Here is a 271,086-nt window from a genome sequence, read left to right as displayed (position 1 = left end):
TAATTAAATTTAAAAAGAGAGAGTACACGATGAGATTGACAGAGTGGAGGCGTCCGTGAGAGGGACCTGCTGAGCACTGTCTCTGGGAGTCTTCGGGTCTCTGGGCTGCTTCGGGGGACAGTTCGGGGGACACTCCTTCTGGGAGGTGGGTGCACAGACCTATCCCCAGTTCTGGAAACTGAGTGGCAGGGCTGAGTGCCAGTGGGGCGTCTAGAATCTTCTGAGTGCCACTCAGGGTGTGGGCAGGGCCGGACTGAGCCAGGCAGGCATCTTGGGTCTGGGAGTGAAGTGAAATACCTGCTGAGGGTGTCTTCTGTTTTGACCCCTTCAACTCTCCTGATTTCCTGTTCCCAGCCCCTCCAGAGCCTGTCTGAGTCCTTGGAACTGAGCTCCCCCCAGACTCCCGAGTCTGACTGGGGGCAGTCCCCGGGGGTAGACCGAGACCCAGGTAGCCCTCGGTCCTCAGGTGAGTGTCCAGAGTCGGGAGGGACGGGGCTGGAGCGATAATCGCACAGTGGGTAGGGCGTTTGCTTGCACGCTGCCAACCCGGGTTCGATTCCCAGCATCACCCGACATGGTCCCCCGAGCACCGCCAGGAGTAATTCCTGAGTGTATGAGCCAGGAGTAACCCCTGTGCATCGCCGGGTATGACCCAAAAAAGCAAATAAATAATAATAAAAAAAACAACCAGAGTGGGGAAGGACTTACATGGCGGTCCCCAGCCTCACCAAGTCCGACTTTGCTCTTCCAGGTAATGGGGCTCCAGGGGTCCCCCCAGCTGCCAGCCCAGAGGGCCACCACCCCCCGTCCCCACAGGCAGGAGGCAAGGTAGGCAGCCCACCTATCCTGACATGAGACCACACCTCTCCCTGACTCCAGGGGAAACAGCTGGAGGTGGGGAGTCTTGAAGCCCCCCCACATGTGAGATCCATGAGGTTGGTCCCTACTGGTCAAAGATGTGAGCTGTGGGCTAAACGCGCAAAGCTCTATGCTCCCCCTTTCTCCTGCGTGTACCCTGAGTGGTGGAAAACGGTATCTGAACCGGGTACCCACTGGAACCCCAGCACTGCCGGACATGACTCCCCGGGGCCTGCTGGGTGTGGCCCCAAACCTACAAAACAAAGCAGACGATAACACTTGGGGGCCCGCTTTTCTCTGAAGGCCCAGAGACAGCCTCATGACAGTCTCTGGGATAGAGGAAATCTCAGCCCCCGGCCCTCAGGCGTCAGTGGGGAGTGGGGCGCAGGAGGGGTTCAGCTGTGATGAGAGACTCTGGGGGTGGGGGGTATTTTGTGGACCACTGCTTCTTCTCAAAGCTTCTTCCCTCAGCCGTGTCCCCTCCCCTCTAAGTCACATTAGAACATCTTGGTCACTGATAAACAGGACAGGTCAGCCAAGAACTCGTGACCCAGGGTGGGGAGTGTCATCTTTGGTACTCAGGAGACCTGGGGTTCCTCTAAGTGACTGTTCTGGGCAGATAGCAGTGCCAGGGATTGCCCGAGCCAGGCCCGGGGTGCTCGGGTCAAAGAGGGGTCAACTAACATGCAAGGCCAGAGCCTTCCTTGCTGTATCATTTTGTCATTTTGTCCCTGGGGCACTTTCTCCCTGTGTCACCATGTCCTCGCCCTCACGGCTGGAATCTTCTCCAGTGCTGTCGTCTCTAAGTTTCTTTATCTGCCCACATTTGTGGGTGGGCGGTGGGAGGTTCGCCTGTAACGAATCCAGGGGACCCAATTGCCTTTGTGCTTTGTCCTGTTCTTGCTGGCACCATTTCCGGCTGCCTGAGGAGGACTCAGGGGATAGAAGGTCCTTCAGCTGTCACCCATAGGTCACCTGCCTCCCCTGTATATTTGCTCTTTTTAATTTTTTTTTTTTTGTTTGGGGACCACCCAGCAATGCTCAGGAGTCACTGCAGGCTCTACACACAGGGATCACTCCTGGTGGTGCTTGGGAACCATATGGGATACCAGGATCAAAGCCAGGTTGGCCGCATGCAAGGCAAGTGGCCTCCCCGCTTTGTTTAGGGTCATCCTCTTCTCAGTCTGGGAAGTCTTGGCTGTCTGTGACTTCCCTAAAATGTCTCTGTCCTAATGGTCCCCCAGCACAGCCAGGAGTGATCCCAGAGCTCAGAGCCAGGAGTAGCCCCTAAGCAACGCTGGGTGTGGTCCAAAAACAAAACAAAAAGGCCAGAGCGATAGTACAGCAGGTTGGCACTTGCCTTGCACGCAACCGACCAGGGTTCCATCTCTGGCATCCCATATAGTCCCCCAAGCACTGCCAGGAGTAATTTTCTGAGTGCAGAGCCAGGAGTAACCCCTGACCATCACTGGGTGTGATCCAAAAAAAAAAAAAAAACCCTAAAAAGAAAAATCCGAAAATCCTAAAAGTCTCCAAAAAGTCCCCAGCCTGGGCCTGAACCTTAGCACAGGGAGTAAAGCACTAGTCCTGCTTTACATGTGGCATCTGCCACAAACCTGTTTTTGATTTCTGTTTGTTTGTTTTGGGGCCACACCCGGCTGTACTCAGGGCTGTCCCTTTGCCCCTTGCCCAGGGATCACCCCTATCAGGGCTCTGGATGCCATATGGGGTGCTGGGGATCGAACCCACATCAGTCATGTGCAGGACAAACACCTTTCCCACCGTATTATTGCTCCAGCCTCATCTGCCACAACTCCAGTTCCAAAACCTGGCACGGCCAGGGGTCGATCCTGAGCACAAAGCCAGTAATAGGGGGCTAGAGCAATAGCACAGCGGGGAGGGCGTTTGCCTTGCACGCGGCTGACCCTGGTTCCATTCTCAGCATCTCACATGGTCCCCCAGCACCGCCGGGGGTAATTCCTGAGTGCAGAGCCAGGAGCAATTCCTGTGCATCGCCGGGTGTGATCCAAAAAGCAAAAAAAAAAAAAAAAAAAAGGCCAGGAATAGCACCTTGAGCACTGTTGGGTGTGGTCCAAAAACCAAAACAACAAAAAAGATTTTTACAAGTTTGCACAATAAGGCCACAGGGAAAGTGGACAAAACATGGCAGGTGCTGGCTCTGCCTCGCCAGGCAACTGCCAACTGCCTCTTACCTGTGGCCATAGTTTAGAGCTGGGTCTGGTGTCCTTCAGTCTTTTTTTTTTTTTCTTTTTTGGTCACACCTGGCAATGTACAGGGATCACTCCTGGCTCATGCACTCAGGAATTACTCCTGGTGGTGCTCAAGGGACCCTATGGGATGCTGGGATTCAAACCCGGGTTGGCGCGTGCAAGGCAAATACCCTACCAGCTGTGCTATTGCTCCAGCCCCTGTCCTTCAGTCTTGACACCTTTCTGTCTCTTTGCTGTTGGAATCATTTTCCTAGGAGCCCAGTGTGGCTACAGAGCTGTTTTCTCTCCCGGATCAGTAATAGTTTTCAGAACTTACTTATTATCAGGGGCCGGAGCCATAGTACAGCGGGGAGAGTGTTTGCCTTGCCCACAGCTCTCCTGGGTTCCATCCAGGCATCCCATCTGGTCCCCCAGGCACTGCCAGGAGTGACTCCTGAGCATAGAGCCAGGAGTCGGCCCTGAGAAACCCTGGGTGTGACCCAAACATCTAAAAAAAAAAAAGAAAAGAAAAGAACTTTCTTATCATCAGATCAGAATTGAGAGGCGTGGCCTCTGATGACAGATTTCAGATGATTTGCTTCCTCAGCCTGACCTAACTCACCTGACAGTGGTCTCAGCAGGTTCCTAACCTGTCTCACGACCAAAAACCACTCAGGACTTCCTGTCCTCCCTCCCCATGCAGCCTCCCCCTCCAGACCTTTGCTTTGTTTTTGTTTTTCAGTCACACCCAGCAGTGGTCACGGCTTACTCCTGACTGCTCAGGGATCACTCCTGGCAGTGATTAGGGCCCCTCACCGGTGCCACATTCAAGGCACAGCGCTTTACTCCTGTGTCTCTACAGCTCTAGAGTTTCTGGTCAGTTATAGTCTGTCACTGCCCCTTGTAAACTTCCCCAGTAGGGGCCAGAGAGATTGTACGGGAGGACTAGTGGGGAACTGCATGGTCCTTGATCACCACCAGGGGTCACTGCTGAGCACAGAACCAAAAGTAGCCCAATACTCCAAATCCAACACCCCCCTTCCCCCCCTGGCCCTCCTCCCCCCTCCCCCCACCCTCCCCCCCGCAAAGATAAAAATGGTAACAAACATTTTAACCCTTCTGCTTGACTTACACACAAAGTGTGTTCCGATGTGGCCTTTTTCATGGAGCTGCAGTTTGCTGGCCTCACCACCCTATCCCTGAAGTCATTTTACTTTTTCTTTTTCAATTTTGTTTTGTTTTGTTTAGGGGGGGTCACACCTGACAGTGCTCAGGGCTTACTCCAGGACCCCCTGGGCCTCCAATGCCATTTTTTTAGGGAGTCTTAGGGGGATGTGAGCCCTGGTCAGCTCTGGGTGTCCAAAAGCTCTGAGCTGGGTGGGGAACCCCCTTGTGACTGGTTCAGGGATCCGGTTCTGCTCCCCCAGCGCCCCCTGGGCCGGCCCCGCATGAGCGCTCAGGAGCAGCTGGAGAGAATGCGCAGGAATCAGGAGCGGGGCAGGTCGCTTCCAGCCTCACCGGGACTCCTCACCCTGGAGAGGACGCGGTCCCCAGCCCTGCGCCAGCCAAATGGGGAACAAAGGGTAAGAACAGCAGAGCTCCGGGCAGGGGGGGATACGCCACAGCCCCCAGGTTGAGCCTCACTTTCTCTCTCTGACCAATGAGTGTACCCAAAACTAGCCTTCCAGCTTCACCCCAAATTATTCCTGCACTGCTGTCAGCCTCCCCTGGGGGTTGAGTGGGTTCCCTACCCCCCAGCGTGGGCCCTGCTGCCTTATAAACACAGCATTCTGCCTTTTTGGTTGTTCAAGGTTTCAAAGGAAGTTTAAAAGCCACCCGGGGAATGAGGAAGGAATTGCTTTTAGTCACGCTATTGCAGTTGCAATTGCAGATGGGAAAACCCTGCTTACACTTTTCATTTTTTTCCCAGGAAGTTAAACAGGCGTGAGGCGGGGGGATGGACGTGATGTGAAGGTTGGGCTTCCTTTATCAACTTGTTTATTTTGGTTTGGGGGCCACATCTAGTGGTGCTACTTCCCAGCTACTCCCCACCCCCGTGCTCAGGGTTCACTCCCAAGTGCTAGCAGACCCTCAGTATGAGGGTTCAATCTGGGCCTTGGACCTTTCTCTAATCCATAGGTCAGGATTATTTTATATTTTTTAGGCTTTTTGTGTCACACTCAGATATGCTCAGGGGTAACTCCTGGCTCTGCGCTAGGGAATTATCCCTGATGATGCTCAGGGCACCATATGGGATATGGGATGCCAGGGATCGAACCCAGGTCAGCTGCATGCAAGGCAAATGCCCTACCTGCTGTACTATCGCTCTGGCCTATCCATCAGTCAGGATTCTTCTCTGCCAGAGGAATGGCTAATCATTAACCTTTATTTCTGTGTCTTCGTGGTTTGGGGGCCACACCTCCAAGGTGTGAACCAAACAGTCCAGTGAATCATTTCTGAGACAAAAAGTATGAATTTTGGGTCAAGAGATATTAAGGGGGTAAAAGCCCTTGCCTTGCATGTGCCAATCCCAGTTCGATCCGTGGCACCACAGATGGTCTCCCAGTACTATCAGAGGTCTCCCCTGAACACACACCGGGAGTAGGCCTGAGAAAACTCTGGTCTGCGTCTGGGGGGCCCAATCTCCTCCAAAATGTGAATTTGGAGGGTCTTTTTTGTGTTGCCAGGGTAAATTATGGGGATCCACTGATAATCTTGCTTAGGTCCTATGAGGAAGAGGGGTTCTTTGCAATAAGCATTTCTCAGAAAACCAAAATATTGTACTTGGACAAGAGGATTGGGTAGAGCTTTTTTGGTGCTGGGGATCAAAACCCAGGGCCTCACACAGGTGAGGGGTGTGTTCTGCTATTGAGCCACATCCCTGATATATACTGGTCCTTGAGTACAACTAGGCGTAATTCCAGAGTGCAGAGCCAGGAGTAATCCCTGAGCATTGCTGGGTGTGACCTCAAAAAGCAAAATCTTTTCTTCTCTTCTTCTTCTCCTCCTCCTCCTCCTCCTCACCTCCCCCCTCCTCCTTCTCCTCCCCCTCCTTCTCCTCCTCCCTCTTCCCCTCCTCCCCCTCCTCCTCCTCCTTCTCCTCCTCCCCCTCTCCCTCTTCCTCCTCCCCTTCCTCCTTCTCCTCCCTCTCCCTCTCCTCCTCCTTCCCCTCCTCCCCCTCCTTCTCCTCCTCCCCCTCTCCCTCCTCCTCTTCCCCCTCCTCCTTCTCCTCCCTCCTCCCCCTCCTTCTCCTCCTCCCTCTTCCCCCCCTCTCCCTCCTCCTCCTCCCCCTCCTCCTTCTCCTCCCTCCTCCCCCTCCTTCTCCTCCTCCCTCTTCCCCTCCTCCCCCTCCTTCTCCTCCTCCTTCTCCTCCCCCTCTCCCTCCTCCTCCTCCCCCTCCTCCTTCTCCTCCCTCCTCCCCCTCCCCCTCCCTCTCCTCCTCCTTCCCCTCCTCCCCCTCCTTCTCCTCCTCCTTCTCCTCCTCCCCCTCTCCCTCCTCCTCTTCCCCCTCCTCCTTCTCCTCCCTCTCCCCCTCCCCCTCCTTCTCCTCCTCCTTCTCCTCCTCCTCCCCCTCTCCCTCCTCCTCCTCCCCCTCCTCCTTCTCCTCCCTCCCCCCTCCTCCTCCTCCCCTCCTTCTCCTTCTCCTCCCTCTCCTCCTTGTCCTCCTCCCCTCTTCCTCTTCCCTCCTTCTCCTCCCTCTCCTCCTCCTCCTCCTCCTCCTCCTCCCCTCCTCCTCCTCCTCTCTCCTTCTCCCTCCTTCTTCCTTATTACTGTGAGATATACAGCTACAAAGGTGTTCATGGTTGGTCAGGTTTCAGTCTTACAATGTTCCAACACCTATTCCTCCACATTCCTCTGGCGTGCACATTTCCTACCACAAGTGTTTCCTCCTGCCACCCCCTTCCCCTCTGGCAAATTCTTGACTTCCCAATTCCTTTGCAGCCCATCCCAGGACATTCAGGAGTTCAGAAATGGCTCAGAAGTTCAGGGTCCTGGAGCAGGTAAGGAACTGCAAGACTGGCGCAGTGCAGTAGTATTTACTTATTTACTTTTTAAAAATTATTTTTGGGGCCACACCCTGGCGATGCTCAGCGGTTACTGCAACCGGGGGTCACTCCTAGTGGTGCTCAGGTAACCGTAGAGGATACTAGAACCGCATGCCAGGCAAATGCCGACCTCAGCCCCACTAGCATCATCATCATTATCAGTTATTATTAAGTGTTTCCTGAGTGGTGAAGACCTAATCGCAGAACCTTAGAGATGCTTAAGTTCTGGCGTACGACCACTTGCAAACAGTGCATCTGCCCAATCTTCCCTTGGTCCAGAAGCAGAGAAGCCCACTAGCGATTCGAATATAAAGCCCATAATGCACCAGACATTTTTCATTTAAACATTTTATTTTACTTATTTATTTTTTTTGCTTTTTGGGTCACACCTGGCAATGCACAGGGGTTACTCCTGGCTCTGCACTCAGGAATTACTCCTGGCAGTGCACAGGGGATCATATGGGATGCTGGGAATCGAATCCGGGTTGGCCACGTGCAAGGCAAACGACTTAGACACTGTGCTATCGCTCCATCCCCCCTAAACATTTTATTTAAATATTAAACTTTTCATTTAAACAAGGCCACGCCTTGTTTAAAATCTTACTGGGGCACGTGTTAGGACTACAACTCCCAGAAGGCCACGAGGGGCATCGCTGCAACCTCCTCTTTTTTCTAGTTCTAAGAACTGCACCCCCTATTTGCCGACATCCGAAGGTCACCGTGAGAGGGTGCTTAGCCTCTCTCATGCCCTGGCCACGGAGGCGTCGCAGTGGCACCGAATGATGACAGGTGAGCAGGGGCTAGGAACCTTCCTCGGGATTCTGGGTTTTAGGGACGAGGGAGTCCTAGACCCTTTAGGAAATCCTTGTGGGCCTCCTTCCCTCCTTCCCTCCCCGCTCAGGAATTACTTCTGGCGATTCTCAGGAGACAATAGGGGATGCCGGAGATCGAGCCGGGATCTGCCTTGTGCAAGGCAAACGCCCTACCTTTGTACTGTCCCTCCAGACCCAGGAATCCTTTGAGGAGGAAAAAAATCCCGACCGGGATTTGGGGATTCTCGATCTCAGGCAGGATATCGGAGTCGAGGACTCCTGGATCCAGAGGAGGAGCAGATGGGCTGTTCGACTCTAAGAATAACGACCCGAGGTGCCAATTCCCTGGTCCCTAAGGGTGCGTCCTCGTTCACCCCAGGTGGAAATACGGACTCCCGAGGTGACCCTCTCCCACCTGCGCCGCCGCCGCCATCGGACCAAACAACCCAGGTGACGTCGCCCCCAAGATCACCTGCTGTGGCCAGTTCCCGCACTGGCTTCGCCCGTCGGGGGAGTGGGCGTGGCTCGGGCCCTGCTTCCTGGGAGCCCACGTGGGACTCGGTGTCCGCCCCCGCCGCGCGGACCCAGGGCGAGGGGGCGTGGCCTTTACGTGTCACTCTGCTACAGTCCAGCTTCTGAGCAGCCAATAGGAACCCGAGGCGTCCAGGGGGCGTGGTCTGGCGGTGCCCCTAGCTGGTTCGCCTCCCGCGCGGTACCAGGGGGGTCCCAACTCACAGCCCCTACTCACCTCCTGGAAGGGCCGGGTTTCTGTGACCAAAGCTTGCCTTGCCCTACGCGACAGGTCCAAATTTGGATTAAAACTGAACTTTTTAGCCCATCACTGTCTTTGTCTCTGGGATGATGACGGGAGAGTGGGTACTAGGAGGGCCAGCGCTGATTTTAGGATGACGTGCTTGGGGGCCCTCGGGAGGAAGGACGGGATCCCCAGGAGGAGGTGGCTGAGGGCCTGGATTCCTGGGTCTGAGGGAGGTGGCTTCTGGGGTCCTGGATCTGGATCCGATGGTTCCGATGGAGGAAGACTTAAGGATTCGAGGGGAGTGGGGCTGGGCCAAACTGGTAACGCCTCCTAGGCGGGCTTTCGGGGTCCAGCCCCTATTTGTGGCGCTCCATAAGGGGGGGCCCCTGTTTATGGTTACACGTTCCCGCGGATTCTGGAGGTGGCGGCGTTGGGGCAGTGGGCAACAAGGGCAGGCGGCTCGATGGCCACGGGCGCTGGGACGGGGGCGGTGGTGGGGAGGGGCTTGCCATCGGGGCCGGCATCAGGAGCTGCTTCGGTAGACGGGGACCCCGGGCGGGTGGGAACTCGGCCTCCGGGGACACGAGGCTCAGCGGACATAAGGAGGTGCGCTGCGGTCGCGGGGGGCCTCCCAGCTTCGGCGGGTGCCCCCCAGGGTCTTATTAAAGCTTCCTCAGGAGTGGTGTGGGAATGGCACACGGTGGGGGTTACCCTGAGCCACGGGCTGCGTCCTGGGCAGCCTCGGAGAACAGGCGTCAGTGTCTCTTGCCCTTTGTCTTGGGGGACCAGCATGAGACTTTGGGTCGCGAGGGGCAGGAGAGGACCTTGAGACCGTGCTCCAGGTGGCCACAAGAGGGCAGCGGAGCCCTCGTGAGAACCCGTAACCTCTCCCTGGAAAACGGAGCCTCGTGGTGACCTGGAGCAAGAACGGTGAGCGATGGCCCTTCAGACGCCCTGACCCTCCCCCCGTAGACCAGAGTCCAGACCCCAAACCCCCCCTTCCTCAGGCCTCCTCCTCTCCTCCCTCAGACTAACAGACCCTCCCTCCTCCCTCAGACCTCCTCCCCCTCCTCCCTCAGATCTCCTACTCTTCCTCACAGACCTTCTAACCCATTGTCCTCAGACCCTCTGCCCCTCCCTCAGACCTAGCAGCCCAGACCCCAGCCCATCTCTCCTGCAGAGTCCCCTGTGGGGCACTGGAGAAAAACTTCCCAGAACCATCTTTCTGCGTTATGATGTCACTCAGGAGGAAGACGTGAAGGTGAGGGAGCTTCTGTCTTGCTCTGTGGTGCTCCCCTCTGGTGCTCCCCTCTGTCTGCTCCAGATTTCTCATCCTCTTGATTTTTGCACACACTGTCCCCACCCTTCCCTCTTCTCTAGTGACACTGGTTCCCAAGGTGTCACTGAATCACTCTGCCAGACTTCCCTGGTTCTGCTGGCCCCTCTGGTACCCAGAACATTCTCTCCCCTTCTGGGATAGCGTAGAGGCGGGGGTTAGGGCCTGGCTTTGTGTGAGGCCCAGTTGCTTTGATCCCCAGCGCCACATGGCCCCCAAGTGTTGCTGGGCACAGCTGCCGGCCCCCAGCACCCCAGGCTGGGCCAGAACCACATCCTCAGGCTTTGCATGCAACCGCTGCCTCAGTTGGCCCGGCACTGCTGGGAGAAGCCCTGGGCACCACTTGGAATGAAAGGGGGCCAGGGCATACTCTTTGCTTGCCAAAGGCTGGGTTCTGTCCCTGGCTCTGATGACCCCCTGAACACTAGAGGAACCACCCTCAGGCACAGAGCCAGGAGTAACCCTGAGTGAGAACCAAACCCCAAATATTCATCAATAACAATCGGTTCCTGGCTGGAGCGATAGTACAGAGAGGAGGGTGCTTGCCTTGCATGTGGCCAGCCCTGGTTCAATTCTTGGCATCCCATGTCCCAAGCCCTGCCAGGAGTGATCCCTGAGCACAGAGCCAGGGGTCAGGACTGAGCACCTCTGGATGTGGCAAAAACAAAACAACAAAACCCAAAACATCAGTTCCTCAAAGTGGGTCCCTTTCATGAGCTACACCTTCCCATGCTGGGACCCTCCCTCGATTTAGTTTGTCTGCCCTGACCCCCTTTCGTGTCTGCCCCCTCCCCAGGCCCTGTACCTGTCACTCGAACCACCCCCCAGGCGTCCTCATTGCTCTTCCCTGCGCCCCTGCTCACCCCACTGCTGCTACCTCTTGTCTTCTCCTTGGGAGATGAGCCTCATTTTCAGGAGCTTTGACCCCTCCCAGCCTCAGGGGTTGTCTTTGTCCCCAGACCCTCCTTCTGGAGACTGTCCGCCCATTCAGCTACCTGGCCTGTGTGATCAATAATGCTGGCTGCCGTGAGTGGGCACCCCCTGCCCCGCTCCCCCCTCCTGTGGGGTGCCCCAATCCCTCCCCCACTCTTTATTTTTTAATTAATTTTTTTTTTTTTTGCTTTTTGGGTCACACCCGGCGATGTACAGGGGTTACTCCTGGCTCTGCACTCAGGAATTACCCTTGGCGGTGCTCAGGGGACCATATGGGATGCTGGGAATCGAACCCGGGTCAGCCGCGTGCAAGGCAAACGCCCTACCCGCTGTGCTATTGCTCCAGCCCCATAATTAATTTTTTTTTTGCTTTTTTGGGTCACACCCAGCAATACTCAGGGGTTACTTCTGGCTTTACACTCAGGAATTACTCCTGGCAGTGCTTGGGGGACCATATGGGATGCCGGGGATCGAACCCGGGTTGGCTGCGTGCAAGGCAAATGCCCTACCCACTGTGCTATCGCTCCAGCCCCATAATTAATATTTTTATTGAATCACCATGTGGAAAATTACAAAGCTTTCAGGCTTAAGTCTCAGTTTTACAATGCTCAAACAACCATCCCTTCACCAGTGCACATATTCCACCACCAAAAAAAACCCAGTATACCTCCCACCCCCTCAGCACCCACCCCCGCCTGTGTAACTGATAAATTTCACTTTACTTTCTCTTTACTTTGGTCACATTCAATATTTCAACAAAAAACTCACTATTATTGTTTGGAGTTTCCCCCCCTAGAATCAGACCTGAAGAGATATGAGGTCTGATAGCGATAGCGGCCGCGTGGTTTTGGATTTTTGTATTTTAGTAACTGAGTCCAGGGAAATTTCTGGCAGAAATTGGATCATTGCAAGCTCATACCTCTCATTAATGGTCCTTATAAGCTGGCGGTCGCCATGCCCTTTCCCCCCTCTCCTCTCCCCTGCCCCCAGCAAGGAAAAGGTGAGAGAAAAACCTTTCCCCTCCTGGGCAGACATGGGGCTTCGGCTTAGTTCACAGTCTAGAGACATTTCTGCAAGAAACTGCCGGTACCAAAAGTAGTTTAGCTGGCCTCTGGAATCATGTTTGTGCAGCTGCGGAGAGCCCTCCCCCACTCTTCAGGGGTTTGGGATACCTGTGGACTCTCTCAGGCTGAGATTCTGCCATGGGATCCCCACTGGAACCCCTTTATTTCTAATTTGCGGATGACCATCACCTGCACGGTTGTGACTCGAAAGAATGGGATGGCCAGCCATCAGCTTCTGCCTGTGGGTCTCGATGTGTTGATGGGAGCAGTAAGTTAGGGGGAGTGGGGGCAGGCGGGGGTTTCCCTTTGCCCCAAGCTATTCTCTCAGTGAGAACTGTCAGATCTGGTGCAGTGACTTGGAAGGGTTTTGCCAACGGTCTGACTCATTTTATAAAGTAAGGCTCAGAGAGGGAAAACGACTGGACTGGGGTCACACAGTACACAGCGAGGCTTGGTAGGAAAATGCCTCCTATGTCAGCTGGGAAACTTTGGGCAAGAGGCTCCCCTCTCTGGGCTGCATTTCTCTGCATTTCTTTTTCTTTTTTTTTTTTTTTGCTTTTTGGGTCACACCCAGCAATGCTCAGGGGTTACTCCTGGCTTTGCACTCAGGAATTACTCCTGGCAGTGCTTAGGGGACCATATGGGATGCCGGGGATCGAACCCTGGTCGGCCGCATGCAAGGCAAACGCCCTACCCGCTGTGCTATCGCTCCGGCCCCTGCATTTCTCATAATATAATAAATAAAGATTTATTAAATCTTCCTCTTGGGGCTGGAGAGATGGCTCGTGGCTCAGCCAGCTGGGGGAGGCCCAGGTCCAGCTGGCCAGACAGAGTCGGCCCAGCCCAAACACAGAGTTGGGCGCTGCCCCTGAGTGCCACCAGGTGAGGCTCAAAAACAGAAAGAGAGGGGCTGGAGCGATAGCACAGTGGGTAGGACGTTTGCCTTGCACGCTGCTGCTGACCCGGGTTTGATTCCCAGCATCCCATATGGTCCCCCGAGCACCGCTAGGAGTGATTCCTGAGTGCAGAGCCAGGAGTAACCCCTGAGCATCGCTGGTTGTGCTGAGCATCGCTGGGTTTTCTTACCCAAAAGGAGAAAAAAAAAAAAAACAGAAAGAGAAAAGAAAGGAAGAAACAGACATAATCACTTCTCCTTCTCCTTCTCTTCCTTCTTTCTTCTTCTTCTTCCAGTAGTGCTCAAGGATACTCAAGGCATCACTCCTGGCAAGTTTGGGGGACCGTATGGGGTGCCAGGAATCAAACCCAAGTCACTAGGTCAGTCATATGCAAGGCAAGCGCTCTACCATCATTATTAAGGACTGGAGCAATAGCACAGTGGGTAGGGTGTTTGCCTTGCACACGGCCGACCTGGATTCGATTCCTCCATCCCTCTCAGAGAGCCTGGCAAGCTACCGAGTATCCCGTCTGCACGGCAGAGCCTGGCAAGCTACCCGTGGCGTATTTGATGTGCCAAAAACAGTAACAAAGAATCTCACGATGGAGACGTTACTGGTGCCCACTCGAGCAAATCAATGAACAACAGAACAACATCAACAACATGAACATGAACAACATGAACGACAGTGCTACAGTGCTATTAATAGCTCTGTGCCCCCAGTCTGTTCGCTGCTAACCATCCCCTAGGCCTCCCCCATTTCCCTCCCCATTTCTTTTCTTTCATTTCCTTCCCTCCCTTCCTCTCTCCCTTTCTCCTTCTTTTCCTTCCTCCCTTCCTCCCTCCCTCCGTTCCTTCCTTTTGTTTTCTTTTATTTCATTTGTGGGTCATACTCAGTGATGCTCAGGGCTTCCTCCTAGCTCAGCACTCAGGGATCACCCCGGTGGTGCTCAGGGGACCATATGGGGTGCCGGGGATGGAACCCAACTCAGTCGCATGTTAGGCAAAGCCCTACCTGCTCAGGCCCACATCTGTTTCCCTTCTTTCTCCCACCCCACTGCAGACCCCCCTCCAGTGAGCCCCGAGGAAGCTTCTGCCCAGGGCAGCTGCTGGAGCTGAACCTGCTTGTTACTCTCCCGGGGACCAAGGTGAGGCTCGGCACAGAGGCCACCCACAGCAACCCTGTTTCCTCTGAGCACAGAGCGTTTCCTGGACTCGGGTTCTAATTCCAAAAGGTAGAAAAGAAACCAGTGTAAATCTCTCCATGGAGCAGAAGCTGCTGGTACAGTCCAGTTCCTGCTTCCAGAACTTTCCAAACTAGTGCGGCAAGGTAGTGGGGTTTATCAAGAATCGGGGGAAGGACTGAGCCAGGGGTCAGTAAGGGGGACAGCATTGCTCCCTCAGTCCCTTGGTCACCTCCTTTGAGAGCTGGGTGGGGGTTTATCTGGGATTGGGGGGGAACCTTGAAGGGGGTCCCTGTAGTGACCTCTGAGGACAGAGACCCTGGAAACTGTACTGGGGCCCCCAGGTTCTATCTTACCTCATCCTTGGCACAGCTCTGGACCTGGAGGCAGGGTGCCAGAGAGGGAGCTGCTCCTCAGGATTGGGCCCTTCGGGGGCGGGTAGGGCGTTTGCCTTGCACACGGCCAATCTGGGTTCGAATCCCGGCATCCCATGTGGTCCCCCGAGCACCGCCAGGAGTAATTCCTGAGTGCAGAGCCAGGAGTAACCCCTGTGCATCGCCGGGTGTGACCCAAAAAGAAAAAAAAAAAAAAGGATTGGGCCCTTGGCAACCCTGTACCTGGAATCTCCTCATAATTCTCTTCAGATTTTTCTTTCCTTTGTGGTATTTTTTATTTATTTTATTTTATTTGGTTTGGGGCCACACATGGCAGTGTTCAGGGTTACTCCCAGCTGTGTCCAGTGGTGCCAGGGGGGTCAAACCTGGGCTCCCACATGCACTCTGCCCTTTGACATATGTCTACCCCCACTCTGAACTCTCTTTTAGATTGTGTGCTCCTTTATTTGATTTGATTTTAATTTATTTGGCATTTGGGCCACATTAGGTAGTGTTCAGGGGTCACTCCCTGAGGGACTTGGGATTAAACCCAGGTCGCCACATGCAAGGCAAATGCCCTACCAGTTGTTTTATTGCTCCGATTCCATCTTTTATTTTATTTTTCTTTTTGGGTCAAAACACGGTGGTGCTCAGGACAAACTCCTGGTATTGCACATTATATGGGTGCTGGGATTGAACTCCGGCAGCCTGCATTTAAGGCCAGCACCTTCTCAGGTGTTCTGTCTCTCCAGCACCATGGTAACTATTTTAGATACATTCTGGGGGGGAGGGGAGGAGAGTTGGCAGAGTCATAGTACAGCGGAGAGAGTGTTTACCTTGGACGTGGCAAAACCAGGTTAGATCCTGAGCATCCCATATATTCCCAAGCACCACCAGGAGTGATTCCTGAGTGCAGGGCCAGCAGTAAGCCCCGAGTTGGGTGTGATCCAAAAACAAAGGCTAAACTTAGATGCATGGGGGTGATCACCAGAGGTAGAGGGACTCTTGTGGGCAGCAGCTGTCTGCAAAAGGGCAAACAAAGGGCAGGCATGCCCAGGGCCCAGGTCGGGACAGCGAGACACCCCAGGAGGAAGGAGGAGCTAGTGCAGTGAAGTGGAGAGGGCGGGCGGGGAGGGCAGGAAAGGCCAGAGGCGCCTGCTGGCCAGGGCTGCGGACGGTAGGGCTTTGTCTGACCTTGAGTGGGAGAGTGGCTGCCACGCCTGGCGCGAGCCTTCGGCTGGGGAGCGGCGCCCTCTAGCGGCGGCGGCAGGAACAGACAGTTAGGAAGAGGGCGGAGCTGGGCCCTGGGGGCGGGGGCGGGGGTGCTACCCCAGGGTCGCTGCGGAGGTTTGATTCGGGTGCCCATTTTGCAGGGAGAATCAAAGACATGGGCCCGGGGGGCGGGGGTGGAGAAATAAAACAAAAGCGTGAATATTTGGGATCGGTTTCTCCCTCTGCTCCCCACCACCTGATAGGGGAGGCATTGGTGCCAGGGGGCAGGTGAGGGCATCTGTGTGTTCCCGCCACGGGCGAGGCCTTCCCCGCTTGGCCGCTGGGAAGCTCAGAAAAAAGTTCACACGGAGTGAACATCATGTCACCAGTGGAGCCTGGAAGGTTCTGCCCCAGAGCCAGGTGCCATGTCCCCAGGGAGTGGGGTAATCCAGGGCCCAACTGGTCAACCCGGGCGCCTGTCCCCAGTGAGCTGGCCTTCAGACGCCTCCATAGCAGAAAATACGAAAGTACCAGAGCTCAGAAAGCTCTAGTGAGGAGCTGGAGAGATAGCACAGTGGGTAGGGTGTTTGCCTTGCTCGCAGCCAACCAGGGTTCGATCCCATGTGGTGCCCTGAGCACCAGCAGGAGTAATTCCTGAACACAGAGGCAGGAGTCAGTCCTGAGTATCGCCAACAGTGGCCCCTAAATCCAAAAATAAATAAGGTCTAAGCCATCTGCTCAACTCTGAAATTCTCCTAAACCACAATTCCAATTGCCCGAGGCCAAGAGATTGTCAAAGGACCTTCAGCTTTTTGTTTATTCATTTGTGTGTGTGGAGGAGGGGAGGGACGGGGAGTTGTGTTGGGCCACGTCAGGTGGTGTTCAGTGCTCAGGAATAACACCTACAGGTACACGTCAGGGTTGGCCACCTGCAAGGCAAGCCCTACCTGCTCAGGCCCACATCTGTTTCCCTTCTTTCTCCCACCCCACTGCAGACCCCCCTCCAGTGAGCCCCGAGGAAGCTTCTGCCCAGGGCAGAAGCTTAAAAGTGCCTTAATCCCTGTACCATCCTCCAGTCCGGGATTGCAGGTTAGATTCTCAGGGTTTTTTTTTTTTTTTTTTTTTTGCTTTTTGGGTAACACCCGGTGATACACAGGGCTTACTCCTGGCTCATGCACTCAGGAATCACTCCTGGCGGTGCTCAGGGGACCGTATGGATGCTGGGAATCGAACTCGGGTTGGCCTCGTGCAAAGCAAACACCCTACCCATTGTGCTATCGCTCCAGTCCCGTGACCCCACTTCTTGGTGTCAGTTCTTCATCTGTGAAGTGGGCTCCCTTTTCCATCTCAGTGAGCTGCCAGAGCCCAGGCCCTTAAGCCTACAGGCCTGGCCCTGGACCGAGGTGACGCCCATCGATCTGACAAGACCCAGCTGTTCAGACTGGCTTCTCGTGAACCTTGCCCTGTTCTGATTGGGTAAATGGAGCGTGGGGCACCAGAATGCAGGGAGGCTGGAGTAGAGCCCTGAGGGCTGAGAAGAGTAGGGCACAGGGTTCTTCCCCCATGTGGAAGAAAGTGTGCAAAGGTCCTGGGGTAGAAACCAGCCCAGAGAAGCATGGTTCCAGCTCCAGCAGTTGAAACAGTTTGATAAATTTATCTCTGTCCCTGTGGTTTCAAAGTTTTATTTGGCTTTTCAGTTTCTGGGTTTTTGGTTTATTTGTTTCATTCTGGGGGCCATACCCGGTGGTATGTTCAGGGCTGACTCCTGGCTCTGCTCTCAGGGATTGCTCCTGGTGAGACTCAGGATGCTAGCAATCATATGCAGGTTGGCCAAGTACAAGGCAAGTGCCCTCCCGGCTGTACGGTGCAGTGACAGCAGGTCTCTTGTCAGTCCCCAGGTTCAATACTTTCAAGAATGAAAATGAGGGCCTGGAGCGATAGCACAGTGGGTAGGGCGTTCGCCTTGCACATGGCCAACCCCGGTTCTATTCCTGGCATCCCATATGGTTCCCCCAGCACCTCCCGGAATAATTCCTGAGTGCAGAGCCAGGAGTAACCCCTGAGCATCGCTGGGTACAACCCAGAAAGAAAAAGAATGAAAATGATTAAATAATAAACATGCTCAGAGTTAGAAAATAGAAGAAAGGGGCTGGAGCAATAGCACAGCTGGTAGGGCTTTTGCCTTGCGCACAGCCGACCTGGGTTCGATTCCCAGCATCCCATATGGTCCCCTGAGCACCCTCAGGAGTAATTCCTGAGTGCAGAGCCAGGAGTAACCCCTGTGTGGCCCCCTCCCCCAAAAAACAGAAGAAAAAGAAACTCCCTAGCTGGGGAGAAACAGTATAGAATTAAGAGAAAGGCTCTCGTGTGCATGTGTGTGTGTGTTTAAGAGGAAAACTGGGTCTTCATGTTCTTGTTCAGGGACAAGCATGTGACAAGGAATGTGGGGACTTTATAATGTGGTCTGCCTCACTCAGGGCCTTCTTGGTTATCTCTCTGACCATTTGCCTAGGTGTTGCCCATGATCTCTTATGTCTGGGCAGAATTGATGGTCTTAGGAAATTGCTAATTCTCATTCTCAGGAAATAGCCCAGAAATTGGCAGGAATGTTTAAAATGTGGAATGGAGACAGTTAACATAAGGCAAGGGGAAACTGAGGCTTGCATCCCTTTTTTCATTGCCCCCCAGGAGAATTTGGGCTCTCGAGCTGGGGCAGAGCCCTCTGACTCTTTTCCTGTGGTTTTCAGAGCAGCCCCTGTGAAGTTTCTATTTGTTTGGTTTTTATTTTCTTTTTTTTGCTTTTTGGGTCACACCCGGCGATGCACAGGAGTTACTCCTGGCTCTGCACTCAGGAATTACCCCTGGTGGTGCTCAGGGGACCATATGGGATGCTGGGAATTGAACCCGGGTCAGGTGCATGCAAGGCAAATGCCCTACCTGCTGTGCTAACGCTCCAGCCCCATTGGTTTCTTTTGGTTTTGTTTTCTCTCTTTTTGGATCACACTTGGAGATGCTTAGAGATTACTCCTGGCTCTGCACTCAGGAATAACTCCTGGCAGGGCTCAAGGAACAATACTGGATTCCAGAGATTGAACCTGAGTCAGCTGCATGCTGACCTCCCCGCCGTACTACTGCTCTGGCCCCAAGTTCCTGCTTGTGACTGGAATAAACGAGTGGGGAGAACTGTGTAGATTCAGGGTCCGTGCACAGAGCGTCGTCGCAGAAGAGAGAGAGGTCCTGGGTTCCACACGTTTTAGATTCAGGAGCCCTTCAGGGTACCATGAAGGGGAGCTGGGGAGGCTCAGGGCTTGGTGACAGCCATGAAGAATTGGGGGCAAGCCAGGGGACCCCCTGCCACCCATAAGAGGGAGGCAGGCTTTATGGGGGAAACGGGTGAGTTCTGGGCTAAAACTGCAGGCTGGTGGCAGGTAGGGGCTCCAAAAGGGGGCTCTCCCGGCAGAGCTCAGCCTATAGGCAGCAGCTTGGGTCACCCCAACATTTGAGGAAGGTTGGCCAGGCAGGCCAGAGCAGGCCATTGCTGATGTCCAGAGCCAGAGTCCGGATCAGGTGTCCGCCAGGGGGGTGGGACCGGAGCCAATTGGAGCCCAGCGGGTCCTTGATGTAGGCCAGCCTGCCTCGGGGAGGTGCCGGGTGACCTTGTGGGGGCAGGGGGGATAAGGAATGCGGGGGAGGTCAGGAGGGGGTGGTAGTACTGATCACAGGCCTGCTGCCACCATGCTGAGGGGGGCCAGTGAGCTGTTTTCAGGCCTGGCACGCAGGGTCCGGGGCCGGGGTGGGGGTGGCCCGCAGTGGGATAGGGACAAGGAAAACAGTTCCCAGTGATAGAATTAAGGAGGGGGAAAAGTGTGGTCCAAGCAGTCCCAGGGCTACGGAGGGGTGGGGGGGTAGGGGGGGCTTCTCAGGCTGAGGGAAGGTAAAAGTGGGTAGGGGTTCCCCATGAAGGGGGTACAGCAGGAGAGCTGCAAGGTTGGAACCCCTCATCCTTTCCTTTCTTTTTCTTTTGGTTTTTTGGCCACATCCTGTGGTATTCAGCACTCCTGACTCCGCACTCAGGGATCCCTCCTGGTGGGGCTGGGGGACTGTACGGGGTTCTGGAGATCAAGCCTCCCGCTGTGCTCTCCCTGGCTCTCTCTTCCCGTGCCTGAGACAGGGATATGACCAGAACCCCAGTGGTGTCCCCGAGTCTGGGACACCCCCGAGCTCTCTGAGTATATTTCCTGCTTATGGTTTTTGGGGTTCACACCTGAAGGTGCTCTAGGGACTTCTTCTGGCTCTGTGCTTGGGGGAAGCTCCTGGTGATCTTGCCAGGGAAGGAACTGGGGGTCAGTCTGCGCTCAGACTACTGTGCTCCTATAGACCCCCCCACTTTACATTCGATCACAGGCTCCCTGGTCACAGACATTGGTGTTGTATTTTTTGGGGGGGCACTCCTGGGGTGCTCCAGGGATTATATGGGGTGCTAGGGATTGAACCCAAGCTGGCTGCATGCAAGGCAAGTGCCTTACACTCTGTACTATCTCTCTGACTTCAGTCTCCTCACTTGTGAAATGGGGCTGCATCCAGGACCACCATTCGGTCCCAGGAAGATGGAAGGAGCCAGTCAGGGCTGGGAGCAGTTGGGTCCTCTGGAAATTCATTAATTCTAAAGATATTTACTGAGCAGCGTCAGGTCACTGGACACTGATACAGAGTCGGAGGATTCCCAACCAATCCTTGGGAATTGATTTCTCTCTTTCACCCTATGAGGCAGTGCTCAGGGCTTACCCTGGCTCTGGGCTCGCGGATCACTCCTGGCAGGACTCAGGGGACCATATGGGATGCTGGAGATTGAGCCTGAGTCAGCCACATGCAAGGCAAGTGCCCTCACCGCTGTTCTATCGCTTGGGGCCCTGGTACCCAAAGTGATTTAGAAGCTGGGACATCTTAATGCCAGGCCCCTGGGGTTGGGACATTGGTCATGGGCAGTGTTTGCCTTTTTTTTTTCTTTTTGGGATGCACAGGGGTTACTCCTGGCTCTGCACTCAGAAATTACTCTTGGTGGTGCTCAAGGGACCATATGGGATGCTGGGATTTGAACCCGGGTCGGCCGCATGCAAGGCAAACGCCCTGCCCGCTGTGCTATTGCTCCAGCCTCCTGTTTGCCCATTTTGAGGAAGCAGAAAGAGCAGGGTGGGGATGGGTGCGGAGCTCGGGCCCTGTGGGGAGCGGGTTACTGCTCATTAATCTTCAAGTTGGGAACAGGCTTTGCTTGGGCAGCTCAGCGGCCCAAGGCCAGCACGGAGAGGAGAGAATTTGAGTTTACTCAAGGTCATGTGAAGCAAAAGAACAGAGAGACCCGGAAGAAGGAGTGAGGAAGGGGAGAGGGAACTGGGGGGAAGGTGAGTCAGGTAGACGCATGGAGAGCAGACTCGGGGTGCATTTCCCATGGGCCTTTTTCACCACAGCCCGACCTCAGCTCTCCTCCGGGCCTCCTCCCCTCCGTGCATAAAGGGCTGTCTCTCCTTCTAGGCGAAACCTGCAGCCATCTTTGAGTTAAGGCACTTGACCTATAGCCCCACAGGCCTGGCTTAAATGCCTGGTGGCTCCTGCAGGGGTCCCCCTGTACCATCAGGGTCACTCGTGAGCACAGAACCTAGTTTAACTCCTGAGCACCGCAGGGTGGGGTCCAGCCCTCAGCCCCCCACACAGTTGTCTTGAGTTCATGCCTTGTCTTTTTCTTTTTTCTAGGTTTGGTTTTGTTTGGGGGCTTATTCCTGGCTTCTCTGCTTAGGGATTATAGGCCGACAGGGCTTGGGGGACCAAAGGAGTAGGGGGGCTGGAGCTGGAGCGATAGCACAGTGGGTAGGGCATTTGCCTTCATGCGGCTGACCCGGGTTCGATTCCCAGCATCCCACACGGTCCCCCAGCACCACCAGGAGTAATTCCTGAGTGCAGAGCCAGGAGTTAACTCCTGTGCATTACAGGGTGTGACCCAAAATGCAAAAACAAACAAACAAAAAATAAGGGTAGGGTGAGGGGCAAGTGCCCTACCCACTGTACTATGGCCCCAGCCCTCCTGCACTGCCTTATTTTTTTGCTTTTTGGGTCACACCCGGCGATGCTCAGGGGTTACTCCTGGCTCTGCACTCAGGAATTACCCCTGGCAGTGCTCAGGGGACCATATGGGATGCTGGGAATCAAACTCGGTCAGCCGTGTGCAAGGCAAACGCCCTACCCGCTGTGCTATCGCTCCAGGCCATGCACTGCCTTATCTTGAGAGAGATAGATGAGTAAGGGAGGGGTAGGGAAAGCAGAAGAGCAAGACACTGTCAATGGTCCTGGGGTCCTAGCTTGCTCGCCCCCACCTGTGCAGGAGCCGGGGCAATATCTCAATATCCCCAGCCTGGTGGGGGGCCATCGGCCAGTTAACCCGTCCCCTATGTGGCCACCAAGGTAAAGCATCCTCAGTCCCTTACCCCACAACCAGCCAAGACCATAGTGGGAAGCAGGCCTCTGCCGCAGGGCACGGTAACCGTCATGACTGAAGCCTTGGCCTTGGATGAGAGTCAGTATGGCATCTGGGTGAACTGGTGAGCTCCCCAAGAAGGTCAGAATGGGTGGAGGGGCAGGAAGAAAGGAGCATGGCCTTCCTTGACTTTTTCCATCCCCCCTTCTCCTCCCCCCCTTCTCTAAGCCGCCCTCCCCCCAATCTCTCCAGGAAACATCCAGACGCCCCTGTCAGAAGGGCTGGTCACTGGATCCCACAACCCCAGGGTCACAGTCTCGTAAGGTACCCTAGCCCGGTGGTAACGGGGTTGCTTGCTCTGGGGGGCGGTGGTCACGCATGGGTACCCCTTAACCTGGCATCTGTGTCTCTAGCCTCTAGGTGGCATGGGCCAGCCTGCCCACGTGGGGGCCACTGCTGTATTACTGGCCACTGATGCCAACTTGTGCACGGAACTGAGATCTTTGTGCCAGGGCTGCAGAGCCAGGGCAGCCCCGCCCCTCTACCCAGCGCTTCCTGATTTCTCTTTTTTTTTGGGGGGCCCACACCCGGCGATGCACAGGGGTTACTCCTGGCTCTGCACTCAGGAATTACTCCTGGCGGTGCTCGGGGGATCCTATGGGATGCTGGGAATGGAACCCCGGTCGGCCTCGTGCAAGGCAAATACCCTACCCGCTGTGCTATCGCTCCAGCCCCAACTGATTTCTTACTTTTGTACTGGGGTCTCCCCCTGGTTTCTACCTGCACCTGTCGGGTGGGCCCCAAAGAGCGGTGCGGTGTGGATACATGCAGTGTGCCAGCGGAAGGCCGGCGCCCAGGCCCTCCTCCGGTCTTTTTGGAGCCCCGCTAGCCCCGCGGGACTACAGCTCCCCGAAGGCCTTGCGGCGGCGCCTGCGATTCCCTGGCCTGTCGCCTGGGGGCGGCGGGGCCCGGGCCCGCATGGTGGGTCTAGCCCGCGCCAAAGGAAAGGCCCGCAGGGAGTAAATTAATCGCTAATTAGGAAATAATGGAGCGCGAGGAGCAGTCTGGCCTCCAGTCCCTTCCCGGCCCTAGGGGAGAGGCAGAGTGTTCCGGGTCCCCGAGGCTCGGGGAGGGGGGGTGGCAGCCACCCAGAGTCCCGCGGGAGGAGGGAAGCCCGGGTCGAGCCTCCTGGGTCGTGGATGGGGGAGACGCAGGCCGGACTTCTAGGGATCTGGTGGGGCGGGAAAGGCCACGGGGCGAGGCCGATCCCAGGGGCTCCCGGGTGGGGCTGGGGTCCAGTCGGGGCCGAGCCCCAGGTGAGGGAGGTGGAGCCCGCAGCCACCGCGGATTGGTCGGGCCGGGGGGTGTGCGGCGGCCGCCGATAGGCCGACGCGGGGGCGGGTCTGTGGGCGCCGCACCCCAAGCCGGGGCTGGGCGGGGGAAGGGGCAGGGCGGGGAAGGAGGGAAAAACACCCAAACCAAACGGGGCGACGCCCTCCGCGTGTGGGAGGAATTTGGAAGCCGGGCCCGTGACGCTCAGGGTTGAGGGACAGAATGTGGGGGCGAAGTGACCCTGGGTGGAATCCGGAAGGCCCAGGGGACCGCAGGACGCGGCCAGGACCTGGGATGAGTTCCCGGACCCAGGATGTGTCCGAGGATGGAAGGGCGCGGGGGCCCAGGGCCACGACGCGGGCTCTGAGCCAGGCCCGAACTGCTCGGGATTAGAGCGGTCCCCGGAGGCTGTGATGAGCGGAGTGGGGTCCTAAGGTTGGTTCAGGGAGGGATGTAATCAGAAAACCCTATTCTAGGGGTTGGTTGCCCACAGATGAAATCTGAGGAGGTAAGCGGAGCTCTAAAGCATCTCCTCACACTGGCTGGGAAGAACAGCATTCCAGCGGGTTTGGAGGGAAGCCCCGCATCCCCTGGCCGCCTGGATCCTTCCTCACTCAGGTTCCCGTCCATGACGATGCTCCCTCAACGCTTCTCACTGAGCATCCAGCTTTGCCCTCTCTTCCCTGGGCTGCGTCTCCTCCCGAGGCTCGGTGACCACCGTCCCTAGGAAAATAAAAAATGCAGAAATAAAATGCCCGGGGCAGGCTGCAAGCCCTCGCACGGTACGAGCCCTTCCCAGCCCTAAAGCGCATTCTGTGGGTTTGGGGGCCACACCCGGCGCGGTGCTCAGGGCTTAACTCCTGGCTCTGTGCTCCGGGATCACTCCTGGCGGGGCTCGGGGGACTCTATGGGGTGCTGGAGATCGAATCTGCCTCGGCTGCGTGCCAGGCAAGTGCCCTCGCCGTGGTGCTATCTCTGAAGCCTCCAAAGCGCCTTTTTGAATAGCGCCGCCTTGCGCGCCCCGGCAGAGGGTGTCGGGGAGGCCCGGGATGGGGGCTGGGGGGGGCACCCCCGCGGGGGCGCGCATGCGCGGCGCGCGCCCGGTAGCGGAGGGGGGGCTGGGCTCCCGCGGGAGGGGGCGTGAGCGGGCGGGGCCGGAACGTCTTTCTCTGGCAGCGGGCGGGAGGCGCCACTTCCCCGCCGCACCGGTCATGGCTGCAGCTGCTCGGGGCCAGGTGGGTTCGCCGCTCGGGGCCGCCGGCTCGGGAGTGCCCAGGGGAGGAGCATTTCCGGGAAGGCCACCCCCTCGGGGCGCCGCTGCTGCGGGGGCCTGCGGCGGGGCCCCACCAGCAGGACTGAGGTGGGGGGCCTGCGCGCCCGTGTGTGTTGGTGGGGAGGGGGGAGTCCCTCCTCGGAACCGAACCGGAGGTTTAACTGCCAGGGAGAAGAGAATAACGTATGGAGAGAGGATCGGTCGGGAGATGTGCCGGGAAACTGGTTGGCGGAGGAGACGGGGATGGGCGCAGCCCGGGGTGAGGCGTGGAGGATAAAGGGGGGGCACAGGCAGCTTTGTGGGGGATTCCCCGGGACGGAGGGGGCGGGGACGGGGCATCCGGAACCGTTGGAGATGAAGGTATAGAGTTCATATCTGGGGCCACTGGTCCTGTGTTTTGGGCGCTCAAGGTTAAGTGGATGTGAAACGTGTCTCCCCAGAGCCCCTGCTCGGAGGCTGTGAGCCCTCCCACCCCGTGCCGGGTGCTCACCGGCACCAGGCTAGATGCTCGGCCGAGAACCTCTTCCTGGTGCCGTGTGGAAGCCGAGTTCCTATAGAAGAGGGTTTTTCAGGGGTCCAGCTCCCCGGGGGCTTCATGCCACCCATCGCGGCTGCAGCCGCCCCTCCCCCCAATGGAGGGGGTTGGAAAGTCAGAGTTTGATGCTTTTGGGGTCTCAGGAACTGCTGGCCCCTGCCCCAGGCAATCTGGGCCTGGTGGTGACACTCAGGCCATGAGGGGACAGCCTGGGATTCTGGTGGGGAAGGCCTTGGGCACTGCCAGGGCAGTCCTTTTCTGGGTTGGAAAATCTTGGCACTTATGGGATGGGATGAGCCCTGAGCCCTCAGAGCTGGGTTTGGGGGGCTGAGCCTGGGCGGCATTTCTCTCCCTGGGGATTTTCTGAGCCAGGCCGTGTGGGTTTGTTTCTGATAGGAAGGACAGTACTCGACTGGGACAGAAACTCTGCTGGCTTTGGACAGTTGGCAGCCACAGGCCGTGTGGGAAGGCAGGTCTGGAAGGCGGTGGGGACAGTCCTGGGCTAGGATGAGCCCCAGGGGACACAGCCTCACGGGATGGGGGCGCAGCCCTGCCCTGATGACCTCCCTCCAATGCATAGTCTTCCTAACTGCTGCATCCCACCTCTTTGTGCCGTACCCCCCTCTACGCACCCCCACACCTCCCCACCCCAGCTCAACCGGTCACATTGTAGGAAGTTCCCTTTGGCAGGTGGGAGTCTGGGCATGGGGTGGGGTGGAGGGGAGACTTGGCCGAGGGCATTTTCCCTAGAGGGCAGACTGGGTTGCCCACATCTGCTGCCCAACACTTTCTCTGCCAGGGGGGCGTGGTCTTCTGCCTTCCCTGAGCCCTGGCGGGTGTCCCCCTGCGTCCTGGAGACGTTTCCTCTAGGTGCGAGCTGGCAGTGCCCCATGGCTCAGCCTCTCGAGTGCCACTGCGACTCCCTCTCAGCCCGTCTGCTTCCTTCCCCCCCCCCCGCCCGCCCGTCCCCTCTCTCCTCACACTTGGCCTCCTCTCTATCTTGTTTTTTCCTCTCTGTGTTTGTTTTGGGGCCACACCTGGCAATGCTCGGGGATCATTCCTGGTGGGACTTGGGAGACCCTCTGGGATGCTGGGGATCGAACTTGGGTCAGCTGCAGGCAAGGCAAGCACCTGGCCCGCTGTCCTGTTGTTCTGGTCTCATCTCTCTCTGGGGTTTTTCCAGGTTTCACTTTGACTAAGTTGGTCTCCCGCCCCCCCTCCCATTTTTCCTTTTAAATAGATCTTTATCTATTTTGGCCTTGACTTCACTTCTGTTTCCAAGTCTTTGTTCTTTAGTTTGTTTTTGGGGCCATGCCTGGTAGTGCCGGGGTGGGGTACTTCTGGGGGTGCTTCTCCCTACCCAGTGCTGATAGCTGTAGTGCTGGGGGCCAGGGCTTCCACAGCCAAGTACTCACAGCAGCACTTTGAACTCTTTCCCTGGGCCCTAGTTTTACTTTTGGTTTTATTTGAGGGTCACACCTGGCTGTGTCAGGGGGGACTCCCCACTTGGTGTTTCTGGTAGAACTCAAGGGACTGTGAGGGTGAGATGGTACAGATAGTCCAGTAAGGCGCTTGCCTCGCATGTGGCCAACCCAGGTTTGATTCCCGGCGCCCTGCCAGGGGTGATCCCAGAACTTAGAACAAGAGCGAGCCTCCCCTCCCCCACCCCATTTTTGGGTCCCACCAGCCCAGCACTCTGGAATTACTCCTGGTGGACCATATGGGATGCCGGGGATCCATCCTGGGTTTGCTGTGTGCAAGGCAAACGCCCTCCCGGCTGTACTGCCTGTCCGTCTCCCAAGAGTAAGCCCTGAGCATGGCCAGGTTACCCCCCAAAAAAAACAAAGGTGCTGGGCATTGAAGCTTGCGCTCAGCCCTTCGGCAGTCTCCCCAGTGAAGTATCTCATTCTTGCCCATTCTTGTGTTACTCATTGTTTTTTCATTCTGGCTTCCTCTCGGGGCCTTCTCCTGCCAGCTGCTGACTGTCGGCGTCCTGTGTTCTACCCCACTGTGGCTGTCCCATACTACCCTCCTGGCCAGAGGGTGGCGGCGGGCGCATGCTGGTCACACACCGCCACCTAGAGGCCATGTCCTAGAATCACACCGTGGATCTGCGCCACCCAGAGCCAGCCCAGACTCTGTCCCCTGCGGCCCCCTCCACCAGTGACTCACCTTCTAAGCCGTGCGGGAGGCCTTCTGCACTCTCGAGGCTGATAGCAGCACACAGGGGGCCCTGGATGCCTGGGGCCGCCACCCTCGGCGCCGAGAACCCGGCCAGCTGCTGCGGGTTCAGCAGTGGGGAGCCTGGGCCGTGAAGTTGCCCCTGGGAAGTGAAGGGAACTGTAATTTCTGCTGCCCGAGTGGGGCTGAAAGAACTCGAACTTGATTTCCTGGGTCTGAGGGAGGAGGGGCTGGGGGTCTGGATCCTGGGTCTGAGGGAGGAGGGGCTGGGGCCTGGAACCCCCGGGGTCTGAAGGAGGGACAGGGGGCCTAGACCCCAAGTCTGAGGGAGGAGGGGGAAGCAGGTCTTTCCTCTTGTTGGGATCTGGGTCGCGGGCCTCCCCTTACCTACCTGCACCACTGCACCGTCCACACCGTCCTCTGCTTTCTGAGCTCAGGCGTGGAGACCAAAGTTCCCTGGGGGCGGGCGCCTGCATCTGCCGGTGCCTGCCGGGAGGAGGGGCGGGAGCTACTCCACCTCCCTCCCCAAGGCCTCTGCTTCTGCTCCTGACTGGCTGGTGCCCACCCCCACCCCCATCCCTAGGGAGCGAGGCCAGAGGGTGGGGGCCGGGTTCTCCCCTCCTCACTGCTTTTCTCGCCTCTGTCCCTACCTTCAGATTTGGGCCCAGAAACTTCTCCCGGTCCCTTGGCTTCTGCGCAGCCCCAGAAGATATGCCTCCTCCAACTTCAAGGTGAAGGGAGGTCAGAGGGTTCCAGAGCAGGGAGGGTCTGAGGGAGGAGGCCTCTGGGCCTGGGACTCCGTCTGGGAGGGGAGGTGAAAGTAGGTGGCCTGGTAGGGGGCGGGAGGCCATGGAAAGAGATGGCTCTCGGCGCCGGGGTTCCCGGGAGTTGTAGTTTTCCCCTCGGGAGCTCCTGGCCTGATCCCGAGACACCAGCATCCCTTGTGTTTCCCAGGCTGCGGACCTGCAGCTGGAACTGACCAAGACCCCCCAGCAGAAGCCGACAACAAGCGAGGGCCTGGTCTTTGGGAAGACGTTCACCGACCACATGCTGATGGTGGAATGGAATGCAGAGAAGGGCTGGACCCGGCCCCGCATCCAGCCCTTCCAGAACCTCTCACTGCACCCAGCCTGCTCTGCGCTCCACTATTCCCTGCAGGTGCCCCCTCTGCCCCCCGGCCCTGGCTGGGCCCCCTACCTGCTTCCTTTCACCTGCCCTGTCTGTGTTTGCTCTTGCCCCAGCCTACACAATCAACCTCTGGCGGGTGCCGTATCCCGGATCCTGTGGGGACGCCCTTTCTCTTGAAGGCCTTCCTCCATGGGGCTGGGGCACAGCTGCATGTCCGGTCGCTGGGCTCGATCTCTGCCCATCTGCTCCCCCAAAAGTCACTGGAAAAGTGAGGGCCAGAGCAATAGTACAGCAGGAAGGGCATTTGCCTTGCACATGGCAGACCCAGTTCGATCCCTAGCACCCCATATGGTCCCCGAGCCTCACCAGGAGTGATCCCTGAATGCAGAGCCACCTGAGCACAGCCTGCTGTGACCTCAAAACAGAACTAAAAAGACAACTATTCTGGAGAAACTGGGAATTATATATATATATATATATATATATATATATATATATATATATATGTATGTGTGTGTGTATATATATATGTATATATATATATATATATATATTTTTTTTTTGCTTTTTGGCTCACACCCGGTGATGCTCAGGGGTTACTCCTGGTTCATGCAGTCAGGAATGAACTCCTGGAGGTGCTCAGGGGACCATATGGGATGCTGGGAATTGAACCCGGGTCAGCCGCATGCAAGGCAAATGCCCCACCTACTGTGCTATCGCTCCAGCCCCATATATATATATACAAATATTTTTTTTTCTGCTTTTTGGGTCACACCCTGTGATGCACAGGGGTTACTCCTGGCTCTGCGCTAAGGAATTACTCCTGGCGGTGCTCGGGGGACCCTATGGAATGCTGGGAATCGAACCCAGGTCAGCTGTGTGGAAGGCAAATGCCCTTCCTGCTGTGATAGAGCTCCAGCCTCTGATATTCTAAATATGACAAACCACAGGTGCCAGAAAAGGCAACATCATTTTCGAGCATGAAACTAAAATGTGCAAGGATGAGGATTTCCATCCCAGTCACCTCTGGCTTTTCTAGAACAATTGATTTCCACGAATGCTCAGCCCAAGCCAGCAGGACCTGTAGCATAAGAGTCAAGTTGGTGGGGCCGGAGCAATAGCACAGCGGGTAGGGCGTTTGCCTTGCACGCGGCCGACCCGGGTTCGATCCTCGGCATCCCATATGGTCCCCCAAACACCGCCAGGAGTAATTCCTGAGTGCAAAGCCAGGAGTAACCCCTGAGCATCGCTGGGTGTGACCCAAAAAGCAAAAAGAAAAAAAAAAGAGTCAACTTGGGTTTTTTTTTTTTTTTTTTGCCTTTTTGGGTTACACCTGGAGATGCAGAGCAGGGGTTACTCCTGTACTCCTGGTTCTGCACTCAGGAATTACTCCTGGCAGTGCTCAGGGGACCATATGGGATGCTGGGAATCGAACCCAGTTGGCTGTGTGCGAGGCAAACTCCCTACCCGCTGTGCTGTTGCTCCAACCCAAGAGTCAAGTTGTTTGCCTGCACTGGCTGACCAGAGTTTGATCCTCTGCACTGCCAACGGTCACCCAGCACCACCAGGTGTGGGACCCAAAAACAGAAATCAGCCTAGCAAAGGGACAGTTCACAGAGAAGGAAGCACAGCTGGCCGCATGCAGATCAGGGGACGGGCGCTTCCTTCAGAACCTGAGCAATGCAAACTAGAATTACTTGTCAGGGTCCTGAGCATTAACAGTGGGGAGGGTGTCTGCCTTGCAGGCCAACCCAGGTTCGATTCCCAGCACCCCAGATGGTCTCCTTGAGCACCGCCAGGAGGGATTCCTGAGTTCAGAGCCAGGAGTCAGCCCTGAGTATTGCTGGGCATGGCCGCCCCCCTCCCCCCAAAAAAAAATCACCTCTTAGAAAACTAGCAGATAAAAACCTTTGACAAGGGCAGCCGAGTCCAGAAATCAAGCCTGGTGCACCCATGAGCAGACTGACCGAGCCTGCGCAGGGACGCTGTGGCAATCCCCGACACCGGATGATGGCATCCCTGCGCCCACACTGCACCATCACACCCGCGTGGGGGGGGTCTGCCCCTACCCCCTGGGCTGCTCCTTGGGTGGGGCCCACTCGCCTACGCACTCTCCACCACTGACGCCACCTTGACGCATGGCGATAGGCACTCGGCTCTCTGACCTAGCTGTTGCAGAACCGGTGTAGGAGACTCCTGGCCCGGAGGGGGCATGTGTTAGGAGGCTGGCACTCACACCGGGGTGTGGCAGCCCAGCTGGGAGCAGCCTAAGTGTCCCGCTCCAGGGGTCACTGGCTGCCCGAGGCTGTGCAGGTGCACGCCCTGAGCACAGCTGAGAGCTCAGTGGGTCAGAGGCTGAGTCGGTCGGTCTGTCTGTCTCCCCCTTCCCCCTCCCTCCCGCCCCTGTCCAATCTGTCCAATCTCTTTCTCTGTCCAATATCTCTCTCTCTCTCTCTCTCTCTCTCTCTCTCTCTCTCTCTCTCTCTCTCTCTCTCTCTCTCTCACTCACCCGCTGTCCAATCTCTCTGGCTTGAACCACACCCGTTGGTGCCCAGGGCATACTCTTGGCTTGGTGCTCAGGGGTCACTCCTAGTGATGCTCAGGGGACCATATATATGGGTTGCTGGGGTTCAACTTCAGCGGCACTGAGAGGTTAGGCCCTGTTCCATTTCTCTGGCCTTTGTAGCTATATCATTTCAAGCTGTTTTCAGCGTTTTACAAAAACACTTTTAGCTTTTTGTTCATTTGCTAGGGGCCACACCTGATAGTACTGGGGTGGTTCCCTGCCCAGCGCTCTGCAGGTGTGAGGCCAGTTTTGATCCCAGACCTTGCACTGTCCCCCGAGCACCACTGGGAGCCCCGCTAGGTGTGCCCTATGACGCCCAAAAGAGCGAAAAACCAAAATAAAGCTTTCACCCCCACACTCCAGCCTGTTCCTGGGTTGCAGATCTAGTAGCCTGGAAAAGCCCAGCTGGGCGCCTCCCCAGCCTCTCCACCTGTTCCCACAACCCCGCTTCTGTGCACCCGTCTCACCCTCCCTGGCCCCCCCACTCCCCGCTGTCTGTGCGGGGGCTCAGGTGGTCTCTATCCCGGCAGCTCTTCGAGGGCATGAAGGCCTACAAGGGCCCAGACGGGAAGGTGCGCCTCTTCCGCCCCTGGCTCAACATGGACCGGATGCTGCGCTCCGCCCTGCGCCTGTGCCTGCCGGTGAGGGGTGAGGGAGTGAGGGCCGTGGGGGTGGGGCGGGGCCTCTGGACCCTGGGATCCCCTGACTCCGGGCGACCTTGCAGAGCTTCGACAAGGCCCAGCTGTTGGAGTGCATCCGGAGACTGGTGGAGGTGGACAAGGACTGGGTGCCAGACAGCGCGGGCACCAGCCTCTACGTGCGCCCTGTCCTGATCGGCAACGAGGTGGGCTAGGGGATGCGATGGGACCCCTACAAGGGGGAGTGGACCCTGATTCCCAGTCTCTGACACCCCCTGTGCCCTCGGCAGCCTTCGCTCGGTGTGAGCCACGCCTCCAGAGCCCTCCTGTACGTCATTCTCTGCCCGGTGGGCGCCTACTTCCCCGGAGACGCCTTGACTCCCGTGTCGCTCTTGGCGGACCCCACCTTCATCCGGGCCTGGGTGGGTGGGGTCGGCGACTGCAAACTGGGGGGGTAAGTGGCCCCGCCCATGGGCTTGAGCACGTGTCTGCATGCCAGCTGCCCATCCCAGTCATTTCACATGTTGGGGGACAGTGTGCTGCCAGAGACAGTTCAGGGAGGGTGGAGGTCAGTGGAAAAGCAGGTGGGCACACGGGAACCCCCAGAAATGAAGCTTCCACTGGGCTCTTTTGCACTTGCCTCATCCTAGAAGCTTCCCGAAGCCCAAGCTGGGCTGGTGCTCCCCGCCCCCCACCCATGTCTGCCATAGTCCCTGGCCAGGAAATATGACACTAGGGGCATGAGCACAGCAAGAGGGCAGGGGCTGGTACTGACTGGGAATAGGGGGGCTGTATGGGCCTTCTGGGGCTTCACTCCCATCGTTTGAGTGCACACAGTAAAGTCTGGAAGACAAGACCCTTCTCAGTAAAGGTAGGGACACAGAGCAGGGGGTTTGGGCCTTGTACCCCAGGGGTCCTGAACCATGGGAGTCCCAACATCAGGGTGCTCTTTTTTTTTTTTTTTTTTTTTGGTTTTTGGGTCACACCCGGCAATGCACAGGGGTTACTCCTGGCTCTTCACTCAGGAATTACCCCTGGTGGTGCTCAGGGGACCATATGGGATGCTGGGATTTGAACCAGGGTCGGCCGCGTGCAAGGCAAACGCCCTACGCGCTGTGCTATCGCTCCAGCCCCCAGGGTGGTCATTAACGAATGCAAACAGACTGTTTATGGGAGTGGGTCACACCCTGTCTGAGTCTGTAGGGAAGAAGACATTTCCCGGTGTAAGATTTCTCAGCCTCAGAAATATATACATTTAGGGGCCATAGTGATAGTGTTTGTCCTGCACACAGCCAACCCGAGTTCAACCCCTAGCATCCCATATGGTCCTGAGTCTAGCAGGAGTGATCCCCAAGTGCAGAGCAAGCATCCCTGCATGTGGCCCAGAAACAAAAACATTTATTTGAGGGTGGTGGAACCTCACACATGAGTTATTTCTTATCTTGTCGGGGGGCTGGGAGGGGGGCAGAGTCGGGGATTTTTCATAGAAGGACATTTGTCGGGGTTCACAAGTCACAGGCCAGTCTGATCCCAGCCTGAGGGTGAGGGGGTGCTGGAAGGCTGGAGTGCCCTTGAGTGGGGGGACGAAATCAGCTCTGGGTGGGAAAGTGTTGGGGACTGGAGTGACTAGGTGGGGCTCTTACCTTGCATATGGCTGACCAGGTCCAGTCCCCACAGTCCCCAGCACCCCACATGGTCCCCCCCAAGCCCCACCAGGATTGATGCCTGAGCACAGAGCCAGAAATAAGCCCCGAGCACTGCAGGGTGGTTCCCAGAAACCAACAACAACAAAAAGAACAGGGTTGGGGGCTGGAGCAATAGCACAGTGGGTAGGGCGTTTGCCTTGCACGCAGCTGACCCGGGTTCGATCCCCAGCATCCCACATGGTCCCCCGAGCACTGCCAGGAGTAATTCTGAGTGTAGAGCCAGGAGTAACCCCTGCGCATCGCCACGTGTGACCCAAAAAGCAGAAAGAAAAAAAAAAAGGGTTGGGGGCATCCAGAAATCAGGGAGGCATTCCACTTCCGGTGGGGATGGCTGGAACCCAGGCTGAGAGGGGAAAGGGTTCCTGCAAAGGTGACCTCAACTGTGGGGGTGTGGTCAGGGGTGCTGGGTGAGGAAAGGGGTGCCCTTCTGACCTGGGGAGAGGTTGGGAAGGGCCCATGGCCCACCCGAGAAAGGCCCAGCTTCTAGCTAGGGATTTGCTGGGGGTGGGGGGGCGCACAGGTGGGAGCCAGAGGAGGGACTGGCCCGGTGACCAGGTGGCCGCTGTCCCTCAGGAACTACGGGCCCACGGTATTCGTGCAGCATGAAGCCAAGAGGAAGGGCTGCGAGCAGGTCCTGTGGCTGTTTGGGCCTGACCACGAGCTCACCGAGGTGGGCACCATGAACATCTTTGTCTACTGGACCTACGAGGATGGGGGTAAGCCCCCCAGCCCAGCCTGGCGCAGGGGGTGGGAAGCATAAGAGGACGGGAGGTAACCACTATCCCCTATCCCTCTAGTTCTGGAATTGGTGACGCCCCCGCTGGACGGCGTCATACTTCCCGGAGTCGTCAGGCAGAGTCTGCTGGACCTGGCGCAGTCCTGGGTGAGGCCCCTGTCCCCGTGCACAGCCCTTCCCTCGGGGCGTCGCAGCGGGGGACCCCCCCTCACGGGTGCCTGAAATCCCCCGGGCTGCAGGGAGATTTCCGGGTGGCCGAGCGGAAGATCACCATGAAGGAGCTGACGCGGGCGCTGAAAGAGGGTCGGGTGCGGGAAGTCTTCGGTTCAGGCACCGCCTGCCAGGTCTGCCCGGTGCACCAAATCCTGTACCAAGGCCAGGTGAGGAGGCGGCGCGGAGGGAGATGGGGAGCAGGGAGGGGGCGGCCCTCATGGCGCGCCTTCTTCCTCAGAACCTGCACATTCCCACCATGGAAAACGGCCCCGAGCTCATCCACCGCTTCCTGAAGGAGCTGAAGGCCATCCAGGTGGGCGTCCTGGCCGGGGCACGGGGCTGAGGGGCGTTCACTCTAGTGAGGGGGCTAGTGGTGAGATCCCTAAGACTCAGCCCTGTGGCTCCTCCCATTCACGGCACCGCCCCTTCCGCCTTTTCCTCCCAATCATAGACTGCACTATTCCATAGGCTCCTCCCACTCGTAGGTCCCACCCATTCCCGTAGGCCCCGCCCTTAGACTCCGCCCCGGGCCCAGCGAACCCTCCTTGAATCTCTGCCCCTCGTGCGTCTCCTTCCTGGGGAAACTCAGTGAAGAACTTGTGTTTTTGTGAGGCCCCAGGTCCGCTCAGCCCCCTACACAAATCTAAGCGCCTGTTCTCTGCGCTGATTGCTTGGCTTGAGGAGTCCCCTTCTCCTGAGGACTTTTAAGAACCCCTCTGGCCATAGTAAGACGCCCCATGGATCTGCTGGAGTCCGGGCCGCATCTCTCAGGTCTGAGAAATTCTGCCAGTCTCATCCAGGCCACTCTTCTCCCGCACCCCATGGTCGTGCACAGGCTTCCGGGAAGAGGACTACATTTCCCATAGGAGCTTGAGGCACGATGCCTAAAGCACTCATCTGGGGGCACCGCGGGGCTTGCTGGGAGTTGCAGTCTAGATTCCCGCTCAGCCTCTGCCTCTCGTCCCCAGAACGGAACCAAAGCACAAGAGTGGATGTTGCAAGTGTGATGCTGCAGTCTGTGCCCCGACCAGCCGTCGGACCCATCAGCCCGTAGCCCTAGTCCCTGCTGGACCCTCGTCTTCATACCAAGGACTCACCCCAAGTGCAATAAGACTGAAGGCCTGGGGCCGGGGCGCCCGGGTCTCTGGGCCCCACGGGGTCACTTATACTCCCAAAGCCATAAGGGCCAGACCCAGGCGTCTTGGCCCCAAGCCCCATCTCTCAGGCCTGGGGATCTGGATCCCCGAAGCTCCGTTTGGGGGGTCAAGAATGCACTTTGACCCCGAACTCCACCTCCGTTTCCAGGCTGGATCTGCCAGCAGTGCCATTGATAGATTTTTTTTTTTCTCTCTTCTTGCTGCGGTTTTGAAATAAAATGCCAAAGAACAAGACATTCGCTGCCATCTCAGGGGCACCCCTCGGGACGCCCAGGCATCACCATCCTTGGCCTATTTCTTTTCCCAAACCAGCAGAGCCAGCCCCCAGCGTCCTGGTTTATCCTGGATATTCTGGCGATATCCTCGCCACTCACGTGCTGAGCGTAGCTTCTCCTGGCACCCCCAGACATCTCCCCCCTTCCCTGCCTAGGGGACACCTACCTTCCGTCAGTCACTGAACCTCACTTCTGTCCCCCAAATCCACGGAAGCCCCCGGAGCCCTGCCCTGGTCCTCACTCTGGCTGATCTCCCTGTCCTGTAACCCTCCAGGGAAGGCCCCCAAGGGGTCAGTGGTCATCCTCAGCTTTACCTGTCCAGAGTTTTCCAGCCCACACAGCTGGAGCAACAGAGAGGGCCCTGGCGGAGTCCCTGAGGGGTGAAGAGCAAGTGTAAGACTTGGCCCTGTTGGTCTCTGACCCCGGCTTGTACTTCAGTGCCAGTAGGAGGCGGTGCTGCTCAGGCCTGCTGTGCCAGGAGCCTCACCCAGGGTTCTCCAGAGCCGGTGCCAGGGGCTGAACTGGGGTCCGCAGCAGGAAAGCACCTTATCTGGTTATCTGGTGTCAGACCAACAGGTGCAGCTTTTTTTTTCTGACCCTGTGGGACTGTGGGGCTCGTAGGGGGCCCGTCCTGTGGTCAGGGCTCAGCATTCTGGTTTGTTGGGGCAACAGCTGACCCTTGCCACATCTTCTCCTTCTCAGTTTCCTTTTGTCAGTGATTGCTCAAGGGACAGTCTTGGGCCAAGGGGATGCAAGGGGAAAGTGCCTGGAGGCCTCTGGGGAATCTCTTGATGAAGGAACTCAGGTAAAGCGGCGTGTGGCTCAGTGGTATCTATGTATGAGGTCCTGGGTCCAGCTTAATCCCTGGCACTAGTACCATTTACATACAGAGGGGCTGCCATTTTTTTGTCATCTGTCTTTGGTAGTGATGAGCCAGATGAGTGATGGGCGGAGCAGCTGCAGTCATTTCGTGCCCATGAGGAGTGCCCACATGCAGCATAGCTCTCTGCATTCTCCATTCAGGAAACATATTTAATTATTTTTCCAGATTCTGTACTTAGAAGTTACTCCTGGCAGTGCTCGGGGAATCATATGGGGTGCCAGGGATCAAACCCAGGTGCAAGGCAAATGCCTTACCTACTGTACTATTGCTCCAACACTGAAGTCACTTAAAAAAAATTGTCACTTCGATTCTAAGATTACAGTATATTTTATGGTTTTGATATGCAATATTGTATCTTCATCACATGGAAATGCCCTTATGCCCTCTACCACTGTCCTTTGTCACTTCTAGTCCTCTTCCACCTCATCTCCCACAACTTGGTAATCTCAATTCCGCAACCAAAGTCCAACAAAGGGTTTGTCATTAAATTGTATCTATTTCCTTGGTTTGTCTCTGTTTCACTAGTAAGTGCAATCATAAGTCTGATTTTCTTTCTTTTTTTTTTTTTTGCGGTGGGGGGGTCCCACCTGGTGATGCACAGGGATTACTCCTTACTCTGCACTCAGGAATTACATCTGGTGGTGCTCAGGGCACCATATGGTATGCCGGGAATCAAACCCAGGTAGGCTGCGTGCAAGGCAAACGCCCTACCCGCTGTGCTATTGCTCCAGCCCCTGCAATCATAAGTCTGAATTTGTTCTCTCACTGACTCATCTGGGGCTTAACATGGTCTCCAATTCTATTCAAGTTGTAGCAAACTGTACGATTTTTATTTTCGCTTAGAGCTGAGTAATCCTGTGTGTATGTTTTTGTTTGGGTCACACTGGCGGTGCTCAGGGCTCAGTGATCACTCCTGGTGGTGCTTGGGGGACCATCTAGGGTGCTGGGGATTGGCCACATGCAAGGCAACTCCCTACCTGTTGCACTATCACTCTGGCCCTCCTTTGTGTCTGCTTAAAGCCAGCTTTGTGTTTGATTTCCATTATTTTTTAGTTGAATTTTGAATTTTTCTTGACTGACAGGCAGCCAAAGGCTTCTTTGCTACGTGGTTCATGCCCAGGGCAGTGCTGATTGAACTAGGGTGAGGCCTTGAATGTAGGATAGCATTGGGTTTGTCCTTTCAGCCTTGCCACAGGGAACTTAGTTTACCTTCGAGCAATGGCCTTTCTGTAAGGACACAGGAAGACAGTTATATTATGCTTTATAACTTGGGAGCCGATTGACTCCAATAATATTTACTCCCGGGCATCTGCTTTCTTGACTCAGTTGCCCTTAGTTCCTAGTACCCCAAAAGCAGGGTCCCGACGAGGGACAGAAGGGACCCAGGGCAAGCTGTGAGCTACCCTGGCATCGAAATGGGCCAGGCCAAAGTGCCACAATACTCAACTATAAGTTGAGAGCATGGTCATAGACAAATGCTGTCATGATCCAAAAGTAATGACGAGACTAGGACCCTGCTGGGGTTAGGAAGACTAAACTGGCCTGAGGACTGTGGTCTGGAATATATAGTGAATGTCTTCAGGAAGAACTAAACTTTAAGTTTAATATATCTCTTACTGTGCTCATACAGAATGACATTGCTAGAAATATTAGAAATAAATTTACTATATTTAAGTGGATTACTAGCTGAGGAAGAAGGAAAGCGACACACCCGTGTTTGGATCCCATCCTTGAGCTGATCTAGTAATCTGGAGTAATCTCCTTAGATGAGATTTTGTTAATCTCCTGGAGGAGTGGTCTTACCCCTCTTTGTTGATTTATTAATGTTCAACCCACCTTTGTGTTACTGCCCTATGTGATTGCTATATAAACCAAGACTGTAACAGAAGTAGGAAGAAGACACAGAAGTGAGGGAGAAGGCAAGACAGGAAGGCAAGCAGAGACAGAGAGAGGTCGGAAGAGACCAGAGGAGAGACTACAGAGACAGAGACAGAGATAGAGAGACAGAAGAGAGCACAGTGGCACACACACAGCAGAGCACAAGGAGGAGCCATCCCGATCCAGTCCATACACAGTGGCTTGAGAGCACCGAACTCGAGCAGTGAGAGGGAGAGAGAGAGAGAGAGAGAGAGAGAGAGAGTGCCGCCCCCAGACCCGTCAAACAACAACACACCAACAACACACATCACATCTCCCTCTCCCTTGCGCGCATCTTTGTAATTTTTTACAGGAACCAGTTGAGTTGCTGGACAAAACTGAGCTCTAAAGTACTCGAGGCTCGGGTTTGAATCCTGAGGGGAATGATCAGAGAAGAGGAAGTAACCTGATTATGAGATTAAAAACCAGCCTGAGGCCTTCCGAGAGGCTGAGATAAGCCCACCTCTCAAAGATCCGAGTGAACAGTATCTGAGATGAAACAGATAAATGTGGTTTTGCACAATGAAGTGACCCTTGGCGACTTGGTTTGCACTCAGCTGGGCTCTGAAGTCAAGGGTTGTTTCCGTCCAAGGCCTCCCCATTCAGAGATTTGCCAATTCAGAGATTCCCCATGAGAGGTAGGGCCAAAGAGATAGTACAGGGGCCCAGGTGCTTGCCATGCACATGACCAACCCTGATTAGATCGTGGCACCCCGAGCCCCACCAGGAGAGATCCTTGAGTGCAGAGCCAGGACTAAGCCCTGAGCACCACTGGGTATGGCCCGAAAGACAAATAGGTGAAAAACAAAATGAGTTATTTGAAAAGAAGCCTGGGGTGGGGCTCAACGGTGATACTTTTTTATTTTCTTTTTGGGTCACACCCAGTGATGCTTAGGGTTCAGGGGCTACTCCTGGCTCTGCACTCAGGAATTACTCCTGGCGGTGCTCGGGGGACCATGTGGGATGCTAGAAATCGAACCCGGGTCGGCCGAGTGCAAGGCAAACGCCCTACCCGCTGTGCTATTGCTCCAGCCCCTCAATGGTGGTACATCTGCAGCTCTAGTGGGAGGTCAGGAGTTTGATCCCCTGCACCATTCCACATGCCCCAGTTCAGCCCTGTGGCACTCCTCACAACCATTCCAGTGACGACAAAGGGAAGGGGGGGATGAAAAAGCAATGAAGAACAAGACAAAATTGAGCAAAAGGAGTCAGAGAGAGAGTACAGCAGGAGGGCACTTGCCTAGCATGCAGTCTACCCAGGTTCAATCCCTGGTTTCCTCTGAGCACTGCCAGGAGTGATTCCTGAGTGCTGAACCAGGAGTGACCCCCGAGCATCAGCTGGGTGTGGCCCCCCAAAAAACAAACAAGAGATATAGAGAGAAGGAAAACATAGTATTTGAGATGATAAAATTAAAACCAAAAAAAAAAACCTTAACTAAATAATCTGAGAGACAGGCAGAGAAACAGAGAAACAGAGACAGAGAAATGCTCACTGCGCCGGCGCAAGCTTTGCATGCAGGAGGCTGGGGTCCTCCAGTACCTGATCACCACCTGGAGCGACCCTGCCCTGACTGGTGTGGCCCGCAAAAAAAAATAAAGAAAAATTCAACGGAACAGCTCTAGTCCCCGTCTCTCCTGCCTAAAGCCGCAGCACCATCTAGTGGCTAGAGTTGGGATAAAGCCTTAAAAGCTGAAAAAGCAGGGAAATTGGTTTATGTTGAGTGAGAACTAGCACAACTTGGAGGGTCTCCAACGCGTGATTGGATAAGAATGATCACCATGAGAATTACAAACACCTTTGGAATAAGGCCAGAAAGTGCAGCGGGGAAAGAGCTTGTCTTGCACATGGCTGCCTCCAGTTTGAATCAGGTACCGCATATAATCCTCAGCACAGGTAGGCATGATCCCTGAGCACAGAGGCAGGAGTACTCCCTGAGTGCCGCTGTGTGTGGTCACAAAAAAAAAAAAAAGAAAGAAAGAGAAGAAAAACAAAACATCTGGAGGATACCTAACTGGTAAGTCGCACAGCTCTGTTTTCACTGATTGGATTTTCACTTCCCTCCTCCTCCTTCCCCTTCCTCCTCCTCCTTCTTCCTCCTCCCCCTCCTCCTCCTTCCCCTTCCTCCCCCTCCTTCCTTCCTCCCCCTCCTCCTCCTTCCCCTTCCTCCCCCTCCTTCCTTCCTCCCCCTCCCCCTCCCCATCCCCCTCCCCCTCCTCCTCCTCCTCCTCCTCCTCCTCCTCCTCCTCCTCCTCCTCCTTCTTCTTCTTCTTCTTCTTCTTCTTCTTCTTCTTCTTCTTCTTCTTCTTCTTCTTCTTCTTCTTCTTCTTCTTCTTCTTCTACTACTACTCCTTCTCCTTCTCCTCCCCTCCTTCTCCTTCTCCTTCTCCTTCTCCTTCTCCTTCTCCTTCTCCTCCTCCTCCTCTTCCTCCTCCTCCTCCTCCTCCTCCTCCTCCTCTTTCTTCTTCTTCTTCTTCTTCTCAGTAAGTGCAAGGAAAACCCTCTACCACTAAACTATATCCCAGATATTTTATTTTATTTTATTGCTATTTTTTTTCGCTTTTTGGGTCACACCTGGTGATGCACAGGGGTTACTCCTGGCTCTGCACTCAGGAATTACTCCTGGCGGTGCTCAGGGGACCATATGGGATGCTGAGAATCGAACCCGGGTTTCAAGCAAGGCAAACACCCTACCCGCTGTGCTATCGCTCCAGCCCTATCCCAGATATTTTATTTTTAGTTGTATTTATTACTTTTTCTTAGGGGAAGAGGCTTCAGGGAGCCACACACAGATGTGCTCAGGAGTGACCCGTGGTGGTCTTTAGGAATCAAACCAGTCAGTGAGGAAAGTTCCTTCTCATCCACATTTCCAACACTTGTTGGCCAACCCGGGTTTGATTCCCAGCATCCCATATGGTCCCCTGAGCACTGCCAAGAGTAATTCCTGAGTGCATGAGCAGGGTGTGACCCAAAAAGATAAAAAAAGAAAAAGAAAAAGAAAGTAGGGAGGTTGGGCTGGAGCAAGAATATAGTGGGTAGAGTGCTTGCCTTGCACGCAGTCAATCTGGGTTCGTTTTTCCAGTACTCCGTATGTTCTCCCCAGCATTGCCAGAAGTGACTCCTGAGCATAGATCCAGGAGTAAGCCATGAGCACCGCTGGATGTGACCCTCCCGCCAAAAGTGAGGGTACTTGGAAGTAGAGAAGGGCCAAAAAAGAAAGCGGGGTCCAGAGAAATAGCAAAGATCTTGGCATGTCTGCCCTGCCTTGCAAGTGTGGGGCCAGAGCCTACAGTGGGGAAGGCCGTTTCCTTGCACTCTGTTCAATCTCCGGCATCCCATAAGGTCCCTCGAGCACCGCCAGGAGTAATTCCTGCATGCAGACAGGACTAACTCCTGAGCATCGCCAGGTGTGATCCCTCCCCAACAACAACAACAAAATTCCAGGTGTGGGACAGAGGGATAGCACCACAAGGAGGGCATTTGCCTTGCACGTGACTGACCCGGCTTCGATCTCCGGCATGTCACAGAGTCCTCCAGAACCACCTCCAGTGGGAATTTGAACCATCTGGTTGCCTGGGGAAGAGTTTTCCAAGCAAAAGGACTGTCAGAGGGGCTGGAGCAATAGCACAGCGGGTAGGGCGTTTGCCTTGCACGCGGCCGACCCGGGTTCGATTCCCAGCATCCCATATGGTCCCCTGAGCACCGCCAGGGGTAATTCCTGAGTGCAGAGCCAGGAGTAACCCCTGTGTATTGTCGGGTGTGATCCAAAAAGAAAAAAAAAGAAGAAGAAACAAAAGGACTGTCAGAGGGCCTAAGGCTAGAAGTTGCCAAATGCATTAAAAATAACCCAGAAAGAAAAGAAAAGGAAAAAAATAACCCAGAAAGATTTTGCTGGAAGTGTGTGTCCGAGAGCACCTGGATGTTCTTTTTGTGTGGGGGGGGGGGAATTTTTTTTTTAATTGAATCACCATGAGATACAGTTACAAAGCTTTCATGTTTGAGTTTCAGTCATACAATGATACAACACCCATCCCTCCACCAGTGCACATTCTCCATCACCAATATCCCCAATATTACTGCCCCCCCCTTCCACGCTCCCCCTGTGTCTATGGTAGACAATTTCCCCCACACTCTCTCTCTACTTTTGGGCATTGTCACACTGTATCACTGTCACCTGGATGTTCTTGAAGCTCAGCTTTTGGTGGTTCACTGCCTGGAAGCCAGCAACAGTGCGCTTCTCTGATTCAGATCCTTTACTTACCGTAATAACCTTTTACTTACTTGTGTGGCATCTTCCTGAGCAACATGTTCACTAGTGCACAATATGCTTCATTTCATTCAGAGGTTTTCTCCGGCATCTTCAAAGATGCTGAAGTTTCCTTTCACAGTCAGAAGATGCTCCAGCACAAGAACAGATATTTGTCTCAAGATATGTCTCCAGAACTCGAGAATTATTTTCCCCCTTTGTTTTCAAGGCATTGGTTTCTCTCATCATGTGTATGAACAGGATTCAGTACTATCATACTTCCCCTGGCAGGTTTTTTTGTTTTTGTTTTTTTGTTTTTTGCTTTTGGATCACACCCGGCGATGCACAGGGGTTACTCCTGGTTCTGCACTCAGGAATAACTCCTGGCCGTGCTCAGGGGACCATGTGGGATGCTGGGAATTGAACCTGGGTTGGCCGAGTTCAAGGCAAACGCCCTACCCGCTGTGCTATTGCTCCAGCCCCACCCCACTCCCCACCCTTGCAGTTTTAAGAAGCAAAAGCAACCCATACTTCCAGCCAGGCAACCAAGCAGCATCACTTACCTCCCTGACACCCAAAGCCAGCATCATATTTAATTCTGACAGGACTAAACCCTTTTGTTGCTCCACCACTGGTCATGGTGGCAACAGTCTTACATCCCTAATTTAACATTCCTATTCTAGCTTTTGTTCAAACGGCTTATGGAGGGGCTGGAGCGATAGATAGCACAGTGGGTAGGGTGTTTGCCTTGTACGCGGCCAACCCGGGTTCGATTCCCAGCATCCCATATGGTCCCCTGAGCACCGCCAGGAGTAATTCCTGAGTGAAAGAGCCAGGAGTAACCCCTGTGCATCGCCGGGTGTGACCCAGAAAGAACAAAAATGGCTTATGGAGCTAGTTTCCTATTTTTCTTGGGAGGTTATGATAACATTGGGTTTTGCTCTAACAGAAGGTAGTCCTGCCAAACCAGATTACCTTGATTTAGCTAATAGCACAGCTTCTCTTTTGTTTTCATGGTTTGCTTTTCTTTTTTCAGAAAGACTCAGTGAAGCTATAGTAATATAGTAATAGTAGGCTTAGGGATAGCATTACACATTGAGCATTTTTTTTTCTTTTTGGGTCATACCCGGCGATGCACAGGGGTTACTCCTGGCTCATGCACTAAGGAATTACTCCTGGCGGTGCTCAGGGGAACATATGGGATGCTGGGAATCGAACCCAGGTTGGTCGCATGCAAGGCAAACGCCCTACCCGCTGTGCTATCACTCCAGCCCCATACATTGAGCATTTTCTTTTGCCACATTATCCCAGTTGGTTCAAACCCCTGAAGATAATAATCACTTTGGTAGCCTTTTTGTCATTTGTAATCACTTTACTGCTGAAAGATATTAATCCAGAGAAAGGACCTAAGAGACCCAGTCCTGGGGGCTGGAGTGATAGCACAGCGGGTAGGGCGTTTGCCTTGCACTCGGCCGACCCGGGTTCGAATCCCAGCATCCCATATGGTCCCCCGAGCACCGCCAGGAGTAATTCCTGAGTGCATGAGCCAGGAGTGACCCCTGTGCATCGCTGGGTGTGACCCAAAAAAAGAAAAAAAAAAAGAGACCCAGTCCTGTAGGATAAATATAAACTACACTGTAGATGGTACTAGCTTGTGACATCACCTTTTCCTGCTTCTCTTTGACATTTTTTACCCCCACCAATGATAATCTATTCATTGTAATTCTTGTGAAGAGAGGAAGAGTGTATACTGTGGTTTAAAAGTAAACCTTATCCTCATTTTACTTTAGGCAAATAAACATTTTACTTTAGACAAAAATAAACAGTTTATTTGAGAAAAACAACAACAGAAAGTGTTGAAGAGAAAACTGACCTGCGCTCCCTGGCGGCTCTGCGCGGAACTGCTTGCGTCAGACGCGGGCGGTGGGACCCCCGGTTCACGGTGGGCACCTTAAGAAGTGCGGGAATTCCCGAGTCTTCGATTCGCTGTAGACTGAACTGACAGAAAATTTTTGCAAGCGATTCTGACAACCACCCTATTGTGCTTTGTCCGAGACCATCAAGCACTTCTCCAGCACCTCCTGGGTGTCGTACAATTTCGATATTTTAGTCCCTTCTACCGGGAGAATGAGAAAATGGCAGCAAAACCCACAGGTTAACTGGCTCTGCAAGTAGCCGTCGGAGCCCCTCTCTCACTTGGGTTCAATTAATTTGCTCGCGTGGTGCTGGAGAACTGGGACAGGTAGGTCTAGGGCGCCGGCTTCGCACTGCAGCGCGTAGGTCCGCGGAGCACCACCAGAGGTCGCTCCTGAGCACAGAGCTAAAAATAGCCCCTGAGTTTTCTGCTGGGTGTCAACCTCCCCCTACGCATTATTATTATTATTATTATTATTACTACTACTACTACTATACTGGAGCGATAGCACAGCGGGTAGGGTGTTTCCCTTGCCAACCCGGGTTCGAGTTTTCCTTCCCTCTCGGAGAGCCCAGCAAGCTACCGAGAGTATACCACCCGCACGGCAGAGCCTGGCAAGCTTCCCGTGGTGTATTCGATATGCCAAAAACAGTAACAACAAGTCTCACAATGGAGACGTTACTGGTGCCTGCTCGAGCAAATAGATGAGCAACGAGATTATTATTATTATTTCCTAGAATGGCTCACAACACTCAGAGAACTATTTGCTTATGAGACCGCCCATTTATTATGCAAGAACAACTCAAGTAAAACCTCCACGGCTGGCGAGAGGTTCAAAGGTTGATTGTTCATGCTTTGCCTGCAGAAGGTCGGGGTTGATTCCCCAGCACCTCGAAATTCCTAATCCCCGATGGGAGTGACCTGAGAAAAGCGCCCGTGGGGAGCAGTGGGCATCATCCCTGAGCCCTGAGACTGATGGCAGGGAAGCTTGACAGCAGGGGTGTGGGGGGAGAGACAGGGACTCTGAGCAGGTGTTAGCATGCTCTCTGGTACTCTAGCAAGCTCTCTGGACCTCCCCTTTGGGGTTTGGATGGCATTCCAAGCACAAGCATGGCTAACTAACCTCTCGTGCTATGCTTCCTCCATATGGGGTAAGGAGAAAGTTTCGTGGTTGGTTGTCAGGGCACCCAACAATATTTATTTATTTTTGTTTTGGAGGGGCCACCCCTGGCAGTGCTTAACTGTCACTCCTTTGGGCAGTTAAGGTCACTCTAATGGGGCTCAGGAGGGTATATGTGGTTCTAGGAATCAAACCCAGGTGTGCAGTGTGCAAGGCCAGTGCCCTCACTTCTGTCCTACCCCTCAGTGTGGGGCTGTTTCTTAGCCCGGCCTTGGCTCCGGTCTAGTGTTTTTGCCGATTCTAGTTGGGGACAGACTTCTTCTGAGTCTGCTACAAAAGTGGCATTGTCCTCGTGGCTGATCAGAAGGCATGTGATGTCACCAGGGTCATCACAAATGATGTCGACTTTGACCACTTGGGGAAAGTGGGATGAGAGTTTCCTGTGTCACGCTGGTGATCAGGTCAAATATTAATCAGAACATAATTGAGATGACAATCAGGAAGCTTTGTTTACTTTTATTTTTATTGAGATCACTCCCTTTGGCGCTGGTGAAGCAGGAAATTTGGAGGCGGAAACAGAAACAGAACCTCTGAATGACCTGTTCTTGGGCTGGGCTAAGATAATAGGTGGTAGCCCACAAAGGCACAGCACAAGCCAAGCGTGCTCAGAAAGTGGGGAGCATGTGAGTTAGACTCGGGTAAAGAGTACTTCTGGGGGCTGGAGCAATAGGACAACAGGTAGGGCGTTTGCCTTGCACACGATCAACCTGGGTTCAATTCCCAGCATCCCATATGGTTCCCTGCACACTGCCAGGAGTAATTCCTGAGTGAAGAGCCAGGAGTAACCCCTGAGCATTGCCAGGTGTGACTCCCCTCCAAAAAAAATGAGTACTTCCACCTTTTTGTTTCACCACCTTGGCCACCAGCATGGGCCAGGACTGGTAACAGCTCTGAGCCCCTACAAGGGACAGATTCACATCCCACCAGCCCCTGGGGGCAGCCTCAAGCTGCACCTGAGTCCACTTGTCCTACATGGCATGAAGGGGTCATCGCCACCACCCAATTTCCCTGGGGAGCCATGGGCTCAGGCTGGGGTGGGGAACTGCTCTTTGCAGGAAAGTTAGCTCTCACCTTGACACTGGCATTCTGGATCTGTCGCCTGGTCGCCTGGCTTCACAGAAAAGAATTTCAAGAAGATGTGGAAAGGTGAAGCAAGATAGTTTTTTTTGTGGTTTTTTTTTTTTTAACCGAAACTGACTTAGATATGAGAGGCGAGAGAGAGGAGCAGTGCATGTTCAAGAGAGAACTCGAGCTTCTCTAGAGTGGAAAAGGCAAAGAAACATGGGTACAAGCCACTAGGGACAAGGGGCAACTTTCTGGGTGGGGGCTAGGATTTCTGCATGGGGTGTTTCTCCTTTCCAAGGAGTTTATAATTTGAATGTCAAAAGGGTGTGGTCTTCACACCTTTGGGCTAGGAAATCTCTTCTTTTTTCTTTGCTTTTAGGGTCACACCTGGCGATGCACAGGGGTTACTCCTGGCTCTACACTCAGGAATTACCCCTGGTGGTGCTCAGGGAACCATACGGGATGCTGGGAATTGAACCCGGGTTGGCCGCATTCAAGGCAAACGCCCTAGCCGCTGTGCTATTGTTCCAGCCCCAAGGAAATCTCTTCTTAAGTTTCATTATTATTTCCCCAAAGTACATAACTGTCCCCCCGCCCCTCTATATTTAATGTCTCGGTCAACTTAAACAGTGGCTAATGTGTTGAAGCCCAGGCATGGCAGACTGTATTGAATCAATGACAAACGACTGGCTTGTGAGCTCAGTGGGGGCTGCTCAGGTGACCCTAAAGTGTGGACAGGTGTGTGGGGGGGTGGTCTCATTCTCTGTGACCAACCTTGCAGTCAGGGGCTGTAGAACCATTTGGGTGACCGATCAGTGAACAGAAAGCAAACATCGGAAACAGAAAGTGAACAAGGCAGAGAAATGACTCATAAAACCTTCCAAAAGGGTGAAGCTTGGGGCAGGAAGGACAGTGCAGCCAGTAGGGCATTGGCCTGGTATGCACCTGACCTGGATTCTATCCCTGGTATCCCACACTGCCTGAGTGCAGAGCCAGGAGTAAGCCCTGCGCACCTTCGGGTGTGTCTCAACCCCCCTGCCCCCCAAAGAAAGCTCCTAGAAATCAAACAGGTGTACATGTACCTTCACCAAACAGTGCCCTCCGAGACTAGTGTGAAACCTGGCAAATCTGTGGACCCCATAACCAAGAGTCTGTACAGCACCCCCCACACACACACTAGTCATCATGAAAATGGCAGTAGCAGAAGGAAGAGACAATTATGGGGAAAAATAAAGGTGCTTCAAGGAAGCAGGACAATTGCATCCAAGTCTTGATAAGAGACACAGTTGTTTTTGCTTGTTTTTGGGTCACACCCAGCAGTGCTCCAAACTTATTCCTGGCATTGTGCTCAGAGATCACTTCAGGGAATCATATGTGGTATTGGGAGTTACACCCAAGTTAGCTGATTGCAAGGCAAATAGCACAGCGGCTAGGGCATTTGCCTTGAATGCGGCCATGAGTTTGCCCCACCCAAACTCCAGGAAACACACTACTTTTTTTTTTTTTTCTTTTTGGGTCACACCCAGCGATGCACAGGGGTTACTCCTGGCTTTTCACTCAGGAATTACTCCTGGCGGTGCTCAGGGGACCATATGGGATGCCGGGGATCGAACCCGGGTCAGCCGCGTGCAAGGCAAACGCCCTACCTGCTGTGCTATCGCTCTGGCCCAGGAAACACACTATTATACCTATGATGGCAGCTAGCACTTCCTTCCTTCCTTTTGCTGTGCTTTTTCTAGCAGTCCTTGGGTGATACTCCTGACTCTTTTTTTTTTTTTTTTGCTTTTTGGGTCACACCCGGCGATGCACAGGGGTTACTCCTGGCTCTGCACTCAGGAATTACCCCTGGCAGTGCTCAAGGGACCATATGGGATGCTGGAATCGAACCTGAGTTGGCCGCGTGCAAGGCAAACGCCCTGCCTGCTGTGTTATCACTCCAGCCCATACTCCTGACTCTTTTACTCAGGAGTGACCCCTGAGGGGCTTGGGGTACCACATATTTGGTAGGGATTGAAGTGGGGACAGCAACATGCAAGGCAAGCTCCTCCACCCCTATAAAAGCTATCCAGCACCCTTGAAGATTTTTTGACGGGGCATACATTCACCTGTGCTCAGGGAGTACTCCTGGCTCTGTGCTCAGGGATCTCTCCTGGGGGTGGTGGGTTTAGGGGGTCATTTGGTTGACAGGGAGTGAACCCAGGTCAGCTATGTGCAAGGTAGTGCATTATCCACTGGACTATCTCTTCAGCTCCCATATTTAAAACGTTTATCTGAATCAGGTCTACCAGATTTGCAAAGGTATTGGATCAAAATGGCATTGCCGCTTTTTTTTTTTTTCTTTTTGGGTCACACTTGGCGATGCACAGGGGTTACTCCTGGCTCTGCACTCAGGAACTACCCCTGGCCGTGCTCAGGGGACCATATGGGATGCTGGGATTTGAACCCGGGTCGGCCGCGTGCAAGGCAAACGCCCTACCCGCTGTGCTTTCTCTCCAGCCCCTGCTGCTTTTTCTTATATTAAAGGCTTTGAAGAGAGCCTCAGACCCCTGAACAATTTATTGATTAAATTTGTGATAAATGGGCGCATATGCTGCCTGAGCCCATGTGTTTCTTGTGCTCACGTGGCCAAGCACATGTGTCGCCTGCATCTCCCCTATTGAGATGTGTACTTTCATACTTTTGTGTCTAAAGCTCGGATATGTGTAGAGGCTCTCTCTACCCTTGGAGAAGCCCGTGTTCTCTCTTGAGTGCGTTACTCTTACTCTTCTCTCTCCCTCTTACCCCTTCCTCCTTCCCTCAAAAACCCCTAAATAAAATCTGTTTACTTAAAAAAAAAATTGTGATAAATGTTCCAATGTTTAGGGAATTTGAAAGTTGTGACATTCCCAGCATACTATTTTTAGCTGTGGAAATAGTCCATGAGTGGTTAGGGGAGAACTCAGTTAAAAATTAATTATTACCCAAACCAAATAGTGTGACTATTTCAGTCCAGTGCAAAAAAATCCCCCCAGAATCTGATCTGTTCAACAAATGGCCAAGCTGCTTTTGGACCTTATACCTAAATGACAGTGAACTCAAATCTTACCTCAGATCTAAAGGGAAGGACGAAAATGTTCAAAGAGGGGCTGGAATGATAATACAGCAGCAAGGCTATTTGCCTTGCATGCAGCTGACCCGGGTTCAATCCCTGGCATCCCATATGGTCCCCCGAGCACCACCAGGAGTAATTCCTGAGTGCAGAGCCAGGAGTAACCCCTGAGCATTACCATGTATGACCCAAAAATCTCTCTCCCCAAACAAATAAATAAATTGTCCATAGATACACCTGCCTTGCACACGGATTTCCCCAGAATCCTATATGATTCCCTAAGCCCCACCAGGAATGAGGGCTGAGCACAGAGCCAGGAGGAAGCCCTGAGCCTAGTCAAGTGTGGTCCAAAACACGACAACAACTACAACAACAACGGGGGCTGGAGTGATAGTACAGTGGGGAGGGTGTTTGCCTTGCACACGGCCAGCCTGGGTTCGATTTCTCAGCTTCCTGCATGTCACACTGGCAGGAGTAATTTTTTTGAGTGCAGAGCCACGAGTAGCCCTTAAGCATTGCTGGGTTTGGCCCCCAAACCAAATACACACACACACACACACACACACACTCACAAAACAAACTTCTGTACTTTTGTGCATCAGAGAGAACAAGCAACATTGTGCCTGTCCAGGATGCACTGCAATAGGTCAGCAGTTGGGATTGTGCCATGAATGGGCCAAAAGTTCCAGTAGGGTCAGAACTGACTTTCCTTTCCTCAAAGAGCAATTTTTTTCCCCTTCTGGGTCACACCCAGTGATATTCAGAGGTTACTCCTTGCTCTGTACTCAGGAATTACTTCCGGAAATGCTTGGGGGACCATTTGGGATGCCAGGAATTGAAACCATGTCAACCGTGCAAGGCAAACGCCCGACCCACTTACTGTCACTCCAGACTGAGTCCACGGCTGCCTGAGAAATCAGGTGACAGGGATCCTCCCCCACACTGGGCAGCCTCCGGGTGTCTGGGGCTCAGCTTGAAGGCTACCTCGTGGGGCTGGGGGACTTGAGGGTCTGTGCCCTGTAGGTGCTCAGAGCAGACTTTTTTTGTTTGTTTTGTTTGGGGACCACACCTGGTAGTGCTCAGGGCTCTGTGCTCAGGGAATCACTTCTAAGTAGGACTCAGGGAACTACATGGATTGCCAGGGATCGAACCCGCGTCAGACACACCCCAGGCAAGCACCCTCCACATTGCACTCTGGCCCCTCATAAGGAGACGTACTTTAGTCCTGAGTTTCCCAGGCACTTCCCTGAGTGATAGAGATGAGTAGAAAGAACAGAAATAGATTTCCAGGGCTGAAAGTGATAGTTAAGTGGGCAGGGCATTTGCCTGGATGTGGCTGACCCAGGTTCAATCCCCGGCATCCCGTATAGTCCCCCAAGCACTCCTAGGAGTGATCCCTGGGTGCAAAGTGCAAAGCCAGGAGTAACCCCTAAGCATCACTGGGTGTGACCCCCCTAAAACAAAAACAAACAGAAAAAAATATTTCTCTGTCCCAGAAATAGATTTTCTTCTTAAGCTTTCCCAAGCCAGCCAGAGAACTACACCGGCAACACAATTGTAGATCTGGTGAGGGCTTAATAGTCAGAAAATAGAAGGAAATTTTACAGTTCAGCAACAGAACAGTGGTGTGACTCCCCCGGAAGTACAAAGGATCTGAAAAGATTACAGGTGGCAGGCAGGGCGCTTTCCTTTCATGAGACAGATCCTGGTTCCATCCTTGGCATCCATTCAAATCCCCTAATAACTGCCGGGAGTGATAAGGCATTTGCCTCCACAGGGTTGACGGGTTCAATCCCCAGCACCCAAGGGCCCCACCAGGAAGGATCCCTGAATGCTGAGCTAGGAGTAAGCCTTGAGCACGGCCAGATGTGATCCCCCCAAAAGAAAAAGAAAAAGAAAAAAATGAGTAAGGACATTCAGAGGTTACTCGTTGTTTTCATTCTCTGTGATCGTGATTGTCAGCAGCAAAGAGCCTGGGTAAGTGATCTGGCCACTGGCAGCGCTTGATCCTTGGCCATCGACTATCACTTACCCACCTGCCCACAGCGCCCAAGGAAGAGCATTTGGTGGTGCCAGTGGCTCCGGGCTTTATGGGCTAATGAGGTGCAGATTCCTCTGCTTCCTCCTACTTCTCCTTCTTCTTCTTTTTCTTTTTTTTTTTTTTTTGTTTTGGGTGGGACCACACCTGGTGATAATCCTAGCACTGCACTCAGAAATTACTCCTGGCAGGGGCTGGAGGAATAGCACAGCGGGTAGGGTGTTTGCCTTGCACGTGGCCAACCCAGGTTCGAATCCCAGCATCCCATATGGTCCCCTGAGGGCCACCAGGGGGTGATTCCTGAGTGCAGAGCCAGGAGTAACCCCTGTGCATAGCTGGATGTGACCCAAAAAGCAAAAAAAAAAAAAAGAAAGAAAGAAAGAAAGAAATCACTCCTGGCAGTGTTCAGGGGACCATATGGGATGCAGAGATAGAACCTGGATCGATCAGCCACGGGCCAGGCAACTGCCCTATGAGCTTTTCTATTACTCCAGCCTCTCCGCCTTCTTGACGTGTCCAGAGTTGAGGCTAGCTGAGAGCAAAAGGCCCCTTCCTCAGAGCTCATTAGCATTTCCGGGTGGTTAGACATACATTTGGCAGTAGCTTCTTCCCATTTTTTTTTAAGAATTTTTTTATTGAATCACAGTGAGGGGCTGGAGCGATAGTACAGCAGGTAGGGCGTTTACCTTGCAAGCAACCAACCCGGATTCGATTCCCAGCATCCCATATGGTCCCCTGAGCACCGCCAGGGGTGATTCCTGAGTGCTGAGCCAGGAGTAACCCCTGTGCATCGCCAGGTGTGACCCAAAAAGAAAAAAAAAATTATTGAATCACTGTGAGGGACTGGAGCAATAGCACAGCGGGTAGGGCGTTTACCTTGCACGCAGCCAACCCGGATTCAATTCCCAGCATCCCATATGGTCCCCCAAGCACTGCCAGGGGTAATCCCTGAGTGCATGAGCCAGGAATGACCCTTGTGCATCGCCAGGTGTGACCCAAAAAGGAATTACTGTGAATAGACCTTTACAGTTCGGGGGCTGGAGTGATAGCACAGCGGGTAGGGCGTTTGCCTTGCACGCAGCCGACTCGGGTTCGATTCCCAGCATCCCATATGGTCCCCTGAGCACCGCCAGGGGTAATTCCTGAGTGCAAGAGCCAGGAGTAACCCCTGTGCATCGCCGGGTGTGACCCAAAAAGCAAAAAAAAAAACAAAACAAAATACAGTTGGCAGTAGTTTCTTTTCTCTATCTCTTTCTTTTTCGTGTGTGTGTGGGAGGGTCATACCTGTTAATGCTGGTGCTCAGGGCTAACTTCTGGTTCTGTGCTCAGTGAGGATCTCTTCCTGCAGTTCTCAGAGGACACTATGGGAGCTGAAGATTGCACCTGGGTTGGGTGCACGAAAGGCAAATACTCTACCACTGTATCATCTCTCTGACCTTAGCATCTTCTATTATTTATTTATTTATTTATTTATTTTTGCCTTTTGGGTCACACCTGGTGAGCACAGGGGTTATTCCTGGCTCTGCACTCAGGAATTACTCCTGGCGGTGCTCAGGGGACCACATGGGATGCTGGGAATCGAACCCGGGTTGGCCGCGTGCAAGGCAAACACCCTACCCACTGTGCTATTGCTCCAGCCCCGCTCCAGCCCCTTTAGCAGCTTCTTTTTCTCCTTTTTTCCTTTTTAGTGGTAGCAGGGATCAAACCAACTGCCTCATATCTATTTTACCACCAAGCCACCTCATAGGCACCCACAGAGTGCTCTCTCTCTCTTCCCCCCATCTTTCCCTCCCTCTCTCTGTCTCATTCTCTCACTCTCTGCACTAGTACCAGTGATCAAACCTGAGGTTTCACTCATGAAAGGCATAGCAAAGCAATCCTTTTTGTTTAGACTTGAAAATCTGGGGAGGGGGATCCCAAATAGTGCTCAGGAGGCCTGAGGGGCGCTGCCAGTGATTTCCTACTTACTAGGAAATAGGTTCAAGGCCAGATCCTGAGGTGCTGGGGGCCCCTGGGTCATCCTGGCAGTACTGGGCGTCTCCAGAGCTGCATCTAATTAATGCTCAGGGGACCATGTGATGTCAGGGAATAAATCCTGCTCAGGTGGTTTTTTTTTTTTGGGGGGGGGTCACACCTGGCGATGCACAGGGGTTACTCCTGGCTCTTCACTCAGGAATCACTCCTGGCGGTGCTCAGGGGACCTTATGGGATGGTGGGAATCGAACCTGGATTGGCCGAGTGCAAGGCAAACTCCCTACCCGCTGGGCTATCGCTCCAGCCCCCGCTCAGGTTTTGTACTATAAAAGAAAAATGTAATTATTTTTGTTTGTTTTCAGGCCACATCCGGAGATGCTCAGGGATCATGCCTGGCTGTGTTTGGGGAACCCAGTGGGATGCTGGGGATTGAACCTGGGTTGGCCATGTGCCCAGCACACACCCTCCCCCTGTACTGTCACTCCAGCCCCAGACTTTCAATTTATTAACTGTGTTTCTTTCTTTCCCTTCCTGAGGCTGTTGCAGTTGGGGTGTGTTTGGGGGGGTTCATGCCCACTTGATCACCAAGCACTGGAGATTGTAGAACTCAGTGCTGGGATTGAACTTGCACATTCACACCTGTTTCACTGAGCACTCTGCCCCCAAAGTAGTTAATTTTATTGAATTTTACTTTTTTGGGGGGCCATTCCTGGCAATGCCCAGGGGACCATGTGCTGCCAGAGATAGAAACCAGGGCCTCTTGCTCGAAAAGCCCGCTGTGCCTGAAAAGCTGGGGCCACCTGTTTCCTCCCCTGTAAGTGTCTGCACCTCCCAAAATCCTCTGACCCCTGAAATAACACCCAGGTAGAGCCACTCAGAAAGTAAAGAATGCTACCAATCCTGCTTGGAGCTGGAGTGGGAGGACGGGGCAGGGGGTGCACAAATCCAACTCTGTTTCAATCTCCCAGATCCTGAGTCTCACCAGGAGTAATTCCTGAGCACTGAGCCAGGAGTCAGCCCTGAGCACTGCTGGGTGTGATCCCCTCCCCCCCAAACAAGGCAAAAGCAAGGCTGCTAGCCCCCTTGCCCTCCACTTCTCCCCTGACATCATTCGGGGAACATTCAGGACATGATCATGAGTTTGCAAGTCACCCAGGAGACAGCTGTCAAAATGAACAGTTCATGGCCATGAGAAAATGCTAAGGGTGCTTGCCTTGCACACAGTCAACTGGGGTTTGATCCCCAGCACCCCATCTGGTTCCCCACACGCTGCCAGGAGCGATTTCTGAATACAGAGCCAGAAGAAAGCTCTGAGCACTGTTGGGTGCAGCACAAAAACCCGAAAGGGTTCAAAACGCAACCCAGGTGCTCAGAATCAGCAGGCACACCCTCGGCCCAGTGAGGGCTGACCTGTCATCGCCACAGAGGTGTAGGCTAAGCAGTCATTGGGCTGTTCTGGGGACAGGGAGATGATACAGGAGTTAAGGCTCTTGCCTTGCATGTAGCTGACCCTGGTTTCCTGATACCACATAGGTCGCCTGAGTACTGCCAGGCTGACTCCTGAGCACAGAGGCAGGAGTAATCCCTGAGGACCGTTTGACAGGCTCAAGGGACCAGATGGAACGGTGGGACTGACCCTGAGTGGCCACATGCGAGGCAGGTGCCCTCCCCACTGTCCTGTCGCTCACTCCAGCCCTGTGTGTCATCTTTTTAAATGTATGTCCCCATGCACTGGGGTACCTCTGGGAAAGGGGTTCCACACCACTAACATGAGGTGGCAGAGCGGGAAACAAGAAACCAAGTCCTGTCACAGGATAGCCAAAGTCCCTGGATCCAATCAGTGAGCAGGAAAGTGAGGCTGAGGGGACAGGTTCTCAGTGATGGGGGACAGGGGGACTTGGGCTATGGGGTTGATGGGAGAAGAGAAAGATGCTGCCTCCTCCCTTAGACACTCACACCAATCTGTTGCTCAACACTTTATTATCCCAAGTAAGAAAAATAATAAAATAAATAAGATAAATAACGCAATAAATAAAGAGCAGACCCACGCCTGACGGTCCATGGCTCAGGACGTGTAGCTGGGGCTGTGGCGCTCTGGGGGCCCCACCATGCTCAGGGGGTCTGAGGAACCCACGTCTGGAGGCACCGGGGCGGGGGGCCTAGGGGGCTCCAGGGAGGCAGGTGGCAGTCCTGGCAGTGGCAGGAAGCGGACGGCGCCCCGTGAGGCTGGTTCCCGGGACACTGGGGCACTGGGCGGGTGTAGGTAGAGCGGGAGACCCAGGGCCTCAGACTGGTAAACGTTATATCCATCCTGGAGAAGAAGTTCCCGGAAACTGCAGGCCTCTGGGTCAAAGCGAAGCTGAGGGGACAAGAGGGGAGATCAGAGATGTGGAATTCCACTGGTTGTGGACACAGACCCTGGGGGTCCAGGCCCCAGCCTCCCCCCCCTCAGACCTGGCATCCAGGCTCCAGTCTCCCCCTTTAGACCTGGGATCCAGGCCCCAGCCTCCTCCCTCAGACCTGGGATCCAGGCCCCAGCCTCCTCCCTCAGACCTGGGATCCAGGCCCCAGCCTCCTCCCTCAGACCTGGGGTCCAGGCCCCAGCCTCCTCCCTCAGACCTGGGGTCCAGGCCCCAGCCTCCTCCCTCAGACCTGGGGTCCAGGCCCCAGCCTCCTCCCTCAGACCTGGGGTCCAGGCCCCAGCCTCCTCCCTCAGACCTAGTCCAGGGTGCAGACCTCGAACAGACTTATCCTTTCCACCAGGGCACTTCTGCAAGGCTGACTATCCTGTATCCACTTCCCAGAAAGGAACATTCTAGCCCAGGAGAAGTCTCAGGTCTCTAAGGCCCGGCCAAGTTGTCTAGCTTCTACTCAAGGTCTTGCTCACTCCCCAGGCAGTGTTGGGGGGGAGGGACCTGCACCAAGCATGAAGCAGGCGAGGTCAGCAGGATGGGTCCGAGCAATAGCAAGGCAGGATGCACTGATCTTGCACATGACTAACCCAGGTTCCATCCCCAGCACCCCATAGAGCATAGGGTCCCCTGAATCCTTCCAGGAGTGACCCCTGAGCACAGAACTGGGGGTAAACCCTGAGCGCTGCCAGCTGTGGTCCCCAGACAGACAAATCAACACTCTACAGCCATGTCCAGGCCTCAGGATCTGTCCCTGAGCCCAGTTTCCTCTTCCTGCAAATGCTCCGAGCAGCAGCTCCCAGGCCCCGCCGTGAGCCTGAGGTCTGAGCGAGCAGGGAGCGTGTCCGGGTTGGGCCTTGGAGGCCAGGCATGGGCCCCAGGAGCCAAGCCCAAACTCACCGATCCATACAGGACCCCATCGGGCCGCTGGCACAGGAATCTGGATGTGCTGACCCCGAGGATTTGAATTACGCCTGGCTTCAAGGCTTTCAGCTCCAGGAGACCTGCGAGAGTGGCTGATCAGGGACCATGACACCTTTTCCAGAGTCCTGTCCCATGACCCCAAAATCTAGTCCACCCAGCCTTCAGGGGGTCAGAATGACAGCACAGAGAGAAAGGTGTTTGCCTTCCACACAGCAGTCTGGCTTTACTCCCCAGCATCCCATATTATCCCCCGAGCACCGCCAGGAGTAACTCCTGATTGCAGAGCCAGGAGTGACCCTTGAGCATTGCCAAGTATGACCCCAAAAGACAAAAAGAAAACAGAAAAAAAAAAAGAAAGCAAACAAGAACCAGCCTCCAATCTCAGCCTCTACCTTCAGACCCAGTATCCAGCTCCCCCCACCCCCCACCAGCCTCCTCTCTCAGACCTGGCTTCCATGCCTCCAGCCTCCTTTAGAAGAAGGATCAGCCAGTGAGCTCCTCCCTCAGACACAGAATCCAATGCTCCAGCTTCCTCCCTCAGATCTAGGGATTCAGACCCCCAGCCTCCTCCCTCAGATCCAGGACCCCAGTATCTTAGCCTCCTCCCTCAGACTCAGAATCCAATCTCCCTTAGTGTCTTCCCTCACATTCAGGATCCAGCTTCCCTGCCTCCTCCCTCATTCGGACCCAGCATCCTCAGCCTCCTCCCTCAGACCAGGCCCTGCCTGCACACTTACATTCTGGGGTCCTGTGGGCCGCACCCTGCACTGTGCCGTCGGCCCTGATCTCCAGGTGCGCCCCTGTCCTCTGGGCATCGTCGGTGTACAGGAACCTCAGCCGGACTTGGCCCCCAAATTGGAGGAGGGGGCTGGAGTCAGGGAGGGGGTGTGCCTGGCAGGCGCCCAGCAGCAAGCCCAGCAGCATGGGGGCCCACAGTCCCAACTGCTGCCCCCTGGCCTTGTCCCAGACCATGAAGAGCTCGGCACGCGGGGTGTGTGAGGGGGAGAAGCTTGGGGTCCTTCCGGGGAGCTCAGACGTCCGGTCAGGGCGTGCAGATCGGGTGCTCCCAAGCCTGGCACCTGACAAGTGACGTCCCGGCTGACAGATCCCAGCGGTCTCCTGGGATGGATGCGCAGCCTGGACTTATATCTACGTGGACCCGCCCAGTCACCTTCCTCGCCTGACCTGTGCTATCTGACCCACTTGGCAGGAGCCACGATTCCACCGTGGCCGGGTCAGCTGGACGGGTGATGCAACTGGGGGTCCTGTGCGCCCGGGACTGGACTCCAGACTGCTGCTGAGGGTGGGGGATGGGACCTGATTGTCGGGGGCAAGAGGCTGGGAGGCTGGGGGTCTGGATGCCTGGCTTGAGGGGCGGAGGAAGGATTGGGGACCTGGATCCTGGGTCTGAAGGTGGAGAGTGTGGACCCTTGGATCTGAGGGAGAGAGCAGGACCCTTGGTCAGAGGCAGAGGGTCTGGGGGGTTCAAGAATCCCCTTCCAGCTCTCTCCATCCTCGGAGAAGCCCGCGTTCTCTCTTGAGAGCGTTACTCCTACTGTTTTTCTTTTCCACTTATCCTTTCCTCCTTCCCTCAAAACCCTCTAAATAAAATTTGCTACTTAAAAAAAAAAAAAAGAATCCCCTTCCAGACTGACTGAATAGATTTTTTGGTCTTTTGAGCCACACACAATGGTGCTCAGGGCTTACTCCTGGCTCTGTGCTCAGGAATCGCTCCTGCTAAGTTCAGGGAGATCATATGCCAGGGATCAAAACCAGGTCAGATGTATACAAGGCAAGCGCCCGGCCCACTGTACTATCTCTCCAGCCATGGACAAATCATTTCTTTTTCTTTTTCTTTCTTTCTTTCTTTCTTTCTTTCTTTCTTTCTTTCTTTCTTTCTTTCTTTCTTTCTTTCTTTCTTTCTTTCTTTCTTTCTTTCTTTCTTTCTTTCTTTCTTTCTTTCGTATTTTGGGTCACACCCAGCGATGCTCAGGGTTTACTCCTGGCTTTTGCACTCAGGAATTACTCCTGGTGCTCAGGGGACCATATGGGATGCTGGGAATCGAACCCGTATCGGCCACGTGCAAGGCAAACGCCCTACCCGCTGTACTATCGCTCCAGCCCCAGACAAGTCATTTCTGAATCCTCTCTAAATTTTAGGTTTGGGGAGTCTTGTCACCAATTCCTATTGTAAGGATCAAAATCCTTGCTTAGCCCAGGAGGTTGGAGCATCCAAGGACTGCAGTCCAGACTAGATGCTACATGGGGCCAGAGCTGTTCAGGTATGACACCTGAGCACTGGGCTTGGAGTAGCACCTGAGCAGTTCAGGCTGGGATCTGAAAATCAGAAGGAGGGGCTGGAGTGATCGTACACTGGGAGGGTGCTTGCCTTGTATACTGCAGGCCCAGGTTTGGTCTCTGGCACCCCACATGTAACCCCACATCTGCTAAGAGTGATCCCTGAGGGGCTGGAGCGATAGCATAGCGGGTAGGGCGTTTGCCTTGCACACGGCCGACCCAGGTTCGATTCCCAGCATCCCATATGGTCCCCTGAGCACTGCTAGGGGTGATTCCTGAGTGCAGAGCCAGGAGTAACCCCTGTGCATCACTGAATGTGACCCAAAAAGCAAAAAAAAAAAAAAAAGAGTGATCCCTGAGCATAGAGCCAATAGTCAGCTCTGAGCACTGCCAGATGTGCTCCCCCAAAAACAAAAAAAAAAGTTTAGGGACAAACCCCAAGGTTGCCCAGGGTCCCTGGCGTGTCTCCTATGAACTATAGCAGCACCCCCAAGTTCAAGGCAGAGTCAGGTTCTAGAGGAATTAGCTGAGGGAACAAAGGGTTGGACCACGCCTTGGCTGGCCCTGGACACCAAGTCCCAAGCAGGGCGGGGTTACTCCAGCGTCTGACTGGGTGGCAGGGGAGGGACACTTTGGGGGCCTGCATCCTGGGTCTGAAGGAGGGTCTGGACCCCCAGGTCTGAGGGAGGAGAGCTGAAGGCTGAACTGAGTCTTAGACCAGGAGGAGGAATGGGGGTCTGAACCCCTGGGTCTGAGAGAGAGGGGCTGGTGGCTGGAAAAACTTTTTGGGGGGTGGGGATGGGAGTTGGGCCACACCTTGTGGTGCTCAGGAATGCTCCTGCTAGGGCAGGGGACCGCATGCCAAGCCAGGTGGAACCAGAATCATCCTGTGCAAGTCAAGCATTATTTTCACTATACAAACACTCTTGTCTCCTACGGGGGCGGTGGGGGGTGGGGAGAGTAGGGAAGCGGCAGGTGCGGGGCAGACGGGCAGGGGTTGGGGTACAAGAGGGGGCAGGTTCCCCGGGAAAGTGCAGAAAGCTGCCTGGGAAGCAAAGGAACCGGCGTCAGAACTCTAGAATTACTCTACGAGGAGGGGAGAGGGAGAGGTGGGCGACTTTCGGGGTGGGGGCTTGGAACTGGGGTGCACAACCAGATCCCCTGGCGGGCTGGGGACCCCTGCTTAGGATGGAGGTGGTTCTACCTGCCGCAACCAGCAGGGGGCACTTCTGGGTGGGGAGGGAGGCCGGGGCCGCGGTACCGGCAAACTGGTTTTCACCGGGGCTGAGCTCGGACCCGGCTGGCACTCGAGATGCAGGTGGGGTTCGAGGGTGTCGGTAAATCAAGCCACGAGGTGGGGGCGAACCGGGCGTGCCTTCTAACCTCCGGTGCAGACGCAGGCGCCCAAGAAGGATGCACCAGCCCCGAAGCCGGCAGGTGGCTGGGGCAGAGCCCCGAAGAGCGAGTTGGAGGCGCGGGGGCGGGGTTGGAGGGCGGAGAAGGAACGAGGTGCCGTCGGGTCGGGACTGGTGGAGGTGGGGCGGTGGGAGTCCCCGGGAGCCGCCCCCTTACCTTTTCTCCCCTCCCCTAACCCAGGCCGGACAGGTTGCAGGCTGGGCATCCTTCTGGCCGTTCTCCCTTGCGCAGGACACCGCCAGCCTCAGGGAGCGCCTGTGAGTGGACTCTCGACATTCCAGGGGGGACTAGGGGATCCAGACTTTATGCACCCTCCACCCCCAGGGGTCTCCCTCACCCCCACCGCCTACTCTGCCTCTGTTGAGAATCCTGATCAGCTCCCACACGACGAGTCCTGCACGCCTCTGGGCATTCCTCTTTTGGCATCTCCACTGCACCCAGACGCCCAGACGCACCGAGGGAGGTAAGGAAAGAGATTCCAGGGGTACAGACACCCGGGGTCTTGGAATCTTTCCAGTTTCCTGGCTCCCAGTTTACCTCTACAGACCCGGGAGTCACGCCCCCTTTCTCTCCGACCCTCAGCTCCAACTCTCACTTTTCTTGGGAGCTTGTGTTAATCTCTGGTCCCCTCTTCCTCCCCTCTAGCCATGTGGGTCGCCAGCTTCCGGAGCCTGAGTCTGGCCTTTGGCCTCCTCTGCCTTTTCACCTTCCTCTTCTTCCTCCAACTGCACCAAGAACTCTTAAGCTGGGGCCACCAGCAGCTGACCACGTGTCCCACGTGCCCAGAAGCTCCACCGGGCATCAACTGCTCGCACTCCAACTCTGTCATTGTCAGGGATGTGCCCCGTGCCGCCCCGACCGGCATCTGGACCATCGTTCCCAGCGGCCGCCTTGGGAACCAAATGGGTCAGTACGCCACGCTGCTGGCGCTGGCCCAGCTCAACGGGCGCCAGGCCTTCATCCTGCCCTCCATGCACAACGCGCTGGCGCCCGTGTTCCGCACCAGCCTGCCTGTGCTGGCGCCAGAGGTGGACAGCCAGACCCCGTGGCAGGGGCTGCAGCTGCATGACTGGATGTCGGGGGAGTACGAGCACCTGTCGCAGCCGTTTCTCAAGCTGTCGGGCTACCCTTGCTCCTGGACCTTCTTCCACCACCTCCGGGAGCAGATTCGCCGCGAGTTCACCCTACATATACATGTCCGGGACCAGGCGCAGGCCCTGCTGCGGGATATCCGCTTGGGCCCCCCTGGCCACCGCCCCAGCACTTTCGTGGGGGTCCATGTGCGCCGCGGGGATTACGTGAAGGTGATGCCGGACATTTGGAAAGGGGTGGTGGGTGACCGTGCCTACCTCCAGAAAGCCCTGGACTGGTTTCGCGCCCGCCACCCTGCGCCCGTCTTTGTGGTGGTCAGCAACGACATGGCCTGGTGTCGGGAGAACATCAACGCCTCCCGGGGCGATGTGATGTTCGCGGGCAACGGGAAAGAGGGCACGCCCAGCCGGGACTTCGCGCTGCTCACACAGTGTAACCACACTGTCATGACCATCGGCACCTTCGGCTTCTGGGCTGCTTACCTTGCGGGCGGGGACACCGTCTACCTAGCTAATTTCACACTCCCTGACTCGCCCTTCCTGAAAGTCTTTAAGCCAGAGGCAGCCTTCCTGCCACAGTGGGTGGGGATCCCCGCTGACCTGACCCCACTCCTTTAAGGATATTTTCACCTTTGAAAGGTGGTTTCTCCCCACCAGGGTCCCTAGGATGGATGGAACTGTGGGTGACTTCGAGGTAGTATGCCCTGAAGCCCTGTGTGTGTTTCTGGAGTGATTCTAGGGTGGGGGGAGGGGTGCCGGCTCAGAGAGGGCCAGTTCTGTACTGGCCACAGTTCCACCCTTCTGCCCCGGTCCTTCCTGGAATGTCAGATCGCTTCAGTGAAGAACTTAATGAACCCATGAGTTGTATGTGCATGTGTGCATGCATGTGTATGCATATGTGTGTGTGTGTGTGTGTGTGTGTGTGTGCGGGCAAGCACATGTGTCCTTTGCCGTTGCCTTAATGAGTTAGCTAATCCAGCTAGCTTACTCATTGTTTTGCCACCATTAGAAAGATTGAGGGAAATGGGGCCAGAGCGATAGCACAGCGGGTAGGGCGTTCGCCTTGCATGCGGCCGACCCGGGTTCGATCCCCAGCATCCCATATGGTCCCCCAAGCACCGCCAGGAGTAATTCCTGAGTGCAGAGCCAGGAGTAACCCCTGAGCATCGCTGGGTGTGACCCAAAAAGAAAAAAAAAAAGAAAGAAAGATTGAGGGGAAAAGTGATGAAACAAACAGTCACAGGGCAGAACAAAAAGTGATAAGACAAATACTACAGGGCAGAACAAGGAAGCATAGGGGTTAAGGCATTTGCTTTTTAGGTCACACCTCGAGATGCCCAGGAGTTACCCCTGGCTCTGCACTGAGGAATTACTCCTGGTGGTGCTCGGGGACTATATGGGATGCTGGGAATTGAACTCGGGTCGGCCGCGTGCAAGGCAAACGCCCTACCCACTGTGCTATCGCTCTAGCTCCAAGGCATTTGTTTTTGCATGTGGCTGCAGTTTAATCCCCCAGCACCCTCACAGGGTCCCTCAAGCATCTTTAGGAGTGACCTCTGAGCAAAGAGCCAGAAGTAAGCTTTGAGCACCACCAGGTATGGTCCCCAAACCCTAAAACAAAACAAAACCCTTGTATGTGGGTGCAGTTTGTAAGCAGAGCAGAATACTGCCAAGTCCTCAGTCCCTGGAAAGACAAAGGACACATGTGCTTGCACACACACACATAAGCATACACATACATGCACACATAAGCACATACATGCACAGGCTCGCACACACATGCACACACAGGCATATGCACACAATGCATACACAGAGCACAAGTTTAGGTTTCTTTGCAGGGAGTCTGAGGTCTGGACAATGAAATGCTGCCTATTTGGATTGAGGATGGGAAAAAGAGATGTATATATATATATAAATATAAAATCATATATATTGCAGTTTGTAAGCAGAACAGAAAAGTACCAAGTCCTCAGTCCATGGGAAGGAAATGGAGAGGTGTGTGCGCGCACATGTACATGCACATACACACATGCATGCACACAAACACACATGCATGTACACACTCATATACAAGCACACACATGCACATGCACGTACATATATATGTTTGGGGGCCACAGCCAGCAGTGCTCAGAGCTTACTCCTGGTTCTGTGCTCAGGGCATATGATCCCAGGGATTGAGCTGTGGTCAGCTATGTGAAAGGCAAGCACTTTACCTCCTATACTATCTCTCTAGTCCTCTGGAAGAAATCTTTCCAGAAATCCAGGGATTTTTTTGTTTGTTTTGTTTTGGGGCCACACCATGCTCTGTCTTAAGGACCACTCCCAGTGGTGCTGGGAGGTGGTGGCGCCAGGGATTGGGCCACATGCAAGGCAAAAGCCCTATCCTCTGTGCTATTGCTCTGGCCCCAGGAAATTCATTTTCTACTAGTCAGCACCAGGTCTCTGGGCTCCCCAAAGCCACAGGTTTTGTGCCCTTTGGGCAGAATTGTCTGACTTAGGGCAAGGAGCAGGAAAGGGAATGAAAGCATACAGCTATCCCACCCCCAGGATACCTTCATGCTTTCCAAACCAGGCCTAAGCAATCAAGCTGAGGGTCTTTCCAGTCCAGGAGAAAGGGATTCTTAGCCCTGATTTTCACTATTCCTGGGTTGAAGCATGGTAGTGACTGCTTTTATTCCAGTCAGCCCTGTTCACCTCAAAGAATCAAAATTCCTTTTCTAGTCTTCTCAGGGAGTCTGGGGTCTGTTCCTTTTGCAACTCCCAGAGGTGGAAGGAATTAAATGTCTACATCAGGGGCTGGAGCGATAGCACAGAGGGTATGGCGTTTGCCTTGCACTTGGCCAACCCAGGTTCGATTCCTAGCATCCCATATGGTCCCCCGAGCACCGCCAGGAGTAATACCTGAGTAACCCCTGAGCATCGCCGGGTGTGACTCAAAAAGAAAAAAAAAAGTCCACATCATCAACCAGCCTTTTCAGAGTAATGTGTTTGTGTGCGAGAGGAGGGAGAACGTGAAGAAATTCCATCATCCTATTATTCAAGTCTTGCAGTATAATCACTCTCAGCTCTGACAGCTTCATATTTTTTTGATGGGGGGGGCACACCTGGCATGTTCAGGGTTTACTCCTGGCTCTGGGTTCAATGATCACTCTTTGGAGGGCTCAAGGGCCCATACGTGGTGGTAGGAATTGAACGTGGGTTGTGCATTTGCAAAGCAAGAGCCTCACCTGTCTGGCCCTCTGGTAGCTTCTTGCTGGGCTGACTTATATAGTTCTTGATTTTTCAAAAAAATGACTTCTTTCAATCATGCAGAAAAGATCAGGAGAGAGATCTTATAGGAATTAAGACTCCAAATCCAAATTTCTTTTTCCAGGGCCCCTAGTATTGCTCCCCCTCTCTCTTTCCTCTCTCTCTCTCCCCTCCCCCCTCTCTCTCACATCTCCCTTTCCTGATAGAATCTTGGAACTCAGCCCCATAAACACAGAAGGTGGAAGAAAAGGTGCAAAGTAAACTTAAGTGTTGGGGGCCGGGATATCTCAGCAGCTACCAAAGGAAACCCTTGTAAATTGGAGAATCTGAGTTATTTTCCTAGCACCACCATGTGTGCTGAGTTGGGGTGTGGGGTAGAGCGGGGAGTCCCTCCATGCACTGAGCCCTGAGTATGAGCACAGCAACCAGATATGCCACCCTCAACATTGCAACATCAACGAAATGGGGGGGAGGTGGGGGGAGGTGTAGAATAATTTTGAACTACATTTCCCATAAAGCTATGGGGTTGGTCGCTGTAATCTGGTCTGATTGTTCTAGGACGAGACCCCAGAGCCTTCTGGAAAATGTAGTTCTAGGAAGACCCAATTGACTCCAGTCCCCCCAGATTTGTGGGTATCTAGCCATGAGCCGGGGTTCCCGGGGAAGGGAGGAAGTTGAGGGTCAAAAACCAGTTTCTTGCTCTGGAAATCAGAGAAAACAAAGGACATCCCATTGGATGATAGGAGAGTTCCAATCGGAAAAGGCACACGCCTCTGTGACGTCAAGGAGGAGGGCGGGACCCCTCTTTGTTTAAGTCCAATCAGACTCAGAGATGGGCTTTTGGGCGGGGTCAAGAAAACCGAGAGATTATTTTTTGGGAATAAGGGTGCCTCACGTAGGGAATTGGGATGGAGGTCGTGGGAGTGCCTTTGTAGACAAAGGCGATCTGTGACTCTGACCGCAGTCAGAAATTCTCGAAAGCTCGCCACTAACCTCGCTCTCGCTCCAACAAACCCCTAACTGTAGTCGCGGGCAGTGGAAGAAGGACGCGCCGCGGGTCAGATCTCGCAGGTTCTGAGACGCGGGATTCGGCTCTTCAGCGACCCCTAGTGTTGGAGTTGGGAATCAAGGTCCTGTAATCACAATTGAGCGCGTGCGCTGCGACTTCCTAACGAGAAGGGGTGCGCCCTGAAAATCGGAGTCATCTGGTTTGGGGGGAGGTTTGTCTTCTCTCCGTTGAGTCTTCACTTCCTCTCGGATTGCGGGGAGAGGACGGACCGTCCTCAAACCTTTTCGGACGGCGCGCGCTGGCCATAATGGCACCGTGGCTGCCCCTCCTGGTCGCAGTCCTGGCCATCTGCCTGCTTCCTGCCGGCGGCTGTGTCTTATGTGATCCAAAGGTGAAGAAAGAGCTGGACAATTTAAGGACAGCTTACCTGCCTGATCACCTGGACTCGCAGCATCACGAAAACTTTATGTTAAGGGTAAAGCAGGCTCTGAAGGAATTCAACGATCTGGAGATTGACGAGAATTCCTTTATGGGGGTCATTGGTGAGGGCAGCACCAACTCCTGGGTCCCGGGGCTTTCGGGAGGATATTGAGTGCAGGGAAGACACTACTGGAAGTCTCCTGGATCCTGCAATAGAGAAAGTTAGGATGCAGATTCAAGGGTTTCCCATGTTCCCCAATTCCTTAGTAATTTTATCTTTTATTTTTTTTGCGGGGGGGTGGAATACCCAGCGGTGATCGGGCTATTTCTGGCTCGGAATTTAGTAATTACTCAAACCCGGATCGGCCAGGATGCATAACGAACACCCTACCACTCTGGTCACAGCCCATAATTTTTTTTTTCTTTTTGGGTCACACCCGGCAATGCACAGGAGTTACTCCTAGCTCTGCACTCAGGAATTACCCCTGGCGGTGCTTGGGGGACCATATGGGATGCTGGGGATCGAACCCGGGTCGGCCACGTGCAAGGCAAACGCCCTCCCCGCTGTGCTATTACTCCAGCCCACAGCCCATAATTTTAATGCGATAAAACTACAACTCCCAGAAGGCAATAGGCAGAAAATCCCTTAACCAGACCTAGCCTTGCCCAGTGGCCCAATGGGTATTGTAGTTTCTAAGACTAGGCCAGTCGGTGAAGTCGGTACACTGGAATCTGGGTTTTCATCTCCCTCCACAGACCAACATACATTGGAAAAGGTGTCCTGGAGTTTGATCAAGGATATTAAACGCATGACGGAAAGTGCAGTAAAAGGTACAAATGCACGGAGGAGTCCAGTATCCCCCAGGGAAGTTATGATGACTGTCACTGGTGCTGTGCTGATGGCAGCTGCCTCACCCCTAGACTCTAATTCCATTTTTGCTATTCAGTCCCCATTAGTGTGATTCCGCAGCTTTCTTGTGAAAGCTCTAGAGAAGCATCTTATCAGTGGCTGCGATGTGCTGAGTGGTCACTCCATTTCCCTGCCCTTCCCTCAGAAGGCACAAAAGGCAATACCAGCAGACTTTCCCTATTCGCTTTCCTGGTCAGCTGGGGTGGGGGTTGGTCACCCCACTCCACCCCCGCAACATCCTGCTTCTCCCCAGGTGAACTATTTGTGAAAGAGTTCTTCTGGATGTTGAAGATACAGAAAGATATCTTTGCACGACACATGGCTCGGTTCCAAAATGAGGGTAAGGGGAGATGAGAGTCCCTTATGCCAGACCCCTCTTTCCAGCTGTCTGACCATCTGACTTGGTCAGATGGTCCCCAGTTCCTTGTTGCTGTGCCTGGTCTGGTTCCTCCATCTCTTCCACCCCTCCTCCCTCAGACCCACAGACATACAGATTCTTCCCCTCTCAGACCCCAGAACCTCTTTTTTTATCCGCCCACCGCCCCCTCCAACCCCCCACTTCTTTTGCCTCCTTTGTCTTAGAGATCTGATGCTCAGATTCTTATTTCTTTCTCCCGAGGCAGTTTTTTGTCCCAACAAATGTGGTGAGTCGGGATTTCGGAAGCTGGCCTTCGGTCCCTCATCCCTGTCCCACGGATGCCCCGTCTTTCTTCTCCCCCGTTGGGGTCTCGGTATCTTCATTCGCGGCGTCTGAGGGGCTCCTCGACTCCAAATGTCCTTCCGCACCGGGGACTTGCAGGGGAGCGGGTAACCTTTCCCGAGGTTGGGAGATTTAGCCACCTGCCAGGCTGCGCTCTAACCACGCCCCTATATATGGACACGCCCCACCCGGGCTCCGCCCTTTGCCGGCAGCCCCTTCTCTTGAGGAGCTAATACACAGGCTGGACTCTGCCCCTTCAGGTACCATGCTGCAGACTCTGATCTGGTGTCAAACATGCGAGAAGCAGGTTCACTCTTGTCATAAGTCCGTCTTCTGCGGGGGTGAGAGAGAGAGCCGGGCGCCAGAGGGCGGAACCAGACGGAGACAGTGCTTAGGAAAAGGCGGGCGGGGGGCGGGGCGGCGCTGGGGGAGGCGGCGCTAGGGGAATGGGAGCGGGGACTGGGGTGTGTGTGGGGGGGGGAGAGGGAGGATTAGGAGGCGGAGGGAAGACTCCTGCAAGGCCCCGGAAGAAGCGTCTCAGTTATTCCCCATCCCCAGAACGCCTCATCAAGGTCCATCGTTTGGAAGACCTGGTCCTCAATTGCGAGCTCAGTTGGCATCAAGCCGCTGAAGGCCTGACCACGTACCGCTTTTATAGGGTGGGGACCTTCAGCAATTCTAACCCCTGAACTCCAAGTGAAGTAGGCCTGCGTGAGCCCCCTGGCCCCTGTGTGCAGAGACTGCCCCTATAATCCCGCATCACCTACCAGGCAGGGCTGCTACCGACCCCCCTTTCTGGGACCTCCTTCCCTGACCACCCTGGACTCCTAGTCTCCCGCTCCTGAGGTCCCTTGATTTTCTCATCCCTGTACTCCCCCGCCCCCTGAATTCCCCAGGCCTCTGTCACCTCTTGAGCTTGGATCTAGGTTTGGAAGAACAATACTGAGAAGTTGGTGTCCGAGGGAAAAGAGCCCACCCTTTCCAAGCCCAGGGTGGGTCCAGAAGATGAAGGGAAATACCGCTGCGAGCTCGGCACCGTGCAAAAAACCCCAGCCACGATCCTCAGTTTCAATGTCAAAGGTCAGTGCAGGGCAGCGGGGATTCCAGATTCTGGGAACTCTGAGGACTGGGACTGGCGATTAGCCCTGGGGCGTGGCTTGTGGGCGTGGCTCTCGGCCGGGGTGTGGCCACGCGCTCGGGGTGGGGCCTCACGGTCCTGCATCCAAGCGGAGGGAGGGCGGGGAAGTCCCTTCTGGATGTATTTCAGCTTCTCCCCACTGGAAGCCTGATTCTCTCCTGGGGGGGTCTTAGATCCCCCCAGGGTAGACTGGGGTGCAGAGAGGGAGCTTGGCGCCCTCTCAGGACGGCTCTCTGCCCCCATCAGTGTTGCCCGAAAGGCTTGAAGAGGAAACATTGCCAACCAGCGCAGATAATCTCACTATCCCCCACTTCCACAATGCCACCGAGACAAAACACCCACCTAACACTATTGATCCCTCCGTGGCGGAAACCAAAGAGACCGACCCAAAACTCTCGGAGCCGGTGCGGGAGAAGCTGCGGAGGCAATTGATATTGACGCTGATCTGGGCCTCCGTGCTGCTGATCCTCGGCCTTGCCACCGCGTGAGCCGCCCGCTGAAGAAGGCAGGGCTGGGAGAGAAGGGGCTATCTGCCACAGAAGTGGAGGGGTGTGGGAGCTGCGCTTCCTTGGGGGGTGCGGCTTAGAAAAAAGGGGGACGGAGCAGCTCTCACTTAAGTCTAGTTTGAATGATTGCTAGATCAAATAGAAGGGAGGCCGGGAAGGGATGCCCTTCACTCCCCGTCACCTCATCTAGTCCCTTCTTTGCATCCACTCCTCCAGGGTACTTTGCTCTCGCTCTACGGAGTTGTTTGAGGGCATAAAGTCCAACTACAAAGATGGAACTACTCAGCAGGACAACGTTCCGATGAAAGAGACCCAGGGAGACCAGGAGCTGACAGATGGATCAGAGGACAGGGAAGAAGACCAGGCAGAGGCTGAGGACAAGGCCAGGAACACTGACACCGGAAGTGAGAAAACAGCCAAAGAGTAAAGGAGGATAAAAGATCCAGGAATAAAGAGATATCTGATCATGACTGCTACACTGATCCTCATTTGGTTCCCCAGAGAAGTCTGGAGGTGGGGTCTGGCCTGCCGCCCCCCCCCATCTGGAAAGAAGGACCCCACTGACCTCTGTGTAATTCCAGAACCCAGGCGGCGCAGGGCAGGGCCAGGACTCCCCAGGTCTCCACCCCTAGGCCTGCTCCCCGCACAGGACGCCCCCTCCCCGCTCTTCCTGCCCGATTTCCTCTCGCCTTTTCCTGTCCCCCACCCAGTGCTGGGAGCTGGGGCACAGGCACAAGCTGAACTGGAGCAGAGGGGCCAGGAATCAAGCCAGGCCCACGGAGCCAGGCCCCCCGGGAGCTGCCGGCACCCCAAGCAGGGTAAGAAGGGAGCCCAGCCCCCTTCACCCTCAAGCCTGGCCCATCACCTCCCAGCACTCCCCGGGGTCTAGGCTCCCATCCTCGCCTCCACCCTGAAGGCTGAAGGCCGGAGCCTGAATCCTAACCTCCCGTTCCCCAGGACTCAGGGTTCCGAGTCCCCTTGGCCCCCAGCCCCACCACTCAGGATTTCAAGACTGGGGGCCTTCCCCACCCATCCTTAGGGCCATGCTATCTGGTGAGCGGAAGGAGGGCGGGAGCCCCCGCTTCGGGAAGCTTCATCTCCCCGTGGGCCTGTGGATCAATTCTCCCAGGAAGCAGCTGGCCAAGTTGGGGCGGCGCTGGCCCAGCGCTGCCTCTGTCAAGTGAGTACTTACCCACCCACCCACCCGTACCCCCTCCCAAGGGGGCAGTGTTCCCCCATCCCTGTTCTGGGGAGCGCCAGAGATCCCAGAAACCTTGTCCTGTCTTAAAAGCTCAAAGAAGCTGGCAGGCAGGCAAGGGGGAACACTGGCTCCGGGAATCCAGCGCCCTGTGGGGGAAATGGCCAGCCGGATGGACACAGGGCTGGAGACATAGATGGAGCAGGCTTTGATTCACTTTCCTTCCTCCTCTCCCTGACCACCTCTCTGGATTTCCTTATGTGGGCTTTGCCTTGATAGTTACTTAAGCACGGATGCGTTTGATTCGTGGTACTTATCAGACCCCTCTTTTTCTCTTTCTTTGCCTGGGCCTCTGCCCACTCCTTTGTCTTCACTCACCCCACTTCTCGGGCCCTTGTTCCCTCTTTTTCCCTCTCTGGGTCTCTCTGGCCCTCGGGGTCTTTGCCCGACCTCCTCCATATCTCCCTCCCTCCCCCCCCACTTTGTCTTTCCTGTATCCCTCTCCGGGGTCTCTGCGCCCCGCGGCCTCCCAGGTCTTCATCTTCCGACACGGGGAGCCGCAGCAGCGAGCCGCTGCCCCCGCCGCCGCCGCACGTGGAGCTGCGGCGAGTGGGCGCGGTCAAGGCGGCCGGGGGAGCGTCGGGAAGCCGGGCCAAGCGCATCTCGCAGCTTTTTCGGGGCTCAGGCACCGGCACCGCGGGGTCTGGCGGCGCGGGGGGCCCAGGGACCCCGGGAGGCGCGCAGCGCTGGGCCAGCGAGAAGAAACTGCCGGAGCTGGCGGCAGGCGTGGCCCCCGAGCCCCCCATAGCCTCCCGAGCCACGGCACCCCCGGGGGTCCTCAAGATCTTCGGGGCCGGCCTGGCGTCGGGTGCCAACTATAAGAGCGTGTTGGCCACGGCGCGCTCCACAGCGCGTGAGCTGGTGGCCGAGGCGCTGGAACGCTACGGGCTAGCCGGCAGCCCCGGCGGCGGTCCGGGCGAGAGCAGCTGCGTGGACGCCTTCGCGCTGTGCGACGCGCTGGGCCGCCCCGCGGCGGGCGGCATGGGCAGCGGCGAGTGGCGGGCGGAGCACCTGCGCGTGCTGGGCGACTTGGAGCGCCCACTGCTGGTGCAGGAGCTGTGGCGGGCGCGGCCCGGCTGGGCGCGGCGTTTCGAGTTGCGCGGCCGCGAGGAGGCGCGGCGCCTGGAGCAGGAAGCCTTTGGGGCGGCGGACAGCGACGGTGAGTAAAGTTCGGGGCATCTGGCGGGTGGGAGGAGAACCCGGCGCGGAAGGGGCATGGCCAGCGGGCGGGCGTGGCCGTGACTTGAGGGTGGGCCAATAAAACGAACACTGTGGGCGGGGTAAATGGGCGGGGCTGCAGCGTGTGGATGGGGATAGTGAAACGAATACCCGTGGGGCGGGGCCAGTGGGTGGGCAAGTGTGGGCGTGGCTAGAGCTTGGGCGGAGTTAGCGAAGGACAGGCTGATACTTGGGCTGGACCAATGGGAGGGAAGGAATTGGGGTGAGGTGAGGGCAGAGGCAGGCCAGTGGGCTGAGCGGGTTAGACACGGGGCCCTAAGGAGGAGACTGGTCAGGACCACCCGGACACCTGGGAGAAGCCCGATGGGCGGGGTCTGTGATGCTAGGACGGGACCTGCGGAAGAGTATACCCTACTTGGAAGTGGTGGCTAGTCTGAGGCTTGATGGAGGAGCTGGCGGATGCTGTGGTTGGAGCCTCTGAAGGAATGATCCGTGGGAATAAGGTCATGGGTTGCTGGATCAGAGCTTAAGAATGAGCGGAGCCTCATTTAGGGGAACTGTGAAGGGGGAGAGGGGCTTGAGGGTGGTGCCTGGGATCAAGGTCCAGGCGACCAGGGTTCTTTATTTCTTTTTTTTTTTGAGGGGGTCACACCCGGCGATGCACAGGGGTTACTCCTGGCTCTTCACTCAGGAATTACCCCTGGCGGTGCTCAGGGGATCCAAATGGGATGCTGGGATTCGAACCCGGGTCGGCCACGTGCAAGGCAAATGCCCTACCCGCTGTGCTATCGCTCCAGCCCCCAGGGTTCTTTATTTCTTTTGCTTTTGGGGGTCATCCGGCGATGCTCAGGGGTTACACGTGGTTCTGCACTCAGGAATTACTCCTGGTGGTCTTCGGGGGGCCATATGGATGCCAGCGATTGAACCCCGGGTCATCCTCCTGCAAGGCAAACGCCCTCCCTGCTGTACTATCGCCCCAGCCCCCCTGTCAGGGCTCTTTGAGAAGCTCTCCATCCTCCCCAATGCTTCAGAACAGCAGCTGGCTGTAATGGTGAAATAGGAATGGGACAAGCTTAGGAGAGGGTGGGTTGAAGAGGGGAGCCCCTGAATCATTGAGGACAAAGGACGCCTCAGGGGGTCTCCAGCTAATTTTCTTTTCTTTCTTTTTTTTTTTTGCTTTTTGGGTCACACCCAGCGATGCTCAGGGGTTACTCCTGGCTCTGCACTCAGGAATTACTCCTGGCGGTGCTTGGGGGACCATATGGGATGCCGGGGATCGAACTCGGGTCGGCCGCGTGCAAGGCGAACGCCCTACCCGCTGTGCTATCGCTCCGGCCCTCCAGCTAATTTTCTATGACTGAGTCTTGTGGGCTCTGAACTCAGGCCTGGATTCTGATCCTCCTAGGTGAAGATTCCGTAAAATGTTGTACATATAGGAGGTTAGCACAAGACTCAGCACATCATAGTAACGATAAAAAACTGCAATTATAAGCATCGTTGGGTGCATTTTTTTTCCTCTTCAAGAAAAGCATTCATTTGGGTGCCAACTTTGGGCATCATATTATGTAGGACGGTGGGGCGGTGTACATCGAGGACATTGGCAGATAAAGTTCCCTTCCTCCTGGATTTCACAGTCGAGATCATTCATCATCCCACTCACTAGGCACAAACTACTACATCCCAGGGCTTTGCTGGGTCCAGGCAAGGTCAGGATGCCCCATAATGGTGCAGTCACGGAAGGTGGAGGTGGTTTCTGTCTGCCTAAGGGCAGGTTCTTCTCTGTAGACTGAAAAACCCCCTAGAACATCTTCTGATACATACGGTGCTCCAAAAATAGCTCAAAGAATAAATGAGGTTCTTGGGACCAGTGATTTAGTACAGTAGGGTATGCTTGCCTTGCACGTGGCCAGCCAGGATTCAGTCCCCAGCACTACATATAGTCTGACGAGCCGACCAGGAGTGATCCCTGAACAGCAGTGAACCCTGAACGTGGAGCCAGGAGTAACCCCTGAGCACACCGCTGGGTGTGGCTCAAAAACAGAAATAACTAAATCAATAAGTAAATCAGTCTCCAATCAGCCAGGCTTCTCGCCTCTCTCCCCATAGGCACGGGCGCCCCCTCGTGGCGGCCACAGAAGAATCGCTCCCGGGCGGCGTCTGGTGGGGCTGCCCTGGCCAGTCCTGGCCAGGGTTCAGGATCCGGGGCCCCGTCCGGGTCTGGAGGCAAGGAGCGCTCGGAAAATTTATCCCTGAGGCGTAGCGTCTCGGAGCTCAGCTTGCAGGGCCGGAGACGGCGACAGCAGGAGCGCAGACAGCAGGCTCTTAGCATGGCCCCCGGGGCAGCCGACACCCAAATAGTCCCGGTGGACCCCAACGACTTTGACCAGTTGACCCAGTGCCTCATCCAGGCGCCCAACAACCGCCCATACTTCCTGCTGCTCCAGGGTTACCAGGATGCCCAGGTAAGTGGAGGCGCTGTTCCCTTCCACGGGTGGGGAGTACCAAAATATTCTCCCAGAATCCTGAAGGCAAACGTGTGAGAAAGGGCTTGGAGAGCTAGCGCAGCGGGGAGGGCCCTTGCCTTGTCCACGGCTGGCCCGGGTTCGATCCCTGGCACCCTAGGTGGCCCCTTAGCACTGCCAGCAGTAACTCCTGAGTGCAGAACCAGGTGTTAAGCTTGGGTGTGGCCCCCCTAAAAAAAGGTATGAGAAAGGCTGAGAACACATGGTGGCAATGGCAGGCAGGAAAGGAGACATGATGGGAGAAGTTTGATTTGCACCTGGAATCTTGTTCCAGGTCAGCCTAAATTCTCTTGGAATATCTTTGAGTGGATCCTGTCGCTCATCAATTTGCTCGAGCGGGCACCAGTAACGTCTCCATTGTGAGACTTGTTATTACTGTTTTTAGCCACGTGTAGCTTGCCAGGTTCTGCCATGCGGGCAAGATACTCTTGGTAGCTTGTTGGGCTCTCCGAGAGGGGTGGAGAAATCGAACCTGGGTTGACCACATGCAAGGCAAACGCCCTACCGCTGTGGTATCGATCCAGCCTCTCTTGGAATATGCAGTACATATCTTATTTAATTTTTGATATTTTGAATTTGATTTTGGGACTTGGGGGCCACACCTGGCGGTGCTCAGGATCATACCTAGTGTGGCTCAGGGAACCATACAGGGTGCCAGGAACAAAGCTCAGGTCACTCCCCTGAAAGGCACGTGTCCTATCTGCTGTATTACCACTCCGATCCAGCATTGGAATGGGCTAATCCATTTTAAAAATACAAACCAGTGTTTATTTCATTTTAGGGCCCATTTCTGTGCAGTGCTTGGCAGACCACACACATCTGAGGTGCTGAGCCTGAAACCTGGGTCTCTGCTCTTCGATCTATAATTTTGGTTCTACTCAATCCATTTTGAAAGCTATTCCTTAATCCATTATTTAAGTTTGATTTGAGGGGCAGGGAAGGACTACATCTGGCTATGTTCAGGGTTTAGTCAGGGATCACTCTTTTTTTTTTTCTTTTCGGGTCACACCCAGTGATGCTCATGGGTTACTCCTGTCTCTGCAATCAGGAATTATTCTTGGCGGTGCTGGGGGACCATATGGGATGCCAGGGGTTGAACCCGGGTCAGCTGCATGCAAGGCAAATGCCCTACCCATTGTACTATCTATCGCTCTGGCCCAGGGATCACTCTTGGTGCGGCTCTGGGGACCAAACCCACTTTGGCTGCATACAAGGCAAGTGTCCCAATCTTTTTCCCTTTTTCCCTTTTTGGACCACACCCAGTCATGCTCTGAGGTTACTCCTGGCTCTGCGCTCAGGTACTGCTCCTGGCAGTGCTCAGGGAATCATATGGAATGCCAGGCATCAAACTCTGGTTGGCCACATGCAAGGCAAACATCCTCTGTAATCTCCGAGCGATGAGGGGAGGCCCTGATGACTCTCCCCCTTGCCACCGGGTTCAGGTGGTCCTCGGGCCGCTTGTCCACACTGTCCCTCATTCCTGTCTCCTCTAGTCTCTCCCTCTCATCTCTCTGCACTCCCTCTTGCTCCCTGCTCTGTCTCCCAGCTCCAACTCTCTCTCTCTCCACACCTCATCTCTCCACCCTAGCACTCCGGGCCAAGCTACACCCAGTTCCGTAGCAAATCAACATAAGAAAGCCCTTCCTGACTGCCCATCAGGCTCAAGGGCAGAAAAACCACCTAGGAGTATTCCTCTTCTCCTAACATCTTAATTAACATCTAACTATTAGTTATTTTTATATGGACACAGTAAGAGATAGTAGAGGCTTGTAGGGCAGCTCTTCTGGGAACATCTTGCCACAGACTCAGACTACAGTGCTCAGGCCAGATTAATCATTTCTAACCTAAGCAGGGTCTGAATCTAGTTATTGCTTTTTGGATCGTGACAGCATTTGTCCAGGACCAAGCTCATAACTTACAGTTAAGCATTATGGCACTTTGGCCAGGCCCATTTTGATGCCAGGGTAGCACATAACTCACCATTTGCCCTGGGTCTATCCAGTCCCTCGTCAGGACCCTGCTTTTGGGGTACTAGGAAGTAAAAGCAATGAGGCTTAAGTCGAGAGAACAAAGATGCCCTGGAGGTAAATATCAGTGAGAGTCAATTAACTCCCATGTTACAAAAGCATAGCATTAACTGTCTTCTTGTGCCTGTACAAAAAGGACATTGCTCTGAATGAACTATGCAAAGGACTTGAGGAGAAGAGAAAAACAATATTTACAAGTCAACAGAGCACAAAGAAAGAGGTTACAAATAAACACAGAGGGATGGGAGCACTGTGATGGGAGTAACCCAGTAAACCTAAGCTTCCTGTGGCAAAAAAGAATTTTTTGCTTTTTGGGTCACACCCAGAGATGCATAGAGGTTACTCCTTGCTCCTGCACTCAGGAATTACTCCTGGTGGTACTCGGGGGACCCTATGGGATGCTGGGAATCGAACCCAGGTTGGCTGAGTGCAGGGCAAACGCTCTACCTGCTGTGCTATTGCTCCAGCCCCTTCAGGGCTACGCTTGACTCTGTGTTTAGGAGTCTCTCCTGGGGATCAAATCCAGGTTGGGTTGCATGCAACACAAGCACTTTAACTCCTGTTACAATCTCTGTAGCCCGAAACTACTGTTTTGTTTGTGGTTGCCTTGACGGTGCCAGTCCAGCAGGCATAAGCCAGAATCCATGGGGAAGTAGGAGAGGGTGGATCCGGGGGCAGCATCATATGACTGTTAGAGCTGGAGCCGATCTGGGGTGGTTACTCCCTGGCTGCAGACAGGGGTAAGAGGTGAAGACTACTCAACGAAGGGGCGACAGAGAGGCGACAGAGAGTACACAGCTTCAACCGCTACCTCCTGGTTTGATCCTCAGTACAGCATAGGGCCGTGCTGCCAGGAGTGACTTCTGAGCACAGAGCCAGGACTAAGTCCCAAGCATTGCCAGGTATGGCTCAAAAACCCAACCCTCCCTAACCATTCCACCCCCCTTCCCTTTGGGGCAAGGGATGGGGTGAATTCATTGTAAGAAGTGGTTTGAGGGGCTGGAGTGATAGCACAGCGGGTAGGGCGTTTGTCTTGCACGTGGCCGACCCAGATTCGATTGCCAGCATTCGTATGGTCCCCCAGCACCGCCAGGGGTAATTCCTGAGTGCAGAGCCAAGGAAAAAAAAAGAAGTGGTTTGAATGTAACAGCTCATTCACTCAGCCAAGTAGCAAACAGGAATGTCTGTCTGGTCTTGTATGAAGGATCTATTCTGGAAGAGGAGAGTCCAACAGAAGTGGGCTCAAGCGAAAATCCTTAAGAAAGCGGCTGCATTAGGAACCAGAGCAATAGCACAGTGGGTAGGGTGCTTGCATTGCATACGCCATACCAGGTTTGATCTCTAGCAGACCACATGGTCCCCAAAGCACCACCGGGTATGATCCCTGAGCACATATCCAGGAGTAAAGCCCTGCACACTGCGGGGTGGTGTGGTTCAATCAGAACAAAACAAAACAAAACAAAAAATGGTTGTATTGGCAGTGCCCGTTCCTAAGGAACACGGAGGAAGGGAGTTAGTGGTGGAAAGGAACTTTCTTGCATTTATGTCTTCATGGGGGCCTGTAGCCTGAAAGTTAATTGTAGGTATTTAGAGTTCATCGTCAGTGCATCCCTTATTGGGTTAGGACAGAGGGACACTCACTGTCAAAAGATGCTTCTTGGGTCTGGGACCGTCCCATTATTTCAAAGAGGGACAGAGAACCGGAGGTGCCACTTCTAGGGGTTGCCAGACTGGAAAAGTCCATGGACCAAATCCATGGCAGGAAGGGATTAAAAAGGGCCATTCAGGGAGCTGCTGGAAAGATAGTACAGCAGGCAGGGCACTTGTCAGTCTCCAGCACCCACTGTGGTCCCCCAATCCTCCAGGAGTGATCCCTGAATGCAGAGCCAGGAGGAAGCCCCGAGCATCGCTGGATGTGACCCAAACCTCAGAAATAAAGAAAAAGAGAAAGGAGGGCAAGGAGGGACTGGAGCAGTAGTACAGGAAGTAGCCTGCTTCAGCCCTTCAGGGCTGCTCTCAACTTTTTGCAGAGTTAAGTACTTAGGAGAATTAAGTACTTAGGAGTCTCTCCCGGGAATCAAATTAAGGTTGGCTGTATGCAAGATAAGAAACTTTGCCTTGCAAGAGTCTGACCTGAGTTCAATCCCTGGCATTCCATAGGGTCCCTTGAGAGGAGTAACCCATGAGCATCACCAGGTGTGATCCCAAAAACACCAAAAGAGAGAGGGGGGGGGTGAGAGGGAGGGAGGGAGGGAGGGAGGGAGGGTCCTTTCATGAAATAATGGGAGGGGCTGGGGTATGGCTCAGACACAAAGAACTTGCCTTGCATGCATGAGACCTGGGTTCAAATTCTGGCTCCACCACCATCCCCACAAATTATGAGAGTTGAGTATAGTAAAAGATTTATAGATATTAGGAATACTGCTAGTAAGAGGGGCAAACTAAGTTCTTCCTTTTCTGTTTTTATTTATTTATTTGTTTGTTTATTTATTTGTTTATGGGACGCTGGGGATGGAACCCCAGTCGCCTCCCCGCTGTACTATCACTTTAGTCCCCTTTTCTCTTTTTTTGCTCTATGGTATGGAGGTGGAACTCAGGGCCTCATGCAAGGCAGGGGTGAGCTTTATCACTGAACCACATGTCCCTGCTGCTATTTCCATTTGTATGTGTATGGGGAAGGCCATTGGGTCACACCCAATGCTTTTCAGGGGCTATTCCTGGCTCTGTGCTCAGCAGGGACCCCTGGTGGTGCTCAAGGGAAACGCACACATGTGGCTCTGAGGACTCAAATTGGGTTTGGTGAGAAGCCTTTACAAGGCAGTTTTGTACTATCTCTCCGGCCCTTACTTTTTTTTTTTTTTTTTTTTGCTTTTTGGGTCACACCCGGCAATGCACAGGGGTCATTCCTGGCTCATGAACTCAGGAATTACCCCTGGCGGTGCTCAGGGGACCATATGGGATGCTGGGATTTGAACCCGGGTCGCCCACGTGCAAGGCAAACGCCCTACCCGCTGTGCTATCACTCCAGCCCCACTTTTTTTTTTTTTTTTGCTTTTTGGGTCACAACCGGCGATGCTCAGGGGTTACTCCTTGCTGTGCACTCAGGAATTACTCCTGGCAGTGCTTGAGGGACCCTATGAGATACCAGGGATCCGACCTGTATTGGCCTTACACAAATGCTTCCTCCTGTGCTATTGCTCTGGGCCCTGCTTTTCCATTTTTAAACAAACAGAACAGACCGGGTATGGGAGAATCCTTTCAGGAAGGGGGTGGTTGGTGTATGAGGCGGGATATCACTTTAGAAGTGGGTGTCCAGGGCTAGAGCAGTAGTACAGCGGGTAGGGCATTTACCTTGCACACAGCCGCCCAGGGTTCAATTCCCAGCACCCCATATGGTTCCCTGAGCACCGACAGGAGTAATCCCTAGTGCAGAGCCAGGTGTAACCCCTGTACATTGCCAAGTGTGACCCACAAAGTAAAAAAATAATCCAAGTGGGTGTCCTTGAGAACAGTGACAGGGGTTCCTGGAAGAGCTCTCCCCACTCCAAGGAATCTCCTTGGAGATACTTTTTTTTCGGGGGAGAGGGGCTATGGTGTTCTCCCTAGCAGTGTTGGAAGCCACCAGGGCAAAACCAAGTGGTGCACAAGAGACTGTGCAATGCCGGGGATTGAACCTCGGCCTTTGCAGACATTCCTGCCCTGCCCACTACTCTCCCCAGCCTGGGGGTGAGAGTATTGAGAGTGTCCATTAGTGTAAGGGAAGATTTCTTTGGAATCCTCCATCCTCGGGTTAGGCTTGTCAAATTGGGTCTCCTGGGAACTGTGTTCCTCACAGGATGGGGAAATGGAAGAACATTTGGTATAAGGGAGGGAGGAATCTCTTTCACATGGTTGCTTCCTTGCTTTGGGATTATAAAGAGTCTGGAGTAGAGAAGATGGGATCTTCTATTGGAAAAAGATTTCCTGGAAAGCGTTCTTACATTGAAGGAGGGAACTGGCCTCTCTAAAAAAAAACTGGCCTTGGGGCTGGAGCGATAGTATAGCGGGTAGGGCGTTTGCCTTGCACGTGGTCGACCTAGGTTCAATTCCCAGGATCCCATATGGTCCCCGGAGCACCACCAGGAGTGATTCCTGAGTGCAGAGCCAGAAGTCAGCCCTGAGCATTGCCCGGTGTGACCCCCCAAAAAAAAAACAAAAAAAACCCTGGTCTTCTATGCCCCCAAAAAAAGGGGGTTGTCCTTGGGTCAGGAGAGATAGTATAGCAGGTGCCCACGGAGACAGTACACTTACTTGCCTTGCAAGCTGTTGACCCTGGGTTCCATTCCCTTCACCTCATATGGTTTTCCAATACCCATCAGGAGTGATCCCTGAGCGCAGAGCCTTGAGCACCACCAGCCTCAATAAATTAAATTAAATAAATAAATAAATAAATAAATAACAAAAAAAGGAAAAGGAAAGAAAATAAAAACATAAAAGGGTGTCCTTATCAGAATACTGTCTTCAAGCGGGTGTTATGGGACGGTCCGGCCGCGGAAGTGAGTGGCGCTTCGGGTATTCGGAGAGTCCTGCGGGACACCACGAGATGTCCTCGGAAGAGCCCATTCTGGGAGTCCTGAACTGGTGGGAGCGTTCTGAGGGCGGGCCCCGGAGCTACAGCCGGACTCTCCTCCTCCCTCCCCCGCTCCCCCCCCTCCCGTCCCTTCACTGCAGGACTTCGTGGTGTACGTGATGACCAGGGAGCAGCACGTGTTCGGACGCGGAGGGAACCCCTCGGCCCGGGGTGGGTCCCCGGCCCCGTATGTGGACACCTTTCTCAGCGCCCCCGACATCCTGCCCCGCCACTGCACCGTGCGGGCGGGGCCCGAGCCCCCGGCCCTGGTGCGCCCGTCCCGGGGCGCGCCGGTCACGCACAACGGGTGCCTCCTGCTGCGGGAGGCCGAGCTGCACCCCGGCGACCTCCTGGGGCTGGGCGAGCACTTCCTCTTCATGTACAAGGACCCCCGCGCTGGGGGTTCTGGGCCCGCGCGGCCTCCCTGGCTGCCGGCTCGTCCTGGGGCCGCGCCCCCGGGGCCCGGCTGGGCCTTCTCCTGCCGCCTGTGCGGCCGCGGCCTGCAGGAGCGCGGGGAGGCGCTGGCCGCCTACCTGGACGGCCGCGAGCCGGTGCTGCGCTTCCGACCGCGGGAGGAGGAGGCGCTGCTGGGCGAGATCGTGCGCGCAGCGGCCGCCGGAGCCGGGGACCTGCCGCCGCTGGGGCCCGCCACGCTGCTGGCACTGTGCGTGCAGCACTCGGCCCGGGAGCTGGAGCTGGGCCACCTGCCGCGCCTGCTGGGCCGCCTGGCCCGTCTCATCAAAGAGGCCGTATGGGTGAGATGCCCCAGTGCCATCCAGCGCCCCCTCTCCGTCCCAGGACTCCCCCCCACCTCCCCAACCCCAGCTTCTCCTGGGCCCCTTTCTGTCCCCAACCCAGCTTGGGAGGAAACTGCATTTCCCAAGGTACCTCGGGAGGATGTTAGGGGCCCCAAAGAGTGTTGGGAGGGGAGAGTTTCTGCCAAGTGCAAGGGAAGTTTGTACCCATCCGTGGGGTCTGTATCAATGATGAAATCATTTGGGGAGATGGGGGCAGGTCCCTGAGGCAGGAGGAGCCGGTGAAGATTTGTGAGAGGTGAGAGGGCCTGCAGCTCGGAGGTGGAGTGGGTGAGAGGGTTCCTAGAGGTGAAGGAGAACAATGCCATCCCACCTACAGGCGGAGGCACAGTGGAAGAGGCAGGGGAGAGAGGAAGAGGTTTCCTTCTGTTGGTTTAAGACATGGTGCAGTTGGGGCCAGAGCAATAGCACAGCGGGTAGGGCGGCCAACGGGGGTTCAATCCTCGACATCCTGTCAGGTCCCCAAACACCATCATGAGTAATTTCTGAGTGAAGAGCCAGGAGTAACCCCTGAGCATCACCGGGTCTGACCCAAAATGACAAAGGTGGGGGTGGAGGAAGACAGTACAGAGGTTGAGGATGTAGTTCTAGGGAGTTAGAAGGAGCTCCGCTTGAACCCGGAAGCGATTCGAAGGGAGGTGGGCCACTCCACAGCACAGGGTTGTGTGTTTTAAAAGCTCAGGAGAGGGGCTGGAGGGATAGCACAGCAGGTAGGGCATTTACCCGGCAGACCCGGGTTTAATTCCCAGCATCCCATAGGGTCCCCCCCGAGCACCACCAGGAGTAATTCATGAGTGCATGAGCCAGGAGTAACCCCTGAGCATTGCTGGGGGTGACCCAAAAAGAAAAAAAGAGTGAAGCCCGAGGGTTAGAGTCCATTTGTAAAGTGATTTGTAAACTGGTGAGAGATGGTCAGGTGTGAGGAGAAAAACCAGTATGTGGGCCCAAGCCACTGCTCTGTGGGTAGGACACTTGCTCTGCATGCAACCCACCCGCTAAGGCCAGGTATGCGCCTCCCCCACACAAAAAAAATCAGTGTGTTCCTTTATAGCTCTTTCTTCCCAACTCTCCTCACCCTGATTCTGACCTTACTGTCCCACAGGAAAAGATTAAGGAAATCGGAGACCGTCAGCCAGAAAAGTAAGAGCAGTGATGGGGAGAAGGGAGGGCTTCGCGCTCCGTGGCTGCCGGCTCCGCCTTCCCCGCGTGGGTGACTCGGTGCAAGCTTCTCATTCCTGTGAAATGGTCCCCAGTGAGACCCAGCACTTAGGGTCTGATGCGGGGGCTGAGCAGGGATCAGGGTCTCTTTCTCGTTCCTTAGCCACCCCGAGGGGGTCCCGGAGGTGCCCTTGACCCCTGAGGCTGTGTCGGTGGAGCTTCGGCCGCTCATGCTGTGGATGGCCAACACCACGGAGCTGCTGAGCTTCGTGCAAGAGAAGGTGCTAGAGATGGAAAAGGAGGCTGACCAGGAGGGTGAGCACCAGCCCATCCGTGTTCCTAGCACTTGCCCCCTCCCCTCCCCCAACCTGAGGACCAGGCATCGGCCCCTCCAGCCTCATGTGTCTCCCTCTCACCCCCAGGCCTGTCCTCAGATCCACAGCTCTGCAATGACTTGGAATTATGCGATGAGGCCATGGCCCTCCTGGATGAGGTCATCATGTGTACCTTCCAGCAGTCTGTCTACTACCTCACCAAGGTGGGTTCTTGCACGCCCTCACTTCCGGTTTGCTGTGCTGCCACTTCCTGTTCCAAGAGCCGGCTCCTTCCCTGCTGTCACTTCCGGCTTGCTGCTCTGATGTCCTTTCCCATTTCGGGCCAGTCCCGTGCTATTCTGACACCGCTTCGGGTGTGCAGGAGCATCACTTCCTGCGTGTCTGGCCTCTCTTCCTGTCCCAGAACCTCTGGCCCGGGGGCAGGATGAGCTCACTGTTTATTGGGTCGTTCTCACTTTCTCCAGCTCATGTTTTCTAAGTCCCCCTTTCATTCCCTGATCGATAGATATCCAAGTAGTAAAGTAGCTCTTGGTGGAGCGAGTACCGTGTGGGGGTCAGGCAGCCACGCTCACCTTTTATCTGGCCTCACTTCCTGTGGCGCCAAGTTCCTTCCCTTTTCCGATCCACAAACCCTATTCCATGGCCAATCTTGCAGATTCCCTCCACTGCCCTTTGACATTGTGTTTTTGTTTGCTTTGGGGACCACACCTGGTGGTGCTCAAGGCTTCCTCCTGGCTCTGTGCTCAGGGATCACTTCTGGTGAAGCTGGGCGTTGCACTGGACTATCGTTTGGGCCCTTCGTATTGTCTCCTGGAATCCGCTGGCTTTTCTGGCTTTGCGTGAGCCCTGCTCCACATGGTTTCACGTTCCTTAAGCAACGTTAATTTGTGACACTCTTTCCTCAAGGCTTCCCTTGCTGTACATCTCAGCCAAATGAGATTTTCTTTCTTCTCTGTCTGTGACCTCATTTCCTGTCCCGGTCTGATCTCACTTTCCACTGGCTCAGAGCCACACCACGCCCACTTCCTCACTCTCCATTATTCTTCTTTCCTTTGGGAATTCTGGATAAATAATTCTTGATCAAAGTGGGTCTGTTCAGTATCCTTTGTCCTCCTTAAGTGGAGAACTACACGTTCCATAAGGCACCAGAGGTAGGTCTGAAAATATTCAAGAGACTTCCGGAAACTTTTTTTTTTTTTGCAAGGAGGCAGAGTTAGGGGGACCCAGCAGAGCTGATCATTGAACTTGAGGCCCCACACGAAGAGTATGTGTTTGAGTTCTTTGTGTCATCTTCCTGGTTTGGAAAAGGCTTCATTTAAATTTTTTGGGGGGGCATGGCTGGAGCAGTAGCACAGTGGGTAGGGCGTTTGCCTTGCAAGCGGACGACCGGGTTCGATTCCCAGCATCCCATATGGTCCTCTGAGCACCACCAGGAGTAATTCCTGAGTTCAAAGCCAGGAGGTAACCCCTGTGCATTGCCGGGTATGACGCAAAAATAAATAAATAAATACTTTTTTTTTTTTTTCTTTTTGGGTCACACCCAGTGATGCACAGGGGTTACTCCTGGCTCTGCACTCAGGAATTACCCCTGGCAGTGCTCAGGGGACCATATAGAATGCTGGGAATCGAACCCGGGTTGGCCGTGTGCAAAGCAAACGCCCTACCGGCTGTGCTATTGCTCCAGCCCCCTGGAAAAGGCTTCTTAAGAACTTAAATAGATGGCTAGAACAGTAGTACAATGGGGAGGGTATTTGCCTGGCATGTGACCAATCCAGGTTCGATCCCTGGCATCCCATATGGTTCCCAGAGCACCACCAGGAGTAATTCTTGAGTGCAGAGCCTGGAATAATCCTTGAGCGTCACTGGATATGGCCCCCAAACCAAAACAAAGAACTTGAAGTGACCCAGGTCTGTTGAATGCTAGAAACACATCCAGCAGGTAGATATTTCTAGAGGGACACTTAGGACTGATGACCCTGAACTACAACTCCCAGGAGGTTTTGGTGACATCCCCACTTTCGTTTGTGCTCGACCACCCTGCAGCTTCCAAGGAGTTTGTTTCCCGTCTTTATCTCCTCAGACTCTGTATTCCACGCTGCCTGCTCTCCTGGATAGTAACCCGTTCACCGCTGGGGCCGAGCTGCCCGGGCCTGGGGCCGAGCTGGGGGCCATGCCCCCGGGGCTGAGACCCACCCTGGGCGTGTTCCAGGCCGCTCTGGAACTGACCAGTCAGTGTGAGCTGCACCCCGACCTCGTGTCTCAGACTTTCGGCTACCTGTTCTTCTTCTCCAACGCCTCCCTTCTCAACTCGCTGATGGAGCGAGGTGAGGAGCAGATGGGGAAGGGAGCGGGAGGCTGCCTGAGACCCCCCTCCTCCCAGGCTCTGGGCTCACCTTCAGGGGAATCCTGGAGAGTCATGCTCCAGCCCCCCACCTGAGGGGGAGCCGCCACCTAATCTAGCACGTTTCCTTCCCCCGTAGGTCAAGGCCGGCCTTTCTATCAGTGGTCCCGAGCCGTCCAGATCCGAACCAACCTGGACCTAGTGTTGGATTGGCTCCAGGGGGCAGGGCTGGGCGACATTGCCACCGAGTTCTTCCGGAAACTCTCCATGGCTGTGAACCTGCTGTGTGTGCCTCGAACTTCCCTGCTCAAGGTGAACTCAGCGCCACCTCGCCAGCCTCTGGCTCGGCTTGCCTTTGCCACGACAGCATGGCTATCCCCTGCCCTCCCTTCCGCCCCCATCCCAGGTTACAGTGCCATCAGAGGGAGGGGGGAGCTTCAAAGAAACTGGCAAGTACAGTGGGACTTATTGATCAGAGTTCCAGAACCCCCTTCCAGGGCCCCCTTCCTCACACACCATCATTCAGGAAGTCTGGGATAGGCCAAGGATTGTGATCATTGAGGAGAGAGTGCAGAGGGTGGGGGCTGGAGCGATAGCACATCCAGTAGGGCATTTGCCTTGCACACAGCTGACTCAGGTTCAATTCCCAGCATTCCATATGGTCCCCCAAACATCACCAGGAGTAATTCCTGAGTGCATGAGCCAGGAGTAACCCCTGTGCAATGCTGGGTGTGACCCTCCCCCGCAAAATAAAAAAAGAAAAAAGAGAGACAGAGAGAGAGAGCAGTGGGTAAGGTACTTGCCTTGCCTGGGAATGACCTGGGTTTAATGGGGCCCCATAAGCTCAACCTGGAATGATCCCTGAGCACAGAGCCAGGAGTAAGTCCTGAGCATACCTGGATGTTGTCCCCAAACAAAACAAAATATCCACAGAGGGGCCAGATAGTACAGTGGGTAGGGCACTTGCCTTGCATATGGGCAATTGGGGTTTGTTCCCCAGATCCCCACATGATCCCCTGTGCCTCACTAGGAATGATTCACAGAGCTCGTTGTGAAAATCCTGTCTACCACCACCAAGTCCAAAACCACATCGCAGGTCCTCAAACAGAAATTGCGTGCCCATCATGGAATGCTGATTAAGTTGGTTAGGAATTTGGCCCCTTTATTCATGCCAGGAAGCTGACAGTCAAGTTGGATGGATCAACTTTTACAAAAGATGGATAAACACCTGGCAGTATTCCATGGATTTTAAATCTTGATGTTTTTTGAATCGTCATAACCGTGGTACTAGGTAGTTACTGTTCACCGAGGAAATTAGGGTACAGAGACTGCCCAGAATGTAGACAGTTGCTGACTTGGTTCTGCTTGGTGCCAGGGCAGAAACGCAGAAATGCAGAGTCAGATATATGCCCTCCAATGAGTTGCGTGCCTGGTGAGTGAGATGTGTGTGTAGGGCCTATTTGACCATACTCAGGAGTCACTCCTAGCAATGCTCAGGGGACCACACAGTGTTCTCCCACATACAAACGGTATGCTCTGGCCCTTTGAGTCAATCCCTCCCTCAAATCTCAGTGTTTGAATTCAGGCTATCTGGATCCAGAGCTTCTGTCTTCACCACAGTGATGATTCCACTGGCAGCTAGATTTGATGTATTCCTTTTATTTGTTTTGGGAATTTGGGGCCACGCCCAGCAGTGCTCAGAGGCTATTCTGGGCTCTGTGCTCAGGAGTGACCCCTGGCTGGTGTTCTGGGGACCATGTCTGTGTTGCAGAAAACCAATCCAGGAATCCAGGACTCCCACATAAAAAGCATGGCTCCCCCTCTTTGCATTACTTCTCCAGCCCTGGGGCTTGAGACGAAGAACATGCCCTTCCCGACAATCATTTAAATGATAACCAGAGGGGCTGGAGTGATAGCACAGCGGGTAGGGCGTTTGCCATGCACGCAGCCGACCCAGGTTCGAATCCCAGCATCCCATATGGTCCCCTGAGCACCGCCAGGGGTGATTCCTGAGTGCATGAGCCAGGAGTGACCCCTGTGCATTGTCGGGTGTGACCCAAAAAGCAAAAAAAAAAAAAAAAAAAAAAAGATAACCAGAGGGCCTGAGAGATAGTACAGCCTGGAGGGCGTTTGCCTTGCACGCCACCCACCCAGTTAGATCCTTGGCACCCCAGCACCAGCAGGAGTAATCCCTGACTGCAGTGCCAGGAGTATCCCCTAAGCATGCCCAGATGTGACCAAACAAAAAGAGAAAAATGACAACCAGAGCATTAAGACAAACTCCAGTGTCTTCCCACTGACCAGCCCCCATAACAGGTCTTCCATTTAGGATTGTTCTGCTGAGCTAAACTTCTCAACAACTCTCGCCACCAGGCTTCATGGAGCAGTCTACGAACTGACCACCCAACACTGACCCCTGCTCAGCTCCACCATATCCTCAGCCACTACCAGCTGGGGCCTGGCCGTGGGCCACCCCCAGCCTGGGACCCTCCAACTGCGGAGCGAGACGCTGTGGACACAGGTGAGGAGAATGGTGACAGGGTGTCTGGTGTGTCAGCCTGCACTGACTTTAGAACCTTAAAAAGAAGGGGGGGGGTGAGAGCGCGGCGGGGGGTGTCATAATTTGGACTACAACTCCCATGATGACCCGGGGATGCCAAGAGTCGCGTAAAACTCTTGCCCTAGAGGTTGCTGGGAGTTGAAGTTTTTTTCCTTTGGGCGTGCCGCAGCCTCGGCTTTCCCCGACGCTGCCGCCTCACACCCATTTTCAGAACTTAATTCCGGCTTCTTCGGTTCCATAGGGGATATCTTCGAAAGCTTCTCCTCCCACCCACCCCTCATCCTGCCCCTGGGCAGCTCGCGCCTGCGTCTAACGGGTCCGGTAACGGACGACGCTTTGCACCGAGAACTGCGCAGGCTCCGCCGCCTGCTCTGGGATCTTGAGCAGCAGGAACTGCCGGCCAATCACCGCCACGGACCTCCCGTGGCCACGCCTTCTTAAGAGCCTATAGCAAGTGAACGCGCCAACCTTCAAGTCGTCGCTTGCTCCCCGGGGCTCGCGGGAGCGCTGAGCTTCTTGGGAGTTGTAGTTCTCTCCAGCGTGGACTGCTGGGAGTTTGAGTTTTTGGGTAGCAGAGCTGGGATGGTGGGATGCTGGGTTTGGGATTTGAGTGGCGGGAGCAATAAAGGTATCTGGTATTGGCAACGCCTTATTTGTGAAGCTCTAGTGATTTGCTTTTCCAAGGAATAGAGTAGCACAGCCTTTGCCTGGGGCTTTGGGCTCTTGCCCAGTCGGAGAAGGTATTTATAGCTATGGCCTCGGCTTGCCCTCATGCCTGTAATCCAATCCAGGAGCATTGGGCCCCCCACGCATCCCAGGACAGCTCTGAGCGTGCTTGATGTGCCAAATCTCAGGTCCTCCCTTCTGCCAAGGGGAACCAGTCATCTCTCCCGCTGACCACAGCGTCTATGCTCTAATCTTTCCCCTATCAGGCACAGGAAATCGGTTCCCAGCCCCCATCAAAACCGTTCTGTTTGTCAGGCACACCCCCAATTCTAAGGAGCACCCTTCGCCGGCCTCCCTCAGCTCTGGAAGTCCAGACCCTTTCTCCTTTCCAACACCCGGATCTCAGTTCCCACCCCCCAGAACCCCCAGCCTCAGACCCGAGTCAGGACTCCAGTTTGAACTTGAATTCAATTTCCCTGAATTCGACTCCCGCTGCTGCGTCAGGGAAAAAGTCAGCGACAGGTGGCACCTGCCGCCAGAGCCGGGACGTGACCACCTGCCGTGGCGGCTCCCCGGGAGCCCCTCTCCCCGCACCTGCTGCAGTCAGTCCGCGGGCTGCTCCCCCGCCGACCCAGCCGCCCCGGGACTCGGAGGAGGAGCGAGCCGGGGAGCCCCGATGTCCGCCCCGCCCAGACCCTCCCAGTCCCAGTCCCGAGCTCCCGCCCCTTCTCAGGGTCCCAGGCGCGGCTCGGTCTCCCCGCCCCGGTTCCGCGGCCTCCCAGCACGTCCCAGAAAGGGGGGTCCGAGGCGGGTCCAGGCTGGAAGGGCGGGGCGCGACCTCCAACCTAGATTCCCGGGCTTGATTAGCCCAGAGCACAGCTATGCTGGGCCCACCATGGTAAGAAGCTCCTGGGAGGGAGGGGTTGGGGGACACCCGCCAGGACTCTTGGCACCTCTCTGGTCACTCCCTTCTGCACAGAGCCTGGTGGCTGACACCTCCCCCCAAACTCTTGTGCTCCCCAGGGCCTGCCAGCTCCCCTTTGCCCTGATGGACGCTGGCTCCTCTGCTTTCAGGAGTGACGTCTTCCAGCCCCACCGTCCAGCGCCTTCCAGACCCCAGATCCTTCCTCTTCCAGCCTTCGAGGTGCTCAGCCAGCCTCTGCCAGGGTCAGGAATCAGACCCCGGCCTCCGCCCTGAGTCCCTGGAGTCCAGGCCCCCAGCTCCTCCTCCCACGTGCCCAAGTCTGGGCTCCCAGCTCCTCCTCTTGCCCAGAACCCAGCCCTGCAACCCCCTGCCTCTCCCCTTCCATAGTGCCTCAGGCTCTCTCCCTGTCGTGTCTACAGGCCGGAGGGCCTCGCGACCTCCACTCTGACCCTGTCTCCTGGGGGCCCTTCCTTCTCCCAGTCCAGGTCTCCATCCCACCCTCAGCAATGACCCTGGCAGCTTCTTCTCAGCGCTCCCAAATCATTCGCTCCAAGTTTCGATCCGGTGAGAGGCTTCTCTCTGGGCCCGTGGGAAGGGGTGCTGGGGGGATCCTGGGAATCTGCTAACTCTGGGAGTGTGTGTGTGTGTGTGTGTGTGTGTGTGTGTGTGTGTGTGTGTGTGTGTGGCAGGGCGGAGGCGGCGCGGAACCCCCGGGCCTGAGTGCTGCTTGTTCTTTGCACAAGATCCCTTGGGCATGGGGGTGGCTGTGCTGATGGGTGGTGCACGGGGGCAGGGTAACTATGCAGAGGGCTGGGTGCGGTGAGGAATAGGCTGAAATGTGCGTGCAGGCAAAGCCCAGGGGACATGCAGAGTGGGGGTGTCAGGGTGGCCCATGAAAGGTCGGTAAACTGTCAAGTCTTCAAAGAGTGAGAGAGCCCAGTGGGGAGAGCCTCGCCTTGCACAGAGCTGACCCAGGTTCCGTCCCCAGCACCACTGAGGGTCCGTTGAGCCCTGCCAGTCATGATCCCTGAACACAGTCGGCTGTGGCCTACAACCTAAAAACAAAATAAAGCCAACAAAGTGTCCAGGGTGGCGTTATAGGTCCCAAGGCAGTGAAGAGGGAGCAAGCAAGAACTAGGGGACCCGTTTCTACGTCGGTAGTGGGGGGGCGATGATAATGTGGGTCTGAGCGTGCAGACATGGTTGGGTGGGTGCTGATACACAAACGGGGCGGGGAGGGGGCAGGAGGGGAGAAAGGGAAACCAGGTGAGGTCCTTGCTTTGAAACGGGAGGCCAGATCCTAAGTGTAAAAATGAGTGTGTTTGTGAGTCGGGCTGGGTGCCAGCCAGGATGACGGAAGGACGCCAAGGACCTGGAGCACAGACGTGAGTCGGGACACAGCTGAGCGCTGGGAAGAGCAGGTTGGGGGGCAGCAGGGAGGTCCGGGAGGTAGCAGGCATGTGCAAAGGAGGGTGCACAGAGGAGACGTGCAAAGCAACCCAAGGGGCCAAAATGGCGATGGGGCAGGGGGTGGGGTGGGCATGGCCAGGGAAGGGGGCAGGTGGAACTGGGGGCAGGGCTGTGTCCTGGCTGCCTCCTAGCCCCGGAGCTCTCTGGCCCTCAGCTCCGCGCTGGCAGGGAGCAGGCGGGAGGCCCAGGAAAGGGAACCGCGAGCCGCCCGCCCACCGCCTGCCTGCACGGGTGTGTAAGGGGGCTGGGCACGCGTCGTGGCCGCCAACAACTGCAGCTCCCAGAGCCTGCCAGGCCCAGCTCCTGGACACTCCCTTCCTTTCTCCTCCTGCCTCCCTCCACAGTCCTCCAGCTTCGGATCCACCGCCGGTATCAGGACCCAAGTAAGTGGGGGTGACATGCAGGGGAGGGAATCGTGGTCCCACTGTCCAGGGGTACCCCAGAGAGCTACCAGAAATCCTGGCTTGATTTCCCAGCCTCAGGCCTCAGGCTAATCCAGGTACTGTAATTCCCGCTCCTGAGGGGCCTTTCCCACTGTCCAGCCCCGCAGGACACCCCACCAGCACCTAGAGGAAACGCAGGATGTGACTTTCCGCTTCTCTCTCTCCCCATTGCCTCAGCTGCCACCCCTCTTGCTGACAAAATTTTGATTTATCTAGAGAATTGTCCAAGTCTGGGTGCCTGGGCTGGAGAGATCACACAGAGTTAAGGCGCTCGGTCTGCATGTGACCCTCTCTGGTTTGGATTCATGTGGCACTGTGTAGAGTCCCCTGAGCACTGTCAGGAGTGATCCCTGGGCAGAGCCAGGAATAGTCCCTGAGCACTGCCAGATGTGACCCCAAACCCATTCTTTCTTTCCTCAAAAAGTCTGGGTCCTGGACTGGAACGAAAGTACAGTGGGCAGGGTGTTTGCCTTGCAGGCAGCCAACCTGGGTTCCATCCCCGTATCCCATATAGTTCCTGGCAATCTCTACACTGCCAGGAATGTAAAACCAGGAGTAAACCCTGAGCACCATTGGATGTGGTCCCCTCCCTAGATCGAATGATCTAGATCTCCAGTTCCACTTTTGGGCTTTTGTTCCAGGGGTGTCAGCCTCCAGCAGCTCAGGGGCTGGGCCCTCTGGGGTTCTGGTTACACATAGTCCTTGATCCTCCCTGCTTGGGGGGTGCTGCTTGCAGAGCTCTCAGTTCCAGACTCGGACCCCTGGATCTCTGCTTCCCGGCCCACTCTGGCCCAGGCCCCAGCTGTGCCCTCCGGCCCTGCTCCTTTCCTCTTCAGACCTGGGGCCCAGGGCCCTGAGCCAGAACACTGCCCGTGGAGGTCGCTGAAGAAGGTGAGTCTCAGATCCACTAGGAGTCCAGCCTGGGTTCTCCTGGCAGCAGCCCCTGAGGGTGCCCTGCTCACCCCAACTCTGTAGAATAGCTGACATGGATGATGTCACCTGCCTTTTCAGGAGCCTTCCAAGATCTCGACACACTGGCGGGAGCCAGAGCAACAAGGGAACCTGACGTACCATCAGTACATGCCCCCCGAGTCCAGAGAGGGATCCAGGGCGAATCCCCAGGCTGAAAGATCAGCCCAGGGTCCCCGTGGGCCACCTCTATGGGAAGGGGCAAATTCACAGCAGTCAGCTTCCAGGTATGAACCCTATTTCCGTTCCCCAGGAAACTCAAGACTTCTGTCCTGCCTTAACCTCTCTCCCTCAAATCCTGAGTCCAAGGCCAGGGACATAACCCCCACTCCCAAGCTCCAATTGTCCAGGCATATGGTGCCTCATCCTTATGTACTCAGGGTTCAGTCCCAGGTCCCCCTTTCCTGGGAACAGATGCTCGTCTCCTGCCCCAGTGGGGACCAAGAACTCTGGGCTCTGAAGCTCCTGCCTCCTCTTCTTTTGCTTTTTGGGTCACATCCAGCGATGCTCAGGGTTTACTCTTGGCTCTGCACTCAGGAATTACACCTGGCAGTGCTTGGGGGACCATATGGGATGCCGGGGATCGAACCCAGGTCCGCCGCGTGCAAGGCAAACGTCCTACCCGCTGTGCTATCGCTGCCTCTTGAGCCCAGTCTTGGAAGATAGCATTGCTACCTGGACAGAATTTCTCTCTGATGCTTCTAACATATTTTTCCGCTGCTGTGTCCTGTCAGAATGACGCCCACTCCTCTTAATCCCTCTGCACCCGGAGTCCCCAGCCCCTTGCCCCCAGCACACAAGCTGGAACTTCAGACTCTGAAGTTGGAGGAGCTGACGGTGAGTTTGCAGCGGCTGGCCCGTCTCAGCATTCGAACCTTTAGCTTCTGTCCCCTCCCTGGGAGATCCAGGACCCTGTTGGTGGGTGATTGTGGGGATGCCCCGCGTCCCTCCTCTCTCGATTTCCAAACTCCCTACTCCTCCGGGCTCCCCCTGAGCTGGGGAGTCTGTCCAGCACGGCCTCTCCCCGCCCCGCTCCAACCCAGGTCTCAGAGCTCCGGCAGCAGCTGCGCCTGCGGGGCCTCCCGGTGTCAGGAACCAAGGCGATGCTCCTGGAGCGCATGCGCGGCGGCACCCCGTCCCGCGAGCGGCCGAAGTCGCGGCGCGAGGACAGTCCTGCGGGTGGTCCTTGGCCGCGATTCAGGCCCAAGGCTCCGGGAGCCTCCCGGCGGCCGGGCTCGGTGAGGGCGGGGTTATGCACGTGTGGACAAATGAGGAGACGAGAAAGCGGGACGGGTTGGAGAGTCAAAAAGAGAATAACCAACGAAGGGACGGGGCGTGGCCAGGCCCGTCGGAGGAAGAGCTTAAGGGAAGAGAAGCCAATGAAAGAATAGGAGGCGGGGCCGGGGGCGGGATCAAGCGCCTGGGCCAGAAGGGGACCCTCGGGTGCAGCTGCGAGTGGGTGGGGTTGCACCTGGGGGTGCGGTTTGTAAATCGTCGCCCGGCTCACGCTTCTAGTGCAAGTCCAGAGCCTCGTCTCAGCCGCCACCTCTTCCACGTGCCACGGAAAACTCAGTGACAACTCCGGTTCTGACCCCAGCGCGGGCTCCAACTCCGCCGCCCGAGCCGACGCTTCCCTCGGGGCCGGCTCCGACTGCCCTCACTCTGGAGGAGGAGCTGCAGGAGGCGATCCGTAGGGCGCAGGTGAGCGAGAGCGGGCAGGGGCGGGCCAGGGTCCCGGCCCGAGTGCCCTGCTCATGCCGTTTCTGCTCGTCCGCAGTTGCTGCCAAACCGGGGCATCGATGATATACTGGAGGATCAGTTGGAACCGGAGGGTAAGAGCCCCAGACCCCAGTCCTAGGTCTGGGGACTGGGGGGCTGGAGGGGTGAAGGGTTAGGTCTGGGTTACCGCGTCCTGGGGAGGAGTGGGCTGGGGGACCTGGATCCTTTGAATGAGGAAGAAGGGGTTGGGGTTGGGACCTCCGCCTCCCTGAGCTAACAGTCCTTTCCTTCCCCCGCAGACCCGCAGCCCCCCATCCCGCTAGACTTCCCTGGCTCTTTTGATGTGCTGTCCCCGTCCCCGGACTCTGAAGGCTTGTCATCTGTCTTCTCTTCCTCGATCCCGTCCCCAGTGAACTCCCCACCCAACTCTCCCAGGCCCCCCACAGACTCCTTGGACTGGCTGGAAGTTCTGAGTGGGGGACCCCCGCTGGGCTGCGGCCCGCCAGCCCCCAGTATCTTCTCGGCTGACTTGTCTGACTCTAGCAGCACCCGGCTGTGGGACCTGCTGGAGGACCCATGGTGATGGATTTCTGGCGTTTCCAGGGACTGAAAGCTGAGGGCGGGGTGTGTGTGTGTGTGGAAAGATCAGCAGAGCTCCCCCCAGTCCCCAAAGACACAGAGGTCCTCACCTGACCTCTGAGCTGCTGCTGACCAGCCAACTGACTGACTTCTGCCTGGGGAACTTCCTGTGCACCCATCCAAGGCTTGAGGGAAGGGGGGCTGGCAGACAGGTTTCTAATGCTGCTGCCCAGGACAAACAAGTTGCTTGCTGCTTCCTTTTTGCCTCGTGGATGTCTTTGCTCCCCTACCTTCTGTCCCCCAAACTACCTGTTGTAGGCAGGGAGGGGCTATGGGGATGTAGGAAAGTGTGGAGGGGGTGAAGGGGAATAGGGACTAGGGAGTCACACCCTTCACTTCCCATGGGGTGAGAAAATTGTCAGTCTCTTTTCTTACTCTTTCTTTTTCTTTTTCTCTCTTTCTTTCCTTTCTTTTTCTCCTTTCTTTCTTTCTTTCCTTGTTTCTTTCTTTCTTTCTCTCTTTCTTTCTTTCTCTCTCTTTTCTTTCTTTCTTTCTTTCTCTCTTTCTTTCTTTCTTTCTTTCTTTCTTTCTTTCTTTCTTTCTTTCTTTCTTTCTTTCTTTCTTTCTTTCTTTCTTTCGGTCACACCCTGAGATGCTCAGGGGTTCGTCCTGGCTCTGTACTCAGGGATTACTCCTGGCGGTGCTTGGGGGACCCTATGGGATGTCCCAGATTGAACCCAGGTTGGCCAAATGCAAGGCAAACTGAGTGAGAAATCAAAACGCAGGATACAGTGACTATATGATCACCTGTAGGTTCACTAGGCCCAACAGGCTCCCCTGAAACTGACTAAGGATGCTGACATCGTGGAGGTACTGAGACATCAAGTATTTGCACTCAGCTGTACGTGACACAGGTGGCTGGGCAGCTGTTTTTGTTTCTTCCGGCTACATATGGCAGTGCTCAGGTCTTATTCCTGGTTCTGCACTCAAGATCACTTCTGGTGGAGCTTGGAGACCATCAGTAATGCTGGGGATCAAACCTGGATCAGCTGAGTGCAAGGCAAGCGCCCTATCTGCTGAACTATTGCTCTGGCCACAGGCATCTACACTTCCTTTCATCTCCATAGAGTCTCAGTGTTCCTTACATGGCAGCTTAGGGCTTCCCAAAGTATAGATCTCCAGGGGAGGAAGCAGGATCATCATCCTCTGCATGCAACTAACCTTGGTTCAATTCTCAGCACTGTACATGATCCCCTGAGCACCTCCAGGAGGGACCTGGATCCCAGAGCTGGGAGTGGAGTCTGAATGCAGAAAGATGAGGCCTGGGGCGGCACCATGTCACTTCCACATATTCTATTGGTTAATGGCAATAAGACCCTCCTAGCTAAAAGTGGGAGGGGCATATGCAAATATAGGAACCTGCACTGGGGAATCTTACCGGTAGATTTCTGTTGTGCCCTATAGTCAATCATGGGCCAAGTCACCTTTGAAGCGTGGGACACAAACTTCCAGACACTTCTAGTCAAAGCTGACAAGAAGGCCTCAGGGTATCAAAAATTAGGAAAGTGTTTTTGTTTGTTTGTTTTTATTGTTTGGGGTCACACCCCATGGTGCTCAAGGGTTACTCCTGGCTCTGCATTCAGGAATCACACTCTTGGGCTATATGGGGTACTGGGGATTGAACACTGGGCCGGTTGTATGCAAGGCAAGCACTCTACCTGCTGTACTACCACTCCCACCCTGTTTTGTTGTTTTTGGGTCACTCCCAGCATTGCTCAAGGCTTACTCCTGGTTCCACACTCAGGAATTACTCCTGGAAGTGATCGGGGAACCATATGGGATGCTGGGGATTGAACTGAGGTTGGCCACGTGCAGGGCAAGTGCTCTATCCGCTGTACTATCTCTCCAGGCCCCTCTGTTTTCTTTTTATTACTTAAAAAGAATTTTTTTTTGTTTGATGGTCACACCCAGAAGTGCTAGGAACTTCTCTGGGTTTGAGGGTCGCTCTGCCATCAGGGTACTGCATAACGGGGATCAAACCCAGGCTTCCCACATACAAAACCTGTGCTTGTCTCATTGAGCTCTCTCTGTGACCCCAAAGTGCTTTTGCAATGCAGGTTTGGCTGGGGATGTGGCCCAGGGAAGCAGCACACACATGTATCAAAGTAAGTTTGTGGCCTGGAGCTGATGTTCTGCATTCAGGAGCCTCAGTGTGGGACCTGGAATTATATGGTCCTTGAGACTGCTGGGAGTAAGTTCCCAGCACCACCAGGTGCGGTGCCCAAAATCACAAAAAAGTGAGTTTGATTATTATTCAGGTATGCTGAGGCCCATAGATCAGAAGCTGATTGCCATTTAAAATACAAGTGGTGGGGCTGGAGTGATAACACAGCAGGTAGGGCGTTTGCCTTGCACCCAGCCAACCCGGGTTCTATTCCCAGCATCCCATATGGTCACCTGAGCACTGCCAGGGGTAATTCCTGAGTTCAGAGTCAGGAGTAACCCCTATGCATCGCCTGGTGTGACCCAAAAAGCAATAATAATAATAATAATAATAATAATAATAATAATACAAGTGGTGGGGCCAGAGTAATAGTAAGGCTCTTGCCTTGCATGATGTCAACCTAGGTTCAGTCCCCAGCAGCCCACATAGTTCACTAAGCCTGCCAGGAATAATCCCTGAATGCAGAACTAGGAGTAAGCCCTGAGCATCACCAGGTGTGCCCAACCCTCTCCTGGCCAAAAAAGAAAAGAAAGAAAATATAATTTAATAGGCTCATTAACCTTCTAATAAAAAAGCATGTCAAGCCACACCAGGGCCACATGAGGGAAGCATCAGGTTTGTTGTGGTTTCTGTAGGCTTAGATCTGTCCCATGTGAATGATTCAGCAGCTGCTCAGGCACTGCTCAGGGGTTACTCCTGCCTCTGTACTCAGGAATTACTCCTGGCAGGCTCCGGGGACCATATGGGGTACTGAGAACCCAACCTGGGTGGGCTGTATGCAAGGCCTTACCTGCTGAACTATCTTTTCGGCCCACAACTGCCTTTTCATGTACTTTTCATTGTTTGGGGATCGCATCGGCAATGCTCAGGGCTTGCTCTCTGCTCAGGTGTCACTCCTGGTGGTGTTGCAGGGGAATCCTACATTGGTGACCATGAATGAGCCGGGTTTGCTGAGTGCACAGCAAGCCCCTTATCTGCTGCCCCCGCTATCCTGCCCAGAGAGATGGACTTGGGTTACTTGCAGCCTAGCCATTGTTGGCACCTGAAAACTGGTTCTGGGTTCATCTGGGGGAACAGCGGGGTCGAGGTCGCCCCAGAACACCACGTCGCCCCGGGAGGCGTCGATGTTCTCCTGACACCAGGCCATGTCCATTGCTGACCACCACGAAGACGGGCGCGGGATGGCGGGCGCGGAACCAGCCCAGGGCCCATGCCAGGTAGTTGAGGCCGGCCACCATGCCCTGCCTTCACCTCCACATAGTCCCCGAGCGACACACGTGGATGCCCACGAAGGACGAAGGTGCGGGGCCGCCAGTCGCCACGCCCAGGCATGCGCCCAGTGGCTCCTGCAGGCGTAACTCGTGCTGCACATCCCCGCACAGGTACTGGAGGAAGGTTCAGGAGCAGGAGGTGCCGGTGAAGCGGGTGAGAGGCACGTAGGCCCCCTGGGATGTGGGGGTAGCGTTCCTCCATTCCGTGGTGCAGGACATAGCTGCGCCAGGGCAGAGTGCGGGTCTCTGGGCCCCGCCGATGGGGGAGGTTGGGGGGCTCAGGCTGGAGGCCTGGCGCTAGCTAGTTGTCCACAGCGCCCAGGAGGACTCCAGCCTGGCAATGCACTGCTGGAGGTGGACGAGGGTGGAGGCCATGAAAATGAAGAGGATGAGGTGAAAGGTGGTGCAGTGGACAGCTGACTGCGGGGCATGGCTTCGAGTGGAGGGAGAGGTGATGGGGGTACCTATCTGGGGTCCTCACTTTGCTGATGGGGCTGCGTGTGCCCAGTGGGAGTGTCTGTGTCCTTGGGGTGGACGATGTGTGTAGAGAGATGTGTTGGGCCTGGGAGCGAGCCAGACCGGCCCATGCAAACGGGGCGTGGTTAGTCCCTGGGGTGCATGCCGTGTGCTCAAGTGGGGTGGACATGCAGAGGTGTGTGCAGAGGGGAGTAAGTGGCGCATGTGTGTGTGGGTCTGACGTGAGGACTTGGCTGGCACCTGTGTTGGGTGAGTAAACGAGGTGCTGACCACTAGGGGTCACTGCTGAGCAGCCAGGAAGAGTGGCGTTGGGGGGTTGGGGGAAGGGGGACCTCGGGAGAGGGATGTGAACCCCAATCCAGCAAAATGAACGTGGGTGCTTATAAGTGACCACAGAACTGGATATAGGGCTCGAATACACTGGGGGCCCGGCTTCTAGAAAAGTCCATCTTGGCCCACTTTGTCTAGCCCTGTTCCAGCTTCGACCCCTCCTCACTGGGTAATGGGGCAGGTGGTGTATCAGCGGGATGATTGAAGGTCCCCTTTCTCACCAGAACTGGTACCAAAGATCCCACAACGGGTGGGGGTGGGAGGGTTCTGGTTCTCTCCCAACACCAACTGGATGTCCCAAGACTTCGTTTCCTTTAGAGCTGTCTCCCCTGGAACTAGTGTGGATCCTCTCAGACTCACCCCCATCCTGAACCCCCAGCTCCATCAGGGCTCCCCATGTCTCCCACCTGGGGTTCACTCATTCACTTGGCCAACTCACAATGAAGGGCTGGAAGCAGAGCGAGAGGCGTGGTCTCAACCTCCTAAAAATTAAAATAAAAAATCACTGGGCTGGAGCAATAGTACAGCGGGTAGGGCACTCGCCGGGCCCATGGCTAACCGGGGCTTGATCCCCACTACCCAATATGGTCCCGGAGATTGTTAGGAATGAATCCTGAGAGAAGAGCTAGGAGTAAGCCCAGAGCACAGCCAAGGAGGTCCCCCAAAACAAAACAAACTGAAAGAAGAAAAAGAGGCCAGAGCAATAGTACCTGGATAGGGTGCTGGTATCACAGCCACCTGAGTTGGATCCCTGGAACTTTACAGAGTCTCTGAGAACAGATCCAGGAGTGAGCCCTGCGGAGAGTGGCCAAAAAACAAATTTTAAAATATCCTGAGATTTGGGGCTGGAGCAATAGCACAGCAGGTAGGGTTTGCTTTGCATGTGGCCAACCCAGGTTGGATTTCCAGCATCCCCCCTAAGCACCGCCAGGAGTAATTCCTGAGTGCAGAACCAGGAGTAATCCCTGTGCATCACTGGGTATCACTTGTAGTCCCATTGATCTTCGATTTGCTCTAGTGGGCGCCAGTAATGTCTCCATTCGTCCCTGTCTCGAGCTAGAGCAGCCCAATGATATCTGCTTGCTCTAGGGACAGGAAGAGCCTCAAATCGTTCATTCAGGGATTTGACGAAGAAATCTGACCATCTAGTTAGTGGGCGGCCACGAGGTCTTCTGATGTCCCGTGGAATCCAGTCGGTAACAGCTCTAGTCCAGCGGTCGTCTCTGAATCGCATTACATGACTGGCCCATCTGATTTTTGATGCCTTGGCAAACGAGACAGCATCCCTGATTTTTGACCGTCGACGGAGGTCAGAACTCCGGATTCCTTCTCTCACTTGAGTGAGACATGATATTCCTAGCATAGCTCTTTCAATTCCTCTTTGGGATACCCTAATAGCGTTCTCATCCTGTTTACGAAGGGCCCAGGTCTCTGAGGCATATATTAGTGCAGGAAGAACGGTGGAATCAAAAAGATGTGCCTGGAGTTGGAGGTTCTTCGTCCTTTTAACCACTTCTTCAACGTTCTTGAATGCATTCCACGCTGCTCTCTTCCTCCTGCGCAGTTCTGGCACCAAGTCGTTCCTCATGTTGATTTCTCGACCCAGGTACACATAGCTGCTGCATTCGGAGATGGTAGTTCCATTGAGAGCTAATAGAGCTTCAGGGACCAGTTCATTTTTCATGAACATCTTCTTGTTGAGATTCAGCTGCAATCCGACCTTTCCACACTCGTGGTCAAAGTCGGTCAGCATTTGTGCCGCTTGGTTAATGTTTGGTGTTATGAGAACGATGTCATCAGCTAAGCGGATGTGGTGTAATTGCCGACCATCTATCTTCACTCCCATTCCGTCCCATTCCAGTAGTTGCATGATGTTCTCAAGGGCAGCACAGATGAGTTTTGGTGAAATGGTATCACCCTGCCGCAACCCTCTCTTTACATCAATGATCACTTCCTTGTAGAATGGTGAGATCCTGGTGGTGAATCCACAATACAGCTCGAGGAGGATTTTGATATACTGAGTTTGAACGCCCTGTTTGGCTAGGGCTTCAATGATCGCCTAAGTCTCAACAGAATCAAAGGCCTTCTTTAAGTCTATGAACGTTAGACAGAGCGGCATCTTGAACTCTCATGAAACGTAAATGAGTTTGGTCATTGTGTGGATATGGTCTATCATGCTGAATCCCCTTCAGAACCCGGTTTGCTCGCATGGTTGTCCTTCGTCTAGTGTTCTGCCTATTCTATTCAGGATGACACGAGTGAACAACTTGTAGATGACAGTCAAACCCAAGCAGTCAGATTGGGCGATAGTTGCCGATGTCGTGGATGTCTCCCTTCTTGTACAACAGAACGGTCCTGCTGTTTTTCCACTGAGATGGAATCTTGCATTCAGACAGGTAGCGTGTGAAGAGTTGAGCCAGTGTATTGATGAGTACTGGCGGCAGATTCTTCAGGTGTTCCAGTCTGACCTTGTCCGGACCAGGTGCTGTACTCGTCTTTACCAACGAAATGGCGTGTCGGATTTCAGAAGGGAGAACCTTGGGAACGACATATCCATTCTGTGGAATTTGGTATGAGGGCAGGTGGACATGGCTGTCAAAGAGATCTGAGTAGAAGTCGTGAATAATCCTCTCCATTGCCTTTCTGGAAGATGTGATAGATCCATCGGGACGTCGGACATCCACTACCCAGCCACCGCCACACTCCAGGCCGCTCTCCGGACACTTGGGCCAAAGCTCACGCACGAGTGAAGCCCCGCAAAACCAGGTAAGCAGAACTTTGCGACCTTGAATCTAGGTTCAACAGAGACCTGGAAACAAGATCCTTTGTCTGCCTCTCCAATCTCCGGCACCTGAGGGAGGGGTCAAACCCAGACGCCCCACCTTACCCAAGCCAGATAAATACCTCATTGGCCGACCCCCACTACATCCACTACCCAGCCACCGCCACGCTCCAGGCTGCTCTCCGGACTGCGTGGCTGCTTTGCGGCTGCGCGACACACCATAAAACATTTAATACCCATTATTCCCGCACCATATTTGATAGGGTTCAAAATTGGTGTAAACCATGGTAACACCTCTAAGGGCAATTGGAGGCTGCCCTAAAAGCCTACGTCCCTCTCGGAGAGCCTGGCAAGCTACCAAGAGTATCCCGCCCGCACGGCAGAGCCTAGGAAGCTACCCGTGGCATATTTGATATGCCAACAACAGTAACAACAATTGGCCTCATTCACCTGCATCGCTGGGTGTGACCCAAAAAGAAAAAAAAATCCTGAGACTTAAAATCTGGTTCTTGGGGGGTAGGGCAGGAGGGTGCTTGCCTTGCATGCAGCCAAGTCCCGCTGGATCCCTGGCATCCTGTATGGTCCCCTGAGCACTGCCAGGTGTGATTCCTGAGTGAAGAGGCAGGAGGAGCCCCTGAGCACTGCTGGTGTGGCCTCCAAACAAAACACAACAAACAAATAAACAAAATGAGACTTTTTTTTAGTGTGTAGGGGGGTGGGATTTGGACCAGCCGGCTGTGCTCAGGCCTTACTTCATTAAGGGACTAAACCTGGCCTGGCCATGGGCAAGGCAGGCGCCCTCCCCCCTGGGCTGTCTGTGCAGCCCATCCAGATCCTTCCCTTCTCTCTCTCCCCAGGCACCCCCTCCTCCACTCGCCTCACACTTAGGTCCCCCTCAGTCCTTCCCAGCTCTCCAGGCCTCACAGCCCCTCAGGCCTTGCTTCCCTAAACCCAGACTGCATCCAAAATCGCTCCCAGCCCCACCCCAGCCCCTGGCCCCTTTGAGCGCTCCTCCCCGCCCTTCCTCCTCTGGGCACTGGCTTCTTCACCCCCTTCTTCCCTGTCTCCATCATCTTCCCCAATTGGTTCAGACAAAATGAACCAGGTGGGGGAGAACTTGCAGCTTCCCCTCTGAAGCCTTCTATTTGGCTCTCAGAGTAGCAACCCAAGGTGGGACCAAGTCACCCCCACCCCTTCCCTGCGGAGACCCCAGAGGGTACAGGAAAGGCTGGTTCCAAAGGGTCAGCAGGGTTCCAGGAACCCAGGGAGGCAAGAAGGAGGAGGCTGGTGGAGAGGAGGTGGGAAACCTGTGGGGGGTGGGGGGGCGGTCAGGGGTGCTAAGGCAACACCCGAAGGAGGGACAGGAGGGTCCTGGGGGGTGGACAGTGGAGGTGGGTGCCCCATCCTTGAGTCTCTGCTCCCTCCACCCCTGGTTCCTGCCCTGCAGATGTGTGTATTTGTGCATGTGTATGTTTGTCCGTGTGTGTGTGTGTGTGTGTGTGTGTGTGTGTGTGTGTGTGTGTGCACTGAGTCTCACCTGCTTCTAACTGCCAGGATGTGGTGTGGGCACCGGGAGGCCCTGCTGCTTGAAATCTCATTCCGCACTCACCCCGAAAGCTCCAGAGCCTGGCTGGCCCTGGGCGCTCGAACACTCTAGCAGGATCTACCTGGCTACCAAGAATCAGTGGAAGGCCAGTAGTTCCTCCCCTCTACCCAGTTTCCTGCTGGATGCAAGCCAGGAAAGCTGCCTGGAAGAGGGTGTACGGCATCCAGTTGGGCCTGGCCCTTGCCAACTCTGAGCTTTGCATTTATTTATTTAGATTAGCAAATGGTGAGAATTCACCTAGTTGACCCCACCTTGACCCATCTCCACAGTTCCGTGAGGTAGACATTTTCAAAAGCCCTGTTGTACAGAGAGGGAAACTGAGGCATAGAGTGGGTGTGGTCAACGCGAAATAAAACATAACCTGAATCTTTTGTATGTGTCACACCTGGTGATACTCAGTGTGACTCCTGGCTCTGCATTTAGGAATCACTACCGGCAGTGCTTGCCGGACCATATGGGATGCTTGGAATCAAACCCATGCAAGGAAAACACCCTACCCACTAGGCTAACTCTCCAGCCCCAAACCTAACCTGAATCTGATCAAACCTCTCACACCAACTCTGATTTTTTTTTTCTTTCTAGAAAACAGGAGAATAAAATGGCCAGTGAGTGGCATTGGGAGGCTGCAGTTCAGAATGTAGAATGATCTAGAAGGCAAGGAACACTGCCTCCTCATGATGGTCGTGGAGAAGACAGGTGGGCCTCAAGCACCATCAGGTCAGTGCCCTGCACATGCAGCAGCTGGTGGTGCAAGAAAGAGGGTGCTGCTCTGCATTGCACATCTCTCAGTCACCCTGGCTGAATAACAGCATGAGGCGGGGCAGCAACTTGTGACAACCAAAGTGGCTCCTGGGGTCCCCCGGCCCCAGCTGCAGTGCACCTGTTTTCAGAACACAGATGTGCTGTGAATTAACATCAGCTCTACTATAACAGGCTCAGAGCCACAGTACAGCGGGCTAGGGACTCCCCTGCACATGCTCACCCCAGTCCCAGTCCCTGGCACTGCATAAAAGCACCGAGCACAGAGCCAGGAGTCATCCCTGCATACCGCCAGGTATGGGCCCAAACCAAAAAGAAAAGGTAGAGTTGTTTTTTTTTTTTTTTTTTGCTTTTTGGGTCACACCCGGCAATGCACAGGGGTTAGGGGTTACTCCTGGCTCTGCACTCAGGAATTACTCCTGGTGGTACTCAGGGGACCATACGGGATGCTGGAAATCGAACCCAGTTTGGCCGCGTGCAAGGCAAACGCCCTACCCGCCTGTGCTATTGCTCTAGCCCCAAAAAAAGGTAGAGTTTTAAAAATAAATTAAAATGGAAAATTTGGGAGTGGAGAGGGGGTGAGACAGATTTGCATGTAGGAGGCCCGGGTCAGAACCAGAGGGCCCCTGAGCACCCACAGGAGTTACCCTCAGGGATTGAGCAGGGCATGGCCCCAAAACCAAAAATGAAATGAAACAAGCTAACTTGTTTGTTTTGTTTTGTTTTGTGTGTTTTGGGTCATACCTGGCAATGCTCAGGGCTTATTTATTCCTGGCAGGCCCGGGGGCACCTTAAGGGATGCCAGAGATCAAACCTGGCTCAGCCACTTGCTAGGTACTTGCCAGGCCCTGCCTGCTGTCCTATCTCTCTGGTCCCTGTGTTTTTGTTTTATTTTGGTTTTGTTTGTTTGCTTTTGTGTCAAACCTGGCAATGCTCCAGGATTACTCCTGGCTCTACATTCAGTAATGACTCCTGGTGGTTCAGGGGACCATATGCCAGGGATTAAAATCAGGCCGACTTCGTGCAAGACAAATGCCCTACCTGCTGTACTATTGCTCTCACCACCCCCCCTACTTTTGTTTTGTTTGGGGGCCACACCTGGAGATGCTCCGTGCTTACTACTGTCTCTGCAATTAGGAATTACTCCTGGTAGAGCTCAGAGGACCATATGAAGTGCCAAGTATAAAACCCAGGTCAGCTGCATACAAGGCAAGTACCCTACCTGCTCTAACACTCCTCTGGCTCCTCTCTCATCTTTACATCAACATTTTCTGTTTGTTCAGGTTTTTCTTTCTTTTTTTTTTTTTTTCTTTTTGGGTCACACCTGGCGATGCACAGGGGTTACTCCTGGCTCTGCACTCAGGAATTACCCCTGGCCATGCTCAGGGGACCATATGGGATGCTGGGATTTGAACCCGGGTCGGCCGCGTGCAAGGCAAACGCCCTACCCGCTGTGCTATCTCTCCAGCCCCAGGTTTTTCATTTTTTTTAAAAAAATTATCATTATTATTTTTTTTGCTTTTTGGGTCACACCTGGCGATGCACAGGGGTTACTCCTGGCTCTGCACTCAGGAATTACCCCTGGTGGTGCTCAGGGGACCACATGGGATGCTGGGAATTGAACCCAGGTCGGCTGTGTGCAAGGCAAACGCCCCACCCACTGTGCTATCACTCCAGCCCCTTCTTTCTTTCTTTTTTTTTTTTTTTTGGTCACATCTAGCCATGCTCAGGGCTTACTCATCACTCTGTACTCAGGGAATCACTCCTGACAGGCTCAGGGAGGGATGCTATGCTGGGGATTAAACCTGGGTCAGCCGCACGCAAGGTAAGCATCCTCCCCGCTGTCCTGTCTCTCCGGCCCTCACTCATCATTCAAATGTATACTTCTGTAGAGCACTCTGACCTTGTCACCCTACCCCAAGTGCCCCATGGATGCACCCTCCAGTGCACACAGAGCCAGAACCACAGATGTTCTTGGCTCTGCCTCCCACTCCTCGCCACCCCACCGCCCCCCCCCCCCGCCCCAGTGAGGCAGGCACTTCAATGGCACCAATCCCTAAATCCCTCTTCAGACCGGAAGACCCACAGGAAAACCTGCAATCCAGCCACCCCACAAACTCATCCCATAAATGTGACATGATGCAGCAGCTGTTTCCTTTAGGAATGGGAAGACAGGCCAATGACCCAATGAGAAGGGGCACACTGTGAATGGGCCTAGTAGGGAACTCAGACAAAATCCCCATGAGAAAAAAGTGGGAGTCCAACCTCGGGGGTGGGAATCAGGGAGGCCCTCCTGGAGGAGGTGGCATTGGGGCTGCAACCTGCTGGATGCCAACAAGTCTAGAGGCAGCTCAAGCTGGGTCCTGCTTTGACTTCTGCGCTGCTTCCCTAAGATGCCCAGTGCTTAGAAGACCCAGAAAGTTCCAGGATCACCTAAAGAAGGGCCCCTCCCACTCCTGCGTCCCTCCTCTGCCATTTGTGGGAAGAATTTACCCAGCCCTCAGAGTCACCAAGAACCTGTATAATCCCGTGTTCACAGACAACCTTGAGAACAGTTTCTTATTGGTGCCGCACCTTGAAGGACCGTAAATGGGCACTCACATCTGCTGTACTGACCGTGGCCTGGTGACAGAACCCCTCAGGTGTTATGACTCATTTTTCAGTGCCTGGGCCGCACCTGGTGGTGTTTGGGGGTCACTTTTCCAGCGATCTTTGATCTCAGCATCCTGGTCCTGTAAATAATAAACCTCTGTTCATTTATTTATTTATTTGTTTTTGGTAGGGGCATTTCCTGTGGTGCTCAGGGCTGATTCCTGACTCTGTGCTCAGGGATTACTCCGCGGGCCCTATGTGGTACTGAGGATCAAATCCTTGTTGGCCTCGTGGAAGGCAAGTGCTTTGTCTGCTGTACCAGCTCTCTAGTTCTAAACCTTGATTTTTTTTTTTTTCAGTTTCCTGTTGAATGTCGCTAAAGGGCCTTTGACAGTCACCCTAAACCCCTAAGGGTGAAAAAAACCCCAAAACCCTGAGGGTGATGAGTGGCCGGTACTGGCCTAGTGGAAGGCTTCGAGACGGAGACTGGGGGCGGAGTGGGGCGGCGGCGGCGGCGGCGACGTGAGCCCCTGGCGTTTCTGTCCTTCCAGTCCCTGGGCTGAGGCCTGCCTGGAGATCTGTTGGTTTGCTTGTCTGCACATCCCAAACATCCCCAGGGAGATGAGCACTGCCAGCTGATCGAATAAGGAAGGACACCTGACCGCAGGTCCTGGGCCACGCGTCCTAAATCTGGCAACACCAGTAACCACACATGGACTATGCTTGTGTTTATAGTGTAGTTTGGGTATGTATGAGCCTGGGAGTGTGTGTGTGAGTGTCGGTGTGTGTGTGAGCATGTGTATGAATGTGGGTGAGTGTGAGTGCGTGTGCATATGTGTAGGTATGTATGCATGTGACTGCGTGTGTGTGACTATGAGTGTGTGAACATGTGTGTATGTGTGAGCATGTGGGTGTATATGTGTGTGAACATGTAGGGGATATGTGTAGAGTATGTGAGTGAATGTATGTGAGCATGTTAGATGTGTGTGGAGAGCCTCCACAGGACCGTGCTCCGTAAACAACACCTGTTTCTTGTTAATTTCACCGTGCTTCGAAAATAACTCCTAATAAGAAAACAGGATGTCCTGTCACGCCCACAAGGTGTAACTAGCCTATCAGCTGCAGACACTTGGGCGTAAACAAGCAGCGAGAGGTATATATGGAGAGAAGCTGCGTAGCTAGTGGATTCCCCCCTGGTTCCTCTTCCTTCGTCCATCCTTCGTTCGTCCTCTTTTCCGTTTGTATGAGAAGGTCTCTTAATAAATCGCTGCAAGAAGAATCTCCGGGTTGCGTGTTATTTTACAGATGTGCGTGTGTGTGTGTATGTGTGAGATTTCACCCTCCAACCTCACAGCACGCTCAGGGATAAACATGGGTGAGTTCTAGAACAATCTGTCCCTCCTCCCCTTCACTTGGAAACATGTCAGCAGCCAAGCAAGTCAAGGAGATGCTAACTTCCTTGCGCCTATGTTTTGTTTTAGAGTTGTGGGGTTAGAGAAGCTTTTTGTGGGTGTGGTGTCTGGTGTTGTCGAGCTGAGGGGGACCTTGTAGAGGCTCCAGAGGCCTTCAAGGCTTCTGTGATTAGGGGCCTCAGAGGCCCCTCAAATCTAGACCAGTGGCTGAAAAGCTGGGTCCACCACCCTCGGAGGCTTCTTCACCCCACTTGGCCCTTCCTCTGCAAAGCACAATCCCCAATACCACCAGCGCTGGTCCTCCTGTCCCTCTTCAGTAATTCTGTATGGTTTTTGTTTGTGGCCACACGTGTGGTGCTCAGGATGGCCTCCAGGCAGGGCTCAGCAGTCCCAAGTCATTCCTGAAGTGAAGAGAGGGTTCAGGCTTTGCCTGTGCTGACCTTAGCAAAACCTCCAAATAAATAAATTAATTAAAACATTAAAAAAAATTAATCCAGGGGCTGGAGTGATAGCACAGCGGGTAGGGCGTTTGCCTTGCATGCGGCCGACCTGGGTTCGATTCCCAGCATCCCATGTGGTCCCCTGAGCACCGCCAGAAGTAATTCCTGAGTGCAGAGCCAGGAGTGACCCTTGTGCATCCCCGGGTGCGACCCCCCAAAAAAAAGAAAAAAAGAAAAAGTTAAAAATTAATCCAGTGCGGGGCTGGAGCGATAGCACAGCGGGTAAGGCGTTTGCCTTGCACGCAGCCGACCCGGGTTCGATTCCCAGCATCCCATATGGTCCTCTGAGCACTGCCAGGGGTGATTCCTGAGTGCAGAGCCAGGAGTAACCCCTGTGCATTGCCAGGTGTGACCCAAAAAGCAAAAAAAAAAAAAAATTAATCCAGCGGACCAGAGCTATAGTACAGCTGGTAGGGTGCTTACCTTGTGCACGACCAAACCAGCTTCAATCCCCCACATCCCATATAGTCCCTGAGCACTGCCTGAGCACTGCCAGAGATATTCCTGAGTGCAGAGCCAGGAATAGGCCCTCAGCATCTCCAGGTGTGGCCCAACTCCCTGCCCTCCAATAAAAAGAGTGATCAAGGGGCTGGAGTGATAGCACAGTGGGTAGGGCGTTTGCCTTGCACGCAGCCAACCTGGGTTCAAATCCCAGCATCCCATATGGTCCCCTGAGCACCGCCAGGAGTAATTCCTGAGTGCAGAGCCAGGAGTAACCCCTGTGCATTGCCAGGTGTGACCCAAAAAACCAAAAAAAACAAAAAAAAAAAATAAAAGAGTGATCAAGAGGCCAGAGTGAAGCCAGAACAATAGCACAGCGGGTAGGGCACTTGCCTTGCATACAGCCGACACAGGTTTGATCCCCAGCATCCCATATGGTCCCCTGAGCACACTAGGAGTGATTTTTGAGTGCAGAGCTAGGAGTAACCCTGAGCACTGCCAGATGTGACCCCAAAATAAAAACAAACAAGAGGACCAGAGTGATAGTACAGCAGGTAAGGCATTTACTTTGCATGAAGCCAGTCCGGTTGGCTCCCCAGCACCCTGTACAGTCTCCTGAGCTCAGCTATTAGTAATGAAGAAGGAGGAAAAAGAAAGGAAGATGAAGACAAAGAAGATGAGGAGGAGGAGGAGGAGGAAGAGGAGGAAAAGGGAGAGGAAAAAGAAGGAGAAGAAGAAAAATCACAAGATCACAAAACCGGGCCAGAGAGATGGGGTGGCAGGGACAAAACCTGGGTCCCCTGACCTCAAGCTGGCCGGAGTCCTTGCTACTTTCTCTTTCACTGCAACAATAAAAAAGCTCCAGTTCTTTAAGCCAGTCACAGGCAAGCTCCACCTGATCTCCACACAGTGGTGTTTGGGGACTGTTGGTCAGAGGAAGGGATGTTTGGAGGTGTTCTTCCTGCACTACACCTGCAGAGCTTCTAGAAGTGTCCCTCGCTCTCTGACTCACCCAGTTCTTTAGGGCCCCTCACTCTGCCAGGATCTCAGACTTGTGCCAAGGGACCCAGAAGTGCATGGCCATTAATCTGCCCAAGTATTAAACCAGCAGCTTTGCTGGCTCAGAGATTCTTGTGTTTTTTTTTTTTTTGCTTTTTGGGTCACACTCGGCGATGCACAGGGGTCACTCCTGGCTCTGCACTCAGGAATTATCCCTGGCGGTGCTCAGGGAGCCATATGGGATGCTGGGATTTGAAGCCGGGTCGGCTGCGTGCAAGGCAAATGCCCTACCCGCTGTGCTATAGGTCCAACCCCAGACTCAGAGATTTTTTTTTTTTTTGCTTTTTGGGTCACACCCGGCAATGCACAGGGGTCACTCCTGGCTCTGCACTCAGAAATTACCCCTGGCAGTGCTCAGGGGACCATATGGGATGCTGGGAATTGAACCCCAGTAGGCCGCGTGCAAGGCAAACGGTGTGCTAGCGCTCCAGCCCCAAGGCTCAGAGATTCTTAATCCTCTCAACGGAGGCCACTACAGGCTCTGACAACTGGGATCAATGAGGTGGGGGTGGGGGAGTCACATCCAGCGGCGCTCAGGGCTTCCTCCTCCCTCTGTGCTCAAGGGTTACTCCTGATGGTGCTCAGAGAATCTTAGGTGGTCCAGGGCATTGAACTCTGGGGTCTCGGGTGCCTGTAGGACGAGCCTGGAGCTCTGTACAATCTCTCTGGTCCCAGATATGGACTCAAATCATTCCCTTGGAACCCCCAGATCCGACCCAGGCAGCCCTCTCTCAAGGAACGGGACCAGACCGACCCTACACAAAGGTCCCCTTCGCTCCCACTTCCACCCCGAAGTACCTTCCTCTTTGCACCGCGCTTTGAGCGCCCCCTATCGGCTGTCCTGGTAGCGGCCTCCTTCTAGTCTGGACAAAGCTAGGAGGGCCTTTGGGGGCCCAGTGGGGGGTCCATGTGGAGAGCCTTTGGGGGCCCAGTGGGGGGTCCATGTATAGCAGCTCCCGCCTCCCAGAGACTAGTCCACGCCTGCGACCACAGTCACAGGGGACCCAACCCTCTGCTCCAGCTCCCTTCCTCTCCACTGGTGGAAACACCCCTAGATCCTGGACAAGACTGGTCCCTGGCTGCTCAGGCACTGCCCAAAGAACCTACCCACTGCAGCCACTAGCCCTTCAAACCCTGGGGCTCCCTCTCCTGGCCTCGAACAGCTAAAACGACCCCCACCCTTCCCAGAAATGTGCATCCAGGGGCTGAGCGATAGCACAGCAGATAGGGCGTTTGCCTTGCATGTGGCTGACCTGGGTTCGATTCCCAGCATCCCATATGGTCTCCTGAGCACCGCCAGGGGTAATTCCTAAGTGCAGGGCCAGGAGTAACCCCTGAGCATTACCGGGTGTGACCCAAAAAAGAAAAAAAAATTTAAAAAAAAAAAGAAATGTGCATCCAGGCTGAGGAGACACCTGGGGTACTGGTCACTGTCCTGGCTCCCGGGGATTCCTACCTGGACATTTCCTTCAAAGCAGGGGGCAACCCCCCACGTCAATTTGCAGACCTGCCATTTGGTTTGCTTAGGGGCCACACCAGGCAGTGCTCAGGAGTTAATCCTAGCCCTGTGCTCAGGAAATTACTCAGAGTGGTGCTCAGGGGACCATATGGGATGCTAGGGATCAAACTTGGGTGGCCGAGTGCAAGACAGAGACACCCTCCCCGCTCTGCTATGGCTCCAGCCCCTTCAGACCTGTCTTATCTGGGGCCATGTGGCAGGGGCAGTTACCCCACCGGGGGGCTGGGTATGTCTCTGCATCCCATAGCGGGGGACACAGTCTGGAACATGTCTGGTTCTCAGAATTTGACATACAGGCTTCTCACAATCTACCTTTTTGGCAGTGCTCAGGGCTTACTCCTACCTCTGTGCTCAAGGATCAATCCTGGTAGGCTTTGGTTTGTTGGTCTGTTTGGTTTGCTTTTTTTTGGGGGGGGTCACACCCAGTCACACCCAGCGATGCACACGGGTTACTCCTGGCTCTGCACTCAGGAATCACCCCTGGCAGTGCTCAGAGGACCATATAGGATGCTGGGAATCGAACCCGGACTGGCTGCGTGCAAGACAAAAGCCCTACTCGCTGTGCTATTGCTCCAGCCCCACTCCTGGCAGGCTTTGGTGTGTGTGTGGGGGGGGGGTTCAGCAGCATGCAAGGCTGTGCCTTCCTCGCTGTCCTACCTCTGCTGCCTGGAAGGAGCATTTCCGTGCTATGAAACAGACGAGGACAGAGAGAAGCAGACTCTGACCTTAGGTCACACAGCAGCCAACAGGGGCGCCTGGATTGGAGGCTGGACACGGGGCACAGCAGTAACCTGCTTTAAGATGACCGCAAGAGAGCACTGAGACCACATTCCCGTTACAGGAGTGGGGAGGTCCATGATTCTTTCTAGAAATTGTTTCTTTTTTTTTTTTTTCTTTTTGGGTCACACCCAGCGATGCACAGGGGTCACTCCTGGCTCATGCACTCAGGAACCACCCCTGGCGGTGCTCAGGGGACCATATGGGATGCTGGGATTCGAATCAGGGTCGGCCGCTTGCAAGGTGAAAAATTGTTTCTTTCTTTTTTTTTTTCCTTTTTGCTTTTTGGGTCACACCCAGCAATGCACATGGGTTACCTCCTGGCTTTGCACTCAGGAATCATTCCTGGCAGTGCTCAGGAGACCATATGGGATGCTGGGAATCGAACCCAGTCTGTCGCGTGCAAGGCAAAAGCCCTACCTGCTGTGCTGTGCTATTACTCCAGCCCCCTAGAAATTGTTTCTTTTCTACTTTAGCAGTATCTCCTCCCACCCACTCCCCCCACCCCCACAAGTCTTCAGGAGTTTCATCTCCTCAGGCTGCTGGCCTTGAGGAGCAAAGGGCCCTTTAGTTTAAGAAACTTCTAGTCCCAGGTAAGGTAGGAAGAAAGTTGGGGGGGCGCCAGGGGGCTACTGAACTGCCCGGCATTTTTCCTTCCACAGCAAAATACCTGAGTCTTAGGCAGCTCCTGCCAGGATGGACCCCACAGGCCTTTTTTTGGGGGGGGGGTCACACCCGGCGATGCACAGTGGTTACTCCTGGCTTTGCACTCAGAAATTACTTATTCCTAGTGGTGCTCAGGAGACCATATGAGATGCTGGGACTCGAATCCGGGTCAGCCGCATGCAAGGCAAACGCCCTACCTGCTGTACTATCGATCCAGCCCCTGGACCCATGGGTCTTGTCCTTGTGACCACCCCCCACAATCCACAATCCACAATCCACAATCCACTGGTCACTTTCTACCAATCTCCAGAACAGAATCCAGGCACTGTAGCCATAAGAGAGTGGGCAGGGCGCTAGCCTTGCACAGAGCCAACAGGGGTTCAATTCCTGGAACCCTGTATGCTCTCTGGAGCCCTAGTGAGAGTGATCCCGGAGCACAGAGCCTGAGCACCCCCCCCCCAAGACAAAAAACAAACATAAAAACAGAAGGAAATTCATTTTCCATCTCCCTCATCTTGTGGGGGCCTGAATTTAGAGGTCCAGTACTCTCCTTCTCTGCTCAGGCTGTCTCTCTTTCTTCAAGTCTTTTTGTTTTGCATCACACCTGGCTGTGCTCGGGCCTTACTTCTGGCTCTGTGCTCAGGGACCACTCCCGTGATGCTGGGGGGACCATAGGGGAAGCCGGGGATTGAACTCAGGTTGGCTGCGTGCAAGGCAGCGCTGAGGGGCTGGAGCAATAGCACAGCGGGTAGGGCATTTGCCTTGCACGTGGCCAACCCGGGTTCGATTCCCAGCATCCCATATGGTCTCCTGAGCACCACCAGGGGTAATTCCTGAGTGCAGAGCCAGGAGTAACTCCTGTGCATCACCGGGTGTGACCCAAAAAGCAAAAAAAAAAAAAAAAAAAAAAAGGCAGCGTTGACCCCGCTGTGCTACTGCTCCAGTCCCAGTCTCTAGGCCCAGTCTCCCACCAAGTCGGCTCCGGCCTCTGATTCCTGATTCCTCCTCTCAGCTCAGTTCCTGCTCATGATTGGGGGTGGGGCAGCCCCCCGTTTCATGTGGAGGAGCTGAGGCTGTGGTCGCCCAGCAAGCAGGTTCTGGACAGAGCGTCTGAGAGAATCAGCGCCCCCCCCCCCGCACCCCCAGGAGTTGCCATGGTCTCAGCTCCTGGGAAGGTGATTTTTCTAGTAAATTTGTTCAGGGGCCACGTTCTTGGGACCATGGACGCATGAGCTCTGGTCCTGGGTGGGTGGGTAGGGGGGGCGTGTCTGCTTCCTCTCTGTATCCCCAGAGCTTCTGGGATTCAGAGACCCCTCTCACTGCCTCCCTGCAAAGCGATCAGAACTAAAGTTTTCCCAGGGTGTCCGGCTCCCCCAGGAACCCTCAACCCTCAGTGAGCCCCTGCTGCCAGGATATCCCAGAGGGGAGGGCCTGACACAGGGTCCCCAAGAGAGCCCAGTCCTGCTCAGGCCAGTCCCTCCCCCACCCGGTCGCCATGTGCTGGGCTGAGCCGCCCCTACCCTGGGCTGGGAGTTAGTGGGAAGCTGCAGGGTAAGTCTGAGCTGAGTGGGGACCCCCAGACACTGGCCGTCCTACCTGGTGAGTCTCCTAGGTCAGCCTGCTCAGGGTTGTGGGCCCAACAGGTGCTGTCTGTCCCCATAGGCTGGGAGGGCCCAGTAGTGGGCAGGGTCCCTTCGGGGTGGGGTGAGGGGACTGGGCGGGGAGTGTGTGTGGGGGATGGATTCAGCCGGGGCCTGCGGGTGGCCACTCCCCCTGCCTGGCGTCCAGGCCACCAGCTCCTGCCGAGGAGGGACGCAGACAGCCCAGACGCTCTTCTCCCGCTCTGTGGGTGCAGGTCCAGTCAATGTGGGGTGCAGGGTGGCTGCATGCAAAGAATGGGAACGAGGACTGGTGCTGGGGAGCCCTGTCCCATGGCACCAGCCTGCTCCTTGGGGCAGGGAACCTGGGGCCTCCTAACACTGTGTGACTAACGGCAGGTGCTCAGGGTTCGAGGAGCAGGATGTGGGTCCCCTGGACACCACTCCTGGACACCAGGTCCTGGGCCTGGCTGGGCTGAGGCTCGGGGCAGATGCTTGTCAGGCAAAATGGCGCCCTGGCTCTGGGGGGCAGTGCCTGCCTGGGGGTGGGGGTGTCTGCATGTGGTCAGGGCAGTGGGGAGACTGGGGCGGTGGGCTGAAATTGAGTGGGAGGCTATATGAACCCACTCTCTTCCCCTAAAGAGTCTCATGACCCCCGGTTCCAGCTCCAGCCAGAGTTCAAGTTTGAGCCAGGGGTCTGAGAAGAAAGGGGGCCCAGAGAAGCCGTGGAGGGGGGGAGGGGGAGCTTCTTAACTCCCACCATCCCGGGCGCTGGCCTGCTGGCCCTCTCATCCCCAGTCCCTGCTCTGGCACTTCTGGTTCTTTCTCAGCACCCGCTCTCCCCCAAACTGCCTGGGGGCTGCAGGACAGGGACATCATGGGGGTTCTGGTCCCTGGGGACTAGGACAGGTGTGTGGGGAGAGTACCAGAAAGTCCCCAGAAACACCAGTACAGGTTTCCTCCCACCCTTAGCCCTTGGGAACCCCAGCTCCTTGACCCCCTACATTTTGCTCCCTACCCCACCACAGGGCTCATCTGTGCTGGGGCTCTGCAGCAGGGCGGGAAAGGGTTAAGTGGGGGGTGGGGGGGAGAGGAGGCTGGGGTGGGGGCCTGTGCCGTTTGGCCATAATCCCCTCCTCTGGGTGTGGAGAACAAGGTTAGTCCCCATATGGGAAAGAGCTGTGCCAGATCCCTAGATCCCTGCCCTCTCTAGCTTTTGATCCCCGGTGGGGACCCCCACTTCCCTCGCTGGGGGAGGGGGCTTCAGACTCTCAGGTGTCCTGCTCCCTGGGGCATCTCTGAACACACCCCCACTCCCCATGAACTCGGGGTGCCCTGCTTCCTTCCCCAGCTCCTAACCCAGGATATGGGCCCTTCTGCATCTCTGCGCTTCCTGTCTGGCTCCTCCCCCATGCCTGGCCCTGATGCCCCTGCCTGTGCCCCCACCCCTCGCCCCACACTGACAGACAGCCCTGGGGTGTTAAGCTCCGGCTTAGCGGGGGCAGAATTCTCGATTTGGTTTGCGTTCTTTCCCTTTCAGCTTATGTCAACAGTAACGCTCCCCAGATGGGACTATTTTCCTCGCTTCCAAACAGTTGGGAGGGGTCTGGGGTGGCGGGTGGACTACAGGGGTCCCTCACAGAGCCCTGCGAGGGCGGGGGCGGGGTGGTCACTCCCGTCCTGTCCCCCAGGTTCTCATCCGCTGGGATCATGCCCCGGATCTTGGTGCTCTTGCCGCTGCTTCTGGGCTGGGCCATCGCTGACCCCTGCTACCATCCAGGGGGTCGTCCCCGCTTCTGCCTCCCACCGGTGACCCAGCTGGCTGGCCTGGTGGTGTCCTGCGCCCAGGCCTGCTCCCTTTCTGCAGAGGGCCGCTTTGGCCCCCAGAACCCCTGTAATAGCAGTCTGACACTGCAGCTGGGGGGCACCTTTCTTCTGAACTCCGTCAGCCTGCGCTTCTGCTCCCCAGGACCCCCCAGCCTGGTGCTGTCTGCAGCCTGGGCCCCGGGAGGCCCCTGGAGGGCTCTGTGGCGCAGACCCCCGTGGTCCGGAGCTCTGGGAGGCCCAGAGCGAGTGACCTTCCGAGCCGCTTCCAGCTTGAAAGCCCGCGTGGTGGCCAGTGATCTCCGCCTGGAGCTGGGGGCCCCAGGGGGGCTGCTGGCAGCGAGAGTGAGGGGTCGCTGCCAGTGTCACGGCCACGCAGCCCGCTGTGCTGCCCGCACCCGGCCACCCCGCTGCCGCTGTCGCCACCACACCACGGGCCCCGGGTGCGAGAGCTGCCGTCCGTCTCATCGCGACCGGCCCTGGCGGCCTGCCACGCCCCAGCACCCCCATCCATGCCTGCGTGAGTCTGGGACCCCACTTCATGCCTCTCCCCAACACAGCGGCCCAGATAGGAGCTGCCCCTTTCTCCAGGAAGTCTGCCTGGGACCAGGACTTAGAGAAGGGCTGTCACGTCTGCTGCTGCCTGAGAGGCAAATCCGTGCACACAAAGACACACATATGCACAGAGACACATACTTGCACACAGAGACACCACCAGATCGATGACCCGAGTCTCCACAGCAAAGACTGAGCTGTGGACACATCTTGTGGCTCAGGGGCTCTGTCAAGTGATGCCCATGGAGTTCAGCTGCAGGCCCCTGTCCAGTGACCCCAGTGCACCCCAGCCCCATTGTAAAGGTGCCGGAGGAGGCTTTGGAGGAGGCTAGAGTGTGTGTGTGTGTGTGGGGGTGCATTGGGCTGACTTGCGCCCTGCCTTGCCCCTCCCAGCCTGCTCCTGCAACCAGCATGCCCGACGCTGCAGGTTCAACTCAGAGCTCTTCCGGCTGTCGGGGGGCCAGAGCGGGGGTGTCTGCGAGCGCTGTCGCCACCACACAGCAGGGCGCCACTGCCACTACTGCCAGCCTGGCTTCTGGAGGGACCCCGGGCAGCCACTCACCAGCCGCAAGGCCTGTCGGGGTGAGTAAGGCCTGAGGCCCAACGTGGGTGCCCAGAGGAGGAGCTGGGGGTCTGGACGCCCACATCTGGGGGAGGGGGCCACTGAGGCCCAGGCACCCCTACCCCCAACTTGTTCCCCACCCATAGCCTGCCAGTGCCATCCAATCGGGGCCACGGGCAGCACCTGCAACCAGACAAGTGGGCAGTGCGCCTGCAAAATCGGGGTCACCGGTGCCACCTGTAGCCGCTGCGCCCCTGGCTTCCAGCAGAGCCGTTCCCCGATGATGCCCTGCCAAAGTGAGTACAGGGTCACACAGTCCTGGGGTCACATAGTCTTGGGGTTACAATCTTGGGGTCACACAGTCCTGGGGTCATAAGTCCTAGGAAGGGGGTCACACAATCCTGGGGGCACACAGTTCTGGGGGCTAACACAGGCCCTGGGTCACATAATTCTAGGCGGGTTCACACAGTCCTGGGGTCACACAGTCTCAAGGGATCATAGAGTCCCAAAGGGATCATACAGTCCCAAGGGGTCACACTGTCCTAGGGGTCAGATAGTCCTAGGGGTCACACAGTCCTGGGGGTCACATTCCCAGGGGCTGGAAGGAGCCCCCCACATCCCACGTGCCTGGATCCCTAATTGCTCATGGCCAGTGGCTGGGGCCAAGGGAAACTCCTTTGTTTTTAGGAGAAGGGCGTCCTGGCGCCCTGGGCCTGAACAGCAAAGCCACTCATTTTGTTGTTGTTTTTCTTCAGTCACTCAGGCTTCAGGTGCAGGGTTCATGGGCAAGGAGCTAGCACGGGGGCTAAGGCACTGGCTTTGCATGTGGCCAACCCCAGTTCAAAGCCCAACACCCCACAGGGTCCCTGCCCACCAGGATGATCCCTGAGAAGAGAGCCAGGAGTCAGCCCTCAGCACCCCTGGGTGTGTCCCAAATGATTCCTCTGGAGAGTCGGTGGGGGGTGGAGGAGGGGGCCATGTGGGGCGGGGCCGTAGGAGTCACTGTGACCCTGGATCTCTGGCAGGAATCCCAGAGGCCGGGACCACCACTGCCACCCCACTGGGTGCTTACAGCTCTGGTAAGATGGCTGGAGTGGAGCGGTCCTAGGAGCTGGGGGACTGGGACGGGGTGACTGGGACTCAGGTGTCGATCTGGTGTGGGGGGGTCCTGGACACCTTGGCTGTCAATCAAGAAAATGTAGGGGGTGGGCAGGCACAGAACACCAAGGTGCAAGCCTCCCCCGACCCTCCCCAGACCCTCAGTGCCAGCTGCACTGCAGCCGCCCAGCCAGCGCCGTGCACATGAGCCTTGGGCGGTTCTGCCAGCAGGACTACGGTGAGTGCCCATGGGCTGGGGCTGGGGCTGGGATTTGCACAGGGGACAAAAGCATCAGTGACCAAGCTTTAAGGCACACTCCGTCCTGGAGACAGGATCCCAGCTTGGAGGCAGTTCTTGGCCACTGCTGTCTCTGGCTCCCTCTCCCCTTCCCATTGCCTTGCCCATGTATTTGTTTGTTTTGGAACCACACCCAACAGTGCTCAGGGATCACTCCTGGAGGGCTCAGGGTGCTGGGAGTTGTCCCTGGTCAGCCATGCACCCTCCCCGCTGTATCATCTTCCCAGGTCCTCTCACATTTGCTAAACAAAATGATTGACTCGAGGGGTCGGAGAGAGGGTGGCAGGCAAGGCTGACCCCCAGCTAATGACTGCAGGCTACTCAGCTCTCTCAGTTTCCACCAGCCAGCCCAGCCTGTTCCCCACCAAGGTGAGGCCCCAGAAACCCCTCACCTTGTCAGTATTTTGGTTCTCTGCAGGCCCAAGGATTTTCTGCCCTACAACTCCAGTTTACCAGCCAGAGTCCTCCCCCAAAAGGTCTCCCCTCAATCCCCTAGAAAGTACATTTGCCTAGGGCCGGAGCCATAATGCAGGGGGTAGGGCGTGTGCTTTGCTTTCAGCCACCACATGTTTGATCCCCAGCATCCCAATGGTCCCCTGAGCACCGCCAGGAGTAATTCCTGAGTGCAAAGCCCTGAGTGCAAAGTAAGCCCTGAGCAACACCAGGTGTGACCGCCCCAAAAGAAAAGAAAGTACATTTTCCTTAATCAGGTTCCAGGGACTGGCATCCGTCTGCCTGATTTCCCGCCCACCCCCATTCATCCCAGAGCCTTACTTCCACTATACCCCTCTTTTTCAAGGACTCTGTTCCAAATGCCTTTTTTTTTGCCTTTTTTTTTTCCTCTTTGGGTCACACCTGGCGATGCACAGGGGGTTCTCCTAGCTCTGCACTCAGGAATTACTCCTGGCGGTGCTCAGAAGAACATATGGGATGCTGGGAATCGAACCCGGGTCGGCCGCGTGAGAGGCAAACGCCCTACGCGCTGGGCTATCACTCCAGCGCCTCCAATATCTTCTTTTTTTTTTTTCTTTTTTGGGTCACACCTGGCGATGCACAGGGGTTACTCCTGGCTCTGCACTCAGGAATTACCCCTGGCCGTGCTCAGGGGACCATATGGGATGCTGGGATTTGAACCCGGGTCGACCGCGTGCAAGGCAAACGCCCTACCCGCTGTGCTATCTCTCCAGCCCCTCCAAATATCTTCTAACCCACCTCTTCTGCCTTGTTCCCAGCCCTCACCCATAGGGTCGTCCTAACTTTAAGTAATCCTGCCCTCACTGCTTTTGTGATCCCCATAAGCCCCGCCTATACCTCCCAGGCACCTGGCTCCCTCTCCTCTAGTGTTACCAACGCTATTTGACAGATTTCCCCTTCTTCTCCTCCATAGCCCCGCCCACACATGGCCCCACCTTCCGATGCAAACCCCGCCCACATACAGACCTACCCGCTCCCATAAACTGCAAACCCCACCCTCCTATCACAGCCCCACCCCCTCCACACCTCCAAAGAGTCAAGGTATCAAGGGGAGATGGCTCAAGTGGCTGAGCTTTACATGTGGGAACCTGGGAGCCCAGGGTCCAGCCCCTGAGCACCACCTGGAGAGACTACCCCAGTGCTGTTGGGAAGAAGCACTGTCAGCACCGCTAAAAAAAGCTCAAGATCCCACTCCATCCTGTCATGATCCCGGGCCCTCCCCAGGATTCCAGAGGTCCCCTACAGCCCCCGTGGCCCACACCTGACTTATCCCCTCCCTGCAGTTCTCCGCGCACAGGTGCTGGGGTCTGTTGTGGCGGCAGGCCCCGCGTGGCGGCGGCTGGCAGTGCGTGTACTGACCGTGTACAAGCAGCGCGCCCAGGCCGTGCGCCGCGGCACCCAGGACGCCTGGGTGCCCCGGACCGATCTGACCTGCGGCTGCTTGAGCCTCCGGCCTGGCACTGACTACCTGCTGCTGGGCAGTGCAGCTGGCGGCCCCGACCTGGCGCGCCTTGTCTTGGACCACCACAGCCTCGCGCTGCCCTGGAGGCCACACTGGGCCCGGCCGCTTCGGCGGCTGCAGCAGGAGGAGCGCGCGGGGGGCTGCCGCAGACTGCGGGCTCCCACGGCCGAACCCCTGGCCTGACTACTTGAACCGGACCCAGGGGACCTCGACGTGAGATGAAGAGACTCGGCAGTGAGCGAGGCAAAGCCTGGACACGCGGTTTGCTACCAGCCAATCAGACGCGGAGAAGCCCCTGAAGTTATGTTGCATGTGCAGACGCGACACAGCCCGAGGGACACTTAACAGATAACATGTGGCCAGGGCTTTGAGCCTCTGGGCACTTTTCTTGCCTGACCCCACAATAAAGTTTTAAGGCTTGGGGAATCTTTCTCCAACACCTAATTGTTGCTTGGCAGGGGACAGGCAGCCTGAGAGGCACATAAAGAAGGCCTCGAGGAAATCTATGGAGCCCTCATATGGCAATGTATGCTACCTCAGTGGCCAATCCGATGAAAGGGCTGGAGTGACGTCACTATGTTTCCTTCCAGCTGATTGGCTGAAAGTCTAGCAGCCAGAAAAGGCGGGAGACAGAGCAAAAGAAAGCAGCTCAGTGCCAGTTTGCAGAAGGTTCCCATTTTTAGTGCATTTGGTTCCCTGTGGATCTTATGATGTATCTGAGAAAGGAATTAAGGGGTTTTCAGTGACATCTTTATATGGGTCTGGGGTCCACCTGGTCTCGAAGCATAGCCTAAACCTTAAACCCTTTCCTGGGAGAACAGCCAATTGTGAAGTGCCAAGCGGAATTCAATTCCCATACAACAGTTGGTACTGCTCAAAGGACCATGTGGTGCTGGGTATGGAACCCTGCCTTCCACAAACAAAGCATGGGCTCCGGCCCTTGGGGGTATCTCTCCAGGCCCTACAGTAAATGCTAATCTTGTGTTAGCTGTTTCTCTGTCTCTTCCACCAGAAAATGAGCCCCATGGGAACAGGGATCTCATTCTGTTCATGGCTGTACTCCTTCATCTAGAAAGATGCACGACAGATGACTCAAAGAATGGAAGGTCAGTAAGACTCCTGGTTTTCAATCCCCAGCACTGTACTAGTCCTCCTAGCGACTCTCCCCACTCTCCTCCCCCCAAATTTAAAGGGCCAGGAACTGAAGCAATTGAGGGTAGGGCATCTGTCTTGTATGCAGTCAGCCCAGGTCCTATCCCCAGCATCCCATAAAGTCCCAGAGGTCTGCCAGGAATAATTCCTGAGTGCAGAGCCAGGAGCATCTCTAGGTGTGGCCCCTCCCCCAGCCCCCAAATAAAAGGGCCAGACAAATAGGACAGGGATTAAGGCACTTCCTTGCACATATTCAACCCAGTTCAATTCCCAGCACCGCACATGGTTTTCTAGGTACCACTAGGAGTAAGCCCTGGCTGGTTGTGACCCTAAACTAAAAACAATAAAAAATCCATAAAATCCCCCCTTCCCCACAAAAAAAAAAGAAAGCAGGATGACGCATAGTACATGCTCAGGAAAATCTTGTTGAGGCTGGAGATATGGCAAAGTACTTGTACTTGCATGTATGGCCCTGGGTTTGATGCCCAGGCCCCCATGTTTCCCTAAGGGTTACCAGGAGTGATCCCTGAGCTCAATCAGTGGCTCCTGATTTCAGTGTAGCTCCCAAACCAACCCCTAAACATGCTTGCTTGGCCCTTTACTTTCTCATCTCTAAGCCAGGGGTGCCGCTAACAATTCAGGGTGTAGTTGGAGAATGAAATGAATTAACTGGAGCAAGGAGCAGACATAAAAGAAGTGCCTGACACAGAAGCAGGGCCTTTAGGTTTGTTTTTATTTAAATGTGGGCGGAAGAGTGAGCAGAGAGCAAGGAGGAGGGCAACAAAGACCCTCAGGGGGGGCTCCAGGGCACAGGAGTTGAGGGCCTGAGGGGTGAGGAGGCCAGGGGGGCTGTGGGAATCATGCAGGCCTGGATCACTGGGGCTCTCCTGCCTCCCACCCACGACCAGGAGGTGGGAGATGAAAGTCTGCAGTGGGCCAGCTCCATCTGTTTCTGGCGACCCACACTTTGTTCCCAGCAACCAAGACGAATGGGCGTGAAATTCACATCTGGGACCCACCTCCGGCCTCCACCCCCGCCTCTGGGCTCAAAGCCAGCGGGGGCCTGTGCACTTGGGCAGGCCGCCCAGGTGGCCCCAGAGCTGGGCAAGTTCCCTGCCCTCCACCAACTCCCTGGGGGCCAGCTGTGCTCGTGGATGCCTCAAGGATGGAGTAGGGGAATTGAGGAAGAATTTGTTGCTGCTGGTGAGGGCCTAGGATCTCCAGTTAGAGGAACAGTCCCTACCAGGAGCCCAGAGGTGACAGTCGAGAGAGGAGGACCCTAAGCTTGATCCCCCAGACTTCTGCACAGCGGAGGGTCAGCCCTGGGTGAGAACCCAGTGGACATCGGCCCCATCAGTACAGTGGTTTTTAGTTTTAGGTGTTGGGGTCACCCTCGACGGTTCTCAGGACTTACTCCTGACTCTGTGTTCAGGGATCACCCCTGCAGGGGTGCCAGGAATCACACCCAGGTATTGCTCAGGCCCCTCCATCAGGCAAGTGGCTCAGCTCATCGGAAGAGCACACAGGAGGTCTGAACCCAGCCTGGAACCCAGAAACTTCTCTCAGAGGAAGTGACATCAGGTCTGGAAAGACAGAAGAGAGGACTAGCAACCTCACAACAAGGAAGGGGAAGGGGAAGGACTCTCTGTCCAGGGGTGCTGATGAGGTTATGCACGGCAGTGACTAGGGGAGGGGCAGGCAGAACCTGGGGTGCTGGGAGTACCTTTAAAAAGGGGGGGAGGGATGAGCACCGCCAGGAGTAATTCCTGAGAGCAGAGCCAGGAGTAACCCCTGAGCATCACTGGGTGTGACCCAAAAATCCAAAAAACAATAAAAGTAAAAATAAATAAATAAAAAGGGGGGATAGAGAAAAAGTACAGAGGGGAGGGTGTTTGCCTTTCATGTGGCCAACACAGGTTTGATGATCCCCCCACCCCGCCCCTTATGGTCCTTAAGCACCACCCAGAGTGATCCCTGAGTGCAGAGCCAGGAGTAACCCCTGAGCACTGCTGGATGTGGTCCAAATACAAAAAAAGAAAAAAGAGGTTTCGGGGCTGGAGCGAGAGCACTGCGGATAGGGTGTTTGCTTTGCACGCGGCTGACCCGGGTTCAATTCCCAACATCCCATATGGTCCCTTGAGCACTGCCAAGAGTAATTCCTGAGTGCAGAGCCAGGAATGACCCCTGTGCATCGCCGGGTGTGACCCCCCAAAAAAAAAAAAAGAAAAAAGAGGTTTTTGTGTGCCTGTGGCTAGGCCCTTTGAAAACGAAATAAAGAGGAGGGGGCAGTGAGTGACTTTAAAGACCAAGTTCTGGAATATCTGTGGCCCCAGCGGCCCTATTAGTGATGGCAGAGGGCTGAAGGGCCTCTGGGGAAAGAGCCTGGGACAGCTCTGAAACCCTCAACCCCCAACCCCCAAGCCCTCAGAAGCACAGGACCGCACACAACGGTTCTGATCCTCTCTGTCCCCGGGATGGGTCAGGGACCACCAACGGACTTTTACTTTCCCTGGATTTTCTCGTTCTTTCCACGTGTCGTTCCGTGTGCCTCCCTGGGCTGTCGGTCCCCCCATCCCTTGGCCCCTTTCTCTCCACTCGTGCAAGTGTCCGGGCCTCTGTGTCACTCTTTCCATCTCTGTGCCTGGATCCGCCTCGCCGCGCCGCTGTGTGGCTGTACCCGGCGCCTCCCCGTCAGCCCCTCTCGCCCTCGGGGTGTCGCGGGGCCCCGCGCCCTGCCGCGCGGGCTCTAGGGGCAGGGGTGGAGGGTGGGGGAGGGCGGCCTTCCCGGCCGGGGATCCGCAGTTCCCCGCGCCCCGCCCCGCCTCCGCCCTTCGCTCCCTCGCCAGCTCTCTGCCTCCCTCTCCTGGCCAGCTGCAAGCACCGCGCCCCGGTCTCCCAGGGGATCCCCCAACAGCGTTAAGGCAGCCCCTCTAGCTGCGAGCGAGTGGAGCACCGGGCGGGGGGCTGCGAGCACGGCTGCAGGTTTCCCCCTTGGGCCCCGGCGAGCTGGGAGCACCCCCATCATCCGACGCCAGCGCCCCGGAACGTGGAGACGGCCGCGGACTCGCCCAGCTCCACCTTAAGCGCCCTCCCTTCCCCCTTCTGCGGAGGATGAGAACTGCCAGCTCCCGGGGCCCCAGGTGTCCCGGCCACCCCCTAGACCAGAGTCCCAGCTCCTCCTCCTCCGCCGCCACCCTTCCACCCTGCCCCTTGGGTATTCACACCCCCACGCATACTACCCGTCGGCCAGCACTATCCCCCACTCCCGGAATCGGGCACCTGCCCCCTACCCCTCAACACACACACCAGGAAAAAATTAAATAAACCAAGAAGAGAGGGAGGGGGGAGGGAGGAAGCGACGGGAGAGAAGAGAGAGACGGAGAAAGAGAGAGAAGGGGAAGGAGGGGGAGAGAGGGGGGAGAGAGAGAGAGAAGCTGGAGAGGGAGAGAGGGAGGAGGAGGTGAAGAAGGGGAGAAGGGAAAAGAGGCAGGAAAGGAGGAGGTGGGAGAAGCAGGAGAGGAGGTGAGAGGAGCAGGATGGAGACATGGAGTTAGGAGGCTGGGGGAGCTGGGTGCAGACGAAGCCAAGAGGGGGGTGTGGGCTGGGAAGAGAGAGGTAACCCGGGGGAAGAGGCAGAAGCAGAGAGGTGGAGAATCGGAGGCAGAGGGAGGCGGAAAGGTTGGGGGAAGAGGAAAAGTAGGAGAGGCAGAGAGAGGGGAGAAGAGAGGGGAGTGGGCTTCACGGTCCCCGCTGTCTGGGTATCTGGTGGGGGGACCCAGACTCCCTGTGGGGAGGTGAGGCTGGTCGTCCTGGAGGGAGAGTCCCAGAAGGAGGAGAGGGAGGAGCGGAGGGGGGCAGGGCTTTGGCAAGGGGGATGCTCCGAGGCCTCCAGGGAATGGGGCCAGCAGCAGGGCTGGGCGCCCCTCGAGCGCTGATACTCTGGGCCGCACTGGGGGCAGCAGGTAAGGTCCCCGGAGCCCCTGCGGGAGGGTGGGGGTGGGAGGGCCCAGGAGATGGGTTCAGTCTGCTCTCTCCCCAGCGCACATCGGACCTGCACCTGACCCGGAGGACTGGTGGAGCTACAAGGAGAATCTCCAGGGAAACTTCGTGCCAGGTGCAGCGGCTGCAGCGGGTCGCTGATTGCCTCCTTTTGGCAGCCCCTCAGCCCTCTCCTCCCCCCATCCCCGCTCTGGAGCGAGGTGTCCCAGCCCCTCTCTCCCTGCCTCCCTCCAGAGCCCGCCGAACCCCAGCGACTCACCATGGGACATTATACATGCGCATTTCAAGTAGTGAGTGGGAGTGAGGAGAGTGGGGAATGGAGGGAATGGAAGAGTGTATGTGAGTGTGTGTGTGTGTGTGTGTGTGTGTGTGTGTGTGTGTGTGTCGCGAGCGGCAGGTAGATCCTGGTTCCTGCTGAGAACCACAGGATGGGTGGCCCCGTATTCCCTACCCCCTAACCCTGCTGTCTCCACTTCTCTTGCAACTCCTCACCCCGCTACATTCATTATCCAGCTGTGGGACAAGGAGCAGGAAAGAACTACAATTCCCATGGGCTCTGGCGCGGGCAGGCGACCAGTGGGAAGGCTGGTGGCCCCGAGGCCTGCTGGGAGTTGTAGTTTCTCCTCCAGTGACTTTTAGCCACTTCTGGTCCGAGACTGGTTGGTGGGCTGGTGTTAGGGGATTTCAGAAAGCTCCTCTCAGGATCTCAGGCCCCTACTCTCTCAGACCCCCAAAGTCCAGGTTCCCTGGTCCAGATCATAGCTTAGAGACACAGCTCCTCGTTCTGAGTCCCTTTCCTCCCTGCCTCGTGCCTGCCCTCAGGGCCCCCCTTCTGGGGCCTGGTGAACGCAGCCTGGAGTCTCTGCGCCGTGGGGAAGCGGCAGAGCCCCGTGGATGTGGAACTCAAGAGGGTCCTCTTTGACCCCTTTCTGCCCCCGCTGAGGCTCAGCACGGGTGGAGAGAAGGTAAGAGTCTTGGGGGGTGGGGGCTAAGAGTGACTGCATGCATGGGAGGAGCACCAGCAGAGGGAGGGTGGGGAGAGGGGTGCTGAGGAACAAGGGCAGTCACAGGAAGAGAGGAATGCTCAGTGGTTAGAGAGCAGGGTCCATATACTCTGCAGCAGACGCCTGCTCCTCCCCTCCCCAAAGATGGCCCATCTCCTTTCCGGTCACTGCAGCAGCAAATCTGGCCAGACACTGTTGGGAATGCTTAAGCCACTCTCTCACCCTCACCTCAATTCCGATAATGGCTGCTATTATTATCCTTATCTTACGGATAGAGAGATGGAGGCACAGAGAGGTTAAGCTCCTTGCCCGGGATCACACAGCTAAAGAGCACCAGTGCTGTGATTCTAACCTGGGCAGTGGGTTATTGTTCACTTGGTAATACAAATTTGGTATTTTTTTTTGTTGTCTGGGGAATACATGGGGGGTGCTCTGGGGCTCCTTCTGGCTCAGGGTTGCTCGGGGGGGGATGTGTGATGTGGGAGATCAAACCTGGGCCTCCTGCATGTAAAGCCTGTGCTCAGCCCTCTGAGCACAATAATAGCAATTTTTTTTGTTTTCTCTTATTTGGGGGCCACACCCAGTGAAGCTCAGGGCTTACTCCTGGCTCTGTGCTCAGGAATTACTTCTGGCAATGCTTAGAGAGACACTAAGGGATGCCACGTGCAAGGCAAGCGCCCTGCCCGCTGTGCTATCTCGCCTCAAGCTTTGATAAGACTGCCGCCATCCTTCACTCAGCTGCTCAGCCTAAGGCCAAGGAGCGTGTCTCTCTCCCAGTCCATGTCTCTAAGCCGCAGCTTTTTTAGTCTCCCAGACAAATGCTATTTAAATCTTTTCACTCCTTATCCCCACCATCACCATTGTCTGGCACCTGCCTCTGCTGCCTGCATCCATTTGCCACGCCAGGGAGATATTTCAAGCCGCAAAGCAGGGGCCAGTGTGATCTTATAGCAGGCAAGGCACTTGCCTTGCACACAGCCGACCTGGGTTCAATCGCTGACATCCCATAGGGTCCCCTGAGCACTGCCAGGAGTAACCCCTGAGCATCGCTGGGTGTGATCCTCAAAATCAAAACAAACAAATAAAAAACCCACAAACCGGGGCCAGGGAGAGGGCCGTGTGTGTGCTCTTCATGCCAGCGGCCTGGGTTTGATCCCTGCCTCTTCCCAATTCTGCTAGTTGCACTCCACAACACCCCTACCCCAAATAAAAACCCAAAACCAAAAAAATCAGTTTCCTAACCCAGAGAGTACATGAGCCAAGTGTGTAACAGATGTGAGTTACTGAAAAAAAAAATTGAAATGCTCATTCTTGCCCTTAGAGTCAGACTGTGACCATTCCCTCCTTTCACTGAGTTCTGCTCCCATTTAGCCTCTTTGCTGTGAGAAAGGCTGCCCCTGGACCTTTGCACGTGTTCTTCCTTGTCTAACCCCTGCTGAATTAGAGATGCTCACAAACCGATGTGTGTGCTGGATAGTAGCTCTCTCAATGGTCTCCTGATGGCCTCCACCTCTCCCACAGCTCCGGGGAACCCTGTACAACACTGGCCGCCACGTTTCCTTTCTGCCTGCACCCCGGCCTGTGGTCAACGTGTCTGGGGGACCCCTCCTTTATAGCCACCGACTCAGTGAACTGCGGCTGCTATTTGGAGCACGTGATGGAGCTGGCTCTGAACACCAGATCAACCACCAGGGCTTCTCTGCTGAGGTAGTGGCCACTGACCTTTCACTCTCAAACTTCCCTCTAAATCAGCCCAATCCCTCCCGCCTCATGCTCCTATTATTTTTTTGGTTTGGGGTCACACCAGGTGGTGCTCAGGGCTTAGTCCTGGCTCTTTGCTCAGGGATCACTCCCGGAGGGCTCAGGGACATATCAGGTGCTGGGGATTGAACCTGCCTTGGCTTTATGTAAGGCAAATGCCCTACCTGCTGTACTATCATTTCAGCCCTTCATGCTCCTTTTTAGGACTGGAGTGATAGCACAGCGGGTAGGGCGTTTGCCTTGCACGCGGCTGACCCGTGTTTGATTCCTCCATCTCTCTCAGAGAGACGGGCCAGCTACCGAGAGTATCCCACCCGCACCGCAGAGCCTGGCAAGCTACCCATGGCTTATTCAATATGCCAAAAACAGTAACAAGTCTCACAATGGTTACTGGTGCCCGCTCGAGCAAATCGATGAACAACGGGAGGAGAGTGCAGTGCTATGCTCCTTTTAATGCCTCATCTCAACTTCCTTCATAGAACTGGTCACTCTCCCCTAACCTGCACTGCTAATTCTATTTTTTTTGGTCGGGGGGGGGGGTGGTTGGCCACACCCCATGGTGCTCAGGGACTACTCCAGGCTCTATACTTAGGATCATTCCTGGTGACCATATGATGCACAGGAACAAACCAGCCTCCTGCATGCAAAGCCTGTGCTGTAGTCCGTGGTGCTATCTCTGGCCCTCTGAGAGCTACCCCTTCACCGGACTCAGCATGCATCTCCTCTCCCCTTGCCCTGGGGAACCCCATTCACTGTGCTTCCCGCCCAGGTGCAGCTCATCCATTTCAATCAGGAACTCTATGGGAACCTCAGCGCTGCCTCCCGGGGCCCCAATGGCCTGGCTATTCTCAGCCTGTTTGTCAACGTAAGCCCAGGCAGGACCAGGAGGGGTGGGAGACTGGGGTCCTGGGATCTGGGTCTGGAGCTGGCAGTTCAGACTCCTGAACTCCAAGGAGAAAGGGATTGGGGACTTAGATGGGACTTAGGCTTCTGGGTTCCTGCTCCCACCCCCCCCATACAGGTGGCTGGCACCTCCAACTCCTTCCTCAGCCGCCTCCTTAACCGTGACACCATCACCCGCATCTCCTACAAAAGTAAGTCCCAGCCAGGTTGGAGGTGGGAGGTACAAAAGGGGCCTTCAGGAGAGGCACCTGGGGCTGGAGCGATAGCACAGTGGGTAGGGCATTTGCTTTGCACATGGCCTATCCATGTTCTATTCCCAGTATCCCATATGGTCCCCCGAGCACTGCCAGGAGTGATTCCTGAATGCAGAGCCAGGAGTAACCCCTGAGCATCACTGGATGTGAGCCAAAAAGAAAAATTAAAAAAAAAAGAGAGGCACCTTTCACTCTGGTGTGGTACTCATGCAGATGATGCCTTTTTTTTTTTTTTTTGGGTGTTTGGGTCATGCCCTGTTTGGGTCATACCTCAGGGGTTACTCCTGGCTCTGCACGCAGGACTCACTCCTAGTGGTGCTCTGGGGGACCATATGGGATTCCAGGAATCGAACCTAGGTGGGCCGCATGCAAGGCCAGCGCCTTACCTACTGCTCTCTCTCTGGCCCAGATGATGCCTATTTTCTTCAAGACCTGAGCCTGGAGCTTCTGTTCCCCGAATCCTTCGGTTTCATCACCTATCAGGGCTCTCTCAGCACCCCGCCCTGCTCAGAGACTGTCACCTGGATCCTCATTGACCGGGCCCTCAATATCACCTCCCTCCAGGTGACCTTCTGTCTGCCTGCCGTCACTGGCCTGGCAATTCATGTCCAGTCCTGGTACCTCTTAAATCTCTAACCATCCTTTGAGGGCGTGAAGGGGCGGGGCGGGGACCCTCTAAACCACGCCCACCAGCCTACAGGGGCGGGGCTTCCCTCGTGACATCCCCAGAACTATTCATGGTTCACTCCCGGTTTCCCACCCACTTCATGGCAGATGCACTCCCTGAGGCTCCTGAGCCAGAATCCTCCGTCCCAGATCTTCCAGAGCCTCAGCGGTAACGGCCGGCCCCTGCAGCCCTTGGTCCACAGGGCCTTGAGGGGCAACAGGGACCCCCGGCACCCCGAGAGGCGCTGCCGAGGCCCCAACTACCGCCTGCATGGTATGGTCCAGCCCGCACCCTGCCACGTCTTGCTCTGACCCGCCTGTGTGTCTCCCCACGGTGTCTTAAACGTGATACAGCCCGGTCCCCCTCCTCCCCTCTGCAGCGTCTGTTCGGTCTAGCCTCCTGGGCTGTCACTTGCTTTCTCCCTTCTCCCTATGTGTCAGCGTGGTACGGTCCACCTCCCTGCCTTCCAACCGTGGCGGGGCCATGATTTGTCTTCCCTCTTCACCGCTTGCAACTTGCCAGTTGGTCTGTGACTCGACCCCCTTGGCTTCCTGGTGGTACGGTTAATTATTGGCCTCCCGATATTTCCTATGACTCTGGCTCTCCAAAATGGTACAGGCCAGCCCTTTCCCCGTGTCCACGTGGTACCACCCTGTGCTGCTCCCCCATCAGGTGTCATCCCCCCCTCCCCCGACAGAATTAACCTGGATCCCCTCCTATCCTATCTAACTGCTTCCCGGTGGTTCAGGCCAGTGAGCTGAAAACACCTCTCAGGCTTCGTTGCGTGGTACAGCCCAGACACCCCCCGTGGATATCTTCGCGTGGTTCCACCCAAAGCTGGGACTCTGCGTCCCCTCCTGCTGCCTCCCAGTGGTTCAGCCCAGTGCCGATCCCAAATCTGCATTCCGCCCCCCCTGCCCCGCCCCAGCTTCTGCACCTGGCGGGTTGCACTCTGCAGCTTTGCGCCCGGCCCACGCCCCCCCTCCGGCATGCCCCCATATTCTGTCCCTTTTCGCATGTTCCAGACTAATGCCCCCTCCCCGATGGTGTGATCTGCCTTACAGTGGATGGTGCCCCCCAAGGTCGCTGAGACTCCCTCCTGAAGACTGCGCCTGCCTTCCCAAGCCTTTCATCAGGGAAGGGGAATTACCCCCAAAACACAACTATTAAAGGGACAGAATACTTCCTGTTTCTCTGGTCTGATTCTAGACGCGGCGGGGAAACACTTGGGTTATGAAAGAAAACTTCGAGAAGATAATCCCTCACTTCGTAATGCCACTATTCGGTTGTTTTTTTTTTTACATTGACTTGACTTCCTGCTTAGCAAAACAATCATTTAGATGCGCGGCTCCTTTAAGAGGCGCTGCTTTTCACTCTCTTTTCCCCCCCCTTCGTCAGGCAGCACGCGCCGAGCCATGTGCTTCCCCCTCTCGTCTGCCTCATTGGTCCGATCTGGGTCACTGTCCCGCCCCCAGCACCGTTTCCCATTGGACAAATGTAGGTCAGGGTCCCGCCTCTCCAAAAAGCTAGACAACTTCGTGCACTGAACCGCTCACGCGCCCTCCCGAGTCTGGACCGATCTGGGGGTCCCATTGGCTGTGGGTCTCCAAGGTGCGCACTCGATTGGCCTGTGCTTGCAGCCGGAGGGAGGCACGCGGCCCGGGTGCATGGCCCCGCGGGCGGGCGGGGCCCAAAAGGAGGGGTGCGCTCGGTGGCGTCGCGTGTTTTGGTTTGGCTTTTTTTTTCCGCGAAAGAAGTTTGCTTTGGCCACGCCCCGACGCGGCCGCCTCCTCCTGCCCCCTCTCCCGCCCCTTCGCGCACACCTCTTGGTGCGGATTGCAAAGAGCCTCTGCTGGAGAGAGCTGCAGATTTTGCAAGAGTCAAGCTCGCCCACCTTGTAGCAGGAGCGCCTGGGGACCCCTTGAACCCTCGTTGCAAAGAGCCGACGGCCTAATTTGATCACCCCCGCTCCCTTACCCAGCCTGCATGGTCTCCGGGGACCCTCCAGAGTTTCACGTCTCTGCGCGGAGGTCGGCAGATCCCCTAGAATTTACCGTGTCCTGGAGGATCCTGGAGGCTTGCAGGAGCGTCTCGCTCACCACTGGGCAGCCACTCGCCCGAGCCACAGGAGTGCGCCAAGGACGGCCAAGCTGGGTTTTCGTTTCTCCATGAGCCCGTGAGCCTGTGGGCAAGTGCCCGGCAATGGCGCGGCCCGTGAGCGACAGGCCCCCGGCCCCACTGCTGCTGGGCGGCCCGGCCGGGGCCCCCTCTGGAGGGGGTGCGCTGCTTGGACTGAGGAGCCTTCTGCAGGGAACCAACAAGCCCAAAGAGCCAGCTAGCTGTGAGTTCTAACCCCCACACCCCCTCGCCCATCTCACACACTCTTCTCCCCTAGGGATTCAGGTGCTTGCATGGGGGTTGGGTTAGGGGGCAGGCGGTGGGGGGGGGGTGGGGGTGGCGCACAGCTGCCTCCTGAGTGTGGAGTGCATCCCCCCACCTCCCTCCACCCAAGTGCCGGGTGTCTAGGCCCCAGCGCTCTGGCTGGGCTCCCGGCGCCCTGCGTCCGGAGGACCCAGAGTCCAGGCCCTTCTTTCCTTTGGTTCTGCAGGTCTGGACCCCTGAGGTCCTGGGCGGAGGGAGGGGGCGTGTCCGATGGCCGCATCGGGTTGACCCGGCCTTGGGCGGGGCCTCCTGGGGTCCCTTGGAGTCTGGGGATGAGGAATGTGCCCCAGGCAGAGTGCCCCTTCCTGAGAGTGGGGGCGGGGAGAAGAGGGCACCGGGGGCAGCGGTAGGTTTCAGAGGAATTACAGAGCTGTCATTTTTTTCTCTCACCTGCCCAACCCTCCACCTCCTCTGTGTGTACCCCGCTCCATCTCAATTTCCTTCCCCTTCCTTCTGTGCCAATTCCTCACTGCATCTCTCTCTGAGCCTCTGTTCCTTTCCCCATCACTGTCCCTCACCTCTTTCTCGGGGTCCTTGCTCTGTCTATCCCCTCTTTTTGTTCATCTCCGCCGTGGGGGGTCTCTCTCCCTCCGGGCCTTTACTCGCGTGTCGGACTCTGGGTTCCCCTGTTCCATCTTCCTTTCCCTTCCCACTCTGCCCGATCTTTCCCTCCCGGCCCCGCAGGTCTCCTGAAGGAAAAGGAGCGCAAGGCGGCTCCGCCGGCATCCACGGTCTCCGGGCCGGGCCTGGAGACGGCGGGCCCGGCGGATGCCCCGGCCGGGGCAGTGGTGGGCGGCGGGTCCCCTCGGGGGCGCCCAGGGGCCGTGCCGGGCCCGGGTCTGTTGGCGCCGCTGCTGTGGGAGCGAACGCTGCCGTTCGGCGACGTGGAGTACGTGGACCTGGACGCCTTCCTGCTGGAGCACGGGCTCCCGCCCAGCCCGCCGCCCCCCGGCGGCCAGTCACCGGCGCCCTCGCCCGTTCGCACGCCCGCGCCCTCGCCCGGGCCCGGCTCCTGCAGCTCGGCGTCCCCTCGCTCCTCACCCGGGCACGCCCCGGCTCGGGCTGCCCTCGGGGCCGCAGGTGGCCACCGCGCAGGTGCGGCGGCAGGGATGGCTCGGGGCTCGGGGCTCGGAGCCCCAAGGGCAGGGCGGTGGGACCCGGGCCGCGCGCCTGGTTCTGGGGCTCCTGGTCAAGGAGTGGGGACTCTTGTCTCCTCACGGATCAGAGACTAGGACGTGTCAATCCACAGGAGAGGAGGGACTTAGGGCCCTAAATTCCAGTGGGGAGGTAGCGTCGTGGATCTTGCAGTGGGGACGTGGCGACCGGGGATCCGGATACTTGTGGGTTACGCAGGGCTGTTGGCTAGGGAGTGCGTTGGGCCCCCGGAATCTGGGCTGGAAATCGGAACTGGGCTGCTAGGGGCTTCACCGGGGCCCACCGCAGGGGAGAAGGCCGAGGTTGGTTAGGTCTCCATGGGTCGGAAAAGCTGGCATCGCAGGTGGCCGGGCTCCCAGGTGCCCGGGGGGCGGGGGCGCTCCAGAGGGAGTAGCTGCCAGATCTTTCTTCTGAATCTTCTTTATATTCCTGGCAGAAGAGGGGGCCGGAACTCTAACTGGCAGGCCACGGTGAGACGATCAGGGGCCCCGGTTCTTCTGTATTCACCCTCCAAGGTGCTGGGTGCCCCGATCCGTGGAGGTTGAACGAGGTTCGAGCGAGGGAACAGAGCCTTGGGGGTCTCCGGGGGTCCCTGTATCAGGTCGGGGACCCCCAGGCCGGGTCAGACCTCCGGGCAGAACCGGGGCCCTCCACTCCCCGCTGCACATTCCCACTCCACGTGAGTCCTCGCCTCCTCCGTGGTTCGCGCACGCGCGGTCACGCGGGGTGGGGCGGGGTCTGGGGAGCGCGCGGGCTCCCGGACGGGTTGGGGGCGGAGCGGGAAAAGCAGGCGCCCGCACGTGACTCGGCCCTGAACCTGTGTCCTCAACTGGCCCCGGCTGGCTCGCTCTTAAAGGCACAGGCTGCCACAACTCTGGCACTGTTCCCTCTTCCCCCCACCCCCTCTCCCCCGCGAAGCTAGTTTGCAACCCTTCAGAGCTAGTAGGTCTTAAGAATCTCACTGGAGGGACTGGAACGATAGTACAGCAGGGAGGGTGTTTGCCTTGCATGCGGCAGGTTCGATTCCCAGCATCCTATACCGTCCCCCGATTTGCACTGCCAGGAGTAATTCCTGAGTGCAAAGCCAGGCGTAATCCCCGTGCATCGCCAAGTGTGACCCAAAAAGAAAAAAAAAAAACTCTCACACTGGAAGTTTTTGCAGGGCATTGCATTCTTTTCCTCTGAACAGCCCAGACCGGGCACTCTGCTTTTGGCTGAGGATTCCCTGAGGTTGCAGAAGCAGTCTTTCTGAGCCCTATTTATGTTATTTAGGGCGAGCCAGGCATGGTTGGGCCTCAGTTTCCCTGTTTCTAAAGGATGTGTTGGTTCCAGCACGTCGGAGCATCTTTGTGACTTAGAGGCCTTCCGCATTTATATTTGCCAGGCTGTTATGCCATCTGTTCCATGCCATCACTGCTCTCCTGGGGTGAATAGGTTCCTGTGAGCAAGGGGTTGCCTCTGAGCACCTTCTCCTTGAAATGCACACTCCAGGTGACACGTTTTATTTCTCCCAAGGTCTGACCTCTCGGGACACTCCCAGCCCGGTGGACCCGGACACCGTGGAGGTGTTGATGACCTTTGAACCCGACCCTGCTGATCTAGCCCTGTCCAGCATTCCTGGCCATGAGACCTTTGACCCTCGGAGACATCGATTCTCAGAGGAGGAATTAAAGCCCCAACCCATCATGAAGAAGGCCCGGAAGATCCAGGTGCCAGAGGAGCAGAAGGTGAGGGCACCGAGGTGGCAGTGGGCGTGGCCTGCATCACCCTTCCCTTCTGCTCGTCTGGGCTTTGCCCTGGGCTGCACTAGCAGGGTCTCCTGGCCTACAGCTAGGGTTGAGGGTGGGGTCGTAGAGGGGTGTGCTGGAGATTCCTGGAGATGGAGTACAGACTCAGTCTGTCCTGCTTTTCTGGGGTGTCTCTAGCACTTGCGGTGGCTGAGGACAGATACCTTTAGCTCTCATTTCTGAGCTCTTCTATGGCACCTACCATGCTCTAATTGAATTGGCCTAGGGGGTATGTTGCCAGCCTCTCCAGGCTCTTTCCTGGGCCCAGACTGCTTGTGGATAAGAGGCCTTAGGTGCCCCTGCACAGCCAGGTTCACATTTGAATTTGGGGGTGCTTCCAGCAGCAACTGCATCTTTTTCAGGAGGTCCATACCCAGTGGTGCTGGGGGACGGGGGTGGGGGGGCTGGAGGTGCTGGCAGTGGAACCGAGAGCTTCTACATGCAGTACACATACTCCAGTGCTGTCACACCCAAGCTGCTGGCATCAGCCCATCAAACAATTCTATTTTTTTGGTTTTTAGGCCACCCCAGTGATGCTCAGTGGTTACTCCTAGTTCTGCACTCAGGGATCACTCCTGGCAGGAGTATGGCATGCCCGGGATCAAATCTGGGTTGGCTGTGAGCAAAGCAAGCACCCTCCTTGCTGTCCTGTTGTTCTGACCCCCATCAACCAGTTTTAGGGCAGTGGTTTCTCCAGCCCTAGGCTGCAGGTGCCAGGCTCTGATTAAATGTGGGTGTGGAGGGGCTTCTTGCAACCCCCTGGGCTTTGTTGTGGAGCAGATCCCCTCAGCACCCTGATTCCAGGTCTGGGCAGTTCCAGGCCTGATGGACTGAGTGGGAAGTAGGTGAGAGACACCTCAGCTGAAATCCCTTTGCTGGGGGAAGGTAGCCCGTAGCCTCTAATTGAAGCCTGTGGGTTGGTGACTGTGATAGGTCACTGGGACTAGTTAGCTCCTCCCCCTCCCCCTGCGAGAGGTTGCCTTGGCAACCAGGTCATAGGAGCCAGGCTCTGGGAAGGCTTTATGGGACACTGCATCCCACCAGTTTGCGCTCTCCTTAGCAACCAGGCACTGGGAGGCTGATGGATTTCTCTCCCAGCTCCCACACCTTGTTGCTAGGGTATGTGCATCCTTAGCAACAGGGAGCTAAAATACAGGCCCTTTGTGGAAGGAGGGTCAGGGGTCTGTGGCCCGAAGCTCAGTTGCAGGGGATGGAGGAATATCCGGTGCTTTCGCTGTGGCCAGTCACCTACTCTCTTTGGCAACTTGGGCCCTAAGAGGGCAAACCCTTGGGTCTGAACCCTGCAGGAGACTTAATATCCTTTGGGTCTGGCTGTCGGGCCAGAAGCAACCCCAGAGGGCCCGTTATCCACTGCTCTTTTTAGTGCTTCTGGGCCTCAGCGGCTCCTTCCTTTCCTCCCCCAGGACGAGAAGTACTGGAGCCGGCGGTACAAGAATAATGAGGCAGCCAAGCGGTCCCGAGATGCGCGTCGGCTCAAGGAGAACCAGATATCCGTGCGGGCGGCCTTCCTGGAGAAGGAGAATGCCCTGCTGCGGCAAGAGGTGGTGGCTGTACGCCAGGAGCTGTCACACTACCGCGCCGTGCTATCACGCTACCAGGCCCAGCATGGGGCCCTGTGAGATGGCCCTGTCTGACAGTCAGGGGGCCCCAGGGGCGTGGGACAATGCAGATCAAATACATTTATATTTTTAAGAAAAAGCGAGCCTCCCGCCTCCGGCGTGGGGGCATCCGTGCCCTCCGGCCGGGCACGGTGGGGTCCCCACCCTCCCATTGCCTCCGTGGCCACGATCCTGAATAAAACTTGCGAACCCCAGAGCCAGCTGTTGTGGGGTAGACAGCAGCTTCCTGGGCCAGCTTTGGGTCGGCAGGTCACCTGGGCCGCAATCCGTTGCGCTGCGACCCACGCTTGGAGGCGGGGGGGGGGGGGGGGGCGGTCGCGCCTTCCCCGCGGCTGCAGGATGGAGTAAGGGGCAAGGGACTGAGAGAGGAGGAGCGATGGCCTTTATTGCATAGGACCTTTCAATTGAAGACTGGGCAGACTGCGCTGGAGGCAGGCAGGGGGCCTGGGCGTCCCCGCCCCCGCGGCTGTAAGGGCATTAGTGCAAATCGACGGGCCGGCGCCGGGCACCGGGGAACCTGCCCCTCTGGGTTTTTTGGCCAGCTGAGTGGAGGCACCTGGGTGGACAGGGCGAGACCCAGCCCTGACTGGCCAATGAACTAAGGCCTCCTGCAGCCGGCACACCCTAGACCCTGTCATTGGACGACAGTTAAGGCAGGCCCCGCCCTCAGCCAACCGGGCTTCTGCTGCCGGTCCAGCTGAACTCCACGCCCCCTCCGTCAGGCACTACCCTCACACATCTGTAACCATAGGTACCCCCTGTCCCTAAAATCCAGACCGCCTGCCAGAATCACCCCTGGTTTCCAGGGAGCCAGCCTGGTCCTGAGACGGGGCCGGGCCCTCAGCAGTGAGGTCCCTACCCTCTCTCGGCCTGGAATCCTGCCACATAGAGCATCGGCCCCGCCCACAGCGGACTCGGGTCTGACTCAAGGCTCCCGCCCTGGCGGCCCAGTGAGAAGGGTGCCTAGGCCCGGGTGCACCTGGGCCTGCAGGGGTCCGTACTCCACCTGCTCGCCGTCCACCGTGAGCACACCTCGGGGCGTGAGCGGCTCCAGGCGGAAGGCGCGGGCCGCTGCATAGCCCAGTTGTGGGCAGCCCAGGCGGAAGTGGTTGCCCCGCTCCATGGCCAGGAACAGGCGCAGCAGTGCTGCGCGGGAGATGCCGCTTCGCACCCAGAAAAGGTGCACCAGGCCATCGTCGAAGCGCGCATGGGGTGCGGCCACCAGGTCGGCTCCCAGGTGGCTGGGCGAGATGGCCAGCATGAGCACAAAGTCTCCCTCCAGCGTCACCCAGCCCGGGGGCAGTGGGCTGCCCAGAGGAGGGAGCAGGTGGTCTGGTGGGCCCCCAGCTGAACTGGCCACTGGGGAGTCAGGGGTGGGCGCGGGCTGCCCAATAGGCAGGGGCACTTCTGGGACACCCTCTGTGATGGGCGAGAGCAGAGTCACCTTCGGGGTGCCAGGGGGTGAGTGCAGCAGGGGGTCCGGGGACAGAGGCGCATCCCCGGCTCCACCCCAGTCCCCAGCCAGCTCTGGGGCCCCACCATTGAGGGCCAGACTGGGCATGGCTTCTGGGGAGCCTGGGGAGGTGAGGGCCGTCTGGGGCTGGGGAAGGGGGAGGGGGAGATCAGACACTGAACGGTGTAGGGGTGAATGGGCCATGGGTGGCGCTGGGGCCGGGACCAAGGTCAGCTCAGATTTGGCACGGGGCAGGCCATGGCCGGTGGGAGACGACGCTGGCTCCACGGTGGCAGGGAGGTAGGAGAGGCGTCCTCGGTAAGTGTGCAGCGCGGCCAGGCCCAGAACCGTGCCCAGTGTGAAGCGGGCGCTTCCCAGGGCCCGGAAGCGCTCACTCTGGATGTCCACATCTGACACAAAGCCCCAGGCCACAGACAAGAAGGAGAAACAGCGGGCGCCCGAGGCCAGGGTGACGGAGAGTAGGTCCAGTGGGCAGTCCCCGCCCCGGCAGAGCAGCAGCGAGCAGTTGATGAGCAGGTCGAGGCCCAGGGCCTGCTGGAACCTGCAGCCAGGCACAGTGGGGAGGAAGAAAGTGCTGAGCTGGAGAGAAATGGCCTGTGTGTGTGCGTTGGGGTGCAAGAAGATTGCAAACCTTGGGGGCCGGAGTGATAGCACAGTGGGAAGGGTGTTTGCCTTGCACGTGGCCGACCTGGGTTCAATCCCCGGCATCCCATATGGTCCCCCAAGCACCACCAGGAGTAATTTCTGAGTACAGAGCCAGGAGTAACCCCTGAGCAATGCTGGGTGCGACCCAAAAAGCAAAAAAAAAAAAAAAAAAAAAAAAAAAAATGCAAACCGGGCCCGGATACAGCCCTGGCACAAGGCTGGCAGGAATGTCCAGGGGGTGGGCACACTACCAGGAGGTGTGGGCACCGAGGTTCTGGGTTCCCCTGGCCCCAATGAGGTTCACCCCAGGCACTAGTGTCCACCTACCCCCCATGTTGGTTCACAGCTCCTGCCAGCGCGTTTCCAGAGCCGCAGGGAAGGACACCCACAGGCGTCTTCACAGCCTCCTCCCAGTCAGGCCGATCCAGAAGACCATTGAGTACCTACAGGGAGGGAGGGCAGAGGAGTAGGGGCCGGCTCGGGCCCGCAACCCCCAGAGCTCAGGCCTGGGCGCTGGGTACTCCTGCCCTACCTCGTACAGCAGCCCGTCCCCAGAGACTGTGATGATCCCATCCCACTCGCTCAGGCTCAAACCCTGGACCAGCTCCCGGGCGTGGTTCTGTCGTTCTGATACAGGGGAGTCAGAAGGTGAGGTGGACTTTCCCCTCGCAGGCACACATTTCCCCCCCCAACACACACACACTGCCTTACCTGTCTGGATAAGGTTGAAGGACAGGCCCGCCTCAGCGATCATGGGCAGCACGTGGTTCTTGCACCACTGCCAGGCCAGGCCCCGCCCCCCGTAGGGATTGACCAATAGGAGCAGCCGGGGTGCACGCGGCAGAAGCTCCAGGTTGATTTCTGCGGAGAGAGGGGAAAGCGTCTCCTGAGGCCAGAGGGGTCCCGTGGGAGATGAAAAGCCGCCAAGGGGGCATTGGGGCACTGCATGGTACCCGGTGTGCCCCAAGCACTGTCAGGCAGGAAAAACCAAAGGATGAGTGTCCCAGGTCCCTCCACCAAAAGCCAGGAACTGCTGATGGCAAACGGGATGAGTCAGGGCGAGGACAGAGCCTCACCTGCCAGCTCAGGGGTGTACCCTGCCCCACCTCCCCCAAGTCGAGGACAAAGCAGGGCTTGAGTATCTAATCCCGGTGCCCTTTGGACCTGCCGAGGGGGAGGAGGTGAACTGTGGTTTCCACTCACCCCTAACACCCGGACCCCAGGATTAGGTTTCTCACTCTACCAGGAGGCTCCCTCAGCACTGCTCTCCCAGGGCAGGTCCACAGAGGGGGACCCTTAAACCTTTGCCTCCCTGATGAGCCTGCCTTTAAGCCCTCCGCGACCCCACCCCCACCCCCAGGCTGGGCTCCAAGGATGCTCTAGGGGGCCTCCGTGAGCATCCGCCAACCTGGACTGGGCCTTTGGTCTCTCAGTCAGGAGCCTTGGGCTGGGCCCTGAAGAAATGGGGCACCCGAGTGGGAAATCCAGCTGGAGCGCAGCACCCAGGGCAACAGAGACCAAGGTGCCCGCGGGGCCCAGTGCCTCACCCCCATCCCCTGGCAGTGGCAGTCCCCGCAGCAGGCAGGTCAGCGTGGCAGCCCAGCGCTGGGCCTCGGCCCGGTTCTCCTCATAGGTGGCGCCCCCGTCCACCTGGAAGGTGCGGGCATCTCTGCGGCGGCCCCCACGCCGGCCCCGGGGGTAGGTGTAGACACAGAAGTAGGCGGCCGAGTCCGAGGGGCTGCGGCTCCGCAGGGTGCTGCAGCCGGAGACCTCAGCCAGCGAGACCAGGCCTCCCCGGGGCCGGGCTTCGGGCTTGGGGCGCAGCCGCTGTATGTGCAGGGCCTGTGGTGTGAGAGTGAGGGCGAAGCGTGAGCCCCGGGCCGGGTAGGAGCCAAACTCGCCATGCAGGAGCGGGGTGCTGGCAGCCAGCGGTGGCAGTGGTGGCGGGGCCATGGCCTCTGCTGGGCGCAGGGCGCTCCGAGGCCCGTGGCCCCAGCTCCAAGTCAGCTCCCGGTCCGGCTTCTGTGGGGAGGGAGGAGGGCAGGAATCAGAGGCCAGGACTCCCATGGCAGGTGGAGGGTGGAAGGGTCGCAGGAGACAGTGAGGGGTAGTGACAGGTGACACAGTGGCAACGGGGGCAAACTGATATTAAGGAGAGAGATGGGGGGCGCTGGGGAGCAGGTGCTCCCCAGATATGCACAGGCCCTCGTGGGTGACCCAGTTCTAATCCGGCTCTCAGCCCTCACTGTACCAACTGGCTGGAACTAACAGACAAATACAGAATCAAGAGGAAAAAGCCAGTGTGCTGGTGATGGAGGACTCTGTGGGGAGACAGAGGGGCAGGGAACGGGGATGGTGGCACGCCAAGCAGAAAGGAGCATCCAATGACCGAGAAAAAACAGGCCAATAGGGAATCCCCTCTGGCTACAGTCAAAGCCCCTGCAGAGAGAGGAGGGGTGAGGTCTGAGGCGCAGAGAAAAGGGGAGGAGGAAACGGCTTTGAGACAGACCTGAGGATGCTAACAGCATTTAAATCCTGAGGCCTAACAGCTAGAAAATGAAGTTAAGATTTTTTTGTTTTTTTTAAAAAGCTACCGTTGAGACTTAGGAGCGATGGAGGGTGCCAGGAGGGCGGGCAGACAGGGAAGGTGGGAGACAGCAAGAGAGATGAGAAAGGGACACACATGACAAGAAGGACATAAAAGAGCCCGAGGGCCAGCGGTGCCACATGCAGGAGCCTGCAGGGGCCAGGGCTGGGCCCCGGCACTGACCTTGCTGCTGGCCGCCTGCTCTCCAGGGGGCGATGGGAGCTGACTGTGGTCCCCTTCCCCAGCCCTCCCCTTCTGCCCTCTGCCCCGGTTCTGTCTTCTTCTCACCTTTGTTCTCCACAGCCCCGCCCACCCGTCAGCCCGGCCCCTCACCTGCCTCAGAGCAACCCCTTCCGTGCCTGCCTCAAGGGCCTCCCCAAACCCCTGCCCAGGACAGCCCAGTTGGGTCCCACCCTAACTTGATTCACCCCCTTACCTTAAACCAGGAACAGTGCCGTAGAGGCCCCTGCTCCCCCACTCTACCCCCACTCACTGGGTCCCAACCTTTCAGTCTGGGTAGCCCCCATGCCCCACCCTCTTACCAAGCCTCCAAACCCGTCCACCCCATTTCCAAAGCCCGGTCTGAGGTCTCGGTTTCCGTTGTTCCTGCATCTCTCTGACGCTGTTCTGGTTCTCCCATCACCATCCCCCCCCAGTTCCTGGTACCCCAGTCCTGCGCCTGGCCTGCGCTTCCGATCCTCTTGCCCTCTCCTTCCCCCACACTCGGGGCCCTGCCACGATTCCCCCCCACACCCTCTCACTCGCTGCAGGGTGCTCTGCCTGGTAGCCCTCAAGTCAGGGCCAACTGCCCCCTTTCACGGCTCCGGGAGGTGGTGGGGGGAGGGTGTGCATGCTCTCTGCCAATGGTCACAGGCCGGTTTCAGCTGCACCAATGGGGACGCGGGGGCGGGACCAACTGACTGGCTAGCCAGGCGCTGGGACTGGCCGCAGGAGAGCCAAAGAGTGGGCGGGGCACCGCTCGCGCCAGCGCCAGCGCCGCCGCCATCGCCGATGAGGGCACACGCACAGCCGGGGCGGCGTCATGGCCCATGTCCAACACCTGCACCGCCATCTTGGCTGAGGGCACGGGGGTCCAGTCACATATACTGATTTTTCAGAGGGAAAGGGTTGGAAAGAGCAAAGCGGGGGGGAGGGGTTCACATTGATAAAGCAAGGGGAGTTAGTACAAGAGCTTCAGAGAAGTAGTGTCAGAGGGAAAAAAACTAGATTGTAGGGTTTGTTGTCTCTTTTTCAGTACAGGGAAGCAGACACAGAAAATAGAGAAAAAGACAGTAGAAAAGTGACTAATGAAGGTAAAGGGGAAAGAAAACCCTGAGAAGGACAGGCCAAGACACTTTAGGAATGAAAACCACAGAGCAAATTCATGCATACATTATTTACCTTATACCACCGCAAGGAACCAGCATAACAGGCATCTGACCAGCCAATGACCCAAGAGAAGCACTAGGAGCGACATGGGAAAGAGGAGCTACGAGATTCCTTTGCGTCTCTTTCAGGGGTGAAGCACGGGGAGAATGTCAAGGCCCAGAGGCTGAAAACAAGAGCCAGAGAAATGCAAAGCCAAGAAGAAATTGAAAGAAACCGAGGTAAGACTGATACTATTAGGAGGACTCAAAATGGACATGAATTATAGGGAGAGAGATATATGTGGATAGAGGAAGAGAACTTGCTAGAAATAGAGTTGTGTCAGAAGAAGCTCACATATAGCTAAACAATGTGCCCTGCATTCAACCCAGAGTAGCAATGACACCAGAGTATGTGCCAAAGAATGACTCAAAGACATGGGAGCCGAGAAATCCTGCAATATGAAGAGATGGGGTCACCAAAGACGAGAGCTCGGAGCCTGGGAAGAAAAGTTGACAGATCCAAGAAGTCAGGACTCAAAGCCAGGGAGGTACCATGTCACAGAGACAAAGGGGGAGGGAGAGAGCACTGAATCTCTCAGGATGGTGGTCCAGGCTTTCTGACCCTTACCTGGTCCTGCTTCTCTGTTGCTCTGAGGGGTCCATTCATCCACTGGCATCAGCCGGGCCCTGGCCCTGGCCCTGGGTCAGAGCCCATGGGCAGGGGGGATGAACAAAAGGTTCTCACGATCCACGCGTGGCCTTGGCCTCTGTGGAGAAGTAAGTCAGTAAGTGGGAACATCAGGGGTCAAATGGAGGTCAGAATGAATGAGCCGGAGCCCCCAAATGCAGAGCCTCCCTGAAGAAGTCAACAGGAGCGGGGTCAGCTTCTTCCCTGTCCGTTCATCTTCTCTCACTTGGAAAGGGCTAAGAAGGGGAGTGGAGGGAATTTTTAATGGAGCACTAATGTGAAAAGCACCATCCTAAGCACTTTTATTAATTTACATAATAATGGGTAACACCTTCTGGGGCAGACCTGTTACCATGCCCTTCTGAAGGGGATAAGAAAGGTGTCATGGCTTGCCCGAGCCCCATTGTTAGCACACCCCGGATTAGAAGTTACCGAATCAGCGGCAAGGCCCCTGCTCCACTTTTGCTTCTGCTTTCCTCTACCCCTTGGATCGTATCTTCATTTTCCTCCCTCCTCTCTCTAGTCTCCCGGTCTGGATCACCTCACCCTACTTCTCCTGAAAACCTCTTGAACTCTGTCCTCGGCACCCTTACTGAAGCTTCTTAAGCCAGCCCCTCTTCACCACCCCATGCCACCCACCCAACCCGGGCCTTGGCGCCCTCCTTTGCGCTCCAGTACCGTGAGCATCCCTCACTCCGAGAACTGGAATCTCTCTGGCAGAGAAAAAGCAGCCTCCCCACCCCCCAGCGGCAAAGGCGGCGGAGGTATTAGGGAAGGTCTATCTAGAGGCGCGGGGGAGAAGCAGGACTGACATGGGGCGTTACAGGATGTTCTATGCAACGCTGCAGCAAGAAGATCTGACGTTAGACCGCACGGAGAACTTCCGGAGCTGCAGCCCCGCCAGGGATGCGCAGCACCAGATACGGCGGAGGTGAGCCTGCAAAGGAAACGCCCGGATCGAGGGGTCAGAGGTTACCCGAGTTCCCGACACAGCCCCGCCAGCCCCGCCTCCTCACCGCCAACACTCCCGCCGGGTCCTCCGGGAGCCACAGAGAGGTCGTCGGCGTTGGACCAGAGCGTCACCTCGCGCCGCGTCCTCCTAGCTCCGTGCATCTCTCGTTCCCAAAGCCCTTTTTTTCCCGGAAGACCATCGAGAAGAGAGCCCGGGTAGGGCCAGAGAGGCCTCCGATGTGCCGGCCTTGACGTAACGAATAAGGTGGTTATTTATCCACCTTATTCCGGAACCTCCCATCTAGCTCGTGCTCCGATTCACCACCGAGAGACCCGCGTCGTGGTAGAGCGCCGCGTCGCGCGCCAGTGACGGCATGCAAGCGCCATTCGCTCAGTGGTTTCCCCGCCCATCCGGCCCTGTTCTCTCTTTCCGGACCTGGCCGAACTGAAGGCGCCATCATGGTGAGCTCCTTTTGGGGCATTTAGCGCTACACAATCCACTGCCATCCTTCACAGTGTTAGACTGGGAACATGGCAGAGAGAGACAGGGAGTTCGGGGTGTCTGATAGAGGCGATTTGTTCGTTGGGGAGACTTTCAGTGGTGCCCGAAGACCAGGGATGGGTCGTTCTCATCCTCCCGCAGCCTGGCTGGAGCGCCCATTCAATAGATGGTCAGGTGGAGGTCCAAGGAGGTTCAGGGAAGGGTTCGGGGCCACGATGCCGAAAAGTCACGGGATCAGGATTCGGACCCGTGCCCATCTCTTCGCTTTCTTCGCGAGTTGGCTTCACAGGTCCCGCGGGTTTGCGTTCGAGAAGAAACGAGTCAGAAGCGCTTGCTTTTCTTGCCCAGGTTTTTTGCAAGCTCGGATGGACCCGGAAGCCATTAAAATTTAAACAAGCGATTCCTGAGTCTCAGCATTTCACCCTCGGTTTTTTCCGATGCAAAGTGTCGGAGTCTTGCCGGGGTTGGAGGCGCGGGCTCAGGATGCGGGGTGAACGGGGTTGGGGGCTAGTTCTCTGCCGAATGTTCCAAGTGAAAGACTGGTCAGTGTCAGTGGATTGGGATCTGCTCCATATTGGAGCAAGTTTTGCCCACTGAGGCTCTTTTTATTGCGGGATGGGGGGGGTGTTGGGGAGCAGAAAACCCTGGCGGTTACTTTTCCTGGAGCTGCCACCAGTGGCCTGCTTGTCACACTTCCCCAGACGGGGCTGCCACCCTGGCTCCACAAGGTGCCCGGCGATCAGCTGGGCCCAAGCTCCTTCATTCACCCCCACAGGGAGTCGATATCCGCCACAACAAAGACCGGAAGGTGCGGCGCAAAGAGCCCAAGAGTCAGGACATCTACCTGAGGCTGCTGGTCAAGGTGAGGTGGGGCCTGAGTCCCCTTGGGCAGGCCCCTGCCGGGCCTGTCCTGCTTGACCACCCTAGTCCCATCCATGCCTAGAAGGACGTTCTGTCTGCAACCTTTTGACTGGAACACTGGGGCCCGGGACTCCAGAGATTGGGAGACACAGAACAATACTGGCTTGACTGTCCTGAGGGTAGGGCCGTGGACAGCCCCTGTGGTCACTCCCTTGTCCCTTCTGCAGCTGTACCGGTTTCTGGCCAGACGCACCAACTCCACGTTCAATCAGGTTGTGCTGAAGAGACTGTTCATGAGCCGAACCAACCGGCCACCTCTGTCCCTGTCCCGTATGGTAAGCGACTGCGGGTGCTGGGCTGGCTGTCGTGCTTGGCCTGATTGGGTGGGGGGAGCTTGAGTGGCTCTCTTGAATGCAGGTCCTAGAATGCAAATGTTAATTCTCCTTTTTTGGTTGTCTTGGGGGAACTTTGGTTTGGGGGCCACCCCTGCAGTCCTCAGGGCTAACTGGCGGCTCTGTGCTCGCTTCACTCCTTGCTGGCTCAGGGGACTCTCTTGAGGTGCCGGGGGTTGAACCCAGGTTGTCTGTGCAAGGCAACACCCCTTCCACCTGCGCGGATGAGGGTTGTGGGGAGTCTTGCGTGGTCTGCAGAGGCTCTCCGCTCCTCAGAACCTCTCCTCCCCTTCCCCCCCAAGATCCGCAAGATGAAGCTTCCTGGTCGGGAAGGCAAGACAGCTGTGGTGGTGGGAACAATCACAGATGATGTGCGCATTCAGGAGGTGCCCAAACTGAAGGTGAGTGGGGTGGGTGGCCTGCAGGCCTCACTCTGCTTGCTTTGCTGTCGCACCGCTCCGGCTGTTGTGCGTCTGCCCAGAGGTAAGGTGGTAGGCACATCTTACCCAGGTGGCTTTCAGGGGTGATGGGGAATCTGATTAAGTGAGGTGGAGGTTGGGCCATGCCCCAGTGGTGCTTGGGGGTTGCTCTGAGGACATGGGAACCATATGTGGTGCCAGGGGTCAGTGCAGCGTCAGCTGTGTGCAAGGAAAGTACCATAAGCCTGTCCTATACCTACACCCAGCCCCGGATCTCTCTCTTGGTTTTTGGCAATGCTCAGGGGTTACTCCTGGCTCTGCATGTAGGAGTGTTCCCAGGGCCCTGTTGGGTGTCAGGGATGGGACCCAGGTAGACTGTGTGTAAGATAAGTGCCCTCCCTGCAGTATTAGCACTCTGGCTTGGCCCCAGTTCACTTTAAGTAAGCCGCCACCTCTACATGAGAACCCCACTGTGTAACTGCCTGCAAAAATTCAGCCCCAGATGAATCCGTGGTACAGCGTCTGGTTCCCTGCTGGGTACCAGTACCCAGGGTAGCCCCAACTCCACGGGGTGTCCAGGAGAACTGTGGCCAGCACAGGAAGCCCTTCCCTGCCAGTGGTGCAGCAGCAGGGCTCCTGGGCCAGAGTAGCAGCTTTTTGGGGGGTAGGGGGTCACACCTGGCGATGCTCAGGGGACCATATGAGATGCTGGGAATCGAACCCCAGTCGCCCGAGTGCAAGGCGAACACCCTACCTGCTGTGCTATTGCTCAGCGGGTAGAGCAGCTTCTGAGGTGGCTTTGACACACACCCCCCTCCTCAGGTGTGTGCCCTGCGTGTGACTGGCCGCGCCCGAACTCGAATCCTCAAGGCTGGAGGCAAAATCCTAACCTTTGACCAGTTAGCCCTGGACTCCCCCAAAGGCTGTGGAACTGTCCTGCTCTCCGGTGAGTGCAAGGCCAGGGCCCCCAGCCAGCTCCCTAAGGCCACGCGCCTGATAGCCCTGCCTAATGAGCCACTTTTATCGTTGACCTAGGACCCCGCAAAGGCCGGGAAGTGTATAGGCATTTTGGCAAGGCTCCCGGGACCCCACACAGCCACACTAAGTGAGTATAGACCTCCGGTCCCCCATTCCTGCACCCTCAGGGAGGCCTCTGGCTTCATTATAACCTGAACTTCTTCCCTCTCCTTGCAGACCCTATGTGCGTTCCAAGGGCCGCAAGTTCGAGCGTGCCAGAGGCAGAAGGGCCAGCCGCGGCTATAAGAATTGACCTGACTCTGCTTTACTATTAAAAGATTTTGGTTGCTGATTTGGTTGGCCTGTTTGTTGGGGGGGGGGGGGGCGGGACGTGACATGCCAGTGTTTGAGGGCGGGGAATTGGATTAACCCTGTCCAGCCAGTCTGCCAGTGCCCTCTAGTGGACATGCTGTACCCGCAGCTTTTTTTTTTGGGGGGGGGTCACACCCAGCGATGCTCAGGGGTTACTCCTGGCTCTGCACTCAGGAATTGCTCCTGGCAGTGCTTGGGGGACCATATGGGATGCCGGGGATCGAACCCGGGTCGGCTTCGTGCAAGGCAAACGCCCTACCCACTGTGCTATGGATCCGCCCCCCCCCCCCCCCGCAGCTTTTTGTTCCTAAATTGCCCCCCTTTCCTGGGCTAGAGCAATAGCACAGCTGGTAGGGTGTTGGCCTTGCAAAGGCCAACCCAGGTTCAATTCCTCCATCCCTCAGAGCCCGGCAAGTTACTGAGAGTATCCCGCGTGCAGGGCAGAGCCTGGCAAGCTCCCCGTGGCGTATTAGATATGCCAAAAACAGTAATAAGTCTCACAATGGAGACTAGTGCCCGCTTGAGCAAATCAATGAACAGCCGGAGGACGGTGCTACCTGGACCTGTCAACACACCTGTTAATCACACCAGCCCAGCCTTCTCTGTTGGCCACTCCCTGTCCCAGTGGACCCGGAAGTGGGGCGGGGCAGTGGGGAGGCGGTCGCGTGGGAACCGGCCCCGCGGGTGCTAGACTAGACTTCCCTGGAACCAAGAGGCCCATTCTGCCTGGTGCACTGGCCCTCAGGAACGGCTGGTCAAGTGGTGGGTTGGGCCCTCCTGAGGGGCTTCTTCTGGGCTCTGGGGCAGGGCCTGGTCTGTGTTTGCACAAAGGACTGGAGCTATATTGAAACCTGATGAATGAGGCCAAGCCTGGCAGAAGAATCCCCAGAATAAAGGCGGGTCTGCAGCACCCCCCTGCTGTTGGCACCAACCCTCTGAAAAGGCAAGCACTGGGGACACGGTGGGGAGAAGGTGGGCCTTGCTCTATTTTCTGCAGGGGCACTCACTGACTGGAGGACTGGAGTCGAGGGTGTGCAGGGATTGGGCACAGAATCCAAGAGGGGCACCTTGGGGGTAGGCTGGGGCTGGACTGAGAAAGTTCTGGAACAGTATTGAGTCAGCTGCTGGTGCACAGGAGGTGGGCTTTCCCCAGAATTCAGGAACTGGAGCCACTCAGCCCAGGGGCTGGTTCGAGGGTGGTCTGGAACCTCTTGGCTGGAGCTGGGACTTCCACCCAGGCGCTTCTCTGCAGCAACCCCCCTCCACGGCCTGGACAGGGCCCTCTGGAGATAGACTGGCCAAGGGGCCCCCTGTCCTGGGCGGGGCAGGGCGCCGCCAGCACTCCCTGGAGTGCATTCCTCCACTGTTGAGTGGGTGCCCGGCTGCCGGGGTGCCGCGGCGAGCTCGGGCTCTGCCCGGTGGGCCTTGGGAAGTGCCCTTATTTCCACAGCAGCCGACCCTGGCTGAGTCTCCAACCACGAGGAGCTTTGGGGACATAGAGGCCACAGCTGACCCAGGGACCTCCCTGCAGGCTCTGGTGCCTGTCCTGGCCTGCCCAGGTCTGAAGTATCTGTTGGGGGCTGGGTGGCCTGGGGGCTGTGAGTCGTGGGGTCTCAGATGGGTGGCGACTGAGCCAGGTTGCAGGGAGGAAAGGTTGGGGTTCTGCTGGACCGCCAGAGACAACTGGCAAGAAAGCGGGGGGCCGTGGGTGGTGGCAGGGGTCAGCGTCTGTTCAGGGCTGCCCTGGCTTTGCCTCAGTTGTTCTGGGGGAGGTACAGGGGACCCTGAGACTCGGCGCTAGCCTGCAGACCTAGTCTGGCTGCACAGAATCTGCTGTGGACCCCTAAGGGTCCACCCTCTGGATCCCCTCAACTCTCCTCCCGGGTGGCCCAATGGCGGCCTCTCAGCTGGCAGCGCTGGAAGGAGCCGAGCTGGATTCTGGGGCTGAGCCCGCAGCCGAGGCCTTGCCTGCCTACCTGTACTCCGAGGGCCAGCGGCTGGCACTTGAGGCCCTGCTGAGTAGCGGCACCGAAGCCTTCCAGGCCTGTGTGCAGCGCGAGGGACTTCGGCCCTTCCTCAGCGGGGACGAGCTCCAGGGCCTGGCCGCCGCCGCCGAGGACTGGAACTCGGGCAGGCCCGAGCCGAGCAACACAGCTGAGGGCGCCACGGTGGACGGAGACCCGGGCAGCCTCACCTACTGGCCGGGACAGTCGGAGGAGCCGCTGCCTATGCTGCGGCTGGGCTGGCCGGAAGATGGAGCGTGGAAAGGCTTCACCCGGGCACAGCTGTACACGCAGCCCCCTGACCCGGGCCAGCCCCCACTCAAGGAGGTGGTGCGCCGGGAAATCCGCGCCGCGCAAAAGGTGGGCACTGGGTCCCTGGCTCCCCACACCTGGAGGTCCCCTGGCCCTAGGCAGGCTGCCTCCCGCCCTTTGCCCCTAGATACAGCCTGCCCTTGAGATAGCAGGGTGTCTTCCTTCTCGGCACTTGGTGCCTGTAGGCGTCTGTGTTTCCAGAACTTATCACTCCCAGATTGTCCTCATTGCTCCTCCTCTGTACCCTCAGTCCAGCCCGTTGTTCAGCGAACTTCCTGGTGTCTGCCATCTGTTTGCTCCCCGGCAGGCCCCTCATAAGTGCTGGAAAGGGCCCATTGAGGAGATGGGGAAACGGAGGTCTGGGCAGTCCATCTGAATAGTGATTTTTTTTTTAAATTAGCTTTTGGGCCATGTCTGGCAATGCTAAGGGCTCACTCCTGCTCTACACTGACGGATCACTCCTGGTGATACTAGGGGACCCTACGGGATGCTGGGGATCAGACCTGGGTTAGCCTCGTGCAAGGCCAGCGCCCTTCCCTCTCCCCCCTGAATAGTGATTTGAACCATCTGGCCAATGAGTCGGGGCTCACATCTCCCCCCACTTCACCTAAAAGCCAAGGTCCTTGGCACCCCCATCCCCCCGGGCCCCTCCCCCGGAGAGGGGTGACAGATAACAGTTTGGGAGTGCAGGGGGTAGTGCAGCTTGGGGAGAGGCTCCATGAGCCACCAGGTGTCTGGGGTCCCTCTTCAGTCCCCCTAAATATCCATGGAGGCCCTTCAAATTTCCATCTCCAGAACCCCTCACTCAGGGGTGCCCATCCTATGGGTGTCCTGGGGTCTCCAGCTTCACCCGCAGCTCCCCATCCCTGCAGCCCCCCCATTCCCCTCAGCAGCCCCCCATCCCAAGACAGCCCTGGCCTCAGGCCCCCTTTGCCCCATAGCTCTTCCCCTAAAATCCCAGCTTCACCAGAAAACCCCCCAGAACCCCCAGCAGCCCCTCCCCCCTTACCACAGCCCTGGCCTCAAGCGCTGTCCCTCACCCCTGCAGTTGGTGGCCTTGGTCATGGATGTCTTCACCGACCCAGACCTGCTGTCCGACCTCGTGAACACAGCCACGTGCCGCTGGGTGCCTGTCTACGTGCTCCTGGACTGCCAGCAGCTGCCCGCCTTCCTGGAGCTGGCCCAGCATCTGGGGGTGAACCCCTGGGCCACAGAGGTTGGGCCCAGCCCCAGCTGAACTTCCCCCGGAGTCTCTCTGCAATTCCCCCCACCCATGTCCCTGAGGGTGCAAGGCGCTGGGCTGCCCCGGGCGGGGAGGTGCTTCTCCACAGGTCCTGGTGGTTTGACAGCGGGGGACTCCTGGAGGGAGGCTGTGAAGCCTGAGCAGGCTGCCTCTCGGCCCCCAGAACCTGGACATCCGCGTGGTGCTCGGCTGCAGCTTCCAGAGCCGCCAGCGCCGGCAGGTGAAGGGCAGCGTGAGGGAGAAGTTCATGCTGCTGGATGGAGAGAGAGTGGTCACCGGCTCCTACAGGTGCGCCCGCCCGGGTGACCGCCGGCCCCATGAGACAGGGCTCCCGGTGAGCCGGCGTGATTGCCGGCCTGGCCCCGGGCGTGTGGCTCAGTCATTCAAATGCCCTTCCCAGAAGAGGTGGCAATGCAGGGTGGGCTTGGGGCTGGGGACGGAGCCTGTCAGTGCTCAGGGCTGACTCCTGGCGGTGCTCAAGGCTGACTCCTAGCTCTGTGCTCAGGGATGACTCCTGCCTCTGCTCAGAGCTCACTCCTGCTGGGGCCTGGGGGACCCTCTGATGGAAATAGAACTGGGGTCGGCTTGGGCAAGGTCAGTGCTGTCCCCGTTTGGTCACTCCAGACCGAAGCTGCTCTTTCTGGGCAAAGCCTAGTCTACAAGGTTTGCTCACTCGTTGTGTCTTATTTTGGGGTGGGGGGGAATCAGTGTTTGGGGGCCACACCCGGCGATGCTTAGACTCTGACTTCTGACTCTGCACTCAAGGATCACTCCTGGTGGTGCTCAAGGGACTATATGAGGTGTTCGGGATTTGATCTGGGTTGGCTGCATGCAAGGCAAGCGCCCTCCCCACTGTCCTATTGCTCTGACCCCATTGCCTGGTCTGTTTCGGGTGTAATCCACCTCCCAGGTATCTGTAAATGTATCCGCTGGTCACATCAGGCGGGCTCTCAAATGGGCTCAAGTCCCTCTTCCTCCCTCTCCTCGGGGTCCTGCCCAGCCTCTGTCCTGGTTCAGACACTTTTGGAGGGACTCACCCAGTGGTGCTCAGGGCTTGTTCCTGGTTCTGCGCCAGCTGCCCGAGATGGGACCTGGCCTGCCAGTCCCCTATGCTGTCACATTAGTATGACCTTGTGGTTCTTCCAGCTTGATTTGCATCAGGATTGCTGGGACGATTCTGGGGGTGCTGAGGCCTGGACTCTGGTCTTGCTAGCACACTCCTGGCCGGCCACATTCAGGGTCCAGTTTGCTTGGGGGGACCGGCCTTCCAGATTTTATAGGAACACGGGGTACATGGCAGGGAGCAGGCGCCGGGTGGCTGGCATGGGGGGGTATGAGAAATGCTCTTAAGATATCAGTGCTTGAAGGGGCTAGAGCAATAGCACAGAGGGTAGGGTGTTTGCCTTGTATGCGGCCGACCCGGGTTCGATTCCCAGCATCCCATATGGTCCCCTGAGCACAGCCAGGGGTGATTCCTGAGTGCATGAGCCAGGAGTAACCCCTGTTTATCGCCGGGTGTTACCCAAAAAGCAGGAAAAAAAAAAGATATCAGTGCTTGTTTATTAGTCATCTTCAGTGGGAAAAAAAATGACCAAAGAATCACCAAAACCATGTGTCATCGACTTTAAGGGACCACCAGTGGCTGGCAGCAGCCACCAGCATCTTAGCGACCAATGAGAGAGAAACGCGCAGCCAAACCATGGCCAGCGCGGGCCTGGTTCCGGGTGGGCCGGCCGCCCCTCGATCGATGAGGCCGGGGCCACACAAGGTTGTCCAGGGCCTCTGGCCATTTAATGAGGGAAAGGGGTGGAGGCAGGGGGGCACGGCGGGGGCCGTGTGCAGCCGGGAGACCCGTCCCGGGCCCGGCCTTCCTGTGCTTAGAACCAAAAAAGCAGTGAGAGTAGCACCAAGTCCAGCCACGGTGGCCAGTCGAGGGGGCCGCGAGGGGGGTGGGGGGCCCGGTTACAAAGATAGCCATAGCAGCAGCTGCTGGTGAGGCTGTAGGTGACGCCCATGTAGCTGACGGGTTCCACGTGGCCGCACTTGGTGGACAGCATGCAGCCTTTGTTGATGATGGGGCCCATGCCCGGGGCCACCCCGGTGCCCGTGAAACAGTCCTCGTCGTCGCCACAGTGCAAGTGGACGCCCGGACAGACAGTCGAGTCAGTCAGCTCACAGTACACGCATTCCTTGGAGGCCCGGGCGCCCGGGCACATGGCTATGAGTAGCAGTAACCAGCCGGGGACCATCGTGGCCTGGTGGCGGTGACAGGCAGTGACAGGTGCCCAGCCAGACCTCGGGCTTCCCCGGGCCTCCGGGCTCAGCGGCAGGAGGTGTCCAGCAGGGCCAGTGCTCACGTGTTCTGGGGGGTCCCCCCCCCCGCCCCGATCCAGCACACGTCCTTCTCGCAGTTGTCCTAAGTCCAGCTCAAGGGTGTCCAAATTCCCTGTGGACAGGAAGCAGCCCAGGCCGCCGCCCAACCAGGGTGTCTGTGATGTAGAATGGGGTGACCTCACAGACCCCTCAGGGCTTCCCACTGGCCACCCCGGGGGTGAGGTCACAGGTGGGGGTGGGGCTTCACAATCAGAGGGACAGGACTGGTGGGGAGACATGTGGATGCTGTTGGTCACATGCAGGTCGGCCACCTGCGAGGCAAGAGCCCTTCCTGCTGGGCCACAGCTCCAGGCTGTAATCCAAAGGTCTTTTATTTTATTTTTGTTTTGGTGGGGGAGGCACACCTGGTGATGCTCAGGTAGCACTTCTGGCGGTGCTGCGTCCCGCGCAGCCAACTTGAACTTCGGTCAGAGAGAGGGAATGAGAGCTAGAGACGGGGTAGGGAGGACGGTATGAAACATACAGCCGCTTTATTCCCAAGCTTGTTTTTTTTTTTTTTTTCTTTTTGGGTCACACCTGGCGATGCACAGGGGTTATTCCTGGCTCTGCACTCAGGAACTTCCCCTGGCGGTGCTCAGGGGACCATATGGGATGCTGGGATTCGAACCTGGGTTGGCCACGTGCAAGGCAGACGCCCTACCTGCTGTGCTATCGATCCAGCCCCGCTTGTTTTCTTTTATAGTATGCAGTGAACATTTCCTGAGAAAGCCGAGGGTTACAAGGTTACAAATGACATTATCTGTCATTCTGCTTTGCAGCTGCAAGTGCGGGCTGATCCTTGAACTCTCAGGAATGAGAATGTGGCTCCTGGCCTGGCCAAGATGCAGCCTTCCCTTCGGCCCCCCTTTACAGGGTCAGCTGCCAGGGCATGCATGGCGCTCCCACATGCCCAGTTTTCCCCCTGCTCATTCCCTTCTTTTTGGGTCACACCTGGCGATTCCTTTCCAAGAATGGAAAGCAAGCAGGGGCTATCAAGGCCAGTCCCCAACATGTTGGCGCTTGGAGTCCATAGGGCATGCTGGGGATCGAAACTGGGTCGGCCTCATGCAAGAAAAGAGCCTTTCCCACTGTACTATCTCTCCTGCTCTATAACTTTGCCTGTATTTTTTATGGGGGCCACACCCAGCAGTGCTCAGGGGGAACCCCTGGCTCTGCACTCGGGAATCGCTCCTGGCAGGGGTCAGGGACCATATCGGGTGCCAGGGATTGAACCTTGGGGTTCAAGGCAAGCCTCTCCCACTGTCCTGTAGTTCAGGTCCTTACGATCCAAGGGTCTTTTCTTTTTTTTTTTGGCTTTTTGGGTCACACCCAGTGATTGCACAGAGGTTACACCTGGCTCATGCACTCAGGAATTACTCCTGGTGGTGCTTGGGGGACCATATGGGATGCTGGGAATTGAAACCGGGTCGGTCGCGTGCAAGGCAAACGCCCCACCTGCTGTGCTATCACTCCAGCTCCTCAATCCAAGGGTCTTAATGCAGGTGTCAGGTGCTCCTAAGACAGAGACCTGGGAGTGTGGGGGCAGGGCAGGAAGCTGGGGCTGAGTCTGCCTGTGTCCCCAGCTTCACCTGGAGTGACTCCCGCTTGAACCGCGGCCTGCTGACCCTGCTTACGGGCGAGATCGCCGGCGCCTTCAGCCGAGAGTTTCGGACCCTGTATGCCACCTCCCGGCCACTCCCGCCAGCGCCCACCCTGGTGCACGCATCCAGTTCTCCTGGGGCTCAGCCGCCTCCCCCCAGCCCCCACCGCGTGGTCCATCGCTATTCTGTGTCACCACCGGCCTTGCCGGAAACCTCTCTGGCCACACGCCTGGCCGCCTGCCGGGCCCTGAGGGATGGACACTACCCTCCCAGACCCCCAATGCCGGCACTCAGTGACATCCTGAGGACCGTGCAGCGCGCCGGAACACCCAGCAGAACCCCAGCCCGGCCTAGCCGCTCTCTGTGGGATCTGAGCCACCTGTCCCAGCTGTCCGGCTCCAGTGACAGTGACACCAACAGTAGTGAGGTGAGTGGGGTTCAAGGGAGCAGGAGGAAGAAGGGGAGGGCTAGCATAGTGGGAAGGGCGTTTGCTTTGCACACAGCCAACCCGGGTTTGATCCCTGGCATTCCACAGGCTCCCCGAGCCTGGTCAGGAGTGATCCCCTGGATGCAGAGCCAGGAGTGACCCCTGAGCATCGCCAGGTGTGTCCCAAAAACAGAGAAGAAGAAGCCAGAGACAGGATGGCTTGCACATGGCTGAGCCTGGTTCGATCCCCAGCATTGCCGAGGGTCCCCCAAACATTGCCACATGCAACTCTGGGGGCCCCAAGCACCTCTGAGGTGATCCCAGGTTCCCCAGCACTGGGGGATGAGACTCCCACGATAGTTGCTGAAAATCACCAGGAGGAACCCCAGGTGTCCCAAATTAAACAAATAGCCACAGACTCAAGCCCCACTACTCAGGGTACCTGGCCCCCACACATTCACTGCCTGGAACCCCAACCCCAAAGGCCCCCCAGAGCCCATGCACGGAGGGTCCCTCTCCACCGGGCACCCAGACAGGGAGTAATGGAGACCCTCTGCTGTGTGTGCATGTGCGTGCACCCCACTTCCTGACCAAGGAGCATTTGGGTCCAGTCAGAATTAGGGGTTCAGGGGCCGGAGCGATAGCACAGCGGGTAGGGCATTTGCCTTGCACGCGGCCGACCCAGGTTCAATCCCCGGCATCCCATATGGTCCCCCAAGCACTGCCAGGAGTAATTCCTCAGTGCAAAGCCAGGAGTAACCCCTGAGCATCGCTGGGTGTGACCCAAAAAGCAAAAAAGAAAAAGAATTAGGGGTTCACAGGTGGGGGCAGGGCTGAGTCCCTATGGGGGAAATTATCCTTCTCACCCTGGAAGCTGAACTGTATCACTGTAGCACTGTCATACTGTTGCTCATCGATTTGCTGAGCGGGCACCAATAATGTCTTCATTGTGAGACTTGTTATTGTTTTTGGCATATCGAATATGCCACAGATAGCTTGCCAGGCTCTGCCATGCCGGTGGGATATTCTTGGTAGTTTGCCAGGTTTTCCAAGAGGGACGGAGGAATCAAACCAGGCCGGCTGCATGCAAGGCAAACGCCCTACCCACTGTGCTATCGCTCCAGCCCTGGAAGCTGAATATGAGCTTTAAATCCTCCTACCGGGACACACATGCTACCCAAGCCGTGTGCTGCTTGTGCCCAAGTGGCCAAGCACAGGTGGTGCCTAAGCCCATGGGTCGCCTACCTGTCCCCTCCTGAAATGTAGATTGGGGTGCTCTGCCTTTGGAGAAGCCTGTGTTCTCAAGCACGTTACTCTCCTTTCTTCTCTTCCTCAAAAAGCCCCCAAATAAAATATGTTTTTATTTTAAAACATTTTCCTGGGGGCTGAAGCGATAGCATAGCGGGTAGGGCGTTTACCTTGCACACGGCTGATCCAGGTCTGATTCCCAGCATCCCATATGGTCCCCCAAGCACTGCCAGGAGTAATTCCTGAGTGCAGAGCCAGAAGGAACCCCTTTGCATCGCCAGCTGTGGCCCAAAAAGAAAAGTAAAAATCTTCCTGTCAGGCTGGAGAGACAGGATGGGGTTGGAGGTGCTTACCTTGAACAGGGCTGACCTGGGTTCAGAATGAGTACCCAGGGGCTGGAGTGATAGCACAGTGGGTAGGGTGTTTACCTTGCATGGGGCTGACCTGGGTTCGATTCTCAGCATCCCGGGTGGTCCCCTGAGCAGGGGTGATTCCTGAGTGCAGAACCAGGAGTAACCCCTGTGCCACCAGGTGTGACCCAAAAAGCAAAAAAAAAAAAAAAAACCCAGACTGGGTACCCATAGGTCCCTCAGTCCCCACCAGGATGAGCACAGCACACAACCAGGAATGAGCACTGAGCACTGCAGGTGAAAATAGCCTGAACAGGGCATCAGAGAAAGAAGCAAGATTGGAAGAGGTCAGAGTGGGGGAAAGGTTGGGAGATGCTGGTGCAAATCTCATTCTCTGGAAAATAGGCTGGCCTTGGGCCCCCCCTCCAAAGGTGTGGGGATGATTACCATGACAATGGGGGGTGTTTTCCTCTCTCTCTCTCTCTCTCTCTCTCTCTCTCTCTCTCTCTCTCTTGTTTTATTTTGATTTGGGGCCAAATCCAGTAATGCTCAGGGGTTACTCCTGGCTCTGCATTCAGGAATTACTCTTGGCAGTTCTCAGAGGATTCTATGGGATGCCAGGGATTAAACCTGGGTTGGCTGCGTGCAAGGCAAGGGCCCTCCGCACTGTACTCTCACTCTGGATCCCTTCTCTTCTTTCTTGGCTCAGACCCGGGGGTGACCTCGTGGTGTGGGGTGCGAGCACCAGGGCCCTCACACGGAGAGCATCACTGCAGCTCTTTGAGAAGCTCCTGGCTCCCCACTGTACTAACTCTCCAGCCTTGCACCCCAATTAGCCTCAGTTTCCCCTCCTGCCTCTGCCCAGGGAGATTCCCCAGGAGCGGCCTCAGGGAAGGGAAAAGGGGCAAAGTCCTTCCCTCCACCCTAACCCTCCTTTGGCAAATATTTGCTTCCCACTGACTTCCTGCTCCTCCCCAGTTCTGAAGAAGAAGCTGTAAGGGGGACATGGCCCCTCCCAGCACTGCAGGGCTGGGGCCCCTCTTTCCAGTTTGGGGGTGCTCACCTGCTCTCAACCCCCCACCCCCACCCTACTTGGCAGTTTCCCCACCTATTTATTTTCCTTCTACAGCTCAGAAGGTCCTGGGATGCCAAAGACACCCCGGCCAAGGCCCTGATGAGACATCGGGGTGCTGGTGGGGGCCCCCGCGCCGAGGTAGACTCCCGTCTGCCATCCCTGTCACCTGGCCGCCACCTTCACTACCTGTCCACATCCCCACGGCGGTGGTTTGGGGACGACACAGCCAACAGGCTCTTGGACCACAGGAGCACCCAGCCGCCAGACTGGAACCCCGTGACTGGATTTGGGGCACGGCCCTGATGGAAGCAGATAGTGGGAACTCCATGGTCACCCCCCACCCCCCGGGCCACGCAGCCTTGGACATGGCAGCCTGACTCCTATGCTGTGGTGCCGGGAGGGTCTTTCTCCCTTGTTCTAGAATGGGGGCAAGTTCCTTCACAACTCCAGGGCTGCGTTGGGGAAATGGGCAGAAAGTCTCTGGCTCGGGGTGGGGCCTGGCCGGGGCTGGTTTATGGGAGATGGAGGGTGGGAGGGTCCCTGAAGCAAAACAGGGAAATTTTCTGTCCTCATACTTGGGAGCAGTGAGTGAACTGAGTTCAGCCAGGTAAAGGCAGACCCCCTCTGGCAGCAGAAAGTGGGGTTCATGGAGGTCGGGGCAGAGGTGGACAGGTGGCCCATGGCCTCCCGGGTCCAGTTAGTTCACAATAAAGGTGCTTTCTGCTGGACGTGCGTGGACACAGGCCTGAGCTGAGCTCTGGGGTTTCATGTGTTTGTTCATTTGTTTGTAGTGCCAGAAATCGAATCCAGGCCCCCCACCTGCAAGCCCCTACCGTTTGCCACCACCCAGGCCCAGGTTCCCACATTGACTTTCCCTCTTTGAAGGAAAAATTTTGCTTTGCATGTACACACACACACACACACACACACACACACACACACACACACACACACACACCCCCTTTCCTCTGCCCCACATCCCCAGAAATCTACCTTATTAATTAATTTTTTTATTATTTATTGTTGGTTTTTGGGCCACATCCAGCTGTGTTCGGGACTTACTCTGGGCTCTGTGCTTAGGGAGCCGCTGTGCAGCGGGCCGGGAAACCAGGAGTGAGGAGTGCATGCACCGACCAGCAGCACCATCTCTCCCCCATCATCTTGTTTTTTAAAAAACTTAAAAAGGGCTGGAGCGATAGCACAGTGGGTAGGGCGTTTGCCTTGCACGTGGCTGACCCGGGTTCAATTCCCAGCATCCCATATGGTTCCCTGAGCACCGCCAGGGGTAATTCCTGAGTGAAGAGCCAGGAGTAACCCCTGTGCATCGCTGGGTGTGACCCCCCCAAAAAAAAACCTTAAAAAATTTTTTTCAGACTATTACAAAGCTGTTCATGATTGGATTTCAGTCATACAGTATTCCAACACCCATCCCTCCCCAGTGTACATTTCCCAGCGCTTCCCCCTGTTTAAATCAACAGCCACCCCCATCACCTTCTTCCCCATCCCTGCCTCCTCCAAACTACCCAACAGCCGCCCACTTTGGGTTTGGGTTTTCATTATTGTTCAGGACTCAGGGCTTACTCCTGGCTCTGCTCACTCCTGGAGGGGCTGCGGAGGGACCCTATATGGTGGTGGGGATTGTCCTGCCACGGGCAAGGCAAGCGCCTGCCTGCTGTGGGGCCTGTCCCTCAATCTCTCCCTCTGGGGAGCACAGCCCAAGTCCGAGCCCCAGGCCGTCCTCCCTCAGACCCAGCCTCAGCCCCGCCTCCCGCAGACCCAGAATCCCCAGTCCCCCCTCCCGCAGACCTAGGCCCCCAGACCCTGACGCCCAGCGCCCCCCCCTCCCTCAGACCTGGGAATCCCCAGGGATCCAGGAGTTAGGGCCTAAGCTCCATTCCCTACCCCCGCCCACTTGCCCAGGACCCCGGAGCCCCACTGGCTCCGGAGAGCGGGGCTCAGCCGGCACCTGTGCCTCGGGCGGGGTTCTGAGTCACGCGCGTCCTGGGATCCCTCGGGGCGGAGCATCGCGCTCTCCTGGGCCCCCGGCGCGGGCCACCCCACCCCCACCCGCGCCCGGCCACTGCCCTCGCGCGCCCCCTGCCGGCCGCCCGCCGCCCTGCTCGGGAAAGCCGCGGAGAAGCCGGGCCGGAGCGATGTGTTTATTGACGGGGTCACAGGTGTGGGGGCTCGGGATCTTGGCCCGGGCTGGGGTCGGAGCTGGGGTCGGGGTCTGGGCTGCCGTCGTCGGGGGCTCCGTCCCAGGGGAAGCGGGGCAGCCCCCGCATCTGCTCGCGGTAGATGCGGTCGAAAGCTTCGCTCTGAGCCACGGTGAAGTGGTTCTTCCAGTCGCCGCAGACTCCTGCAGGGAGGGCGGTAGCGGTGAGGCGGGAGGAGCCCACGCCCCTCGCCCCGCACCCCGGTGCCACTGCACCCCGCGCCCCATCCCCTCTACCTCGCACCCCCGCACCCCGCATCCCGGTCCCGCCTCCAGCCTGTGCCCGGGTTGTGCACGCCGCCCTGCCCCACCCCGTCAGTTCCCCTAACTTTCCAAGCTGGAATTTCCTCCGCACCCCTCCTGGCCCTGGGGCCGTGACAGCAGCTGGAAGGGGTATCCTGAACTCCGAGACCCCAATATAATCACAACGGCCCGACGATAAGAGGGATCAGCGCGAGGAGGGAGCAGGGCCGGCAGCACTGAAAAGGGAGCGAGGGGACGCAGCCAGCAGGAGGGAGCCGCCCCACTACGAGGCTAGAGCTATAGCACAGCGGGTAGGGTAGAGCGTTTGCCTCGCATGTGGCCAACCCGGGTTCAATTTGCAACATCCCATATGGTACCCCCAGCACCGCCAGGAGTAATTCATGTACATCACCAGGTGTGACCCAAAAAGCCAGAAGAAACAGTGAGCTGTTTTCTTGGGGGGGGGGGGGGTGGGGGGCACACCCAATATGCTCAGGGCTTACTCAGTTTACTCCTGGCTCTACACTCAAGAATTACTCCTGGCAGTGCTGGGGGAACTATATGGGTTGGTTCTCTCTGGCGCTGTTAACTATTTTATTTGGGGAACAGCATCGGGTCACACCCGCTGTGCTCAGGGATCATTCCTGTTGGGATTGAACAGGCAGGTGCCTTTCCTGCTGTACAATGGCTCCAGCCCCTTCTTTAGTTAATTTTATTTCTTGGGCTCCATCTGGTGCTGCCTGGGGCTTACTCCCTGACTCTGCTCAGCGATCATTCCTGGCGGGCCTTGGGGGACGTTATGTGGTGCCAGGAATCAAAGCCAGGTCAGAGATGTCCAAGCCAGCACCTTCCCCACTGTACTCTTTCTGGCTGGAGAACTATTTTAAGCCACTGAGTTGCTGAGGCTGGGGGGGAGGGAAGGAACAGGCTCTTCACCCAGTGCTGGGGTAACTGCAGGTGGATGCTGAGGCTCTGAGGGACCCCCTGAACCCCAGATAGCCCTGTTTGGAGCTGCTGGAACAATGCAGATGGGATCTGGGGTACCAGGGCCACTGGGACCCCTGGCAGGCAGATCTCTGGAGCCCCCCATGTTGCAACTGGGGACGTAGGCCAGTGCCCTTCGCCCCGTCCAGGCGCCCCACCTTTCCGCAGGAAGTTCCCGTGCGTCTGGTCCAGCAGGCTGGGGGGCAGTAGGGAGTAGTTGGACATTCTGTTGGCCTTCATGGCCCCGAAGGCCGAGTGTGTCACCACGGAGTTCAGCACCTCCTCACTCAGCGGCCGCTCCAGGAATTGGCAGATGCGCCGCACCGAGCCGTGGAGGTCCTGCGGGGATGGGCACAGGTCAGCAGAGGGAGTGGCTCCGAGCTGCCGCTGCGTCTGTACCTCAGTTTCCTCAACTGCCAAGCTGAGGACTTGGGTCAGTGTTTTTTATTTTCTATTTTATTTATTTATTTTTGCGTTTGGCGTCCCTCCCGGCTCTGCGCTCAGGAATTACTCCTGGCAGTGTTTGACCATATGAGATGCGGGGGATTGAATCCAGGGTGGCCGTATGCAAGGCAAATGCCCTCCCCACTGAACTACTGCGCCGGCCCCGGGGGTCCATGTTTTTTTTAAAATTGTATTTGTGTTTATTTGGGGGCTACACCAGCGATGCTCAGGAACCACTCCTGTCTCTGCACTCAGGAACCACTCCTGGTGCTCGGGGACCCTATGGAGTGTGGGGGATTGAAACAGGGTGGGCCATGTGGGAGGCAAGTGCCCTTCCCACTGACTATTGCTCCAGTCCAGTGTTGGGGATTTATTTTTTTGAGGGGGGGCCTAAATGGTGCGTAGGAGGTCTGGGGGCCCCGAGCTCAGGACCAGGAGCTGCAGGGTGCACGGGTGCTTGGATGTGTGAGGAGATGCCTCCAGTATTGTGTCAAGTGGTGCTGGGGCGAGGGTGGGGGGCGTGGGAGGCCGGGAATGGGACCCAGGTAGGGTGCCAGCCAGGCATATGCTCTAACTACTGGCCTATCTCCTGGCTCCAAGGTTTTGGGGCTCTACATGGCAGTGCTCAGGAGTGACTCTTGGTGGTGCCCAGGGGTCCCTACAGGTTGCCAGGATCACACCTGGGTCACCACAGACAAGGCGAAGACCTTCACCCCTGAACTTTCTTTCTAACCCTGAGTCAAGGTTTGGCCAGTTTGGGAATTTGGTGAGGTCAGAGGCAAGCGGAGGCAGAGGTCAGCAATATCGGATGACTTCCTAGGTTAGAAAGAGCCGGTTTGCCCTTCGGTCAGTCTCTGTGGCCACCCTGCCCCCACCCTGTCATCACACCCCCCCTCTCCTTCCCCACTTCATCCCCCAGGCCCCGCCTCTGGTCTGGCCGGTCCCTCCCCGCCCATACCCGCCTTCCAGGCTCACTGCCTCCCATCACACACCTGGCCCCGACCCACTCGGCCCTGTAGTGAACGCCCCCACGTCCTGGGCTGAGACAGGGTGGACACCTCTCCTTTTTACCCTGGCCTACCCTCCCTGAGATAGCACAGTGGTAGGGCGTTCGCCTTTCATACAGCCGACCCGTGTTCGATTCCTCCGCCCCTCTCGGAGAGCCCAGCAAGCTACCGAGAGTATTGCGCCCGCACAGCAGAGCCTGGCAAGCTACCTGTGGTGTATTGGATATGCCAAAAACAGTAACAATAAGTCTCACATTGAGAGATGTTACTGGTGCCCGCTCGAACAAATCGATGATACAACGGGATGACAGTGACAGTGACAGTGACCCTCTCTGCCCGCCCTATGTGTCTCACACCCCTTCCACCTCCCTTCCCTGCCACCAGAGGCAGCTCAAATGTGGCGTCCCTCGAGATAGCACTTGCTCCTGTCACAGTGCTCCTGCCCCATGGGTCCAGTGGCCCCAATTTGTCCGCAGCCTCGGGGAGAAGCACTGTTCTGTCAGCAGAGTCCGAGAGATGGAAAGACACACCTCCGAAGTCCAACATCTCTCCCTCTGCCGCGTCCTGCCAGCCCCTTGGCCCCAATTTCCAGGTTATTCTTGGTTTCATAACTCCCGGGCCCTCATCCTCTCAAACCACTGCCATGTCCCAGAAATGCGAGTGCACTGGTGCCTGCTCTCACCCAGGGGCAGCCCAGAGGCGCCGCCAGGCCGCCTGGCCCAGTTTTGGGGTTTGGAGAATAAAGCCGGATGGGAAAGCAGCGGGGGATGGGTGAGGCTAAGTAAGACCTTTGCTGGATCTTTCTGTCCAAAGAGAATTTCCTGGGTGGGTTGTCCTGGGGAACTTAAAACAGCCACTCTACAAGGTTCCAGCTACAAGGACCATGTCTTCCTCCTCTTCCCCCTCAAAACCTTTTGCCCCTTCTTCCAGGGAGCCCCCAGTGACTGCTCAGACAAGGAAGGCTGCCCCCACTCTCCCGAGCCACATATCCTCTCTCCTTCCTGGTGGGGTCCAGATCTGGACTGTTTGCTTTCTTTGTTTCTTTCCTTTTTTTGTGGGAATCACACACGGCAATGCTCAGGAGTTATTATTCCTGGCTCCGCACTCAGGAATTACTCCTGGTGATGCTCGGGAGTCCCTATGGGATGCCGGGGTTTGAACCTGGGTTTGCCACATGCAAGACAAATGCTATCCTCTCTGGACTACCGCTGGCTGTTTGCTCTCACCCTCCCTGGCCTGCCGAAACCTCCCTCCTCCAGGGACTGCCTCATCCTTAGGGCTTCTCTGCTCTGAGCTCCCTTTGGCTCCTGCCTGCCCAGGGAAAAGCCAGCAAAAACCCAGAGAAAAACCCAGGGGTACCCCTTTTCCTGACTCCCAGCACCTCTGCCCGACTGGTTGGTAGAGTTGGCCTTGGACCCACCTCCCATGGGCTTAACTCAGGCCGGGGCCTTTGTCCTGCTGTGGCAGAGGGCCTGTGGGGGGATGCCACACTGGGCCCAAGCGAGTGGGAGGTCCTCACCTGTTTCAGCTCCTCATAGGTGATGAACAGGAAGTTCTCTTTGCCCCGCATCCGAATCCAGCCTTTAATGTGGTCGAACCAGGAGCCGAACTGCACTGCGGGCAGAAGACAGGCGAGGTGAGGGCCAGCAGGGGGTGCAGAGGGGCTGTGCACCCCCACACTCCCAGGCCTGACCTCTCAGTGTCCCCCACTGTATTTCTGGCTTCGTCTCTGTCTCTATCTGTCCCGCCACCCCCACCTGGCCCTGTGTCTCCTTGTCTCTCTCTTTAAGAAAAAAAAATGTTTTTAGGGGGCTGGAGTGATAGCACAGCAGGTAGGGCGTTTGCCTTGCAAGTGATTGACCTGGGTTCGATTCCCAGCATCCCATATGGTCCCCCAGCACCGCCAGGAGTAATTCCTGAGTGCAGATCCAGAAATGACCCCTGTGCATCGCTGGGTGTGACCCGAAAAGCAAAAAAAAAAAATTTTTTTTTAATTGAGGGGGCTGGAGCGATAGCACAGCGGGTAGGGCGTTTGCCCTGCACGCGGCCGACCTAGGTTTGATTCCCAGCATCCCATATGGTCCCCTGAGCACCACCAGGAGTAATTCCTGAGTGCTGAGCCAGGAGTAACCCCTGTGCATCACCAGGTGTGACCCCAAAAAGCAAAAATTAGAAAAAAAATTTTTTTAATTGATCACCAGGAGATACATAGTTACAAAGCTTTCATGATCAGGTTTTGTTATACAATGTTCCAACCAACACCCATCCTCTACCTTTGGTGTACATTTTCCACCACCAGTGTCCCTGTATCCCTCCAGCCACCCCTACCCCTCACCCACACACCTGCCTCTATGGCAAGCACTTTTCTTCTTCCTCTCTCTATCTCCCCACCTCTGTCGTTTTGTCTCTGTGTCTCTCTTGTGGCCTACTTCCTCTCCACCTCGTCCCATTGCTCAAGTACTTCCTGGACCCACAGAGATGCACATGCTCCCACCCCATCTCTTCCTACCATCTTTGCCTGGTTTATAGGTATTTTGCTTTGTTTTTCTTTTTTTTCCTCCTTTTTGGATCACACCCGACAATGCACAGGGGTTACTCCTGGCTCTGCACTCAGGAATTACTCCTGGCGGTGTTTGGGGGACCATATGGGATGCTGGGAATCGAACCCAGGTTGGCCGCGTGCAAGGCAAATGCCCTACCCACTGTGCTATTGTTTTTATTATTTATTTATTTACTTACTTATTGGTGTGTTTGTTTTTCTTTTTGGGTCACATCTGGTGATGCACAGGGGTTACTCCTGGCTCATGCACTCAGGAATCTCTCCTGGCAGTGCTTAGGGGACCAAATGGGATGCTGGGAATAGAACCCGGGTCGGCCACGTGCAAGGCAAACGCCCTACCTGCTGTGCTATCGCTCCAGCCCTTTTGCTCTGTTTTGTGGACACACTTAGTGATGCTCAGGACTCCCTCCTGGCAGTGTTCGGTGGGTTGTATGGGATGCCAGGGATTGAACCCTGGTAGGCCATGCAAGGCAAGTGCCCTCCCTGCTGTCCTGTCCTTCCAGCCCTCTCACCTCTTTGGGCCTTTCTTTGTCTGTCCCCATGTCTCTGCCGTCTCTCACTGTCCTTTAGCTTCTCTCTGCCCCTGCCTACCCGCACCACAGCTCTCTAAGACCCTCCAACTCTGCCTCTCTCTCTCCTCCGGCCCCCTCCTCAGTCTCTCTTCCTGGAGTGGAGGTACAGGAGCAGCGCCCCCCACCCCCGCAAGATGCTTTGCCCGGGCCCTCACCTTCGCCTTTGAGGAAGTTCTGCAGAAACTGGTCCGGGCTGCCTGGGTCCTTCAAGTGCCCAGCAATCTTGTAGTAATGGTAGAGAGAAACCAGCACGTCCCGGGGGTTCCTGCCCACGTAGATTGCCTAGGGGGGTGGGAGAAGGTGTGAGGGTGTCATCCTCCAACACAGCATCCACCTCCTGGGACACATGCCCTGGAGGCCCTCTCTCTTGGCCCTGCAGTTGGGAGGATTTAGGGGGTCCACCACATCCCCAGCGGGGGCAGCTCAGATCTGTCCCTTAATCCAACCACGTTCTAGGAAGAAGGAAGGAACGTTTCTGGAGCAGGGCTATTTTGGCTTTGAGAGATAAAGAGCAGAGGAGGAAGATGTGGGGTTCAGGCTAGAGCTTATCAAGGCCAGAGCTATAGACTTAGAAAGAATAGAAGCCGGCTCTGCCTCCCCATTCTCACCACCTCCATCCCAGCCTCCTTCCCGGTCTCTACAGCCACGTGGCCTCCAAGGGTCCTTCTAAAACCCCCAGCCTTGAGGCCCCTTTCCTTAGCTTCAATTTGGTCAGCGGTGTTACAGTCCATAACCACTCCCACCCTGTGCATCGGAGATGTTCTGATCTGGCCACAGGCACTGTCCCCCACACCCCCCATCAGGCCAGTCACGGGGACACTCAGCCTTGCAAGTGGGGTCCACCTGGGTGATTTCCCACCTGGATAGTATTTGGAGGGGTCCCTGCTGCACCCTGGGGCTCTGTCCCACCTCGCCACCAGAGGGCGCCAGTGAGCTCACAGCCACGCTTGCCTCTCAGCTCCCAGCAGCGCTGGGCACCTCAGAGAATAAAACGCGTGTCCACAGCAGTGCGTGCAGCCTTCGGACCCTATTACTTTTCCGCCCTTGTCTCCACTCCTCTTGCTCTTGTTCACTTGGTTCCGGCCAGTTAGGCCTCCTTGTGGGTCGCCTCAGGCTCTGGCCTCAGGACCTTTTCACCTGCTCTTCCAGATGTGTATCTTCCCACCCCTGGGTCCTTCTTCACCACCCAGGTCTTGTAACTCCCCAACCATTCGGCAACTCTTTCCCAGCCCTTCCTGATGTGCATTTTTCACTCTGGACACATGAAATATTTGTCTAATTATCTTGTCTGTTCCCCTTGAGAACCTGAGTACACAAACAGGCATTTCTATTTCTTTTTTTTCTTTTCTCTTTTTGGTGTGTGGGGGGCACAACCGGTAGGTAGTGCTCAGGGTTGATTCCTCCTGGCTCTGTGCTCAGGAATCATTCCTGGAATTACTGAGGGGACCATATGGGAAGCCAGGGATGGAACCCAGGGGCAAGGTAAGCCCCTACCCACTTTCCATTGCTTTGACAGAGGACAGGCATTTTCATGCGTTGGCTGAGTCATGAGTTTAGAGCCAGGCCAGGTTTAGTAGGTGCTTAGTAAACGTGAACTGAAACTTTCCTTCCTTTCTTCCTTCCTACATTCCTTCCTCCCTCCCTCTCTCCCTCTCTCCCTCCCTCCCTCCCTCCCTCCCTCCCTCCCTCCCTCCCTTCCCTTCCCTTCCTTCCTTCCTTCCTTCCTTCCTTCCTTCCTTCCTTCCTTCCTTCCTTCCTTCCTTCCTTCCTTCCTTCCTTCCTTCCTTCCTTCCTTCCTTCCTTCCTTCCTTCCTCCCTCCCCTTCTTTCCGTCCCTCCTTCCTACCATCCTTTCCCCTTTCCCCCTTTATTTCCCCCGTTTCCTCCTCCTTTCTTCCCTCTTTCCTTCCTTCCTTCCTTCCTTCCTTCCTTCCTTCCTTCCTTCCTTCCTTCCTTCCTTCCTTCCTTCCTTTCTTCCCTTCTTCCTCTCATGATGCATCCACCATCCACCCACCCACCCATCCATACTCATCTGCCCATCCACCCCCAGCCCACCTGTCTATCCCTCTGTCCACGCGGGTCACCCCACTCCTCCCTGCCTGCCCAGCGGTACCTTAGCCTTGGACTTGAAGAAGGCCTTTGTGAAGAGCTGGATGGGGAGGTGGGAGCTCAGGAGGCGTGGGGAGGGGAGGTTGTGGCACTTGGACATCATCTGGATAACCTCACACCAGGGGGCCCGATCCCAGATGGGCACAGAGCGGATCCAGGAAGGGTCCCCATCTTTCAGGATCAAGCTGAGGATCTCGATCATCCAGTGGGTGCCTGTGTGTGTTGGGGGGACGGGGAATTGGGGCTGGTCAGTGCTCACGGAGCCCAGCTGAGGGGCGCCTGGCAGGGGAAGAGACTGTCGATTGTCCGCATATTGTCAGAATAGGAAGCTCGGTCACAAAGAGAAACGGAGGGGCCTGAGTGATATTACAGCGGGCCTCCCGGTACCATCTTCCTGCATGCAGCTGACCTGGGTTCAAACCCCAGAGTTCAATAGGGTCCCCTGAGCACTGCCGGGAGTAACCCCTGATCATTGCCAGGTGTGACTACAAAACTTCAAAACAAAACAAAACAAAATCCCAAGTTGCTCATCAGAATGCCAAGCTGGGAAGTGGGCTATGGGGGAGACTGGCCCGGGGTCCCACCCACTCATCATGAGCAAATGCAGGGGAGCCCCCCTCCTATGGCCAAGACTGTTGGTGTGCGCTCCCCGAGGCCAGGATGCTACTTTCCTCCCATCCCTCCAACGATGATGCTCCGTGTGGGCCCCTGCCAGGAGGCCTGGCACTTCCCAGCTGCCCTCCCCTCCCCCCCTCACTCTTAGGAGTTGACTGGAGAAAAAGAATAAAAAATTTAAAAAAAGTAATTGACTGGAATCAGAAATAAACTGTGGGTCCAGCCCCTGGGATGCCGCCATGTCGGAATGACCAGATGGAGTACTGGGGGCCCAGGAGTGGACTCGAGGCCGAGTGTATCTCTGCATGCCCAGCGCACTCAAAAAAATACACGCATTGGGGCTAGAGCAATAGCACAGCGGGTAGGGCGTTTGCCTTGCACGTGGCCGACCCGGGTTTGATTCCCAGCATCCTATATGGTCCCTGAACACTGCCAGGAGTAATTCCTGAGTGCAGAGCCAGGAGTAACCCCTGTGCACTGCCAGGTGTGACCCGAAAAGCAAAAAAAAAAAAGAAAAAATGCATGCATGAAAGATCACAGTTCTCGTCTTTGGCCCGCTTTCAGGGCTAAGGTATAATTTGTATGAAGAGCCGCTCTGTGTGTGTGTGTGTGTGTGTGTGTGTGTGTGTGTGTGTGTGTGTTGGGGGGACTGTTGGATCTGTATCAGTGACTCATTCATGCTTTGAAGGCTTGTAGATGGTTGATTGATTTGAGGTCATACTTGGCAGTGCTCAGGGCTCTGTGCTCAGGGATCACGCCAGTCAGCTGCTTGCAAAGCAAGTATGCTCCCCACTGTACTATCGCTTCACCCTATGTCTCTATAAACACAGCACACACATACACACTTTCACACACACATGCACACACTCCACACGCACACATACATACTCACTCCACACTCTCACTACACACACATGCTACACACTCTACACACAACACGGTATGCACACACTACACACTCACGCTACACACACATGCATGCACACACAACACACATAACTCACTATGCATATACACAAGCATACACTCTTTTTTTTTTTGGGTCACACCCGGCAATGCACAGGGGTTACTCCTGGCTCTGCACTCAGGAATCACTCCTGGCGGTGCTCAGGGGACCATATGGGATGCTGGGAATCGAACCCGGGTCAGCCATTTGCAAGGCAAATGCCCTACCTGCTGTGCTATCACTCCAGCCCCCACACAAGCATACACTCACACACATGCACAAACGCAACACTACACAATGCACACACTCTACACATGCACACTCACGCACACTCACACACATGCACACATGCACGCAAGCTCTCTACACCCATGGACATGCGCACATGTGTGCACGTATGCCCGGCCCTCCCACGGTACCTGACTTGGGGTAGGTGAGGATGAAGATATCATCGTCCCGCACGTCCAGCTCATTCTCGACAAAGTTGATGCTCTCGGGTGAGTACAAACCCATGGGGAAGAGGACCCCCTTGTACCGGAAATACTCGCCAGACAGCTGCTGCCTGTGGATGGAGGAGGAGTCACAATGAGCCAAGCTGGGGGAGGGAAGGACAGAGGCCCTGGCGGCCTGCGGCTGCATCTGAGCACCTCCCCAAGTGCCTAGACACATGGAGGCAAGTGGCCGCAGAGGGTCCCCACTGGCGGGCCTAGAAGGAACTTCCTCTCCACTGCTGCAGACCCTCATCATTCGAGAGGCAATGAGGGAGAGCATCCGCATGCACAGAGAGGTTGAGTAACTTGCTTCAAGACACACAGCAACCAACAATGGGAGTGTCACAGCTGCCAAAGGAGCATTTTCCATAGTCAGTCTTCACCATGCCCCCACCCAAGGAAGGATGCTGACCAACACTCCCATTTTACAAATGGGGGCCGGGGTGCAGAGAGAGCCCAAGCACACGCCTTGCAAGGCCAAAGAACCCATTTTGATCTGAGTGCTCCCCATAGCACTGAGACCCCAAATAAAGGAACAAATGAACTGACCCATCCCTCACTCACCCTGGGGCAGGGACCAGCTACCTGACCTAGACTGGTGCTGGGGAGGTGGGAATGGTCAAGGTTTTCTTTTTCCTTTATTTTTTATATTTTTTGGGGGGGTTACTTTGCTTTGCGTGTGGCTGACTCTGGCTTGATTCTCAGCCACTGCGTGCAAGGCAAGAGCCCATTCTTGGTTAAAAAGAAATTGGGGATGGGGGCTGGAGCAATAGCACAATGGGTAGGGCATTTGCCTTGCATGCGGCCGACGGGTTCGATTCCCAGCATCCCATGTGGTCCCCTGAGCACCGCCAGGGGTGATTCCTGAGTGCAGAGCCAGGAGTAACCCCTGTGCATTGCCAGGTATGACCCAAAAAGCAAAAAAAAAAAAAAGAAAGAAATTGGGGGGGGCAGAGAGAGGGTACAGTGGGTAGGGCATTTGCTTTGCACTCAGCCAACCGGGTTTCATCCCTGACATCCCATATGGTTTCCCGAGCCCCACCAGGTGTAAACCCTGAGCACCGCTGGGTGTGGCCCCAAAACAAAATAAAATGGAGGGGTCTCGGGGGCTGGAGCAATAGCACAGCAGGTAGGGCGTTTGCCTTGCATGCGGCCGACCTGGGTTCGATTCCCAGCATCCCATATGGTCCCCTGAGCACCGCCAGGAGTAATTCCTGAGTGCAGAGCCAGGAGTAACCCCTGTGCATCGCCAGGTGTGGCCCAAAAAGAAAAAAAGAAAAAAAAAGGAGGGGTCTCCTAAGCAGTGCTCAAGAGGCCTGGGGGTCCTTCTGGCGGTTAAGTGCAAACAATGGGGATTAGCTGGCCCACTTGGCAGTGAAGTGGGGTCTTCAGGGCTGTCCCTGGTGATGGTTGGGGACCTTGCTGTGCCAGGGATGAAACCAGGGTTGGCTGCATCCAAGGCACATGCCTTAACTCATGTACTATCTCTCTGGCCCTGTGCCTTAGTTTACCACATGCCTTAACTCATGTACTATCTCTCTGGCCCTGTGTCTTAGTTTACCACCCATAAAATAGAGCTGATAATAATTGTTATCTCTGGGGACTGATTTGAAACCATAAAACTATTCTCTCTCTCTTTCTCTTTCTTTCTCTCTCTCTCTTTCTCTCTCTCTTTCTCTCTCTCTCTCTTTCTCTCTTTCTCTCTCTCTCTCTCTCTCTCTCTCTCTCTCTCTCGGCTTTTTTGGGTCATACCTGACGATGCCCAAGGGACTGTATGGGATGCCAGGGATCGAACCCGGGTTGGCCATGTGCAAGGCAAATGCCCTTCCTTCTGCACTATTGCTCTGGCTCCCCATAAAACATTCTTAGGACTGTGTGCCTGGAGGGGGGCCAGAGCAACAGTACAGCTGGGAGGGTGTTTGCCTTGCGTGGCCAGCCTGGGTTTGAGCCCCCCAATCTTACTCTCCGGAGCACACCAGAATTGATCCCTGAGCACAGAGCTAGCAGTACTGAGTATTGCCAGGTGTGACCCCAAAACTAAAAGAAAAAGAACTGTGTGCTTGGCAAGGAGTGAGCAATATATACGGAAATACATGCTTGAATCTTAGCACCGTGAGAGATGGGTGCCATGCACGCCGCTGTTCCAGCCCTGATACTGCCTGGGCTCCGCTGAGCGTGACCCCACCAAAAACCAAGCCAACCCCCAAACAGGGAAAGCTGGGCTGGAGGGGAGGCTCAGAGGGCTGAGAGTGGATTTTTTTTAAATTGTTTGTTTTGGGGTCACACCTGGCGATGCTCAGGGTTTTCTCCTGGCTCTACACTCAGAGATAACTCCTGGCGGTGCACAGGGGACCCTATGGGGTGCCAGGGATCAATAACCCTCGTTACCGCATGCAAAGCCAGCGCCTTCCTCGCTGTGCTACGCTGAAGGCCTGGCTCAGCCCCAGGCACCGCCTGCAATGCAGCACGTCTCAGCCCCCCAAATCAACAGCAGCAATCAGGGGGAACGGGAATCGAGGAAAAGTCGATTACGATAGAGACTGGCGCATATTCGCATGAAGTAAATCTGAACTGAAACCACCACTGTTACTTGCGCAGGGACAGCCGCGGAGCTGCAGGGGCTAGCCGGCTCGCCGCGCTGTCAACCTCCCCGGATCCCCGCAGCTCCGCTCCGGGAGAGCTGTCCCCTCATTGGTCGAACGCGGGTCTGTGACGTCACCAATTGCCGGGCAGAGTTAGCCCAGTGGGCGGGAGCTCGGGGGGTGTTACCAGGCTGATTGACATCTCAGGGACCTGGTTCCTCCTCTAGCACTTGCAGATCGCTTATGCCCTTCCCTAAATAGCCAGCCGGCTAATAAATATGAAGCGTCCTGTCCTCCCATCCCCTGGGTGCTAAGGACCTCTCAGTAAGAGGTCATGGCCAGTCCCTCGCGCCGGGACGCTGGAGAATCGCCGAGTACAACCATCATGCCGAAAGTGGATAATAGAACAAACATGATGACTTCTCAGTGTCTGAGTTGCAAGCCATAATGCCCCAAAGTAGAGAGAGAATATGGGGAATATTGTCTGCCATGGGGGCAGGGGGAGGGTGGGGAAGGGGGGTATACCCGGGATATCGTTGGTGGGGAATATGCACTGGTGGAGGGATGGGTGTTTGATCATTGTGAGAATAAAACCCAAACATGAAAGCTTGTAACTATCTCACGGTGATTCAATAAAATAAAAAATAAATTAATTAAAAAAATTAAAATACAACCATCATTTGATGGAATGTATGAGTGAAGGAATAATGAATGAAGGTGGGAATGAGGTAGGGTGTGAGTGAAGGTGTCGATAAATGAATGAAGGTGGGGATGCATTAGTGAATATATGAATTAGTGAAGGCGTGGATCAATGAAGGCGGGAATGAAGGTGTGAATGAAGGTGTGAATGAATGGGGGTATGAATGAATGAAGGTGAGGATCAATGAAGGTGTGTATAAATGAAGGTGTGAATGAATGAGGGTGTGAACGAATGAAGGTATGAATGAAGGTGTGGATGAATGAAGGAGTGAATAAATGAAGGTGTGGATGAATGAAGGTTTAGATGAGGGTGTGGATGCATGAAGGTGTGGATGAATGAAGTACAAATGAATGAACGAAGTTCTGAACGAGCAGAGGTGTGGACGAATGAATCAAAGTGGATGAGTGAGTGGCAGCTTGTGGGGTGAGTGAAAGATGAAAGTTCAAGGGCTCCTTGTCCCCGCTGGCCTCGGAGCTTCTTGGCTCTGGGCGCCTTAGAACCCCCCACCTGGCCTTGAATGTTTCCCCAGCCCCAAGCCCCAAGAGAGGATCCCCGACCATGATGTCGCGTGTCATCACAGGCCAGTCTGCGGGGCTCAGTGCTGGGCTGTTGTGGCCTCTGCTGAGACAAACCAGTTACGAAGGCTACACGCAGGGCTGGCATCTGGCCTCGCCCTGCCCCCCACTCCCGCCATTGTCCCAGAGGGCACTGGCGCTAGTACCACCTCTGGCTCAATGTCGGCTTTTCCTCAATCACCCCCAAAAGCCGGTGCCACGTGGGCACCTTCAGGCCGGGCAGGTCCCTGTGTCCCCCGCTTTGCTGCTTGGCTGGCTTCCCATGCTTCATATTAGAAGGTGCTAGCACCTTCTCTCCCCACCTGGCCAATCCAGTTTGCCCCTGGGTGACATCCGGAGTTCTCTGCATCACATTCTTTCTGTGCCCACGCCACCCCGGAGCCTGGCAGCCACTGGACTGGGGCACCCAGGAAGGCAGGTGACAGTGGAGCTGATTAAAAACCCCCGGCAGAGAAACTCAATGAAGAGTTGCAGCTGGGAGGAAGTCCCAAGACCTACCTCACCTTCTACAAGGTTCTGTGCTTGGCCTGGAGACCCCAGGACTGCACCCCAGTCTTCTGCCCCTGGACTTTCACCCCCACTTCCTCCTCAATCCGACTCTCCTGACCCCTCACGCCAGAACTCAGGGCACTGCCCCACCAGGGGCATCCACTCCTCAGCCCTCCTCAGATTTCAAAGACTGAGCCTGACCTGCTCCAGTAACCCCAGGAAAAGTGGGGGAATGGCTCCCCTTCTGACATTCCAAATGCAGGAGACGTCTGACCCAGCTTCTCCCAAGAGCCTGAGGACTCAAGAGAAGACTTGAAGTGTCAGAGCGACAGTACAGCAGGGAGGGTGCTAGTCTTGCATGCAGCCAGCCCAGGTTTGGTCCCTGGCACCAGAGAGGGTCCCCTGAGCCCGCCAGGATTGACCCATGAGCAACAGAGCCAGGAGTCAGTCCTGAGCACCACTGGGTACGGATCCCAAACAAAACAAAGCAAAAGGAAGAAAATAAAAATGACTGGTTGTCGCAGGCAATGCCACAGACACACTCCTTGGAGCCTCTGTCTCCACCTGCCGTGCCTCAGTTGCCTGGATATTTAACTCCTCCAAACATAGGACATTTTCACCATTAGACACCCTGTCCATTATCTGAGGGGTGGCACAGAAATTTTTGCTTGTTTGATTTTGATTTGGAGTCACACTCTGTGGTGCGCAGGGGCTACTCCTGGATTAGTGCTCAGGGATACACCAGGCTCAGTGCTCACAAGCTACTCCTGGCCTAATGCTCATAAGCTACTCTTTTTTTTTTTTTGCTTTTTGGGTCATACCTGGCGATGCACAGGGGTTACTCCTGGCTCTGCACTCAGGAATTACTCCCTGGCGGTGCTCAGGGGACCATATAGGATGCTGGGAATCGAACCTGGGTCAGCCATGTGCAAGCCCTACCTGCTATGCTATCATTCCAGTCCCTCATAAGCTACTCTTGGCTGAGTACTCAGGATACTCCTAGATCAGTCTCGGGGCTACTCCTGGATCCGTGCTCAGGGATATTCCTGATTCAGTGCTCAGGGGGTATCCCACAGTAGTGCTTTGGAACCAAATGGATCCTGGGGGTAGACCACAGGCCTCCTGCATGCAGACCCAGGCACAGGTTTTAGAGCTGTGTCTTTCTGCCCGTGGGCTAATCGTCCATGGAAATAAAAAATTTAGCTCCACACAATTGTCTCGTGTTTGCAGTTTAGCGCTTGCTTGCATCTCACTCTTTTGGGAGGGAGGGGGCACCTCCAGCAGTGCTCGGGGCTGACTCTGGGCTCTGTGCTCAGGAGACCCTGTGTGGTGTGGTGTGGAGACTGACCCAGCTGGGCCATGTGCAAGGCAAATGCACTCTCTTGCCCTCTGCTCTGGCCTTGAGACGCCTGCAAAGGGACAGGGCCTTCTGGCCAGGGGCCGGGCCTCGGGCTGAGCCGCTGAGACAGCCCGTCCATCTTTCGGACTCAAGTTCTCCGGGGTCCACTGCCAGTGCTACCCCCGCCTGCCCCGTTCCCCTCAACCACAGCACAGGATGCTGTCTGGAACCCAGAACCCCTTGCAGGCCTGTCCAGGACATAGTGTCCCGTGGCCTGGGGCCTAGTGACTCCTCAGGGTCCAAATAGTGTCTTCAGCAGCAAAGTGATGGCTGTGGCCTGGTGGCCACATGCTAGTTGTGCGACCGCTACCTCCAACACAGGGACACCCTCTCCAGACCCACGAATCCTGCGCAGCACTGCTCACAGGCGCAGCTCTCTTTCCTGGCACCAGCGTCTACTTTTAATCCTTTTTTATCTATAAAGAAATATTCTTTCTTTCTTTTCTTCCTTTTTTTTTTTTTTTGGCATTTTGGGTCACACTGGCGATGCACAGGGGTTACTCCCGGCTTGGCTTTGCACTCAGGAATTACTCCTGGCGGTGCTTGGGGGACCACATGGGATGCTGGGAATCGAACCCGGGTCAGCCGAGTGCAAGGTAAATACCCTACCCGCTGTGCTATCGCTCCAGCCTCAGAATACTCTTTCTTAGCTACTGAAGAATACGGCTCTAGTGGCAATAGGACAGTGGGAGGACGCTGATCTTGCACGAGGCCGACACAGGTTCTATCCTGGGCATCCCATACGGTCCCCTGCGCCTTGTCAGGAGTGGCCCCTCAGCAGAGAGCCAGGAGTTGTCCAGAGTACTGCCAGAGTGCCCTCCCCCACCACATACACTTTCTTATCTATTAATACATTTAAACAATTAAAACAGTTTTTTGTTGGTTTGGGGGCCACACTTGGAGGTGCTCAGGGGTTACTGCTGGATTTGCAATCAGGATTCACTCCTGGCAGTGCTCAGGGGACCAGCTGGAATACCGGGATTGATATAGGTCATCCATGTGCAAGGCAAACACCCTCCCCACTGTACTATTGCTCCGGTCCCATTAATAGAAATTTTAATACAGAGCAATTTTGTCTATTAACTGCATGTGATACTTTGTAATGGTCCCTTTGTCTATTGTACTTAATAGTAATTATTTCCTTGAGTTTTTAATTTACTCCTCACTATCACCACCTTTATTTTATTTGTTTATTTATTTTTGCTTTTTGGATCACACCCGGTGATGCACAGGGGTTACTCCTGGCTCTGCACTCAGGAATTAGCCCTGGCAGTGCTCAGAGGACCATATGGGATGCTGGGAATCAAACCAGGGTCGGCAGCATGCAAGGCAAATGCCCTATCCGCTGTGCTATCACTCCAGCCCCACTATCACCACCTTTAGTACTTACCATTTCCTTTGCCGATTTCTGCACTTAATACAACTTGTCCCTTTATCCACTCCGTGCCTGGTCCCCCGCTAGTTGTAGGGGGAGCACCCCCTTAGCCTGTCTCTCCTCTGAGAGCTGGGGTCTGACCCGCAGGCACCATTCCATCCCATTTGTGGGGTGACCCAGAAATGTATGGAGATGGCATGGGGGCAGGGAGGGGAAAGAGAACTCAGGCTGTCCACTGCACGGTGAGCCTGGGCTGAAGAAATAGGGAAGGGCCGGAGCCAGAGCAATCGTCCAGCAGGGAGGGTGCTTGTCTTGCAAGCAGCCGATCCGGAATCGATCCCCGACACCCCACAGGGCCCCCTGAGTACTTTCAGGAGTAATTCCTGAGCGCAGAACCAGGAGCAATCCCTGAGCACCGCTGGGTGTGGCCCCCAAAACAAACAAAAGAAGAAATACAGAAGAACAACTTTCCCACCCGTCCCCCCCCCAATCCAGTATGGCCAGGGTTGTTTTGTTCTCGCTGCCTGGTTCAATCTGTGCCCGGTGTACCCCACGCTCTACCACACAGCGTGCCATGGGCAGCTTGGCAGATGCTGAGCCTTTAGCACCCCAGTGCTTCTCTTTTTATCTCCCTCTGCTGCTCACGCCTCTGCGAGGCTCGGCTGTGTGTGGTCCTGCCCTCAGTCATTCCCCATCTGGAGATTTCCGCCCAATAGAGCCATCCCCCACCCATGCCATCTTTGGGTGGCGACGCAGTCTTGGACCCTGGGGCACCTACATTTGTATTTTATCCAGTTGCTTCTGATTTGAAGGGAAGCCCTGGTTCAGGACTTGGAAGTTTTTTCTCTTTGAATTCTTTTCTTTTTTTTTAACTTCCTTTTTGTACTTTATATAAACACTGTGGTTTATAAAGTTGTTCATGATGATTCGTTACAGACATTCAATATTCCAACACCAGTCCCACCACCATTACACCTTCCTTCACCATTGTCTCTACTTTTCCCAGCCAGACCTAAGTCTGTCCTCATAGCAGGCCCTCAATAACTTATATTATATAGTTACATTGCCTACTATCAATAATTTGCTAACAGAATCATCAAAAAACATTTCCGTAGAAGAAGGTTAGTGTAAATTATTGCATCTCACCAAGGAGCCATTAAGTCCTTGTATAAAAGATTACTAAGTGTGGAGTGTTTGCCTGCTTCAGTCAACTTAGTCAGTGACTGAATAAATAGCATCAGTCCTACATTAAAAAATAATTTAAAAAATAATTTAGGGGCTGGAGCAGCAGCACAGCAGGTAGGGCATTTGCCTTGCACGCGGCTGACCTGGGTTCGATTCCCAGCATCCCATATGATCCCCCGAGCACTGTCAGGAGTAATTCCTGAGTGTAGGAGCCAGGAGTAATAACTCCTGTGCATTGCCAGGTGTGACCCAAAAAGAAAAAAAAATTTAAAAGAAGAAGGAAAAGAGATTACTAAGGTATTGTTACAGGTTAAGCCTTCTGTGTTTATATTTTGTTAACTGAGATTGGTTGCCCTCTTGGAAATTTTTTCTTTTTCTTCTTTTGGGGGGACGCACCCTACAGTTCTCCCGGCTTACTTCTCCTGTTTCTGTGGTCAGGGATCACTCCTGGTGGGGCTCAGGGGGACCCTATAAGGGCTCACAAGGCAAAGACCTAACCTGCCATGTCACCTCGCTGGCCACCTGCCTTGGCAGGTTTTGCTGGCTGGGGCCACTTGGCCAAGGGGTGGCAGGAGGTGGGGGGAGCTTGTTTGCTCATCTGAGCGAGCAGAACCCAGGCGAACGTGTACTTTGGGAAAATGCACCCCCGTTTCTAAAGCTTCCGTGTGAAAGGAAGCATGTAGACTCTTCCACTCGTAACTGTTTGGGCTGCATGTTGAAACTGTGCTACTGCAGATACAGCATTTTTCATTTTGGGGGAAATGGGAAAATTATGCTACTGCAGCATGAGGGAAAAACAAGCACGAAACGTTTAAATCTGTAACTGTACCCTCACTGTGACTCACTAATTAAAAAATTTTAAAAAATAAGAAAAAATAAAATAAAAAATAATAAAATTTAAAAAATTATGCTACTGCAGATACAGATAGTGGCAGGGTGAGAGCAGAGAGATCCACAGACTGGGGTGCAGGCGGGAACCCTGGGTTTCATTCCTGGTAGCAGAGGGTCCACTGGCACCACTGAGATCCCTGAACAATGCACTGGGAGTGACCCAAAATCAAATCAAACAAAAGAGGTGAGCTGCCAGACAGATGGTCCAGTGGGGAGGGCGTTTGCCTTGCACTCGACTAACCCAGGTTAGACCCCTGGCATCTCTTATGGTCAGGAGAGCCTGAAAACCAACCAAATAAATTAATTAATTAAATGCTTTTTTAAAATTGCATGGTTCTATGTGTTTATTCCCTGGCACAGCAAAAGAAAAAAAAAGGCACAGGGGCGGGGGCAGAAATAATACAGTTGATCCTTAGCTCATGGGTACCAAAGAGGGAAATTGATTGACAGCACCCAGCTCCATCCCCAAGCTTGTGTCCACAGATAGCTAGCTAGCTGCTTCTTCCTCCACCTTCAGGTGCTTTTGGATGTTGCTGGGGGGTCACTCCCAGTCGTACTTGGGAGTCCACAAGCAGTGCTCGGAGTGTGTGTGGGGGGTGTGGCTGAAGGTTCTCCTGGCCTGGACAGGCAGAGCTCAGGCATTTACCATGACTCCATGGCTAACCGGGTTCAAATCCCAGCGCCATGTATGATCTCTGAGCACCACCAGAAGTCACTCCCAAGTACAGAGGATAGAGTGGCCTCTGAACACCGCCCAGAGTGACCTCCAGCCCCCCCAAAAGCAGGATCTCCTGTGTAACACCCCCCCACACACACACACATCTCTCACATAAGAAGGTCGCCAGAACCAGCTGGGCTGTACTGGACGGCACTAATCCTCTTTCAGCCCTGGGTCTGGCATGCAGTGGTGGAAGCTGCAATTACTGTCATTCTTCACCCTGTATCCCCTCCCTTCCCCACACCCCAGAGGACTTGGGCTCGGGCTCGGTAAAGGAGGAAGGGAAAGCCTTGCACGCCCTGACTCAGCCTTGCGTGAGGCTGGCCTCACCACCCTCACCCACACACACACACCCGCCTGACGGATGAGCCACAAAGTGGGATATGGACTGGGGTCGGTGGCTGCATTCACAGCACCGCACCCCCCTGAGTCAAATCTTCCTAGACCTGGTTCTCTGGGTCCTGAAGCCCACCTGGGGTTTTCCCGATCTCTCCTGGGCTGCCTGGGTTCCTGGGGAGCAGTTTTCATGTGGGGGGAAATGGGGACCACGCCTGGCAGTGCTCGGGGGCCCCTCCCAGCTTTGTGCTTGGGGCTTATTCGTGGCGCTGCTCAGGGATCCAACCCGGGCCTCCTGCGTGCGAAGCCAGAGCACCAGCCGGTCCAGCCGTCTCAGCCTTTTGTGATCGTTTAGTCCGAGACGCTTTGGCCCACCCTCCTCTCCCCTCCCTCTCCTCCTGCCTCCAAATCGAGCGTCTCATTGTTTAAAAAAAAACACGTCAGTAATCTTTTACTGGCCGGGAAGATGACTCAAAAGGCAAGTGTGAATGTTTTGCTGCACCAGGGGCCCAGATTCACTCCCTGGGCACCACCAAGTGCTACCCCCGCCCCCCACAGCTGGGAGTGACCCCCAGCAGCATACGGGAGCAGCCACCTCAAAAGAAAAAAAACTCCTTTTTTTTTGCTGGGGGGGTAGTTGCATCCAGAGGTGTTTAGGGGTTACTCCTGGCTCTGCACTCAGGAATTACTGCTGGCAGGGGTGCCGGGGATGGAACTTGGCCAAGTGTGCAAGGCAAATTCCCTCCCACTGGACTATGAATCCTGACCCAAACCCAAGAGCTCCTTTGTATTAGCTCTCTCCAACCTTCCCTTGGCAGGAGCGGGTCGGGGGACCAGCGAGCATTCCAAGGTGAGGCTGGGCAGGCTGTTCATGTCTGGGTTAAGATCCAGGCTGTGGACCTTGACCACCAATAGGTTCAGAAATGACCCACCTCAGCACTCAGGGTGGGGCAGCGCACTCCTGGGAGAAGGTGTGGGTGAGGTGCCCAGCGGGACAAGATAGCGGGGAGGGCGCTTACCTTGTATGTGCCCAACCCAGGTTTGATCCCTACACCCCGTATGACACCAAATCCCTCCAGGATGATCCCTGAGCTCGGCTGGGTGTGCCTCCCCGCAAGCTGCGTCCTCAGATTCTATCTTCCGGAAACTGAGATTAAACTCTTTCCTATCCACCTGCAGCTTCTAACCTTGACCTTGGCCCAAACTCTTATTTTCTGGGTGCACGGAGGATGAGAGGGGGCTTGGCAAATGCTTTGCATGTGGGAAGCCTGTACTCCATCCCCCCAATTCATGGGTGACCCCCACACTGTGCCTGCACCCACCGGGGTGGTCCCTCAAACAACCACCACAAAACGTTATGTCCCTTCAGAATTCCCCTTCCTTCAGCCCCGGCCAGCCCCGGGGCCTAGAACGTTCCAAGTTTGTCCTTCATGTCCCCTGCCTCCTCCTCGGGATTTAATCCTGTCTCATCACTTGCTGTTTTAAGATTGTTGTCTCGGGGCTGGAGCGACAGGACAGAGGAGACGGTGTTTTTGCCTTGCATGTGACCAAGTCCCCGGCACCTCAGGAGGGTCCCTAGAGCGCCGCCAGGAGTGATTTCTGAGCACAGAGCTATCAGGAAGCCCTGATCATCATTGGGTGTGGCTCACAAAACAAAAAACCCAAACCACCACGGGCTGTTCTTTATTCTGATTTGTGGGGAGTGGGGCACTGGACGAGGGTTTCGTGCGCTTCCCTTCTTCACTCTGGGGTGTGCTTGGGCACTCAGCAGTAGGTCCCAGGTTGGGTGACCCCAGTGTTGGATATTTGGGCAATCAATTAATTGCACCACGGTGGAAATTTCCCGTCTTTTGTCCCCTGTAACCCAGCTCTTCACCTGTCCTTTTGCCCTCGGGATTCCAGCTCGTTCCCGCCTCTTCCTTAACCCTTCACTGACTCACAGCCGGGTCAGTGCCCTGCTCAGCCTACGAGGGCCCACCCCTCCATTCAGAAACTTCCTGAGCTGCAGAGGGGGCCTGCCTAAGAACTGGGGGCAGCAACAGCACCCAGCGGAGGTAGCCCGGAGTCCTCATGGCCAAAGAGAGGGGGGCAGAGGGAATGGGGTGCATGAGAGCAGGATCCCAGATCTCCCCTGTTTTATTACTTTTTGCCCCACCCCACCCCGAAGGGCTCAGGAATCCCGTTTTATTTATTTAATTTATCTCGTGGAGGGGGGAAGGTGATGTTCAGGGTTGACTCCTGGGTCTGTGCTCAGGGTTCACTCCTGGCAGGGCTCAGAGGACCCTTTGAGATGCCAAGAATCGAACCCAGGTCAGCTGCATGCCAGGCAAACGCCCTCCCTGCTGTGCTAGAGCTCTAGACCTGCTCCCAGCTCGAAGCCAAGCTGCTGTCTTTATTGCTATTAAGTGTTTCTGGGGGAGTAAGAGTCTGTCTGGCTGAATGTGAGGCCCCAGGCACTGAATAGCCACAGAAGGGGCAGGCGCTGGGGTTGAGCCAGGAGACTGTCCATGTGGAAGCGGGAAAAGCTTTCTCTGGGACTTCCTGGGGAGGAATGGCATGTGCAAAGGCCTGGGGCCTGTGCAAGGGCCTAGGACCCATGCCCCAGGAGCAAAAAGGTGGAATGAAGTTAAGGATGGAGACACAGAGGGCAGGAAAGGGCCAGGGGCAGGGTCCAGAGGAATGGGGGTGCCTAGCTGAGTAGGGAAGCAGAGGACGATATAAACAGCGGCGGGGGACAAGAGATGGAGGGTGGAAACTGGAGGAGCTGAGGTCAGTGAGGAACCTTGTGTGGCTGAGGAGCCTGGAGGTGGGGGATTCTGGGAAGAAACAACCATCTCTGGAGCACCCAGAGGGCCACAGATGTCCCCAGGAGGATCTGGGGTGCCTCGTGTCTGTGCCCATCTCTCAGATGAAAGGAACTGAAGCCAGGAGAGAGCCAGGGCGTGGATCAGATCTCGAACTGAGCAAGGGCCAGGCTCCATGGTCAGCGGCTACGAGCAGGGAGTGGGGAGGAGGGAGGACCCGAGGGAGGTGGGCGGAGCAAGTCTTCCCAAGGGTGGCAACCCAGGAGGGCAGCCTGGAGGGAGAGGATGCCGAGCCCAAGAGACTGGAGAGAGAACGTAGGGCCAGACTCTCTCCTCCCCCGCCAAGCTGAGACCAGCCTGGACGTTTTCCATCGCCCTGAACCAGCCATCAGCTCTCAGCAGCTCTGCATGCCTGGCTCCTGGGTGAAGAAAAGAAGTCCCCGGATGGTACTAACCAGGGCAGTTCAGGGTGCATGGTGGAGGCGGTGGTGGGGTGCCTGGGAATGGGGTAGAGACTCTTTTGGCAGAGTGCAAAATAGCCCAGGTTGTGCAGCATCTAAGCAGTTTGCTGTGTGGCCTCAGGCAGACTGCACCCCTCTCTGAGCCTCTGTAGGCTCCTCTCTGTCCAAGGGCGCACGGTAGCAAGCTGCATGACTGGGGGTGCCCAAAACAAGTGTCACCACACACTCTGGAGGCTCAAATATGATGGAGGTCATGGCACCGTCTCTCAGCCTCAGTTTGCCCTTCTAGAAAGCGAGTTCCCTTGGATTCACTCCCGAGCACAGAGCAGGTGAGCCCTGCCCTCCCCCACGAGCCTGGGGGAACCCTCCCCGGAACCCTGGTCTCTCCTCTGAGACCCGGCAGTTGAGAGAAAGCCTCACCCCACTGGGCTGCATCAGGGGGTGCCCAGAGAGGAGGGGGCACAAGGTCCCTGAGGCTCTGGCACATCAGCTGCTCTCACCCCACAAGAAGACAGCATGAGGACCCCGCTGCTGGGCTGGGGGACCGTCATACCCCCCCACAAGCATTCCTGGAGGACTCAGCCTGCTGACCTCCTCCCCCAGGCAAGAGGCCCCTGCCGGGCAGTGGCCAGCACAGGCTCCTGGCAGGGACACCCAGGGCTGGCACTCACCTGACTTCCGACTTCCCGAAGGTCTCCCATACGTCCTTGGTCAGGTTCTCCATGGTGGCGCCGGGAGGCCAGGTGTGTGCCCGCGCTGAGCCTCGAAGCTCTGCCACCCGGGGCCCAGCCGTGCCTACCTCCGCCAAGGGGAGGGGCAGCAGCCGGTTCTCCCGGCCTGGCCCACGCCTCCCTCGGGAGAGGCCCAGGGCACCGCCCAGTGGGGCAGGGCCACGTGCGGGGAACAGAGTCAAGCCGCCTGGAACCTTCCAGCCGGTGGCTCCCAGCCATGTCCTGCCCGACAGGCTGCTCTGGGCTCACTGGGGCATTCACGCGGGTTCCTGCAGTCACCGGGAAAGAATGTACAGAGCCAGCTGGGGCCCAGGGCAAGCAAGTGAGCGGAACAGCAGAGATGGAGGGAGAGAGTGGGAGAGAGAGAGGAGTGGGGGGAGAGAAAAGGAGAGAGAAAGAGGGAGAGAGAAGAGAGAAAGAGAGAGGAGAGAGAGAAAGAGAGGAAGAGAGAGAAGGAGAGAGAGAAAGAGGGAGAGAGAAAAAGGGAGAGAGAGGAGAGGGGAAAGTGAGACAGAGGGAGAAAGAAAGAGGAAGAGAGAGAAGGAAAGAGGAGAGAGAGAGGGAAAGGAGAGAGGAGAGAGAGAGGGGAGAGAGAAGAGGGACAGAGGAGAGAGGGACACAGAGAGAGACAGATAAGAAGGTCCCAGGCCCCACTGAACAGCTGCCCCCAGCCCCTCCGGCTCACACGGAAGCCCCCAGCATGCTCGGCTGAGGATCACTGGCTTTCGGAGTCTGTTTGGGGACCTACTCTCACCTGAAGAAGAATATCTACATTGGTTTGAAAAAAATAGCCAAGCAAGTCAAGCCCAAAAAGAAAATAAGGTTCTGGGGTTGGAGGAGTGATAGCATAGTGGGTAGGGTGTTTGCCTTGCATGCAGCCGACCCAAGTTCGATTCCCAGCATCCCATATGGTCCCCTGAGCACCGCCAGGAGTAATCCCTGAGCGCAGAGCCAAGAGTAACCCCTGTGCATTGCCGGGTGTGACCCAAAAAGCAAAAAAAAAAAAAAAAAAGTTCCCCAGGATACTTCATGGTGGTGAGCACTAACAGTGGAGAGGAGCAGGGGTCCTTCTAGAATATTCCCTCAGGATTCTAGACTGTGTTGGAGAAAGTTGGGTTGGATGAAAAATGACCAACCCAGGAAACTGTCGCTCTCCGGAACCCGGGAGATGCGTGACAGAAGCAAGGGTTTGGGTTTGATCCCCGGCACCATAACGTCCCCTTAGTAGAACAGCCGCCAGCACCACTGCAGAAACAAATGGACAAAAGCACCACGTGAGCCCCCCTTAGCTGACTCAGGTGGGGACAGGGACAGTGGCTCAGGGGAACACCAGCTGAACGCGGAGGGAGCCTGCCTGGTTTCAAGGCCGGCCAGCAGCGGGTGTCTGGCCTGAAGCCGCCTCCTTCTGAGCCCTTCCTCCATTGCCGACTTCGAACCAGCCTCGGGGACCGTGAGAGTGAGCCCCGACCTTCCCACGGGGCTGTGGAGCCCGAAGATCCCCCAGGGGAATGAATGGACTTCAGACATGACGGTGTCCACGGAGCCAGACAGATGGCCTGGCCCACCCCAGGCTGGCTGCTTCCTTCATTTTTTGTCATCTTCAATGACCTTTTGTTCTTGCCTCTGAGGAGGTGACAACAGGTCCCTGTCCTTCCCACGGCCACCATGGGGATGTGCCGGGACAGTCTCCAGGTCTCACCATGCCTTGTGCTTAGAAACTCATGGGGAAGGGGATGTGTGGGTGTTGGAAGGAGAACCTGGGTTCCAGAGATGCGCAGGAGAAGGAAAGTTTGGGAGGCAGCCCTGTGACAGGAGAACCTGAAAAGGACAAGGAAGGCCCAGAGGCTGAGCTGAACCTTGGCAAAGAATCAGCCAGGCCAGGAGGCTTAGTGGCTCCAGAAATGCGCTGACCCCAGGGCCTTTGCACCTACCACTCCATGTTTGACATAGTATGTGTCAGTCCCCCCCCCCCCCTGTACACACACCTAGAGTTTCCTCCAAATTGGCCTGGCCCCCATCCCCTATTGCTCCCACCACCATCTCCATCTAACTTGCTCAGTTTCACTTCTGCTGGTGTTTGGTACCTCATCACTTTCCTCTGGGCCTCGTTGGTTGCTTCTGCGCTTTTGAGATACAACCTGGAGTCGCCTTCTGTCTCTAAGTGGCATTCTTAAAACTCAGGGCTGTTCAATAAATATGACTGGTGGGAAAGGAGCTTTGTCCTGGTGTGAGGGAAGCTGGAGGGCACGCCCTAGGATGTAGAAAGAAGGAGTTGATTGAATTCCCCCCAAAAAATGGGGAAATTCAATCATCTTGGGGTGAGAGCACTGACTTAGCATGTAGCCAATGCTGGTTTGATCCCTGGTCCTGAACACCACTTTTGAGCACAGAGCCTGGAGTAACCCCTGAGCTCTACTGGGTGTGCTCCCACCCAAGAAAAAAAAAAGAGAAAGGAAGAAAGGTGGAGCAATGCCGGGGTGCAGCACTCAAGGTTCCAGCTCCTCAGTGCTGGGGTTTGTTGGAGCAACTCCTCAGCCACCTGGGCCGAGGAACCCTTGGGAGTGCCTCAGGGTTTCTGAGAGGCAACAGGGCTTTGGGACCTGAGTCCAGACAAAGGCCTAAGGCTGTTGCCAGGGGCCTGATGATTTCCGGAGAACAGAAGAGAATGATCATAGATTAATAATTTGCCAGGGACCAGAGTGGACAGAAGCCAATAAGGAAGTAAGTTTTGTTTCTGTATAGAGTAGTTTAGACTCCAACTTTGTGGCGCATGAAGCTGCACGTAGCCATGCGACCATTGATCTTCCCTTCTGCCTTCCTCTAGACAATCACCGTTGCCCAGAATAAACTTGTCTAATGTTTATTGACCATGCCATTAACCATCTGTAGTTAGTCAGTCTCGGGCTGTGTTGAGCTGGTCGCCCCCAGGTCTCATGCTGTTGGACAGAATATGAGGAAGGGCATAGGTGATCCAGAAGACACCAGAGAAGCCACACTGTGGGAAGGCCACCTCAGGACAGGAGTTGGTGACCTGGTACAGGAGAGACACAGAAGGGAGAGGGGAAAGTGGGAAACCCAGTGACAGCTGGAGTTGATCTGGCCACTCATCCAGCCAGCCATCATCCATTCATCATCTGTCCATTCTTTCACTCCTCCATCACCTATCCACCCATCCACCCATTCCTTTACCCATCCATCCACCCACCCACCCATCCATCCACCCATCCATCCCTCCATCCATCCACCCATCCATCCATCCCTCCATCCATCCATTCATCCACTCATCCATCCATTCATCCATCTACCATCAATCCACCCACCTATCCACCCCTCATTAATTCATCCATCCACCATTCATCACCCATTCACTACTCATCCATCCACTCATCTATCCATCATCCACCCAGTCAGCCAACCAGTCAGCTATTCACCACTCATACACCTGTCTATCCACTATCAACATACCCATCTGTCCGTCCATCCGTCTGTCCATCCATCCATCCATCCACCCATCCATCCGTCCATTCGTCTGTCCATCCGTCCCTTCGTCCGTCCATCCATCCATCCATTCATCCTTCCATTCATCCATCCATCCACCTACCAATTCATCCATCCCCTTATCTATCCATCCAATTGTTCATTTATCCATCCATCCATGCATCCATTCATCTGACTAACATCTGGAGAATCTTCTAATCTAGATCCTGGCACTGAACCCACAAACAACACTGGTAACTCAGCTCCAAACGGGCTGCCAAGCACTGGAAGTGTGCTGCACATGGCACAGTGTGGGCATGTTCAACTCTGGGGGATCTTACTGAGTCAGACTTTAATTCCACTATTTTATTTTCTTTTGCTGGGATCAAACCCAGTGCCTCATAGAGGCTGACCAGGCCAGGGTGCTACAAGGACATGAATTCCAGTGCTTCTTTTGAACTGGACAAACAGAAACACAGGCACTGGGGAGTGCTCAGAGGGTGAGAGCACACACAGGCTTTTCACTGAAGGAAGCCTGGTTCTGTCACCAGCGCCAGCATTGCCAAACGGGGCCTCCAAAACCAACACCAAGCCTCCATCCCCCAAGAAACCTGAAAAAAACAGTTCTTTTAAAGGCAGGGGTGATGCTTGGGTAAGATGTTTATTTCAGGGATAGGAGCAATAATAGTACAGCGGGGAGGGTGTTTCCCTTGCAACAACCAACCTGGGTTCAGCTCCCAGCATCCCATATAGTCCTCTGGATTCACAAGGTGTAATTCCTTTTTTTAAAAAATTTTTAATTTTACTTTTATAAAGTTGTTCTCATGGGCTGGAGCAATAGCACAGTGGGTAGGGCATTCACCTTGCACTCGGCCAACCTGGGTTCGATTCCTCCGTTCCTCTCAGAGAGCCCAGCAAGCTACCGGGAGTATCTCGCCCCCACAGCAGAGCCTGGCAAGCTAACCGTGGTGTATTCGATATGCCAAAAAAACAGTAACAACAAGTCTCACGATGGAGACTTTACTGGTGCCCACTTGAGCAAATCGAGCAACGGAGTGACAGTGACAAAGCTGTTCACAATAATTTGTTACATTTAATATTCCAACACCAATACCACTACCATTACACCTATCCACCACCATATTTCAAATGTTTCCACCCTGACCACCAAACCCTGCCCCCAAAGTTGTACTGACAATTTATTTTGTATTGCTTGTTATGAATAATCCGCTAAAAATGATCCAATATAGTTTCCTTAGAGGAAAATGTGTGGAGACTGTTGTATCTCATTCTGGAGCCAATAGGCACTAATAGGAAAGATTACCAACATACAAAATGTCACGCAGCCACAAATGCACCCATACACTTCAGGGATTCCAAAATTTTAAATAAGATTTTCAGCTGCGGTTAATTTCATTTTTTTAACTGGACAGTGACTTCGGGGTCCAGAGTCATCTCTTCAGGGTATTCTGTGTTGCTCTTTTGAGAGATTTTGCCAGAGAAGTAATTCCTGAGTGCAGAGCCAGGAGTAACCCCTGAGCACTGTTGGGTAAGACCCCCAAGCAAACAAACAACAAAAAAGATGCTTCTTTCAATGTAACCCTTGAAAACTGAGCATCCAAACTTGATAAGGTCTTTCCAAAAATCTCATATTGGGGTCGGAGCAATAGGACAGTGTGTGTGTGTGGGGGGGTGTTTGCCTTACATGGGGCCAACCCAGCTTCGATCCCTGCAGTCCTATAGGCTCCCCCAACACTGCGGGGACTAATTCCTGAGTGCCGAGCCAGAAGTGGACACTAAACACTGCAATGTGTGGCCCCAAAACCAAACCAAAGCAAAACAAAAATCTCACATTGTTTTTTTTTTTTTTTTTTTTTTGCTTTTTGGGTCACACCCAGCGATGCTCAGGGGTTACTCCTGGCTTTGCACTCAGGAATTACTCCTGGCGGTGCTTGGGGGACCATATGGGATGCCGGGGATCGAACCCGGGTTGGCCGAGTGCAAGGCAAACACCCTACCCACTGTGCTATCGCTCCGGCCCCAAAGAAAGGTTTTTTGTTTTGGGTTGCTTGCTTTGTTTTATGTGGTACTGGGAGGTGACTCCTAGCTCTGTGCTCCGCGGGCCATGCAGAAACAAGGATCAAATTCTGGATTCTTTTTTTTTTTTTTTTTTGCTTTTTGGGTCACACCTGGCGATGCACAGGGGTTACTCCTGGCTCTGCCTCAGGAATTACCCCTGGCCGTGCTCAGGGGACCATATGGGATGCTGGGATTTGAACCCGGGTCGGCCGCGTGCAAGGCAAACGCCCTACCCGCTGTGCTATCTCTCCAGCCCCCTCACATTGTTTCTAAGTCAAAATGCTGGCATTCAAAAATAGATAATGGACCAAACATGATGACCTCTCAGTGTCTGTGTTGCAAGCCATAATGCCCAAAAGTAGAGAAACAGTGTGGGGAATATTGTCTGCCATGGAGGCAGGGGGAGGGTGGGAAAGGGGGGGTATACCCCGGATATTGGTGATGGGGAATGTGCACTGGTGGAGGCATGGGTATTTGATCATTGTGTGATTGTAACCCAAACATGAAAGCTTGTAACTATCTCACGGTGATTCAATAAAATTAAAAATAAAATAAAATAAAATGCTGGCATTTCAGATAACTTGGATAAAAAAAAAGTATTCCCCCAGCAAATCAGATGTTTTTGCTTAAAGCCACGGCAGCCAGTCTGAAGAGCGCTCCGTGGGCTGTATGGAGCGGAGCCTTGCACAGTGGAGGCCAGGTTCCATCCTGGGACCCCTGGGGTCTCTCCAGCACGGCCAGGAGGGATCAACACTAGAAAGTGGCAAGACAAGGTCTGAAAGGGCCCAGAGCTAAGGTGCCATGAGTTGGTCTATGCGTTCAGGGTGCCCTGTGAATTCGGGGCCTTTCTGGGGTCCATTGGTTATCCTGGGAAGGAAACAGGGCAGAGACCACCCAAGGGAGGGTCTAGTTGCTGGAGGTGTTTGTTTGGGTGAGTCCAAAATGCAAGCCTTGGGGAGGGGCCATCCCTGGCCCTTGGGGCACTGCCCTGTTGTATATCATTGGTTCGTCCTTTCTCCCCTTTCCACTAGGAGCTTAGGTATATCGGCCACGCCCATCAAAGTTATGTTCATACAGACAAAAGAGAAGAAATAAGCCTGGAATGGCAATTTAAAGATAATCAGTGTATGGATGCAATAGATTTTTTCTTACTGCTTCATTTTAATTTGGATTTTTAACCTGATGTATTTTAACAGAAATTTAACTCTTCCTGTTTTAGCTTGTGCACCCTTTTGATTTCCTGTAGATTGGAATAATGCTTTATTTTGTATAACACTTATGCTGTAAAATTTGACTGAATTTTCATGGGATAATGTTAAAAATAATTTGTTAGCATATAATATATATATGAACAGTTAGAATAATGGATTTGTAAATTCATAGTACCTGTAATAACTATCCTTCTGGTATTGGGTTTTCAGTTATATGGCAAAGTATTTTTGATGAGTTAAATCTATGATTTTATATGTATGAGTGAGATATTGTCTTTCTCCTCTCTTCCTGTCTTTTGAATAGTTTAGTTTATAGCCATTTCTTTTTGTATGGACAGAGGAAGGCATTTAATATTATGCCTTTGCAATTGGGATTTAATTGGCTTTGAATATTATTAATTCCCGGGCATCTGCTTTCTTAACTGTAGCCTTGGTTGCCCTCAGTTCCTAGCCCTCTAAAATGCAGGGTCCCAACGTGGGACGAAGAAGGACCCAGGGCAAGCGGTAAGTTGTGTGCTACCCTGGCATCGAGATGGGCCTGGCCAAGGTGCCTCATGCTTAACTATATGTTAAGAGCTTGGTCATGGGGTGGAAAGTGTATAGAGGTGGAAAGTGTATAGAGGCAGGAAAGTGTATAGAGGGCGGAAAGGTGTAGAGAGGTCGGGGAGAGTGTATAGAGAGAAGACTGGAATAAACTGCAAGTGAGACCAACCATCATGGCTCCGTTCCTTCCTTCGCCTGCCACATCTTCGCCATCAACCTCCCCGGGGTGGGGGAAGTGCCCGGAGACTACCGAACTCGGGTGGCGGGAGAGACGGCTGCTGCCTTAGGCCCTGTGCCTGGCACGGTGCGGTGAGGCGTCCCTTCCCTCGCCCATGCCCTTTCTTTTTATTTTTATACACTGCCCTCTGCATACCTGGGTCCTAGGAGCTGAGGGTTTAGTGTTAGGGAGGGTGAGGGGCCTGGGCAGACGCCCCCAGGAGGACATCCCCCTTATGTGTCCCTGCAAAGGCCCTGCCCAGACAGAGCGGGAAGAAGTGGAAGCTCCCTGTGTCGTCCCTGTGTCTGGGGGGGGCCCTTCAGGAACCCCAGGCTGTGTTGATTGGCCCTTGAGACATGACTCTGACGGTATCCAGATCATGTTGCCTCCGAATCAGAGCCACGGTGACCTCTGGATCAACCTTTGCCTCCAAAGGCTGAGAGCAGAAGCCGAACTGAGGCTTGCTCCCAGGGCAGGTGAGGCCTCAGCAGGACCTAAAAAGACATTTGGGGCGGGGGGGGGGAGTAGCACGTGTGCTGGGCTGGAGACCTGAGGGAGGAGGGGGCTTGTGTCTGGACCCCAGGTCTGAGGGAGGAGGGATGAGTCTGAGAGGGGAGAAGCTGAGGGTCTAGACTCCAGGTATAAAGGTCTGAGACAGCAGGAATTCCTGGTTTGAGGGGAAAAAAGGGCTAGGGTCAGAGGGAGGAGGGTCTGAGGAACTGAGGGAGGAGGCTATGAAGGTCTGAGGAAGGAGGCTGTGAGGGTCTGACAGAGGAAGACCTGGGGGTCTGAGGGAAGAGGGTCTGATGGCCTTAGGGAGGAGAGTGTGAGGGTCTGAGAGAGGAAGACCCAGGGGTCTGAGGGAGGAGGGTGTGAGGGTCTGAGGGAGGAAGACCCAGGGGTCTGAGGGAGGAGGGTGTGAAGGTCTGAGGGAGGAAGACCCAGGGGTCTGAGGGAGGAGGGTGTGAGGGTCTGAGGGAGGAAGACCCAGGGGTCTGAGGGAGGAGGGTCTGAGGGTTTGGACTCTAAGTCTGAAGAAGGAGGAGCTGGGAGTCTGAGGGGGAGGGGCTGCAGTCTGAGTCTGGACTCCTGTGATGACGCCAGAGGTGAAACTGGGTGTCTGAGGGCCCTGAGGGGGGTGGAGAGGGGGCTGGGTTGGATGGGAAAGAGTGGGTGATGGGTGCGGGGGGCTGCCTGGTCCCCAAGGCTCTCACAGATACTTCAAGAAGGACAAGGAAGACAGCAGCTGGGTGGGGTGGGGTGAGGGCGCTGCCCCCTGGCCCCCCTAATCAGCGGGCACATCTCGGGCGTGCAGCGTTGCAGAAACCTTCAAGGCTCTCCACCCCGATTACTCCATCCCCGGGGTGAGCCAGCCCCGGCCCGATACCGGGGACCGCCCCACCCCACACACGCACTAACCGCAGCCACCTGCCCAGCCGAGCTGCGGGGATGGCACCTGGGGGCGGGGGGTGGCAGGGGGTGCTCTTGGACCCCCAGCTCCAGGTCCTGGTGTGGGAGCAGATGGCGGTGGGGCGGAGGCTCAGGGTTCAGGTGCCTGGGGGGGCAACAGGGAGCCTGGTTCCTTCCGAGCTGCCTTGTCTCTGAAGGAGAAACGGTGCATGGGTGGGGGTCCAGGGGGGCATAGCAAGGACCCGAGACGCCAGGCTCAGTGGTGACGGTGTGTAAAGGCACTCAAGAGTGGGGGCTGGGGCCCCTGGGTGTGAGGGAGGGGAGGGGGCGCTGGGGGTACAGCAGAAGCTGGAAGTTTCTGGCGTGGGGTGCTGAATCCTGCTCCCTGGAGGGCACAGGGGTGGACCTCGAAAAGAAAGGGACCATGCCACCCCCGTACATGCGGTCCCCCGCCCCAGGCGCTCCCAGGAACAGCCTCACCTGGGCCAAGCGCTCCTCTGCCAAGATGCCAGGACCAGCCAAACCGGCTGCGCCAGTCGGGCATCCCCATGACCCCCCAACTCTCTGGGCCTTCCCCGCACAGACTCCAGCTAAGGCCCGGGGGGAAGAGGAGGTGGAGGAAGGCAGAACACAGCGTTCAGCTGCTGTTTCACCTTCCACCTCCTACCGGCCTGTCCCACGTGCTCAGTCCCATCCTGTCACCCTCCCGCCCTTGGCATGGGTGCTGTCCCTACTTCCTGCTTTGGACTGGGCTTCCTCCTTGGCCCAGAGTTCCCCCAAACCTGCTCCACCAAACCTCCATCTTGTCCTTCCGGTTCCTTTGTTTCATCTACCCATCTACCTATCCATATATCTATCCATCTACCTATCTATCCTTCCATCCATCTCCCATCCATCCATCTGTCCACCCCATCCATTTGCCCACCCCTCCTCCCACTCCTCCATCCACCTATCCACCCCTCCATCTACCCATCCCCTATCCGTTCATCTACCCACCCACCCATCCATTCACTCACCTATCCATCCACCCACCAACCCATTGATTCATCCATCTACCCACCCACCTATTCACCCATCCATTCATCCATCTTCATCCACCCACCCATTCACCCACCCATCTATCCACCCATCTACCCATCTATCCACCAAACCATCCATCTATCCATTCACCTACCCACCACCCATTCACCCATCCATCCACCCACCTATCCACCCACCCATCTACTCACGCATTCATCCATCCATCCACCCGTCACCCACCCATTCACCACCATCCACCTGTCACCCATTCATCCATCCAAAACCCATTGATCTATTCAATGTCCACCACCATCCATCCATGCATCCATCCACCATCCATCTAAAATCCACCCACTTATCCACCCATCCACCTGCCATTCATCCACCTGTCTGTCCATCCACTACCACCTATCCTCACCTCCCTCCATCCAAAACTCTTACTCAGGTGTTTATTCAATGTCAAGCACCCTTCCAGGCTCGGGGAGACCGGAGCAAACAAAACATGTTGTATTTGTGGGCTGGATACTGCGCCCCAACGATGTCCCATCACAGAATCTATTATTCTGGGACCGCAGGGTCCCCCAGGAATTTGCCGATGTGATTCAACACAGCCCCCGAGATAGGATGAGACTGTGGTGGTTGATGGGGGCGGGCATGGTCCAGGGGGTTTGGGTGCTCTCAAGGTTTGAGAGGAAGGAGGGTTAGAGCAGGACAGAGGAAAGGGGGTGCTCCGCTCTGGTGGTTTTAGAGACAGAAGAGGGGGTGGACCATGGTCCAGGGGACATGACAGGGACTGATATTCAGGGAATTTTTTTTTTTTGCTTTTTGGGTTACACCAGTGATGCTCAGGGGTTACTCCTCGTTCTACACTCAGGAATTACTCCTGGCAGGGCTCCGGGGACCATATGGGATGCCAGGGATCGAACTCAGGTCCCCACGTGCAGGGCAAACACCCTCCCTGCTGTACTATTGCTCTAGCCCCTCAAACTAATTGCTTGGGCAGTGCTTAGGGGAACTTATCCCTGGCTCTGTGCTCAGCGGTCATGCCTGTAGTGCTCAGGAGACCATATGTGGTGCTGGGCATGGAACCTGGGTCGGCTACATGCAAGGCCAGTGCCCTCCCTGCTGTTCCTAGCTTTCTGACCCTCAAGTGCCTAAGGAGGTTTGTTCAATGAACACATTTGCTCCATGGCTCCAGGGCCACGGCGGGAAGGAAAGCTGTGGGGAATCAGGCTTTCGCAGATTGGATAGTTCTGACGGCTTTTGTCGGGGCGTGCTGGGGATTGAGCCTACAGCCTCCCTCCCTCCACTGGACCACCCTGTCAATCTCCACAGTTGTAATCTTCTTTGGGGGAGGGGGAGGGGGCAGGGGGCTGGGTTCAATGAATTCAATGGACTCAATTCTCTTCCCAGAATGTCTCTCTCTGAATCGACTTCAAGCAGAGGTGGCTGTAGCCAGGCAAGACCTTGAGGAAGTTGAGGGGCAGGAAGGCAGAGGGAGGGGCAGCCCCAACTGCAAACCAGCCAGAAAGGGAGGGGGCGCACCTCCTGCCCACCCCACCCCTCCCTCTGACCGCCTGCGCCCCTCAGGGAACTGGCAGGGCTTGCCGGGGACACCTCTGTCATTCATTCCAAGACACCCAGTCACTGCTTTATTGGCTCCGTCCAGTCCTGACGTGGGCCTGACTCAGAGTATGGCCTCTCCCCCTCGCTGACATCTCGCGCTGCCTTTCTGGCTGCCCTGATGCCCATTTCACAGATGGGAAAGTGAAATCCACGAGGCCCCGCTGCTTCCCATCGGGTAGCGCCAGGTCAGTCCCATTCCGTTGCTGGAGGTATATCCTGAAGCGGGGGCAGGGCAGACACTTTGTCCCTTTGCCCGTTCATACTTCTGCCCTATTGGGTAATATCCCTCCCTGACCCAGCTCAGTCGGGTTGAGTTTTTGTCAATTCAACTCAGCCTTCAGGGGTGTATATTTCAAAGGCGTTCAAACTTCTTGCTGGTTTGGGATCCAGATAGTTTTTCCCCATGGGGGCTGGAGCGATAGCACAGTGGGTAGGGCATTCACCTGGCACGCAACCAACCTGGGTTCGATTCCTAGCATCCCATAGGGTCCCCCGAGCACCGCCAGGGCTAATTCCTGAGTGCAGAGCCAGGAATAACCCCTGAGCATTGCTGGGTGTGACCCCCGCCCCCAAAAAAAACATTCTGGAATTTCTCCAGGAGCCAGGAAACCACCAGAGCTGACCAACACACTGTGGAAGCTTCATTGTGGCAGCCAAACTCTGGAGTCCACCCCAAGCCCTCTGCAGGTGAAAGGGTTAGCAGGAGTGACCCAGGAGGACCTGGGCTACCCCCTTCAGCAAGGCAAAAGGATGAACCTCTAATGGAGCAACATTGAGAAGAAAATACAGAATCATTCTATGGCACCAAAGAAGGCAGAGGGAAGCAGAGAGATGGCACAGGGGTGGGACACTGGCCTGTGTGTGACTGAGACTGGTCCAATACCCTGCACGGTGTACGGTCCCCCAAATAGCACTAGGAAGCCCTGAGTGCTCCCGGTGTGGCCCCCAAACCAAATAAATATAATAATAAAAATCATAAAGGGCTTAAGGCCTTTGCCTTTGCCTTAGGCCTTTGCCTAAGCCAAGTTTGTAGGCCCCCAGCACCACATAGGGTCCCCCGAGACCCTCTGAGAGTGATCCTCGAGCAAAGAGGCAGAAGAAAGCCCTGAGCACTGCCGGATATGGCCCAAACCAACCTTTTTTTTTTTCTTTTTGGGTCACACCGGGTGATGCTCAGGGGTTACTCCTGGCTCATGCACTCAGGAATCACTCTTGGTGATGCTCAGGGGACCATATGGGATGCTGGGAATTGAACCCGGGTCAGCCACGTACAAGGCAAATGCCCTAACCCGTCGTATTATTGCTCCAGCCCCCTAAACCAACCTTTTTGGTTTTGTTTTGTTTTGCTTTTTGGGTCACACCTGGTGATGCTCAGGAGTTACAGGGGTTACTCTGGCTCTGCACTCAAGAATTACTCCTGATGGGCCAGAGAGATAGCACAGTGGGTACGGCATTTGCCTTGCACATGGCTGACCTGGGTTCGATCCCCAGCATCTCATATAGTCCCCTGAGCACTGCCAGGAATAATTCCTCAGTGCAGAACCAGGAGTAACCCCTGAGCATCACTGGGTGTGGCCCAAAACAAAACAAAACAAAACAAAAACAAAAAGAATTATTACTCCTGGTAGTGCACAGGGGACACTGTGGGGTGCCGAGGATGGAACCTGGGTTGGCCACGTGCAAGGCAGGCACCTTCCCTGCTGTGCTATTGCTCCAGCCAATGGCATCATTTCTTTAGAGTTTTATGAGTGAAAGCCGAATCCTGTTCTCAGGTGCCAGATGGTTCATTGCTGACAGACCTGGTTGCCGTCCCCTGCTCCCTCGTGAACTCCATCTTTTCCTCAGCCAGCTTTGCCCAGGAAGTATTAGCACATTTCCCTGTGTCGCAGAAAGGCTGAGTCACTGGCCCAAAGCAAATAACTTGGGAGAAAACCGTGTGAATTCCACAGCAACCACCCAGGCTCCTAACCATCAGACAAATCCCCTTTCTTCTTTTTCTTTTTTTTTTTTTTTTGTCTTTTTGGGCCACACCTGACAATGCTCAGGGCTTCCTCCTGGCTCTGCGCTCAGGAATCACACCTGGCAGTGTTTGGGGAATCACTCAGAATACCAGGAATCGAACCTGAGTAGGCCGAGGGCAAAGCAAGTGCCCTACTTCCTGGACTATCACTCCGGCCCCACAATTCCGTTTCGAACTCACCTGAGAATTTAATGAATCTCGTTGGATCATTTGCCTCCCTGGCAATAACGTAACTTGCTTTAAACTGTTTATTGGACAACAAACAACATGGATGTTTAAGAGAACACATTTCAGAAGTGTGCAGCCGGCTGGGATCATTCAAAGCTAACTCGCCCATTAGCCAGCACCCCAAATTAAAATCAAACAAAAGAAGCTCATCCTTGGTACCCATTTTGTTTCCCTCCCCCCCACCTCCGCAACCCTAACCTGAGCTTCTATCCAGCAATCATTGTAACTGCTGGCTCGGCAACCCTAAAAGGCCTGGTCACCAGAGGCCTTTGTCAGGTCTCAGAGCCTCAATAATCACACACCTCTACACCCTTTCTACTGAAGGGATAATAAAACCCACACTCCTCTATCCCTGCATTCAAAGAGTGAAAACAGACGCGCAAACACACTGACTCAAAAAGCCAGAAGGTGACATGGGGACAAAGGCACGACAGGGTACAGGATATAGAGAATGAACGCCCAGGAACATTCCAGACACCAGTGGGAAGGCTTAGCCAGGGGCTGAAGGTGGTGCACGGACATAGCCAGGAACTTTCATCCTCCAAAAGCTAAATATGGGCCAGAGCAATAGCACAACAGGTTAGACGTTTGCCTTGCACGAGACTGACCTGGGTTCAATTTCCAGCATTCCCTATGGTCCCCTGAGCACCGCCAGAAGTGATCCCTGAGTGCAGAGCCAGGAATAACCCATGACCATTGCCAGGTGTGACCCCCCAAAAAAAAACACCAAAAAAAATACAAATATATGTTTCCTCACACTCATGGAATGTTCACCAGGGTAGATCCCAGTCAGGAATCCACTCACAAATCCAATTCACAGATCACTCCAAGGATCCACTCAGACCAAAACGGGAAAAATTAACCCTAACAAGAAGCTGGAAAGAGCTGGAATGAGAGCACAGAAGGGAGTTGGGGAAGGCGCTTGCCTTATAGGCAGACGGTCTGGGTTTGATCCCTGCACAGAGCAGGGAGTGATCCCTGAGCACTGCCGGGTGTGGCTCAAAAACAAACAAAAAAGAAGCCAGGGAAAAACTCTGATGCCTGGAAACTGAACAAAATGTGGCTATTAAGAACTGGATCACAGGGCTGGAGTGATAGCACAGCGGGTAGGGCATTTGCTTTGCATGTGGCCGACCCGGGTTCAATTCCCAGCATCCCATATGGTCCCCTGAGCACCACCAGGAGTAATTTCTGAGTGCATGAGCCAGGAGTAACCCCTGTGCATTGCCGGGTGTGACCCAAAAGCAAAAAAATAAAAAACAAATAAATAAAAATAAAGGCCTAGTCCAGACATTATTTTAAAAAAAGAAATAAATTTAAAAAATTTTTTAAAAAAAGAACTGGATCAATTAAGTCAGAAGGAGAGTGACAGATATAGAATGACTGCATTCATTTGTGGCATATATATATATATATATATGTATGTAGGCTAATATGTATGTAGACTAATATCCACACAACCAGGGAAAATTGGGGCTAGGACTGGTCAATAGTTGGAATCAACCATAAGTGGGTAAGGGGCTGAGGATAGGTTAGATAGAGAAGGGGAGTATGTCAAGTATGTCAAGAATAGCTGGAAAGGATCACACTGGACAAGAACTGAATGCTAAAAGTAGGTGAAGGAAAGGAGAGAGAGAACAAAAGGGAATGCCCTGCCACAAAAGGGGGTGGTGGAGTGGGGGAGGGTGGGACGGATACTGGGATCATCGCTGGTGGAGAATGGGCACTGATGGAGGGATGGGTACTCGAGCATTGTATGACTGAAAGACAAGCACGAAAATATGTAAATCTGCAACTGTACCCTCACGGTGATTCACTAATAAAAAAATAATAAATTTTAAAAAATAAAAAATAAATAAATAAATGTAGGTGAAGGGATACTTCTGATAACCTTTCAGTATCTGTATTGCAAACAATGCCCAAGAGAGAGAGAGAGAGAGAGAGAGATGATGGAGGGATGAGTGTTGGAACACTGTATGACTAAACTTAATCATGAACTCAGATATTGCATATCTCACAGTGATTTGATTTAAAAATTTTTAATTAAAATAAAATAAAAAGATATAAATGTTTTGATAATAGATTGCTGGTGATTTGAGGCACATGAACTGGACAAAATTAGAAGAGTTATATAATATTACAATACATTTTTATCTCAAGAATTAAAACTTTTTTATTTACTTACTTTTAAAAAAAATTAAAGGAGGGGCCGGAGTGATAGCACAGCGGGTAAGGCGTTTGCGTTGCACGCGGCCGACCCGGGTTCGATCCCCGGCATCCCATATGGTCCTCCGAGCACCGCCAGGAGTAATTCCTGAGTGCAAAGCCAGGAGTAACTCCTGAGCATCGCTGGGTGTGACCCAAAAAGAAAAAGAAAATTAAAGGGGAATGGAAAAAGATTTCTCAAAATGAATGAGAAGGAAAAATCAACCATCTGCATTTCAAGGACACAGGGGGAGATTCATAGCAATAACAGGCCTCTTTCAGGCAAGAGAAAAAGTTCAAATCAATTCGAAGAGGAACAACAAATAAATCCTGGGGCAGGAGGGCACTTGCCTGGCAGGTGGTGGATTTGATCTCCATTGCCCCGTAGGGTCTATGAGCCCTGCCAGGAGTGGTCTCTGAGCACTGATCCAGGAGTCAGCCCTGAGCACCGCCAGGTGTGATCCTCTAAAACAAAACAAAATAGAGTAAATTACTAGTAGAAGGCAGGAAATGATTCAAACTAGAACATTCTGTTGCTCGAGGCCCTGCTGCTTTTGGAGGCCACCCTGGCCACATCTCGGGGTCCTCTTCTCCCCCATGAATCAGAATTAGCTGTGGGAGCTGAAAAACATGGCAGAAATGATGAGGGGCACCATCGAGGGAGGCCCCAGGAGATGACAGTCTCGTGTAAAGAGGGTGGGACGACACGTCCCTGGGGTGAGGACCCCAAAGGAGAGAGACAGGGGCGTGTCTACAGAGCCCGGACCAGCCACAAGCGCCTGTGCAAAACTTCAGCCCAATCTGTGCCATCGAGCTGCCCCCCTCCCCCGCGTGGAGCCGACTCCTGTCTCGAGACAATACAGGGGTGACTGTGAGAACTTTGGGGGTGATTCCTTGCGCAGCCCGGGGTGACTAATGCACAGAGTTTTCCTGCTCTAGGGCAGCCACCCACTCCGGTGATGATGACGTGACGACGGGTTTCCTGGGGGAAAGGAGGAAGGACGGGCCCAGCGAGGGCTCTGAGGGGGCCGGTTTCCAGCCGAGGTTTCCAGAGCCTGAGCAGGGCACGAGCAGGGGGTCGAGGAGAGATTCCAAGTGCCCGGAGAGGCTGAGAGGGGTGCAGAGAAGAACCAGTGGCACTGAGACCTGGGGGCCCTCAGAGGGGACAGGTCATCGCACAGCCTCCCCCCCATGAGGGGAGCCGGTGGGTGCCCGGGGCAGCAAGCGTGGGAAGCTCCACCCCCACCATGCCCAGCCTCAGCTGTCGGAGTCCCAGACATTACCTAGGTCCAGATGCTATGCTTGCTCCCGGGCACGTGGGTGGCCCACGGGGAGAGGGTCATTCATGCCGCAGACGGAACCATGCTCATTCTCTTTCTCTCTTTTTTTTTTCTTTTTGCTTTTTGGGTCACACCCGATGATGCACAGGGTTCACTCCTGGTTCTGGACTCAGGAATTACCCCTGGAGGTGCTCAGGGGACCATATGGGATGCTGGGAATCGAACCCAGGTCGGCCGTGTGCAAGGCAAATGCCCTCCCCGCTGTGCTATCGCTCCAGCCCCTCATTCTCTTTTCAGATATGGGGCCACACCCAGCAGTGCCTGGGACTTCCTCCTGGCTCTGTGCTCAGGGAATCACTCCTAACTGACGGGGCTTGAGGGACCCCAGGCCATGCCCGGGGTTTGATCCAGGGTCGGCCATATGCAAGGTGAGCTCGTCAACTGCTGGACCCTGTGGGGCAGCAGATGGAGACTCAGTGCGGAGGTCTCTCTCTTCCTGGCACAGTGGACCCCATGGTTGGATCACTGAGTCACACCTCCAGGTGTTCACTCTAGAACCAACACCCTCCATGGGCTCGTGGGACTTAGCCGAAAGGGTGAGCTTTGTTTGATCACATGTTCTCAAGTAGGAGCAAAGAACAGACTGAAAAAGTGCTGAGAGGCTGGAGGTATTTGCTTGGGCCACTCCTCTAAGTATCCTAGCAAGAGAGACCTTTGTCAGATCGAGGCCACCCCCTCTCCCCCCCACCCCTGTCATCAATGGCAGGTCCAAGAGATGGTTCAAAGAGCAAGTGCAGGCTTGGCAGACCTGAGGCCTGGGTTCAATCTGCAGCACCGCCTGCTCCTGCCCTCCCCACCCCCACCCAAGCGCCACTGGGAGTGACTCTGGAGCACCAACAGGTGTGGCCCCAACTCAAACCAAGGAAACAAAAGACTCCAGAGACAAGTAAAGTCATCTTGCTCTTGTTTTTTTTTTTTGGCCAGACCCGGTGCTGCTCGGGGATGACTCCCGGCTCTGCACTCAGGAATTACTCCTGGCAGGGCTCAGGGGCCCCTTATAGGGTGCTGGGTCAACCACATGCAAGGCAGGCACCCTCCCGCTGTACTATCACTCCAGCTCCAAGTAAAGTCATCTTGGACATTCCAGCACCAGTGCTCTGGCTGAGACTGGAAACATGAGACTATATATGGAATCCAGCCCACAGGGTTGATGAACATCTGTTGGTGGTTACATGGGTCCATGAGAACGCCTCACCTCTGTCACTGCAGTTCAAAAGGAGCCACAGAGAGCACTAACAGAATGGGCATGGACCGCATTCCAATAAAACTTGATTGACAAAAACAGGGCAATGGGCCAGATTTGACCAGTGGGGAGTAATGTGGCAACTCTGCCACATGGGAATGTTCGACTTGCCATTTTATACTTTATTAAGGGGTCCCACTCTCTAAAGTCAGACATGGACTTGTTTAAAATCAAGGGTGAGGGGGCTGGAGCAATAGCACAGCGGGGAGGGTGTTTGCCTTGCTTGTGGCCGACCCGGGTTCGACTCCCAGCATCCCATATGGTCCCCTGGCTGGAGCTTCGGAAACAGTGAATGAGAGAAGCAGGAGAGTGACAGACACATTCAAGAGGCACATGAGAAATGTCTGGGAACCGGGGAAGTACTGCAGACATCCCAGAGGGGCCCTGGAGCATCACCAGGAGGGGCTGGAGCAATAGCACAGCGGGGAGGGTGTTTGCCTTGCATGCGGTCAACCTGGGTTCGATTCCCAGCATCCCATATGGTCCCCTGAGCACCGCCAGGAGTAATTCCTGAGTGCATGAGCCAGGAGTAAGCCCTGTGCATCGCCAGGTGTGACCCAAAAAGCAAAAAAATAAAAATAAAATCAAGGGTGAGATACTTGCCTAGCCGGAGGTTATGGTGGGGATCTGGGATCAAATCCCAGCACTGCAGAAGGTCCCCTGAGCATTGGCAGTTGTGACCCCTGAGCACAGAGCCAGGAGTAATCCCTGAGCATCACCAGGAGGGGCTGAGCACAGAGCCAGGAGTAATCCCTGAGCATCACCCCTTGGGACGCTCCCCTCAAAATAAACAAGTCACTAAAACAAAAAGTAAAATCAGACATTTAAAATGATTGTTTTCAAAGAAAAAAATGGTCCCAGAGATAAACTATGTTTGTCTCTAACACCATCATCTCATTTGGGATCCTCTTCACTGACTAATCTCTCTCTCTCTCTCTCTCTCTCTCTCTCTCTCTCTCTCTCTCTCTCTCTCTCTCTCTCTCTCTCTCTCTCTCTCTCTCTCTCTCCCCTCTTTTGCTTTCAGGGAGACACCCAGCAATGCTCAAGGCTTCCTCCTGGCTCTGTGCTCAGGGATCACTTCTGGTAATGCTCTGTTTCTCTGTTTCTTTCTTTTTTTTTTTTTCGCTTTTTGGGTCATACCTGGCGATGCACAGGGCTTACTCCTGGCTCATGCACTCAGGAATTACTCCTGGCGGTGCTCAGGGGACCATATGGGATGCTGGGAATCGCATGCAAGGCAAACACCCTCCCCGCTGTGCTATTGCTCCAGCCCCTCCTGGTGATGCTCCGGGGCCCCTCTGGGATGTCTGCAGTACTTCCCCGGTTCCCAGACATTTCTCATGTGCCTCTTGAATGTGTCTGTCACTCTCCTGCTTCTCTCATTCACTGTTTCTGAAGCCCTGCCTTTGACCTGTGCACACCCTGCTTTCCACTGATTTGACAATCCCTTCAATATACTATTCAAATTCATGAGGACTGGAGCAATAGTACAGCAGTAGGGTGTTTGCCTTGCATGCAGCCCACCGGGTTTGATCACCAGCATCCCATAGGGTACACTAAGCATGCCAGGAGTGATTTCTGAGTGCAGAGCCAGGAGTAACCCCTGAGTGTGGCCTAAAAAAATAAACAAACAAACAAAAAAAGAAAACATGAAAGAAGATTTGTAAAATGAACCAAAAAATAGCAATGGAAATGCAGTTATCAAATATTTCTAAGAGGGATGGGCACCAGGCTTCTTAGAAGAGCATGAGTGAAGCCTTACACGGGTTCCATCATGCACACCATCCCACCTTCAAGTGCCATTCTGGCACTCAGCAGTGCCTGACAGGTGAGAAAACACCAAACACCCCCCAAACACCAAATGTGGAAGCCCTAACATCACAATTAGAATAGCCACAGGGGCAGATAACAAAGGTACATATATAATGCATTTTGGATACAATATGTCCTGGACTGGAGCGATAGCACAGCGGGTATGGCATTTGCGTTGCACACGGCCAACCCGGGCTCGATTCCTCCGCCCCTCTCGGAGAGCCCGGCAAGCTACCAAGAGTATCCCGCCCGCACGGGATCAAATCCCAGCACTGCAGAAGGTCCCCTGAGCATAGTACCTGGCAAGCTAACCGTGGCGTATTCGATATGCCAAAAACAGTAACAAGTCTCACAATGGAAATGTTACTGGTGCCCGCTCGAGCAAATCGATGAGCAACGGGACGACAGTGCTACAGTACTACTCATTGTTTTGTTTCAGGATCATACCCAGTGGTTCTCAGGGCTTACTCCTGGCTCTGTGCTCAGGGATCCCTCTTGGTAGGGCTCAGGGGGGTCATATGGAATGCTGGGGATCAAACCTGGGTCAGCCGCATGCAAGGCAAGTGCTCTGCCTATTGTACTATGGCTCTGGTCCTACTAATGCATTGTTAATTGTCGGTAGGCCAGGATCAGCAGAGGTGAGGGGTTATTCCTGGCTCTGTGCTCAGGAGTGACCCCTGGTGGTGCTCTCAGGACCCTACACCAGGGATCAAACGGGGTTGGCAAGCGCTGTAACCAGCTGTGCTCTCTCGCACCCCGGGGGCCTGTGAACACATTAAACCATGAGCAGCAGGTCTGGTGGCAACTGTGACTTCAGAGAGGCCAGGAGGAAGAACATGGTTTCAAATATCTGCCACCACGGTATCTGTGATTTGGAAATACCTGTGATTTCTATCACAAACCAGTGAAGATTCCAGAATAAACAAAGCCGCAGCTCTTGCGCTCAGAGTATGCTAACAGGGCTCCCGACTCGTAGGAGTCTCCTGTGCTGCGTCATGAACCACCTCGAGAAAGAATGTAGCAGGCGCCTCAGACAACAGCCGCAGTTGACTCTTGAACCGGCCTTTCGGGTGAGGTGGGTGGGGACAGCTGGTCTTGGTCGGGGATGTGGCTTCTAGGGACATCTCCTCCAAAGTAGGGTGCATGCACTGGTGCTGGCTGTGGGGTGGGGCTGGACACTGATGTCTGTTTTTCTGTCTCCTGTTTTTCGGAGGGGTGGGAGGCACATCTGGTGATGCTCAGGACTTGCTCCTGGCTCTGCGCTCAGGGATCACTCCTGGTGGGGCTCCGGGCATGTTATGGGGTACCAGGAACTGAATCCATGTCAGATACAGGCAAGCACTCTCCCCGCTGCGCTGTCTCTCCTGCTCCTGTGTTGCTTTTTCTTCCCTAAGGTCCTGGACTCCTTGAACCTATGCATGCAAGAGTCACTGGAAGCCAGACTGAAAACCAGCATTGGAGCCACAGCGAGAGCCTTGGCCAACCCAGGTTTGATCTCCAGCATCCCTTGTGGTCCCCAGAGCATCACCAGATGTAATTCAGGATGCGCAGCAAAGAGTAACCCTTGAGCATTGTCGGGTCCAAAAATAAAATAATAACCAGCATAAGATGGGTCCAGGCCTGGGGCTGGAGCAATAGCACAGCGGGTAGGGCGTTTGCCTTTTATGCGGCCGACCCAGGTTCGATTTCCAGCATCCCCTGAGCACCACCAGGAGTAATTCCTGAGTGCATGAGCCAAGAGTAACCCCTGTGCAAAGCCGGATGTGACCCAAAAAAAGAAAAAAAAAAGATGGGTCCACGCCAGGAACTTGAAGGAGGATGAAGAAGAGGGGTGGGCTAGAATGGCAGTATAGCAGGTAGGGTGTTTGTCTTGCACTTGGCCAACCTGAGTTTGATCCCCTGCATCACATATGGTTCCGGAACATCACCAGCAGTGATCCCTGAGCATGCAAGTAAGCCCTGAGCACAGCTGGGTGTGGCCCAAAAACCAAAAAGGAAAAAGATTAAAATAAAATAAATAGAGGCATGGGAGATGGTCCAGTGGGCAGAGCGTGCGATTGACCTGGATTCGATCCCCAGCATTGCCTAGGGCACTCAGCACTCCCTCCAGGAGTGACCCCTGGGCGAACAGGGGTGCCAGGAATGAGCCAGAGCCACACGCCAGGAGTAGCCCCTGAGCATTGCCGGGCGTGGCCCTGATGCCAAAAACAGCAACAACCATGTGTCTTGGGGTGAGCACAGGCCTCATGAGCGGGATTTTCTGGGTTCAATCCCTGGAACCACCAAAGCCAAGGTTGGAGGAGGAGGAAAGAGACTTTGGAGGGACTGGTTAGCCCTGAAAGAGGTGTGGGTAGGGCAGGGCAGAGCCATGCCAGGAAGGGAGGTTTCGGCATGTGTGATTCAGCTGGGAGGGGGTGTTGGCTAGGGTCCCCTGGACCTAGTGAGACGAAAGTGTGGGGGTTTGGGAGGGGATGCCGGAAAGATCTTACAGGAGGAAGACATTTGCTTTGCATGCAGCCAGTTCAATCCCCACCACCACATACGTTCCCCCAGGACCACCAGATGTGATTCCTGCAGAGCCAGAAATAAGCCCTGAGCACCACTGGGTGTGACCCAGAAACAAACGAACAAACCAAAAGAAGGATCCCCAAACACAGTCAGAAACAGCTGGGAGAAGCCCTAACCTGCTCCCCCAAAAGAGAGAAGTTGGGGGCCTGGAGTGATAGCACAGCAGGTAAGGCGTTTGCCTTGCACGTGGCCGACCTGGGTTCAATTCCCAGCATCTCATATGGTCCCCTGAGCACCACCAGGAGTGATTCCTGAGTACAGAGCCAGGAGGAACCCCTGAGCTTTGCCAGGTGTGACCCAAAAAGCAAAAAAACAAAACCAAAAAAAAGGGGGGGCTGGAGCGATAGCACAGTGGGTAGGGCATTTGCCTTGCATGCGGCCTACCCGGGTTCAAATCCTAGCATCCCATATGGTCCCCTGAGCACCGCCAGGGGTGATTCCTGAGTGCATGAGCCAGGAGTGACCCCTGTGCATTGCTGGGTGTGACCCGAAAAGCAAAAAAAAAAAAAAAAAAAAGAAGAAGAAAGAAAGAAACCAAAGAGAGAAGCTGGGTCCTGGAGGATCCCCTCAGGGTTTTGCAGGCTTGCCCTGAGGCACCCCTTCAGGCCTGAGATCAAGGCCCGACAGAGGAACTTCCCAAGTCAGTGCTGCCTCCGTGTTGTCCAGAGAATGGGCTGATGACAAGGTCTGCCTCTGAGGGGGGCAATGACAAAGGTCTGGCGGGGTTGGACAGAGTGGTGACTGCACAGGGCTCCAGATGGTCCAAACCCACCAGCCTAAGATCATAGATGTGTCTGTCTGTTACGTCGTTACACAGCCAAGGAAAACAGCTTTACTGGTTCCGCTGGCCAGAGGCTAAGATCTTCGGCACGACATGGTCCTGTGAACATCGCCAGGAGCAACCCCTGGGCACTGAGAAGCCCAGAGCATCAGCATGGGTAGCCCCAAATCCAAAGCAAAAGGAAAAAAAGGAGACCCTCCTTGCTACTTCATTTTTTTGTTTGTTTCATTCTTCTTCTTTTTTGGGGAGGGCTGGGGGGTACCACACCCAGCAATGCTCAGGGATTACTCCTGGCTCTATGCTCAGGAATCATTCCTGGCAGTGCTCAGGGGACCATATGGGATGCCGATGATCGAACTCGAGTCAGCCACATGCAAGACAAGTGCCCTTGCTTGTCCAAGACTTGAGTTCAAGTCCCATTGCTGCTTCCCACATTCCTGATGACTCCCAGCACTAACAACCCTGAACTGCCACCCAGAAACTCAGCGGTAAGGAACTTGCAGCCCAGGGCCAAGGATTGCTTACGTGGACCCCAAGAAAGAAAGAAAGAAAGAAAGAAAGAAAGAAAGAAGAAAGAAAGAAAGAAAGAAAGAAAGAAAGAAAGAAAGAAAGAAAGAAAGAAAGAAAGAAAGAAAGAAAGAAAGAAAGAAAGAAAGAAAGAAAGAAAGAAAGAAAGAAAGAAAGAAAGAAAGAAAGAAAGAAAGAAAGAGAGAGAGAGAGAAAGAAAGAAAGAAAGAAAGAAAGAAAGAAAGAAAGAAAGAAAGAGAGAGAGAGAGAGAGAGAGAAAGAAAGAAAGAAAGAAAGAAAGAAAGAAAGAAAGAAAGAAAGAAAGAAAGAAAGAAAGAAAGAAAGAAAGAAAGGAAGGGAGAGAGAGAGAGAAAGAAAGAAAGAAAGAAAGAAAGAAAGAAAGAAAGAAAGAAAGAAAGAAAGAAAGAAGGAAGGAAGGAAAGAAAGAAAGGAAGGGAGAGAGAGAAAGAAAGAAAGAAAGAAAGAAAGAGAGAGAGAAAGAAAGAAAGAAAGAAAGAAATAAAGAGAGAAAGAGAGAAAGAAAGAAAGAAAGGAAGAAAAAGAAAGAAAGAAAGAAAGAAAGAAAGAAAGAAAGAAAGAAAGAAAGAAAGAAAGAAAGAAAGAAAGAAAGAAAGAAAGAAAGAAAGAAAGAAAGAAAGAAAGAAAGAAAGAGGGGCCGGAGCGATAGCACAGCGGGTAGGGCGTTTGCCTGGCACTCGGCCGACCCGGGTTTGATCCCCGGCATCCCATATGGTCCCCTGAGCACTGCCAGGAGCAATTCCTGAGTGCAAAGCCAGGAGTAACCCCTGAGCATCGCTGGGTGTGACCCAAAAAGCAAAAAAAAAAAAAAAAGAAAGAAAGAGAGATAAAGAAAAAAGAGAGAAAGAGAGAAAGAGAAAGAGAGAGAGAAAGAGAGAAAGAGAAAGAAGGAAGGAAGGATGGAAGGAAGGAAGGAAGGAAGGAAGGAAGGAAGGAAGGAAGGAAGGAAGGAAGGAAGGGAAGAAAGAGAGAGAGAAAGAGAGAAAGAGAGGAAGAGAGGATGAAAGGAAGATTTATTTAAGAAACAGAGTGATAGTACAGCAGGGAGGTGAGCCTGGATTCAGTCCTCAGCATCCCATATGATGGTCCCCTGAGCCCTGCAAGGAATAATTTCTGGGGCTGGAGTGATAGCACAGCGGGTAGAGTGTTTGCCTTGCACGCGGCCAATCCGGGTTCGATCCCCAGCATCCCATATGGTCCCCCAGCACCTCCAGGAGTAATTCCTGAGTGCATGAGCCAGGAGTAACCCCTGTGCATCACCAGGTGTGACCCCCCCCAAAAAAGGAATAATTCCTGAACAGAGAACCAGGAGTAAGCCCCAGGAGCCACCAGATGTGACTCAAAAACTGCCCCCCAATATTATAAAGATTAGGGGTCAGAGTGATAGTACAGAAGGTAGAGTGTTTGCCTTGTAAGCAGCCGACCATGATTTAATCACCGGCATCCCATATGGTTTCCCAAGGCCTGCCAGGAGTGATCCCTGAGTGCAGAGCCAGAAGTAAGCCCTGAGCACTGCCAGATGAGACAACCCTCCCAAGCCTCCCTCCCCCCCCAAAAAAAAAACACACACACACACACACACACACACACACACACACACACACACACACACACACACACACACACACCAAAGGCTGGAAAAATGCAAGCTGCATGATGGAACGGCCAAGTTAAGCAGCAGGAAGAGAAAGGCACTTGCTTGCCGCTGGGGGGAGGATGGGGGTGCTCAGAAGGGCCCCCAGGGGATTTTCTGGGGAACGGAAATGTTCTATATCTTAATTGGGATGGCGCTGACACGGGTGCATGGATTTGCCAGAACTCGTCAGGCTGCACTCGTAAAATGTGTGCACGTGGCTGTATGTAAATTATACCCCAATTAAAAGCCGAGTGAAGCTGGGTCTTCCGGCCTGTGCCAACCCCGCCCGCAGCCGCAGGAGGCCTGTCTGCTGAACGAATGCATGCATGCAAGCAGGAAGCAATGGATGGATGACTCGGCGAGGAGAAGCGATCTAAGGGGGCATGCAATAGCCCTCCCTGAATCCCTCTGAGACGCGTGGCTCCTCCGTCTAGGGAGAGAGGGTGGCACCGCGCCCAGCCAAGCTCAGGGGCGATTCCTGGCTCCGTGCTCAGGAGCGACCCCTGGTGGTGCTCGGGAACGGTAGGCAGTGCCGAGGGTTAATCCGGGCAGCTGTGAGCAAAGGCAATGTTTTCCCCTCAGTCCTCTCGCTCACAGTCCCGCGATTTGATACAGGAGGAGACTGAGCATGCCCCTTGCCCAGGAAGATTGAGAGCACCCTGCCCCTCACCCCACTATGTCCGCTCAATAAAAACTCAGCGCCTTGGTTCTGCAGACAGAGCCCCTAACAGCTGCTCCCTGTCCTCTGTCCCCTTCTCAACTACTTTGACAGAACAGTCTTGGGGCTGGAGTGATAGCACAATGGGTAGGGCGTTTGCCTTGCACGCAGCAGACCGGGTTGGATTCCCAGCATCCCATAGGGTCCCCCGAGTGCATTCAGGAATGCACCAGGAGTAATTTCTGAATGCAGAGCCAGGAGTAACCCCTGAGCATTGCTGGCTGTGACCCAAAAAGAAAAAAAAAAAGAAGAAGAAGAAGAAGAAGGGCCCAGAGCAATAATACAGTGTGTAAGGCATTTGCCATGGCTGTGGCTAACCTGGGTTTGATCCCTGTTAACCCATGTGGTCCCCTGAACACTAGCAGGAGTAATTTCTGGGTGCAGAGCCAGGAGTAACCCCTGAGCATTGTGGGATGTCCCGAAAGGCCAAAAAAGAAAAAAAAAAAAAGAAACACCAAAAAAGGCCTGGGAGAGGGGGTCTTGTGGGGGGATCTTGTGGGAGGAACCACAAGGGAGGAGTGGAGTGAGGGGTAGGGGGGAATGGAACCTGCTGAGGATGGGATGGGGGGTAGTGAGAAAAGAAAGGCATCAGATATGACTGGTTTGGGCCTGTACCATAGGGCCAGGAGGAAACTGTCTGAATGGTTCAAGCTATTTTGCACCCCAGGGCCTCAGCACTCTTCCAGAGGCCTGGAATGCCCTCACCCCGCCCCACCCTGCCTCACCCCTGCCCTCACCCTGCCTCACCCCTGCCCTCACCCAGCCTCACCCCTGCTCCCAGCACAGCTACCACTCTGACCCATTCCCTGCTTTTCAGGGCCTGGGATTGAACCCAGGCACGCCCCACCCTGCCCCATTCAGCCCTTTTTATGCCTGAATAGTCCCTGGTTCAGGAGCCCCAAGTGACCTCTGAGGTCCTAGTAGCTGGCCTGTGCGGGTGACTTAGAAAGTTGCTGTGGCCGTGGGGTGCGGAGAAAAGCCTTCGCTTCTCTTAGGAAGTACATCGCAGTGGAATTGTTGGGCATTAGGAGCTACAGCTATATATAATGATCATATGTCATTATATTTATACATGTGTTGCATTTCTCAAGTTTCTACACTTTTTCTTTGTATGTTGAGATTGGGCCACACCTAGCAATTCTTTTTTTTTTTTTTCTTTTTGGGTCACACCCGGCAATGCACAGGGTTTACTCCTGGCTCTGCACTCAGGAATTACCCCTGGTGGTGCTCAGGGGACCACATGGGATGCTGGGAATCAAACCCGGGTCGGCCGCGTGCAAGGCAAACGCCCTACCTGCTGTGCTATCACTCCAGCCCCAACACCTAGCAATTCTTGGGGGTCCAGGAGCATTGGGGTTCAAACCAGGGTTGTTTGCATTCAGACAAGCACCTCTTTACACTCTTCAAAATTGGGTACATGAGATAGAACAGCGGGGAGGGCGTACATGTGGCTGACTGTAAAAAACTTCGCACGCTGTGTGTTCACGGGCTCTCTGGGCGGCTCTATCTCACCGCTTGTGTTCGGTGCTCTCAAGCCACTGTATATGGGCTGGATCGAAATGGCTGTTAGCCAAGGAGAGCAAAGGAAGAACAAGGACCAAGCTGGTTGCTGATTAGTTACTGTTTATTCAATCTTTCGTCTCTCTCATCTCACACACTCTTCCTTCCTAGCTCCTCACTCCTCCATCCTCACTTCTATGGATTCTGCCCCCTCTTCACTAGTCTCCCCCCTACTTGTCTCTCTGCCACCTTGCCCTCTAGGCTATACACAGTCTGGTAACAAAATCAACATAAGAAAGCCCTTCCTGACTACCCGATGGCAAAATACTTCTTAAGGTGTTTTTCTCTTTTCCTCAGTCCAAAAACTCCATCAACATCTTAATACTAGTTATTTTTGTATGGACACAGTAAGAGATACATTGAGGCTTATAGGGCAGCTCTCCTGGCAACATCTTGCCATAGACTCAGACTACAGCGCTCAGGCCAGATTAATCATTCCTAACCCTAGCAGGGTCCAAATCTAGTTATTCTTTTTGGATCATGACAGCATTTGTCCATAACCAACCTCTTAACTTATAGTTAAGCATTAGGCACTTTGGCCAGGCCCATCTTGATGCCAGGGTAGCACATACCTCATCGCCTGCCCTGGTTCTGTCCCGTCCCCTCGTTGGGACCCTGCCTTTGGGGGTGATAGGAAGTAAGGGCAACTGAGGCTTAGGTCGAGAGAACAGATGCCCAAGAGGAAAATATCATGTAGAGTCAAATGACTCCCAGGTTACAAAAGCATAGGATTTGCTACTGTCTTCCTGTGCCCATACAAAAGGACATGACTCGGGCTGGAGCGATAGCACAGTGGGTAGGGCGTTTGCCTTGCACGCGGCCGACCCGGGTTCGATTCCCAGCATCCTGTATGAGCACTGCCAGGGGTAATTCCTGAGTGCAGAGCCAGCAGTGACCCCTGTGCATCGCCAGGTGTGACCCAAAAAGAAAAAAAAAAGGACATGGCTCTGAATATGCAAAGGACTCAAGGAGAAGAGAAAAACAATATTTACAAGTCAATAGAACACAAAGAAAAAAGTTATAAATAAACACAGAGGAATGGGAGCACTGTGATGGGAGTAACCCAGTAAACCCAAACTACCTGAGGCTATGTTATCCTACAGCTGACCTGGGTTTGATCCCCAACATCCCATATATTCCCTTGAGCCTCACCAGGAATAAGCCCTGAACAATCAAGAGTAAGCCATGAGCTCCATCAGTAGCCCAAAAGCAACACACACACACATACACACACAAACACACACATATTCATTACTGGGAAAGATAGTACAGGAGATAAGGTACCTGCCTTGCACGGGCTGCTTTCCTTCATCAGGTTCAGTCCCCCGCACCATCCGTGATCCCAAATCACCAATATGGGTCAAGAGAGCCAAGAATAGGCCCCAGCCCCCCTATATGCTTCCTGGTTTTGAGGTTACCCTATGGTTCTCATAAACCACGGGTGCCAGAGCAGGAACATAGGACCCCTCAGGTAACTCATGAGCCCTCTCCCAGGCCTTCTGGTTTTTTGGATTAGGGGGGAGGTGCTAGGGGGTCACACTTGGTGATGTGATGCTTAGGTCTCACTCCTGGCTGTGCACTCAGGAATCACTCCTGGTGGGACTCGGGGGACCCTCTGTGGCGCTGGGGTCAGCTGTGTGAAAGGCAGCAGCTCTGATCCTAAAAGTATGTCTTTATAGAGGTCAGAGAGACCGCACAGGAGCTAAGCTGCTTACCTTGTATGCGACTGAATAGTGTCTTGAACGGGACTAGAAGCACAGAGCTGGCAATACTCCCTGCACCCCCGGCTTGGTCCTCACCCCGTTTTCCAAATTTTGTTCGTAAGATTCTCTCTCTCGGGGCTGGAGCAATAGCACAGCGGGTAGGGCATTGCCTACCATGCGGCCAACCCGGGTTCGATTCCCACCATCCCAAATGGTCCCCTGAGCATTGCCAGGAGTAATTCCTGAGTGCATGAGCCAGGAGTAAGCCCTGTGCATAGCCAGGTGTGACCTAAAAAGCAACAACAACAAAAAAATTCTCTCTCTCTCTTTTTCCTTTTATTCTTTCCACATCTGACAATACTCAGGGGTTACTCCTGACTCTGCACTCAGGAATAATTTCTGGAGGATTTGGGGGACCCTATGGGATGCCGGGGATCAAATCTGGGTTGGCAATGTGCAAGGCAAGCGCCTGGTCCACATGTTATCTCTTTGGCCACCACCTACAGAAATACTAAATGGTGGAATGCCAGCCCCTGGCCTCAGACCATACCAGGGCTTTTCAGATGGGCAGTATATGAGCCGATGAACTTATTAAAATTAGAAAATTCCCAAGTCTAACTCCCAGGGGGTCTGACACGGGTCATGTAGAAACAGTTTTAGGAGCCTGAACAATAGTACAGTGGGTAGGGTGTGTGCTTTGCATGCAGCTGCCCCAGGTTTGATCCCCAGCACCCCAGATGGTCCAGTAAGCACCGCCAGGAGTAAGTCCTGAGTGCAGAGCCAGGAGTGACCCCTGAGCATTGCCAGGTGTGACCCAAATAAATAAAAAATAATAAACACCAAAAATAAATCAATCATAGGAAGGAGGACGGAAGGAAGGAAGGAAGGAAGGAAGGAAGGAAGGAAGGAAGGAAGGAAGGAAGGAAGGAAGGAAATACTTTTTTTTTATTTTTTAAAATTGTATTGAATCACCGTGAGATTCAAACAAGCTTTCATGTTTGGGTTACAATCTCACAATGATCCAACACCCATTCTTCCACCAGTGCACATTCCCCACCACCAATATCCCGGGTATACCCCCCCTTTCCCACCCTCCCCCTGCCTCTAAGACAGACAATATTCCCTATACTTTCTCTCTACTTTTGGGCATTATAACTTGCAACACAGACACTGAGAGGTCATCATGTTTGGTCCATTATCTACTTTTGGCATGCATCTCCCATCCCAACTGGTTCCTCTAGCCATCATTTTCTTAGTGATCCCTTCTCTATCCCATCTGCCTTCTCCCCTCTGTTCATGAAGCAGGCTTCCAGCTATGGGGCAGTCCCCCTGGCGAAGGAAATACTTTTAGGCAGGTGCGTCTCTCAGGCATAGATCACTTGCCTTGCACACCCAAAGCCCTAGGTTCCATGCCTGGCAAAGCAAAACACAGCAAGAAATAAGAACGTTTCAAACCCTAAAGGAAAAGGGGAATGCGCCTACCACTGAGGTGGTGGGGGAGGATGGGAGGGGGTGGTAGGAGGATACTGGGAACATTGGTGGTAGAGATTGGGCATTGGTGGAGGGATGGGTACTGGATCATAGTATGACTCAGTTTCTCCATTGGGGAAACGTAAGCACGAAAGTTTGTAAGTCTGTAACTGTACCTCACGGTGATTCATTGAAAAAAATAACAATTAAAAAAAAAAAAAGAATGTTTCATGACGGACAATTCCTCTACAGAAAACAAGTTCTGTGTGCTCGGTTATTCTAGCTCATCTTCCCAAGCCTGTGGTCCACGCCCACTATCTTGACGTCAGACACGGTTAAGAATTTGCAAACACTCCCTCCCCTACGGAACCGGTTTGATCAGCTGCGTCTTTCACGTTTTTTGGGTCACACCCGGCGGTGCTCAGAATTTTCTCCTGGCTCTGCGGTTAGGGCCCACTCCTGGAGGGCTCAGTAGACCGCAGGGGTTGCTGAGGATCGAACCCGGTTGGACTGCGTGCAAGGCAAACGCTCAGCCCGCTCCCCGGCCCCCTGCACCTCTAGCTTCTGGCATGGGGCGTGTCTAAACATCAAAGGTAGGCGGTTAGTGTGAATAATTAGCAAGGCCGGGACAGATTAGGCTAGCAAACGCACCTGTACCGCTCCACAGGACTCTAGAATTTTGCTGCCGAAATTATTCAGGTTCTCCGGCCCCTAGTATTTTCTTCCACCCACTGCCTGCTTTCAGGATGGGTCGGAACTACAGTTCCCACAAACCCCGGGACGGGAACTACATTTCCCAGAATGCTCTGCTCTCACCAGGTTCTGTGCCCTTCAACCACCCAGGCCGCCAAATTGCGTCTTTACGCAGCCCCCACCCAGCCCATGCCTGCCTAAAGGTTAATCCGCCCTGCAACGGCTGGTCCACCACCCCCTCTCAAGTCTCCCCCTCGTGCGACGAACGTGCCTCAGTTTCTCCATTGGGGTCCCAAAGGAACAATGCTCTTCCGCCCTGGGGCCCCAATCCGGAGGGCTGTGCGCTGCGGGCTCGCAAGCCTCGGGGTCCGGATGCGCGCTTTCTATCCCTGGGTGGAGGTGGGGGACCCCGGCAGGGGCGGGAGTGTCTGGGTCCCGCCGCGCGGGGGCGGAGAGGCTGCGTGAGGGATAGGGACGCGGCATGCGGGGGAAGGGGAGGAAAGGGTCGGTGCAGTTTCGGGGCGCCGCGGCTTGAACGGGACCCCCGAGACGCTGCTGTGTCTGTCCCCGGGTGCGCCCGAGGTCTAGACCCCGCTCTGCCGCTTCCTGCCGGGATGCGCCCTTGGCTGTGCCTCAGTTTCCTCAGCGATACCCGAGGGACAGGCGTCAGAGGGCTGCCGGGAAGGCTCGCAGGGGATGTGCGTGAAGCGTTGCTACAGTGCCTGGCGCGGAGCCAGGGCCCCTGAAAATAGGAAATAAACACCTGCACAGCTTTGTCTGAGTCCATGGGCTGCGTCCTGGTTGTGTGGCCCCAGGGGCTTGTGGGCATCTGTGGTGCGTGTGTCTCCTTGCCGGTGTGGTGTATGCCTGAGCTGCTATGTTCTATGTGTTGTGTGTGTGCTCCTACTTCCGGCTGGCCAGTGCGTCTTTGTAACCAACTTTGTATATGTGTGTGTGCATGTGTGTGTGTGTGTAACGCGCGTGTTTAGGTATGTGTAGGTCTTTGTGTCTGTGTGATTCTATACTGTGTGTGACTGTAAGTGACAGAGCTAGTGCTCTGGCTGGATCCACTCCAGATGGATTTGTGTTGTTTTGGACATGGTTTGTGCAATTTTGTATTGTGTGAGTCTCTGTATGCATCGTCCAGGTGTGATGTAGTATGTGTCTGGGTAAGGAAGTGGAACATGTACATTGCTCTTGAATGTACCATACACCTATCTGTGTCCCTAATGCATGAACTGTGTGTGTGAGTTCATGTCTGAGTTTCTATGTAATGTGTGACTCTGTGTCCATGCCTGATGTGTCTGTATCCGATGTGAGATATGTCTCAGTCTGGTGTGACTGTGTATCTGAGTGTGATGTCTGTGTCTGTGTGATTGCACGTCCGTGGGTCTCTGAGTGTATGTCTGAGTGTGTATGTTAGTATCTATGTGATGTGTGTGTCTGAGTACGATATATCTTCAATTGTGTGTCTGTGAGCGTATCTCTGTGTGTGACGTGTACATCTGGGTATCCATGTGATGTCTGTGTTTTGTGTGATGTTTGTGTGATGTGATTGTGCATCTCTGTGTGTGATGTGTATGTCAGAGTGTGAGTGTGATGTGATTGTGTATCTGTGTGTCTCTGTGTATGATGTGTCTGCATGTCCATGTGGTATGTGTCTGTGTGTGATGTGTATGAGTGCATTTATTTATTTATTTATTTTTATTTTTTGGTTTTTGGGTCACACCCGGCGATGCACAGGGGTTACTCCTGGCTCTTCACTCAGGAATTACCCCTGGCGGTGCTCAGGGGACCATATGGGATGCTGGGATTAGAACCGGGGTCTGCCGCGTGCAAGGCAAACGCCCTACCCGCTGTGCTATCGCTCGAGCCCCAATTTTTTTTTTTGGTATGAGTGCATTTATATGATGTGTGCATGTCTGAGTGTGAGCCTGTGATTGTGTGTCTGTGTGATACATGTCTATGTGTCTTTGTGATGTGTGCACCTGTATGTCTTATGTGTCTATGTGATGTGATTGTGTGTCTGTATATGATGTGTATGTCTGTGTCTATGTGATGTGTGCATTTGTGTGTCTAAGTATTGATGTATCTGTGGTTGTGCATTTGTATGTCTGTGTATGATGTATATATCTGAGTGTGTGTCTATGGTGTCTATGAGCCTATGTGATTGTGTCTGTGTGTGATGTGTATGTCTATGTGTCTGTGTGATGTTTGCATCTGGGATGTCATTGTGCATCAATGTGTCTGCATGTGTGATGTGTCTGTGTGATGTTTGTGTCTGGGATGTCACTGTGCATCTATGTGTCTCCATATGTGATGTGTATGTCTGAATGTGTATGTAATGTGTCTGTGTGTACATCTGTGTGTTACATGTCTAATTGTCTGAGTGTGTATGTTTATGTGATGTTTGTGTCTGTACAATTGTTTGTCTGGGTGTGTGTCTATGTGATGTGTATCTGTGTAGTTGTGCATCTGTGTGACTGTGCAATGTGTATGTCTGAGTCTGTGATGTGTGTCTATGTGTGCAGACGTGGACATGCACACTATGCCCCCATCGTCTTTGTTCCCATGTGTCCGTGGGTTGTGCGTGTGCCTGGCATGTTGTGGTGCTGTCTGGCATCTGTGTCTGTTACGTGTGGGTCTTTGTGGTGTATTGACATGCCTGCGTGGCCGGGCGCATCTGTGCCGGGGGCCGGCCTGCCTGTGTGTTCCCTGCGTCTTTGTGTGTGACGTGGCCATGTCCCCGTCTGCCGATGGCTGTCCACCTTTGTAGAGAATGTGTTTGTCTTAAAAGGTCCCTGCGATGTGTGCCAGCCTTGTGTGGGCTGCGGACGGCGCCTGACAGCCGCATCTTGGCGTGGGGCACACGTGTCCATGCCAGTGGCACAGCACAGCGGTGTCTGGTCCAGGCTCAGGGAGCCCTGCGCTATCCTCCCCCCAACCCAGGGTCTCCTGGTCCCTGTCTGTTCCACCCCCTCCCCTCCCTCCTGGCAGCCAATGCTACAGGGGAACCAGTTGCCATGACAACGCTCCATCCTCCCTCCATCCTCCCTCCTCCCACCCTTCCTCTGACAGGCTCTCTGCTCCCCCAATCCCTGCTGCCCTCGGGGGCGGGGCCGCATTCTCCCCCCCACCCCAGCCTACCCTCACCCCCCCACCCCAGCAACCCCGGCACCCCAGCTCCTCTCCTGTCCGCCTCTCCATCCCTTCATCTGTCTATCCCTTCAAGGAGGGGGAGGGGGGTCCCTGAGGCAGCCAGCAGCCCCTCCCTCCCCCTGTCCTGCGCCTCCTGCCCCTCTCCTGGGCCCGGGGGAGGCCAGGGTCGCGCCGGTCCCCATGGCTGGGGGCTGAGGGCCCGCCCCCCCTCCTCCCCAGCCGCCACCACCTCCATCTCCCTCCTCCCTCGACAAGATGCCTGCCCCGGGCGCCCTCACCCTCCTCGCGGCCGTCTCCGCCTCCGGCTGCCTGGCGTCCCCGGCCCACCCTGGTGAGTGTCCATCCGCCCATCCACCCGTCTGTCTGGCCATCGGCGGCCCGTGGCCGCTACCTCGACCCCCGGGCCGACCGCGGGGCTTTGGCGGGGTCGCGATTGCTGTGCGCGCTGGTTCCTGCCGCCGGGGGCCCCACAGCGATGCGGACGGGGCCTGTGGGAGGCAGCTTGGGGGCTGTGAGGAGGGGGTTTATCAGGGCGACATGTGTGTGCACGCGCATGTGTGTGCAGGCAGGGCTGGGGGGAAACTGGGGGCTCAGAGGGGAGGGAACCCAGCTCCGGAGGCTGCCTCTGGCTTTGGGGGAGATGGACCCAAGGCTTGCGGAGTCCCCTTCTCTGCGGCCTGGGCGCGAGTAGAGGACATGTGTGTGCTCCAGACAGGTAGCAGCCCCTCCCCAAATCGAGGGGCGCAGCACAGGGTAGGAAGCCTCTCCCAGCTTGCAATTGTGGGGTGCATCCTCTTACCCAAATATGGGGTGATGAGGCTGTCCGTGGGAGCGTATTTCAAATTCTCAGTGCTTCTGACTCCAGTGTGTCTCTTCTTTCCCTCGATCTTCTTTGGAATTCATTCAAGCCAGGGGTGAGGTGATGGGGGTGTGGGGTCCCCCAGTTTGGGGGGTAGAGAAGGGACCCCACCCCCAACCCAACCACCTGAGAAGCTTCAAACTACAACTCCCATAACACCCTGGGCCATCCGGCTCCCTGGTCAAAGGGACCCTTGGGCACAGAGCATTATGGGAGTTGCAGTCCGAGACTGGCCAAAAAGGAGGGGCGTGGAGTCCGGGCGCCGGGGCGAGGGGGCAGGGGTGAGGGTGGGACTCCAGCCCAGCCCTGTGCCTGCAGATGGATTCACCCTAGGCCAGGCCCCGCTGGCTCCCCCCTATGCCGTGGTTCTCATTTCCTGCTCTGGCCTGCTGGCCTTCGTCTTCCTCCTCCTCACCTGTCTGTGTTGCAAACGAGGCGATGTGGGCTTCAAGGTGAGGTTCGGGGTGCTGGGGGCGGGTAGCACTGATGGGGATGAAGGTTTCTTTCCTTTACCCCAGGCGGGGCAGTCACTTGAGAGTCCCAGGGAACCTGAATTTAAGGCTAGAGTGTAGGGGGCGTGGGACGGAGGGAGGGTCTTAGGATGGAAAACTGCAAACTACGCTGGGCTTGGGGGGTCAGGAGCCAGAGAGGCGAGTTTCAGCCTCGTCTGTTGTCCCGCCCCGTCCTCCTGCCGGTAACAGGAGTTTGAGAACCCCGAAGGTGAGGATTGCTCCGGGGAGTACACACCCCCGGCGGAGGAGACCTCCTCCTCACAGTCGCTGCCTGATGTCTACATCCTCCCGCTGGCTGAAGTCTCCCTGCCTATGCCCGCCCCGCAGCCGGCACACTCAGGTACCGCCCCCCCACCCCCCACCACGGGGCTCCCTGGGACCTCATCTTTGGGTGGTCTCGGAGAACCGGGCCAAGGGGAGCGGCAGGGCAGGGAGCCTCTGAGCTTACAAGAAAATTGTAGATGCTCCAAGAGCCTCTCTACTCTAAATCCTGGATTGGGGTGGGGGTGGGGGATCTTGTGGGGCAGTGAATTGGGAGATCCGCCTGCATCTACATCAGGGAGGCAGCCAATAGTAGGCTGAAGTCATGTTATAGGCTCCTGAGACACCCAAGGGAAGCACGGATTGGACGCCTCTATCTCGCACGCGGCCAATGAGGAGGCTGTGATCCCATTATGGAATGTCAGGGCAGCCAATGAGGAGGCTGCAATTCTTTTATGGACTGTCAGGGCAGCCAATGAGAAGGCTGAGATCTTATTATGTACTGTACCGGTCAACCAATGCTATCTGCTTTGACCCTAATCCCAATCCCCACTGAAGTTGGGGGCTGTCCGGGGCACTTGGGAGGGAAGAGAGGCTCAGGGGGTCTTCCTCTTCCCCCTACCCCCAGACATGACCACCCCCCTGGGCCTTAGCCGCCAGCATCTCAGCTACCTACAAGAGATAGGGAGTGGCTGGTTTGGGAAGGTGAGTGGGGCTGGGGGTGGGCGGGAGAGGCGGTGGGCCCGCTTCATTCTGGCTGTGCTCCTGTTCTGTGTTCATCCACATCACATCTGAGCCCGTCACCACCCCCTGTCCCCTCAGCCCAGCCATTGCCCTCACATCTGTTCACCTCTCACTTGCTCCCACCCCTCATGCCCCCCAACATCTGTCGGTCAGCGCCTCCCTCCTCACTCCATTGACCACTCCGCCTGGCCACCCGGCTCTCCACGCGTGCGTCTGTCCATACTTCCATCCTTCCCTGCGTCCGTCGGACTCTGGGCCCGTGAGTCTTGCTCCCCCACAGCTGATGGGGAACCAGGGTAGGTGGGAGATGCAGGGGCCAGCGGGGTGGGGTGCAGATGGTATCAGGGGAGAGGCTGGGGACCCCGTATATGACTTCTGGTCTTCCCTGCTGACCAGGTGATCCTGGGAGAGATTTTCTCCGACTATACCCCAGCCCAGGTGGTGGTGAAGGAGCTCAGAGCCAGCGCCGGGCCCCTGGAACAGCGCAAGTTCATCGCAGAAGCCCAGCCCTACAGGTACTAGAACCTAATGACGTTTGTGGGCTCAGAACCAAACGGCCAGGTCCTGGTCTCCTGGAGTAGCGAGGGGTCAAACCTGGCTCTGAGTCCACTGGTTGTCTGTTCCTGGCCTGTCACTCAGTGGAGATACTTTTCTGCTGGGAGCCCCAAGTAAAGTCAGAGGCTGAGTGGCTTGGAACCTCTCCATTCAGAACCTCAGTCTCTTCTGGAAGCGGAGTGCAGCCTCATGGAGGGGGTCCGGGAGAACCTGAGCCACCCTGGCAGTGTCCCAGCAGGTCCTTAAAGAGACCACTGAGGAACTGAGTCTCCTCCCGCCATAGCCCCCGGTCCTCCCCCTGCTTGTCTCTCCCGCAAGGACTTCAGAGCCCAGGGCCAGAGAAGCATTTGTTCTCAGAATGCCCATGGTGGGCTGTGTGTGCAAACACCCCTGTCTCAGGAAGTTGTTGACTGATGGGCTGGAGGGAGCACGGGGCAGGGGAGCAGCGGTGGATGCCTATCCAGGTTTGACGCCCCCAGCACCGCTGTGGTGATCTGGGTGACCCCCCAGCACTGCAGGCCCTGAGCAGCATCGCACCCTCAAACCCTCTCATTGACCCATCAGCCGGGCTGGCCAAGATCACCAGGGGGGCCCCCAGGCCTCCTGAGCACCACACTAATGGACCCCCTAAAGCCCCCCACAAATAAGCACTGTTGAGGGGCTCCAGATGTGGCTCAACAGCTAAGCTCAGGCCTTCCGTGCAGGAGACCCAGATCCCACCCCGGGGTGGATTCCCCCGAGCCCTGCTAGTATTGACGCCTGAGCACTGAGTCTGGAGTCGCTCTCCTGCAAGGTGTGGCCCAAAAAAAACAAACCAATAAGGTGCTGTTCGGGGAAGGTCACTGTGCGTGGTCAGGTCCCAGCACCCAAATGGCTCCCTGCCCCTCTGCCCCTGACACAGCCTCCCGCAGCTCTAAAGAGGGGTGCCAGGCCAGAGTGATAGTACATTGAGAAGGGTGTCACCCTTGCACCCTAGTTCAGTCCCTGGCGCCCCAAATGGTCCCCGAGCCTTTCCAGGAGTGATCCCTGAGCAAATTGAATTGTGCCTCCTCCCCCAAAATGGAATGCGCCCAGGATTCTCCACCACACTCACTCTTGGTGGCCTCTTTTGTCACCATGTCCTGTAGCCACTTGCTCTTGGCCTCCCAGGGCCCACTCAGCACCCACTACCCACCCTGGGCAGTGGCAGACAGCACTGGGTCCCCAATGAGCTCGGATCTCCAACATTTCCACCCTTACAGCTTTTCTAGACAGTTCTGACAGAAGTGCAGCAGCGGCTAGGGGTCCCACCCTTTAGCCCACAAAGTGTGGGGAGCACCGTTTGCTGAGTGAGCCAGGCACTCTGAGGTCAAGTCCACTAACTGGGGGTGGCCCTGGGCACATCTGGGGGGGGGGTGGGGATGATTAAATGGTTAAATGGGCACCAGGGTGTTGGGGAACAGAAGTGGCCTTTGATAGAAGTGCAGTGACACCCAGCTTCCCTCTTCTTGGTGGGGGGAGGTTTGTGGGCCACACCTGGCGGTGCTCAGGAGTCACTTCCAGTAATGCTGAGAGACTATTATACGGTGTTGGGGGTTGAACCCAGGGCCAGTCTCATGCAAGGCCAGTGCTTTACCCACTGTCCTGTCCCTTGGCCCCGACCAGCTTTAAGTCCCGCCACATGGGAACCTCTTGCTCCCTCTTGAGCCTGGAGATACTGCTGTCCCGGCAGTCTTAGGCACCCCCAACAGCCACTCTGGACTTCCAGAGTGACTGTTTCTCTCCACACCTCCCCAGGTGCTCCGGGTAAAAACCTTCCTTCCTACTGAACCCCTCTAGTCTAGCCCCCAACAGGGAAGACTCGGGGCAGGGCTAGTGCCCTGAGGCAGAAGGGTCCTAAGAGGGCTCAGTGTGTGGTGGGGGGAGGCCCAGCTGCTGGAGGGGAGGGTTGTGCAGAGCAGGGTGGGGTCTGTGCTCCAGGCACTGGGGACCTCGAGCACACAGGCCAGGAGGCAGGGAACTGCAGTCGCCATGCAGGGGGATAGCAAACAGGCCAGGCTGTGCTGGGAGGTTCAAATCTAGGTCCCAGTCCCGCGGGGAGGAGCGTCTGTGTAGTTCCCTCCCTGACATTAGGGGATGCGGCGCCCGCTGTCCCCATTTTATAGTGGAGGAACAGGAGGCCAGGAGAAGCCAGGAGGTAACGCACCTAGGAAGGGCCCATTCTGAGCTTAAGCCTCCTGACTCGGCACCCCTGGTATTTGGGGGAGAGGATGTGGATGCTGAGGCAAGGGCCGGGGAACCTAAGCAGGCGTTAATGTTTATAGGCCCCTGTGGGGTGAGAGGAATGGAGGGGCATGAGGAGTGAGCCAGGCTCTGTCCTGGGATGTTGGGAAGCCCTGTGGAGCTGTGAGCTGGGCGGCACAGAGCAAGACAGACAAAAAGGGAGAGGCTAGAGGCAGGGAGGCCAGGAGGAGGCTGGGGAGCACCTAGAAGGTGAGGAGTGGGGCAGGAAGTCCAGCTCTGGAAGGGGGTAGGACAGGGAGGGCCAATGGGTGAGCAGCATCCAGAATGGGGACCTGGGGCAGGGTGTTGCAGGGAGGGGACCCCAGGTGAGGAAAGCGGGAGGGACTGTCTCTTGACTGTCATTACCCCTCCCCGCAGGAGCCTGCAGCACCCCAACGTCCTCCAGTGCCTGGGTGTCTGTGTGGAGACTCTGCCCTTCCTGCTGATTATGGAGTTCTGCCAACTGGTGAGGGCCCAACTGGAGGGCAGTGGGGTGAGAGACGGCAAGGCATTCTTGGCCCATCTCTTCACCAGGTGCCCCAGAGATAGTCACTAGCATTTCTGATGAATTTCCTGGGGATGGGCACCCAGGGAAACTGAGGCTCTAGGGGGCTGCCACTGAGGGCAGAAGCTGCCACTGTCCTCACCTCTGGGTGTTTGGGTGCTGAGTCTTCCTCCCGGTCCCTCCCAGGGGGACCTGAAGCGTTACCTACGAGCCCAGCGGCCCCCTGAGGGCCTGTCCCCTGAGCTGCCCCCTCGAGACATGAGGACACTGCAGAGGATGGGCCTGGAGATCGCCCGCGGCCTGGCACACCTCCACGCCCACAATTACGTGCACAGGTGATACCTGGGGAGGAGCCCAGGGGGAGACGGACACAGCCCAGGGAGGAGGCAGGGGAGGGGGACAGGAGGGATCAGAGAGGGGAGCCCAGGCCCCTCAAGGTTCCCACCTTGTACCCCAGTGACCTGGCCCTGCGCAACTGCCTGCTCACCTCTGACCTCACTGTGCGCATCGGAGACTATGGGCTGGCCCACAGCAACTACAAGGTGGGGTCCCCCCTCCCTCGGTGGGGGGTGGGGAGTCCCGGCCCGCCTGACCACGCCGCCCACCCACGGCCCGCAGGAAGACTACTACCTGACCCCTGAGCGCCTGTGGATCCCGCTGCGCTGGGCAGCGCCCGAGCTCCTAGGGGAGCTGCATGGCACCTTCATGGTGGTGGACCAGAGCCGGGAGAGTAACATCTGGTGAGGGGCGGGGGCAGTGGGCCTGCTGGGGGTCTGATGGGCAGGGCTGACGGGCATGTGGGGGGGCGGGGCCAGGACTGGGCGGGGGCCCTGGGGCTGGGCATCTCTGCTGTCACTGGTTGGGCACCAAGACTGTGACCTGGCTGTGAGGCCCCGGAGTCACCAGGAGGGGGCTCTACTCTCTCTGTTCCCCACAGGTCCCTAGGAGTGACCCTGTGGGAACTTTTTGAGTTTGGGGCGCAGCCCTACCGCCACCTGTCAGACGAAGAGGTCCTGGCCTTCGTGGTCCGGCAGCAGCACGTGAAGCTGGCCAGGCCTCGGCTCAAGCTGCCCTATGCTGACTACTGGTGAGGGCGGGCACCCGGCCCCTACCTTCTCTCCCTGCTCGCCCACTGCCACCAGGAGGGGACACCCGCATCCCTTCTGCCAGCTTCTGCCACTTGGAGAGGGAGAGCAGGCAAAAGGCACAGCCGCTCTGGGAGGCCCCCGCCCCTCTCCCCAAGTCCCCAGGCACTGCTGCCTGGTTTCCCTGACAGCCTCAGTGTCCTGTCCCTCTCTCTGGGTCCCCTCTCCCTGGGCCCCATACCCCCTTGAGGCCCCAGCCCCTCACTCTCCCCTCCCCCCAGGTACGACATTCTGCAGTCCTGCTGGCGGCCCCCCGCCCAGCGCCCCTCGGCCTCTGACCTCCAGCTGCAGCTCACCTACCTGCTGTCCGAGCGGCCCCCTCGTCCCCCCCCACCACCTCCCCCACCCCGTGATGGGCCCTTCCCCTGGCCCTGGCCGGCACAGCACAGTGCCCCCCGCCCGGGCACCCTGTCCTCGCCGTTCCCCCTCCTGGACGGCTTCCCGGGCGCTGACCCCGACGACGTGCTCACGGTCACCGAGAGCAGCCGCGGCCTGAACCTCGAGTGCCTGTGGGAGAAGGCGCGGCGGGGGGCCGGCCGCGGTGGGGGTGCCCCTCCCTGGCAGCCTGCCTCGGCACCCCCCGCGCCCCACGCCAACCCCTCCAACCCCTTCTATGAGGCGCTGTCCACGCCCAGTGTGCTGCCCGTAATCAGTGCCCGCAGCCCCTCGGTCAGCAGCGAGTACTACATCCGCCTGGAGGAGCATGGCTCCCCGCCCGAACCCCTCTTCCCCAATGACTGGGACCCCCTGGACCCCGGAGTGCCTGCCCCCCAGGCCCCCCAGGCCCCCACCGAGGTCCCCCAGTTGGTGTCCGAGACCTGGGCCTCCCCGCTCTTCCCGGCGCCACGGCCCTTCCCAGCCCAGTCCTCGGCGGCCGGCAGCTTCCTCTTGAGCGGCTGGGACCCCGAGGGCCGCGGTGCTGGGGAGACACTGGCTGGAGACCCCGCCGAGGTGCTGGGGGAGAGAGGGGCCGCGCCCTGGGCCGAGGAGGAAGAGGAGGAAGAGGAGGAGGAGGAGGGCAGCTCCCCCGGGGGGGACAGCAGCAGCCTGGGGGGTGCGCCCAGCCGCCGGGGCCCCCTCCACTGTCCCCTGTGCAGCCGTGAGGGTGCCTGCTCTTGCCTGCCCCTGGAGCGGGGGGAAGCCGTGGCTGGCTGGGGGGGCCACCCCGCTCTTGGCTGCCCCCACCCCCCAGAGGACGACTCGTCCCTGAGGGCAGAGCGGGGCTCCCTGGCCGACCTGCCCCTGGCCCCCCCCTCTTCGGCCCCCCCCGAGTTTCTGGACCCCCTCATGGGGGCGGCGGCGCCCCAGTACCCCGGGCGGGGGCCACCTCCCGCTCCCCCCCCCCCGCCGCCACCTCCCCGGGTCCCCGCGGACCCCGCCGTGTCCCCCGAACCCCTCTCAGCCGTGGCCAGTCCCGGCTCAGGCCTATCGTCTCCGGGCCCCAAGCCGGGGGACAGTGGCTACGAGACCGAGACCCCTTTTTCCCCCGAGGGAGCCTTCCCCGGTGGGGGGGCAGCCGAGGAGGAAGGGGTCCCTCGGCCGCGGGCTCCCCCCGAGCCCCCCGACCCGGGAGCGCCCCGGCCACCCCCAGACCCGGGTCCCCGCCCAGCACCGGGGGTCCGGGAGAAGCCCGCCTTCATGGTGCAGGTGAGCACGGAGCAGCTGCTGGTGTCACTACGGGAGGACGTGACCCGGAACCTCCTCGGGGACAAGAGGCCAAATTCCCGCGAGACGGGGCCCTGGAAGGCGAGCAGAGCCCCGGAGGCCAGCAGGGACCCCTCAGTCCCGGGCAGTGGGAAGAGAGCCCCCAGCCTGAGCCAGGACCTGAGCCCCCACGTGAACGGGCTGACAGTGTCGGAGAACGGGGGGCAGAGAGCCCTGGGCCTCGAGGAGAAGGTGGTGGAGAATGGGGGCTTGGGGTCCCCCGAGAGAGAAGAGAAAGTGCTGGAGAATGGGGAGCTGACACCCCCAAGGAAGGAGAAACCGCTGGCGAATGGGGAGCTGAGGTCCCCCGAGAGAGACGAGAAAGTGCTGGTGAATGGGGAGCTGACACCCCCAAAGATCGAGGAGACGGTCTCCGAGAATGGGGGCCTGAGACTCATCCGGAACACGGAGAGGCCACCAGAGACTGGGCCCTGGAGAGCCCCAGGGCCCTGGGAGGAGACAACGGAGAATGGGGGACCAGCCCCCGAGACCACACTGCAGAGAGCCCCCACACCCGGCACAGCGGCCTTGGCCCGGAACAGCGGGGAGACAGCCCCTGGCCTGCCTGGCCCAGCTCCCAGGAGCGGGGTGCTGGAACCCGGGACCGAGGGGAGAGCCCCCGAGACTGGGGGGGCACCGAAAGCCCCGGGGGCTGGGAGGCTGGACCTCGGGAGTGGGGGCCGAGCCCTAGTGGGCATGGGGACGGCCCCCGGCGGCGGCCTCGGAAGCGGCGTGGACGCAAAGGCCGGATGGGCAGACAGCACGAGGCCGCTGCCGCCGCCGCCGCTGCCGGAGGGGCCCCCGAGGAGGCCGGAGCCAGCGCCCCCGAAAGCCAGGCCGGAGGGGCCGCCCGAGGGAGAACCCGGGTTTCCCGACAGCAGGGCCGGCGGAGACACGGCACCCAGCGGAGACGGGGCCCCACGGCCGCCCGAGAGGAAGGGTCCCGAGATGCCACGGCTCTTCTTAGACTTGGGACCCCCCCAGGGGAACAGCGAGCAGATCAAAGGTGAGGAGGTGGCTATGGGCAGGATGGGGGGGAGGGCGAGAATTGGGAGCCTGGGGTGGGGTGGAATGATGTCTTCAGTCAGGCCTGCGGCCCCAAGTCCCTGCTTCTAGGGACCAATGACCTTTTGTGTCCTGGCCTTAGAGAATTGCCCCAGAGAGCTTGTTTGCTGGGGCTCAGGGTCAGGGTCCACAAAAGCCCCGGCCCAGGGTCTGGCCCTAGTTCAACAGGGGTTGCCCAGCCTCCAGACGCCCAGGTGGTACATGGGAATGAAGGAAGCAGGTGGGCTGCACTCCCCAGCTCCAGTCAGGAATTCTTTCGTAGTGCCAGATGGGCTGGTTGGTCCTGTCCCGCCAGGGAAAGGCTCCCCACGATTTCCTGGGGGACATCACAGCATCAGCAGCTGGAGATGGCACGGCAGGGCGGGCACTGGCCTTGCATGTGGCCCACACAGGTTCGATCCCCGGCCTCTAAGAGTGATCCCTAAGAGCAGAGCTAGGACTAAACCCAGAGTACCACTGGGTGTGACCCCAAAACAAGAGTCTGTAGCTGGGGTTCAAGGTTCTAAGAAGCAGGGCTGGGCCCTTTCTCAAAGCCTTTGGTGTTAGAACAGCCACCACTCAGGGCTGGTGTGAGGACTTTTTGGGTGTTATTGCAGGAAAGCGGAGCAATAGGAAACGGTTTGATGACCTAGAGGGCTGAGGCTGAGAAAAGGCTGGAATGGGCCTGTGGTTCCTATTCTGGGTTTTTTGTTTGTTTTTTTAACCCAGAAAACTCCTATTCATCCTTCAAGACCCCACAGCCTGGGGAAGACTTCATGATTTCTTTTTTGGCTTTTTGAGTCACACCTGACAATACTCAGGGGTTACTCCTGCCTCTGCACTCAGGAATTACTCCTGGAGGTGCTCAGGGGACCATATAGAATGTTGGGGATCAAACGTGGGTCAGCCGCATGCAAGGCAAATAGCCTATCTGCTGTATATTGCTCCAGCCCCAAAACCTTGAATCAGGATCTCTAATATCTGTCCCCCTCCCTTCTCCTGGAGACCACAACTCTTGACAGCTCCCTCTGTCCAGCCCCTACCCCGACCTCAGCACCCAGAGATGGGTAGACAGAGAAGGCCCCAAAGAGGAAGTGACTTTTGAGCAGATAAGGAGTGAAACAGAGCACAGTGGGTTGGACACTTGTCTTGTATGTGGCCGACCCAGGCTCCATCCCTGCTTCCCATAGGGTCCCCTGAGCACTGCCAGGAGTGATTCCTGAGTGCAGAGCAAAGAGCCACGAACACCGCTTAACCTGCCCCAACTCCCCCTCCCCCAAAGACAGTGAGCTGTGAGGAGATTTGAGGGGACCATGCTGGGTGGGCAGTAGCCTGGCATGTTCAGGAGAGTTGCAAGAGGCCAAAGCAGCTGGCTTGGAGTGGACGAGAGCAGGAGAGTGACCCTCCTCAGCCACCTTTCTGCCAGCGGTGCTTGGACACCCAGTTCACTTATGCACCAGGAGGAATGAGTGTGGCCTCTGTGCACTTACCAATGAGCAAACAGGCACAGAGAGGTAGTTCTGCTTGCCCAGGGGCACACAGCAAGCAAACAGGGCTGGCTTCGTTTGTCCTCCAGAGAACTGCCATCCTCCTTGGCCAGCAGGCTGAGATCTGGGGGTGCTAAGAAAAGGCCTTTTCCTTTTAGGACTCAATCCTGTCTGGTGACACAGGCCAGAGAGGAAATGTGCCAGGGTCAGTAGCATACCACAGGGAACAATTCTTCATGAACTCCCAAACAGTGCCAGAGTCCTCCGTTTGCTTGGGATTTGGGGGTGCCACCCAGGGAGGGGGGCTCTCTGTTCTGTGGCAAGGCAAACAGGAATGACATTGCCATATAAGTAGAATTGGAGACAGGCACACACCACCTACCCACGCCTGGGTTAGATCCGGGGACTCTGCCCTTGTGGCCCTGGGCTGACCAAACCTCCCCCATGAAGCTGGGGGGAGAGGCAGGACTGAAAGTGGAAAAGCAAGTTTCCAGCACAGGGAAGGACACAGGCAAAGGCTCAGAGGTGGGAGGTCAAGTGGGGGCCCCAGCGGACTTGCCCACGTGGCTGGGTGGAAATTCCACATGAATTAGGCAGGAGGGGCCAGAGCCATAAGGAGCCCCGGGAGGGCACTTGCCATGCAGGTGGCCCACCTGAGCTTAATCCCTAAGACCACATATGGTTCCCCAAACCGTACCAGGAGAGACCCCTGAGCACAGAGCCAGGAGTCAGCCCTGGGCATCACCACCAGCATCCCCCCAAAAGGAATGAAGAGGAACAGAAGATGGAGGGGCCCTAGGGCCAGGGCACTGGGGCTGCTGGGTCATGGGGCAAAGTTGGGTCCTTAATTGACCTGTGGGAAAGTATGGGGAAGCGGGAGTCGGGGATCGGGGTGGGGGGGTGGAGGGGGATGTCAGGCCTATAGAAGCGGGGAAAGGCCCCAGTAGTGCATGAGGACAGCGCTGGGCCTTACACACAGTTCTGCGGGCGGGCGGGCCTCAGTTTCCCCGGGACAGGCTCTCACCGCGTCTCTTACCTACCTCGCAGCCAAACTCTCCCGGCTGTCGCTGGCGCTGCCGCCGCTCACGCTCACGCCGTTCCCGGGCCCGGGCCCGCGGCGGCCTCCGTGGGAGGGCGCGGACGCCGGGGCGGCTGGCGGGGAGGCCGGCGGGGCGGGAGCGTCGGGGCCGGCGGAGGAGGACGGGGAGGACGAGGACGAGGACGAGGAGGAGGACGAGGAGGCAGCGGCGGCGGGCGCGGCGGCGGGGCCGCGGGGCCCCGGGAGGGCGCGGGCAGCCCCGGTGCCCGTCGTGGTGAGCAGTGCCGACGCGGACGCGGCCCGCCCGCTGCGGGGGCTGCTCAAGTCTCCGCGCGGGGCCGACGAGTCCGAGGACAGCGAGCTGGAGAGGAAGCGCAAGATGGTCTCCTTCCACGGGGACGTGACCGTCTACCTCTTCGACCAGGTGAGCCGCCCAGAGGGGACGCCCTGGGGGCGGGGCGGGGCGGGAGGGGCCGGATGTGGGCGTGGCCCCGAGGAGAGGGCATGGAGGGGCGGGGCCTGGTATGGTGGGACCTTGTGGGGATGGGTCCCTAGGTGGGCGGATCTGGGGCTTCGTCTGAGCGCTGCCCGGGGCGGAGCCTTGGGAGCAGGGCCTTAGAGGGGCAGGCCTGGGGGCATTGTCTTGGATATTGCTTGGCGCTGGACCTTGCGGGATGGAGCTTTTAGAGGGCGGGCCTTGGACATTGCCCGGGGCGGGGTCCTAGAGGAGCGGGTCTGGCGGCGTAGGCTGGGAAGAGTCCCTGCGGCGGGGTCCTAGAGGGGCGGGTCTGGGGGCGTGGTCTGGGAAGATTCCCTGGGGCAGGGCTAGCAGGATGGGGCCTGGGGCGTGGTCCAGAGCAGGTCCTGGGAGGAGAGGGAGAGGCCTGTGCGGGAGGTAGTGGTGGAGGGTGATGGAGAGACTGCGTCCAGAGCAGGTATTTGGCTCAAGAGCAGAGTCTACAGATACAAGTGAGGCAATGTTGAGGTCTTGGAGAGGTGGGTCTGGTATTAGGTGCTGGTAAAGGGACTGGACCCAGGTCCAACAGAAGTTACCTACGAGGTTTCAGCCACCGGAGAGGCTGCTGATGGTGCTTAAGAGACTTGTGTTAAGTTTGAGTGGGGTTAGGTATAATGAAGTTGGTTGGGGGCGAGAGTTTAGCGAGACGGGTTGAGGATTGTGTTCAGAGGAACCGAATCGGAAGAAATCGTACTGAACTGAGTAAAGGGGGGTAGGGGACGTGTCTAGATGAACCTGGGGCCCCTTGTGAAGTCTTGAGTGAGAACAGGGTGAAGATTTGGAGAGTTTGAAAGGAGACACGTCAAGGTGGACGCTTAGGAGACAGGGCAGCGGGCCGGCGGGCACAGGACGGAGTAAGGATTTTGCAGGGCCATAGGAGCAAACAGGTAGCTCTGGTTCTGGACTTGTACAGCCTGCCGAGCTGTAGGAGGTAAGCAGGGATCCTGGAGAGGAGAGTATTAGTTTCGCTGTGAGGGAGGGAGAGCCTTCAGGAGCCCGGAGAAACTCCTGCCGCGGAGGGCCGCGCTGCAGGAAGCGGTGCTTAGATGTGGGTGAGGCTCCGCAATCGCAATCGCAATCGGAGAATTTGCTCGGTGGGCTGTGATGGCTCATTCCCTCTCGCTGCTCCTGATCTGCCTTCCCAGGAGACGCCAACCAACGAGCTGAGCGTCCAGGGCCCTCCCGAGGGGGACACGGACCCATCAACACCCCCAGCGCCCCCAACGCCTCCCCATCCCGCCACCCCCGGAGATGGGTTTCCCAGCAACGACAGCGGCTTTGGTGAGGGAGGGGTGGTACCTGGTGGGCGGGTGTGTGAAAGGGGCGGTGACTTGTGGGCGGGGTTTACAGGAGGGCGGGGCTAAGAGCGGTTCCAGCGGGCTGGCTCAGGGCAGAGTCTGAACATCTCACCGCCCCCCCCCATTCCCGAACCCATCCTCTCTTCCCTCTCTCTAGGAGGCAGTTTCGAGTGGGCGGAGGATTTCCCCCTCCTGCCCCCGCCAGGCGCCCCCCTGTGCTTCTCCCGCTTCTCCGTCTCGCCTGCGCTGGAGACCCCGGGGCCCCCCGCCCGGGCTCCCGACGCCCGACCCGCAGGTATTCACTTCTCCCCACCTCCGCCAGTCTCTCCTCCCCCTCTGTCTCTGTCTCTGTCTGTCTGTTTCTCTCTCTCCCCCCCCCACTTGTTTCTCTCCCTTTTCCACCCCTCTGAATTCCCATGCCTCCCTCAGCCCACTCACCGCTAAACTCCCAAGTCCGGCAGTGGATCCAACCAGGTGGTGCCCACTAGATGGGCTGTAACAATTACACGACCTGCCTGGGCCTCAGTTTCCCCTGCTGGATCTTCTTGGAGTCTTGCCTGTCTTTGCTGCAGTATGTAGACGAGGAGCAGACAAGGAGAGGGAGCCCAGAGCAGAGAGATGCAGTCAGGATGGATGCCCCGTGTAGGAATCAGTTACCACTGCTGAATATCAAGCATGCACATACTAGGCCCTGCCATGTCTGGGCTCCATCACTGACTGCTCAGGGCCATGCCAGGGGGTGGATCATAGTCTCATGCACAGTCTCATGCATAGTCTCAGAAGAAGAAACTGAGACATGGAAAGCCTGAGGATACAGGGTTGACAACAGCTGACTGGCCTCAGGCACCATGAGTCGGTTCCTTCCGGTGGTGGTTCATAAGGCATGGCTTCTCATCACCAGCCCAGACATGATCACCTCACCTCTGGTTTCGGAGGCCAGTGTGGGTTTGGGGCTATAGGAGTCAGAAGACCGCCCAGCCGAGGGGGGGCGGGGGGCGGGAGGGGGGGGGGGGCTGCAGGGGAACTCTGCTCTCTGCTGCCTCCTGCTGTACATCCAGAGAACAGCAGGTTCTTCCCTGCTGTGCTGGCCTCAGGGAGGGCAGTGGCGGGTAGGGAGGAGTCCTGACCCAAATTCTAAAGGAAGGCTCGGGCTGGAGCAATAGTATATAGCTCGGGCAGGTAGGGCGTTTGCCTTGCACAGGGCTACGTTCAATCTCTGGAATCCCATATGGTCCCCCCGAGCACAGCCAGGAGTAATTCCTGAACGCAGAGCTAGGAGTAACCCTGGATGTGTGACCCAAAAAGAAAAGAAAATAAAGGGAGGCTCCATTTCTGCCCTCCCTCCTCCTGCCTGGGACTTGGAATGACCCCTGTTAGGACAGGGTGGTCAGTGGGCAGGCCGCTTTCCATCTCTGTGCCGCTGAGTGTCCTCGGTAGAACAAGCATCTAGTCAGGGTGGCTGAACCTGTAATTGGGCCACAGGAAGGAAATGGGATCGAAGGATCTGGTCCTCCTCACCCAGGTTACAGGCCATTCTCTCGGGACGTGCATCAGTGCAGGGCTGTGTGCAGAGCCACTGAGGCTGCTTACCACGGAGGATTCCATGCGAGGCCTGAATGCGGGGCCCCACCCAGCAGCTTCCTCCAGACTCTGCCCTCACAATCCTGCAGTGCTGTAAGAGCCCCCAAGCCAGGGCCTTGCAGAGCCTATGGCCGCAGGGACAATGCTGCGGGTCCCAGGATCCTTTAAGCAGTGACCTAAGTGTTGAGCATTGCAGGGAAGGGACAGTGGAGGGACGGGCAGCTTGGAACATAGGCCCAGGCAGGAGGTGCTTGACCAATTTCCAGCACAGAAAGGAGTTTCTTAGTTCACATCTGGGACTTTTTAATTTTTTTATTTTTATGTTTTTTTTTGCTTTTTGGGTCACACCCGGCAATGCTCAGGGCTGACTCCTGGCTCTGCACTCAGGAATTACTCCTGGCGGTACTCGGGGGACCATATGGGATGCTGGGAATCAAACCCGGGTCGGCCGCGTGCAAGGCAAACGCCCTACCTGCTGTACTATCGCTCCAGCCCCTGGGACTTTTTTAGAGAGTGGGGTGCAGGCAGAGAGAAGGGGTGTGATTAGAGAAGGGGTGTGATAAAGAACTGGGTGGGGAGGCAGCACCAGTCCTGGGTGCAGGAGGAAGACACCTCCGGGGTCCCCTGGCAGCTGATGGACTAGTAGCCAGGGAGGATGCCCAGGTGAGGGTTGATGAGGGAGAGGACGCAGGCAAGGATGGGGTGTGTCCAGGGTGCAGGGACAGTGGCCAGGGGATGGGTGAGGTCCCAGGCAGCAGTGCCAGCCACCAAAGTGATATTGGGGGAGCCAGGGCAGAGAATGTACAGCTCTGAATCCCAGAACCCCACATTTGCTCAGTGTTTCACGAGTTGCATCAACAGGACTGTCAAGGGCCCTCCTCCCTCAGACTCTGTGCTCAGACGGGCTCATCCACTCGGCAGCTGGCTATGGGCCCAGAGGGCAACTGGGGCCAGGGCCGGGACACCGGATTGATGGTGTGACTGTGACCATAGCTCAAAGGTGGTGGATGGGGCCGGAGTGACAGCACAGGGGGTAGGACATTTGCCTTGCATGCAACCCACCAGTTTTGAACCCTGGCACCCCATAGGGTCCCCCAAGTATTACCAGGAGTGATCCCCGAGTGCAGAGCCAGGACTAAACCCTAAGCACCACTGAGTGTGGCCCCCCAAAAAGCAAACAAAAGAAAGTAGTTGGACCCAGAGGGCTCGCCCGTGGTCCTGGGGGAGACTGTCTCCCTTGAACTCGGGTTTCAGGGTCTGGGGGATGGGCAGTCCACTCTCCTGTTGGGAGGGGCCCTGGGCAAGGCTGGGGGGAGGGAAGCATATAGGCAGGAGCTTTACTCCATCGGTGACTGGGTGCTTGGTGCTGGGCCTGGGACTGGGTGGGGGATTGAGCCCTGGGCTCGGTGCTGCGGGGGTCTGTGTACTGGGGGGCAGAGGGGGCCAGAAGCAGGTGGACAGGAAGACTGCAGCAAAGATGGGGTTTGTGAAGAAGAGATGTGGGGAGCCCAGGAGGCCCAGAGACTGGACATCTCCCCTCACCTGGGGCTTTGGGATTTGTCACTCAAGCTGAGCCCTGAGGCTGATTGCCTTTTTCTTTGCTTTCTCTCCCTCCTCAGGCCCCGTGGAGAACTGACTCCCCGAAGCCTCTACCCCCCCGCACCCCCAGAAGAGGGCTTGAGGGTAGAATCCTCTGTGGACGATGGACCCACTGTCACCACCACAGACGCCGCCTCCAGGGAGGCCCCTGAGGTTGAGGCCTCCCCCTCCCCCACCATGTGCCAAACGGGAGGCCCTGGCCCCCCACCCCCCAGCTCCCCAGACGGCTCCCCGGACCCCTCTGACTCCCTTGGTGCCAAATGAGGCTGGAAGCCCCTCTCAAACCCATCCCCACCCTAGAGAACCACCTTTCTTGGAACTGAACTGAACTGAACTTTCGGGCCTGGAGCCCCTGGGGTCCAGCGGGGGCCCTTCCTTCCTCCCTCCTGGCAACAGGTAGGGGCTGCAGCTTTGGGGGGCTTGGACCTCCCTAACTTGGCGATCCCCTTTTCCCCCTCCCCAGCCCGGCCCCCCAGAGAGGGCCCCTGGTTCAAACCTTCGCGTGGCATTTTCACATTATTTAAAAAAGAAAAAAATGACTTTTTGGAGGAATGCGGGGGCCTGTGTGTGTTTGGGGGTGTGGGGGACTGTGCCAAGGGGAGAGATGTGGGGACTGAGGCTGCCGGGAGCCACTGCCACTACCTGCGCCTGTTTCCCAGCAGGGAACACAGAAATGCCTGGGCCAGCTCCTGTCCTTGATGAATTGTTCTGCCCATAGCATGGCAGGGGGCCTGGATGATGATGGGAGAACTCAGAAATGACCTATGGTGATAGCACTACTGGGGTGATAGTATAGCGGGGAGGATATTGGCCTTGCACTTGGCCAACCTGGCTTCAATCCCCAATCCCTGGCACCCCATATGGTCCCCGAAGCACCACCAGAAGTCTCCTGAGTGCAGAGCCAGGAGGAACCCCTGAGGATCACTGAGTGACCCAAAAAGCAAAAAAAAAAAAAAAAAAAAATTCTGAGTACAGAGCCAGGTGGAATACCCGAGCACCATTGGGTGTGGCCCTAAAACAGAAGTGACCTGCCCTGGGCCACACCCTTCAAATGACACCACCTGGCCCCAGAGCTTATTCACCCAGGAACCCCGCTCCCCATGGCTCAATTTATCTGCCTTTCACAGGATCACCCACCTCCCACCACCTTCAACTCTGGCCTTTGCCCATTTCTTGGCTTCTGTCCCTCGGGTGCCTGCCCCCCACTCCTGACCCAGTTCTGGCTCTGCCTGGCCTGTTTTCCTGCTCACCCTGCGCATGTGCAGTCTCCCTTCAGCCTCCGCCTTCTTCCCCGTTTCTATTTCTATTTTTTGTCTCCACATTCTACTCTGTGCTGCTGCCTTCTTGCCTAGCTCCTTGTCTTCTGTGTATTTCCCCCCCTTTCCCAAGTTTTTCCTAACTGTGGACCAGATGACTCCTCCCCCCATAATGATGTCCCTGATCTTGGCTTCAGTCAACACCTTGGTTCTGGTCAGTGATGGATCTGAGCTGTGTGCAATGGGAAAGGACGGGACGGGCACCCTCCAGTGGCCACTTGGACCAGGGCCTTAGAAATTCTGTGGTAAGGGTTTTAAGGTCACATGCAAGTCTGGAGGCAGAAGAGTGGGAGGATTCACCTGTTTTGAGGTGCTCAGAGATGACTTTATGCTCAGTGCACTGAGGCCACGCCTGGCACTGACGAGGGACCATGTGATGCTGGGGATGGAACCGAGGTACCAACCTGCATAGCCTGAACCCAGCCCGCTGACTTCTCTCTTTCCCACCTCATCTTTCCCCTCTTCCTGTCGCTGGCCAGGACACCAAGGAGGCGGCCTGCAGGGAATCCAGTGTGGCGAGGGCCCCATTCTGGTTGGAGAATTCCCTTGGATTCACAAAGTGCCATTGATTTTTTTTTTTTCCCAATTTTTTGGCCACACCTAACAGTACTCAGGGGTTACTCCTGGAGCTACGAGTGCCCCCTGGTGGAAGTCAGGAAACCATGCAGTGCCAGTGTTGGAATTGGGCTCATCTGCAAAGCTAATGCCTTCCTCTCTCTCCCACTGTCTCTGGCCTCCAAATGAGGCGCTGAAAGCAGGTATTGCTGTCTGCAGAGGCTGAAGTGCAGGACCCGGAGGCGAGCAGGACCAGCCTCTGGGAGGCAGTGAGGAAACCTTCCTGCCTCACCGCCTGTTTCTGGCTTCTGTTGGCTCCTTGGCCAGCCCTGGCAGGTCCAATCAGCCTGTCTTCATCTTCTTGTGTCTGCCACCTCCGCAGGGTGTGCCCAGGACCGTCTTGCCCACAGTTCCCTTGGCAGAGGACCCGTCATAATGGCTAAAGGCCCAGATTAATGGCCTCAGGGAGACTGGTTTTATCTGCACTGCTGTTTCTGGGAGACCCCCTTTCAGAGGTGCTGGGGGTTGGGACTCAACATGCAGGCCTTGGGATGGGGACCAGATCCCATCACAGGGGGAGACGGGCCCTAAGAGGGAGCAGGTGGCCCAAATCTCAGCTGTGGGGAAAGAGATTGGGGAGCCAACTAGAAGGGCAATTTCTAGGAAGAGTGGCCCAAACAGAGCAGTTCCAGCTCTGCGTCGGCCACAACAGAACCACTGACGTCCATCCCATGATTCCTCTTGCGCTTCCTCAGTCACTGGATCTAGAAACCCCAGTCTGGCTGGCCCCAGAAACCCCAGTCTGGCTGGCCCCAGGTCCATCCTTCCAAAACTCCCAGGAAGCTTTGTTGTCTGCCCCGTCCCAGAGACGATTGCGCAGTCTGACCCAACTGGCTTCCCAGCCCCGCCTGCACCCCGTATGGCCCAAGCACAATCAGAAATGAGTCCTGAGCACCACCAGGTGTATCACCAAAAAAAAAAAAAAAAAAAAAAGGAAAATGTGCCCTGCCACTGGGTCCCAAGGTCTGCCCCCACACCCCCCTGGACCCACCCCACTTCCTGACACAGGGCTCACAGCAATGGCACAGGCACACGCCATCCTTCTACTCTCACTGTCCCCTATGCACATGGCTTTGTCCTTCCTTCTCCTCCACTAACCTGTCCACAACCCTTTGCCTCCCCTAAGTCTCCACTGCCGCCCCCCCGCCCCCATCCCACCATCAGGCATTTGTGGAGCCCATAAGAGCCAGTGGGGACAAGCATCTTTTTGGATGTGGACTATCATGCAACTTGAGATTGAGAACCCCCAACCTTCAACCCTACACCACCTACATGCACCCAAGGGGCTTTGCCCCACCCTTGTCTGGAATGCCTTTAGCCAGGACTGAACCTCTGAGCACTAATGAATAAAGGAATGTGAGCCAGTGAGGCCCTTAGCCGAGTGCTGGGGCTCAGTAACCAAGCATGGGGCCCCCTCAGACCATCAACAGCAATGGGGGAAGGGCGAGTGTCAGAACTCATGCAGGGGGCTGGAGCAATAGCACAGCGGGTAGGGCGTTTGCCTTGCTGGGTTCAATTCCCAGCATCCCATATGGTCCCCCGAGCACCACCAGGAGTGATTTCTGAGTGCATGAGCCAGGAGTAACCCCTGTGCATCGCCGGGTGTGACCCAAAAAGAAAGAAAAAAAAAACCTCACGCAGGATGCCTGCAGCCTTTCAATAGAGGCCCAGGCTTCATCCCTGGCAGGGCAGTCCTGCAGCACCGCTGGGAACAACCCCTGAGCACTGCCAGGTGTGACCCCAAAGCAATAGAAAGCAAAGGAATAAATATGGGATGACTCACTGCACACACCCGGGCTCCAGCTGCAGGCCCAGGTTTGGGGGGGAAGGCAGCCCAGACTCCACACACTTTGGGCTGAAAGCCCTCACTGAGACGTGGAGTGGGCCCCATTTCTGGGGCTGATCCTGGAGGGGGGCTGAGAGGACCATACCACCAAGCACCTGAGCACTGGCCAGCCCCCTGAGAAATGAGGGGGTACACAGACGACCAGTGGTTCAGTAATTAATAAGATACCAACAGCGTGTTAATTACAAAGATGAGAGAGGAGCTCAGGTGGTGAATTTTCCAAATGGGGAAAACAGGGTGTAGCCCCAAGCCCGGGGGTCCGGCCACCCGGGGGGGTGGGGGGGCAGCTCCATAATAAATAACGAAGTCAGGGGTGGGGTCAGGGCTGCTCCTGCTTCTTCTTGACAGAAATTCGCTTCTTCCGGGCCGCCAGCATCTCATAGAAGGGGTCCACACTCACGGCGGCTCTGCAGGCAGGAGTGGGAAGGTCAGGTGAGGGGCACGTTAGAAGCACAGGTGAGGGTGGGGGTCCAGGTGAAGGTGAGGTGCAGGTGAAGTTTGAGTGGGATCGGTGAGGGTTGGGGAGGGTGGGGGAACAGGTGAGGGTTGGATGGGGGCAGATGAGGGTGGGGTTCTGGTAGGGATGTAGTGACGGGTGAGGGGTGCAGGTGAGGATGGGGGAATGCAGGGGAGAGTGCAGATGCAAGTGGGGGGCAGATGGAGTTGGCGGTGCCAGCTGTGGAGTGCAGGTGAGGGTACAGGGCAGGTGAGGGTACAGGGCAAGTGAGGGTGGGGTGCAGGTGAGGGTACAGGGCAGGTGAGCATGGGGTGCAGGTGAGGGTACAGGGCAGGTGAGGGTGAGGTGCAGGTGAGGGTACAGGGCAGGTGAGGGTACAGGGCAGGTGAGGGTGGGGTGCAGGTGAGGGTGAGGTGCAGGTGAGGGTAGAGGGCAGGTGAGGGTACAGGGCAGGTGAGGGTGGGGTGCAGGTGAGGGTAGGGATGCAGGTGAGGGTACAGGGCAGGTGAGGGTGAGGTACAGGTGAGGGTGGGGTGCAGGTGAGGGTACAGGGCAGGTGAGGGTGAGGTGCAGGTGAGGGTACAGGGCAGGTAAGGGTACAGGGCAGGTGAGGGTGGGGTGCAGGTGAGGGTGGGGTGCAGGTGAGGGTAGGGGTGCAGGTGAGGGTACAGGGCAGGTGAGGGTGAGGTACAGGTGAGGATGGGGTGCAGGTGAGGGTACAGGGCAGGTGAGGGTGAGGTGCAGGTGAGGGTACAGGGCAGGTGAGGGTACAGGGCAGGTGAGGGTGGGGTGCAGGTGAGGGTAGGGGTGCAGGTGAGGGTACAGGGCAGGTGAGGGTGAGGTACAGGTGAGGATAGGGTGCAGGTGAGGGTACAGGGCAGGTGAGGGTGAGGTGCAGGTGAGGGTAGGGGTGCAGGTGAGGGTACAGGGCAGGTGAGGGTGGGGTGCAGGTGTGGGGTGCAGACGAGGTAGGGGTGCATATGTGCGATGCAGGTGAAGGGCAGGTGTGTGTGGGGGGGGCGCGCGCGCAGGATGCCGAGCTCACTGGATGGATTTGATCCACTCGTCCTTCTCCCCCTGCGTGGGCGCTGAGATGCGGTAGACCATGTGGTTCCCCTCCACCACACGGCCGTCGGCCTCGGTTTTGCAGGCTTTGATGAGCTGTCCCTTGTTGTTGGGGATGTACAGCTCAAAGCAGTTCTGGGGAGACGCGGCGAGGAGGGAGGGCAGGTGAGGAGGCGGCCCTGGGAGGGGCCGTCCCCGGGGCTGGGGGGCAGAGCTGCTCACCGGTTTCCGGGGGTCATCCACCTCTCGGATGCTCAGATTCTCCAGGGGGATGATCCCTCGGGGCTCCTTGTCCTGGAGGGGCATAGGAGAGGCTCAACCTCCGCCCTTCCTCCCTCAGACTCCAGACCTCCTCCCTCGGATCCCCACTACGCCCTCACCGTCGTGTACTCGAAATAGTAGAGGCAGTTGTCAGTGAGGATGAACCAGCGCCGCTTCCACGTCTTCACCCGGCCCCCTGAAAGGGAAGGGGGGGAGGGGGCCGGGCTCAACAGGGGGGCAGGGCCTCTGGGGGGGCGCAGCACAGCATGGGGTGCAGGGGCTCGGGCCAGGAGACAGCACGCATGGGAGAAAGACAAGCAGAGCCGGGTGTGGGGACTGGGGGGCTCCACTCGCTAAGCCTGTCTGCTGGCAGCCCACAGCCCCCTGCGGGTCCCAGGCTGGGGCACCCTCTGGTGCGGGGAACGGGGCGAGAACAGCCGTGCACCTACCTCCTGGGGCGGACAGCGAGAAAGCAGGCAGATCAGGCAGGAAGGGAAGGCGGAAGAACGGGCCCCCCAAGAGCCGCAGGCGACAGAACAGGGTGGGTGAAGGAGGGATGTGCAGGGGGTGGGGGAGAGAGAGAGGGAGGGAGAGAAGCAGAGCGACACGCGGGGAGGGGGAGAGAAGGGAGAAAACCAGTTACATCAGGAGGGAACGGCCAGCCCCGCCCACCCGGAGCCCCACCAGGCTGCCAGAGGGGCGCCCACTCCACCCAGTCATCCCCCAGGCCGGCCCCTCAGCCCTGGGCAGCTCCTTGGCTGTGACCACAGGCCCACTCCTGCCCTCGCTGGGCCCTTATCCACACCTCCCAGGCCCCCGGTGCCGCCAGAGGGCTGAGAACAGGGAGTGCCTCTGTGGGGGCGTCTCTGCACCCTGTTTCCCTGCTCCCCGCCACCACCCTGCCTTCCCCGGGGTGCTCGTGTGGGAGGCGAAGGCGCCTCCTGGAGGGGCGGAGATCTCCGAGCGAGGTCACATCTGCCCTTGCGGTGGGGCGGGACTGCTACTGTCCTCACAGCCCAGGTCACCCCAGCCAGGGGCCACTGTCTGGCCTCAATTTCCAGGAGCTGGAGCAATACAACAGTTGGGCATGTGGCCGCCTGGGGTTCAACCCCTGGCACTCCACAGGGTCCCCTGCGCCCCGCCAGGAGTGATCTCTCAGCAGCGCCAGGAGTGAGCCCTGAACTCTATCAGGTGTGCCCCAAGACCAAGAAAATGCCTCAATTTCCTGAGACGGAACCTTCCAGCTGAGCTCAAACCCCCCCGCGCCCCCCCTTATGCATGGGATTTCTCAAGTGACTCACAGATTCCCTACCAGGCGCCCCCTGGCGAACACGCACCCCTCTCCTCTTTGACAGGGCAACTCAGCCCCGGGGGTGGGGAGCTCAAGCGAACAGAGCCCCGAGCCTGTTCTGGATGGAAACCCCCGCCCCCACTGCCCCAGGCTGCCCCTGCCAAGTTCCATGAGGGCTGGGAATCTCCCATATCTCCGCCTCAGTCCACACCCACTACTCCCCCGAAAGCCAACACCCCACCAGGCAGCACGCCAGAACGCCCCACTGCTCTGCCCCAGAGGCCAGGCTGGGGTTTTCCCTGCCATGGACCAAAGGTCCCAACGGGCCCAGCCCCGGGGGGCTGCAGTGTCACGTGGACTCTCCCCAGTCGTCCAGGAGGGGGCCATGCCTCAGGGGACCCCCAAGGGGTGCCTGTGTAGGCTCTGCTAAGGGACCCTGAACCAGCCAGGTCAGCTGCTGGGCCCAGCCCAGAGGGACCCCCCCCCCCCCAGGGACTGAGGCCCAGCGTGGACCAGCATCCAGTTCCCCAACCCCAGCTCTGCACCCCACAAGCTCTCGAGAGCTCTGTCTACACCAGGCCTCCACTCGGGTCTCACACACAGGCCGGCTGACATGCTCAGCCCTACTCGGTCAGCATGGACATAGGCCCAGAGAGGTGGGGGCCACCGGCCTAAGAACACACAGCAGGCGGAGTCCCCGCCTGGGCTCAGGGGGCACTCACCCAGTTTCAGGAGCCAGCCCTCCCGGTCCGGGTTGAAGAAGGTGTGTGTCAGGTCGTTGCCGTCGTCCTCCGGGATCTTGAAGGGTTCGTTGCGGATGCTGTCGTACAGGTTCTGGGGTGGGGGTGGGGCCCCGTCAGCCACTGCAGGGCCGTGGGACCCTTCCAAGTAGGGGGCTGGGGAGGTGGGGGAGCAGGAGGGGAATGGGGGAGTCCCAGGAGAAAAGAGGGAGGAAAGGAGGCGGCAGGGGAGGCAGGAGGGGCTGCCCACAGTGACAGCCAGAGCGGCACGTGACATGCAGGCTCCAGGGCCGCCCCTTACCCGCACAAGCCACACAGGCCACCCAGCACCCACGCAGGCCACAGGGGCCACCCAGCACCCGCAGAGACCGCGCACGGGGCTGACCCGGAGCAGTTCCTCAGGCAGGTCCCCGCCCTCATTGATGCCCCTGTTCATGGCCACGAAGCGCTCTAGGCCCGGCTTGTCGCGGACGTTGGGGTTGTGGAGGCTGGTGTTGAGCATGATCACAGCAAAGGACAGCACGTAGCAGGTGTCTGCAGTGGACGGGCGCATGGATGGACAGTCAGGAGGGGAGGCTCTGACCCCGCACCCCACCGGCCCACGCCAGCCCTGCCTGCCCCCGGGCCACACCTGTGGACTGGAAGACCCCGGGGTTGCACAGACAGTAGCGCTGGGCGAAGGCCTCCATCATGCGGTCAATCTTCTGGGCCTCCCCTGGCAGCCGGAAGCTCCACAGGAACTGCCTGGGGACCATGGGACAGGGTGGGGGACTGTGGGACAGGGGGCCAACGGGGGGCACCTGGCAGGCTTCCCAGGGACGGCAGCTCACCTCAGCGCCTGCACCAGGTTGAGGTCGGTGAACTCGTGCAGATCCACAAAGGCATGGAGCACGGCCAGGTTCAGCTCCTCCCTGCGGGCAGTCACACACTCAGACAGTGCCACCCCAGGGCTGGTGCCTGGGGGCTTGGTAGGACCCCTCCCAGTACATGCTTGGGGGGCAACCACCAACTTGTCTGAACGCACATGGGCTTCGCCTCCCTCCTCCTAGCTCAGTGCCAGAGGGAGGTCCGAGGAGGCCGACGGGCAGGCCCCCAGGCACCCCAGCTAGTCGGAGGGTTAGCCAGACTTCTGCAGAGGCCCCACATCCCCAGCGAAGAGCCCAGACCCCCCAGATGCCCATCTAACCCCACCAGCCCGCCTCACCTCTCCCCCAGATAGTCCCCGATGGCAGTCTTGTTCAGGCCCTCCCCCTTGTACAGGAAGCGGGCGATCTCCTCGGGTGTGTTCTGCAGAAGCTCATTCTCCACCAAGAACTGGATGCCCTGGGGGAGGGGGAGGGGCGTCAGAGGGCTCAAGCAGTGAGGCCCTCCACTCTCTCTCAAGGTCATTTCAGGGAGCAGAGACCTCAGGCTGCGGAGAGGCAAGGCAGGGCAGACTGTCCTCGGGGTGCCCAGGACTGGGGCAGGCCCGAGGAAGGCCTCTGGAAATGGGCTCCAGGTAAGCGTCTCCATGAACCTTCCTCAGTGCACGAGTGAACCAACCTGGTGCACTCGGTCGCCTCCTCCCAGCCAAACCTGTGGCTGCCTCCTCAAGGAAGCTGCCCTGATTGCACCAGGGCCCTCCCTACCGTGGCACTGCTAGGTCAGCCTTTGTACGTTACTGTCCGTGTACTTAGCACACTCCTCTGGCAACTTCAGGTGACACCGAGAGGGAATCCAGAAACTGGTGCAGAAGGGAGACAAGGAAACTCCCCTTGGGCAGGGAACCCAGTACAAGCAATAGTCGGGAGGCTGGTGTACCTGGCCCCAGCTCATGAAACAGAAGGCCAACAATATCGGCACCCAGGGTGAGAACCAAGGCCGGCCCCCTACAGGAGTTCTCGGGGGGAGGCAGGGACTTGGGCCCCACCTAGCAGTGCTCAGGGCTGACTCCTGGCTCTGTGCTCAGGGCTGCCTCCCCACAGGGCCCTAGGTTGACTGTGTGCAAGGCCAGAGCCCTACCCCAGTGCTCTCTCTCCAGAACCTGTGCCACTTCTAGAACCCAGAGGTACCAGGATTCCCCTCTGTGCGTTTCTCTGGCTCTGCCCTGGGGCGCAAGTGATACCTTCTTGGGGTCCATGTTGAACTTCTTCCTGCCCATCGCCATCTTCCGGTTCCGTTGCAAAGTCTTACTGTGGTGGGGGGGGGGTTGTGGGTGAGATCCATGCCTGAGCACCCGTGGCCGGGCGGTACCTGGCCCCCTCCCCGAATCCCGCCTCTGCCCTCACCTGCCCTCATTGGCCTCCAGACCCTCCACCTCGCTCATGGCCTCGCTGAGCTCCTCTCGCAGGCGCTGGATCTCCACCAGCAGCTCCTGCTTCCGCCGCCGGATGTTCTCCAGCTCCATCCGCTCCTCGGGAGTGAGGTCCGGGGGCTCTGGGAGGCCGGGCCAGGGTGGTGCGGATGAGGTCTGGGACCCAGGAGGCCGGGTCCCTGCGATCTAAGGGGGCCCAGACCTCCGGGAAAGTTGGGGCAGGGCTCCGAGATGGGGGACTGGGGGGAGACTAAGCGTCGGGCAACATGGATCAGCACAGATGCTCTGGGGGTCCGGACGCCTCCTCGTGGGGAGGAAGAGCCGAGAACTGAGACCCCGGAGCCCCCGTGGAAGGGAAAAAGACCCTGCCTGGGGGCGCCTGAACTCTCGGGTCTGGGTAGGCGAGCGAAGGACGCCGGAACTTCTGGGTCCATTACTTGGGAGAGGGCCGAGGCCTTGATGTTCCGCCTCCATGCCCGGCGCAGTGGCTGGGGGCTGCGCTCTCAGTGTTGAAGGGGGCCGGGCCCGGCCGCCCGGGTCCAGGAAAAGTCACCGCGGCCCCGGGAGCGGGTGACAAGGGGGCGGGGCGTCCAGGGCCGGGCCCCGCCCGCGCGCGGCTCGCTGCGGCCGCCCAGGTTTCTCCGCACCCCGCCGGGCCCCGCCAGCCCCGCTCCCCGCTCGCGGCCGCCACCGGGCTCGCCCGGCCCCGCCAGCGCCAACGCTTCGGTCCCGGGCGAGCCTCCGCCGCTCCATTCCGCCCCCTCCCGCCGCCACCGGAAGCGGGCTCGGCTCAAACAATGGCCTGGAACGCCCCGCGCCGGAAGCCGGTGCCGCTCCGCACAAAAGCCGGGCGAGCGAGGGGGCCCGAGCGGCCCGGAGCGATCCGACGCGGGCGGCGACACCCGCGGCCGAACGTTCCGGCCGGGCAGGCGGCTGCGGCGCGCCCGGTCAGCCCCACCCCTGCCCCGACCTACCATAGACTCCGTCCTCCATGGCGGCTAGGAAGGCCCGCGGGGAGTCCGGGGCTGTGCCGCCCGTCGGGCCTGGGTCCGCGTCGGCCCGCGGGCTCGGGTGAGCCCGCTCAAACGCCCCGGGAGCCACCGCCGCCTCCTCAGCGCCAGTCCTCAGCGCTGAAAAGACTCTCCCTGCGCCTCCCAACCGCCCCGCCACTAAGGACCGCCCCTCGTCTTGACATCGTCCAATCCATGGCGGACACTCTCGCTTGCTCCGCCCCCGTGGCCGAAGGATCGTCCTCCGGGGCCAATGGGCATCCGAAGAACAAACGCAGCCCGGTGCGGCTGGAGGTTGATGTTCCGTACAGCCAATCGGGGCGCGGAAACGGCGTGGGGCCCCGCCTCCGAAACAAAAGAAGACACTGAGACGGCTCTCCGGCCAGTGGGAAGCTTCGGAGAGGAGCTGTGACGACTACGCCTGCGCCGGACTCTGGGCACTTAGTGTTTCACGCGCGTCCCGCCTCCCACACTTCGTTGCTAGGGGGCGGTACTTGGTCTCGTTTCTGGGGGGCGGTACTTGGTATCGTTGTTAGGGGGTGAGGCTGTAAAAATCCATCTCCCTGCCCTCCCCGCCGGCTTTGGACGGCAGGTTGCCAGGCAACCAGGAGCTGCTGAGGCGCAACTTTCTTCTGCCCCCCATCCTTGGCATTGGCTCCTTCGAGGTCCAGACCCCCGCTGTGACCCCCCCCCACCCCCACCCCGATCCACCTCGGCCTCTTCAGAGTCGAGGGGTGGTGCAGCAAGTGGTTCATTCCTTCTTATGGATGCGTCGCTCTTTGGCAGCTGTCACGGAAAAGAAGACAAAGGGAGGAAACCAAATATAGTGAAAGCGCCTGCGCCGCCTTCAGGTTCCACCCGCGTTCCCTGACAGTCCTCCCCCTAGGACGGAGCCCCTTGCTTCAGCCGTCTGGCCTCTCCTGCCCCTTCCCAATGGCCTTTTCTTCTTGGTCTGGACTCAACTCGGTCCCTCACGTGTCCCCAGCTCTGAGACCCTCCCCTCCCCCGTCTCTCTTTCCAACCCTCGCAGGAAAAAGCTGGTGAAGGGACCTGGATGAGCTGGAGAACTCGGGCGCCCCTGTCATGGGTCTGAGCCAAGTCAGGCCCTTGTCCTTAGTGGCCTGCCCCTGTTCTAGGCAGTGGTGACATATTCGAGGCCTGGACCTGTTTAAACTGACACCTGTTTAAACTGACAGATCAGACAGATTAGGCACCAGAGCTTCCTAATCCCAGCACTGACCTTTATGAGCCCCCCACCCCACCTGCCCCGCCGTCCCTCCCAGAAGAACCCCAGGATGGGCCAGCCTTGTCCACTCACCCTACACCCCTGCCAGACAACCCCCATTCCTGACCCCTCTGATCCTAAACTGCCCTCTGGTCTGTCTCTATTGCTCCCTCACCCCCGAGCCCACCCCACACTGGAGAGGAGCAGGGATTTCACCCCGAGATTAGGTGGGGATTAATTGATCCCATCCGGAGATTAGGCGGGGATTCTGTCTGCGATGATGATGCAGCACGTGGGCAGGCTGAGGGACAGTGACAAGGCCTGTCTTCAGTCCCAAGACACAGGAACGCGTCCTTCTCCCTGGCACTGGCTTCCTCTGCGGCTGGCTCCCAGCCTGTTGGACACTTAGGTAAACTAGTGGAATAGGAAGAGTTGGAAGGAGGGGGGGACAGGCTCAAGGCCACCCCACCCCCACACCCCAGAAACACTCAGAGGCATAGCATCAGGGCTCCGGGAGATTTAATCTGGGGGACACACTTTCACTTTCCCCTGGGGCATTCTGAGTCCCCCTTCTCCCTTTTCACCCTCGGATGTCCCAGGGAAAAGATTCTGGCCCTGCCCTGCCCTGTAGGCCCACTACCCCTTCCCCACCCTGAGATCAGACACCAGGTTCAGAGCTGGCCCCTGAAGGCCAGGTATCCCAGCACCAGGAAGAACCCCAGGGTACTGCCCCCCCAGATCCCTGCCAAGCCATCCTCTGTGAGGGGAGGTATCACCCTGGTGAAGGAGCCCAGAGAATTGCAAGTTCTGATGCGCATGTTTAAAAGATGGGGAAATAGTGATGTGGATGGAGTGGTTGGGTGCAGAGCACAGCTTCCTGAATCCCAGCAAAGTGCTCCCTGACAATTAGCTCAGGCTTAAAAACCTAAACCCTCCTAAAGGAACCAGGGGAAAAATAGATATCTGTATTTATACATCGCATATATAATACATGTATGTATAACATCTTTCAGAAACGGACACACATCTCTGGCCATAGGGTTCCAAGCACTGACTTGGGCCTCTCTCCTTGTCCATAAAGTAGCCTAGTGACCCACAAGATCAGCCTTGAACCCTCAGCTTCTAGATCAGCCCCTACTGAGCCTGAGTCCAGCTCCAGAGTCTGCCTGTGGCTCTTTGGTACCTCAATTCCTTTTGGCATTGTGGAACCACAAAGTCATCTAGAATCTTCAAGATTCTCCACTCTGTGGGGCAAGGTGGAAGCAACCCCAAGACATTTAAAATTGCCATTCTTGGCTTACTACGAAGCTCAATCGAGTCACGCAATCTCCGTTTCTTTGGACATTCTAGAATGGCACTTAAAACTCTTGGATTATTTGGAAGTAGCAGTTAGCTTCTTGGTGGAATGTTCTACCACCGTGGTCTGGGAATGACCTAACACCAAGAAGCCCTAACCTCTCCGTCCTTCAAGACTCATTGTGCATTCGTAGATTTCTGAGGCAGTTCAACTGAGGTCCAAGATACCAGTTCTAGAATCAACTGTGCTCACCAATGAGATTAATCTAGAATCACAGAATCTTGAGTTGGGCTTTCAGGAACTTCAAGGTCTTTTCATGATGTGTTGTCCACAATCATCCTTGAAATCAAGAGAGTCTGGAATACTGGAGATGTCTCATTTTAAGAAGTTGAGAGAGAACAAACATTAACTTCTTAATTAGGCGCATCCAGAAGCAACATTGGGGCCAGAGGAGAGCAGAGTGGGGAGTGCACTTGACTTGCATGCAGCTAACGGGTTCCATTGCAAGCATCCCATATGGTCCCCAAAACCAAACCACCACCAACAACAAAACAAACAAACAGATAACAGAAGCAACATCCCTCAGAATCTCAGATCAAGGATGACAAACATTTGGTTCCCCTGCTGCCCCAGAAGTTCCAGCTTCCTTCCCCAGAGGAAGGCTGACACCTGGCCCCAGGTCACAACTCAAGCCAGTCTCATAGAAGAATATGAAGAATATAGAAGCGCCAGTCTTCGTCTCTTAAATGGTCCAGATTGCTAGATCCCTGAGCCTGCTGGGATTCAGGAATCAAGACTGATAAGTTATGTCGGGGTGGGGGATTCTCAGGAGGGATCTCAGAATGTGGAGAAATTAAGGTTCAGTATGTCCCTGGAGATTTTCCTAGGCATGGCAGAGCCTCATGTGCTGAAATGGGCCCCACCATTGTTTTGTCTGTGTGTGGTAGTACCTAGCCTGGCCCCAGAAAGAACCCCCATCCTTCCAGCTTGCAGTTTCTGGGAAGGACCTTGTGGGGGTGGAGGAAGGAGCTCATATCATGGAGGTAGGCTGAGTGCAAGGGTGGGTGTGAGCACTCGGGGGCTCGCAGCCGCGTCTTCCGCCTCGGCCCCACCCTCCTCATCCTCCTCATCCTCCTCTTCCTCCTGGCAGCAGCTCAGAGCAAGTTCATTCTCATAACAAAACGCAGCCAACGAGCCTGGAAAGCTGGACTTGGGGCTGGGGGATGCCTGCTCTGCCCGTTCATCCAGCTCCTTGGCGCTGCACACCGGCGTCCCCGGGACCTCGTATGTGCGATGGAAGTGCCGGTAGTCAACTTCGTATTGGGAGCCACGCTGGAACAGGACTGGCTCAAAGCGGTGGCCCCACAGCAGCTCACCCGGGAGGTAGGAGGAGCGACACTGGGTGGTCATGGCCGTGGCCTCCACCATCCCCTCCAGAATCACCACCAGCTCGAAGTCAGCCCGGGCCAGCTCAGCGCGGCCCAGTTCATAGAGTGGACTGGCTGAGTCGATCTCGTGCACAATGGTGATAGGCGACACGAGGAAGATGCGATCGGTGCCCCCGTCGAAGCCCACATCTACGTCCTGGTGGTCCAGGGGGATGTACTCGCCCTCTGGGGTCACCCGAGGCTGCAGTGAAAGGGGACAAATGGGAGAGACAGCAGGGGACAATGACATGAATGAAGAGATGGAGCTGCTGAGAGAAGAGAACAGAGATGAGGACCAAGAGGAGGGAGAGTGGGGCAGAGTGCCAGAGAGAGGCCTGAGAGAGACTGAGAGAGAATGATGCACACAGAGAGAGAGAGTCTCAGACAAGGGGTGCAGGTGCAGGAAAGAAAACAGAGGGTATCAGGGTTGAAGCAACAGAACAGCAGGTTGGGTGTTTGCCTTGCATGAGGCTGACCCTGGCTTGATCCCTGCCTCCCTATGGTTCCCTGAGCCTGCTAGAAATGACCCCTGAGGACTGTCAGGTGTGGTGCCCCCACACCCTCCCCCCCAAAAAAAAAGGAATCCTACAGGGAAGAAGATGGGAAAGCAGGAGAAAGAATAATGACAGAGGGGCTGAAGCGATAGCATAGCAGGTAGGGCGTTTGCCTTGAATGCGGCCAACCCAGGTTCGATTCCCAGCATCCCATATGGTCCCCTGAGCACCACCAGGGGTAATTCCTGAGTGCAGAGCCAGGAGTAACCCCTGTGCATTGCTGGGTGTGACCCAAAAAAAAAAATGAAGAATGACAGAACCACAGAAACTAGGCCCAAGACCACAGTAAGGGGCTGGAGCAATAGTACAGCAGAGAGGGTGTTTGCCTTGCACTCAGCCGGCCCACGTTTGATCTCCGGCATCCCATAATGTCCCTCAAGCACCACCAGGAATAATTCCTGAGAGCAGAGCCAGGATAAACCCCGGAGTATTGCCGTTGTGACCCAGAAAGCCAAAATAACCCCAAACCAACCCACAGGGGGCCCATCCTCAAGCTTCCTGTCTCCTAGTGGGTCTCACTCAAGTCAGAGCTGCAGGGAACGCTGGTCCCCAAACTCTCTCCCAGGTTCATATCTCTAGGGCACTCTCTCTGGGTTCACATCTCTGCAGCTGCACTGGGTACCAACTAGCCTCAGTCCATGGGGTGGTGCCATGCTGTGTGTGCGCTGGAGCTTGCTGGGGACTGTCACTAGGGTGAGAGAACGTGGTGGTGGAAGTGTTTTCTCATGGGCCCTGTGAGATAGCACAGTGGGGAGGACACTTGACTTGCACACACATCTGACATCCCTGAGCCCCACCAGGAGTGATTCCTGAGTGCAGAGCCAGGAGTAGCCCTGAGCATCTTTGGGTGTGGCCCCCAAAACAAAACAAAAGCTCCATCATGGAGCAGAGCTATAGTCCAGTGGATAGGGCATTCAAACCCAAGCACCCTGTATGGACCCCTGAACACTATCAGGAATGACCCTTAAGTACAGAGCCCAGAGTCAGCCCTGAGCACTGCTGAGTGTGGCCATTAACCAAACAAAACCCAAGTTCATCATCGCCTTAGACCCTTTCCATCCGGGGAAATTTTCCTAGTCTCCACGACTTCCGGGAATTCTGCAAATAGTTTGGGAGGGGACCATTTCCGGGGCGGAGCAGCAGATTTCCTGCTATTCCACAGAGGGCCCATCCTCAAGCTTCCTGTCTCCTGGTGGGTCTTGGGTTCAGAGCTGCAGGGAGCACTGGTCCCCAAACTCTCTCGGGTTCACATCTACGGGGACACTAGCTCTGGGTTCGCATCTCTGCAGCTGCTCTGGGTACCAACCAGCCTCAGTCCACGGGGCGGTGCGGTGCTGCATGCCCCAGAGCCTACTAGGGACTGTCACCCTGTCCAGCGCCCCCCACCCCCAGCCGCCTACTCCCAGCGCCCCGGCCCCCCACCTGTAGCAGCTGGGCCCGCACGTGGGCCTCCACCAGGTGGCTGCGCCGCAGGTTGCCCACGCGCCACATGAGGCAGAGGCGGCGGTCGCGCAGCGCCACCACGGCGTTCTCGCTAAACACCAGCGTCTCGTTGCGCTTCTTGGGCTTGGCCATCTTGGCCATGACGGCTCCCACGACGAAGGCGTCCAGCACGCAGCCGGCGATGCACTGCAGCACCACGGCGGCCACGGCGGCCGGGCACTCCTCGGTGACGCTGCGCACGCCGTAGCCGATGGACGTCTGCGTCTCCAGCGCGAAGAGGAAGGCGGCCAGGAAGCTGGCCACCTGCGAGAAGCAGGGCGCGGGCGGCGGCGGCGCGGCCAGGTCGCCGTGCAGCGACGCGATGAGCCAGAAGGCCAGGCCGAAGAGCAGCCAGGAGGCCAGGAAGGAGCAGGAGAAGAGCAGGCACATCCAGCGCCAGCGCACGTCCACGCACGTGGTGAACAGGTCGCTGAGGTAGCGCGCGCCCTGGCCGCCCAGGTTGACGAAGCGCACGTTGCAGTGGCCGTCCTTCTTGACGAAGCGCCCGCGCCGCCGCCCCGCGGCCGCCCCCGGGCCCGGAGCCCACCCGTTGCCGCACAGACCCGGCCCGGCCGCCTCCTCGTCGCCTGCCCGGCCCTCACCGGACTCCAGGGCGCCGCTCAAGCGGCGTAAGGCTCTGGCCAAGCCCATTGGGCGGGGGCGCCCCCTCCACGCGGCCTAGTAGGGGGCGGCCGCCGCCCCGGACCTGCAGGAACAAGAAGCAGGACAGCCCTGTTAGGGGCGGCAGGCGTGCCCCGTGGCTCCCCGGCAAGCTCCTCTAGGAAGTGGGTTGGAAACATTTTTTTTTTCTTTTTGCTTTTTGGGTCACACCCCGCGATGCACAGGGTTTACTCCTGGCTCATGCACTCAGGAATTACTCCTGGCAGTGCTCAGGGGACCATATGGGATGCTGGGACTCGAACCCAGGTCAGACGCGTGCAAAGCAAACGCCTTAACTGCTGCGCTATTGCTGCAGCCTCTGGAAGCTCTCTTGAGAGGCGATATAGTGGAGTGCGAACTGGCCTTGCACAAGGGAGACCTGGATTCCCCGGCACCCCATATTGTTCAAGAGGTGGTGTTCAGGGCTCCAGGATCACTCCTGGCGGTGCTTGGTGAACCATTATGTACTGCAGGAGCGAACCCTAGTTGTTCTGCATACAAGGCAGGTTCCCTACCCTGTACTCTCTTTGGCCCAGGAGAAACAGGCCAGAGAGATAATGCAGGGTCAGAGTACTGTCTTACATAGAGCCAACCCTGATTCTATCCCCAGCATCCCATATGGTCCCTTGAACACTGCCAAGGGGACATGGCTAGGGTTGGGGGGCCATTGGGATGCTGGAGATCAAACACAGGTCCACCTCGTGCAAGACATGTACCCTACCCATGTACTACTGCTCTGGCCCAAGGGTAAATTATTTGTTGCTGTTTCAGGGCACCACTCCTGGCTCTGCACTCAGGAATCACCCGAGGGAGTGCTTGCTTATTATGGATGCTGAGGATTGAATCTGGGTTGGCTGTGTGGCAGGCAAGTAAGCGCTTTACCCACAGTATCCTGAGCCTGAGTAAATTCTGTTTTTCTTTTGCTTTTTTTTTGGCAATGCACAGGGGTTACTCCTGGCTCTGCACTCAGGAATTACCCCTGGAGGTGCTCAGGGGACCATATGGGATGCTGGGAATCAAACCCGGGTTGGCCACATGCAAGGCAAACACCTTACCCGCTATGCTATTGTTCCAGTCCCCCCCCCCCCCCGCCCCGAGTAAATTGTTTTTAAACCAAAAAGCTGGGTTAGGAAAGCACAAGCAATAATAGGGGGGGAAAAGATATATAAACTTCAGAGTTCAAACATTGGGTGCTTCCAAGACCCTATTAAGTGGAAAGATAACCACAACAAAATATCTGCAATCCATGTACTGAAGAAATGTATACCGGGGGAGAGAGAACACAGGGGGCATGCATGCTTGCCTTGCATGTGGTCAGTGTGGGTGTGAACCCCACCAGGAGTGATCCCTGAGCACCCCAGCATGCAGAGTCAGGAACAAGCCCTAAGCACCAAAGTGTGTGCCTCCCTCCAAAATATATATAACTAAGTTAGAATGGGCTTTTACAACAGTAAGATAACCTATTACCAATCAGGATGTGAGCTGACATTTCTTTGAGCTGGCAAGAAAACAAACTCAATGGATTGAACAAGTTTTGCCTGAGTTTGTCCCCAAGCACCCCTAAAAATCTTGTTTTGGTTGTGGAGGGCCATATCCAGCATGTTCAGGGGCTGCTCCTGGGATCATGTAGTGCAGGGGCTTGAATCTAGGGTTCCCATATGGGGGAAATGTAGAAGTAGCTAGTGTCCAGTGAACACAAGAAAAGACACTCAGACTCATTTCCCATGAGGACCTTCAAACCACTTTGGATGACAGCAACAGTACAAGGATTTCATTAATGACTAAGTGATAGAGCAGTGCAGCTGCCAGGCAAACCCTGTGGCATCCCCTTCCACAGGACACACAGTTCCCACACAGGCCCATGGGTCCGAGAGAAATGCAAGGCAGAAGATGGAAAGTACTGAAGTGTCAGGTGATTCCCTGGGAGACAGGACAGGACACACACCAAACATAGACGCCTCCCCTCCCCCCCAACACACACAGAGAAATAGGCCAACCCAGAGACGCAACAGGTAGAAAGAGGGGCCTAAGCCTAGGAAGCCAGGGTACCCGAAGTCTCTGCGGGTATGAAGATATCCTCAAATCTGACCCAGGTGAAGGAGTCTCTGAAGGCCCTAGGAACTATGGAACCTCAGCACTGATATGCAGATTTAGTGTGTGAGCTAGCTCCGGGAAGGTCAGAAACACACACAGCTGATAACCAGAATGACTGTACAGCAGGGACAGCACTTGTCCTGCACGCATCCAACCCAAGTTCAATCCCTGGCATCCCATATGGTCCCCCAAGCTCTACCTGGTGTGCCCCCTAAACAAGAACAAAAAAGAAACAGTCCTGAATCCAGTCTTAGGGTGGGGGCCATTTCCTGGGTTCCGTCCCTGCACTACACACTGAGCCCTGAGTGGGGTGTGGCTCCCAGCTGAAACCTGGCTACTCCAGCCTGACCCTCAGATCTAGGACAATTCTGAGCTGGGCACTAACTTCTCCGGGAGTGGAGTTTGTCTACCTGGGACTTGACCCCACAGCCAGGTGAAGCTGAATCTGGCCCGTCCTCTCTCCAGGCTTCCTCCTCCAGGGTGCGGAGGGGTCACTTGCCTGCGCGCTGGCCAGGCTGGGCCCCAGCAGGTTCAGGGTTCTCATCTGCCTGACCTGCTGATGCTCAAGAATCTCCGACCTAGTAGCATGCCAGGCTCTGAGCATCCTGCCAGGATCGGCAGGGACGGGCACTCAAGGACGGGGCACCTAGTGACGTCAGGTGCAGCACAGGATCCCTACCCCCAGCTTTGTCCCTGCTCTCTGGGACCATTCTGCCCACCTGCAGACCTGACACATGGAGGGGGGTCTCCCAGGACAAAAAACTTAAGTGCCCATCAGAGAAGTGAATCCATGCAGAGACCCCAACTTGGCCCCCTTCTTTGTTCTCAAGCCCTACCCTGGGTGTTTGAAGTATTTGTCCAAAAAGGAGAAACGAGGGAGCTGGAGTGATAGTTACGGGGGGCGGGGGCGCTTGCCTTGTACATGGCCGGCCAGGGTTCTGATCCCCAGTACTCCATATGGTCCCCCGAGGTCACCGTGAGTGCTCCCTGAGTGCAGAGCCAGGAGTCACCCTGAGCACGATTAGGGATGGCCACCCACCAAAAAAGGAGAAACTGAGGATGGAGCCAGAGGGCTGCTGCTTCTGCGCCCATGGTCCCTTGGGAGCAGAGGAGGGCGGGAAAGGGAGCCCCACCCGGGTCGAGAGGCCCTGGGGTCCTGCTGGCTTATCAGTAATAGGCACGGGAACTGGCCAACCCTGCAAAGCTAGAGCACCCCCACCCCCGGCGCTCCTGAAAGGCCGGTTGGGCAAGGTCAGCAGCACCCCTGACCCCAGGCTCACCTTGACTGTTCAGAAGGGCAGGTGGTCATTGCCCCGAGTTGTACGGGGGAGAAAGGTCAGAGACGCAGCCCCCTACCGCACCTCATTCTGCAGGCCCGGGGCTCCCCCTCCAGGGGCCCTGTGCCCCTTTCAGCACTGGCCCAGCTTTCACAAGACCTGGGGTTCAGGCACCCCCTCCCCCTGACCTGCCCACAAGAGCAGCTTAATGTTTCCATATAAAGGCGAGTCGGGCTTAGGGGACCCGTGTCAATGTCACTCACTAATCTGTAGCCAAGAAGCCCCGCCCCCATGCACCCTCTCCTCCCGAGACCTCAGGGTTCCCTCTGCTCCCCCACCCTCCAATGGGGTGGGGGGGCAGAGTGCCCATGATCAAAGAGGTGCAGGGAGAGGAAGGAAACCACAGCAGGGGTGGGAGACTCTCAGACGGCGTCAGGGGGACACGGGCAGCCAGGATGGGGAGATCATGCCAGAGGTGAGGTAGAAAGTGGTAGAGAAAGTGCCAGAAAGATAAGCAGACTAGACCAGCTGGGGGGTCGGAGGATTGGGGCCCAGCTCTCAGGAGCACCCCCACCCTAACCTCCCACCACCAAGCCCCAGCAGGGACACACACATACCTGCTGTGCTGGCCTACCCCCATGCCGCCGCCACTGCACCTCTGCCTGGCAACCCGGGGACACCGCGGATCAGAGGCAGGCAGAAGGGGGTGGGGGCGGGGCCAGCCAAGCTGTCTTGGGGAGCCAGGGAGGGCGGCCAGGCTGGGCACTGGGCCCGGCCCAAGGAGGCTGCAGGAGCCGGCAGAGGAGAGCAGGGAGGGGGGCCAGCGGCAGGGTGGCCACCAGGGAGCTGGAGGGGATGAAGCTTCCGGGCATGGGAAGAGGGGCCGGCCCCCAGGGGGGAAACAGGGCTGAGGCGGGGCCACTTGGGAGCAGAAAGTGGCAGGCGCCAGGCTCCTCCCACCCCCCCACTGCGTCAGAAGGAGTCAGAGTCTGGGCCTCTCCCACTCTTTACTAGTAGGAACATTTCTCCCTGCAGGGCACGTGTCCTCAAAACAAAGGGGATAGACCCCACACACAGGGTCCTGTCTCCCCTTCAAGGTAAAGGGCCAGGAGCCCGTGCTGGAGGGCTCTGTCCGAAAACCGAAGGCACTGGAGTGTCCTGGGGTGAGTGGCCATGGACGTAAGTCACAGGTTACACCAGGCCCACCTGGGAAAGAGCAAGCATGATGGCAGGCACTGCGAGTCTGGGGCACAGGGGCCACCCGGTACCTCTACAGGACCATGTGGCTGCAGCAGGTCAGGGGACCAGCCCAAGGGAGCAGGGTGGTGGACAAAGCTGGACCCCACGGCGAGGCGGTCTCTGGACCTGCCCATGCCTCAGCGCGTAACTGTCCGAGCGCTTCAACCTTCGGGTCCTTGCCCCGGCTGGGGGCAGCTGTGGATCTGGAGGACGGACTGTGGCTCCCGGGAGCCTGGGAGCCGCGTCAGACGCTGATGGTGCGGAAGACGGTGAAGCCGGAGAGCGCGGTGCTGACCAGCACCCCGGGGCACTGCGGGTGCCAGTGCAGTTCCTTGAGGTCCGTCTCGCCCTGGTGCACGAAGAGTAGCTGCTGGGGCAGCTCGGCTAGGCCCGGCTCTGTTTCTACGTCACCCGCCTCTGCATCGCGCTCCACCGCCAGGTCCCACTGCGTGATCTGGTTATCTGCTCCCGAGGCGGCGAACACCCCACTGTCCTGGGGGTGCCACTCGACTGAGGTGATGGGGGCCACGTGCTGCTTGAAGGTGGCCACCGGGGAGCCAGACTATGAAGAAAGCGGAGTCAGGAATTTGGGGCCATAGCTTGACTCTCCCAGCCCTCCCCAGCTTCTGGGTTCAATAAGGGATCTACCCCATAATCCTGTGTGTGTGTGTGTGTGTGTGTGTGTTTGTGTGTGTGTGTGTGTGTGTGTGTCTGTGTATGTGTGTAGGGGGGAGTGTCAGGGATCAAAACCAAGGCTTCACATGCAGAGGTGTGTGTGTGTGTGTGTGTGTGTGTGTGTGTGTGTCTGTGTGTGTGTGTGTGTGTGTGTCTGTGTATGTGTGTAGGGGGGAGTGTCAGGGATCAAAACCAAGGCTTCACATGCAGAGGTGTGTGTGTGTGTGTGTGTGTGTGTGTGTGTGTGTGTGTGTGTGTGTGTGTGTGTGTGTGTGTGTGTTGTATATAGGGGGGGAGTGTCAGGGATCAAACCCAAGGCTTCACATGCAAGGCAAGTGCTCTGCCCCTGAGCGCCGGTCCAGGCAGCAAGCTCAGGTGTGCCAACAAGACAAAGCTGGGCAGCTGGGAACAAAGGCAGAGAAGCCCCATGGCTCCAGGGGGCCCCCTGCCCCCCCCCCCCCGCCCTCTGGGTTCTCAATCCTTGGGAAGGGCACAGAGCTCTTCCAAGCGCTGCCGGTCTTTGAGTAACATTTCTCGAATCCCCAAGATTCTCTCGGGTGTCCGTGTGAGACCAGGATGAACAGTCACCCGAGGAGCTGAGTCCCCAGCGGAGGGGCCCAGAGCGGGGAGCAGCCAGACTACAGGCTTTGGTGGCCCTGTCCGAGTCCAGGTGCTGCTGGGAACCTGAGTCCAGCTGGAGAAGCAAAACCCAAGGGGCCCATCGATTCGGAGATGCCTGCTGGAAGCCTCCCAACATCCCAACATCCATCTATCTTTCTTCCTTTCTTCCTTCCTCCCTTTCTTCCTCCCTCCCTTCCTCTCTTCCTCCCTCCCTCCCTCCCTCCCTCCCTCCCCTCCCTCCCTCCCTCCCTCCCTCCCTTCCTTCCCTCCCTCCCTTTTTGGGTCACACCCAGCAATGCTCAGGGGTTATTCCTGGCTCTGCACTCAGGAATCACTCCTGGCGGTGCCCGGGGGACCATATGGGATGCTGGGAATTGAACCCGGGTTGGCCGTGTGCAAGGCAAACGCCCTACTTACCGCGCTATCACTCCAGCCCCCCAACATCCTTTCTATAGAGCCTGTTAAATTCCTGCCTGCCTGGGTGCCATATACAGAGGTGCTAGGGGATCACTCCTGGAGATGCCTGGGGGCCCTATTAGATACCGGAGAGGAAACCCAGGTCAGCCACGTGCAAGGCAAATGGCCTCCCTGCTGTCCTATCTTGCCAGGGTCTTAAGGGGCCCCGAGGTCCTGTAAACTGGAAGGAGAAAGGAACCCAAATGTGGGTCCCCGGGAAGTACTGATGCATAGAAGCCCAGCAGAAGCTGCAACTCCTCCTGCCTCACCCCACACTGGGCCTCCAGCCTACCCTACAGGGTGATTTCTCCTATCTCCTCCCATCCTTTCTGTGCCTCAGTCTCTCCTTATCCTGTGAGCTGTGCTCTACCTCTGCGAAGAGCCACTGGAAGAAAAACTACAACTCCCAGAAGCACGAGGCCCCAGCAGGTGTTGGTGACCCTGTGTGCCTGCCTCCGGGCCGCATCAACTCTCTGGCTCAGAGCTAGTGACCTCAACCCAGACCCGAGCCTTCCTCTCGCTGAGCCTCAGTTTCCTCAACCCAGAGCCCGGGGCCACCAGCCGAGTACCTTGAACTGCCGCAGGTCCCACACCTTGAGGGCACCGTCATCCCCACCGCTAAGCAGGAAGGGCTCCCTGCGGCTCCAGTTGATGACGTTGACATCACCATTGTGCGCATTGGCAGTGGTGAGCATGCAGGCTTTGCTGGGGGCAGCGCGGATGTCCCAGATGCGAATGGAGGCATCGGCTGAGCAAGAGGCAAACACCTGGGGTGGCAGAAGGCACGAGTGTTGAGGGGGGCCCGGTCCCTGGGGGGAAGCAGGCTCCTGTCTGCTTTGAGGACCACCCCCTCCCCGATCCTGCCTCCAGCAACACCCTCACCGTGTCCTCTGTCGGGGACCACTGCAGGTCCTCCACGGAGCGCGTGTGGCCAGCGAATGGCCGCTGGTCCACATGCCAGGAGCCCCCGTCGGTGGGCGTCCAGAGGTGGATGTTCTTCTGACAGTCCCCAGTCAGCAGGCGGCCTGGCCAGGGGGTCAGGGAAACACGTCATCCCCACACCCCAGCAACCATCTCTGCCCTGGACACCCCCCACCCTGAGACCAAGTGGGTGACCCAGGGGCTCACCAGGTACCCGGGGGGACCAGTCCAGGGCAAAGCCCTCAACCATGTGGCCGGCGAAGGTGAAGATAGGCTTTGTGTGCGCCTGCTCCTCCCGTAGGAAGGTCGCCATGGACTGGGCATCGTCCACCGCCCGCAGGAGCCGCCGCAGCGTGAACACCTCTACCTGGCCCTTCTCCGACCACACCGCCGCCACCGGCTCCTCGCCCAGACTCGAGACCTGCCGGCGCACAAGGAGAAGGGAATGCTCACATGGGGGGGCGGGGAGGCACAGATCCTTCAGGCCCCGAAAACCTCAGGAGAAGGAGCCCCAGCCCCCCAAGAGCAGCGTGGTACTGAGGGAGCTAGAAAGGTCGAGGGGTTCCTCGCCGGCAGCTGACTCCTGGCCTCCAAAACCTCCCAAAGCAGCTGGGTCCCGGTTTAGGGTCTCAGGCTTGCCATGCACGTTCCCTTCACACTTGCTCACTGCCCACCCCCTACCACACCCCATCACTGGAAAGGTGCCCGCAGGCCTCCTGACCACTGGACTCAAGGGCTAAAGGCCAGTGCCCACCAATGTCAGGGCCCATCCCACCCTGCAGTGCTCATCTCAGGTCCGAGGCTTGCCTCCTCTTCTTCATACCCACCCTCGGTGCAGGATGCACTGAAGATGAACCACTTCCTGGGGCTGGAGCACGCGGCCAACCCGGGGTCAATCCCCAGCAGCCCACATGGTCCCTCAAGCGCTGCCAGGAGTGATCCCTGAACTCAGAGCCAGGAGTAAGTCCTGAGCACCAACAGGCATGAGCCAAAAACCAAAAATATCAAAAAGTTCCAAACACTGCCCCAGCTGGTAAGGTGCAATTTGTTCTTTTGATTTGATTTTGCTGATTTTTGGGGTCCCTCCCTCCTGGCAGTGCTGGTGGCTGGGTATTGAGCCCAGCACTCCAGCATAGAGCTCCCCAGCCTTTGGAGTTTTCTTCCTGGCCCTCCCCGTGCCATCTGCTTCTGTTTCTGTTGACTTTGGGGGCTACTGTGAGCTCTGGGAGGCCAGTCCTGACAGCGCTTCAGAGACCACGGTGCTGGAGATTGAGCCTGGGCCTCCCTTCTGCTAAGCCTGTGTTCAGCCCATGGTGCTCTCTGGCCCTGAGGTCTGAGGGAGATGGGAGCAGTGTTTACACTTGGCCCTGTTGTGGACGGAGAGCTGGGCCCTGGGATTCATCAGCAAATGGTGCTCAGATTTCTAGCCTGTGAGTGAAGGAATGAGAAAACTGCATGACTATGGGATGGGCGGGGAAGTGGGGGAGGGGGGCACAAAAGTGCTCAATGTTGTTGAGGGAAAATAAAGTGGAGGTCAGGGAATTCGGTGAGCCTGTGGTGGGGTGCCCTGGGAACAGACTCCTACTGTGAGGGAGCCCAGGGCTCTTTCAGCAAACTGAGCTTTTCTGAGGCAATTCGGGGGTACCGGCATATTTGGAGCAGAAAAAATGAGACTTGGGGGTGGGCACAGAGGAGAAGGGTCATTTGGGGCCTTGAAGGCTGCGGAAGGAATTAGCTTTTGCTTGTGGGGAAGAGTGGACACAGGATGGGGGGATCGGAAGGGGTTGCTGAGGGGTCCCTCCGGCTGCTAGCTTGAGCCAGGGCTGCCGGGTGGCACAGGAGATCGGTGGACGGCGCCACCGGTTGTAGTCCATGGGGGGATGCGGGTGTGCGAAGGGGTGGGGTGTGTTTGTGTTTGGTTTGGGGCCACATCTTGGCAGTGCTCAGGGCTTACTCCTGGCCCTGCCTCAGGGATCACTCCTGGCAGTGAGTGGGGGACCATGTGGGATGCCAGGGATTGATTGGGGGACAATATGGGATGCCAGGGATTCCTAGTTCTGCACTCAGGAATCACTCCTGGATATGCTCAGGGACCATATGGGATGCTGGGATCAAACCTAGGGCAACTGCATGCAAGGCAAACTCCCTACCCGCTGAACTATTGCTCCGGCCCATTTAGAACTTTCAAACAAAAGTAGGGCCCTGAACTGTTCCTGGAACAGAGCAAACATGTTCTCTTGCTCGACTGACATGGGACTGCTTTTGGGCACCAACCAAGCTGCACCTCAGTTATATTATTCAAATACCTGTGAATCCACGTTCTCCTCCATCCATCCAAGCAGTTAATTTTTTGTTTTGTTTTGTCTGTTCTGGGGGCAGTTGGGCAATAACTGGCTATAACATTAGAATTCGAACCAGGTCAACCAAACAAGGTAAGTGCTCTCACTCCTGTACTATCTCTTCAGCTATTGGGTCAACCTTTGAACTCTCAGAACTGTTCAGAGGAAAGAATATAAAAACCACTTCCATCGCACCTTGGACAAAGTACTGATTACCATAATACACAGCAGGGTAAGGCTGACCTGAGATCCTGGCATACCAGAGGGGTCCCTGAGCTCCACTAGGAGCTCAGATCTCTAAGCACAAAGTCATGAATGAGCCCTTAGCACCGCTGGGTATAGCCCAGAAAACAAAAAAAGAAAACACATAAACAAGAAAAGATACTGGGGCTGGAGAGAGAGCACAGCAAGTAAGGCATTTGCCTTGCATGTGGTTGACCAGCACGATGGTCTCCTAAGCACCGCCCCATATGGTCCTACAAGCCCACCCTGAGAACAGAGGCAGAAGTAAGCCCTGAATACCGAAAGGTGTGGCCTCCCCCCCACCTGCCTCTGAAAAATAAGTTGCTCTAACCTTATAAACTAAATCCTAGGTGCTGTTCTTCTTCTTCTTCTTTTTTTTTGGCTCTTTTAGGTCACACCTGGCGATGCTTAGGGGTTACTCATGGCTCTACACTCAGGAATCAACACCTGACAGTGTTCAGGGGACCATATGGGATGCTGGGGATCGAACCTTGGTTGGCCGCATGCATGGCAAACTCCCTACCCGCTGTACTATCACTCCTGCCCCCTAGGTGCTGTTATTATTAAAGATATGAAGGATTTGCTGGTTGACCCAAGTTGGTGATATGTTTCCAGCAATCTAGAGGTGGCTCCTTTGACTCTACTTACCCGGACTCGGTTGATGCCACCATAATGGGGCACCATAGCCAACTCCAGCTGAGGCTTCCTCTCCTCCTCATCCTCTTCGTCTTCATCCTCTTCCTCCTCATCATCACTGCCCTCTGATGGTGTGCGCTTGGTTCCATGCAGATTGTGCATTCTAAGTATCATCAATCTGGGAGAGGATGAGGGAGGGTCTTGAATGGCAGTACAATAGGGAAAGGGAGGTTGATTGGTGTGCGTTTGGTGCCATACCCGGCTGTGGCTCAGGGTTTACTCCTAGCCCTGTGCTCTGGAGTCACTCCTGGTGGGAACCGGGGAACCGATGGGATGTCTGGGACTGAACCCGGTAGGATGCGTGCAAGGCAAGCGCTTTACCCACAGTCCTATCGCTTCAGCCCCATGGAGAGGAAGGTTGAAACCTGACTTCTGGGGTCTGGAGGAAGTTGAGAGGTAGAGGAATCTCTCAGATTTCCGACCAGATCTCACGCACCTGTTGTTCTGGGAGCTCTCCGCCTGGGTCCCAGCACACAGGTAGAGAGTCAGGGGCAGTTCAGTTCGATTGTCTCCCAGGTGGTCGCGGACGATGTCAAAGCTGAGACACGGGGCGCCTGGGGGAAGAAGCAGAGTTGGAAATATACAAACGAAGAGCGGATTTCAGCCCCGCCTCCTGCAGGACCCGCTCCCTCCCAACGCAGGATTCTCCTCCCACCGGGTCCACTGCCCTACCAGTCTGCGCGCGGTGGTACAGCACATAGGCCTCCTCGTCCATGACAAGCTCCTCTCCCTCGCGCAGCGGTGGCCCCCGACCGGGCAGGTAGACCTCCGCGCGAACCTCGACCCCTGCGTCGCGGGTCTCGGTATCCATGGGCTCCCCGGGTTCGCACGTGCGCTGCCGACCCTTGCGCGCCGCCATCTTCGAGCGCTCTGGCTGCCGGCGCGCGGCGATGAGATCACTTCCGGTCTCTTCCTAGCCCCGACCCCTCGGTTACCCTGGAAACGCCCTCGTTGCTCACCAATGGGCGCCGAAGCCTGAGCGCTAAAGGCGAGCAAGTCCTTGCCGCTCGCCCGGGGCCTGCGCAGACGCGGAAGCTCGGCCCCCGCGGGTGACTCTGGACCGTTCTTCCGGGAGCCGTGTCAAAGCCTCATGGGAGTTGTAGTTCTATGGACGACCTACTTCTTCCCCTCAGTCGGAACGGCGCAGAGCCCGACACTGTCTTCCACCTTTGACTCTCAGTGCTTCCTTTCTAGTTAATTAACTATTCATGTATGCAAATAAAATCTCTTTTGGGAAGGGAGAGCGAGTTGCAGCTCCCAGAGGATGCACAAAGCCTGCTTCTTCTCCCCTCCTGTTATGTTCTCATTTACTCCAGGATGCTTTCGTGCAGATGGAATGGGCTTATGAGGCAGTTAAGACGGTGGAATGTACCCTCCTGGGGTAGTTCATGGCCCAGCCAGGCGCTCACGTTGTCACTCTGGTCAGGTTTGGCTAATTGGAATAATGAAATCGGCTGTTTTTTTCATTCCCTTTCCCCCTTCTCTTTGTTTTTGTTGATGATACCCTTGTGCGGGGGCGGTTTGCACAGTTACCTGGCTCGCTGCTTGCATATTTTTTTGGCAGTGGTTCTTGTTGGGGCTGCTGACAGGGGTCCCAGGGCTCACCAAGGTTTACGCTCTTTTAGCTAGCAAACTTGCCCAGTGGCGTTCGTCGTTAAGATACGCTAATTGGACGGGAGTGATAGTACAGCAGATCTGGCGCTTGCTTTGAGTTCGACTTGGGGTCGATCCTCAACATCCCATATGGTCCCCCAATCCCTGCCAGGAGTAATTCCTGAGTGCGGAGCCAGGAGTAACCCCTGAACATTGCCGGATCCCCTCCCAAAATAAAGATACGCCAATTGTGGGGCCCGATCAATAATACAGCAGGCAAGGATATTACAGCACGCAGCACCTGGGTTCAATCCCTGACACCCCATATTTTCACCCAGAGCCTCACCAGGAGTGATCACTCAACACAGAGCCAGAAGTAAACCCTGAAAACCCCATGTGTGCCCCTCCCCCCACATACAAAAGGCATGATGCCAATTGTGGTTGGTATGCTCCCAGGGTTGCCCATTACAATGAGTTGCCATTTACCGGTCCTGGCACTCACACATCTATTGCAGTTGGCTCACTAGGGGGCATCACACACCCTTTCGTGGTGCTGTCACACATCAGGCTGTAGAGTGACAGGTAATGGTGGGCAGTGCTGGGATCACAGGCCACAGAGCTACTAGGTTTGAATTTTGTGCATGTGGGTTGCTGGTGATTCAAACTCATGAATCCATGCTTGTAAAGGAGGTGTTTCAAGTCACTTGCTTCTCCTCCTGGTTGGAAATAGGAAATGTTAGAAGTAGATGCTCAGGGTTGTAGAGATTAAAAAGAGTTGTTAAGGCACATGCCTTTTATGTGGCTGATACCAGTTCCATCCAGTGCAATATATGGGCCAGCACACCATTAACTCGGTGAGCTTTACAGGACTAAAGATCTGTGGATTGGCTGGAAACAGTGGACACTGCAGAATATTAAGAATATCGTTCCAGGAGCTGGAGCAATAGCACAGCGGGTAGGGCGTTTGCCTTGCACGCTGCTGACCCGGGTTCGATTCCCAGCATCCTATATAGTCCCCTGAGCACTGCCAGGAGTAATTATTGAGTGCATGAGCCAGGAATAACCCCTGTGCAACGCCGGGTGTGACCCCCCCCCCAAGAAAAAGCAAAGAATATCGCTCCAGGGGGCTGGAGCAATAGCACAGCGGGCAGGGCATTTGCCTTGCATGAGGCCAACTCGGGTTCGATTCTCAGCATCCCATATGGTTCCCCGAACACCTCCAGGAGTAATTCCTGAGCACATGAGCCAGGAGTAACCCCTGTGCATCACCAGGTATGACCCAAAAAAAAAAAAAGAAAAGAATTTTGGGGGCTAGAGTGATAGTGCAATGGGCAGAGTACTTGCTTTGCATGTGGCTAACCTAGGTTCAATTTCCCAGCATTCAATATGGTCCCCCAAGCCCACCAGGAATGTTTCCTGAGTGCAGAGCCAGGGATAATCCCTGAGGACCACTGGGTGAGGCCCAAGAACAACAACAAAAAAAAGAAAAGAAAAAGAAGAATCTAGGGGCTGGAGATATAGAACAGGGGTAGGGAGTCTGTGTTTCCTGCAGCCGACCCAGGTTAGAACCCAGCACCCCATATGGTCCCCTCAGCCCCACCAAGAGTGATCTCTAAGCACAGACCCAGAAATGAGCCATGAACACTGCTGGGTGTGGCCTGTCCCACCCCAAAAATGTAGCAAGGATTGGGGAAGTAGCTCAAAAAGCTAGTCCTCCCAATGGCACCTGAATAGTCCTTGTGCACAGCTAGGTATGACCCGAGTGTCCCCAGTTACAATAACAAGCCTGTTGGAATAGGATCCCAGGTTGATTCTAAGAAGTTTGGACTTGGGGTGGTCAGCGT

The 271,086-nt window shown here is 56.1% G+C and overlaps 20 protein-coding genes and 1 pseudogene across 37 annotated transcripts in view; 14 read left to right on the top strand and 7 right to left on the bottom strand.

The window, feature by feature from the left end:
* The window catches only part of PLEKHA4 (pleckstrin homology domain containing A4), a 25,900-nt gene extending 17,117 nt beyond the window's left edge, over positions 1–8,783 (top strand). For 6 of the 9 annotated variants that reach the window (XM_055145538.1, XM_055145540.1, XM_055145542.1 and 3 more), the window contains 6 exons: positions 355–466; positions 752–828; positions 4,496–4,651; positions 7,011–7,069; positions 7,791–7,903; positions 8,306–8,783. In XM_055145538.1, coding sequence (XP_055001513.1) covers positions 355–466; positions 752–828; positions 4,496–4,651; positions 7,011–7,069; positions 7,791–7,903; positions 8,306–8,565 — 777 coding nt within the window. In that variant the 3' untranslated portion in view covers positions 8,566–8,783. Of the gene's footprint in view, positions 1–354; positions 467–751; positions 829–4,495; positions 4,652–7,010; positions 7,070–7,790; positions 7,904–8,119 lie in introns of all 9 variants that reach the window. The other 3 variants (XM_055145543.1, XM_055145545.1, XM_055145544.1) reach the window with 3 other exon arrangements.
* A 3,411-nt stretch (positions 8,784–12,194) lies between these two features.
* HSD17B14 (hydroxysteroid 17-beta dehydrogenase 14) lies at positions 12,195–23,170 on the top strand. Its single transcript, XM_055146459.1, is given in 6 exon segments — positions 12,195–12,284; positions 22,032–22,108; positions 22,110–22,134; positions 22,204–22,263; positions 22,561–22,633; positions 23,028–23,170. Coding segments are annotated over 6 exon segments (468 nt in total).
* Positions 23,171–24,627: 1,457 nt separating this feature from the next.
* On the top strand, positions 24,628–37,271 carry BCAT2 (branched chain amino acid transaminase 2). 2 transcript variants are annotated; one of them, XM_004619731.3, is made up of 11 exons: positions 24,628–24,714; positions 28,125–28,199; positions 28,423–28,626; positions 31,693–31,803; positions 31,887–32,006; positions 32,091–32,254; positions 34,080–34,222; positions 34,304–34,389; positions 34,482–34,622; positions 34,694–34,768; positions 35,424–37,271. In XM_004619731.3, exons 1-11 carry the CDS (start codon positions 24,691–24,693, stop codon positions 35,460–35,462), a joined length of 1,182 nt encoding a protein of 393 aa, XP_004619788.2. In that variant the 5' UTR covers positions 24,628–24,690; the 3' UTR covers positions 35,463–37,271. The 2 variants fall into 2 exon arrangements, with proteins under 2 accessions (XP_004619788.2, XP_055002222.1); XM_055146247.1 differs by lacking the exon at positions 24,628–24,714 and adding an exon at positions 24,946–25,011.
* Positions 37,272–43,009: 5,738 nt separating this feature from the next.
* LOC101559184 (transmembrane protein 69-like) lies at positions 43,010–47,176 on the top strand (annotated as a pseudogene).
* Positions 47,177–56,256: 9,080 nt separating this feature from the next.
* FGF21 (fibroblast growth factor 21) lies at positions 56,257–58,498 on the bottom strand. Its single transcript, XM_004619812.2, has 3 exons — positions 58,264–58,498; positions 57,503–57,606; positions 56,257–56,550 (listed from the first exon to the last, which is right to left on the bottom strand). The coding sequence occupies exons 1-3, from the start codon at positions 58,496–58,498 to the stop codon at positions 56,257–56,259; spliced, it is 633 nt and encodes a 210-aa protein (XP_004619869.2).
* Positions 58,499–61,887: 3,389 nt separating this feature from the next.
* Positions 61,888–62,949, top strand: FUT1 (fucosyltransferase 1 (H blood group)). Its single transcript, XM_004619730.2, has one exon. The coding sequence runs from the start codon at positions 61,888–61,890 to the stop codon at positions 62,947–62,949; it is 1,062 nt and encodes a 353-aa protein (XP_004619787.2).
* Positions 62,950–66,659: 3,710 nt separating this feature from the next.
* IZUMO1 (izumo sperm-oocyte fusion 1) lies at positions 66,660–70,865 on the top strand. Its single transcript, XM_004619729.2, has 9 exons — positions 66,660–67,137; positions 67,772–67,846; positions 68,179–68,265; positions 68,549–68,569; positions 68,886–68,966; positions 69,184–69,284; positions 69,552–69,705; positions 70,010–70,247; positions 70,486–70,865. The coding sequence occupies exons 1-9, from the start codon at positions 66,903–66,905 to the stop codon at positions 70,694–70,696; spliced, it is 1,203 nt and encodes a 400-aa protein (XP_004619786.1). The 5' UTR covers positions 66,660–66,902; the 3' UTR covers positions 70,697–70,865.
* A 59-nt stretch (positions 70,866–70,924) lies between these two features.
* On the top strand, positions 70,925–89,728 carry RASIP1 (Ras interacting protein 1). Of its 2 annotated transcripts, none has more exons than XM_055145901.1 (12): positions 70,925–71,087; positions 71,227–71,449; positions 72,001–72,686; positions 74,813–75,168; positions 81,966–82,619; positions 83,782–83,819; positions 84,001–84,152; positions 84,260–84,375; positions 86,253–86,496; positions 86,653–86,825; positions 88,887–89,034; positions 89,315–89,728. In XM_055145901.1, exons 2-12 carry the CDS (start codon positions 71,313–71,315, stop codon positions 89,512–89,514), a joined length of 2,904 nt encoding a protein of 967 aa, XP_055001876.1. In that variant the 5' UTR covers positions 70,925–71,087; positions 71,227–71,312; the 3' UTR covers positions 89,515–89,728. The 2 variants fall into 2 exon arrangements, with proteins under 2 accessions (XP_055001876.1, XP_055001877.1); XM_055145902.1 differs by having other exon boundaries at positions 70,926–71,087; positions 71,309–71,449.
* Positions 89,729–90,823: 1,095 nt separating this feature from the next.
* MAMSTR (MEF2 activating motif and SAP domain containing transcriptional regulator) lies at positions 90,824–96,092 on the top strand. Its single transcript, XM_055145903.1, has 10 exons — positions 90,824–90,906; positions 91,145–91,228; positions 92,479–92,517; positions 93,314–93,468; positions 93,589–93,773; positions 94,281–94,383; positions 94,590–94,784; positions 95,062–95,247; positions 95,324–95,378; positions 95,565–96,092. The coding sequence occupies exons 2-10, from the start codon at positions 91,171–91,173 to the stop codon at positions 95,846–95,848; spliced, it is 1,260 nt and encodes a 419-aa protein (XP_055001878.1). The 5' UTR covers positions 90,824–90,906; positions 91,145–91,170; the 3' UTR covers positions 95,849–96,092.
* A 21,475-nt stretch (positions 96,093–117,567) lies between these two features.
* On the top strand, positions 117,568–122,313 carry NTN5 (netrin 5). The gene is made up of 6 exons (XM_004619728.2): positions 117,568–118,201; positions 118,630–118,818; positions 118,945–119,094; positions 119,824–119,877; positions 120,054–120,134; positions 121,952–122,313. Exons 1-6 carry the CDS (start codon positions 117,568–117,570, stop codon positions 122,311–122,313), a joined length of 1,470 nt encoding a protein of 489 aa, XP_004619785.1.
* Positions 122,314–126,756: 4,443 nt separating this feature from the next.
* CA11 (carbonic anhydrase 11) lies at positions 126,757–133,059 on the top strand. 2 transcript variants are annotated; one of them, XM_055144999.1, is made up of 9 exons: positions 126,757–127,244; positions 127,322–127,396; positions 128,104–128,246; positions 129,807–129,992; positions 130,816–130,911; positions 131,068–131,140; positions 131,613–131,767; positions 131,978–132,143; positions 132,896–133,059. In XM_055144999.1, exons 1-9 carry the CDS (start codon positions 127,157–127,159, stop codon positions 132,898–132,900), a joined length of 987 nt encoding a protein of 328 aa, XP_055000974.1. In that variant the 5' UTR covers positions 126,757–127,156; the 3' UTR covers positions 132,901–133,059. The 2 variants fall into 2 exon arrangements, with proteins under 2 accessions (XP_055000974.1, XP_004619866.2); XM_004619809.2 differs by having other exon boundaries at positions 126,758–127,244; positions 132,935–133,059.
* Positions 133,060–133,192: 133 nt separating this feature from the next.
* DBP (D-box binding PAR bZIP transcription factor) lies at positions 133,193–139,090 on the top strand. Its single transcript, XM_004619808.2, has 4 exons — positions 133,193–134,211; positions 134,997–135,407; positions 136,983–137,194; positions 138,679–139,090. The coding sequence occupies exons 1-4, from the start codon at positions 134,073–134,075 to the stop codon at positions 138,892–138,894; spliced, it is 978 nt and encodes a 325-aa protein (XP_004619865.1). The 5' UTR covers positions 133,193–134,072; the 3' UTR covers positions 138,895–139,090.
* Positions 139,091–139,254: 164 nt separating this feature from the next.
* Positions 139,255–146,811, bottom strand: SPHK2 (sphingosine kinase 2). Of its 6 annotated transcripts, XM_055144994.1 has the most exons (8): positions 146,672–146,808; positions 146,468–146,592; positions 145,596–145,734; positions 142,561–143,035; positions 141,725–141,874; positions 141,546–141,640; positions 141,341–141,456; positions 139,255–140,909 (listed from the first exon to the last, which is right to left on the bottom strand). In XM_055144994.1, exons 3-8 carry the CDS (start codon positions 145,632–145,634, stop codon positions 139,820–139,822), a joined length of 1,965 nt encoding a protein of 654 aa, XP_055000969.1. In that variant the 5' UTR covers positions 145,635–145,734; positions 146,468–146,592; positions 146,672–146,808; the 3' UTR covers positions 139,255–139,819. The 6 variants fall into 6 exon arrangements, with proteins under 6 accessions (XP_055000969.1, XP_004619862.2, XP_004619864.2 ...); XM_004619805.2 differs by lacking the exon at positions 146,468–146,592 and having other exon boundaries at positions 146,672–146,811; XM_004619807.2 differs by lacking the exon at positions 146,468–146,592 and having other exon boundaries at positions 142,561–142,855; positions 146,672–146,811.
* A 122-nt stretch (positions 146,812–146,933) lies between these two features.
* RPL18 (ribosomal protein L18) lies at positions 146,934–150,089 on the top strand. The gene is made up of 7 exons (XM_055145000.1): positions 146,934–147,068; positions 147,884–147,970; positions 148,197–148,304; positions 148,664–148,762; positions 149,603–149,726; positions 149,816–149,885; positions 149,975–150,089. Exons 1-7 carry the CDS (start codon positions 147,066–147,068, stop codon positions 150,048–150,050), a joined length of 567 nt encoding a protein of 188 aa, XP_055000975.1. The 5' UTR covers positions 146,934–147,065; the 3' UTR covers positions 150,051–150,089.
* A 1,912-nt stretch (positions 150,090–152,001) lies between these two features.
* FAM83E (family with sequence similarity 83 member E) lies at positions 152,002–161,044 on the top strand. Its single transcript, XM_004619726.2, has 5 exons — positions 152,002–152,472; positions 153,473–153,640; positions 153,831–153,955; positions 157,624–158,068; positions 160,796–161,044. The coding sequence occupies exons 1-5, from the start codon at positions 152,002–152,004 to the stop codon at positions 161,042–161,044; spliced, it is 1,458 nt and encodes a 485-aa protein (XP_004619783.2).
* SPACA4 (sperm acrosome associated 4) lies at positions 155,293–162,805 on the bottom strand. Of its 2 annotated transcripts, XM_055146154.1 has the most exons (3): positions 162,708–162,799; positions 159,745–159,810; positions 155,293–156,488 (listed from the first exon to the last, which is right to left on the bottom strand). In XM_055146154.1, the coding sequence occupies exon 3, from the start codon at positions 156,277–156,279 to the stop codon at positions 155,545–155,547; it is 735 nt and encodes a 244-aa protein (XP_055002129.1). In that variant the 5' UTR covers positions 156,280–156,488; positions 159,745–159,810; positions 162,708–162,799; the 3' UTR covers positions 155,293–155,544. The 2 variants fall into 2 exon arrangements, with proteins under 2 accessions (XP_055002129.1, XP_055002128.1); XM_055146153.1 differs by lacking the exon at positions 159,745–159,810 and having other exon boundaries at positions 162,708–162,805.
* Positions 162,806–162,912: 107 nt separating this feature from the next.
* On the bottom strand, positions 162,913–223,581 carry SULT2B1 (sulfotransferase family 2B member 1). The gene is made up of 8 exons (XM_004619725.2): positions 223,237–223,581; positions 187,113–187,441; positions 172,855–172,997; positions 170,879–171,087; positions 168,922–169,048; positions 167,154–167,248; positions 164,342–164,522; positions 162,913–163,100 (listed from the first exon to the last, which is right to left on the bottom strand). The coding sequence occupies exons 2-8, from the start codon at positions 187,163–187,165 to the stop codon at positions 162,913–162,915; spliced, it is 996 nt and encodes a 331-aa protein (XP_004619782.1). The 5' UTR covers positions 187,166–187,441; positions 223,237–223,581.
* LMTK3 (lemur tyrosine kinase 3) lies at positions 222,429–240,101 on the top strand. The gene is made up of 15 exons (XM_055145297.1): positions 222,429–222,768; positions 223,615–223,748; positions 223,998–224,148; positions 224,698–224,774; positions 225,210–225,328; positions 228,009–228,096; positions 228,322–228,470; positions 228,593–228,677; positions 228,754–228,875; positions 229,073–229,222; positions 229,502–231,990; positions 234,563–234,978; positions 236,217–236,352; positions 236,527–236,664; positions 239,570–240,101. The coding sequence occupies exons 1-15, from the start codon at positions 222,693–222,695 to the stop codon at positions 239,584–239,586; spliced, it is 4,347 nt and encodes a 1,448-aa protein (XP_055001272.1). The 5' UTR covers positions 222,429–222,692; the 3' UTR covers positions 239,587–240,101.
* A 3,365-nt stretch (positions 240,102–243,466) lies between these two features.
* On the bottom strand, positions 243,467–250,621 carry CYTH2 (cytohesin 2). Its single transcript, XM_004619803.2, has 12 exons — positions 250,408–250,621; positions 249,408–249,555; positions 249,245–249,311; positions 248,345–248,463; positions 247,971–248,051; positions 247,772–247,884; positions 247,526–247,674; positions 247,123–247,234; positions 245,229–245,305; positions 245,071–245,142; positions 244,829–244,983; positions 243,467–243,733 (listed from the first exon to the last, which is right to left on the bottom strand). The coding sequence occupies exons 1-12, from the start codon at positions 250,424–250,426 to the stop codon at positions 243,646–243,648; spliced, it is 1,200 nt and encodes a 399-aa protein (XP_004619860.1). The 5' UTR covers positions 250,427–250,621; the 3' UTR covers positions 243,467–243,645.
* Positions 250,622–252,403: 1,782 nt separating this feature from the next.
* KCNJ14 (potassium inwardly rectifying channel subfamily J member 14) lies at positions 252,404–261,319 on the bottom strand. Its single transcript, XM_004619802.2, has 3 exons — positions 261,077–261,319; positions 256,369–257,134; positions 252,404–254,594 (listed from the first exon to the last, which is right to left on the bottom strand). Exons 2-3 carry the CDS (start codon positions 257,077–257,079, stop codon positions 254,001–254,003), a joined length of 1,305 nt encoding a protein of 434 aa, XP_004619859.2. The 5' UTR covers positions 257,080–257,134; positions 261,077–261,319; the 3' UTR covers positions 252,404–254,000.
* A 128-nt stretch (positions 261,320–261,447) lies between these two features.
* On the bottom strand, positions 261,448–268,542 carry GRWD1 (glutamate rich WD repeat containing 1). Its single transcript, XM_004619801.2, has 7 exons — positions 268,322–268,542; positions 268,086–268,203; positions 267,602–267,767; positions 264,579–264,792; positions 264,333–264,475; positions 264,020–264,217; positions 261,448–262,260 (listed from the first exon to the last, which is right to left on the bottom strand). Exons 1-7 carry the CDS (start codon positions 268,506–268,508, stop codon positions 261,943–261,945), a joined length of 1,344 nt encoding a protein of 447 aa, XP_004619858.2. The 5' UTR covers positions 268,509–268,542; the 3' UTR covers positions 261,448–261,942.
* Positions 268,543–271,086: the final 2,544 nt, after the last annotated feature.

The sequence above is a fragment of the Sorex araneus genome, chromosome 8, assembly GCF_027595985.1.
Source record: "Sorex araneus isolate mSorAra2 chromosome 8, mSorAra2.pri, whole genome shotgun sequence".
Lineage (NCBI taxonomy): Eukaryota > Metazoa > Chordata > Mammalia > Eulipotyphla > Soricidae > Sorex > Sorex araneus.
Note: the sequence above shows the minus strand (reverse complement) of the source record. Positions and strands in the feature narration are given on the sequence as shown.

Bases quoted from the DNA above. Each gene is read 5' to 3' on its own strand.
- FAM83E (XM_004619726.2), top strand. From the start codon at position 152,002: ATGGCGGCCTCTCAGCTGGCAGCGCTGGAAGGAGCCGAGCTGGATTCT. The intron at 153,641-153,830 runs GTTGGGCCCAGC...CTCGGCCCCCAG, and splicing joins TGAACCCCTGGGCCACAGAG to AACCTGGACATCCGCGTGGT. The intron at 153,956-157,623 runs GTGCGCCCGCCC...CTGTGTCCCCAG, and splicing joins GTGGTCACCGGCTCCTACAG to CTTCACCTGGAGTGACTCCC.
- FUT1 (XM_004619730.2), top strand. From the start codon at position 61,888: ATGTGGGTCGCCAGCTTCCGGAGCCTGAGTCTGGCCTTTGGCCTCCTC.
- IZUMO1 (XM_004619729.2), top strand. From the start codon at position 66,903: ATGGCACCGTGGCTGCCCCTCCTGGTCGCAGTCCTGGCCATCTGCCTG. The intron at 67,138-67,771 runs GTGAGGGCAGCA...CTCCCTCCACAG, and splicing joins TTCCTTTATGGGGGTCATTG to ACCAACATACATTGGAAAAG. The intron at 67,847-68,178 runs GTACAAATGCAC...GCTTCTCCCCAG, and splicing joins GACGGAAAGTGCAGTAAAAG to GTGAACTATTTGTGAAAGAG.
- DBP (XM_004619808.2), top strand. From the start codon at position 134,073: ATGGCGCGGCCCGTGAGCGACAGGCCCCCGGCCCCACTGCTGCTGGGC. The intron at 134,212-134,996 runs GTGAGTTCTAAC...CCGGCCCCGCAG, and splicing joins GCCCAAAGAGCCAGCTAGCT to GTCTCCTGAAGGAAAAGGAG. The intron at 135,408-136,982 runs GTGCGGCGGCAG...ATTTCTCCCAAG, and splicing joins CGCAGGTGGCCACCGCGCAG to GTCTGACCTCTCGGGACACT.
- SPACA4 (XM_055146153.1), bottom strand. From the start codon at position 156,279: ATGTCTCCCCACCAGTCCTGTCCCTCTGATTGTGAAGCCCCACCCCCA.
- MAMSTR (XM_055145903.1), top strand. From the start codon at position 91,171: ATGACCCTGGCAGCTTCTTCTCAGCGCTCCCAAATCATTCGCTCCAAG. The intron at 95,248-95,323 runs GTGAGCGAGAGC...GCTCGTCCGCAG, and splicing joins AGGCGATCCGTAGGGCGCAG to TTGCTGCCAAACCGGGGCAT. The intron at 95,379-95,564 runs GTAAGAGCCCCA...CTTCCCCCGCAG, and splicing joins GGATCAGTTGGAACCGGAGG to ACCCGCAGCCCCCCATCCCG.
- NTN5 (XM_004619728.2), top strand. From the start codon at position 117,568: ATGCCCCGGATCTTGGTGCTCTTGCCGCTGCTTCTGGGCTGGGCCATC. The intron at 118,202-118,629 runs GTGAGTCTGGGA...TGCCCCTCCCAG, and splicing joins GCACCCCCATCCATGCCTGC to CCTGCTCCTGCAACCAGCAT. The intron at 119,095-119,823 runs GTGAGTACAGGG...GATCTCTGGCAG, and splicing joins CCCGATGATGCCCTGCCAAA to GAATCCCAGAGGCCGGGACC.
- GRWD1 (XM_004619801.2), bottom strand. From the start codon at position 268,508: ATGGCGGCGCGCAAGGGTCGGCAGCGCACGTGCGAACCCGGGGAGCCC. The intron at 268,204-268,321 runs GTAGGGCAGTGG...TTCTTCCCCCAG, and splicing joins GTACCACCGCGCGCAGACTG to GCGCCCCGTGTCTCAGCTTT. The intron at 264,218-264,332 runs GTGAGGGTGTTG...CTGCCACCCCAG, and splicing joins GGTCCCCGACAGAGGACACG to GTGTTTGCCTCTTGCTCAGC.
- CA11 (XM_004619809.2), top strand. From the start codon at position 127,157: ATGCTCCGAGGCCTCCAGGGAATGGGGCCAGCAGCAGGGCTGGGCGCC. The intron at 128,247-129,806 runs GTAAGAGTCTTG...CCTCTCCCACAG, and splicing joins TCAGCACGGGTGGAGAGAAG to CTCCGGGGAACCCTGTACAA. The intron at 130,912-131,067 runs GTAAGCCCAGGC...CCCCCCATACAG, and splicing joins TTCTCAGCCTGTTTGTCAAC to GTGGCTGGCACCTCCAACTC.
- CYTH2 (XM_004619803.2), bottom strand. The intron at 248,052-248,344 runs GTGAGGCGGGCT...GACTGCCCGCAG, and splicing joins GGGGACTATCTGGGGGAGAG to GGAGGAGCTGAACCTGGCCG. The intron at 244,984-245,070 runs GTGAGCAGCTCT...GCGTCTCCCCAG, and splicing joins TGGATGACCCCCGGAAACCG to AACTGCTTTGAGCTGTACAT.
- LMTK3 (XM_055145297.1), top strand. From the start codon at position 222,693: ATGCCTGCCCCGGGCGCCCTCACCCTCCTCGCGGCCGTCTCCGCCTCC. The intron at 224,775-225,209 runs GTGAGTGGGGCT...CCTGCTGACCAG, and splicing joins GGAGTGGCTGGTTTGGGAAG to GTGATCCTGGGAGAGATTTT. The intron at 231,991-234,562 runs GTGAGGAGGTGG...CCTACCTCGCAG, and splicing joins GAACAGCGAGCAGATCAAAG to CCAAACTCTCCCGGCTGTCG.
- BCAT2 (XM_055146247.1), top strand. From the start codon at position 24,961: ATGTGCCGGGAAACTGGTTGGCGGAGGAGACGGGGATGGGCGCAGCCC. The intron at 32,007-32,090 runs GTGGGCTAGGGG...TGCCCTCGGCAG, and splicing joins CTGTCCTGATCGGCAACGAG to CCTTCGCTCGGTGTGAGCCA. The intron at 34,623-34,693 runs GTGAGGAGGCGG...CTTCTTCCTCAG, and splicing joins AAATCCTGTACCAAGGCCAG to AACCTGCACATTCCCACCAT.
- SULT2B1 (XM_004619725.2), bottom strand. From the start codon at position 187,165: ATGGAGAACCTGACCAAGGACGTATGGGAGACCTTCGGGAAGTCGGAA. The intron at 171,088-172,854 runs GTACCGTGGGAG...CAACACACACAG, and splicing joins CCTCACCTACCCCAAGTCAG to GCACCCACTGGATGATCGAG. The intron at 169,049-170,878 runs GTACCGCTGGGC...CCACCCCCCTAG, and splicing joins TCTTCAAGTCCAAGGCTAAG to GCAATCTACGTGGGCAGGAA.
- SPHK2 (XM_004619805.2), bottom strand. From the start codon at position 145,634: ATGAATGGACCCCTCAGAGCAACAGAGAAGCAGGACCAG. The intron at 143,036-145,595 runs GTAAGGGTCAGA...CCCTCCCCACAG, and splicing joins CAACAGAGAAGCAGGACCAG to AAGCCGGACCGGGAGCTGAC. The intron at 141,457-141,545 runs GTAGGGCAGGAG...CCCTCCCTGTAG, and splicing joins GGGACGGGCTGCTGTACGAG to GTACTCAATGGTCTTCTGGA.
- RPL18 (XM_055145000.1), top strand. The intron at 148,305-148,663 runs GTAAGCGACTGC...TTCCCCCCCAAG, and splicing joins CTCTGTCCCTGTCCCGTATG to ATCCGCAAGATGAAGCTTCC. The intron at 149,727-149,815 runs GTGAGTGCAAGG...TCGTTGACCTAG, and splicing joins TGGAACTGTCCTGCTCTCCG to GACCCCGCAAAGGCCGGGAA.
- RASIP1 (XM_055145901.1), top strand. From the start codon at position 71,313: ATGCTATCTGGTGAGCGGAAGGAGGGCGGGAGCCCCCGCTTCGGGAAG. The intron at 83,820-84,000 runs GTAAGAGCAGTG...CTCGTTCCTTAG, and splicing joins GGAGACCGTCAGCCAGAAAA to CCACCCCGAGGGGGTCCCGG. The intron at 86,826-88,886 runs GTGAACTCAGCG...TCTCGCCACCAG, and splicing joins CTCGAACTTCCCTGCTCAAG to GCTTCATGGAGCAGTCTACG.
- KCNJ14 (XM_004619802.2), bottom strand. From the start codon at position 257,079: ATGGGCTTGGCCAGAGCCTTACGCCGCTTGAGCGGCGCCCTGGAGTCC. The intron at 254,595-256,368 runs GTGGGGGGCCGG...CTTTCACTGCAG, and splicing joins TGCGGGCCCAGCTGCTACAG to CCTCGGGTGACCCCAGAGGG.
- FGF21 (XM_004619812.2), bottom strand. From the start codon at position 58,498: ATGGTCTGGGACAAGGCCAGGGGGCAGCAGTTGGGACTGTGGGCCCCC. The intron at 57,607-58,263 runs GTAAGTGTGCAG...CCACTCTCGCAG, and splicing joins GGCCCACAGGACCCCAGAAT to GTCTCCTGGAGCTGAAAGCC. The intron at 56,551-57,502 runs GTGAGTTTGGGC...TTGTCCCCTCAG, and splicing joins ATGGGGTCCTGTATGGATCG to CTTCGCTTTGACCCAGAGGC.